General features: G+C 38.6%; 2 protein-coding genes and 1 long non-coding RNA gene across 8 annotated transcripts in view; 1 reads left to right on the forward strand and 2 right to left on the reverse strand.

Moving 5' to 3' along the window:
• Positions 1 to 25233: 25233 nt before the first annotated feature.
• Positions 25234 to 127853, reverse strand: RGS7BP (regulator of G protein signaling 7 binding protein). Its single transcript, XM_025892422.2, has 6 exons — positions 126999 to 127853; positions 125918 to 126084; positions 68827 to 68957; positions 51588 to 51735; positions 41387 to 41457; positions 25234 to 30759 (listed from the first exon to the last, which is right to left on the reverse strand). The coding sequence occupies exons 1-6, from the start codon at positions 127161 to 127163 to the stop codon at positions 30668 to 30670; spliced, it is 774 nt and encodes a 257-aa protein (XP_025748207.1). The 5' UTR covers positions 127164 to 127853; the 3' UTR covers positions 25234 to 30667.
• Positions 127854 to 159404: 31551 nt separating this feature from the next.
• Positions 159405 to 218261, forward strand: LOC141374890 (uncharacterized). 3 transcript variants are annotated; one of them, XR_012382063.1, is made up of 6 exons: positions 159405 to 159529; positions 192502 to 192628; positions 199682 to 199775; positions 212530 to 212612; positions 212761 to 212875; positions 217394 to 218261. It is a non-coding gene; the product is annotated as an uncharacterized lncRNA (long non-coding RNA). The 3 variants fall into 3 exon arrangements; XR_012382062.1 differs by having other exon boundaries at positions 159415 to 159545; positions 199614 to 199775; XR_012382061.1 differs by having other exon boundaries at positions 159415 to 159545.
• The window catches only part of RNF180 (ring finger protein 180), a 187148-nt gene continuing 102349 nt past the window's right edge, over positions 203560 to 288358 (reverse strand). For all 4 annotated transcript variants that reach the window (XM_073905421.1, XM_073905420.1, XM_073905422.1 and 1 more), the window contains exons 5-7: positions 252779 to 253004; positions 242713 to 242838; positions 203560 to 204553 (exon numbers count right to left, since the gene is read on the reverse strand). In XM_073905421.1, the coding sequence (XP_073761522.1) occupies positions 204354 to 204553; positions 242713 to 242838; positions 252779 to 253004 (552 nt within the window). In that variant the 3' untranslated portion in view covers positions 203560 to 204353. The remainder of the gene's footprint in view (positions 204554 to 242712; positions 242839 to 252778; positions 253005 to 288358) is intronic.

Here is a 288358-nt window from a genome sequence, read left to right on the forward strand (position 1 = left end):
CAGGGACACGAGAGTGTGTTAAATAACTTTTCTTTTTTTTAAACTTATTTTTTAAGATTTTATTTATTTATTTGACACAGAGAGAGAGAGAGAGAGAGAGCACAAGCAGAGGGAGCAGCAGAGGGAGAGGGAGAAGCAGACTTCCCGCTGATCAGGGAGCCCATGTGGGGCTCGATCCCAGGACCCTGAGATCATGACCTGAGCTGAAGGCAGACGCTTAACGACTGAGCCACCCAGGCACCCCTTAAAATTTTTTCTTGTTAGGATTAAGTTATAGATATTAATAAAATTTAAAAATCAACAGTATAAATAAACTCGAGTGTGGGTATTAAAGGACAACTACCAAAAGAAAAAAATGTAATAATATATAACTATTAGAAAGAAGAAAAAATCATGCGAACTCCCTAATGGAAGCAACAAAGGAGAAAAAAGAAATAAAAAGAAAAGGTAGTTAATGGTAGAATAAAATAAGCAGACAGAAACAAGCCCTAATATGTCAAATTAAAATAATGCAAATGCTTAAACAAATCAATTGAAGTTCAGATTTGGATTGGACTTTAAAAAAAATTCAACAATATCTTCTCTGTAAGAGCCATATTTAAGACAGAAAGTCAACAAAATATTAAAGAAAAAAAGGCATATACCAGGAAAGTATTAAACAACAGGAAGCTTAAGTAGCAACAGCAATAACTTAGAATTTTGGGCAACAATTATAAATGACAAAAAAGTTATTATATCCTGGTAAAATAAAATATAGGATCATAAAATATGACCATTAAAAATATATGCATCTAGCCTTGAAATACAGCAACAACTGCCAGAACTGTAGGGGAAAAAAAAAATAGGTAAATCAACAACTGAAAGTAGACTTTAATACACCCTTAGAAACTGAAAGATCAAGCAGATAAACTAAGTGCCACAAGAACTATTAGATGGATAGAAAACTTGGCACTTACGGGGAATACACAACCTTTTTAAGAACTCACAGAATATTTACAAAAATAGATTGTATATTAAGTGCAGACACATGAATAGCATGTATTCTAAAAGTTAAAATGTAACTCATTAAGGAGTGCATTTGCATGAGCATCCCGTGATGTATGGAACTATTGAATCACTATATTGTATGCTTGAAACTAATATTACACTGTATGTCAACTAACTAGAATTTAAATAAAAACTTTAAAAAAGTAACTCATGAAGATACTCTTAAAGTTTTACTTATTGAACAATCACCAATAGCCCTCAAAAGATTTCAGTGACATTCCCCCTTTTTCCACTGTGTAAATAGTTTGTCTCTTGCAAATGTTTATTTAACCCAGTTTACTGTGCCTCCTATTATTTTAAAATTACATTTTCAAATCTTGCTTTACTTGCGGATACAATGTCTTCTCTTCTTGGGAGGTCTCAAAGCAATTCCTGGAAGGTTTATGTGGGAGATCTTTGCATTTTACCCTTGTAGAGAGGAAACTCTTCAAAATTCCTATGGTGAATACTGAAGGGTAATGGTCTCTGGCTCATGGCTGATGGTCACTCTCATATTTTTTTCCGTATGCAGTTCTTCAGTAAATAACAAGAGCAATATTTCCAAAGTTTGAGTCTCTTGTCTTTTTTCTTATGACATAGGCCACGTCAGAAAATTCAATTCATTCCTAGGGGTTAATATTATACATACTAATTAAAACAAAAGGATAGGGGTGCCTGGGTGGCTCAGTTGGTTAAGTGTCTGTCTTTGGCTCAGGTCATGATCCCAGAGTTCTGGGTTCGAGCCCCGCACTGGGGCTTCCTGCTCAGCAGGGAATCTGCTTCTCCCTCTCTCCCTGCCCCTGTGTGCACACTCTCTCTCTCTCTCATGCATGCTCTCTCTCTCAAATAAATAAAATCTTAAAAAAAATAAAACAAAAGGATAGTTTCAAAAATAAGTTAGGAAACTGTAGCATCTTGAAAAACAGTCTTTGAAAAAATTAATAAATTTTTATTAATAAATTATTGTTTATTAATATAAATGATATAATTATGAATAAAAATTATTATTTAGTTTGGAACTAAATAATAATGAAAACTATACATGTCAATACTTGTAGGATACGGCTAAAGAAATACTTAAGAAGAAATTTATAGCTTTTAATACTTTTATTTGAAAACAAAGCAGGTTATAAAAAAATGGAAATACATATACCCAAGAAGCAAGAAAAGCAACTAACTGGAGAGCATGGAATAGCATTACTGGATATGAATGTGTGTGGCTTCTGCAAACTCTGTGTGTGCCATAAATATCAATGTATCTATTAAGCCCGATTAAATTTTTTAATTTAAAGTTTCTTGCTGCAGCCATGCTGAATAGACACTCGGTGACAAGGCTCATCTGATCCTGTACAGAGTTCAGCTGGTGTAGAGAGAGTGACCTCACCCAACTGGATTCCTGTTCTCAAGGATTTGAACCCAGAGACCTAGAGGGACATTTCAAGTTATTAGTGGTCTAATGTGAGTTGAGCTAACGGCCCTGTATAAGGTGAGGAGGTAACAGAAATTGACTGAGAGACTCTGCAAGTGGACCAGACTGTAGAAAGAGACAGGGATGAAGGAGACCACACCATCGCCAAGAAATAGAGAGCTTCTGACGTTGCTGCGCTTCCTGTCACTGCCTGTCCTTAGAGTCTGTGAAGTTTCCGAGTCCTTGAAATTAACTTCTTTCTTTGGCAGAATTAGTTTGATTGTTCTTGGTAACTGACAAATCTTGGCTCTAATGCTACACCATATAATTGTGCACATGTTTTTTTTCCCCTTTTTCTAAAACAGGGAATTGTGTTTTGGGTTACTTTTTCTATGGTTATCAAATGAATGGGACTTTGCCAAATATTTGCTTAGAAAAGCTGCTATATAAAATATTAAATGAATACAGCATCTACTTTTCCAAGAACGATAAAATTTTTGTGAATCTGTGCCTCTCTAGTTAAGATATAGATCAATCTACAAGCAATCCAACCAATGAGAACGCAGCAATGCCTTGATCCTGTGTAAGCCTCACATATGCCTCTAGTTATGTTATCTATCAGAATTTGGTAGCTTGTTATCTATCAGAATTTGGTAGCTCAACTGTTATAGCATCTACTATGGAACAGGCAACACTCCTAAGTTAAGGATGTTTATGTTTGATGAGTCATAAGAAAATTAAGATATGAAATATGCTGAGGACATGGAGGGGGTAGACATTCTGAACTGAGTTAGGGAAGGGAAAAAATGCAAAAGAAAGTGACGGGCAGAATGCGGTTTCATGTGTTTGACCTTCTCCAGAGTCTGACCCTCTCCAGCGGCTTCTTCAGTCAGCTCCAGACCTGGGCACTATGGGGCGGTGAGGTGTTGGATGTTGCAGGAGATGCTATTACTGTGTAATGCATGTAGTAGATGTTTCTCCTCTCCTCCCCCAATCAGGCTGGTGCACCCATCCCCCAGCTGCTTTACGTGTTAGCTGGTAACAGCTCACAGGTACACCCTTCTGAGACCTGCTTCTGCCAAGAAGGGCCACCGCATCGGGAGATGCTTGGGAGGTTACACGTTTCCCTCAAGGGTGGCGCACAGTTAATGTCTGACCGACATGTGGGTACAACAGCCTGGACCTCCCGTCTCAAATTAGGATAACTCTGTGGTGTTATTCTTGCTCCAGAGTTCCCTTGAGGGATCAGGCCAGGGCTAGATTTGGACTGAACTCCCATAGTGCCTTGGCTTTTTCCCTCGCCCCATCCTGCCGTCCTCATTCTCCTACAGGGTTCTCTGAGGGCACCCCTCCATAAAACCCTTGCACGGTTATCTCCATGTCACTTCTATTTCTAGGCAGTCCACCTTTAGACACTCATCTAACATTTAATCTGAGTGGTCCTTCCATTTTGCTACTACTGTCTGTTGATTTGCTGGCACAGCAGTGGAGGAGTAACGATCCTGGCCGATACAGTACAGTTTTCCTCCGTGAGAATTCCTCTCCATCACTAAGATCTCTCTACAAGCTAATGTTGACCATTTAGCACATGATGCCAGTCCTCTTAATGCCTTTGTTTAGGAAAATGCCTCCATGAATTGTTTGAGGGTGAAAGGAGAGAACCTGAAGGCATGCATTCAAAGAGGGTGATGAAACAAAAAGATACATTGATCTGCATAAGAATAAGCAAAGATTTTATACTGGGGTGCTTCTGGAAGGGGAGAGATCCAGGGAGGAGAAGGAGAGAGGGACTCGGCAGTAAAACGGGGGAAGGAAGGAAATTTGGAGCAGCCAAGCAAGACATTCAAGACCCAGGACATCTAATATTCAGTTAGAAGGTGTGTTGTTGTGAAGTAAACTTCCTAGAACTCTCAATCTTCAGTATACATTTAATTTGCCACAACAAACTTGTAGACTGGCAATGGGGCAAATAAAAAGTCAGGGCAGTGAAAATCCAGTCCCCTTTGCTGATGCCTACGGTGGGGAGGAACACCTTTTCAAGGGGGCAATAGGCCAGGTGTCTTGAGGGCAACTAGCAGAAGAGTGAATGCTGGCCTATGGGGACACCCAGGCAGAGGGAAGCAGCTGTGGCCTGGCCCCGACTCAGGGCAGGTATGAGACAGATCCTCCTTTCCCCCAAATAAACTAGAAGAAAATGACTTAGAAGCAGGGAGAGAAGGGCTAGCATCTGGATCACACACACACACACACACACACACACACACTCACTCACCCACTCACTCACACACCCCAATCAGTACCTAAGCATTGTGAACTCAGTCTTTAATGAAATTCTGGCAAAGTGGAACACAAAACATGGTTACATAACCTTTATTTGGCTGTCTTTCTTTTTTTCTCTCTCTCTCCCTCTTTTTTTTTTTTCCCAGAATAGACAATATCAGAGCCTATTAGTGCTGTCCTTAGGAAGATTAAGTGCTTTTAGAAAGAGTACCCTGGAATTAACAAAGAACAGGCACAATTTGGTAACTAAAAATGGTTTCCTAAGAGGAAAGCCGTGTACCTTTCTTTTCCCGACCTCCAAGTCCTACTGATTTTTTCATGTTCCATCTCAAATACCCACCTTCATAAAGTGTCTTCTGACCTATTCCCAATCAGCAATGATTTCTTCTTCCTTTTGAACCTTCTGTATCTTAGAGTTTGAAGAGTTCTTAAGTTAATGTTAAATTTTGCTCTCTTTTATACTGTTATATCCAATCAAGACTCATCTTGGGAAATATAAATTAAGACAGAGACATTTAACTGGCAAAATTTCAAGAGTTTTACTGGGGATATGGAATTCTTCACATCAAGAAAAATCAATCCATGTGCCAGGCCATGTCTAATTCAGACAAGGGATTTCATAATGACTTTATAAACTCTAAAAAATACAAGAAGAACAGTTAATACTTATATAGAATGCACCTTGTGCAAGTTCTTTGCTCATGTCAACTCATTTCATTTTCATTATGATCCTATAAAGTAGGTACTATTTGTATACTCATTTTCCAGATAAGTTAACTAAAGCACAGAGACGCTAAATAGCTTGTCTAAGGGAGTAACAGCACCAAGATGGAACCCAATAATCTGCCCTTATTTTTTTTAAAGATTTATTTATTTATTTGAGAGAGAGAGTGCAACACAAGTTGGGTGAGGGGCAGAAGGAGAGAATCTCAAGCAAACTCCCTGCTGAGCATGGAGCCCAGTGTGGGGCTTGGTCTTATGACCCATGAGATCATGACCCATGAGATCATGACTGGGCCCAAAACCAAGAGTTGGACGCTTGACCAAGTGAGCCACCCAGATGCCCCAGCAGCCCTTAACTAGTAAGCTCTACTGCCTGTTGTAAATTTTAGAAATCCTGGTCTACAAATTCAGTTTTTCTCACAACAAAACAATATTATGGCTTCATTAGACAAAGCTGAGGAGGGTAGACAAAAGGCAACAGGATCAAGAAAGTGTATTTTCTTTCCCTCTGTCCTGGGAATTCTCTGACTTTATAAATTCTTGGATTTTCTCTGCCCTTTAGCAGAAAAATTATGCATTCATAAATAGTAAAGGAGTTGGGTCTTTGCTATATATCCTGTTGCCCCATATCAAACTCCCAGGGTCTTAAGTGCATATCAGATAGGTATTGGAATGAGTCCTAGGTCCAGAAACATGTTTATTAAGGTAATTATTCTAACTTAATTATGACAAGGGATAGGGCAGATGTATATACCCACCCAGTATATAGATATATACCCACTCTCACCTGAAGAGCTCCTTTAGCAACAATGTGGGAAAAGAGAAAACTTGAAAGTTGTCTGCCCTCTCTGAGTTTACCAATTATTCTATTTTAATATTTTACATCCATGAGGAATCAAGTTGATCCATATGTTGAATATATGATTATTTGTATGTCTTCTTGTATGCCCCCTCCTCAAGGTCAAGACTGAATCTTTGTATCTCCCTCATTACCTTGTACAATGCCTTGTACCATAAAGATTAATTGAATTAGGGGCGCCTGGGTGGCTCAGTCGTTAAGCGTCTGCCTTCGGCTCAGGTCATGATCCCAGGGTCCTGGGACCGAGCCCCGCATCGGGCTCCCTGCTCCGTGGGAAGCCTGCTTCTCCCTCTCCCGCTCCCCCTGCTTGTGTTCCTGTTCTATCTCTCTCTGTGAAATAAATAAATAAAATCTTTAAAAAAAATTCATTGAATTGGATTGACTAAGTACTTTGGGTACAAGTTGCATCTGTCAAGTTTGAGCTGGAAACAGGAGAGGAATCAAGTAGAAGAATCAAAAGAGAAATGGAAAAGCTGAGATAAAGGACTATTTACAAAGGTGTGGGTTAAGGGCAGGTGGTGAAGACACAGGGGCTAAAAAGAGCAGGAAGCTGTCACCTCCCCTGAGTGTGAAGGGACAAGGAGAGGGAGTAGCTACTAGAATCTGGCAAGAGCTGAGGCTGTGGAAAAAGGCTGCCCAGCAAGAGCCGTGGACTTGGGTGGGGAGAACATGGCCACTGTCAAACTGGGACCTTGCAGACAGAAAAAGGAGGAATGAAAGAGCCGATGGAGCAAAGGTCTGGCCCCCTTTCTCTTCCCATCACCAGACCTCCTGGAAGAGCCTCCCATTGTCTGAGCTAACTGGAAGTCCACAGAGTAGTTAAAGTTGGAGAGTAATCTGGAAGGGCACATGGAGAATATGCAGCAGACGCACATAGCAAGAGACGTCCGTTCACTCAACAGCTATTGATTACCTTGGTACGTGAAAAGCACTGCATTCAGTAAAGTGAGGGAAACAAATAGGAAAATGGCACAATTCCCTATGGGAAACGGTCATTTACATTTTGAAAATGATTCATAATGGATTACAGCAAAAAAGCTTTTGCTCTTTTTTTAATGTTCCCAATATTATATGTGCATGATGAAAACAGGTGTGTAGTGGAAAGTGACGGTTTGCTTCTGTCTTCCTCACCGTCCGTCGTTCCTCTTAGAGGAAAAGTCGGTTTAATTCTGGTGATAATCTCTGTGTCTTTAAAAATACACTTATACTGAAATTTTGATTGGTCCACTGGAGACGCTGTGATCTTACTTCAGGAAAATAGCCCCAGAGGCTCTACTTAATAACAGCTGCAGACCCCCTACCGCCCTAGCCACTTTGCCCCCCCACCCCCACCCCAGGGCCCAGAGTGAAGGCCCCCTGCTGGGAAGTCCCACCCAGGTCTGCAGCAAGCACCTCCAGTCAGCTCCTCAGCATCTCGCACTTGAGTTGCAATTTAATTTTAATTTTTTCAAAGTGACGCATAAAGAGTTTTAAAAATCAATTTGTATTACAAAGCTTATAGTGAAACAAATAGTCTTGGTCCCATACTGTTCCTCTCCGTTGTCCTCTGGGCGGAGGTACTATTTCTACCTTCTTTGGCTCTTTCTTCTGGTATTTATCTCTGTATTTCTAAATGTAAATGGTGACATTTTGACTTACATATGCACCAGAAATATTCAGAGTAGTTCTACAGATCAAAGCATGCTTACAAAATCTTTAACCTTTCTTTGTTTTTTTAAGTCTTTATTTTATTTGCTTGTATTTTTAAAAAAGATTTTATTTATTTATTTGATAGAGAGAGACACAGCGAGAGAGGGAACACAAGCAGGGGGAATGGGAGAGGGAGAAGCAGGTCTCCCTACTGAGCAGGGAACCTGATGCGGGGCTCCATCCCAGGACCCTGGGACCATGACCTGAGCTGAAGGCAGATGCTTAACGACTGAGCCACCCAGGTGCCCCTTTATTTGCTTTTTAACTGCAATTCCTCCTCACTTTTAGATGATGTTCCCAAATGAAAATTCAATACCGCCAAGATCTACCAATTTCAGTAGGACATAAAGAATGTACCTTAATGCCCGGCGGCAAATATATATATATATATATTTACGTAGAGTTGACACAACATGTTACATCAGTTTCAGGGGTACAACTTAGTGATTTGACAAGTTTGTACATGATGCTGTGCTCACCACCAGTGTAGAACTGTCTGTCCCATTACAGCATTATTATGGTGTCAATGACTGTATTCCTTATGCTGTGCCTTTTATTCCCATGGCTTACTCATTCCATACCTGGAGGTCTGTATCTCCCTCTTTCCCTCTGCCATTTTACCCATCCCCCCACCCCCCCCAGCAACCATCAGTTTGTCTTCTGTATTTATAGTAATAGATATATTCTTGAGATGTACATAAACTACAGTAACAAATTAATTTTAAGTTTATTTAGGGAGACTTTAGCAGACTTAATGCTTAGTGGACTTAATACTTAAATACATACACAGTAGACCTGTGTATGAGCCCTTTGTTAAAAATTATTTTGTTTTCAGACCCCGGTTTATTAGTACATATGCCTCATTCATTCTACCCCAGTATTATAGTCACTCTAAAAATACCTCATATTCCCATTATGACCTACTGAGATATGAAGATAATTTATTTTCTTGTCTTGCATTTTTGTAAGGCTTTCCCTATCAATAAGAGTGAATTACTCCGTCCCTGTCTCTATCATCTCATTTGGATCCCACATTTGTTTCCCTCCCCCCAGAAATATCTATATATACTAGATCTGTATGCTTTGTTCAACAAATGTGTAAGAAGAATAATATGTTCCAAAGTTGTTTTTCAAAGCACGAATTCAGTTCCATTTCTGAATGCCGTCTTTCCCTATCATTACAACAATCTTTCTGAAAGCATTCTTTCTACTACATGACTTGGTATGGTGTCTATTTTGAGCATACGAGCAAGCAAAATTGTTTCTGAATCAGAGCAAAGAGTTTAAGTTGCAGTTGAAAGTTCCCTTCACTTCCATAAACCCTTATTAGAGTGGATGCGGATGTCCTCATCACACAGTGAGGTTCTGACAATATGAGACACAACACCTCCGTTCAAGAGGCTTACGGCGTTTGGAATGACAGGTGCATGAAGTAAGGAAGATACGAGTTGTATGGAACTTGAGAGCCAAAATGAGTGATACAGGCAAGCAGTGCTTGTAGGTCTCCAAAAAATGCAGAGATCAGCGCGGAGAGAGGTACCTGATGGAAGCTGTCATGCAGTTGATGCGATCAGAGAGCCTCGAAAAAAAAAAAAAGCCGTTGAGCCAGAAGTGGGCAATGTGGGAGAGTGGAGAACAGGACACAGTGCCGAAGGGAGGGGTATGTGGTGTCTGGGAGACCTTGAAAACACCAGGTTCACCGATGCCTGGCTTGAGTCAAGCAGAGAGAGCTAGAATTGAGCCCATCAAGCAGGCAGAGCTCTCCATCCACACTGTGGAATACGACGTTGGGAAGCTTTTGATTGTAAGGATGTCTTACTACAGATGCTTCCGGGGACACCTAAGTCTCAACTTATGCAAGGTGGACCTTAGGAGAATTGTGGCATAGCATGCACCAACAACATTTAGCCATGGGAAAGAATTCTGTGTGCTGTGGAGCTACAAAGTGGTTTGAGGAGGGGAAGATTATCTCAAAGTGAGCACAAGACACACGAGCTCCGGCTGAGAAGGTGTTGCACTCTTCCTGTGGATGTTCACAGCACCAGTGTGGTTGGTGTCAGGGTTAGCTGGATCAAGCCCCCTTCCCTTCCTTCTCCCCCATTCCATTTCCCTCCTTTCCTCTTTTGCATTCTGATTATGCCTGGAACGATTCTGGAAAGGCTTGAGCTGTATTTGGAGAGCCTCTCACACCAGATTTGTGACTGGTCATGCGTGGTTCATTAGATTTCACGTTTATGCCAAAATGGTGAGGGTGCAGGGGCTGGTATGCAAGCGGTTTAAGTGTCTTAATGTGTTTCCAACTAGTGCACACTTTGGATTGCTAAGACAATACAGAGTCAAAATAAACATCACAAGACTGGGGTTTCTCTTTATTTCCTTACCAGTAGGCTGAAACAGATCAATTCACTGAACAGCAATTTATCAAAAGATAATTTTGCTAAAAAAACCACAATTTGCTATGTACCAGTTTGACACATTGTGATTTCTGGACTAGCAATTAGCTGATTGACTAATCCAACAAAAGAGCTGTTTGTTAAATTATCAATACGCTAAAGACTTCACTGTAGTAACTACTACAACAGAATGGCATATTTACTCATCCTAGTCACAAAAGTGCAAAGAAAATGTTATTCATCAACAATTAATCCAATCTTCCTTATGAGCACTTCCCCTCCTCTCTCCTACCCTACTGGGTAGTGTGGGCCCGGGGATCTTAAATGAAACATTTATCATTATGTTCTGATTTCAACTGCTTCCTTTTCAGTAAATGTTTATTCTTTCACAGTTCCTCACCCTCCAGCCCATCCCTGACAAAAACGGCTTCTGGGGCTATGGCCTTACTGTGTTCTTGTGGCAACGGCCGGGGGGGGGAGGGCGGAGGGGGCTCTGCGAAGTGGACCTTTGTGCTTCTGTGGAGGGAATGTTCCCTGTCCTTGTTCCTCATGTCTCTGCTGGCTCCTCTTGCTGAGGTCCACTGAAGTTGCTGGAGAACTTGTCTAATTTCGCTCAGAAGAGTCTAGCATGTTGACTCAGACCCACCCCAGCTGCTGGTGATTCTGCATATTCTCTCAAAGAGCTGGCTGTGAATCCTGTTGGGTTCTCTCACTGGGCTGTGGGCCTGGAGACATGGCTGTCAGCGTAGAATGACCCCAGCAAGCTTACCAGGCAGCAACACCAACTCCTGTGTGCTCCACCACAGGCCACATGGGAGCTACTAGCAAATTTCTCTACCACCAGGAGCTGAGGAAGACTGGGCAGCACCCCAGGGCTATGTAATCCCATAACCCTTCCAATTTTACTGTGAAGTATCTGCCCTGAGTTGCTAAAGGGCTGCTCGTGTGATTGTGGCCTCCGGTATTGTATGACCCAGGGCTCCTGAGGTATTTCTGGGAGGTCTGCAGTTTTCTTCTCATCCTGTCTTCTCTCTAACATCCGCCCCGAAATCTGAAGTCAGACAGGAAGCATCTCAAGTCTTGCTTTCTCTACTTCTTTCCTCCTCTCCGTAATTTCTTGGATGCTGACAGGGGCCAGATGACCACTTCCTCACATCCTTCTTCCTGAGGGGGCGTTCTCACTCCCCTCCTCCCTTCTTTGGGGCTATAATGACAGAATGACTTCCTGCCTGAGAACTTTATTTACTAGGGAGAAGAAAGAACACTTCAAGTCCCGAGAGACTGACTTTGTTTTTATGTTCTCAGTGACATGTTCAGCTTCACATATCCATAGTTTTGAGGGTCACGAAAGACTGGCCATTTGTGTATCCTGCATTCCACGTTGAGGAAGTGCTTTAGTATCTGAAATGTAAAACAACTTGGTTTTGCTTTACGTTGTATTAGTGTGGAGTCCAATAGAGGAAAGTCCCTCTCTTCCACTCACGCCATCTTTCAGCACCTGTACTTTGCTGCCCCCTCAAACACCTGCCTCAGTACAGAATATTAAAACTTCAACGAAGTCTGGACTAAGCTGAGATTAGATGGGACCAGGGTCCAAAGTGATACCCAAATGCGCTGAGCTGTTGAGTCTGGAGTCAACAAGAGTAATTCCAAAATTTTGTCCCATCTAGGAAACAGCAGAAACTATTTTTTCCCAAACACAACACTTGAATTAAAACTTCATAAATATTTATTGACTAGTGTTAAGTACAAGTTAAGTACCACTTGGCAGAACTTTCAGAGACCTGTTGGACACCCATCAGTTAACCGGCACACAAGATGATGCGGGTGCTCATGACCGACTACCCTGCTTTGCTTGGGGAGTGAGGGTATTCCCAAGACATGGGACTTTCAGTGCTGACACTGGTAAAGCCCCAAGCAAACCAGGATGAGTTGGTCACCCTACTGATCAAACAGCCTCATCTCCAAATTCTGTGACTTTAACCCCAAGTGTCTGCTGGGTCATGATAACCCCTGATATTTAAAGAAAATTATGGACCTGTCGATATTTGCTTTTTGCTAAGCAGAGGTGTGCGGGGTAAGTGTCCTGGTCGTTGGAAAACTGGTTCTGCTGCTTTTACTAGCTGAGTGACCTTGAATTAGGCATAATTAATCTTTGACTCTCATGATATAAAGTTAAAATAATAATCATACAGGTTTGTTGTGAAAAGTAAGTGAAATCAGGTATGTGATGGTGTTTTGCATATTTCAAAGTACTTTGCAGAGTGTGATGTTATTTATTTGCAGACATGTCCCTGTAGCAGTAATAGAATCACAGAAAACAAAAATTCCATGTTTTTCCGGTCTCTGATGATGTTTTCCCCTCAGCATGTTTTCTAATTTTGCAGAATTAAAAATATTTGAAGATACAGTGGATCACAAAGTATAATTGTACTGCCATCTTTGGGACATATTTTGAACTGCACTTGCATAGTTGTAAATGTTTTTCAAAAGAAATGTAGTTAGGTTTTAAATGTATCTACAACAGTGATTATGATCACTGGTGTAGAGCTTGAGGGCGTTTTAGTTACTAGATCAATCATAAGGAATTGAGTCAACAATGACAAACACCTGTCACACGGCTACACTATGGATGAGGCTGGTCCCCCGCAATGAGTAGCTGTTAAACCTGGAAGGGTCATTAGAAGCCAGTCCTTGCAGATGGCTTCCTGTTTGCTGCCCCGAGATCAACTTGGGATTTAGCAACAGGAAGAGGAGTAGGTTTCAGCTCTGGAAAGTGCCCAGGAAGAGGAGATAGGCAATCTCTGGCATAAAGAAGAGACAACAGACAACCAGGTGCCACATGAGTATGTATCACCTGTTTTATCTCTATGCGAGCGGAAGAGGGAATGAACAGATGAATGAATGTGTCAGGCCCTCTTCGTTTGTGACTCTGGGCTCGGTTTGGGTTGAGGCTAGAAATCAGAGAATCAGCCTTAGAACCTCTCATCCTGGGAATATGAGTGTTGGCAGGAGGGGAATTTTGTGGGGTGACGGGAATGTTGTTATGTCCTGATCTAGTGGTGATCACAGAGTGGTGTATGAAATATACACAGTTATCAAGCAGGATGCATAAGGTTTACACGTTTCTACTTCATGTAAATTGTGCCTCAGTAAGGTACTGTTAAAGTCTCTTTTCTTCTCCCTCCACCTTTCCACCAATCAGAATTCCATTTGGGTTTACTAGTTCCTCTTTTACAACATTCAGGGGGCGGATGGTAGGGGTTAGGTCAGCCTGGGGTACCTTAATTTTGGGAAGCAGGATGGAGGTAGGGCATTTCCAAAGACAGCTCGCTTCCACTTTGTAACTTTAATCAGGAGTCAACTGATGGCAGCTGCTTCTGATGTCACTGAAGAATATGTCCACCTACTCCCTGCCTGTACCCGGATGGCTGTGGCTAGAGAAGAAACACAGCTGTGCTAACTTAGTCTCACATTGTATTTATCACCACAAATCTCAAGTGGGCTTTCTGCAAATCCTCGCAATCCTATTAGAGATTTTTTAGTGGATTTGCTTTCCTATTTCCTAAAATTATTTCATACCTTAACCCTCTCTTCAATCCAACTACACCCTCTCTGCTCAGACCTTGTTTTATATTTCATTGAGAAAACAGAAACTCAGAGCATTGGCTCATCTTTCAACCACCAAGTTGATTTAACTACCTGCATTTGTACTCAGTCTATCTATGCTGTTTTGGTGCTTCAGTGGTTATCAACAGGAGCTATACGTGGAATTTTTTTTAAGATTTTATTTGTTTATTTGAGGGGGGTGCACCTGTGGATGGAGGGAGGAGCAGAGGGAGAGGAAGAGGAAAAGAATCCCCAGCAGACTCTGTGCTGAGTGAGGAGCCTGACGTGGAGCTCTATCTCCTGACCCTGAGATCATGACCTTCACCTGAAACTGAGAGTCAGATGCTCAACCGACTGAGCCACCCAGGCGCCCCTCTGCGTAGAATTTTTAAATCCTGATGCCCAAATCCCACTCCTAGACATTCTGAATGATTTCATCTGATGTAGGACATTTTTCTTAATTGTCAAGGGATTCTAATATACACCGGAATTCAGAAGAAAGAATTTAGAATGTCTGAGGTCCTATGAGTGGGCAAATCCTCTGCTTACAGAATGGATCTTTCTCTCTTCTCCTCAAAGCCTTGTTCCTTCATGCACCTCCCCTTTTTCCTACGTGATCAATTTTTTCTCTCTGTGCTAGAGAAGTCCTGTCAGCATGCAAACATGCTCTAATATCTTCTATCTTAGCCCCTCTTTGACTCTGCCGTCCCCTCCAGCTGCTCCCTCTCAGCAAAATTCCTTCAAATAGTTATCTGTGCTGGCTGCCTCCAGTCCATAACCTTCAATTTTTTTTCATTAACCTTCTTTTTTCCTATCATTCGCTGTTGAAATCATCAACATCCTCCATGTTGGCAAACCCAGTGATTTAATTTTCGGCTTTGCCCTATTCCCCTTTCAGGAACATCTAGTACAATTGATTTTTCTTGAACAAGCTTTTACTAGGTGACCTAGCTCTCAGTCTTACATGAGTCCTTGAACACCCATCACCCGTCATAATCTTCCTTCTTTTTTACTGGTGCGTTTTCTTCTTTGCTAGCTCTTCCTCGTTTACACTCCAGCTGATACTCTTGGCTCAGGCTCTGTCTCTAACCTTCTCCAGTTTCCCCGTTCTCTGGGGTAATCCTACCCAGTCCCCTGTGGGCATGGCTCACACATATAGGTCTTGAACTCTCATCACCTTCGTAACAGCTGGGCTCATGCTCAGCTGCCTCCTAAACATCTCAGTTTGGCCATTGAGTAGACCCACAGATTCTTATTTCTCCACAGCTATTCTTACCTACAAAAACCCAGTCTTCTTACAACTCAGTAAATGGCACCCGAGTTATGGAAACCAAAATTTTTCACAGCATCCTCTGTTCCTTTTCCCCTCACTCTGTATCCAAGTCACAAGCAAACTGAGATACTGTCGGAGTATTACTACTTCTCCCCAGCTCTCATTGTCACCAGCCTGATCCAGGCCATCATTGTCCCTTGCCTCAGCTATTTTTATACTCTTGTAATTTGTCTCTCCGCCACTTTTGCTGTATCGTCTGCTCTTGCATAGCAGCCAGTGAATCTTTATGGATTTATATCCATGAATTTATATCCACATGGATTTCTAGCCATCCCTCAAAAGGTCAATCTTGTTTCTGCCCGAGAATCATTATTCCTGTTTGTCTCTCTGCCTGGAAATTTCTTCCTAAAGATCTTTGCCTGTTTGTTTTTTCATGTTGTCCTGAATTCTGCCTCAATGTCGTCTCTTCAAGGAAGGCTTCCCTAATCAACCATCTGAGGATAGAGGGAGAGGATTTGTTCATGTTGTTCACTGCTGTATTTCCTAGGGCCTGGCAGAGCTGTCTCTCAGTATTTGTTGGAAGGAGTGAACGTTTTGTGCTGCCTTGAGTATGAGAGCCTCAGCGTGTCTGTATCAACTGTAGGATATAAGACACAAGGTGACTGTATAGCTGTGGGAAACAGATGGTTGGTTTGAGGAGAGTTTAATAAAAGGACTTATAAAGTGTGGACAGGGTGCAGGAAAACCAGAAGAGATAGTGTGGGACCCCAGGGCTAGTAACGGGTAGGGATATGATTACCACCCCTATGGAGCAGAACCTGCAGAGAGAGAAGCTGTATGGGAGGAGCCCTCTGTCAGGAGTTGAGACATTCAGCCAACCCACTGGGATTCTGAAGGGACAGATTCAGGGCAATGCATAAGTCTGACTTTATTGTCTTTTTTCTTCTCTCCCCACTCCTGCCAGGGCTTCCCCTTGACAAAACACATTTGGAAGCCAAAGGCCAAGGGAGGCCATTGATGGAACGCACGTGGGTCATCCTCCTGGGGTACAGAGCAGGTTGGAGAAGACTGGAGATAGATCTGGAGGGGTAAAAGGAGAATATCCAACACTCCTGCTTAGATTTGCAAAGTAGCTCCTTTCCCCTCAGTAGGCAGGTTGACTCTAATTATATAACTGCTTGCTTAGTTCTAACAACACGTAATTCTTCTCAGGGCTTGTCTGCCTCTTGCATGGTGAGCTGCTTGAAAGCAGGCAGTGCTCAGGGGTGGTATGCACAGAGTATGTGGTGAACTTATCAAAATATCCTGTAGAATGGTAGTACTTTCCCAGCTGCTTGAGGAAATTCTCCTATCAGTGGTCTGCTAAATTTGTGTAGAATTTTACAACTTATAGGCCTTTTATAATAGTTCTGGAGATCACCAGGACAGATATTATCATCTCTATAGGGCTGATGGGCGATGGACAGAGGCCAGTGACGTGTCAGACTGTGCAGCAGGTGGAGCTGAGGTTGAAACCCAGAACTTTTGACTTAGAGCGCAGGGTTCTCTGCTATAACATGCTGCCTCTCTTAGGGGTCATTTCTGTGGCTTATGACAATTCATCTTCCATATTCTATTTAAAAAAAAATTCAGTTAATGATTGCATATTACCCCATTGCCACTTTGTAAATGGTACAAGGAAGTGAAAAGGAAAAGCCCCCTAAGGACTTGGAAGTAAACTTGCCCTCTAAGAATTAAACTACGGTATTAGCTCACAAATAAATTATAGCAGAGAAATGCAGTGTCACCTTAAAGAGCACAATTGTTCCCAGGTCAGCCAGACTCAATTACGACTCACTTGAAGGTATGACCATTTATGAGGGAGGATGTATCAGTCATAAGTGAGCTTAATCATCCTTCTAAGCTTAGGAGAACTAGAGTCACAGAAGCCAAGTGTCAGCAGAGCCCAGCCATGCCTGGGGAAAGGATGCCTCCACCCCCCACCAAAAAGAAACCCCATACCCATTTGCAGTCACTCCCCGTTTCCCTCCCAATCCCCTTACTCTAGGCAGCCAGAAATCTATTCTCTGTCTCTCATAGATTTGCCTGTTCGGGACGTTTCACATCAATGAAACCATACAAAATACGGTCTTTTGTGACTGGGTTCTTTCACTTAGCGTATTTTCGAGGTTCATCTATGTTGTGGCATGCATCAGTCCTTCATTCCTTTTCATTGCTACCTCTTATTTCATTGAATGGCTATACTACATTTTGTTTATCCATTTATCAGATGATTGATGCTGTTTTTTCCCTACTTTTTGGCGATTATTATGAATATTGCTGCTATGACTGTTGGTATACAGATTTTTGTGTGGATGTATGTTTCCATTTCTGTCGGATATAGACCTGGGAGTGAAATTGTTGGGTCATATGGTAACTCTGTTTAACTTTCTGAAGAACTGCCAGACTGTTTTCTAAAGCAGTTCCCACCATTTCACATTCCCACCAGCAATGTCTTAGTGTTCCAGATTCTTCACGTGCCAGCCAACATTTGTTATCTTCTGTTTTGTATTGTAACTTCAGTACAATATGAATAGGAATGGTAAGAGTAGATGTCCTTACCTGTTTCTCTTTTTCAGGGGAAAGCATTTAGACTTTCACCATTAAGTATAATGTTAGCTGTGGCTTTTTGTAGATGTCCATTATGTCTCTTTTGTGGAAGTGTTGCTTAATGCCTAGTTTGCTGAGAGTTTTTTTAAAAAATCATGAGTCGATGTTGAATTTTATCACATGCTTCCCCTCACCCCCCCATTTACTGAGATTTTCACATGGTTTTCCTTCTTTGGTTTCTTGATATGGGAAATAACATTGATTGATTCTTTTTTTTATTTTTTTGTTTTATTATGTTATGTTAATCACCATACATTACATCATTAGTTTTTGATGTAGTGTTCTGTGATTCACTGTTTGCGTATAACACCCAGTGCTCCATTCAATACGTGCCCTCTTTAATACCCATCACCAGGCTAACCCATCCCCCCACACCCTCCCCTCTAGAACCCTCAGCTTGTTTCTCGAATCCATAGTCTCTCATGGTTCGTCCCCCCCTCCGATTTCCCCCCCTTCATTTTTCCCTTCCTGCTATCTTCTTCTTTTTTTTTTTTATTAACATATAATGTATTATTTGTTTCAGAGGTACAGGTCTGTGATTCAACAGTCTTACACAATTCACAGCGCTCACCATAGCACATACCCTCCCCAATGTCTATCACCCAGCCAGCCCATCCCTCCCACCCCCCACCACTCCAGCAATCCTCAGTTTCTTTCCTGAGATTAAGAATTCCTCATATCAGTGAGATCATGTGATACTTGTCTTTCTCTGATTGACTTATTTCGCTCAGCATAATACCCTCCAGTACATTGACTGATTCTTAAACAACGAACCAGTCATCTATTCCTGGGACAATTCCCACTTGGTCTAGCCAAATTATCTCTTTTATATATTGTGTTTTGCTAGTGTTTTGTTCAATAATTCTTGTGAATTTTTATGTCAGCAGTTGATTGGAATTTTTATTAGCTCTTATTTCATTGTTCCTTTTTCTGAATATCCTGTGCTTGTTTGATGGGGCTGGAATATCTTTTCAAATTCATTTGGGTATAATTAGAGAGAGAGAGTCTTAAGCAGGCTCCACACCTGGCGCGAGCCCAATGCAGGGTTCAATCTCATGACCCTGAGATTATGACCTGAGCTGAAATCAAGAGTCAGATGCTCGATGGACTGAGCCACCCAGGCACCCCCCAGTGTCAATGTTTGTGATTTGTTTGTTTGATGATTGTCTTTCTCTTTCAAGTTATGAACCTTGTCTGATGAACCTTGTTTGTGGTTAAGAATGACCAGTTAAACTATGAGTGGTATCTGTTGGAGCTCAGTAGTGTCTTTCCTTTATAGGCCAGGCTGATAGTTAGCTGCTATTCTTGAACAGGGCTGCTAGTAGCAATGGATAGGATCCTGGATTGGAAAAGGCTAGGTGAGAGCACATGACCGTCATAAGCAAGGTGAGCATAATTGCTGTCATGGGCAACAAGATCAGAACAGCATAGGAGAGGTTGCCCTGCAGGGATCTTTGGAGATAGTCAGTAATGGTGATCATGGTATTCCTGGGGGTAAGACAAGTGGGCAGGGTATTACTTTATGTATGTGTGTGTGTATATAAAAAATACAGGGTATTACTATATATATATATATATATATATATACACTATATATAACTACATTATATAAGTTATATGTATAACTCATATATATGTATATATATTATATATATATATAAGACAAATCCTACAAAACTTGCCAAGTTTATACAGTAGTGATGCTTCTAGTCATTCTGCAAAGGGTCCTATATCCATTCACCCAGATAACCAAACAATGGGAAGAGGAAATAAATACCTAGATCTTTCAAGGGTCTGAGCTGACACTGCTACCCAGGGATCCAGCACTTGTCAGGGAAAAATGGTTGGAGGTAAGGTCATAAGTGGAGTTGTGGTCCATATCTGCCTTACCATGGGTCAGCTGTATCCATGGGCCCATCCAGCAATCTTTTCTCTAGTTTCTAAACATACAATTTTATGGACATACTCAGTGGTTATCAATACCATCACATTGATTTCTTGAAATACAGAAGAAGAGCTATTGTAAGTATTTAATCAAAAACATTATCACAAATCAAAAATGATGGAAGAGATTCAGAGGTGGTGGTTCTTATCATATCCCCAATTTTAATCAACAGTTTGGCCTCTTCAAACACTGGATGGATCATGGCAGATGAAGAACACAGCTGCGGACTTATCCAAGAAGCCCCCGTATAGCTGCTGTGCTTATTGTGGTATCTTTACTAGAACAGAATAATACAGCCTCAAGAATATGTCATGAGACTTTAACACAGCTCCAAAGATCTCCAGTGATTGTGCTTTATGGACAGAAAAACTTGTAAGAATTTCAAAGAGAATCAAGATAAGAATTTTGAAGAGCATCAAGATTCTAGAGACACTGTGGGTCCCCCAGAGGAGTTGCTACTTTTATCTTCCCTGCAACACATTAACTATCCTTAAGTGTTCCCAGCAGAGGTTTTATGGGAGCAGGTGGAGATGAGATCCCTAAAAGCCCTGGCTGAGTTTTATCAAACAGCAAATGCATACACACTATTAGAAATTATGCCAAATTGTTATGGGCTTTGATCTAACAATGAGAACACAGAAAATGGAACTCTGTGTACTTATTGTATAATATTATTACTTAGCAGCTGTGTACATGGGTATAGCCCCATTCCATGCTCTCAGATGACCTTTTGGAACCAGACTTCTCCACCACTAGTAGATCTCACATGTCTGTAGCACGTTATGTCCTCATTGTATAATATTTGTTTTCATCATTCAGCATTTTTGTACAGAGGGTTTAGCATGACTCTATGTTCTCAGATGACCTTTTGGAAGCAGGCTTGTGTATCCCTAGATGACCTCACCAAGGCTCACAGCAGCATATTGATCCAATCCTATTGATCTGAGAGTTCTTTCTAGAGAACATCACATTTGCCCATCAAGTTGATGACGTCGTGCTACCCTGACATAGCAAGCGTGAACTGATGAGTACTCTGAACGCCTTGGTAAGAAACACAAATTCTAGAGGACAGGAGATAAGCCTTGCAGAGATGAGGGGGCCTGCTATGTCAGTGCAGTTTTTAGGAGTTGAATGATCTGGAAAATGCTGCGGCTTGTCCTCCAAAGCAAAGACAAGTTTTTGTCCCTTGCATCTCCTACCACTAAGATAGCAACATGAAGCTTGGACAGCCTCTTTAGGTTTGGGATGCAGCATATTTCACACGTGGGTTAGAGCTCTGACTTACCTTTGGGCAATAATAGGAGTACTAGTTTCAAGTTGGTCCCAGAGAAGAAGGGCTTCTGCAGCAGGTTTAGGCTTTAGCATAAGTAGTCATTTGGGCCATATGATTTGGCTGAGGCCATAATACTAGGGGTATCTGGGCATAAAAGGATGATATGGACACTCTGGCAAACTCCAATAAAAGAGCCCTAACAAAGCACAGACCCTTGGAATTCTAGAGCAAGGCCATGTTATCTGCAGCAGAGAAAGATAGACCATTCAAAAAGCAGCTCCTGGCAGAGATGGAAGCTGTAAATGGGTCCTACAGCACTGGCTTTGTGGTAGACAGAATAATGGGCCCCCAAAGATGTCCACAGCCTAATCCCGAAACCTGTAAATATGTTAATTAGCAAGAAGGAGTTTGCAGATATGATTGTGTTAAGACTCTTCAAATGGGAAAATTATCCTGGATTATCTGGGTGAGCCCAACAAAACAACAAGTTCCCTCTCAGAGGAAGGTAGAAGAGTCAGAGTAGGAAGGACATGTGAAGATTGAAGAAGGAGTCACAGAGAGAGGGAATTGAGGCTATGCTACTTCATTGTTGATTTGGAGATGGAGAAAGGGGCCATGAGCCCAGGAGTACAGGAAACCTCTAGAAGCTGGAAAAGAAAAAGAAATAGATTCTCCCCAGCAGCCTCCAGAAAGAACACAGATTTGCTGACCTCTTGACTTTAAACCAGTGAAACTGAGTTTTGACCTCCAGAAGTGGAAGCGATAGATTTGTGTTATTTTAAGCCACTAAGTTTGTGCTAATTTGTTATAGCAGCAGCAGTAAAAAACTAATACAAGCTTTTTTCAGCAAAATTTATTTATAGCTGCTGTTGAATATCCAGCTCTTGGCAATAGAGACTGACCCTGTGCTCTCCAGATAACACCATTCCTTCGGAGAACAAATGGCCCCCTGGTGACAAGTTGAGACTACATCCATCCTGACTAGGATTTACCTACTTTCTAGATAGGAGTTTGCCATTATTGTCTGCAGTGCTTCAGTCAGCACCGGTATTCATTGACTCAAAAAATGTCTGATCAGGCACCTGGGTGGCTCAGTCAGTTAAGCATCTGCCTTTGGCTCAGGTCATGATCCTGCAGTCCCAGGATTGGGTCCTGCATTGGGCTCCCTGCTCAGCGGGGAGTCTGCTTTTCCCTCTGACCTTCACCCTGCTCGTTCTCTCTCTCAAATAAATAAAATCTTAAAAAAAAAACTGTCTGATTTACCAACATGGGATGCTATATAACATTGCTTAAGACCAAGGGCCCCACTTTTTAGCCAAGCAAGTGCATCAGTGAAGACATGCCTGTGGGATCTGCTGTTCCTACACATACTCCACCCAAACAGAAACTGTCATCCCGATGGAGAGGTGACCTGGCCTCTTAAAGGAGAGGATACTTATAACCTTGGGATGGTGTAACCTACAGGATGTACTCCACTCTTTACGGCAATCAATGGTCATTATAGAATTCTAAAGTCATGGGTCCAAAAATCAAGGGGTGAGAGTAAGAGTGGCTCTAGGATCCACTGAGGAATTTGTGCTATCTGGGGGTCTAGAATCTGTGTGTCTAGAGGTCCTGAGTTCTAGAGGGAGAAAATAAGAGTCGTACTAAGCTTTAAGCTACCACTGCTAGGAGGCAAATAAAAGAGTTAGCATACTGACAGAGGTTATCGGCTCTGATCATCATCAGCAGGGAGAGTTACTGAAACATGATGAGGGCACAGAGGAGTAAGTTTGGCACTCATACGACCCACCGGGTCACCTCTTGGTATACCCAGGTTTAACTGTAAATGGGCAAATATAGCAACTGCAGTGTACGCAAGGGCAGGGTAACCAGGGTCTCAGACTGCTTGGGGGTAAGGATCTGGATCATTTTACCAGGCAGCTCAGAAGTGCCTGACTAGGATTAAGGGAATCTATCATGGGTTAAGAAGAAACTGTGGTTCGTCCCACTGTCCCTCTTTTTGTAGAGTGAATTGTGATAACAGAATCCAGAAGAATCCATACCTGGGCGGAGTGAATCAGTGTGAGAAGCAAGTGGATCTGAGCAGTGCCAGGGGTGAACTGTAGGAGGTGCTGTGGTACCTGCCCAGGTGGGTTTAACTGAGCCACGGCATCCCTCTCTCACTTGCTGTGAATGTTGGTTGCTAATGGCAGTATGCACTTTTTTTTTTAACACCTAGTTTTTATTCATTCAACATTACAATGTTTTGTTCTTTCATCTGGTTATATATAGCTGTAATGGAGTTCATTTCTTTTTTGCTGTTCTGTAGTATTTGGTGTTCTCAATATAACACCATTGACTTTTCTATTCTTCTGTAGATGGATCTTTGAATGGTTAGTGGATTTTGGGTTATTACAAATAATGCCAGAATAATGGGTATTCTTTTATCTGTCTTTGAATGTACACATACATATCTGTTGTGTTTCTACCTAGGAATGAAAGTATGGGGTCACAAGGGACACATAAGATCTACAATAGTAGATAATGTCAAACTGTTTTCTGAAGTGGTTTGTGTCCTGTTAGGAATTATTTCACAACTCTGTGGGCATGAAGATATTTTTCTATATTATCTTCTGGAAGCTTTATTGCTTTCCTTTTACCTTTAGATCAATAATCAACTTGGAATGAGGTAAAGGTGAAGCGTAATTGTCTTCCGTATGGGTATCAGTTGACCATATGATTTAAAAAGACTATTTATTTAAAAGATTCCTCTTGGTCTACTGCTCTGCAACTCAATATCATGTAATGTTTCATTTGTTGGATTTTTCTCATGAAAGAGCTTTGGTTCTAGGCAAGTAATTGAACAGTGAACAGTTATTTGGTTGACCCTTTTGTGATAGTACCATTGTCATCACTTTACTAAGGAAACTGAGGCTTACAGAAGTTCATTACTTTAGTGGGCAGGTTCTCCTGAACTAAAATTCTCATTATTCATGCCTTAAATGAAATAGAAGTTATTAACTAATTAATTAACCAGATAACAGTATGGAGCTAGGTGATTCAGGTCTTCATTAGGTGTCCATTTCTGGGTCCAAGACCTTGTTTCAGCTCTCATTCACATGTTCTCATTGCAGCTTAGTGGGAGGAGAGGGTGAGCATAGAGATGCATGCTCCTTATTTTAGGGATGTTACTTGGAAATTACACAATTCTACTCATATCCTAGTGGCCAAAGTTCACTTACATAGCCACATCCCAAACCAAGAGAGCCTGGGAGAATGGAGTCTTTAATTTAGGTGGCCAGCATCTTGCCAGAATTTGGGGTCTCTGTTTCTACAGGGAAGAAGGAGAGAATGGATATGGGAGCTGCTAGCCATGGTTGTATATTTGGTTGTGGCACATCTGAGATTCAGACAAAAGCCTGTGTACCTCCAGGCTCCACTGTACAGCCCTCGACAACCAGCCAGACCATGAATGTTTGCCTCCTTGAAAAACTTTAGGATACTTTCCTGTCAGAACTGAATTCCTGGATGTCTCTCCAGACATGTATAGAATTCCTTTTATTAGAAAACAAATTTGTTTAACTCAGTGTTTTTGTTTTTATTTTTGTTTCATTTGTCATGGCTATCAGGAACACTGAGTTACATTTAGAGACTCCCGGCTATTGTCAAGGAAAATGTTTCCAAAGCCTGCTTTAATCCTTCCACTATTGGGCGCCTGGGTGGCTCAGTTGGTTAGGCGTCTGCCTTTGGCTCGGGTCATGATCCCAGGGTCCTGGGATCCGAGCCCCGCATCGGCTCCCTGTTTAACGGGGAGCCTGCTTCTCCCTCTCCCTCTGCCTGCCGTTCCCCCTGCTTGTACTCTCTCTCTCTGTCAAATAAAAAATAAAAAAATCTTAAAAAAAAAATCCTTCCACTATTGACTTCACTTTCACTTAATTCATTCTTTCCCCCCTCCCCATCCCCCTTTGGCTGGCTCGCTATTCTGTCTTCCCAAAGTTACAGTGCCCTGCTGTTTCCTCTCCATATCCCCATTCCCCACATGGTGACGAGGAGGAGTAAGTCCAGGGGGTTGGTGGGGAGGATGAGAGCAAGTGGGGTCACAATGTCTCACTTTTTCATTTTTTTAAAACGTTTATTATTAGTTTTTATTACACAAGGAATACATATTCATTGTAGAAAAATTAGAAAACACAGAAAAGCAAAAAGAAAAAATAATCACCCATAACCCCACTACCCATAAATAACTACTATTAACATTTTAGTGTATGTCCTTCTAGCTTCTTATGCATATATATACATACATAGATATATTTATATATAATTTTCTTTTTTACAAATATTGTGTCATACTATACATACTGTTTTATAATGTGTTTTTTTTTCATTTAAGATATATCGTGAACATTGTTGTTTATTCCCTGAAAAAATTATACAGGTACTACATGCTTATTGTGGAAAAACCAGAAATTACAGATATGCAAAAAGAAAATATAGTTGCTCCAAATCTCACCTCCCAGAGATAGATGCTGGTAACATTTTAGCAAATATCCTTTCAGACACTGTAAAGCACATATATATATGTATACTTTTAAAATGAAAACGTACCATATTCTTCTGTAACTTCCTTTTTCATTTAACAATATAGCTGTTTATTTCAATAAATATACATCTAGTGCTTACTCTTAATTGGCGCACAGTATTCCATTGAAAGGATCTACCATATTTAACCAACCCTATATTGTAGGCTTACTTATATTTTTTCCATTCCTCCAAATAATGCTCCTATAAACATCCTTTTTTTCGTATGTTTTTTGAATAATGAATGAATGTATCTTAGTTCATATTTCTTGACTTTTTTTGAGAAGAATTTCCCTAAAGTGGAAGTATTTGGCATACACAAAAAATATATTGCCAGAATATTTTCCAGAAAGATCGGATCAATTTACACCCTTGTTGACTCTGTAAGAGAATGTTGATTTCCATACTTCCTTGTTGTCCCTGGGAACTATAATTCTTTATACCCTTTGTCCTTCTGATACATAAAAAGGAGTATATTATAATAATTTGCATTTTTGATTACTAGTTAAGTATTTTCATATTTATTATTAGTTCATTACTTTAATTTATGGTACACTGCCAGTTTGTATCCTTGGCTCAATTTTCTACTGGGAAGTTTGATTCTTTTTGATCATAAAATGTTATTTATTCATGCATTCATTATTCACTCACACAATAAATATGTTTTCAGTATTTGCTTTGTGTCTAGCACTGTGTTGAGTATTGAGGATATAACAGTAAGCGAAATAGACATGGTTGCTGCTTTCTTGAACTTCCAGTTTAGTGAAGATGAACAGAAAAAGAAGCAATAATTTTAAAAGTGCAATGAGGAAACAATGAAATGGGAACACTTGGTTGGGAAGGTTGTAGATCATAGAAACTTCCCAAGGGTAATGGAGTTTAAGCTCTTGTTATATATTAGAGATCCATGCTCTTTGTTGCATATATTTCAAATTTTGTTTTCTCTTAATTTGGTTAGTTATTTTTTACCATATAAGGGTTCCATGTTTTTAATTGGTCAAATATATCCATCTTTTTCTTTTTGGTTTCTTCCTTTGTTGTCCTGCTTAGAAAGGCTTTTTTTTTTAATGGTAAAATCACATAAATTTTGTCAATATTGTCTGCTAGTCCTTTTATATGCTTATGTGCTTTAACATCTAAATCTTAACTTCACCTAGAATTTCTTTTGATGGAAGTTATGAGGTATAGATCTAGTATTTCCCCCAATAAATGGCCAACCAGTCATCCCAAGTTATTTAGTAATCCAACCTTTTTTCACAGATCGAAATACCATCTTTATATTGCACTCAATGATTCTATGTTCTTGGGTTTATTTCTGATCTTTATATTTAATTATAATGATTTATTATGGGTCTATAGCATCACTGGTTTTTTTCATCCTATCTATAGTTATCTGAAAGCTGAGCATTTTGCATCTGGTGACGTTCTAGAACACAAAGAAATGATAGACAGCGCTTAGGTTTATGCGTGTGGCATGAGAAGTGAGTCTGGATGATACTCTTAATCCTTTCCACTTTGAGACTTCCAGAATCTGAATTCCCTATGGGATATTGTTAATCTGGCCCACTGTTTGCTGTCTAAAATAAATGAGAAGCTTTTATAGCCTGTGCATTTATTTTCCCTTCTTGTTCTGAAGCTCGGCATTCGGTAGGTGGCAGTATTGCCATATAGTAAATATCCAACAGTTAGAGGCACACCGAGGGACAAAATCATCTGGTAGGATTTTAGAATTTCCCAAGAGCTTTCATGAGAGGAGGCATCAGGGCTGTGCTACTTCTAAAGTCTTCTTTGTACCCTTGAACAATGGCTCAACCAGAAGTTTGAGTTGATCTGCTCCTAGAGGCGTGCAAAAACATCAGCAGACAGATATTTTAAAAGTGATACCTCGGCCCTGTGGGCATTCACTCACATACCTTATCCACAGTGCCTTTGGGCCCAGCCACTGACTGACTTAAAGCCTGGAAATGTGGTTTTAAACAATATGATTGTGGTGAGATTCAGCTGATTTTTATTTTCTTTATACTTGGTGGTATGTTTCCGATTTCCCACAAAGAACATATATTGCCTCTGTAATCTGAAAAAAAGACAAGGATGAATGAACATGGGATATCAAAATTATGGTGGTAAAATGGGTGAAGGTGTGCCAGAAAAAGTTGACATCCTTTGCCAGTTTCCGCATGTGAGTACATGCAACGGAATGGGTTCAGTGTTCTCACCTTACCCCTGGGGATCAGCTCAGTGTTATTGCTAATCTGAAAGCGAATTACCAGCAGGAGGACGAGACAGTAGACTTCTATCTCATGGACTACACCTGAGAAAGTCCTTTGGTAGGTGAGAGGAGAGTGGGGTCAGCTCCTAAAGAGATGCATTAGCATATCTAATGGGAGATGGTGAGTTATCTATTGCCAATATGAGCCAGTGTAGGTCATCACGATTTGGAGCACTAAATTTCACTTTAGGACCTGCTAGTGAAAGAAGATCTATAAATCTTGGAGTGTGTCCACAGGAACTACAAAACCAATCAAAGTCTGGGAAACAGGCACTATGAATAAAAGATAAGGTGGCTGAATTTATTTACCTTAGATATGGAAAGCCTAGCTGGGGAATTAGACAGATTCCCATCCCCATGAATAGCTACTATATCCCTCCCAGACCTGGAGGTGAGACCTGAATTTATTAACAGTCTTCAGTTTGTACAAAGGACAATGGCACAGGAGGTAAGTGTTCCTTTCATACCGGACTAAGGCGAGAGTGAGCACAAATAAACCAAGCAGAAGTGATTTAGTTCAAGCATTTAGAGGAACGTGCTGAACACCAAGGTTGGGTTTATCGGTTAATAACTTCGCATGAATTAATAGGAACTAGATTGAAGCTAAGGGTTCAGTATAGTGGAAAGGTGGGTGAGGGCAAAGGCAGGAGCTGAGAGCGGGCCCAACTGGGCTATTTTATAATCTCTAAAACAAGGGACCTTAAGTGAATTAACCACACGGGGTGAAATGAACCATATTCAAGGAAGATATTAAAGTTTTGTCAAACCTGATTTGTGAAATCAGGGTTTGCAGACCAGATAAATCTGGGAGTGGTTACCTGCTTTGCAAGGGGGTATTCATTCTAAGAGTCTCTAAATAGCATATTCCAACAACCGTTTTCCAAATATTTGATTTAGAAAGTTGTGATTTTCTCATATAACTTTCAAGGATACCTCTTTATATGAAGTCGGGCATACCTATAATCATGTGTTAATTACCAGTTCATTGGAACACAACTCTGGACTCCCAAGAATAAGGCCAAAACCCAGCTGGTATGATCTAGAGACCTGCATAGCCTTTTGAGATCTCTTCCAACCCTCTAATCCTTTTGCTTTCAATCACAAAAGCTAGAAGATAATTCCAAGTATAATTTTCACAACATCAGATATTAGGTTGAACCATATGAAATTGACATTTTTGTAGGTCAAAACCATCATATACCAGCAATCTCATATAGGTCAATCTAATACAAGAATTATTCCAGTAGTTCATATAACCTATCTTCATCTTCACTAAAGCTAACAGCTTTAATATATTTAGTTGTTGGGTCAAAATATTGGACATATAAATGCCTATGCACATAGGTACTGAGAAAGTATAGGGTTGGGATTAAAGATGCATCTTGGCTAAACCACTGTTTGGCATCTAGCTCATCCTTTTATTGGACTAGACACTGGTGCCTCTTGTCTGACTTGAGGATTCCTCAGATTTTGGAAAGCAAGAAAGGAAGTCCAAAGGCCTGATCTCTCAACCCATGGGAAATTCTGTTTGGGTAATGGGCCGAGGAAGAACAGGGTAAAATACAACAAAATTTGTACCATGTTACAAGTTTAGTGAGGAAGTTCATAACAGAGCTGTGAGCAGAAAAACAAAGCTTGTGGCTTCCTCCTTTCTAAAATATAGTATTGCTTAATGTGTCCTGCTTTCAAGATTCTAAGCGTAAGACAAGACACCAAGTACACATTGGAAAAGTCTTATCTGCATAGTCATCTAAAATGAGACAAGCTTAGCTTAACTAAAAAGATTTTATTAACATAAAATGTTAAATATTTTTACGATCTGAGCTAATTCCAGCATGCCCTATAAGATTTAACACTATGCTGATGCGCAGACATCATGCTTCAGATTTCAATTAGAACAAAATATGATAATATTCAATTTTACATTTGAGGGTAATTGTATATGTTACTACACCATTTTCTAACTGGATTACTTCATTCTCCAAGAAGCTGAAAAAGACACCATTGGATCAAAAGGCAATTAGTTGCCCATATGCATTGTACGAAGGTATTAGGATTATTGTGTATTTACAAAATTTAAATACGTTTCATATATGGTTTTTGTTGCATTATAAATTAAGATATCTTTATGTAGAAGCTCTTGGATTCTGACAGAATGGAAGACTAAATGTAAATGAGTGCAGACAAAGCAATAGGTGAGGTGGTATATGTTTGATTATAATATTATTTCTAATAATATTGATAGATTGGAGTTTTGAACACAGTTTTGCAGTTTTAGATAGATTTCTATGTTTAAAGACTCTTATATATGATAAATTGTTCACATGAGATCAGCAAGAGCTAAAGATACACTATTATACATGAAATAATTTTTCTCTGTATAATACATTTAAAAAAACTTTTAAATAATTTAAAAACCATAATTCTTGCATCTGTCATGGTATGGTTTGGAGCAGACATGCACAATGTCAGCTTTAAAAATCCTTTTAAAAACAGCCTGCTTTGTGAATCTTTTTTTTTTTTTTTCCCCTTGATGGCAGCTGCTTTCAAATGTAAAATCATTTAAAAGGGTAGGGGGAGGCGAATAAAAGTAATAAGGAAGCATAGAAAACATAGTCAAAAACCAATAATTGTAGTTCAGCTGTCTGGAGGTCCTCAGGTTCTGTGATATTTTCAGGTCTTCTCAATGGTGGGTTTCCAGGAGGAGTTGCCTAGCTTGAGACCAGACAACACAGCCCAAAGAACCTTCTCTTCCGTCTTCTAACCAAGGGGTAGGGAGTTAGATTTAGAAGGCTGCTGTCATCTGTGATGGGACAGAATGTACATATGAATGAATTACAGACAAAATAACCTGGGTTTTATGAGTTGGCTTTAAAAATCCACCATCTTTTGAATCAAGGTTTCTTGACTTCAGCACTACTGGCCATTTCGGACCAGATAATTCTTTGCTGTTGGGGCTGTCCTGAGCACTGTAGCATATTGAGCAGCATCCCTGGTCCTACAGTGCTCTACCAGTTGTGACAACCAAAAATGTCCCCAGATAGTGACAAAATGTTCTTTTTTTTTGTTGGGGGGAAGGGCACGTAGCCTGCAGTTGAGAACCACGGCTTAGAATTAAATGTAAGCTGCTTGGAGGCGCTCTTTCAGTTGGGGGAAGGGTAGCTTTTTAGAAAGAGCCCCTGCTTTGGAGTAAGGTTGGCCTCTTTTCTAAACCGACCTCTGCTGTTTCCTAGCTCTGTGACTTTGAAAATATAACTGGAAGCTTGCTAAGCTTGTTTTCCCGTCTGTAAAACAGGGTTAATAATACTTACCTTAGATGAAGATTATATGAAATAATCTATGAAAAACATGAAGCTTGGCTGGTATCCTACGTGCCTAGCACAGAGGAAGCACTCAGTAAATATAGCTATTATTAACTATTTTCCTTTACAGAGGACTCTTGTCTTGCTTCCACTCACCTACTTTATGCCACGGGAAGAAGTTTCTCAACTACTCCTTGTTGAGTCTTTGCCTACCAATTTCTACAGATTTCTGTACACAGGGCATTCTGAGAAGATTTCCAGCTGTTGAATTTATAAGTTTTGAGTTGAAATTTTTAGCACGATGACAAGGAGAGGAAGAAATAAACCAGTAAGCCAAATTCAGTTTAGGGAGCTGGGTTTTAAAGAAATAGTGCAGCCCAAAAGAGAGGTTGGGTAGAAATAGCCTGTTGCAGCAGAACTGGCAGTCTGGTCCTAGAGGCTGGAGAGGGACCACAAGGACATGCCCTGGAAATTGCCAGTGAGGGCAACACTTGGATATGATCAGAATGGAGCGAGGCGCCACAAAATGGTTGGTTGGCTCTGGTAACTGTTATGCATCTAAGCTTTTGCCAGCCCAGAGCAGAGCTAAGGGGCTCCCTCCTTTCCCCATCCTAACCTGGAGGATACGGGACCTTGGGAAAGAGCCCAGAATCAGGAATTGGGTGAAGGGCTGGATAAAGTGAAAGATGTGCCCCACTTCAAGAAAACTCGTTTGTAGATGGGGGTGGGTTTTCTTGATTACTGAGTCTGGACACTCAGTAAACTCTCAAGAACAAAAACAAGTTCTGGCTTCCCAGTCCTCTTACATCAACTGTGTCCTCTGAGTGGTCTGGGCTTTTCCTCCCCTTCCCCAAAGGCTGCCATGTGTCATACTTAACTTGTAAATTAGCCTCCCTCACCAAGTGGACAGTGTTGCTTGGAATGGTCCCCATTGCTATACATTTAGATAGAATCAGAGTAGCAAGTCAGAGTCAGGGAAGAAAGCAGGTGCCCCAGCTGAGCACATCAAATTAATCAAACACAGGGCACTCTCCCGGTCTCCACAGATTAATATTCTCTCTTAAGATTCATATTCCACAAATGTGGAGAAAAACAGGATGCTCTTTGTCCTTTCTGTGATGAAAAGCATTTCACTATACTCTGGATGTCAACATTCTGAGACTAAAAATAGGACATCTCTCTTTTATACTTAAACCTGCCCCAAATAGTTAAGACTTGGAAAGCAGTGTCAAACACTATCTGTTAGCCTCATTTCTCAGGAGAATCTCTCAGAGATGAATCATGGTCTATTTAGAACGGAAAGAAATGATAACTCACTGTCTCCTCAGTTTTAGGACCCTTACTTTTTTAATCACCAAGTGACCAACAAACTTAACCTAACTGGAGATGGCAAAGGTACAGCAGACCCTGAAGAGTAAAGAATTTCAGCTTTTGGTATCTCTTTGGATGCTGACTATACTTCCTGAAACACAAGTTCCCCAGGAATTCAATGGTTCCTTGAAGAGAATCACCAAAACTATGAAGATATTTATAGGGAAGAAAAATCTCCTTGTTTCCATTTAAGACTTGGAAGATCTATTTCCTGAATGCCCATATATCCTTCCCTTTCTCCAAACATTTAAGAGATTTGGGGAGTGACCGAATGGGTATTTATATCTTGTAAAATGCAATGCTGATGTGTATTGTTCCCACTACATGAGGAAATGTCTATTACATGTTGTATTTACAAAGAAGCTGTATATGCGTATGCTGTGATGGGATGTTTGCTCCCATGTTCTCTTTTTTATGTATGAAGAGCACACAGGTATTATGGGATTCATATCGACTGACCTTTGTATCTGTGTATTCATTACTGTGAATCAAAAAACCTTTTGTGCTATTGAAATTCTCACTCAGCCTTCTTTTCATATCTCTACCTATCCCTATATAGCTAGATAGATATACACATATACATTCACTTGTGAGTGCTACACACACACACACACACACATACAGCATTCACATGAATAGGAAGTGTTAGAATTGATGAGAAGGTGCTCAGATGTTAAGCAAAGGATGGGCTGCCTATTAAGGATGACTGCTGGTTTGGGGCATCTCTGTTGAGCATTTGTGACACATTTGCCTAGCTTATCTGATCATCACCTAGGGTTGAGGTGACACAAAAGCCCAAAAATTCTTGGCAGAAATTCAGAGCAGCTTTCTACACCATAGGAAGCTGACACCAGCAGTAAATGCTGAAATTCACCAGCAGTAAGTACGCCTGGAATGGTTTGGAGTGAATTCAACTCCAAGGAAAGATGTCTTTCCACATTGATTGAAATCCTGTCTCTGAAGTTACGGGTTGCCAAAAGACTATGAACAAAATGGAATGTTTCCCCCACTCGTTCTCAGCTTTCTGGGCTAATTCACCTGACCTTGCTGGGAAACCTTCGATTTTTATTGTGAATGTTTGAGACTTTTATAGCATCTTTTCCCCAAAGCGCATGTTCTGAGACAGCTGTAACCAAGGACAGTTTTAGATGTGAAAATGAAAAGTGGAGAAAGGGAAAGGGAGGGGAGAAAGCAGAGTAGAAAGTGAAAGAAAAGGAGAATATGCAATTTGGCCATCAGCCAGTTCAAATCTTGGTCATTTGAAGCTTAATTCCTGGATACTACTAAAGCCAGGGACACCAGAATCCCCTAAGGCACAATGATACCATTTCTCTGTTGCTCAAATTTCTTTTGCTGATACAAGATTTCTTATATGGATGATGTGTTAAGAAACAGAAGGACATAAAAATAAGAAGTTTTCAAATAATCAACTGAGATTTGAGTTTCAAGCTATGTTCTCAGATAGAATCAAGAGAAGTGCTCATAATGTAACTGTAGTTGCAAATTTCTATTCCAGAAAAAAAAAGGAGACCTTCAGCTAACCCAGTGGTTCTCAATCATTAGCTGTATTAAGCATCATCTGAAGGTGTGTTAAACTACAGATCGCTGGCCCTTCCTCCAGAGTTTCTGAATCAATAGGTCTGGGGTGAGGCTGGAGAATTTAGATTTCTTACAAGTTCCCAGAAATGCTTATGTTGCTGGTCCTGAGGCCACACTCTGAGAAAGCCCTGCATTAATCAAAGGCCTTCTAAGGGCAGGTTCCATGTTGGGTGCTGGGGATTATACCTGATGGGTCCTAACACAAAGGTAGTTCTCGGTCCCAAGGATGTTTGCTTGAGTAACTATGAAGCTTCATTAAAATGCCATAAGAGAGATACAGATACAATGCTATGAGAATTCCAAAGAGGGGAATTACTCCCAAGTGGAGAAAGAAGAAGGTAACCACGGAAAATCATGGAGGTCTTGGTATTTGTGCTGGGCCACAAGGGATGAGGAGAACTTGTACATTTGATGAAGGGGGAGGTGGGCTTTCTAGATGGAGAGAACAGTGTGAACAAAGTCAAGGAGCTCAGAGGCAACTTGAATTTGGATCCAAGTAAACAGTCCAGTCCGGAATGAAGGGTGGACTGAAAGGTGTATGAGGGAGGGAATAGTACAAAATAGAAATACATAGAATTCTCTAAATATGACTTCTCTTGCCTCTCCAGCTTTACACATGCCATTCCTTTTTCCAGAAAAGTCCTCCCTTCTTAAACAAATGCCAATCCCTCCAAGATTAACTTGTAACTCTCTTTGACTTATTTCATAATGTTCTTCTGATTTTCTTCTCAGTCCCCTTTGTAAACTGCAGTTCTTTCCCCTCAAAACTTAAACTGTGGTATTCCAGGGCTCTTCTCTATGCACATACTCCTTGAGTGGTGTCAACCATCCTTAAGGCTTCCATTACCATTATGCCGATGATGTTTAAATATGTATTTCCAGCCTCCCAGTTCACACATCTCACCTCAGCATAAGACTTGTACGCCTGCTATTCACCACTGAACATCGCTCTTGGAGTCCCTCCATCTCCAAAACTTCAACTATCTTCTATCTCTACTGCTCCTCCTCTGTTCTCTCTGACTTAGTGAATAGACAGCAGCATTCACCCTGCTTTCCAAGTCGGAACCTGGGTTTCATCCTTGATTCTGCCTTTTCTCTTATGCAGCCCATCCAATTGTTCATATTCTCTTCCCCGACCCCCTGGCTTTCCGTCAGACCTTAAGCGTTTCTCATCTGGATTATTGCAACTGCCTCTTAATTGAATCCCTCCAATGGCTTCAGGATAAAGTCCAAACCTTTTAACATGAATTATAGGGGTCTTAATGATATAGGCCCACCTACTTCTCTAGTCTTTCATGCCTCTTTTCTAACCACTTTCCCAACAAATGAAGTGCTTGTAGTTCATCAAAGTGTCTTGCTCTTTCATCTCCTCATATACCTTCAATATCCAGAATCTTCTGCCTAGACTCTCTTTTTTCCCCCACCTCTTTTTTCTTTTTCTTTTTTTCATCTCTTTCTTTGGCTAACTCTGATTCATCCTCAGAAATAGCTCACTTTCCAAAAAGCAATTCTCAATACCAGCAACCCTCTCCCCCATCTCACACCCCAACCCCTTACAACTCACATCGGGCTAGGTGAGAATCCCATATACCCTTGTAGTGACCTCTGTCTAGCTATTATGGCACTGTTATATTCTAAGTACTGTTTCTTTGTCTGTCCAATAGTGTGTGTGTGTGTGTGTGTGTGTGTGAGTTGTTTCCAGAATTCACATGCCCTACCCCAGAAACATTATTCCAGTCTCTATGAGGGGACGCCTGTCATTTGGGAAGTCTTTCCAGGTGATTCTCATCCAATCTGTTCTGTTGAGATAGATAACCTCTAGAGAGAGAGATATTCACAGCCCATGTTAGATGATGGCAGGCACACCAGATGCTAGGGTAAAACGCCTGTTCTTCCTCTAGAAGAGGATGAGTAGGAATGTAACATTTGTGAGTAGGGGCTGAACATAGAGTAATGCATTAAGAAAGTGATGTGTGATCAGTGATGTGTGAATTAATTGGAGGACAGAGAGGAAGTACATATGGCATACTGAATCCTGGATGGAAAGTTGCGGAGATTACAAAAGATATAGAGCTGCAGGAGTAAAAACTACCCAGAGTAACATTCAGAGAACACCAGACTGAAGCACACAAAGTCCTTCTAGGAGGCCCTGGCAAAAGGACCTAAAAGATCATCTCTAGGCTATCGAGTGACATAACTGCCTTGTGTTCTTCAGCCAGATATCAAACCCTGCTCCATGACATGGCTACAGTGGATATGGGGGCTCCAGACTGGAGTGGGTGGAGAGTATGAATCTGGGGGAGCTGTTTCTAGATCTAATTTAATCTGGAGTCACATTGTCTCCAGGAGGGAACCCATTCTAGAACAGATTCGATTCCCAACGGATCCACCTCAGACCGATTTTAATGCCTGGTCTCAACGACCAAATTCTAGGCAAGAGTGAACGTACAAACACACCCCATGGCATTCATTAAGTCAGAATTCTGGAAAAGGTGAAACTGTCTTTCAGGCTTAATTTATTTCTGCAACTTGTTTTGTTTGATTACAACATACGTTTAGAAGATGCTTGCCCTTCACTTTCCAGTCTCCTTTTAGCCTTTGTCAGTAACCTTGCAGGCTCTCCACAGGTGGTTCCATTTGTAATCCATTTGACACAGCAAGACTATCATAATTAATGAAGTTCCCTACAGCACTGCCAGTGACCCAGAATGTAGGACAGGAGAGGCACTGAAGCAGTGGAAAGAACAGTGGGCTGAGAGCCAGGAGACCTGGACGTGGTCAGGAGCCTGCTGTGGCGCTGCCATAGAAGGAGGACAACTCTTTTCTTCTGTGCCTCTCTGTGTCTCCAGCCTTAAACTGGAAGGGTGGGAAAGAAAAGGCACTGTCTAAAAGGAGGCCATAATCACTAACCATTAAAATTCCTGCTCTTGGCTACCTTCCTTTATTTGTCACTGAAAATCACTTTATGACAAACTGTTGTCAAGGTTTGATTGTGGTATGGAAGAGGGGGGAAGATACGACTGAATCTTTAAATGTGAAAATAAACATGGAAGTTTCTGAGGTGAAGACTAGGGAGGAGCCAGGAGAACACAGGCATCTGAGCCCTTCCGGGGGAGGTTCCCCAGTGTCTGCCTGGCAGGATCTTCACATGGTCAGGTTGAGGTAGGAACAAAGGAAATCAGGCGTGGTATTGTTCCCCCTTTTTTTCTCTCTGCTTCAAACACACATGTAAATGGAATAAAAAGAGAAAAGAAATAAGCCAGAAAAAAACCAGATGGCTTTCTATAATGGTTTTCATCCAGTTACAAAGATGTTTTGACAATAAGGTCCTAGAGAAAAGAACTGGAATATATTTTTCCACATTTCACCCCACACTGTTTCTTGGATATGTTCACCTACACCCATAGAATAAACAGATCAGCTGCAAAAGAATTCCAGGAAGGTCATGGGAAAGCTCCTATGGTCTAGCTTGGTATACAGAGTCAGACAGAAGAATCTGGCTGATTTGTTCATTAAAATGGTGCTATATGCATCTGCTAAAAAATGTTCCCAGAGGGACCCAAGAGACTTGCTCTCCTTCCCTCAGGCTTTATCAGACCCTCTGGTTCAGACTCACAACCCCCTGTCTCCACTGGTCACCTTCTAGTGACATCATGCTATGATCCCCATGAAACCCGTAAAGAACGGAGATCTGGCATCTCATGCCGAGGGTCCCATTTTTCCCCTAAGCGAAGAAACCTGAATTTACCTGAATCGAAGCCTTCACCTCAATTTTTTATTATTTTTATTCAAAATCCTACTGCATCATTCCCTCCTAACAGGTCCTTGAATCTCCTAGCTTTTTCCTTTTCATGCTCTACACAGATTTAGCGCCCTTTTCACTCATGTTTTTACTCACAGTATCAATCATTTATTATTATTATTACATTTTGAAAATGTATTTAAAATTCTACTTTTTCCTGTTTATAAAAGAATACAAAGTCACACAAAATATTTCTACTCTTTATGATTATAAAAATGTCCCAAGTAAATAAGCGGAAATTTCTGTTTTTCCATTAATGCATACTTCAGGAGCCGTTGGATGTATTTTCATGAAATGTGGAGGGGACGTTTTGGATGGTTTGCTTTACACTAGAAAGTACAGGGCACACATGCCATTCACTCTGCGCGCCCTGGCAGGCGTTCTCCTGGGCAGGTGATGGTGAGGTACAGAGAGGGGCTCCATGCTGCCCCTGGGGGACTTGCAAAACATATAAAGAAACTGAGAACAGCTTCAGACATGAATTCCAACTCAAAGTCCCAGGGACCAATGTTCTGTACTGCGGGCTCCAGATCAACGAGAGGAAGCTGGGGCTGTTCTGTTGGATGATGACGGGGCATTCTCCTAGGCTGGGCTGGCTGGGCTGGCTGGTAAAGAATACCAGTACCAGCAACAGTCATCACAACAAAGCATCTGTCCAGGTCGGGAGCAGACACAAGACCCGCGGTGCTTCATTTAAGCCCCAACAGCCCCCTGGAGTAAGTAATGCTCTTATCTCCTTTTCAGGGATGAGGAAATTGACAGCGTTGGATGTTAAACAGATTATTCCAGGGCACAACGTTGCTAAGTGGCAGAGCCAGCATTTGAACTCAAGGATCGGCCTTCATCTAAAGGCCCGGGTCCCCACCACCATGCGCATTTCTAGCAACAATCTTCCAGGCTGTGGCGGGAGGGCTCACTCCTCACTACACCCTATCTGCTTCCGGAAATCACTGCAAGGTCTCCACAGCACTACGCCCAGGGCGCAAGCCCATTAGTCTGATCCCAGGCCCTGCAGGGGTGCGTCCAGGTAGCTGACTGACGCTCCACACCCCTGCGTCTTATCTTCTGACACCCTGCCTCCATCCCATGCCGCTCAGGCCACACTACTCGGCCTCTTCATCTGGCGTTCTCACTTCCACCTCTCCACCTTCTGCCACGCCGCTCCCCGAGCCAACAGGCTCTCCAGCTCTGCTGCCAAATCCTGTCAGAGCCAGGCAGCACCCTGTCCTCCCTCTGCTTTGCTCAGTGGAAAGCAGAGTTTCTTTCTTACTCTAAAAACCCTTTCCCCACCCTCTACGTAGCACTGTCTGAAGCGGACGCTTCCCGGCAGGCGCTCAGGCCACGCATGCTCAGTGACAGTGCCGACGACGGTCCTTCGTATAGATCATCAGCCCCCGGGGCTGCAAAGCTGGGCGCAGATCTAACAAACATCTATTGTGTATGCCCGGTGTCGTTCTGCTATGTTCTAGGCATTGCTCTAGGTACAGAAGATACAGTAATAGTTAACAGAAACATGTAGAGGCCCTTCCCTCGTGGAAGTTACAATCTAGTGAAAATACCTTCTCCATTTCTGTGTTACGGTGTATATTCCCACGGGATAGCTCTGGAGACAGACTGTCTGGGATCACATCCCAACCTTTCTACTTAACAGTTCTGTGTGACCTTGGCTGAGTTAACTCTCTTTGCCTCAGTTTCCTGTCAGTTGGGAAACATTAATAGCATTTCCCTCAAAGACCTTACGAGAATTAAATAAGTTAACAGAGTTAATACATGAGAAGTATTTAGGATAGTGGTTTGTGATATTGTGACTTATAATAAGGCATGTCTTTGGTTTTCCACTTCACTCCTGGCTCAAAGCTCCTAAAACCCTTGGAATTTCCTAAGGGATGATAGCAAGAAAGGTGTCTTTTGTTATGTTAATGAGGTTACTTTCAAAAACCGCCTAAGGATGGGGGCTGGTTGCTAGGAGAACCAAAAGTGTGATTAGAGGGTTGGAACTTTTAAGTCCCAAACCCAACCTCCGGGGAAGGGAGATGAACTGAAGATTGAGTTCATCACCAACGGCCTGTGATTTAATCAGTCGCACCTGTGTAATGAAGCCTCCATAAAAACCAACAAAGGACAGGTTCGGAGAGCTTCCGGGTTGGTGAACAAGTAGAGACCTGCGAAGCGGGCTGCGCTGGGGGAGGGATGGAATCGGCTTGCCCTTCCCCATACGCTATGCTTGCATCTGACATCTGGCTGTTCCTGAGTTATATCCTTTTGTGATAACTGGTGATCTAGTAAAGTAGAATATTTCTCTGAGTTCTATGATCCGCTCTAGCAAATTAACCGAAGCCATGGAGGGGCTCCTTGGAACTTCCAACCTGTACATCTCAAGCGGTGGGGGAAGGCAGTCTTGTAGCCCTTAAGTTAGGGGATCTGCTGCCCTCCAGGTCATCTCAGAATGCAGATGAATTGCAGGACACCGTGCTGGTGTCCACGAATTGCTTGGTGGTGTGGAAAAGCGCTCTCACACATTGGAATTGGGTGCAGAATCACAGCGACCCACTGTAAGGTCTCAATATGTGTTAATTATTATTACTTCTTTTAGATAACTAAACATCAAGGTGGCAGAAGTCTTTCTTTGGAAATTTCTTTTTTTTTTTTTTTAAAGATTTTATTTATTTATTGAGAGAAAGAGTGCCCTGCAGGGAGGGTGAGGGGCAGAGGGAGAGAGAATTTCAAGCTGACTCCACCCTGAGCACGGAGCCTGAGCAGGGCTCCATCTGACTGACTGTGAAATCATGACCTGAGCCAAAATCAAGAGTCGATCCTGTAATGGACTGAGCCACCTAGGTGCCCTCCCTTTGGAAATTTCTTAAGTGTCCTCCTCTAGGCTGTAAACGTGTTTTTTTTTTTTTAAATTTAAATTCAACTAATTAACATATAATGTATTATTGGTTTCAGAGGTAGAGGTTAGTGATTCCTCAGTCTTAAATAATACCCAGTGCTTATTACATCAAGTGCCCTCCTTAATGTCCAACTTCTTAAAGGCAAGGGCCAAGTCTTCAGTTGTTTTGTGTTTGCCACACCTCGTTTAGTGCTTTCCACTGCTTGTTAATGAATATGTGCTCTTGACTGACAGGGCCAGTGGAAGAGGCCTCTGAGGGTCAGAGTGTACCTCAGCCCGCCTCAGAGCACAACTGTGTTTGCCTGCGGAGCTCCATTTTCATTATTGTATCTTCTTGAAGAGAGAGGAATGTATATTCAGTGCCTTCTATTGTTTGTGTAAAACAAATTTGTAATTTCTTAAGAAACAAGTCCCAAGGTTATCATGTTAAAAACATCCTCTTCCTCAAAATGACAAGACTTACCTTGATTTTTCAATGGTAAAGGCATAGTTTCCCTGAGTTTGCTTAAAAGGTTTTTCATTTCTCGCATGTCTCTGTAAAAGTGATAAAAAGAAAAAAAAATCAGCTGTAAATTTTTGAAATGCAATCCCAGTCTCTTCTATGAGACAATTGAGAAACGAGAGTCTGTGCTTAATTGTACTAGCTTTAGTTTCCAGTAGGCAAATGTTGAATTTTTTTTTTAAGATTTTATTTATTTATTTGACAGAGAGAGACACAGTGAGACACAAGCAGGGGGAGTGGGAGAGGGAGAAGCAGGTTTCCTGCCGAGCAGGAGCCCGATGCAGGGCTCGATCCCAGGACCCTGGGATTATGACCTGAGCCGAAGGCAGATGCTTAACGACTGAGCCACCCAGGTACCCCGGCAAATGTTGAATTTATTTTGCTTTTATAAGAAAAAAAATCTGAGACTGATGGTTTTGGAAGGAATGAGAACTACTCTGGCAAATATTTCCACAGGACATTCTGCTGTAGGAGACTTCTTCTCTGCCTTCGGTTGGACCTGGCTGAGATCAGAGAAGAGTCTCTGATAACAAGGCCAGTATCGCAGATTTCTAAGAGGGAGGTCAAGGACATGCAAGTAGTGTAACAGGGGTACTTTGGGCAAAGCTGAGGCTGGGTGATGTTGCTCTCAGGCTTTAAGGTCAGATGGCTGTTGTGGTTGTAGTGGTCCACTGGCTATTGTCTCATTACTGTGATTGAAATTCAGTGTAACATAGCTGTTAAGGATTCACAAGGTTCAGCATTGATTGAAGTGACTTAGAATAATGGGAAACTGAGGAATTCTAAAATCTTCAGAGAAGAGCTCTTCACGGTGGGGAGGGGGGCGTGGAGAGGGAGAAGGAGGGAGAGAAAAGCACCTGGGACAGATGGACAAATGGACCTTCCTCTAGCCCCTCCCGTGCAGGTAAGCCACTGCATCCCTCCAACATCTCTGCTCTCTCATCTTGGAATATATGTGATCCTAAAACCACCCAACTGTGGAGCAGGAAGCCATAACAGGGGGCTTCTAGTTTGGGATAGGGATCCGTTGGACTTTTCAAATCCTTGGGGCAGTAGTTCTCCACATGTTCTGGTGGTCATCCCCTGGACTTAGTACTCTTGAAATCACAGGATGTAGTGGTCGATTTCATTTATAAGAGCAAAAATCAGATACATCTTTTAGTTAGCTCTAGAATAGGCAAGCAATAGCAGCAGGTACTAAGGATTTAATAAAGTTTTGGGGGGAGGATAATCTGAAAGTTGAGGAAATTCTATCTACTAACTTATTTTTCTTTTGCTATATGAAGAAGAATCACCATTTAATTTTAGGTATGAAATCCCTCAGTTCCTTTCTTTTTTTATTTTAAGTAGGCTCCACACCCAATGTGGGGCTTGAACTCACAACCCTGAGATTAAGAGTTGCATGCTGTACCAACTGAGCCAACCAGGTGCCCCTGTGTATTTCTTGATACACAACTGTTCTCTTGAGTATGGTTTGAGGACTACTTGTTCTGGGGGAGGCCAGAGACCCCATAGGGTCTCTCCTTAAGTATTGGCTAACATGTAGGGCGCCTGGGTGGCTCAGTTGGTTAAGCGACTGCCTTCGGCTCAGGTCATGATCCTGGAGTCCCGGGATCGAGGCCCGCATCGGGCTCCCTGCTCAGCGGGGAGTCTGCTTCTCCCTCTGACCCTCTCCCCTCTCGTGCTCTCTATCTCTCATTCTCTCTCTCTCAAATAAATAAATAAAATCTTTAAAAAAAAAAAAGTATTGGCTAACATGTAAAAAGGAACTCTTTCCCAGGAATAGCTGATTGGAAAAGGAGAAGAAAGCAGCCTTGTGGATCAGGTGTAGAAATAAATCCATAAAAACAATCGAAATTCTTTTCCGTAAGTATGAGGATATGTCTGTGGGGCACCGATGCTGACAAGCCCCAAAGGGTGTTTCTAGAGAGAAAAGGTAAAAGTGGGGGATTGGGAAAAAGAAGGGCAGGGCCCTTACATCCAGAAGTGCAAGGGGCACACACATTCTGATTTCCTGTAAAATTCTCAAGGGCGGATGCGATGGGAGGTGGACGGGCACACGGTGGGAACGGGTCAGGAATGCAGCATGTGAGACTGAGGCAAGGTCTCTCTAGAAAGCACCAGTTCCCAGGTGTGGTGCTGCACAGGAGATTCACCATGTTCCAAGACCCCACCCCATGAGAGCCTGATACAGCTGGTTTCTGGGGATGGGGCTCAGGAATCAGTGTTTTTAAAAAGCCCTTCTGGTGATTTTAATGTGCAGTCCAGTGTGAGACGCACTGATCTTTTAGGGCAGAGAGAGGGAGAACTTAGGAACCTGCCTTACCAGACCAGGTCTCTTGTGCCGACTTGTCTCAGTCATTCCCACCTCCTTTGACCTGAATCTGGACTTTAAGGCTGAACTTCAAAATTGTGGGCTATACTCTCCCTTTTTTTTTTAATTGAGGTAAAATTGGTATATAACATTATTTAAACTTCAAGTGTGCAACATTATAAGTTTCCATCTGTATGTACTACAAAGTGGTCACCACTACTGATGCATCACGCTATAACTGACCCCCTTCAACCATTTGACCCACCTCCATCCCCCCCACCCTTCCCCTCTGTAATCATCTATCTGTTCTCTTGCATCTATAAGTTTGTTTTTGTTTTGTTTTCCTTTATAGATTCCAGATATGAGTGGGATCATATGGTATTTGTTTTTCTCTGTGTGACTTATTTCACTTAGCATAATAACTTCACGGTCTATCCATGTCGTTGCAAATAGCAAGCTGAGTAGATGCCATTATAGCGCGTGTGCGGACGCGCGCGCGCGCGCGCACACACACACACACACACACACACACACACTGCATCTTCTTTTTCCATTCATTCATTTATGAACATTTAGGTTGTTTCAATTTCTTGGTTATTGTAAATAATACAGCAATGAACAGAGGGGTGCATATATCGTTTTGAATCAGCATTTTTGTTTTCTTTGGATAAATACCTAGAAGTGGAATAGCTGGATCATATGGGAGTCCTATTCTTATTTTTTTGAGAAATATCCATACTGTTTTCCATAGTGGTTGTGCCAGTTTACATTCTCGTCAATTGGATATGAGAGATCCATTTTTCCCACATCCTCCTCAGTGTTTGTTATTTCTTGTCTTTTTGGTACTAGCTCTTCTAACAGGTGGGAGGTGATAACTTCATTGTGGTTTTGATTTGCATTTTCCTGATGACTAGTGATGTTGAACATCTTTCTATGCGCCTGTGGGCCATCTATATGTCTTTTGTGAAAAAATGTCTATTCAGATCCTCTGACCATTTTTTAATTGGACTGTTTCTTTTTGTTGTTGTTGTATGAGTTCTTTATATATTTTGGATCTTAATCCTTTGTTGGATATATGATTTGCAAAAATCTCCCATTCAGTAGATCACATTTTTGTTTTGATGACCTTTTCTTTCGTTATGCAAAAGATTTTCAGTTTGATGTAATCCCATTTGTTTATTTTTGCTTCTGTTTCCCTTGCCTTTGGAATCAGATGCACAAAAAAAATACCACTAAAACTCATGTTGAGGGGCTTACTGCGTATGTTTTCTTTTAGGAATTTTATGGTTTCAGATCTTACATTCAGGTTTTTAATCCATTTTGAGTTAATTTTTGAAGATTAACTGGAATTTTGATAAGGATCACACTGAATCTGTAGATTGCTTTGGGTAGTATGGACATTTTAACCTTGTTCTTCCAATCCATGATCATGGAATATTTTTTTCCATTTATTTATGTCTTCATTTTCTTTCATCAGTGTCTTACGGTTTTCAGTGTGTAGGTCTTTCACGTTGGTTAAATTTATTCCTGGATTTTTGATGCAATTTAAATGGAATTATTTTCTTAATTTCTCTTTCTGATAATTTGTCATTAGTATATACAAATACCACAGATTTCTGTGTGTTGATTTTTGTATCCTGGTACTTTACTGACTTCATTTATTAGTTCTAACCGTTTTTTTTTGTTGGAGTGTCTTAGGTTTTCTAAGTATAGTATCACGTCATCTGCAGGTAGAGACAGTTTTGCTTCTTCCTTAATCATTTATATGTCTTTTATTTATTTTTCTTGCCTAATTATCTTGGTTGGGATGTTCAATACTATATTGAATAAAAGTGGTAAGTGGCCATTTTTGTCTTATTCCTGATTTTAGAGGAAAAACTTTCAGCTACTCACCATTGACTGTGATGTTAGCTGTGGGTTTGTCATATATGGCCTTTATTATGTTGAGATATGTTCCCTCTATGCCCACTTGGTTGAGTTTTTATTAAAAATGGTGTTGGATTGTGTCAAATGCTTTTTCTTTTTTTTTTTTTAAGATTTATTTATTTATTTATTTGAAAGAGAGAGAGAATGAGAGAGAGAGAGAGAGAGAGAGCACACGAGATGGGGGAGGGTCAGAGGGAGAAGCAGACTCCCTGCCGAGCAGGGAGCCCGATGTGGGACTCGATCCTGGGACTCCAGGATCATGACCTGAGCTGAAGGCAGTCGTTTAACCAACTGAGCCACCCAGGCGCCCTCAAATGCTTTTTCTGCAGCTATTGAGATGATTCATTTTGTTAATGTGGTGTGTCACATTGATTGATTTGCAGATGTTGAACCATCTTTGTATCCTTGGAATCAGTCACACTTGATCATGGTATATGGTCCTTTTATTTTATTGTATCCAGTTTGCTAATATTTTGTTGAGAATTTCTACATTAACGTTCATTAATGATATTGACCTACAATTTTCTTTTTTTGTGATGTTCTTCTCTGATTTTGGTATCAGGGTCATACTAGCCTCATAAAATGACTTTGGAAGTGTTTCCTTCTCTTTAATTTTTTGGAAGATTTGGGAAGGATAGGTATTAAATCTTTGAATGTTTACTAGAATTCACTTGTGAATCTGTCTGTTCCTGGACTTGTGTTTGTTGGGAAGTTTTTGATTACTGATTCAATCTCCTTACCAGTAATCAGTGTGTTCAGATTTTCTATTTCTTCGTGATATCAGTCTTGGAAGAGTGTATGTTTCTAAGAATTTATCCATTTCTTCCAGATTGTCCACTTTGTTAGCATATAATTGTTTGTAATAGTTTTTATGGTCCTTTGTATTTCTGTGATGTCAGTTGTAAATTCTGCTCTTTCATTTCTGATTTTATTTATTAGAACCTTCTCTCTTTTTTCTTGGTCTAGTCTAGACTTCTCTAGTCTAGATAAAGGTTTTTGAGTTTCTTTTATCTTTTCAAAGAACCAGCTCTTAGTTTTATTGATCTTTTCTATTGATTTTTAGGTCTCTTTTTCATTTCTTTCCACTCTGTATTTATTATTTCCTTCTTTCTACTGAATTTGGGCTTTGTTTTTTTTTTTTTTTCCCCTAGATCCTGTAGGTGTAAAGTTAGATTGATTATTTGAGATTTTTCTTGCTTATGGAGGTAAGTCTGCTATGACTTTCCCTCTTAGATCACTTTTGCTACATCCCACAGATTTTGGTATGTCATAATTCTGTTTTCATTAGTCTCTAGGTTTTTTTTTTTTTTTTTAATTTCTTCATTGACATCTTTGATGACCCGTTGGTTGTTTAGAAACATGTTGTTTTATCTCCACATTTTTGTGTTTTTTTCCAGCTTTCTTTTTGTAATTGATTTCTGGTTTCATACCACTGTAGTCAGAAAAGATACTTGATATTTAAAAGTGGTATGTCTTTTTGTTGGATTGACCCTTTTACATTATGTAATGCCCTTCTTTGTCTATTATTACAGTCTTTGTTTTAAAGTCTACTTTGTTATGAATATTCCTACACCAGCTTTCTATTCATTTCCATTTGCATGAAATATCTTTGTTAATCCCTTCGAGTTCAGTCTGTGTGTGTCCTGAAATGAGTCTGTTGTAGGTAGCATACAGATGGGTCTTATTTTTACGTATCCCTTCAGCCACTCTATGTCTTTTGATTGGAACATTTAGTCCATTTACATTTGAAGTAACTATAGGTAAGTAATTATTGCCATTTTGTTGATTGTTTTCTGGCTGTTTTTGTAATTCCTCTCTTTTTTTCTGTCTTACCTTGTGGTTTGATGGCTCTCTTTAGTGTTTTGTTTAGATTCTCTTCTCGTTTTCTTTTGTGTGTGTGTGTGTGTGTGTGTGTGTGTTTTCCCAAAGATTTTATTTATTCATTTGAGAGAGAGGGAGACAGAGAGAGCACAAGCAGGGAGAGAGGGAGAGGGAGAAGCAGGCTCCCCACTGAGCAGGTAGCCCTATGTGGGGCTCGATCCCAGGACCCTGGGATCATGACCCGAGCCTAAGGCAGATGCTTAACTGACTGAGCCACCTAGGCACCCCTTCTTTGTGTTTTTATGGTAAGTTTTTGCTTTGTGGCTTGCCATAAAGTTCACATGTAAGTTCCTATGTATATAATGGTCTGTTTTGAGTTAATAGTAACATTCCAAAACTTTACATTTCTTCTACCCCTGCTATTTTATGTTTTTGATGTCACATTTTATGTCTTAATTTTATGCATTCTTTAATTCTTGTAGTTTCAGTTAACTGTGTTATTATTATTTAATTTTTTATTGTTATGTTAATCACCATATATTACATCATTAGTTTTTGATGTAGTGTTCCCTGATTCATTGTTTGTGCATAACACCCAGTGCTCCATGCAGAATGTGCCCTCTTTAATACCCATCACCAGGCTAACCCATCCCCCTACCCTCCTCCCCTCTAGAACCCTCAGTTTCTTTTTCAGAGTTAACTGTATTATTTTTGTCTTTAAACCTTCATAGTTGCTTTATAAGTGATTGATTCACTACTTTTACTATATGTTTACCTTTTCCAGGAGGATTTCATATATATTTCCTTGTTATTAATTAGTGCCATTTCTTTCAGTTTAGAGAAGTCCCTTTAACATTTATTGTGATGCTGGGTTAGTGGTGATAAGCTCCTTTATAGCTTTGGCTTATCTGGAAAACTCTTGATCTCGCCCTCATTTTTTTTTTTTTTTTTTTTTAAGTAGGCTCCACACTGAGTGCAGAGCCCAATGTGGGGCCTGAACCCATGAACCCAAGGTCAAGACCTGAGCCTAGATCAAGAGTCGGACACTCAACCAGCTGAACCACCCAGGATCCCCACTCCCTCAATTTTGAATGATAACTTGCTGAGAATTCTTGGTGAATTTTTTTCCTTTTAGCACTTTGAATATATTATGCCACCTTCTTTTGGATTGCAAGATTTCTGTTGAAAAATCTGCTGGCATACTTATGGGGTTTCTCTTGCTGCTTTTAAGATTCTTTCTTTAACTTTTATCATTTTAATTATTATTAAAATTACCATTTTAATTCTAGCATCTCTTTTTGTGGATCTCTCTGGTTCGTTTTGTTCAGGACTTTCTGTGCTTCTTAAACCTGGATTTCTTCCCCAGATTAGAAAAGTTTTCAACTATTATTTCTTCAAATAAGTCATCTGGCCTTTTTTCTCTATCTTCCCTTTCTGGAATCTCTATAAGGCAAACATTATTCCACTTGATGTCTCAGAGGTCCCTTAAATTATCTTCATTCTCCACAATTCTTTTTTCTTTTTGCTCTTCTGCTCAGGTGACTTCTGTTGCTTTCTCTTCTAGCTTGCTGATCAGATTTTTGGCTTTATCCAGTCTGCTCTTGGACCCCGTTAGTATACTTTTCAGTTTAGTTATTGTATTCTTTGGCTCTGTAACTACTCTTCAGAACTTTCTTATATTTACTGTCTCTTTGTTGAGGATTTCCATATTCATCCATTCTTCTCCTGAGTTCACTGAGCATCTTTATGACCATTACTTTAAACTCCTTATCAGATAGGTTGCTTATGTCTGTTTCATTAATATTTTTCTCTGATATTTTATCTTGTTTTTTTGTTTGAAACATAATGTTTTGTTGAAACACTTTGTCTTATTCTCTGTGTTTGTTTGTATGTATTAGTCAAATTCACTACCCCTTCCAATATTGGAAGAATGTCTTTGGGCAGGAGAGGTCATGTGGAACCCAGATATGCAATGTCCCCTGACCACCAGAACTAGGCGCTCAAGGATTATCCTCAATATGGGCTGCACACACCCATCTGCTGTGGCAGGATTGTATCTGTGGAATGGGGGTGGGTGGGATTGGCCCTTGGTCTGGCTGTGACATGTAGTTTTGCTCTGATGGTGTGTGGGATTCTCACCTGAGCATGCCCACCAGCTCTAATAGGTTAGAGGGATAGTTCCCAAATGGTGTCCACCAGCACCAAACTTAGCAAGGTAGGAAGAGGTCACATATATAGTGGCTGCCATTGTCTGTGCCTATATAAGGTCCCAACATTTTCCTGCCTCTCTGGCAAGTGCTTTAAGATTAGTAAGTTGGTTTCCTTCACATACAATCTAGGAACTTTTCAAATTCATGTTTTTGTGCTGGGTTCCAGCACAAGCAAATCTGTGCATGAGTCCTTAAGAGTGGGTTCTCCATTCCGTTCAGTTTCCTAGTTATCCTGGATATAGTCCTCATTGGCTTTCAAAGTCTGGCATGTAGGGGGTCTCCTATCTCTCATGCAGGGTCTAAGGGTTGGAAGCCTGATGTGGAGCACAGACCCCTCACTTCTTAGGAAAAAATTCTGTACTTTTGAGACCCTTCCTAATTGTGGATCCCAGCACTTATGGTGGAGTCTTTTCTGGCAAGGCAGGGTGCTTGCTTCTCCTACCTATCTCAGTGCCGTCCTTTTTGTCTTTTGTTGTGGAGGCCCTGCCAATCTGCTGGTCTTTTTCAGAGGAAATTATTACTGTATATTTGTTGGACCCATGGGAGGGAGCGAGTTCACATCTTATGACACTATCTTGAACCTAACTGCACCCTCTCTTATTTTTATTGCCAGCCATAGCTTGCTTTCTTACAAGCTCAAAAGGCTTAGATATAGTTGCTGTGCAAGGTGCCTGAAACGGAAAATGGCCTTGCTGATGGATTATGCCCTGATCATGGCACTCTGGCAGATATTTCTTCCTGGGAAGAGAGCAAAGCATTTTCTATTTCATAAATTAAGATAAATCATTCCCTCACCATTTGTCTATAGCTGTATCAGACCGTGCCAAACAGCTTTATTGTTTGAATTGTTAGATTTCCAAGCTTATACAAAATCCAAGTTTTATTAATAGCACATAATTACCACATGCTTCAATTTTCTATAAACACAGAAATTCAGTAATTAGCTTTAGAATTATATTACAATATGAAAGTAGAACCACAATGGCTGTAAATGCCATTGTGTGTTACATTTCTAAAAATAAAAAAATAAAATGTTCATTATCTTGTCAATGATTCAACTCCACACAAAGCACTCAGTGGAATTGCCCAGTATTCATTCAACTGCTTTGTGTCAGCTCTAGGGACATTAGTAGCAAAGGACATGAGATCACTGTGAAGGCCAATAAACAAGGGCCTCATCTTCCTGCCCCACAGAATGGCATTTTTAGCATCTAGATGAGCCATGGCATGTATTACTATATTATTATTGCTTCCTTTCCCCAAATGAAATTGAATCACTGTAGAATCACTTCTTCTCAAGAAGGAAACTCCCTCTCTATCAGTGAGCTTACTGCTTGTTAAGATAAATGCATTAACTTGCTTTGATCACTAAGGGGCCATCAGCTACATTCTGGGAAAGCAAGAGAACGGAGCTCTATGAAAAGCTGTCAACTGGACAGAATGCTTAGCCTCTGACTGACAGCTCAGCAGGCCATTCCATACACCTGAAATGCAAGAATCTACTGTTGACATCTTTGCATGATTTTGGATTCTTCTCCTTTAAACAAATGGAAATATTGGTCCCTAGCCCAGTGGGTGAGCTGTGATGGTATATAGATTCAACTTTCTCCCTTCCCAAGGAAGCACACAGTTTTCATTTCCATGGAGACACAGTGTGGTAGAGTGGGATAAAAAGAGGCTTGGGAGCCTGTGACTACTGGAAATTCTGCTAACATTCTACTGCAGGGTTTGGACTCCTTACCTTCTGTTGCCTCAATTTTCTGAGATTTCTAAAATCTGAATCTGAAAGACAAAAGCTGAATCTGAAAGAGAAAAATCTCAACTTTTATAGCCCTTAAGAGTATTAGCTGGAGGAATGCTGGAAGTCTATTTAGGGTAATTTCCCACTTACCTTTCAGTGTTCTCGATGTCTATGGAAACCTGCCAGGAATGTTGCTGAATATCTACAGGGGATGATGAGGAGTCCTCTAGAGCAGGTGTTTCAGTACTCTCCTCAATTTTGCAATCCAAACTCTTGGTTCCCCCACCAGGCTCCTTTCCTAAGTTGGGGGTGGTGGTGGGGGTGTTGGTAAAGAGAAAAAGACAAGAAATCATAAATTCAAGTTCTATAGCCAAGATATCATTGCAAGGATTGTCTGTGCTTTGAGTTAGAGGCTCCATTAACCCCAATTACTTTCTGAATACTAAATACAATACCAATTCAGTTGTTTCTGAATAACATGAATATAGATATCTCTATCTCTAGCTATATAAATATATGTACTTGTGTGTGTAGCATGTTTCACCACATTCTGGGAAAGATAGTTTGTAGATCCCAGTTTGTAGATACCCAAGATCAAGGTAAAAGTAAGGGCTCAGTCTTTGATGGAGTGCGAGGTCTCTATAATCCATTCTTAGTGAGGTAGATCAGGTCAGCTTGAGAGGGGAGTTTCAGCCTGTGAAATCGAGCTTCTTTTTGGCTCTTTGATTCAAAGACAACCAAGACGGCCAGGAGCAGGTGGGACACCCAGCAGGAAGAATGGGAGCTCCTGCCCTTCTCTCTGACTCTGACATTGACTGTCTTGGATTCATATCCCTTAAACAAATAGAAGTTTTGGGACCCAGTATGTGGAAAGAAGTATTATCTTAGAATGTAGGAAATAGGAGAAATTGTGGACTTGCCTTCCATTTCCTTGGCTTTCCAACCTCCTTCCGTTTATCCTTCTATGAGGAAATAGTTCAGCCTCAAGATCCAGACTGGCTCTGCTGGGACCATAAAGTGCCATCGACTAAAGTGCCATGTACTTACTGGGTAGCCATCCACAGCAGTGCACTACCAGTCCAAAACTTGCATTTACCATGCCTAATCTCAAATGAATAAATCAGTACTTTCCAGAAACAAATCTCCAAATTGGTTCCGTAATAAATTCATATGAAATTAAATGGGAGTTATAGACTATGGCCCAGGTATCGTCTGTTAACATCTTTGATTTGGGGGCACCTGGGTGGCTCAGTCGTTAAGCGTCTGCCTTCGGCTCAGGTCATGGTCCCAGGGTCCTGGGATTGAGCCCCACATCAGGCTCCCTGCTCTGCAGGAAGCCTGCTTCTCCCTCTCCCACTCCCCCTGCTTGTGTTCCCTCTCTTGCTGGGTCTCTCTCTGTCAAATAAATAAATAAAATCTTTTTTTTTTTTAATCTTTTATTTGGCCTTGAACATTGTCATTTGCAAGGGTGTGTCCTGGTATCATGGGAATGGCTTCTGAAGCCGGAGAACTGAGTTTTATCAGTTGTTCATTCACTCTTTGATTCATTTATTCACTTACAAACATTTCCTGGGTGTTAGCCAACTATCAGGTACTGGGTTTGATGCTAGATTGTTTCTTTTACTCTTTTATTCAGTGTTATTTGTAGTACGTAGCTGCACCTATAGAGGAGTTGTTAAGAATTTGTGATAGCCCTTATCATTGAATATTCATGAGATAGCAGCTACACCAGGTTACCTCTTAGCTCAGTTTCCCTAATCCTGATGTGTGTTTTGCATGGTTAAAAAAAAAAAACAATATAGGGGTGGCTGCATGTCTCAGTTGGTCAAGCATCTGCCTTTGGCACAGGTCATGATCTCAGAGTCCTGGGATCGAGCCCCGCATTGGGCTCCCCGCTCGGTGGCGGATGGGCTGCTCCCTCTCCCTCTCCCTCTACTCTTCCCAGCCACTCGTGCTCTCTCTCTTCTCTCAAATAAATTAATAAAATCTTGAAAAAAACTCAATATAAACAGAAAAATTAAACAAAGACACTTGTGAACAGGATGGTAAAGTCTAATAGGAAGATTTTTCCTTGGATTCCTGACTGAAGGAGACTAGCAAAAATCTCAACCCTGTCATTTCTAACCTATATGGCAGCAACACGAGGAAAAAGAGACAAGCAATTAAGTGGTTATTAACTGTACGCCATTCATCAACCTATAGTAGAAATGGACCTCTGAATTTTCAGCCAAAGCACAAACATAAGTTTACTGATGAGAACTTTTGATCCTTTTGTGTGTACTTTATGCTCATTGATCCTGAGTGATGGAATTGCTTTTCCAATTTTATGGTATACTGTTGGGGTGAAATTTAATTAAGCACATAATTTATAATATTACCATTTCACAGTTGGAGGGCACTGACCTCTTAAAAGCAATTGCATCACGCTTCCTGGGAGAGTGCAACAAATACAGTCCATCTGCCATCCCTGCTGAGCAGGGTCGCCTTAGGATGCAGTTCCACAGGGGTGGCTAAGATCTGAGAGAGAAGCAAAAGGCGGGGGTGGTGGGGGTGGGGGGCTCCTTAAACCCGGTCCTCTGCTGCTCAGAACTCTGAAGGATTGGGCCATCTGAAAGCACACATGGTTCCCGTGGTCCTCCTGTGGAGTAGAAATGCCTTGGGGAACACAGTATGGTTTGGGCAGCAAAGGGGAAAGGAAGAAGATACACTTATGGGCTTTGCTTGGCTTGGGGCCATCGTAGCCTCTGTCCTGTGGTCAGAGCTTTCATTCAGATGAGGACAGGGGAGGACACACTGTTTCTCGGAGTCCTCTCTCTACCTCCCTCATATTTGTGTGTGTGTGTGTGTGTGTATATATATATATATATATATATATATATATATATATATGCTTTTTACACGAAAAGGCATAAATAAAATCCAATCCACAGTCAGTGTGTTTATACTTACTGCCCGTAATACTTCCATAATACTTATATAAGACAAAGATCATTCTATAACCTTTTCAAAGTAAAATAACTGTTCATATATTCCCGAAACACACCTGTGAGCTTGTAATGCCAAGTCATCTCCTCCTTCTCCTCATTTCTCAGTGACTAGTTCTAACTCTGCTAATATAGATGAACAAAAATAAAAACCTTGGATGCTGGGCTTGCAGTGTAGTGCTATCAGCTCTCACAATCTCTGCAGAATTTTGATCATATTGTATCTTCTCTGGCTGAAACATCTTAAAAAGACAGAAGGGATCAGTATGAATTTAAGGGGTTTTCAATTCCAGAGTATTTGTGGGGTCAAGTTCTCTCTGCACGTAGATAATAATTGCTTTCATGAACTCAGAGCAATGACTTTATGTGGCTCATCCCTTCCCAGTACAGAGTCTGTTTATTTGCCTTCATGGTACTCATCTCTTAGAAATTATCTTGCTTATGTATTTGTTAACAAATTAAATATATTTTTAATAGTATATAAATTTGAATATGCTTTTTTCTTGTAACTCTTTCATATCTCTAATGCTGTGTATTCATGGCTCCTGATTTCTTTGTATACCATCTCTTGAGTTCCACATCTTTAGCTTTCTTGGATTCAGTTTTCATTTTGTTGCAGCATATCCTCGACTAATTATTTCAGAGCATATCTGTGGAATGCAAAATTTTTTACTCTTGAAGTAACCGAAAATACTTTTTTCTTCTCTCTTTCTCTCTCTTTGTGCTCACGCTTAAATTTTAATTGGCTGGATGTAGAAATCTATCTTCAAAGTAAGTTTCTCTCAAACTTGGAAGATACTATGTCCTTATCTTAATGCCCATATCCAGAGTGATTTGTATGTAGCCTGTTTACGGCTCTCTGAAAAATTTTTAGGGTATTACCTTTAAATTCTTAATTATTGAGATGGCTCCTAAATAGTGTAAGTGTAGCTTCTCTTTGTGTTAATCTTTGTTGGCATTTGCAATCTCTCATCTCCCTTTTTTTTATTTTGAGAATTTGCAAACCTACTGTAAACTTGCAGTAATACCGTGGACACCCAGATATTCTTGTTTTACCAACTGTTAACATTTAGCTATATTTTCTTTTATTTCTCTCTCTGTATCTCTCTATATGTATGTATATGTATATAGGTTTTATATATATAGATTATATGTATTATATAATTTTTATATATAAAACTATATATTTAAATATAATTTTAATGACCCATTTAAGAGTAATTTGCAGTCATTAATGGCACTTTATTCTAAATACTCCAGCATGTATCTCCTAAAGAACAAGTATGTTTTCCTCTGTAAGCTCAAAATAATGATCACACCAAAAAAAATATTTAACTTGGATTAAATATGATTCAATACAGTTTGATACAATACTATTATTTAATATATAGATTATATTCACATTTCCCCAATTGTTTCAATATGTTTTTTCCAGCCTTTTTTTTTTTAAAAGATTTTATTTATTTATTTGAGAGAGAGAGAGAGAAAAACAGTATGAGAGGGGAGAAGGTCAGAGGGAGAAGCAGGCTCCCCGCTGAGCCAGGAGCCCGATGTGGGACTCGATCCCAGGACCCCGGGATCATGACCTGAGCCCAAGGCAGTTGCTTAACCAACTGAGCCACCCAGGCGCCCTTTCCAGCCTTTTTTTTTAATTGAAGGCTCCGGTTAAGGACTGTGCACTGCATTTGGTTGTCCTTTTTCTTTATTCTCCTTTTATGTAGAACAGCACCCTTGTCTTTTTGTCTTTCACGTCATTAATATTTTTGAATGAAGAGTTCAGGCCAGTTGTTTTATAGAGAGTCTTTCAGTTTGGATCCGTCTTCTTGTTTCTGCGTGCGTAGGTTCGGCGTAAACATTTTTCGGCAAGCATATTATAGAAGTGATATTGCATCTTTCTTAGTGCAGTGCATCAGAAAGCTCATAAGTCACTTTGTCCCATTATTGTTAGTTAAGTATTACTGATTGCTTGGTTTCTGCCAAAAGCTTTCATTCCAATGGGAAAAAGGGATCCACCATTATAGATGTACCCTTTTCCCTTAGTGGTTACTAACTACTCTATGGAGTGATTCATTGAGATGTTACGGCATTTTCAATTTAAGTATTTCTTTCTTTTAGGTTTGGGAAAAGTTTTTCTATTTTTCTTGGTTATCTACCTCTCTGTTCTCTCCATTCTTTTCAGAATTCCTCTTTCTTATTGGAGTCTCGGAACCATCCTATATGTTTCTTTTCTTTTTTTTTTTTTTAGATTTTATTATTTATTTATTTGCTAGAGAGAGAGAGAGCACAAGCAGGGGGAGTGGCAGGCAGAGGGAGAAGTAAGCTCCCTGCTGAGCAAGGAGCCAGACACGGGACTCAATCCCAGGACCCCAGGATCATGACCTAGCCGAAGACAGACGCCCAATGACTGAGCCACCCAGGCGTCCCCCATCGTATATGTTTCTTAACTATTCCCCACACTCCACATTTATTTTGGGGTTTGAATTCTGGGAGAATACCTTGACTTGATTTTATAGTTCACTATTTTAGGGTCTCAGCATATTCATTATAATAATTGTTAAGAACTGTGAAGGGTCTGAGATTTTACTCTACCTGTGAGTTAGCCTGCCACAGTCTCATGGGTCATGGAAGAAGACTTGAGACTTCTAAGTCAGAGACAAAAACAGTTCATTACTCACTGAATAGCAGTGGCCAGACTATAGGCATTTGTGTTGGTTTCTTGAGTCCTAATTCTCACAGGGAGACACAGAAAGGGCCAGATCACTACCTGTGGAACGTGGGGCCATGTGACAGGAGAGGAACCCTGAGCTTAGGGATCCTGTCTTCTATAAGCCTGTCTGCCCTTTGCCCCAGAGGGAAACATTTTCATTATACTGAATAGTCAGTATGCCCTGCTCTGGAGAGAGACACTATCTCTATTTTCCAAGGCATTTACTAAGTAAATATCCTTGAAAAGATAGTATAAAACAAAGGGCAGTTAATGCCTCACTGTGCAAGATGTACAGAAATGCAAGAGACTGGAGGGTTGGCTCCCAATACCAATTAACCCATCTATTTAGTTTTTATTTGATTGATAACATTTTTATCCCCAACAAATCTGGCTGCTTCCTTTTTGTTACAGACTATTATTGTTTTATGGGTATGGTAAACTCATAAATCTCTCTGAGAATATCAACTACATATATTTTAAATTCTTCATCTGTTCCCACTTTAAAATTTGTTCTTCAAGAATTAGTTGTTTGTTGCATTTGGCATCCCCCTTCTGGTGTGTTGGCTTTTTCATTATTTTTTTAAAATTTGACATCCCTGGATGTCCATCCAGATTTATTTATGAGGATCTCCGTTTGCCTATCATTCTGATTATAGTGTCTTCCTTCTGGTTATTGAGGAGAAGGGACAGGATGTGTGGCTGCAAAATGTGTGTTTCAAGCTTGTCTTCTGGGTGTTTCTCATCTCCAGTGATAAGTTACCTGGGCACTTGGCCTGTTTTGGGGGCCCCCTGTCTACTCAGAGTTTCCTGTTTAAAACTCTTACCACAGCGAGATATACTGAGCAATTTAGCCTGGGCAAAACACTGGAGTAATGTGCTCACTTTCTTTTTCTTCTACTGCTGTCTTTATGGAGGCGCACAGTTATTTCACACTCTGCTCTGCTGCCCCGTCCTGACAGTCACACCAGATGTCCTCCTGGGGCGAGGAGCAGTGATGGTCTCTATTGCTCAGTGTGGGGCGGCCCAGCTTTTTCTGAATGCAATTTCAAACCTAATTTCCCTGACAACAGTTCCAGAAATCCTTCCTGTGATTTGCATTTGTTGATTCCAACTTCAAAGTATTTCTGGAATTGATTTTATTTTTGCAGTGATTTTCTCCTGCTTGAATTTCTTTTGTTTCTTTTTGAGTGTCTTATCAGCTATGGTTTCTCCTGTTCATTTATATCCACCAATCCATTCCCAATAGCTTTGGAGCTTTGCGAAATTCTCCAAAATTTCTGGTTTGTGGAGGGCATCCTTCCTTGTTTTTCAGGGGTATAGAAGACTATACTCTTCAGCCGATCTCTGTTTTCTTTTCCTCCTACAATTAGGAGGGACCACGTGACAGAGCTATGGCCAATGGATTGTAAGTAGGAGTGATGTATGCCTCTTCCAAATTGGCTCCTAAAAATCTTCCCATGTGGTTCCACTTGCTTTCTTTTCTCCTTCTGACCTTTGAATGGATGTGGATAATGGAAAGAGCAACACTGCCCAGCCATCCCAGCTCTGGCATTGGACTATGATGTGGATAAATAATGAACTCTTATTGTTCTAATCTGTCAAGATTTGGTGTTGTTTCATGCAGTCGTTATTCTACCCTGACAAATCTAAGAAATAATATGGATTTTTTTTCATTATATCTTCTTCTGTTATTTCAGTGGATTTTCAGTACAAGGGGAAATATAGGAATGAGTTCAGTCTCACATCTCTGGACAAGCTTTTCCACCAATTACACTCCTCTTTTGATGACAGATGCAGAATGAAAGCTGTTCATTCATTCATTCAGTAGTTATTAATTGAAACTCTGCTCTAGGCACTATGCTAAATTCTGAGGATACAGAGGTGAACACACTCAAGGAGATCAAATCTAGAGAAGACAACAGACAAGAAACCAGGTAACTACCCCTCCATGTAAAAGGTGTTAAAATCTGTGCCATGGAGATGTGTGGGGGACATACTGAGTGTGTATCAGCCCAGCATTGGAGGACCACAAAAAGCTACCTTTAGGATGTCCCATCTCAGTTCTGACCCAGAAACTAGGCCAGATGAAAGGGATGGATGTGAAATGGGTAATATGTTCCAGGTAAAAGGAGCAACTGAAAAGAAAATGCAAGTTCCGGTACCTACAACTAGTTCAGAATGCCTGGAGAGTGGCACAGTAAGGTATGGGGGGGCTGGTGAGGTGGGGGTTGCTAGTGAAAGAGGAGGCTGGAAAAATTAGGGTCAGTTCATACATATTCTTCTGCGCTACATTAACGAGTCAGCAGAGGAGTGCTCCACAACCCTGGACAGTGGCCAACTGGAGTTCTTTATCCGTAGCTTCCCTGCTTTGACCAGGTGTCCTCAGAGTGGAGTACCAGTTCTCTAACATCAGGTGGGCTCTCTGCCCTGCTCTCAGGAAAGGGACCAACCAGCTTGCAAATGGTAACTTCAATGTTTTACTTTACCCAAGAGAGTGAATATGCATTTAAAATAATTTCTGATTATGAAATGAAAAATGCTGGCCCCTGAAAGATCAATTTCAGGCCTCAGTGAACAAATATTTGCTCAAGGAGGGGACGGAGGTAGGGGAGAGAGTCCGTAGGGTACCTTGAAATCATACTAAGCTGGCTTCATCACTGTTAAGAACTAGGACATCAAAAAGTTGGCCACTTTCCTCAGGGCCTTGCAAAGCTTTTTGCCTTCAGCTCCGTTGGGATTTCCATGTATTTTTAGCTTGTTTATGGATAATATAATAGGCATGTTTGAGGAAAAGTTAAGGGAAACCACCCATGAAGCACATACCAGTTTGAAAAGCTGGTTATTCTTATATTCGTGAGAAATGGTCAGTTGTTTGGGAGAAATAAAAACACATCTGATTGTGGGGGCAGCCTCAAGAGTTCCATAGAGCACCCTCCACCTCAAAAATCCTAGGCACTGGCCCTGGCAGATGGGGCTGGGGTCCTTTATTTACAGTGGGAATTTCTTGATCACACTCAACTTTGACTTTCATTCTCCTGATTTCTTATTTCTCCCACCCTTTTTCTTCTCTGTCCATATTTTCCTCAATTCCTTTTCCATTTCTCCCTTCCATTCCTTCTTGCTTTCCTGCCCATCTTCAGTCCACCAGTGACACTGGGAAGCACTGTTCTAGACAGTGTCTCTTTGGAGGCCCTGAGTTTGACCTCTGGTGTCTAGCAATGTCAATATTTGCATAAATTTCCCCAGGAATCAAAACAAACCAAACCAATCTTCTCTGAGCTAATATTATACCACTGCACTATCATTTCCTTGATGATAGGGACAAATTTCCCATGTTCTTTGTACTCCTGACATGGAGTATCTGCTATGCTCAGGGAAGGCTTTCACAACAGTTTCATCCCGATGGTGAGCAAGATGAACACGGTGTAAATGAGATGCATGTATGGAACCTTATCTAGATAGTTCTTCTCACTTTCAAGCATTTCCATAACTGGGAGATGCACTGTGAAAAAAATGGAGGAAATGGAGGCTGTTTGTGAGGTAATCCACCTTTACTCCTGTGCTTCTAAAAAGCGTGCAATTTACATAGAAATAAGTTATATTAATTTAGCTAGTTGCTTACCTGTATTAAAAAGTAGTTTCAAAGGCTTTTCTACACCATGGTAGGAAGATACTCAGAGTGCCATAAAACACATAGTGGAAAATAAAAATGTTATCATCAGCAGATCCCCTTTCTTACCCATGTACTGGAAAATAAACATTTTCCAATTCAGAAGAGATACAGAACTCTCCTCCTTCCCCCACAGTCCTTCTCTGTGCTCCTTACAGTACTGTAGTCCTAGCACTGCCCCCCAGAGTGTCAGCCATCTTGGTGGCTCCACGTAGCCATGTGAGAAAGCAGAAGCACAAGGCACCCCCTCCCCCTACCCTGTAGCACAGGACAAGAGCAGATAAGGAGATGCATTTGGAGGAGGTCTCTATGAGGCTTTTCCTGCTCAATATCCGGCCCCCCGCTAAAGTAGAGCAAAACAATGTACAAGATATATTTACTGTATAATTAATTAATTCCAACTTTCCTATAATGGGTATCATGGCTGAATCATGTTGCCTTTGGATCACACAAATGCTATGTTTTATTTTATTTTATTTTACTAAATATAATCATTTCTTTGTCAGAATTCTTCACCCAAAGTAAAATATTTTATAAATCATTAAATGATCTATGGAGTTAACTTTCCCTCTCATCTTAGAACTAACTCTCTGACTTAGTGTTATTTTGGTAAGAAATTAAATACATAATGGATTTTAGCCATTAAACATGGTATTTTGAAATATTGTACACTAATGATTAAATAAGTCAAATCTGTGGAAAAAATTCAACTAATCACACAACTATTTTTTCTTTCTCCATTTTGTATGTTCTCTTGCCCTTTTCCAATGTAGCTTAATGGGAAATGGTCTGGTGTGGTGGGAGAGTCAGAACTCTGCCGTGGGATTCATGTGCTATGTGACCTTGGGCAAGTTCTCTCTTTCAGTTTTGGGGGAAATAACAGTTGAGGATAAAATGAGGTAGCGGGTATGAATCACCTGGCTGTAGAAAGTACACAGTGAGTGGAAGCTATTGTTACTGCTGTCATCCTAAGTCCTCAGCTGACATCTACTTTGACAAAATGTGGTCAATATGGTGCCCTACTCAACTGTTTGGCATATGAAGACACGCAGAGAGAGTAATAGATGGTACTAGATGACTCTAGTTGTAGATTCCAGAAGGTGGTTATGTTTATATTCTTCAAACAGTCCAAGTTTGTTCTAGTCTTGCATTCTTTGCATCAGACACCAGAGTTTATGAGGTTGTTCCCTTCTTGTCATTCAAATCTTAGATTAAATGGTATCTCTTCACAGAGCTTTGACCATCCCTTTTGGGTTAGCCACCCAGTCACTTTCTAGGATTTCACCCATTCTGTTTTAATTGCGACATTACTGACATTGCACTTATTAGTATTTGGGATTTTTAGAGCATTTGGATTTTTTTTCCTTTCTTTTCTTTCTTTCTTCCTTTTCTTTCTTTCTTTCTTTCTTTCTTTCTTTCTTTCTTTCTTTCTTTCTTTCTTTCTTTCTTTTCTTTCTTTCTTTTCTTTTCTTTCTTTCTTTTCTTTCTTTCTTTTCTTTCTTTCTTTTCTATTTCTCTGCATTAGATTATATACTCCAAAATAACAGGGATCTCTTCAGCCTTGATCATTAAAGTCCCCTAGTACCTAGAACAGCAGCTTAGATATGATAGCTGCTCATTAAATTTTTGTTCAGAGAATGAATACATGTTTCCACTCAGAATTTGAATCATAGTCTGTTTTAAGATTCATTCTGCTTCATTTCTTCTAACCTGCTATTCTATTTTAGTATCAATTGCCTCATTACTTTGGAAAATAAAGCCTTTATTTGTGGCTGTATTCTGTTTTTATGTTGCTTGTTTCTTTTATTGGTGTGGGTTATTTCCTTTACATTTCCTAATAGGAGGCTTGAATACTTTGGAGTCTTTATTGCTCATATTCTATTTTTTGTCTTTGAGTGCATCCTGTATTTTGCTGGATAGTAGTTCATTAATTTCTCATTATAGCATCTTGAGCTCTCAGCTTCCACTAGAGTTTGAATTAAGATTTTTCAACTTTTAACATTCCTCTGTTCTTTCCCTTTGTGATTACAATACCCTCTGAGGACTTGGGGACAGTTTTGCTGTAAGCTGGGGCCAAGAGGTGGAGCAGAGTCAGAGAGGGCCACTGACAGGGCAAGGTGAGACAAAAACACAGATGGAAAGCTCAAGTTCACATGTGAAGGGGAGCTGCATTGGAGTGTTCTATGGTCTCTGCTCCTTTGAGAATGGCTACGTTGCCAAAATGGATTGAGTAGGGAGAGAATGAGAGAGAGGAAAGCCATGGTCAAAATAGCAGGGTCATTTGATTCCTTTAGAAATCTGGCTCCACTTTCCGCCAACAGAGGGAATGAGACCTGCAATCTCATTTCCTCGGGAGGCAGGCAACAGGCACTGATGGTCAATGCGATACATGAACTCACTTATGGAAAAAGATTGCCTACCTAAGTGTGAAGGAGAGAGAGCAACTATTTTGCACTATAAACATAGAAATTACACTCTGTCTAGCAGTGGTCCCATCTATAACTTTAAGTGTTAGAATATGAAGCTACAAAATGACTAAAATTATTCCCATCTGTCATCTTCTTGAAACAAACAATTCTTCAGAACCACATGCTACGTGGTACAACCCAATGCCTTTATTAAATCTGGATTTTACCTCACATTACTGTAATTGACTTTAATTTTGTTGGCCATGAAAGAAGAAAAGCATTTTATTGCTGTTTTTCTTCTTCTTCTCCTCCACCACTCCCTCCTCCTCTTCCTTCTTTTTGGCAGTAGCATGATCTTGTAAATTATAAAAGATTTCCAAGTAGACTGTACCAATGAGACTTAATGAGACAGCAAAAATGCTGAAGCATGGTGCATAGAAAGAGCATGAAGCTCCACTGAAGATACTGTTAAGGACTAAGGATACTTATAATTGGCTTAATTGGGAGAGGAAAGCAATCATCAGTACTAAATTCAAGCTCACTGAAGGAGCTTTAAAATGATTTGAGCCTTATTTTTCCCAGAAAGAATCCATACTCCTTGCTCTTGCAGCGACTGTGTGTGCCCTTTTTCTCCAAAGGGTAAGCTCATGCCTACTCAATGGTAAAACTAAATGTGATATATAGTACTTGCTGGACTTTGGTGTTAGCCATGAGGTAACTAGAACTGAAAATAAATTAGAAGTCCACATAAATGTGAAACACTTTGGCTTCAGTATCTAATCTCAACCAAAAACAAAATTGGCCAGACTGGATGACTGTGTTACAATTCCTTCCTTTTTCCCTGATGGAAAACCAATAGTGAAGTAGAGAGGAATGGCTAGCCTGTAACACGCACACAGAGTGAGAAGAAATTAGCTAACCTAAAAGTTATCCAAACACCATTTTTTATCATACATTAGAAGAACCATACCAGAAAGAAATTCTAAGCAGAAAGATACTGAGAGTGTCACAGACTAGAAAGGGAGTCACTATTCCTGAGACTCTGAGGACTATTGATTTCCTCAATAAAGGGACTTAGTGACATCTTCTAGACAGGCCACTCCCCTAGCTGGAGGCCACACCAGAGATACCACTGTGTTTGGATAAAGAATACGTTATCCCGCATCTTAAAACTTGGTAAACAGATTTGTGTATATCTGGTAGAAGGGGACTGCTTCCTGCTGCCACCTCTACCACCTCGCCTGAAGTTGGGAATCACCTAAACTTCAGGTTCCACTCCATTGCTCATTTAAAAGCTTTATGGGGCACCCGGGGGGCTCCGTTGGTGAAGCGTCTGCCTTCGGCTCAGGTCATGATCTTGGGGTCCTGGGATCAAGCCCTGCATTGGGCTCCTTGTTCAGTGGGGAGTCTGCTTCTCCCTCTCCCTTTGTCCCTCTTCCCCACTCATGCCCTCTCTCTCTAAATAAAATCTTAAATAAAAAAAAATAAAGGCTTTATATATTTTTCCTTAATCACACATCCTGACTCCATTTCTTAGTAAGTCCCACTGGCAGAGCCTTCTTTCCACCCTTTTCCCATTTCTTGTTCTCATGCAGTAAGACTGCTTAGGCTTGCTGATTCCCCTGTGTCTACTAATCTGCATAGCGACTGTACGTTTCTAGGATAAGATGCATGTTATATCTCTTAATTTGCCCAACTCTTAAACACTCTTGTGCTGTGGTCTATGGATATATTTCCTCCTTTTTTTTTTTTATAAAGATTTTATTTTTAAGTAATCTCTATATCTAAAGTAGGGCTTGGACTTACAACCCTGAGATCTAGACTCACATGCTCTACCGACCGAGCCAGCCAGGCTCCCCTGGACATATTTTTTCCAGTCATTTCTGGCAGTCCATGGTCATTGGAGTCAAGTGTTTCCATTCTTTTTAGTCAGGGCCTTCCAGATTGCTAGCAGCAGATGTAATATACTTATTGTGTATCAGCTGGAGCCTTCTGGACACAGGTTACTCTCCAGTTTCCGATGATACCAAAGAAAGAAAACACAAAAACTAGTGATATCAGCTGACATTTTCTATGCTGTCCTAATGGTGGGAATATAAACTAGAGAACAAAGCCAGGAGTTGGAATCAATAATTATAGCATTAATCTCTTAGGTGTAATGAGGAAATTAATGGAGAGAATAAAGAAATAGAGAAGTGTAATACAAAAATGGGACCAGAAAAATTAAAAATGATTTCTTTAATGGAACCACCCCTCTCCCAAGAGCTCGTATTTTATTTGACATTCCAGAAATTTTCAGGGTATTTGTCCAGTGTGTATTTTCATACATGTTTTCTAGTACCTTATTTTCTCTGGTTTAATGACATTTTCCTTGGGGCCTACTTTTAGTGACTTATTTCCATTTTCAATGTTGTTTTTAAACTTTAAATAAGACTATTTTCTTTACATCTAGCTTGAAGATGTCTCACTAATAAGAAAATGTCCTTCTCCTCACTGCCTTACCTCTACAGGTTCTCAGAGGTAACAATCTGTAAGACAGTCAGCTCTTGGAGGGGTTTTCTGGAAACACAGGAGGCTTGCCAGGGGTAGATGGTGTATACATACTTGAAAAGAGTAGAAGAGTATGGTTTGCTGATTATAGATGGTGATTAGAGAAGGTTATAAATGTATTCAGGTGAAGAAATGTCTCCATGAATTGTTCTTTTAAGTTTTGTCAAGCAGCAAAAAAGTAAATTGAGGGGAGTTTCTGATTCAGTAGGTCTAGGGTGGGGCCAGTAATTTGCATTTCTAACAAGCATCCCTTGTTAGAGGCCAGAGGCCGGCTTTTGGGAAGCACAGCTAGATTTCAAGGTCATGTGAAGGGCTGGCGGAGAAAGCGTGAGCTATCACACACAGCTCTCCCTACTACTTTGGTGTTTGCTTTTCATCACCTTGGGTGATAAAGAAGAAAAACCTGAGAACGAAGTTGAAAGCATATACTTAGGTGACTAGAGAATGGCAAGGTGAGGAATTGGACTTTTTAATTTGTATTCATGTGGTGGGGAGATTTCCTTTCATTTCGAAGGTAGACCAACAGCTTTCAATCCTCACTGCATTTCAGAGTCACCTGGAGTGCCCCCAGAGATTCTGATTCAGTAGGTCCTGGGCAGGATCCATGAGCCTGCATGTTTATTCAGCATCCTGGGTAATTTTGAAGCAGATTTTCTAAGGATTTGCACTTTAAGTAATACTGATTTTAGAAGAATAAAATAGATGTCCAAGCGGAGCTTAATCATACATGTGGGAGCAATCAAAGACGTTATCAGGCAGATTCTTTTTAGAGTTGTACATAGAAGGCTGGGTGCTAGAGTAGAGAGAAGGGGGGAATTATTTTTAAAAGAAGAGGCAGGGAAGGAAGCAGATCAGAGACTGACAGTGAGGACAGGAGGCTGTGAAGACCAAATGAGCTGATCAGTTAAAAAAAGAGCTGTTTTTTTACTTGTGTGCTCAAGACCAAATACAATAAGGAATAAACCTGGGCAGGGGGAGTGTGGGGATAGGGGGAGAGGAGGAACAGAGGGGGGGCGGAGAGGGGACAAGCAGACTCTGTGCTGAGTGGGGTTCCTTGAGGGGCTTGATCCCAGCATCCTGAGCTTATGACCCTGAGATCATGACCTGAGTTGAAATCAAGTCAGAAGCTCAACCATATGAGCCATTCTGGCGCCCCTACATTTTACTCCTAAATAGAGAGCTAGCAGAAAAGAGGCCATCTTTCAAAAGTCAATCATGGAAAGACAGAGTAGGAGTGGATGGCAGGAGAGCAGGTGGTACCCCGAGGAGTTAGAGTGAGAGTGGAGGTGGAGACAGTGGGTGTTACGGACATGTCATCAATGAGGGCGATTCCAGTGGCAACACAGCCATGAAATAAAATACTGTAAGAGTAGCCAGTGCAGCCCTCAGAAAAAAACTATTTTGTTCTGTTCAACCATGATTAAAAAGAGTGAAAATACTACTCTGTATGTGAGTTTATGTGAGAATGTGTGTGTGTGTGTGTGTGTGTGCGCGAGCGCGCGCGCGAGACAGACATTGAGAGCAGACAGGATAAGTGAAGACATTGGGCCAGGGACAACTTGTTGGAATGGCATCAGTGTATGTGAATATTCAATTTTCTGATCAGGCATCAGGAGTGTCTAGGAGCTCATCTCTCCAAACATGTTCACTTGCAGTAATAACAGAAGTAAAGAAGGAAACTGTTGAAAGTTCTGCCATTAGAAGGAAAAAGAAATACTTATGTTTCCAGAAAATATTCTCCTCACTCTGGAGCAGTGTAGCATAATCCTATTTTTAGTTCTGCCTTGTGCATATATCCATGAATACACAAGATTTGATTTTTTACAAGAACTTTGTCATGCCATTTAGTTCCCCCCCAAATTCCATGCTCATATGATTTCAAATTTCTACTTTTACTGCTTCTTCCCTTGCAAGGTCCTTCTTTTTCCTTCCCTACTTGAACTTTATCTTCATAACCTAGCTCCACCCTTTCTATAAGATTTTCCCTGAATATTATAGGACTTACTCTCTCGGGATTTAAATCACAGACAAGGATTACCTTCTACACATCATCTTATTCTTCTGAGCTCAAGCAACAAGTATTTGCATTCAGGAGCTTTCCAATAAATTACTCTGCAATAAATGAGTAAAGAAAATATAGCTTGAATCCTCCACTAACAGAAACTTTTGGTTTCCTCCCCAGCATCTGTTCTAGTCCACCTGCTCCCATCATGTAATGGGCACTGGTTGGGTAGGGAGGACTCCTCTCTCAGCTCCAGGAATGGACTTTGATTGCCTAAATCAATCGGTATAATTCCATCCCTCTGGCTAGAGTGATTGGTTCAAGTATAGACCCAAGATCCAACGTGGTCCAATCAGAATGAAGGTCAGGACATTTTCTCATCTCCGGTGGGGAGAACTTCTCTTTATGGACCTTTTAGTATGTAGATATGATGACTGGAACTGTGAGAATCAGTTTGCTAATGTGGGGGAAAGCCAACACCCAGGAGAAGGCAGAGTATCATTCAGTGGGTGAGTTAAAAGACTGACAAAACCACGCTAAATTCCCTGCCATCTCTGGACGGTTCAGCCATTTGAGCCAATATGTTCCTTTATAGTTTGAGTCAAGGAATGAGATTTTTATGTTACTCCTATGCCTCCCTATTGTTGGTTGAGTTCCCCCTATTTTTAAATCTTTGAGATGTAATATGTAATTTGTCTTCTTGCAGCCAAATTCAGTTAGGGAAAGAGCAGCGGTCTTGGATGGCATTTACCCCTAGTAAGATTGTTTTATGTATATATATATATATAAATTTTTTTTTTCTCTCTGTGCTGATTGTAACCAAAGCCATGTTCACAAGTGGTAAAATAATACATTTGAGAACAGTTTCTCCCACAGTTTCTGTTCAAGATGATCGGTGTTCTTCAGCACTTACTACTGGTATAGACTTCTTTTATTAATTTGTATCAAATATTTCCTGAACATTTACATCCATTCCAATTGTGTGTAGGTAGGGTGCTTAGAGGCCTTTGGAAAAGGTAAACTTTTGTTTAACATCAGTGTTTATGGCGGTACGCTAAAGGCAGATACCTTTTCGGTGAAACTGAAGAGACCCCAGCAGACATATGGATTTGAGCATCTCTGTTGTGTACATTTCCAAGCAGCACTGCAGCTGGATATAAAGCCGACAGATTTCTGGATGGATCTCACCGTCTTCCGGGCTGCAACAGAATGAAGGCGAAAAGCCGTGAGCATTTCTCAAGATTTCACTCCTCAGCCATTTGTCTCAGCTCCGGGGGGGGGGGGGGGGGGGGGGGCGGAATGCTCGATAAAGATCCCTTTAAGCCTTGACTCTAAAATATAGGACTTCCTGCTTTCATAGCAATGACCAATGTCACAGTTCTTACATAAGCGTCTTTCTGACTAACAGCTCTTAATTTTTTTTTCTCCCTTCAGCAGCAGATTTCTGCTGGGAGCTTAAAATCATAAATGTTTTAAGTAATTGAAAGTATCAGACATTTTCCTTTTAAGTGTTGAAACAAATTTCCAAAATACATGTAAGTCATAAGACTCTCCTAGCATACAAGAAGAGATTAAAAACACTTATTTTTAGAGAATCTAAGGAAGAGCTATTCAATTACCAATTATGAGAGCTTTTTAATATTAAGGCCCTGGAATAATATGATTAGAGAGCCAAGATATCAGTTGTTTTGATCAAGGTCTTTTGTCTCAGTCTGAAGGATATTCCTTTATTGTTTGCTATGGTTAATTTATAAAAGGCCAACAGATTTTAATGAAAACATAAAAATTTTATGAAAAAGAAAAGTAATATAATTCTAATAAGTATGCTTAACAATCTAAAGCTAATTAATTACTGAACTTATGCTCTAAAATTTATTCGGAAGTCCTTGAGCCTTTCTGTATTGACTATGATAAAATGTGTAAATGGGGGGCGCCTGGGTGGCTCAGTCAGTTAAGCATCCACCTTCAGCTCAGGTCATGATCTGGGGGTCCTGGGATTGAGCCTTGCATTGGGCTCCCTTCTTAGTGGGGAATCTGCTTCTCCCTGTCTTCAACCTCCTCCTCCTCCCCCTGCCCCACGTTCATGCTCTTTCTGTCTCTCTCAAATAAATAAATAAAATCTTTAAAAAAATGTATAAATGGGAATATGATAAAACATGGAGTGATCATTTTTATTTTTATTAAGGGAATAGTTAGTTGTCATTAAAACTCTTCATATGCCATTAAAATAGCACGTGTTAAATAAAGCAAACTACATAAAAGGGATAAAATTTGGAGATACATTAGAAATGGAAGTGGCCTACAAGTGAGCTCTGTCACATGTCCTAATGTGTTATCTTTACTTCTGTCCCTGTTCATTTAGAATGCAATGAAATCTGATTAAATAATGCAGCATTTGGATTTGATTCCTTTATAAAGTGGTCGCTGGCAAAATGTGAGGGGCAATTATCAGAAAAGAATGATGACTTGATTTTTATTTAAGCTCTGGACTCACAGTATAAAGAATTTACATTTACACAGCACTTTACAATGATAATCAATCTTCATTTTCCATATTTATTTAGTAGATGAACCAGAATTTATCTAACTATCTGGCTTATGTAACAGGAAAATGCACCATTTTTTGCCTCAGTACTATCGATGCCTGCAAAGTTACTGTCTTTCCTATGTCAGAACAAAGTGCCTCAAAAAAGCTTACATGCAAAATTTGGCTTTCTCCGTTAGTTTCTCATTTGTGTCTCATGGGTCCAGCCCTAAGCGAATGTTGGAAACAAGTGTCTCTTTTACAGAAGTCCCAGATTTTCTTTCAGAGCTTCCTCCCATAGGTGCCTTTCACCCTTCCGCTGCCCTCCTGCTCCCTGGGGTTCTTCCCCGCCCCCCTGCACTGCACAGACTCAATGTCTCATTACTTCATCTCATCTTCAGCCTTTCTAATGTCTCTGACTGTGTTCCATCCCTTCCTGGTTCTGCTAGGCTCTGGAGGGATAGTGGACATTAATGGTTCATATAATAAAAAGTGATGTTCGTATATTTCCTGCTAATATGTTGATTTTGATAGGAACATCTGAAGGTAAGTGTCTCATCCCTAAGGCAGGCTAGAGGAAAAATATTTTAAGGCAGGCAGGTTTTTCCTGTGCTGCTACATCATCCCAAAATAGTTGCCTTTTCTCACCTGTGTATAACATTGGCCCTGGTGGCACATAGACACATTAAAAAAAAAAGACACCTATGATAAATCTGTGGTATATACTGCACATTTGATGTGTGGGACAATTAGTCACTGTAATATCATTTCAAGCCATGGAATGTTCTTATTTTCAGAAGTACAAAATATGTGCCTAGTGGTTAGTTCCCAAAATATGCAAACTCATATATAGGTGACATTTTATGTAATTTCAACAAATGATTACCATATTAACATATCATAAGAACCAGTGTATTTTTTTTATCTTACAGCTAGACAGTGAGCGATAAAGCTGTGTATTTAGTGCTCCTGAAAAAGGCAAGTCAGGACAGAGATTAAAATGTGTAATTCATAACATTCCCTCAGGTGCCATCTCCCTAACGCCTCTGTAACCAGGGGGATTCTCGAAACCGTGGAAGCATTTTGCCCTTCCTAGATGTTACGGGAAGGAACTGAATAGGTGCCACCAGAAATATAATCTGCCCGACAAAAATTAATCGATACTAAGGTTGCATTATAAAGTTGCCGGTTCACAAATTCTTACATATCCTTGCAGAGTATCCTTTAATATCTTGGAATATTGAAGTACGAAGAAAGAAGTTAGTTAAAGAGCAGTGGAAAAGTTAACATATCATTCATGTTAGTGTTTCAGGAGGTGCCTTGACCAAGTTCCATTAGCTTTAAGACTTGTACAGTTTGTTTCTCCCAGCTCTAAGCTGCATTACTGCTGCTGATCACTAGACGTTCCTTAAAAGTCAGAATGTCCGATGACTTATAATATGTCTAATGCTATAAGCAGTGGACTGAGATACATTTTTGATAAGCATTAAGATCATGTAGGTTATTTTCATAACGAATGAGCAATAAAGTTAGAGCAGGGAGAATGCAGCAAAAGCCAAGAAAACATCAGTGTAAAAGCTTGAAAACTTTCTAAGGATCAATTAGAAGGCCTGAGGAAGAATTTGCATTAAGAAAGAATTAGGCCTATGACTTCCTCCAGCACCTGGAAGCAATTGAACAGGGAGATGACTTTACCACGTATTACTTAAGCTTCGTCTAAATGGATTCACTCTTATTAAGAACAAGTTTAGGTCTAAGAGAGTCACCGCTGTGGTGGTGCCCATTTAATTCAGTCAGAGGCATTTTACAAGTTAGTGACTGGGTTGTGCTTAGTTACTTATTTTTCTATTGAGCATAAGTCAGGAGCTCACCTGATCATTTTGATGCGTTTGAAAGTCTTAGTATTAATGAAAAACATCCTCAAGATTAACTTCAATGATATTCAGTGACTTGGAGCTCAGGTTGAAGCCAAAATCATTTAAATTAACTGTCAAATAATGAATCTTTCAATCAACTTCTGAAGGAGGAGAATCAAGGTTTAATGTCTTAATCACAATATAAATCACAATATTGCCCAAGATGTCCCTTGATAATGCAAGTCTGGATATACTTGGTGGATATTCTTGTTTGGTAATTCAAAAAGTAATATGCTAAACGCCCACCAGAATGGCTAAAATTAAAAAGCCTGAAAACGCCAAATGTTGCTGATGATATGGAGCAACAGAGACTCTCATACATTGTTGATGGGAGTTAAAACAGTACAACTACCTTGAAGAGGGTTCGGGAAGTTTCTTATGACACTAAACATATACCTACTTATGACCTGGCAATTCCATTTCTAGGTATTTAACAAGAGCAATGAAAACATACTCACAGAAAGGTCTCTGTAAGACTGTTCTTAGTTTTATTTGGAATACCTAAAAACTGCAAATAGCCCAGGTGTCCGATTAAAGTGGATAAAGAAACTAGTATATTCTTACAGTAGAGTAATGCTCAACATTTAAAAGGAGTAAACTCTTGATACACAAAACAACATGAATGAATCTCAAACACATGACCTTGAGTGAGAGAATTCTTATACCAAAGAGTAAATACTGTAGGACCCTATTTATATATAGTTCTAGAAGAGATGAAACTGATTGTCAGTGATAAAGATTAAAATAGTGGTGAGGAGGGAATCTGGGAAGGGGCATGAGGAGAAGAAAATTTCTGGGGTGGGGGTAATATTCTATATCTAGATAGAAGTTTGAGTTACATGGGTGTATACATTTGGCAAAACTTATTGGATGGTACACTTAAGATTTGTATATTTGATTATATGCAAATTTGACTTAAAAAAATAAGAACCATCAGCAAATACTGAATTCTAATTAATGATATGCAAGCCAAAGTACTTAGGGGTAAACTTTACTGATATCTGCAACTTCAGAAAAATAATATGGGTTGCTGGTTGGATAAAGGAACGGACAGACAGGGTGATATGCGGTAAAGCAAGTATAATAGAATGTTAATTGTAGAATCTAGGTGATGGGTATTTACTTGATGTCCAAGGATTTATAGTTCCCCAAATAATTACATGCCATAAATTGAACAAATCAACCAAGAAGCTTTATGACTAGTAACGTCAAGTTCTGGAGAGGACACACTAGGGATGTTGGTTAGGAAATGCTCTGGCCCTGCATCTGTCCAGTCTTTGGTCGAGGTTGCCAGATTTTGGTGTTCTGTGCAGCTGCTACCAGCATTTTTAAAAAACAGCAAAATGCTTGCTGTTTTGAAAGTCTGTGCCCAGTGTCATGGTTTGTATATTCAGTTGGAGGCAGCAAGACATAAAAAGAGGAGAGTGGGTCTGGAGTCAGAAAACTCAGCTCTAAATATAGACTGCTACTTAGAACTGTGATCGTAGGAAAACCATGTTAACTTTCCTGAGACTCAGTTTCCTCAGCTGTGAAATGGGGGTAACGGCTATTCACGATTGATGTACCTCAAGGGGCTTGCAAGGATCAAATGAGATCATGTGTGGGAAAACAAGTAAGAACTGTGAAGGATTGTTCGAAGTTGGCTGCCATCCATCTCAACACATCAAAGTTGTGTTTACTTAGCTTTATGCTGGAGTGAAGTCTTTGGTTTTAAAAATTATCTGTTATTCTATAACATTCTTTATTTGCTCACAGTTCCCAAATATGGACTTTGCTTAAATAAACATGCCATTAGGCTGAGAAAAAAAGGTGTGACCCCATTGACAACCCCTCAGCATTTCACAGACTTGGGTGATGACAGATGAACACTTGGGGTTTGTCAGCTCCTGGAGACGGAAACCAGAACTCGTGCTTGCAGCAGATAGATCCCAGTTTCTCTTTTCAGAATCACTTCTGTTGCCAGCGATGAGGCGAAATGGCAAGGAAAGACTCAGGGAGCCAAACGGCATGAGGGAAGGGGATGATACCCTTTGCTTTATTTTTCAGAGCAAACCGCTAGGGAGGATGGGGATTAACTGATTTAGCCTAGGATAGTGAGCTCTAGGATGTCTCTGAGTACCTCCAGTAGTTTCCTCTCAGATGGATTCCACTTAACAACAGTATAGCCTGGGTCTGGGTCACATGCAGTGACAGATGCAGAGGCCTGCCTTCCTATATTTTCTGTGGAAGAGACTTCTCAGAGTGGCTTTCATAGCATAAGTGATAAGTGATCAGTGGATACTTAGAGGACAGAGAAGGCACAAACGTGTGTGTGTGTGTGCGCACGCGCACGCCCCAGTTATTATTTTAGGTTTCAAATTTTTTTTTTTCTTTTAAAGATTTTATTTATTTGACAGAGAGAGACACAGCGAGAGAGGGAACACAAGCAGGGGGAGTGGGAGAGGGAGAAGCAGGCTTCCCGTGGAGCAGGGAGCCCGATGCGGGGCTCGATCCCAGGACCCTGGGTTCATGACCTGAGCCGAAGGCAGACGCTTAACGACTGAGCCACCCAGGTGCCCCTTTAGGTTTCAAATTCTTAAGTATAATTACAAAGCTAGCCAAGTTCATAAACACAGATTAGGGGCTGAGAACCTACTAAATGACTACACTCTTTTACACCAAAATAAGCACTGCAATAAAAAAAGGAGCCCAGTTAGGGGCGCCTGGGTGGCTCAGTCGGTTCTGCCTCTGACTTTGACTTAGGTCATGATCTCAGGGTCCTGGGATTGAGCCCCGGGTCAGGCTCTGTGCTCAGCGGGGCATCTACTTGTCTCCTTCTCCTCCTGCCCCCCCATCACCTCCCACCCGCCCCTACTCATGCTTTCTCTCTCTGATAAATAAAATCTCTTTCTCTCTCTCTCTCTCAAAAAAAAAAAGAGGGGCCTGGTTAATCAGAAGAACAGAAACAAGGCATTTTTCAGGGTATCCATGTATATTACAGTTGACTTTTCCTCTTGTCTCCATTTTTCTCAGAAACTTTCTTCAGTGAGTTTTCATGAAACTTGTGTTTTCAGTGGCAGTCTCTTCCATGATCTTCATAGAGAGTCCTAGCAAGTTTGGTTCCTCTGGGAACCTTTGAAGAAGTCATTGCAGAAACTCCCCTCCCTTGCCAATGTGCCATCCCATAGGAACACAGGGCTCCAGGATTTCCTCGCCACTGAACCAGAGCCGGGATCAAATTCTGCCCTGAAGCTGTTTGGGTTCAGTCAGAAATGAAACTTGACTTTTAACAGCCAAGTGAAATCTGAAATGCACCTAAATTTTCTGTGGGTGGTTTCTTCAGGTACCTTTATGCAAAGCCTCAGGAGCCAGAGAGAACCTTTTCTGATTTAGGGCCATGTTCTGGTCTTCATCTGCCTGTGGCTTTTGGTTTGCCCTCTGGCAGGACTTTGACATTTCCCCATGAGCCAGAAGGGAGAGTGGATAAATAATGAGTAGCATTACTGAGCACCTTATTCATTTTTTTTTCCATTTGAAAAGTAAAAACTGTATTTAAACACTTAAAGAAATCAATAGCCATCAGTTTCCTGACATTATGATACTTATAATGAAGACTAAAAATATGACTATTGAATTATAAATCATCTTTTATTTATTTTAAATGTCACCATTTAAGGCATTCCTGGGGAGGGTTGGGAAGAGGTGGTGACTTTTGTGGTGACTGTGAAGGGACTTTCTGGGTATTTCTTGGGGCATTAGATGTTGAAGGAGTTAACGGGCTGCACATTATGACTTCCTTTGCTTGATACTCGAGACTCATGTTTATCGATCAGGGGAAAGCTAACATTTACAAAGCAATGTTTCTTCAGTCTCCAAAATGAAATACCTTTCTTATCCTGTCTTGGCCTGCTTCCCTGCCCTTTATCCTTTCTTGGAACTTCCATTTTTCCTCTCTGAGTCTCTCAATGTTTTTCTCTTGGTGGTCTCTGGTTAAGAGTCATATGGGGCCTGCAAACAGCTCTTTAGGTCCTGGTCTCCCAGGTCTTGTGATTCTTACGGGCTTGCAGAGAGAGGCGTGTGGCTGATAGAGTCTGAGTCCTGGATTCTTGAATCTCTGCTGGGGTGACAATCAGCAGGGGGTTACGTGCTTCCAACAAAGCCCTAGCCCCCTGACTTTAGCCAGGATCAGTTTAATTTTAAATATACATATGTACATACATGTATATATATTTATATTTAAATTAAATAAGCATATGTATGTTTCCACATTATAATTGGAAAATATTTTTTGCATCGAAAATCAAGATTTTCATCCTCTAATGCTTACTGTTTTCACCTGATACCAATGATCTTCAAAGGTCAATTATCATTCAATTATCATATGTTGCACTGGAAAGAATTCAGCTCATTACTTTTCATTATATTCAAAGTCTGGGTCATTAATTGCAGCTTACAGTTAATTCCTGCTTTTATCCCCTGGAATTTTAGGGCTCAGTATATTAAACTGTTGGTTTATCTAAATGGCATTCAACCCTTCATTCTTAATCATGTCATTAATTTAGGGGATGTCATATTTCCCTTTAGCTAAAACTAAGGGCTTCATTGATCTAGCCAAAATGATAATACAGTTTTAAAACAACCTCAGGTAACTCGGCTGACCAAATTTAACTCATTCAGTTTATCCAAAAGCGAGTTTTTGATAACTCATCTCATTTAACTGTAACAACACAAAGTGATCAATACTTGATCAATACTTGAATAAGTAATGATGATGTGTCAGTTGTATAGTTAGAGAATAATGGTCACATCCATTGTGCCAAAGGCCTCCTCCTACATGGGAGAAGCTATTTAGGCTGATGGTCTGAAGGGTGACAAAAGACGACAAGAGTCTAAAATATGACTCACACAGGCCTGAAATTATTTTTTTTTTAGCTTCATAAAAGGATTAAACTAGGCTCTTTGGGGAGGATTCATGCCTAGGGTAGAAAGTTGGCATCTGTGGCACCTGTTTTTCATATTATAACAACGGCAGATACACAGAGCTTCTGCTATGTGCTAGAACTTCAGTTTAGCCCTCTGGTTCATTCTTTCGTTTACGCGAAGGATTTTGAGAAGCGTTAAAACTTCTTTAGCATTTTGCAGTTTACTTTTTCAGCCTCAGACTCCTACCCAACATTGGAGGTTCTTTAATAAGATTCTGTGGGGTTATTCTTTCTGTTGGCATGTAACAATAATTTGTGTTTTTTACATAGCTCTCAAAAGATGACACTTCATGCCAGTATGGCTGTGTGCATTTCTAGATGGATGTAACAGCTACTTGCTGCAAAAAAAGGCAAAAGCTTCAGGCAAACCAGTATCTATATACATGGAAAATATCATCTTCCACCATTTTTCCACTGGAAAGTTTATCTTATTTATCTCTAGAACTTCCAACATTTGACAGATTGTCTGATACATAGCAGGTTCTCAATTAAAGAGTTCCCCAAAGTGGCTTTAAACAATAGTGCCTCTAGGGTGTAAGGAGTCAGAAGCCTGGGGTTACACTGCTGGTTTAGAGATCAGTTCCTTAACAGTTTCTTTTCTTGCAGCTCCCCCCCTTTTTTCTTTAAGCTATTCTGTAAAAGTAACACGTATTAGTAGACATTTTATGCAGGTAAGAAAAAAGAGGAAAAGATGACTTAAACCAATGCCAGAGGTATCCATTATTATCATTTTGGTGTATTTCCTTCCAGACTGATATCCTGAGGAGCAAGAAGTTTTATCCATTATTTCTGGTTCCCAAACGCCTAGCATAGTGCCTGGTTCATTGAAGGCTCTCAATCCCTGTTTTTGTGAAATGGATCAAACTGAACGTTCACGGCTAACCCTGAATCTGAGTCCATGTGACCGATCTAGCGGTCTCAGAGGGGCAAGGCTAGTAACTTCAGAGTGTTCCAGTCAGTGAAGGAAAAGCAGGGGTAACGTGAGTGCAGGAGCAAGGGGTCCACTTTACTGCAGTAATTCACATGTTCTCAAAGAAGGAAAAGAGATGAACATAAAGGCCCCTTTCCATCCTCCACATGAAGCCATAAGTGGTTTGGGGTTTATATCTCAATTTCATGACTTATAACTGTGACCTTGGGCAAATTTCTCAAATTCTTGCTGCCTGAAATACTGAGTTAGGATGGTAATACCTACTTCATACAGTACTGAAAATATTTAAGTCAAGCCATATATGGGAATTATGTGATTGTAAGAAGCACAAATGAACAGAAGTGTTTCAGGGAAGCAGTTCTGCACTTTATGCCTTGACATCCTTACACCTTTTTCACAGGCCTTCTTCCTTATTAATTCAAATCATATTTATTGATTTCCCATTATTCACAAAGGGCAAATCTGGGGGAAAAAGAGGAAGGTGTTACTTTTCCTGGAGTCCTTTTTTTTCACAGTTCGTGGAAACTTCCATTATTATCCTATGGTGTTTTTATTTGATAACATGTTATAAAGTCTCCTCTGAGACAAATTAATTTTTCTAAACAGTGATAGAAAACTTGCAGTCTTTTATTCCTTCCTTGATGGTGGTATCATTTTACTGCCATCAAATTTTCAACTAAATGGCTCCCGCGTGGAGATCTACATATAATTTTCCCCTTCTCTCTTAATGATGAAGTATAATGTACCATTAGGTGAAACGGAATGAAAGGACTCTGCACCTCAGCCAGTAGTTACAGCTCAAGAGCGAAAATAGCTCTTCTGGGCAGACAGACATACAGGCAGGAGGAGATAGTGATTAACGAATGTTTAGGTCAGTGTCTCCAATAAAGGCATTACTTTTGATTTTCAAAATAGCATAGATTATGTAAGATCATTGGCCTGCGCTAGAAAAAAAAAGGGGGGGGGCTTGTGAGCTTCAGTGACAAGGGACCAGAGGGTAGGAATACGATTTACTTCTTTTTGGCGTTTGATTCAGCTTTCGCAACATAAAACATTGCTCACCTTTCCTGGGGGTTGATAATGAGCCGGATACCATGCTAAGCTTTTACATCTCATTTAATTCTCACAGTGAGTCTATGGAGTGTTTAGTACCCTTATCCTTAATTTACAGAGTGAAGGAAATGAGGCTTAAGAGAGGTTATGGGACTTCCTCAAGGTCACACAAATAGTAAGTGCGGTGATAAGGCTCAAACCTGGATTTATGCTTTTAGCTGGTATGTACGAGAACTCAGGGCTCAGAAACCGAACTTATTTATGTGTTTGTTCATTCATGCCATGCACGGTTTTGGAGAGCATACTTTATGCACATATTTTTATTTTATTTTATTTTAAAGATTTTATTTATTTATTTGAGAGAGAGAGGGAATGAGAGATAGAGAGCACGAGAGGGAAGAGGGTCAGAGGGAGAAGCAGACTCCCCGCTGAGCAGGGAGCCCGATGCGGGACTCCATCCCGGGACTCCAGGATCATGACCTGAGCCGAAGGCAGTCGCTTAACCAACTGAGCCACCCAGGCGCCCATACTTTATGCACATATTATGCTAAGAAGGAAATCATCATTTTTTTTCTTTTTCTTTGTTGAGCTCGTAAATTATTGTGGCTTAAAAGTCAGCCCTACTCCTAGTTCCTCCACTTTTCCATTTATAATAAGTGCACAGTGGTATTTTCTGGGTAGCTCAGGAATACATAAGACAAAGGGAGCATAAATGTGTAACACAGGAGGCCCGCTGGGCCAGTGCAAGCCGGTATTTGTGGGGGAGTAAGGAATGAGAACAGAGTGCTTAATCTCAGACTCCAGGGGTTCCTCCATCTAAGAAGAGCAATGGGAGTGGGAAAAGGACATGGCAAGGACTGGGCACAGAATCCTCTTTCCAGCTCTTTGTACCCTTTCCTGCATGCACATATGACGAAAGCACCCAGCGGGACGTGGGAAGGTGCCACTGATGGTGTTCATGGGCCATCACTGGTCTCTCCTTAGTTCAAGCACAGGCAAAAAGAGTCCAGGATACAACACAGAGGCCTCTTTTTCTCACTTTACTGGGAATGTGAGAGTTCTCTGCACAACAGGAGAAATAAGCACTATAAATTACATGCAAACCATTTTAGAACTAAGGAGAAAAATATTAACACAAATGTAAGACATTATTGGTGGCTGATAGCTCAGTTGGATTTAAAGCATCAGTGTTTTTAAATGTTATACAAGTAGTCTTGGGACTTTGTATATCATGCATCCCTGTCAATAACAAAATTAAACATGAACTCCTAGTATACAATATGTATTTGTTGATAAATTATACATATGTAGTAATACATATTTTGTATCTAAAAATGCACAAAAATAGAAATTAGAAATGGAGACTATGAAATTCGAAGTTGCAGTATCTTCTTTCAGATCGTCTTGCACATGTCACTTTGAAGCTCACAGGCTTCAGTAGGAGGCTCCCAAACTTTAGTGAGCATTAGAATCTCCCGGAAGGCTTGTTAAGCCACAGAACACTGGGTGCTGTCTCTAGAGTTTCCAGTTCAGTGGGTCTGGTCTGGGGCCTGATTATTTGATTTCTAATAAGTTCCCAGGTGATTTAGGAACCACACTTTGTGAAGAAATGGGGTAGCTTATTACAGCCATCCCCTTTAGGGGAGGCATCCAGCATCCAAAGGAAAGAAGTAATAATGTTAGTATGCCAGTGATAAGGCTGATATTTAAAGCAGACGACCCTATGGAGTGCCCCCAAATCATGACACACAGCTGCAAATCCAACTCTGTTACACAAAAGAGTAGCTTCAGGAAACATCCTGGTACATTTGAGGCCCACGGAGAGAAAAATGTTTTCAGATAACATTCAGGATCCACATTAGGGAAATGTTAGTAAGTAGATCCAAACCCACACCTTAGCTCAAACTTAAGCAGATGGAAGACCATAGGAGGTTCTAGAACCACAGTGATATGGCCTCCTGCATCACAAGCACCCCTGGGAAGTCAAGCCTTGCTTGGCACGTTCTTCTGAGAGGCCTCCTGAGGGGTGTGCATTCAAGTTGCAAATCCTATTTCGTTCACGCTCCAGGTTTTACTGGGCCAGGTTTTATCCTCATTTTAAAAACATCTTGTTTTATAAATTTTACTTCAGTGTGGCCTTCTTTCATTTCCTGTCCCATAACTCATGTCATAACACCCTTAGAATGAACTGACATCTGACTGCAAAGCAAAGGGAAATGTGGCAACACCCACTTTACAAATTAGTATATGAGTTCACAAAGAGCCCGACGTGGTGAGGCCACTGGAAGGTGGCACTGATCCAGGCAAGGGCAGAAACAATAAGCTCAGAGGCTCTCTGCCCCCTGCTCTGAACAAGCCACTTACAGGCGTGCTCATTTGGAAGCAAGTGGGAAAGGCAGAGAAATGTACAAAGGCGCATTCCAGCTCACACTACTAAAATGCCGGAGCTCCCTAACATAAACAGACAAAAACTGCTTGGAGAATGCGAGGCTGCAGCATCACCTAAGGGCCTGCAGTCTCTGTGAGCAGGTAGTAAGACAGCCCCTGTTTGTCTTTGTTAGGGGTAAAAATCCTGCTTGTTTTCTCCCGACCTGCTGTACAGAGCGCTTGTACCAAGGGTGGGAAACACCATTCAGCAGAGCGTTAACAGGGAAACTGGAAAAGTTGATCTAGATAGGAAATGAAAGAATAATAGAAAAGGACCTGGTTGACAATAAAACAGAGGGAAAGGACCAATAGGGGACAAATCTGCTTGGGTACGTGTGGGAACTTCACTAGCGTGGAAGGTCCCACGTGCTGGAAGCCAATGTTACCATGAAACATGCTAGGGAACACGGCCCATTTTCCCAAGGATTTAGGTTGGGCAGGAATTAATTTCTGTTCAATTTTTACACTACCATTTCTCTTCGTCTTGTTTTTGTTTTTAAACTGTGCTGTTCCACTTCTTTAAAGAATGTCATTTCTTTTCTAAGTTGACTACTTAGACAAGTGTGTGCTTAAGTTAATTTCCACATCATGAATATGTGAAATTTCCAAGCAATATACACGAATTCATTTCCTTCTACTTGAATTATGAAAGGCAGTTTCCTTTGCAATTTAAACATGTACTCTAATTAAAGATACAAATCTTGAAATGTTTTTTTCTCACTGCTCAGTCCTCACTTTTACACACAGACACATAGACACACACACACACACACACACACACACACACACACACACACGAGACACAGATTTTTTTTTTTTTTTTAGGTCAAGCACACAGTGTTCTACCAGAAAGGAATAATGTGAAATAAAAATAATAGCAGGGATAAAGAAAAATAATCACTCCGTCTACATGGAGCCAAGAGGAAGACTTAAAAAACAAAGAATAAGAACTTGTCCTTTCTTTTTTTAAATTTGTTACTACATCATACACGTTTCCCCATTTTAAATAATTGCAACAGGGTAATGTGGAGAAAAAAAAAACAAACAAGAAACTTCCTGAAGAGGAAATATGAAAGACTAATAAATAAATGAAAAAATACTTGACCTAATTAGTAATCAGGAAAATGCAAATTTAAATCAGTGAGAAATATCATTTCAAAACTATTAGATTAGAAAAATAAGTCTGAAAGTACCAAGTGTTTAAGAGGAGTGTCTGTCCCCTATCCTCCGTCCAGTTCAACAGAATAGAGATATTCTGTGCTGAACAGTCTGAGAGGAACTCATTTCATGTGGATTCAAAATAAGCTAGTGGGATGAAAGAACTGAATTTTTTACTTTAATTATGTAAGTATAAATTTCTACTCCTCTAGCAATACCTAAGTATACCAGGATTACCACAGAATTACCAGAGCTGGCCGTAATAATTTTTTGACATTTTGCTAATTTATAGTATGTGCAACTCTATATTTTGTTTTAACATGTTTTTTTCAACTCTTAACAGAGTTAAGTATTTTCTCTCATGTTTGCTTATTCCAGCTCTCTGTCCATACCCTTTACTTATTTTCTAACAAAGAAGTCCTCGGTAGTATTTTCTTTTTCTTTTTTTTTTTCTTTCACTGGTTCCTACCACTTTTATACACTCCTTAATTTCTTTTCAGTTTGTATCCTCTAAAACTTGAGCGCAATTTTTCTCATTGCATTTTTCAGTAAGCATTAAAATATTTCTGCATTTTTACTTCCAGCTTCTTGTATGAAGGTTAAAACAGCTTTAGTTAAGACTAGCCGGTTTAACTAGATAAAAACAAAACTACTATTGGGGTGTCTGGATGGTTCAGTCGGTTAAGCATCTTCTTTCGGCTCAGGTCATGATCCTGGGGTCCTGGGATCGAGCCCCCAGCTCAGTGGGGAGTCTGCTTCTCCCTCTCCCTCTGCTGCTCCCACTGCTTGTGCTCCCTCCCTCCTTCCCTCTCTCTCAAGTAAATAAATAAAATCTTTTAAAAAAAGATTTTAAACTAAGATTTTAAACCTAAACTACTATTAAAAGAAATAAGCCGGGGCGCCTGGGTGGCTCAGTTGGTTGAGCGACTGCCTTTGGCTCAGGTCATGGTCCTGGAGTCCCGGGATCGAGTCCCACATCGGGCTCCCCGCTCAGCGGGGGGGTCTGCTTCTCCCTCTGACCCTCTTCCCTCTCGTGCTGTCTCTCATTCTCTCTCTCAAATAAATAAGTAAAATCTTAAAAAAAAAAAAAGAAATATGCCGTACTGGATTGCATTGAGGAGCACAGACAAATATGTTTGTGTAACGTACGGAGAGCTCATCCAGTTCAAAAGGAAGCAGTCGACTGAGAGTTGTAGCAAGTGTTCTTGCGCATTTACTGCGTGGCTTGTTATCGCCTACTATTTTATTCTATTGGCCACCTGGCTTCAAATTCTGTTGTGGAGAAAACTTCTTCCACTTGAATTGCAGTTCTTCTGTAGGTAATGTCTTTCCTTTCTGGTTGCTTTTAAGATCTTCAGCCTCCCTCCTTCCCAGTGTCCTGTGGTATCCTTTCTCTATTTTCTCTTTCAGAAACTCTGATTAGACACATGTTGGACCTTTGCATTTCGAGTTTTCATGTCTTAACCGCCTTCTTCTATTTCCTGCATCTTTACCTTTCACTGTGGAATTCTTGGCATTTTCCTCATATCCACCTTCCAGTTTACTCTTTTGGCCTGTGTATAATCTAGCTGTTTGGTTTTATTTTTAATGATTTATATGTTTTTCCTTTCTGGAATTTTTTTGAGTTCTTCTCCAGGTGTGCTTGGTCTTTTTCCATACGCTCTTTGGTCTCATGTTTTCAAGTCTTCTTCTGTGTCTTTAATGATTGAAGACACACTTCCTCTAAGTCCTTATCAGGTAATGCTGTTATTGGAGAGTTAAATCCTCTTGTCTATTTGGCAGGTCTCACCGTTGCAAGAATTCTTTCCTTGTGTGTTTTGCCATTTAAGCTTGTGATCCCCTACTCAGCAGGACTTCCTCTGTAGATACCTGAGATGGGTTGCTTTTGGACTCTAGGGCAGTGTAAAGCAGGGTTATAATTTCTTAGGAGGCTGAGTCAAGCAAGTGCTCTCTTGGTGCGGGTTGTGCATTTTCCCTGGACTCCCTTTTCAGTAAACATGTAGCCCTTTGAGAGTCTTGGTTTGTATCAGAATCTCAACCAGAAAAGGGTTGAGGAGCATTTCTTCACATATGGATCCATCACAAGGGTATGGGGGGCAACTGGGAGTCACAGCGACTTGAAGCTGACCATGTGGTGCTGTCACCACTGGGGAGGCACTGAGGAATTAGAGGCGAATGAGGTTCCTGGGACCGCAGGGGAGAGACCTGTATAAAGCAGGCCTCCATGGGGCCTGGGGTTAGGGGACAAAGCCACTTCAAAGGGACTGCACAGGGAGGGGAACAGGAGAATAAATACCCTGACCTTACTCTTCTCCTTCTTTCCCAACTTCTTCCTCATTGGCTAAGGCCAGCTGGAAGCCAGAGGAGAAGGGAGCCCCATGATACAGGGTGGAGATGGGCGAAAAGTGGATCTGGAGGGGCAGAGAACAGACAGCCAGCGCCTGACTTTATGTGGGTATCTCACTTCTGATTCCTGTCCCCACATGACCTTCCTACAGCCAACTCCTCTGTAAGGGAGCCAGGAGATGCCCTCAGGGAAGCCATCGGACCAGTCCATGCTGTCTGCAACCCCACTTTTTATTCCCTCTTCATTTTTGACCTTAGGGATTTCTCTTTCCTACAAGCTCAGTTATACATTTAAAAGGGTGTTGCTTGTCATATTTTATACAAGGTAGTTGCGTTCGTTGTATGCCCCAGAGTCACCTAACTGTACTACCAGAAAGAAAAGAGACAAATTACCCTGCCCAGTCTTACACAGACTCTCTGATGTAGATATCCTTACACATGTTAATGATTGGTTACTTTCTCCTGGGGCACAGAATGAGTAAGCTGGGACTCAAATACCGCCTCCAGAGTCCAGGCTCTTTATGATACATTATGCACGGTATGCAGCCATGCTGTGTGCCTGCCATTTTGGAAAAAAAAAAAGAAAGAAAGAAGAAGAAAGGAAGCGAGAGAGGAAGGGAGGGAGGAAACCTCGCAAATTCAAGCAATATGAGGTCAGCTGTGAAATTAACTGTGAAGCTCCAAAAAGAAAAGACAAGATAAATAGGCTGAAACACAAGAACACCAGAGATGTTTAATAAAAGGACTAGCGTTAAAGTATTACAGCTTGCAGGTGTGAATCTGGCATTGCTTCTTCCACAGAAGCCATCATTAACGTAGGAAAAAAGGCAAATCTTGATCGTTTATTTTCCTTTGGATCATACAAGACCATGAAGTAAATAATCCTGATTTCAGATTATCTGAGCATTTACAGCTGTCCCATGACCATGTTGTTTCAAAACAGAATCAAAGGCCTCCAAATAGATGAAATGGTCAACACACTCCACGGAAAGAAGAAAGGAACATTGAAAAGTCCAGAAAACCCTGATTTAAATTCAGAACCAGGTGTTGGGAGCAAAAAGAAGAAATTCTATTTCCAGATTATGTTGAATCAGGTCAAATAATTGCTTCACATGTAGAAGAAATTAAAAATGAATTTATGTTGTGTATAGGATCATTTTTCTCCCAAAACTTTTGTTTTATAAAAACAAAGAAAAAATTCTGCTTTTTGAGAAAACAGTGCCAAAAAAAAGGGGGGGGGGGAAGATACGCAGTAACATATCCTCCTGGAAAGGCTAAATAATCAAGAAAATGTGAGATGTAGCAAATATAGTCTAAAAACTAGACAATTTTGGAAAGGTACATAAAAAAATCTTACTGACTTTAGAAGAAATAATCAGAATTAATAGAAAGTAAAAAGCCTAAAAAGAAAAAAATAAGAATTTTTCTTAATATGTACATTTTATTTTATTTTATTAATTTTTTTAAAGATTTTTTATTTATTTATTCGAGAGAGAGAATGAGATAGAGAGAGAGAGCATGAGAAGGGGGAGGGTCCGAGGGAGAAGCAGACTCACTGCTGAGCAGGGAGCCCGATGTGGGACTCGATCCCAGGACTCCAGGATCAAGACCTGAGCCGAAGGCAGTTGCTTAACCAACTGAGCCACCCAGGCGCCCAATGTGTACATTTTAAAATATCATTTTAGAAACTGTTATTTAGTGGGTAAACTTCTCTAGGCTTTAATTAGACCACATTATCAACATTTTGTGATCACCAAGAGGCATATTTTATTGAATGTTGGGGAAATTTGTTTTAGAACATATATTGAAAATAAGAAAACTGAATTCTGTAGATAAAAGATAAAGAGATGCTTTAATTTTTCAAAAATATTTGAAAAAGGCACATACCCAGATTCCAATTAACGAGGACGGGTCAAGTTTGTAAGGTATCAAACATGGAGTTGGGTACTGTCCACTAGTAAACTTAATATAAGGATGTCAGGTTAACAAATATATTTTAAAAAGAAACTACATTTGGGGTGCTTGGGTTGCTCAGTTGGTTACGCTTCTGACTTTATTTCAGCTCAGGTCATAATCTCAGTATGGTGAGATCAAGCCCTGAGTGGGTCTCCCCACTGAATGTGGAGGCTGATTAAGATTCTCTCCCTCTCCCTCTGCCCCAGCTCCTACCCTTCCACCCCCACACCCCACTTGTGCACTCTCTCTCTGTCTCTCTAAAAACAAAACAAAAAAATAAAAAGAAACTATTTGAACCAGGTGATACCTAATTGGAACAATTGAAAAATTGTCTTCAAATTTGAAAAGTAAAGGATTTTAGATTAACAGTAAAGAACAGTAAACAGTATACTAATATGTAATGGACAATTGATTCAATATTAATAACTGCTTAACACATAGTGAAAGGAAATAAAGATGCAATATTTCAACAAAGTACAGAAAAATATACTGTATTGTAATGACTTAAAAAAAGATCGGGGGGGGTTCCTGGGTGGCTCGGTCGGTTAAGCAACGGACTCTTGGTTTCGGTGCAGGTCTGATTTCAGGGTTGTGAGACTGAGCCCCATGACAGCTCCATGCTCAGTGTAGAGTCTGCTTGGGTTTCTCTCTCCCTCTCCCTCTGTCCTTCCCCTGCTACCACCCCGTCCCCTGCCTTGTGTGCACATGCTCTCTCTCTCTTTCAAATAAATAAATAAAAAGAAGATCGGGAGTTGCATGAAAAAAATCCCTTTGTTCTTACTAACCAAGTGCTGATTTGATATACTTTTTCTGAATACTTCATGTCTAAAAATGAATTGAAGTACATTCTATGGTTCTGATATAGGCTGGCTTCCATAAAAATCCTTGAGACACAGTGTGTTTCTGTAGAGAGTAATCTTTTTCTATTTTAATACTGTGTTGGCAGAAGGGGGCACATTCTTGAACGAGGGTGACACATAAATAGAAAGCCCAATACAGAGACTAGCTGGTAATGACTGGGGTTTCAACACAATAAAATATCAGCTCTGTGAGCACTCAGTTTGGGAAATTGCTATGATTTTATTCTGGCTTAGTGGCTTTAGAAAATACTATCTTACGGGTTTAGACCATTTCATTTCTAATCTATCTAAAGATGCATTTGTTTTACAAAATGAGGAATGTTCTATATTGTGGACTGAATGTATCCCCCTCAAAATTGGTATGTTGAAGCCTTAAGCCCCAGTGTGGTGGTGTTTGAAGATGTGGCCTTTGGGGAGTGAGTCAAATTAGATGAGGCCACGAGGGCAGTGCTTTGGTCTGATATTAATGCCCTTAAATGAAAAGCCAGCAAAGAGCTTGTTTTCTTTCTCTCTGCCATGTAATGACATAGTGAGAAGGGAGCTATACGCTGGCCAGGGAGGGAGCCCTCACCAGTACCCGACCATCCTGGTACTTTGATCTTGGACTTCCAGAATCCAGAACTGTGAGAAGATCAATTTTTTGTTTCCGCACCCTGTCTATGATACCTTGTTACTGCAGCCAGAGTGAACTATGTTGCAAATGGCAAGATTTGGTGGTTTTTTTTTTTTTGATGGCTGCATAATATTCCATTGTATGTATATGTATACCACATCTTCTTTATCCATTCATCTGTTGATGGACATCTTGGTTCTTTCCATAGTTTGGCTATTGTGGACATTGCTGCTACAAATATTGGGGTGCATGTATCCCTTCAGATCACTACATTTGTATCTTTGGGGTAAATACCCAGTACTGCAATTGCTGGGACATAAGGTAGCTCTATTTTCAACTTTTTGAGGACATATCAGATAAAGGGCTAGTATCCAAAATCTATAAAGAATTTACCAAACTCAACACCCAAAGAACAAATAATCCAATGAAGAAATGGGCAGAAGACATGAACAGACATTTTTCCAAAGAAGACATCCAAATAGTCAACAGACACATGAAAAAGTGCTCAACATCACTTGGCATCAGGGAAATCCAAACCAAAACCTCAATGTGAACTGAGAGTTCTATTAAAAAGGGAGGGCTCTTTTTTTCAAAAATGTGATAAGATTAAAAAAATAAATAAATCTTTAGAAATACCCCAGACTAACAGAAGCTAAAGAGTCATAACACCTAAATGCAATGCCTGACCTAAAGTAAAGCCTGTACTGGAAATTTGAGGAAAAAAACAACAGTTATTAAGGTCAACTGACAAATATGGAATGTAGACAGTAGATTACATCATTATTATTTCAATGTACATTTATGATGTTGCTAACTGTACTAGGGTTATAGAAGACAATATCCCTATCCTTAGGAAATATCCACTGAAATATTTAGGTGTCAAGAGCCATGATAATAGTCAGCTTACCCTTTAATGATTCAGAAAATAGTCATATATTTAGTGATACATATATATAGCAAATGATAAAGCAAATGGAGTGAAATATTTATAATAAGTGATTAAAATATTTATGACAGGTATGCAGATACTGGCACAATCTTTATTTCTGCAACTTTTTTGTAAGTCTGAAATTATTTCTAAAGAAAAAAATTAACAAAAAATATTTTATTTTGAGATTCACTTAAAAAGCAATATTTAGGTTTGATTCGGGGAGGTTTTCAGTAAATGGTGTCAATCCCCGAGAAAATAAATCAGGTACAGTTGGCTTTGTTAGCATGATGTCTTCAGGGACAGGTGTTTAAAAAATGACTCCTGAGGGTCTATGGAAAAAGTTAGGAGACCTGGCTCCCCACTCACTACCTTTCCCCACTGACTGAGGGAAAAGATCCACCTCATCACTGTGACCTTCTCTTTGCTTAATTATAAAAGCAAGAGATCAGACTTAGTTCAAATGCCATCTTGGGGTTTTGTGTGGGTAAAATGTGGGAAAGCACTTCATATTTCCAGATACCAATTTAAATCAGACAAAAATAAAGCCGGGGCTCCAATCAAGTTGGTTCTGAACACTTTTCTTTGTGGCAAAAGGAAGTGGAAAAAAAATCTTCTCCAAAGACCAGCAAATCTCCAAAGAGATTGCTTTGTTTTAAAGGTAACATTTTCTCTCCCTTAATAAGGAACGAATACATGCTCATCATAAAATCTTTGGCAAGTCACTTTAGAATAAAGAAGGCAAAAAAGTTACCCATAATTCCCTAGTAATAATTGACTTTCATGTGTTTTTCAGGTGTTTTCTTAGGTAAATGTATAATATATAAACCCCACAAGTTTAGAATGAGTGGGATCATGTCATAAACAGTATTTTGTAACCTGCTTTTAGAATAATGCTACATTGTGAATTTTTCCATGTTAGTACACCTACAGAACTCCATTTTTGGAAAACTTATTCATGCATACTTGCAAAATGCAGGATTGTTTCCTTAGGATAAATTACTACAATTGGGATTTCTCATTCAAGGTTGGAGTCTTTTTAATAAGCTTTATTGAGGTATAATTGACAAATATTGTATATATTTAAGGTGTCCAATGTGATGTTTTGATATATGTATATATTTGTGAAATGAAGCTAACTAACATATCCATTACCTCATATAGTTACCATTTGTGTGTGTGTGTGTGTGTGTGTGTGTGTGTGTGTGTGTGTGTGATGGGAAGATCTACTCTCTTGGCAAATTTCAAGTATATAATACAGTATTATTAACTGTAGTCACCATGCTGTGCATGAGCTCTTCTGAACTTATTCATCCTGCATGCAGCTTCACACCCTTTGACCAACATCTCCCCATTTCCCCAACCTCAACCCCTGGCAACCACCATTCTATTCTCTCCTTTTATGAATTTGACTTTTTTAGATCCCACATGTAAATGAGATCATGTGAGTATTGTCTTTCTGTGTGAGGTTTACTTTACTTAGCATAATGTCCTCTAGGTTCATCCATGTTGTTGCAAATGACATGATTTTCTTCTTTTTAAAGCTGAATAATATTCTATTTTATATGTATACCATCTTTTCTTTATCCATTCACCCATCGAAAGATACTTTACTTGTTTCCCTATCTCAGCTATTATGAGTAATGCTGCAGTGAACGGACTGCAGATATCTCTTTGAGATCCTGATTTCATTTCTTTTGGATATGTACCCAGAAGTGGGGCTGCTGGATCATACGGTAGCTGTATTTTTAGTTTTTTGCGGAACCTCCATACTGTTTTCCATAACGAAGCACCTATTTACATTCACACCAACAGTGCAGAGGGTTTTCTTGTCCATATCCTCATCAACACTTGTTACTTTTTGTCTTTTTGTTAATAGGCATCCTAACAGGTATGAGGTAATATCTGATTGTGATTTGGATTTGCATGTCCCTGATGACTAATGATGTTGAGACATTTCTCAAAAGGAGATGTACAAATAGCCAATAGGTACATGAAAGGGAGGAATCAGTTTCAGGCTTTTGATAAATGTTGCTGAGGAGTCACCCATCAAGTGTAGAATAATTTATGTCCTGTACCAGCCATTTCTGAGAATATATAGATTTCCTAACTTTTTTCAATCCTTAGCAATCTAATTTGCATTTCTTTGCTTACCAGCAAACTAGGAAAAATTTCCATAAGCTTTCTGCTCCTTGTATTTCTTTTTTCATGATTTTGGATTTCATGTCCTTGGCTTATTTTACTCATGAAGTGTTTGTCTTCTACTAATGTGTAAAAGTTTTAAAGGTAAGTTATTAACTTCTTTCTGAAACACTTGTTGAAATATCTTTCTTTGTATGTTTTCCCTTCAATTGCTAAATAAATAGCTACAGAAATTAATTGATAAATACATTAGATATGAAATCATTTAATACAGAAAACATGTTTAATACTGTTTTCAAATTTTCTCAATAGTTGCTAAATATCTTTTTAAATTTTTCAAACCCCAAATCAATGAAGGCTCACACAAGGTGTGAAGTCTCTTTCATCTCTTCTTAATCTATGAGAGTACCTTACCTTTTTTCCCCCATGACATTGGCTTTTTTTTTTTTTTTTTTGAAGAGCCTGGGTCACTTGTCCAGTAAAATGGTTTGCATTCTGAATTTATCTGTTTCTATGTGGTGTTATTTTATTTGCATATGCAAATTTAAAATTTTTACATACTCAAACATATCTAACATTTTATTTATGATCACTGGCTTGGGTTCATTTTTATTTTTATTGTTTTAAAGATTTTATTTATTTATTTGACAGAGAGAAAGAGATAGAGCAGGAACACAAGCAGGGGGAGTGGGAGAAGGAGAACAGTTTCCCGCAGAGCAGGGAGCCCGATGCGGGGCTCCATCCCAGGACCCTGGGATCATGACCTTAGCGGAAGGCAGAGGCTTAACGACTGAGCCACCCAGGCGCCTTGGGTTCATTTTGAGAAAGGCCCTTCCCAAACTTAATTATGTAAATGTGTGTGTATCTCTATTATTTGCAGTACTTTTATTGCTTTGGATTTTAAAACTAAATCTCTTACCCATCCTATTATGGTGAATGTGCAAACTGATTTCGTAACAGGTTTACCATGATACATGTAAGAATTAAATAAATTATTAGCTGATGGTGTTGACAACCAATTTTGTTTGTAATATTAACATGAATAAATATTTAATGCAACAGTCAATTATAGAGATAACATTATTTGAGTGTCCTATATTTGCTTTCTTTGTCCAGTTTCGGATATTGCATCAAACAGAAACTGCATCAAAGAGAGGGAAACTGTGAGTCAAATACAAAATAATCAGTACTTAATTGTAAGTGAGTAGTTTATTCTATTTCATTATTTTCCCCCAAAAGACTCGTTAGCTTTTTTCAAAATAGTAGTTTATAATTCTTACCGTAGTGAATGATGATTTCAAATATAGTTCATTAAAACGAAAATGAGAAGAGGAAACCGAACCATCATCTCCAAACTCACTGCTTATATGGAATGCAAATTGGAATAGATATATCAATGAAGAATTTCCATCACCATGTAAGTTACTCGATTCTTACTAGTACATTGGATGAGAATACTTCCTACATCTTCATATTTCATGGTGAGACTCTTTCTGACAGGATTTTCCTGATCATTATGTTAAATTTAGCTAACTTTAAAGGAGAATTAAATTATCTCTCTATGATGGAACATCTTGAATTTGTTTACATGTTTTTAATATTAGATTTAGATTACTGAAGGGCAATTGCCAATGGTGGGAAGTGCTTAGGGTAGAAAGCTTTGAAATTTGTATTTGGGCCAACTGAGAGGCTGTGGTTTATGATCTCAGAAAACCTGACTTTCAAAATGTCTGCTTACCGGAAAGCCAAAATGAAAAAGAAAAATAACACCAAGCTTTGGTGAGAAGAATTTCTATAGATTGAGTTGCGGAGGGTAATAGGTACTGCCCCTTTAAAAAAAACTGTGGCTATATTTACTCAGGCTAAATACATATCTATCCTATGATCCAGCATTTTACTCCTAGGCATTTGCCCAAGAGAACTAAAAACCTATATTCACCTTTCTATCTGTTAATATTTGCCTTATGTACTTAGATGCTCCAGTGTTGGGTGCCTAGGTATTTACAGTTGTTATATCCTCTTGTTGGATTGATCTCTTTATCATTATGCAATGTCCTTTGTCTCCTGTTATAGTCTTTGTTTTAAAGTCTATTTTGTCTGGTAAGTATTGCCATGCAGTTTTTTTTTTTTAAACTTCTATTTGCAGGGAATATCTTTTTCCATCCCTTCACCTTCAGTCTGTGTGTGTTTTTAGGTCTGACATGGGTCTCTTTTAGGCAACATACAGTAGAGATCAATAAAACCAAGAGCTGGTTCTTTGAAAAGATAGACAAAATTGAGAAACCTCTAGCTAGGTTCATCAAGAAAAAAATAAAGAGGACTTAAATAAATAGAAACAAAAAAAGGGAAATAATTGATACCATAGAAATACAAAGGATTATAAGAGACTACTACAAAAATTGTATGCCAACGAATCAGACAACCTAGAAGAAATTGATAAAATTCCTAGAAAAATACAGTCTGCTAAATCTGAATCATGAAGAAATAGAAAATATGAACAGACCAATTACTAGTAACAAAATTCATTTGGTAATCAAAAAACTCCCAACAAAACAAAATCCAGGACCAGATGGATACACAGGTAAATTCTACCAAACATTAAAAGAAGAGTTATTACTTACTCTCCTCAATCTATTAAAAGAAAACAGAAGAGATGGAAAGCCTCCACGAGGCCAGCATTACCCTGGTGCCAAAATCAGACAAAGATACCACAAGAAAAGAAAACTACAGGCCAAATCCCTGATGAACAAAGAGGCAGAAATTCTCAGCCAAGTATAAGCAAACTGCATTCAACAGTACATTAAAAACATCATTTTTATTCTGGAGATGCAAGAATGTTTCAGTATCTGCAAATCAGTCAATGTGATACACCACATGAACAAAACAAAGGATAAAAATCATATGATCATCTCAGTAGATGCAGAAAAGGCATTTGACATGGTTCCACATCCATTCATGATAAACTCTCCCAACAGAGTGGGTTTAGAGGGAACATATCTCACCATAATAAAGGCCATATGTAACAAACCTGCAGCTAACATCTTACTTAGTGATGACAAACTGAGAGGTCTTCCACTAAGGCCAGGAACAAGACAAGGATGTGTCCTCTCCCCACTTTTATTCAACATAGTAGTGGAACCCCTAGGTACAGCAGCCAGACAAGAAAAAGAAATAAAAGGAATCCAAATAGGTAAGGAAGAAGTTAAACTGTCACTATATGCAGATGGCATGATATTGTAGAGAGAAAATTTTAAGACTACACCAAAAAACTACTGGAAGTAATAAATGAATTCAGTGAAGTTGAAGGATACAAAGTTAATATAAAAAATTGTAATTTCTGTACACTAATAACAGAGTAGTAGAAAGAGAAATTAAGAAAACAATTCCATTTATAATTGCACCAAAATGAATAAATACCCAGGAATAAACTTAATGAAGCAGGTGAAAGATCTGTACTCTAAAAAGTATAAAACATTGATGAAAGAAATTTAAGATGACACAAAGAAATGGAAAGATAGCTCATGCTCGTGGATTGGAAGAATTAATACTGTTAAAATGTCCATACTACCCAAAGCAATCTACAGATTCAGTGCAATCCCTGTCAAAATACCAATAGGATTGTTCACAGAATTAGAACAAATAATGCTAAAATTTGTGTAGAACCACAAAAGACGCCAAATTATCAGAGCAATCTTGAGAAAGGAGTATAAAACTGGAGGTATAAGAACCCCAGATTTTAAAATACACTACAAAGCTACAGGAATCAAAACAGTATGGTATTGGCACAGAAATGGACACATAGATCAAAAGAACAGAATAGAGAGCCCAGAAATGAACCCATGCTTATATGGTCAATTAATCTATGACAAAGGTGGCTAGAATATACAATGGGGAAAAGACAGTCTTTTCAATAAATGGTGTAGGGATATACAGCTACATGCAAAAGAGTGGAACTGGACCACTTTCTCATACCATACATGAAAATAAACTCAAAATGGAGTAAAGACCTAAATGTAAGACCTTTCTTCTAGAAGTCATACCACTTCTAGAAGAAAACATAGGCAGCAATCTCTGGCATTGGCCTTAGCAACATTTTTCTAGATAGAGCTCTTGAGGCAAGGGAAACAAAAGCAAAACTAAACTACTGGAACACAGCAAAATAAAAAAGCTTTCGCACAGACAAGGAAACCATCAACAAGATGAAAAGGGAACCTACTGAATGGGAGAAGATATTTGCAAATGATATATCTGATATGGGGTTAATATCCAAAATATATAAAGAACTTATACAACTCAACACTAAAAAAACAATCCAATTAAAAATGTGCAGAGAAACTGAATATACATTTTTCCAGAGAAGACATCCAGAGGGCCAACAGACACATGAAAGGATGTGCAACACCACTAATCATCAGGGAAATGCAAACCAAGGCCACAATGGCGTATCACTTACACCTGCCAGAATGGCCAGTATCAAAAAGATAAAGAAATAATAAGTTTTGGCAAAGGATGTGGAAAAAAAGGAACCCTTGTGCACTGTTTGGTGGGGATGTGAATTGGTGCAGCCACTGTGGAAAGCAGCAAGGAGGTTCCTCAAAAAATGAAAAATAGACATAGCATACAATCCAGTAATTCCACTATTGGGTATTTACCCCCCAAAACCCCAAAACACTAATTTGAAAATATATATGCACCCCTATATTGACTATAGCATTAGTTACAATATCAAGATATGGAAGCAACCTATGTGTCCATCAATAAATGAATGGATAAAGAAGATATATACAATAGGATATTATTCACCCATAAAAAAGAAAGATCTTGCCATTTGTGACAACATGGATGGGGCTAGAGGGTATTACGCTAGTGAAATAAGTCAGACAGAGAAAGACAAATACCACATGATTTCACTTACTATGTGGAATTTATAAGACAAGACAAACGAACAGAAAAAGCAGAAACAGACTCATAAACACAGAGAACAAACTGGTGGTTGCCAGAGGAGAGGGGATGGGGGGATGGGCAGAATGGGTGAAGTTCAGTGAGAGATCTAGGCTTCCATTTATGGAAACAATAAATCATGGGGATGAAAGGTACAGCCTATGGAATATAGTCAGTGGTATTGTCATGGTGTTATATGGTGGCAGATGGTAGCTATATTTCTGGTGAGCATAGCATAACAGAGATTTGTCAAATCATTATGTTGTACACCTGAAACTAATATAATATTGTGTGTCAACTATACTTCAATTTAAAAAAAACAGAGAGAAAGAATTAATTAGACATACGGTTTAGGTTAAGTAGGTAAAATAATGCATAGTTATTAGGTTTATCAACTTTTAAAATTCATAAATCCACAAGAAAACATGTTAAAGCAGAAGGAAAAAGGAGCTTTGTAATTAATTGGTTGGGTCAGTTATGTATAAGACTATGATTTCTCTCCGATTTCTTTCTTCTTTCCCACTCTTCCCACATGGATGCATTCAGGCATTTAACAGAGTAAAGTTTATAATGCAATTCTTCATGTATGTACCAGGCTTTCAATGGTATATTAGCTTAAATATCAGTTTGACAAACTAGGCAGAGATGTTCTTCCCATGATCATTTCTTTTATGGGTCCTTCATAAAAGTCAGGAGTCTAACACTAAAATCATATTTCTGTGAAGGAATTTCCATCATTGTCTAGAGCACGATGGTTTGCAATATAACTTTTGGGGGATCTGACCTGATCCGGAGATAGAGCTTAGAGAAACTCATGGCTAATATATTTCTAGGATATTTCTCTTGAGTATAAATGATTTTAGCCAAGCTTCTAGTGAGAAGGAAAGCTCAGAGGCTCCAAAGTGTATATCCCTACAGGTACAGTCGAAACTCACCCAGTGTCACTTAGACTGGCAATTTGGTGGTTAATAGGTTGGCTATAACTCTATATCTTAAACTGCTATTTTAAGCTGAGATGCAATTACATACTCCTCCAGCAGTCTTCTGGTGAAAAGCTAAGGACTTCTCTTTGAGTGTGGAGCTCTCCATCTGGCAAAAACCACACTCACAATACGTCATCTCCAATTTCCCTTTACGGTTTTTTTTTTTTTTAAGTGTACCAGAACTTAAAGACACTCATGATGCACACTGAGTGTAGAATCTTCCTAGAATTTTATGATTATTGTTCATAGCCTTTTATCATTATCTTGATATTAAGTTTTGATATCATTATTTGATATTTTTTCTTATCAGCTCACTTTTATGGTTACTTTCTAAAGTTATTCAACTACTTAGTTTTTATACCAGCATCTCTCTCTCTCTCTCTCTTTTTCAAGATTTATTTATTTCTTTGAGAGAGAGAGCACATAAGCGGGAGGGGCAGAGGGAGAGGGAGAGAATCTCAAGCAGATTCCATGCTGAGGGTGGAGCCTGATGCAGGGCTCAATTTCATGACCCTGAGATCACCACCAGGTGCCCCTATAGCAGCTCTCTTTTTGTCCCTCCTATGTCATGTTACCAAATCAAAATTAAAGCATAAATATAAACAGGTTTGGAAACCAATATAACTTGACTCTTGATAAGCTTACGACTTGGCTGGTGGGGCAGAAGTCTAAGGCAGGTTTAGAAGATGCTTGCTAACATGAGTATCAATCAGTTGGTTTTACAGAGGGAATGGGGAACTTCCCTTAATCCAGTGATTCAAGTAAGTGAAGGTCAGGTAAAATAATACCTATCGTACTTGAAATGTAGACATTCTGTGTTGTCGACTGACATGCTACATGCATGCTTTATGTACATTTTGTTTTGAAAAGTAAAGTGTGTGGTATGTCTTCCTTGCCTTGATTAGAAATCAACCCCCCTCTGCACAAAGATGAGTTGCAGGAGTAAGTGCAAATAGGGTCAAGATTTTCATCCTACAACTACTACTACTACTTATAAACACATCTGGATTTCTTTAACGTGAATGTACATAGCAATCAACACCAGAAGGAACATAATCACCTGGTTATAAAACATTTCCTTTTTCTCCTTGCTCTCCCTGATGCCCACTGAATTCCTCACATGGTTTCTCTCAGGATTTTCTGTATTTCTCTAATTTCTTCACCATGATCCCCACCTCTTGCTCCCTTTTGAGGTTTGCCCACGAAAATCAGAATGAACTTCCTTTTACTGCTATGGCTACAGGCTTCTGTCTTTGAACTTGGCCCTGCTCCAAGATTATGGGCCACTTTTTTAGCTGTTCCTTGATGTCTACCGAAGACATCACCTATCCAAAGAGACTTGCGGACTCCAGCTCGGAAAGCCTGTTATGCAGAGCAAGACTATGTTGACTTGTGAAGTTGCAAACTATCCTTCTCTGCAAAACAGAGACTTAAATTGGCACCTCTAATAGTAATTTATGTCAGTCATGACCATACCCCAAGGGTTCGTCTGTGTGGACACCCAGACAACTAAGTCTCTTTGAATCTTTTTTGTGTTATATCCATTTTGATTTCCAGGTCTCTCTTCCAAAAAACTAGATTTTTGCCTTAAAAAACAAAAAGACAAAAAACTGACATTAAGCTGTTTCACTGACAGTTACTGTCCAAACACATGAACCTACTTCTTGAGGCCAAGACCTAAACGGTGTCGGCAGGACCATTTAATCTCTGTAAAGGAGGATATACAGCTTCCCGTCTAGTGTGGAAGAAAGTGAAAATCTAGCGCACCTAAAAGCCATAGGAATTTATTCAAGTTTTATGTGAAAAGATACAAGAATGTGAAGAAGTGTTATTTCATGCGACTTAAGGTTGAAGCTATATTAACTTTTTGTGTCATTTGACAATCAACAAATCCATTTATAGCTTTTTAAGCTGACCGTATATTTTGCTCTTTGATCATGGTGGTTAGCTGGAGAGGTGGGCCTTGTAGGGAGCACATTTTCATAGGGAAAATGCACAGGGTAAGGGCAGAATCAATCCTACCCCAAACATTCATTTGTGTTTCTTGTGGCCATTATTCCAACCAGGTGATACACTGAATATATGGCGTGCAAACTGGGGGCAGGCATCTAATGCATCCCCCGGGGTCCTGACAGGAGCAGTGTGCACATTTGTCCTGTGTCTTTCTGCTCACAGTGTAAGTCAGGATGCAGAGGAGCATATTCTTCCAGCACAGCAAAGTTTGTTGGTACGTGTGTCAGCGGCCACCACCCATGGCCTTCCTCACCTGCCACTGTTTTTTCACCCCTCCTGTCTGGACTTCTGTCCCCATGGCCTCACTGTCTGCTCATGTCAAGGTCGCAAAGAACATCTCACAGAATCCATAGTCCCTCTGTCCTCCTCTTATTAGGCATTTCTGACATTTCCATAGTCTTTGGCACAACCATTATACCTTCCATCTTGAGACACTTTTTCTCTGGACGTCCAGGGCCCTATAACTCGAAATCCCTGGCCTGGCCCCTCCTCAGTCTCCTTAACTGGATCTCACTTTTCTTCATGAACATTAAGAGTAACTCAGTGCTCAGGCCTTTGCTCTCTTCTGGTTTCTGTCTACATTTTCTCTCTAAGCAAACTCTTCCAGTCCCAGGGTTTTAAATACCACTTCCATGTCAATGACCTTCAAATTTAAATGTACAGCCCTGACCTTTCCTCTGAGCTCCAGACTTACCCTAATGGACACTGGCTTCTAATGGATCTTAATGAATGCCTAAAGGAATCTCCAAGTTATTATGTCCAAAGAAAGCCGTTGATTTTTGCTCTCTCATCTCTCAAAATGCTCCTCACCGAGACCTCCCTGTTTCATGACACGGCAGTACCGTGTTTCCAGTTGCTCAGGCCAAAAGCAGAGGACTCATTTTTGAGTCTTCCCTTTCCCTCATCCCTCCCCACGGCACCCCCTCCAACCCTCAATCCATCTGGAAGTCCTTCTGGCCTTATCTCTAAAACAATACAATGAGCCACTATCACCAGAGCAACTGATTTCTCTCTTGCCCTCAATCATCATTCCCCACACATTTAAAAAACATGAATCTCCTCCGCCAGTGGCTTCACACATTTTGAACCCCATCCCCTCTTCCCTGTGACTTAACAAGTGTGCGTAGCTTCTGACTCCTTCCTTGACCTTGTCTTGTCCTTCTCTCCCACCCTGTCACCACATTCCAGTTTGTCAGAATCTGGAACTGGCCAAGTTTGTTCCTGCCTCAGGGTCTTGGCACTCACCTCTCCTTCTGCCTGGAATGCTGTGCCCCCGATCTTCACCTGGCTGGTTCTTTACCATTCAGGTCTCATCTCAAATGTCACTCTCTCAGAGAGGACCTACCTGGCCCTTAAACCAGCTGCCCTTTCCCTGTCCCTGGAAGTGACACACTTGCTGCCACATTACGCTTTCATATTAGACTCTTCGTCCATGTACCACACTTGTAATAATCTTATTTGTTTTCTTATTTATTGTGTGTGTCCTCTATCAGATATAAATTCCAGGAGGGTGTATCATGTCTGCTTTATTTCCTGGGTCACCCTCAGTGCCTGGTAAATAGTAGGTGTTCAGTCAATCTTTGCTGAAAGAGTAATGTAGCTCAGAAACAGACGTGAGGAAAAAAAGTTGGAGTAACCTCAAACTTTACTTGTAACACATTTTTACTTCAGTGTGTATAAATAATTACAAAGAGACACAAAGCTTTGGAAGGGTGTGAAATTGGTCTTAAAATCCAGGTGTCTTGTAGATATTCAAGTTAGTCTATGAAGAAAAAATATCGGGTGATGATATTTATGTTGAATTCCTCCACCTGGCACTTTTGAGGGCAATGGTTCTCAACTTCGGTTGACCTTTGGAATCAGCTGAGTAGCTTGGGTCTCACCACCAGAGATGCTGATGTAATTTGATATGGGTTGTGGCCTGGCCATGAGGGGTTGTAAGATCTTTCTGGGTGATTCTATATGCATCCAAAGTTGAGAACACTTGTCCTAGAGGATATTTTTGGATCTCATGAAATATACTTTCCAAAGCCCATAAAATGGAAAGTAGAGCCATTTGTCTTAGAACCTAGTATTAGAGGTTTTTACTATGACCAGGGTTGGCCTGAAAAAGCCTTCCTTATCCTGGCTGAGTTTGGGTACCACCAACCACATCGGTCCCTCTAAAGCCAGGAAGGCAACACAAAGGCCAAGACTTTCCAGAAGCCAAGATAAGAGAATTGAATGCAGGTCGGGAATGATGTTTCACTCAAGAGGAAAGAAGTGAAGGGGCTGCCTGTGTGATTCAGTGGTTCTCACCTGGATCATATCAAGACATGGAAGAATTCTCAGGGATGGCATCCAGGGGATGCTAGTGCAGGGGGAGAGGTTAATTGGTAACAGCAGCTTTATGTTAGCGTTTCCTTGGGAAATGATGGCACAAGAGTGGTGAGCCAAAGTCCCATCAGTGTGTGTATGGGTTAAAGCTGTGAGGAAAGAGCCAGAGACTCAAGAGGCAAGAGCAATACCAAGGGGTTAGTCTGGTAATATGGGCGATTCAGGCTGCAGCGGGGGCTGACTCCGCAGCGAGTGTAGGACGGGCCCCCTGCTACCCAAATGCATGGGAGCAGAATGGCCTTGCCTGGGAGTGTGGGGAGCACTGGACTCCCTGAAGGATGTGGGAGGGCCACTAAAGATAAGAGTAGTCCAAAGGGGAGAAACTTTGTTTTATTATTTATAGAGGTATTCCAGTAGCTGATGCTTTTACTTTCTCTGTGAAGCGGGAGAGGAGATCATCCTCAGTTTTTTTTACCTCATGTTTTTAAATGGAAATGGCCTTCTAAATACCTAGAAAAGCAAACACAGATGCTCTAACATTCAACTTCCAGAAATAAAAGGTGATTATTTTGACACTTGAAAAGGTATTTACACAATTTCTCCTAAGAGTAAATGCTCTTTAGAAAGCCCATTCTGCCTCTCTGTGTTTTGCAGATTAAGCCTCATTGTTCTAGGGAGCTCTTTCTGTTTTGGTTTATGAAAACAGACACTGAGCTGATACAGCCCAGGTACAGCTTCAGGAAAGAAAGGATATCACCCAAACTGTGGTGGAGCTTGCACTGTTTCGAAAGAGATTTAAAGTCTGATAACATGAAGTGCTTGTTGAGCTCTTCCCATATATGGGCTCCAGCTCCGTTTTTATCCCTTAAATTAGCCTGACTGTAAGTATAAACCTGTCTTTGGTGAGCTCCCTCCTTTTTATTTTTCTGAAAGACAGCCTGCTGAACAGATTTATGGAGCAAAATCTTGCAAGACCTCAGATTCTCTCTAAAAATAGCTCTTAGCAATAAGGAATTTTTATTTTTTAGTTGAGTATGTATGCACATAGCCAAAAAAGGGAAATCTGGCAGGTAGGAGACTAGAGGATCCAGCAGGAGGTGAATTTCCAAGATGATAAATTTTGATAAGGTCTAAACATTTTAGTCTCTCTGTTACTCTAGTAGCAGATTACCTAAATCCCCTATGTGGTTTGAAAAATTAGATTATCTCTAATTCTTGCATTGCAACATACACAAACTCAAGATTCATACCTGCAGAGACAGGCTCAGCACATACAGGCACAGACAAGATGTTTTTCCAGGATCTCTGAATTTTTATCTTTGTATTCCTGGTACCAGGTACTGAAAACCTCAATGCCTAGCACATAGAAGAGTGCATAATAAATGTAGGCTGAGTGAATGAATGGACAAGCAGTGTATTTGCAGATTGGCTTATAGCAGATGTGACCCTGTTGTATGGGGCAATTTTTTTCATGGACCGCAACTGGGTTGTTAGAAAGCTAATGAGAAGGCGCCTGGGTGGCTCAGTTGGTTAAGCGACTGCCTTCGGCTCAGGTCATGATCCTGGAGTTCCAGGATCCAGTCCCGCATCGGGCTCCCTGCTCAGCGGGGAGTCTGCTTCTCCCTCTAACCCTCCCACCTCTCATGTGCTCTCTGTCTCTCTCTCATTCTCTCTCTCAAATAAATAAATAAAATCTTAAAAAAAAAAAAAGAAAGCTAATGAGAGGGTAACTCCACAGGCCTCCTAGCACACTCCCCAGGGACAGAGTTTTGTTTTCTCATTGTGCAAGCTAATGGCGCCAGTGACTTTGAGTTATTAACCACAGATTTTTTTTTATAATGAAAAGAATAAAGATACTTTTTATAGTAGCTTATAATTTTCCTTAGAAACTTTTCTTAACGGTCTTCTAATATTGGGGCGCCTGGGTGGCTCAGGTGGTTAAGCGTCTGCCTTCGGCTCAGGTCATGATCCCAGGGTCCTGGGATTGAGTCCCGCATTGGGCTCCTTGCTCAGCGGGAAGCCTGCTTCTCCCTCTGCCTCTGCCCCTAGCCCCTGCTCATGCTCATGCTCTCTCGCTCTCTCTCTCAAATAAAATCTTTAAAAAAAAAAAAAGGTCTAATACTGCAGGAAAATAGAAAAATATAGATATGTCCTTTTAAATCAGTGTCGTTCTGCAGGAGATAACTGTCATTTCTTTGGCTGTCCCAACATCTAACCCTTCATTCTGTTGGGAGATTCCCTATTATCCGTGGTGTTGAGGGGTCCCAGTGTCCTCCTTCCCACTGTGGAAGCTGAAAGCAAGAGGGCCTTTCTCCTGGTGCCTGACCAACTAGGCATCCCAACTAGGGCTTTCAATCTATAATTTGTGACCTAAGAGGAAGGGATGGTTCCGACTTATCTGAGGCAGCAGCGTCGAGCATTGGCATTGGCTAGGACAACATTTTAGCCAGCCTGTCTCCATTACGTAGTCTGTGCAATCTCTTTGGTTCGTGTCCATTTCCCAAACCCTCCCTCATGCTGCCCTTTTGATTGTGTGATCCCCGCAGAACTATATAACCTCCCAATGAACCCTCCTACTTAAGGTATTCAGAGGAACCTGCTCTTCCTTGCAAAAAAAATCCTAATATATCACCTCAATTACTGATCAGTAACAGAGCTAAGCCTATTCCTGGCATTTGTAAAGAACATGAAGGGAAAAGCAAAAAGTTAGAAATTATCTAATAAATTTGAGTCGTAGTCAGCCATACTTGCATTCTTGTTGTGGCACAGTGGAAAGTCTAGTGGCCTTGGAATGAAGAGGTCATGAGTTTGAGTACTGACCCTATTTATTGACCATGTGACCTTGGGCAAGACACTTTGTCAGCCTCCATTTCCTCAACTGGAGCACAAGAATAAAAATATAACACAGGTATATTCTCAGGACAAGATGAGATTATTTTTATCATGAAAGCACTTTTAAAATTTCAAGCTATTTTAATCATTCCAGGCCAACAAAATTTCTTCTCTATAATTTCATTTTGTACATAATCCACATCTGTTACATATTTCCTAGTTTCCTTTTTGGATATTGCCAGGGAGGTAAAATACTTGGGCCTTCAAATTTTAGTTCTAAAAGTACCTTATATCATTACTTCACATGTAGGCAGTAAAGCTTAAACTCTGTTAAAAAGGTGAGTAGATGACTTGGTTCTTTCTCAGTTCAAAAGCTAAGTTTATGTTTGACCCAACTTAGCTCAATCCCAGACAGACAGACACACGCACACAGCGCAGAGCCCAAACCACGGGGCTTTTGCCTGTGGCTCACCAGATCCTTCAAAGCTACCATCTGAACTTTGGCTTCCATCTAAAATGAATGGTTGAAACATGGTTTCTCATTTTATTCATATCGAGTACAGAATTAAAGTCCTGCCCATGGAGGCTCTTTGGTGGCTAGAAATGGAAATGTTCTGGTTTTGTGACACAGCTAAAGGAAGGGTGTCAGAGCTGAGATGGAGATGCAGAGAAAGGGAGGTGACGTGATGCTGACCCAGCATGAATTACAGTCTGAAATCTGATCATTGGACTTGGATGATGCAACCCAAATTGTTTCTGGGCAGTTGATGTAACTCTTCCAGCACAGGGCAGGGCAAAACGGGGAAAGCAAAGAGGGTCCCCAGTGTGTGCTGCTCTCCATGCCATGCCCTGGGAACACCCCCTTGAGGAACAGAGGAAGGGAGGCACCTCGGGGCCGTTTGCTCGGACAGATCCTTTGTCTCTGGCTCTCAGACTTGTTCATGCATCACAATCACTGGAGACAATTAATAAATTCTGGAGCCCAGGTCATGCCCCACACCATGTAAATCAGAATCTCTGAGGGTGAGACCCTGGCTCTAGAGTTTTTTGAAGCTCCCCAGGTGACTTCCATGGCATCACACCGCTGCTCTGTTCTCACACCCTATATATTTCAATAAAGCTTGTGAATTGAAACCATCAATGTCCACGTTTCTTTTCCCCCCGTTCCTCTACCAAGTTCTGGTCCTCTTGAAACCTCAGGCCCAACAATGAAAGTCATTATACATTCATTATATTATAGGCACACACTGTGTTGTTTTGAAAACATTTCTAAAGGCCTAATCACTTTTATAACACAAAAATATTTGCCTTAAACCCAAAGTCATTTTGTAGTGTAATAACCTTTATCGGTGCTCATCATTTCTCTTAGGCATTCTTTCTGAAATGAAATATTCTATTCTTGGTGCTAAACCACAGAGGGATTATTCTTGAGCACTTGAAATAATAATCTTTTTTTAGTACTGAAATGGTGAAAAAAAGTACGTTTTTCTAATCAAAATATAATCTTCCAAACTATTTTTATCACTCTCATCCCAAACTGTTAGAGCTATGCACTTGTACAATTCTTTCTCTGGATTACAGTGAAAATCTTATCAATACTGCAAGGTGTTTTTGGTTAAGGAATACTGGACTAAGTTGTAATATTAATAGTAACTGGTATGTATTGAATGCTTATTATGTGTTCAATGTTTTGCTTAGTGCTTTACCTACATCACCTCATTTGAGTCTCAGAGCAACCAGGGAGGATGGGTGATATTATTTTCCTTTCTTTTTTAGGGATGGAAACAGACATGACGGAGATGAGAACACTTTGAGATCACACCTTGGGTAAGTAGCTAAGTTATTCCCTTCCCAGAAACATGCATGAATGAATGGGAATTTGTTGAGCATTGGTGTGCTAAAGGTGTGCTCAGTCCTTTCACTGATGTTCTCATTTTATCGTCATAACCATCAACATACCAGGCAAAAAATGTGACAGAATGTTCTAGAAAAGAGATCAAAAGCCTTCTCCCCTGGCTCTCTGGCCTCCTGACTTTCTCACTCTAGCTTCCTGTCTAATTATTTTCTCTAAGCAAATGGGGGCAGACCCACCGGTACCCAGAACAAATACTGTAGGAGAGTTCATTTGTCTCTCTTTTTTTTTTTTTTTTTTTTTGCCTCTGGAACTTTAGTTCCTAATAAGGAAGATGAAGAAGTTTAAGGCTCGTACCTTTTTTATAAGTAACTTAGAGGAGAAGCAGAGCATCAGGTTTTTGCATCTACCTGTGTTATAAATACAAGAACTAGAACTTTACCTATATAAATAAATAATTATTTTTCATATTTTCTCCACTTATATTCAAAACTGATATTCAAGGCTTGACATGTGTGAGTAGATTTTGCTCCTTAACATTTAATACAGAATATTTAGAAAACACAGATGTGTAAAAAGAAGATGGAAGTCATTTATCTAGAAAGTAAAAATCTGGGTGTATATCCTTGCAATTATATCTAGTTATATAATTTTCATTTTGGTTCAAAAATGTCGTTATGTAAAACTGTTTTATAATATGCTTTTTTTCACTTAATGTCATTTTATTTTATTTATTTTTTTAAAGATTTTATTTATTTATTTGACAGAGAGAGAGAGAGAGACAGTGAGAGAGGGAACACAAGCAGGGGGAGTGGGAGAGGGAGAAGCAGGCTTCCCGCGGAGTAGGGAGCCCGACGCGGGGCTCGATCCCAGGGCCCTGGGACCATGACCTGAGCCGAAGGCAGACGCTCAACGACTGAGCCACCCAGGCGCCCCCACTTAATGTCATTTTAAATGTTTGCACAGTTGCACAGTATCTTAGCACCTGGCTATATTAATTAATCCTCTATTGGATATTTAAATCATTTCCCCTTTTTTTTTTTCTGTTAAAAGGCATGTTATAATGTGCACACATGTTTGTGCAGCTCAAGGAAATGTGTATCTACAGCCCAGTGTAATCAAGGGGATTGAATGAAATAACCCAGTTGCAAGTATGGCCGTAACTCGAAATAGGGTCCTTTGGTTATCAGTCTTGTCCTCTTTCCTTTCAACTTCTCAGTGGTTTTCAGACCCTGCTGTAGGTTTGCAAAATACTTGTAGAAGTTTGTTTTTTGTTTTTTAAATAAATACGGCGTCCGGGCCTCAGCCTGGGCATTCTGATTTAATGGATCTAGGGAGGGAGCCCTGATAAGAATGTCTTAAAAAAACTCGTCCAAGAACTAGAATGTGCAGCAGGGTTAGGACGACTGCTTATGCCGCGCAGCTTCTGGAACCACGAGCTCACAGAGAGGTGGTCCTCCTGGCACTCACTTGTGCAAATTAACAGTGGAGCTAAAAACATCTTACAATTATTCTTTCTGGAGCTACCAGCACCTGAGTATATTACTTGGGTGACTTCATAGTTAATTTTCATGGGTCTTTGCTCCTGAAAGTGGGAAGAGGAATGCGTATTCTTGTAACTAAGTTTTTCGAGGGCTTTGAATGTTTGCTTTAGAGCTGGTACAGTGGAAGGGCAGCAGGGCAATGAGGAGCTGCAGCTTGAGGGCGGCCACCACCTGCCCCCACAGCTACAAGACCCCTTCGCATTAGCCCTCAGGCCTCCACAGGCCTCCAGCTGCTTGGCGGCAGCCAGCCTCCCCCAGGCATCTCCAAGAACCCTGGGGTGATTTCTGTAAAATATTGGTAGGCGTCTAAACAATGTCTTTTGTTGCTCACTGCCACAGTTAGCTAGCCTGCTCCTCTGCAGCCTCAGGCCCCAACTGTTCCCAGAGAGGTGCCAATTGCGCTAGAACTGTCCATCACTGCCATTGTCCCTTCCTGGCTACAGTGGAGCTGGAAATTGTACCCCAAGGCTGAGTGAAGTGGAGCTTACCCACCACTCCTCGAGGGCAGAGGCTGCAAGTTAGAAAGACTGCCATGTCGTCCGTTTACCTGAAGAAGCTTCGGGAAGTAAAGTTAATTGGACTGCAGAGCTCTAGCATTTAGTGATTCAGCTTTCAGTTCAAAACCACAGATTACATCTCAGGGCCTGGGCTAGGGAGAGTTGAGGGGCACGATTCCTCAGGATGTTAAGGGGCTTTGGGGGCAGAGGGCAGAGGCTGAAGTAGGACAGAGGGAGCAGGGCTGAAAGAGCATGGGGCCTGCGATGACAGACACATTAGTGGGCTCCTGTGGGCTGTCTCTCTGGGGCTTAGTATAATAATAATAAAAAATTCTAAAGCACTTTGAAAGTTCAGAAACTGGGGACCTTACTGACCTCAAAATCCCCGAAGGTATAATGGTATCAGTAATAAAACATTGATGTTTCAAATGTTGATGTTGAATCATAGATACAGACCCTGAATCTATAATTAGAACAAACTATTAAGAAAAAGTTAAATTGCCATAGAATCCCAGCCTTTAGCGTTTTCTTGAACTTACAGGTCAGCCCTTTGATCCAGCTTCTCTGCAAAATACTTAAGTTTCTCCTCCAAACCTCTGTCCCTCTGCTGGGGCCACCTGTGCCTTTCAAGCCCCGATCCCCTGTACCTTCACCTTCCTTTACCTGTGTGCTGATGGTCCTGGTCTCAGGATGGTCTGATTTAGGATTTTTAAACTTGACGATGGTGAGAAAGCAAGACACATTGAGTAGAAACTATTTTCGCTTCTAAATTTTGCCCTTTTCCCAGACTAGCAAAGTACAGTACGATGCGTTCTCGGGACGCTGGGCACTGACAGGGAGCCTTGGCTCGCAGTTGGCCACGCGTGCGTGAGGGCACACACGACATACACTGGTAACCACTCTGGGTCTCACTGTCAGGTTAGTAGTCAGTACATGACATGAGCTATTCACCACTTGATTATAAAACAGGCTTGGTGTTCGATGATCTTACCACCTATGGCCCAATGTGAGTGTTTCAAGCACCTTGAAGGGAGGCCAGGCAAAGCTATGATGTTCAGTAGCTTAGGTGTATTAAAAGCTTTTCTTCCTAGAATATTTTCGATTTACAGTGGCTTTATCAGGACGTCACCCTATTGTAGGCTGAGGAAGATCTGTGGGTTATTGAGGGAGTGGGGTGTGATAAGCAGGGGGAAGGGCAAGAGATGAATGGATAATCCACTGGGCTACACTAAGTCTTGAATCTTAGATAGGGACACATTGAGGACTGAAAGGAAAGCTTTGATGTAGGTTCCACACTTGTAAGCAGAAAAAACAGGTCATGGAATGAATACCTTTTGCTGGGAATTCAGAAATAGCTATTTAGAAATGGTCATGACTCTTGTGCGAATGGGCATTTGTCAGTACTTTGTATAGAGTACCTTCTTTTGGTGAAATCCTATCAGCTGCCAAATGATAAAAATAACAAGAAATCAGGTTGACTCTTGCCCCTCCCCTTAGCATTTCATTTATTTAGAAAAATTGCTCCCTATTCAGCATTCACGTGGACCTCAGACTCTGTTACATATCTGACAGGCTATTTGTCTTGATCTTGATCATAATAAGATCAATGGCTCCAGTTTGATATGAGAAAGTAATGTGTCAGCTGTATGATAATTTAAATAATTGTCCTCTTATCAAAGGAGAAAGGGTCTTTCAAGGAATTTGACTTCAGGGCAAATATACAAATATTCTATTTTCTCTCCTTAGATTCAGTTCCAGAAATGTTTAACATGTTCCTAAGGCTAATTAAGTATTTGGCCTTACTTACCTAACAATTCAAGGCTAAAAATATGCACATGTATTTCTGTATTTGGTTATTTTTTTAACGAGGTGACAGATACTGACAAGTTTTAAGTCCCCAAGGTGCCATTCTGAAAGCAGCAAAAAAAAATGAGAAGGTAATACAGGTCAGAGTTACTAATGCCAACCAAAATGAGAAGACCTCCTGGTGTTTCTTATTGTTCACATCCGACAGTCTGCAAATACTCCGAGCAAGAAGCTGGTGATAATTAACAGAGGTAGACACTAATGGCTGAGGGCCACTTGTAGTCTGTAGCGTTTTTCTCTTGGCCAACATTTTAAAATCGAGTTATTTGACACACAAGCATGGATTCATGGATTCTCTTAAACAAAAAAGCCACAAATATGGCACATTTGGCCCACCTCTCCACACGGGAACCAGCAATCAATGAAACCTGGGTAGCAACTGCCTCCTTCAGACACGCAGGCGCATGCTCTCTCCCACACCACCGTGCCTGGCCCACTTCACTTCTTCACGTTGTCTTTTGGGCCTGTGGTGGGCCTGGGTTTGGAAAGCTTGAACTTCCTCTGACCCATGACTGTCTATTTCCCTTGATTTTCTCTTCACTTCATTCCTTTATCTCTTGGCCACACCAGCTCCTTAACCAGCCCATTTCCCAAAGAACAAATTCATTCTTCCTTCCCCACTTTCTTTCTTTCCTCTTTTCCAGATAAATCGTTCCCCTTTCCTGTATCTTTCCCCTTCCTGATCCACAGAATTTCCTTGTCTGAACATGGGGAATGCCTTTATAATGCTGAAGTGGGAAGAAAAGACAGTCCCAGAATGACCGTGATGACCTTTCTTTTGCAAAGATGACACCTAAATAGATACCTGAAATCATTTCACTTTTTCACGTCAGGTCTACAGTGACCTATGGTACAGTCTGTACCATAACCCAATACTGAAATTCAGAGCATAATTTAAAGGCACTCTGAGTCTGAACAGACTTGGTAACTTAAAACATATTTCATCCTCAGAAAACAAAAGATTGAATCTATGAATATAAAAACGGTTGATAAGGCTTGTTTTATGGAGAGAACATTTGCCGAGTGATTTTGCATTATGGTGCATGCTGTGGCCTAAAATAATCTGAGCAGTTTCCTCATTATTCAGTGATGGTACAGTACTAAAACAGATGCAGCCATTTGAGCTCAAATAGTAAGAAGACATGACTTCTTGGTGAAAGATGTTCATGGGAGTCCCCCAGTTGGGAAGATCCAGCCATCTCCTTCAGAACCTACTGTTTGCCATGTAGTTACTCCCTGGTGAGGGATGAATGATGTCCTCATTCCTGACTGTATGCTGACTGGTAGGGGCTTTCTCCGGTCTCTCCTCCACTGTGCACATAGAGAAGGCCTCTCCAGTGTCCACAGGTGATCTCCCCACAGCTCTGCTCTAAGAATTTTGGGTTATGGGGTTTTTAGCCATCTGCGGGGATCAGGGAATGGACCCAGTGTGATGGTTCATTTTATGTGTCAATTTGATGGAGCCACAGGATGCCCAGATACTTGGTTAAATATTATTTCTGTGTATGTCTGTGAGGGTGTTTCTGGAAGAGATTAGTGTTTGAATTGGTAAACTGAGTAAAGCACATGGCTCTCCCTAATATGTGTGGGCCTTGTCCAATCCACTGAGGGCCTGAATAGAACAAAAAGTTAAGGGAGATTGAGTTCTCGCTGCCTGGCTATGGAGCTGGGACATCAGTCTTCTCCTGCCCTTGGACTGTGACTTAAACCACTGACTCCCCTGGTTCTCAGGCCTCTAGACTCTGACTGAACTATACCACCTCCTTTCTTGAGTCTCCAGCTTGCAGAGAGCAAACTGGGATTGCTCAGCATCCAAAACTAGGTGAGCCATTTCTCCATTTTGCACACACACACACACACACACCCCATATATCCTGTTGGTTCTCCTTCTCTGAAGAATGCTAACACACCCACTTTAGAAGGTATCTTCCACTCACCTCCAAGTAGGATATTTCTCTGTTCCGTGGAGGGGACAATTATACTTAAATCACACATGCTCAAAGCACAACCACAGGATTCTGATGCTTTATATTTGCTTATCTAGTTCATTTGGGGGTGAAAAATTCTTTAGTGGTCCTCATAGGGAAGGTCTTTGTATACCAGCCACTGTTTTTAAGTAGGACCCAGATAAGGATTATTATGCAATCAAAATGAATAGATTTTTATGAAAGTTAATGAAGTGCTAGTAAGAACAATAATCTTAAGATTTATCCTTGACTAGCTTTCCCATTATTCATTTCTTATTCCACCTGCTGCTTGTTATAGTCGAATAAGTACAGACAGACATGGGATACTGTAGGGGAAAAAAAACATATTTGAACAAAAATAATGACATAAAACCCAAAATGTTTGAGGTACAGAATTCAAGAAGCATGAAGTGCTTACTATATACCAGCAACAATTTTAGGAACTCTACTTCTACCTAATAAGTCGACCCATCAGAAACCTGCATCAGAAATATGCCCATGTGGGTGAGGAGGGAGTGGTTTATTCATCTAAGATAAATAGGAATTTCCACAGTGATGAAATTGGTAGGATGAAAAATGAAAAATCAGAAATGGTCTGTTGATGCATCATGAATATCTGAAAAAGGAAAAAAAATCAGCTTCCCCTAATTCCTTAGCTCGGTATGTAGATGGCAAGAATGGAAATAGGAATTCCAAGTCAAATTGAAATGCTTCCAAATTAGACCCACTAAGGGAAGAAAAGAGTCCAAGATTCAGAGCCTGAAGCTCTAACAAGCTGTCATTCTGGTTAAAAACTGGAACTCTGTTGAGGGGGGCAAGGTAGATCATAACTATGGTGATTTTAAACTCCATTTTCTTGGCAAACAGGGGCTCTTGTGGGTTCATTGACCAAGGATTGGGTTATCTTAAGAAGTGGTGTTTTGAGAGTGGTCTGACGATCTCTTCCCATTTGTATTCCTATGAGTTCTTCCCATATTTTTCTCCATCTTGAATGTTACTTTCGTGGGTGTACCCATCACCTCAGTGGGAAGTTTTCTGTCCTTTGAGACCCTGCACACTTGGTAGCATTCACTTCCGTTTCTCTCTTCACCCCTGTACTCACTGACGCCTTAGATGGCCAGTGTCACTGTGGTCACAGGGTGTCCCAGGCCTGCTCACATGTCCTTTGCTGGGAAGAAGCACATTGCTTCCTGAAACCCCTAATTCAGCCTAAAGTCTGATGGCACATGCTCATTTTTAGGACTTGCATGGGCAAGCAGGAAAGAAGGTGCCAAAGGATGGAAGGAAATGAGTAGACCTAACGTGGAGGAAGAAAGTCTGAAATAGTTGGGGCTCAGAGAGAAGTGCTGAGGCTTCCAGAATGCAGAGCCGAGGTCCCTTCACTCTCCACTGGCAGCTTCAGAAAGACCATAATTGTGTTTTTTTTTTTTTTTCCCTTCCTGCTTGTTTTCTCTTCTTACTAGCTGAGTACACCTTAAATGCCTTCAAATCAGCTTTGTACCAGCTGAAGAGGTCCTTGTCCTGAAGTGTGTCCAGGGGTGGGGAGAGGCTTTGAGCGGAAATAGTATTTAGTGGCAAAGAAAGGGAAGGAAAGCAGGTAGGCCAATTTTGGGGCCATTCCAAGAAAGAAAGGAGCTGTCTGAGGAATATCCTGGCATAGTGTCAAGAATAAAGACTCTGCTGCTACAGAGACCAGTGTTCAAACCCCAGCCCCACCAATTAACCAAATATCTCAACTTTCTCAACCTAAACTACTACAAAATGAAAATTAGAAAAATATCTATCATTCTGGGTGCTCTGGAAAGCCTGCAGGTATGCCTCATCTGGATTCAAGAAGGAGTCCTGAAGCCTCACTGGCTCTGGATGGGACCACTATAGTGGAGGCATGAGGGAAAAGTGCAAAGAATCCCAAAGACCGGGGTTGCCTGGGTGGCACAGTCGGTTAAGCATCTGACTCTTGGTTTCCGTTCAGGATCGTGCGATCCAGCCCCACGTCGGGCTCTGCATTCAGCATGGAATCTGCTTGAGACTCTCTCTCTCCCTCTGCCCCTCCCCCCTGTATGCGTGCTGACACACACACTCTCTCTCTCAAATAAATAAATCTTTTAAAAAATCTGAAAAATGAAAACAAAGAATCCCAAAGACCATAGTCCTCCTGTGATCCAACTACTGAGGTAACCCAGCTCCCACCTACCTACATAGTTGGCTCTGTGATTGGACCCCTGTAGTCTGATCTCTGCTACTTTGTGGTACATGCATTTCTTAGCCAAAATACCAGACTTGAAAACCTCTCACTGGACTAAGTACATATACTATTTCAGATGAACTCATGTATTCACGAAAGGGTCCAGCACATAGCTGGTTCTCAGCACATTGATTGCTATTTCTCCTTTCCCATGGTTCAAGACAGAAATGTTCACTCGTTGCAGGAAGCCTGCGGCCACACAAAGAGAAAGGACATTGCCACTTGTTCTTCAAAGTTGGGTCCAAGCGCCACCATCCCCTTTTTGAAGTCTTGTTTCCTGGCTACAGTCACTCGAGCAGAGCTGATTGCTGCCTCCTTTATGTCTGTCCTGTATCATTTGCTTCTTTCTATAGCATCCCCCGTGACCCTGTTCTGCAGTGAATGTGTCTCTACACAGATGCTAGCCCCCAAGTTCCACAAAAGCAGAGTGGTGTTGCCTTTATCTTTACATTTCCAGAACCTAGCACTGTGCCTGGTCCAGAGTAGGTGTTCAGTATTTCGTGGATAAATGAATGAACAAACAAGCCAAGAGGAAAATGGGCAGAAAGGAGCAGGTAGATGTTGAGGGATCGCCTCCCACTTCTTTTTCCCCGCCGTAGCAGCCCTTTCCCCAGGTCTCACGTCCAAGTTCCCTACCCATCCCCAGTCTTGCTAAAGATCCCATCCTGGGCCTTAGGAAGCATTGCTTTGGCTTACAGTTTGGGAGATTTGGTCCTCACTGGACAGTTAGTATGGTGAGAGATATATGTGAGTCAGATCATGAAACTTGTGATCAGGAGATCCACATGACTTGGTCCTGGCCGGTGACCTGTTCGTAGAAGTTCGGTGTGAGGCTTCTGGGAAGTCCTTCAGAAAGGGATGAATTTATCTTATGTCCTTGCCTCTTGCTCCCTGCTGGGAACATAGACACAATTTCTAGAGCTGGAGCAGCAGTCTTGGGACCTTGGGACCTCTCACATCTCGTACCTGATATCTCTGAATCATGAACCAGTGCTTACTATCCCCTACCCTTGAGTTTTTAATGACGTGAGAAAATAAACTCTTCTGTGTTTGGGTCACTGAAATCCTATCTATGTTACTTGCAGCCGAAGACAATTCCAAACTGATAATCTAGTTTTTTTTTTTTTTTTTTTCCTTAGACATGACTAGGTCAGTTTATGTTTGGACTTTTTATGTTTGCTTTTCCCTCTGGCCGAAGTGCTTTTCTCACAGATCATCACCTGACTGACCCCTTCTTAAGGTCAGATACTAGGTTAGAATGTCACCTTCTGGGGTGGGGAGGGGCTCTCTGAAGACCCCATCTGAAAATAACTACCCACAGTCACCCATCATTCTTTAAATCATATCACTCTGTTTTCTTCACTGCATTTATCACTCTCTGAATTGCACTCTCTTTTGCCTGTTAGTTTTCTCTCAGTGCATTCAGGCTGCTATAACAAAACACCATGGACTGACTGGATGGCTTGCAAAAACAGAAATGTATTGCTCATCGGTCTGGAAGCTGGGCAGTCCGAGACCGAGGCACCACATGGTCATGTTTGGTGAGGACTTTCTTCATGGTCCATAGCTGGTGCTTTCTTTCTTTTTTTTTTTTTTAAGATTTTATTTATTTATTTGAGAGAGAGCAAATGAGAGACAGAGAGCATGAGAGGGAGGAGAGTCAGAGGGAGAAGCAGACTCCCTGCTGAGCAGGGAGCCCCATGCGGGACTCGATCCCGGGACTCCAGGATCATGACCTGAGCCGAAGGCAGTCGCTTAACCAACTGAGCCACCCAGGCGCCCCATAGCTGGTGCTTTCTTGCTATGCCCTCACATGGTGGAAGGAATGAGGGATCTTTTTGGAGCCCCTTTTATAAGTGCCCTAATCCTATTTATGAAGGCTTCCCCCTCATGGCTTGAGCTTTACCTGAAGGCCCTACCTACCAATACTGTAACTTTGGGTGTTAGGTTTTCAACATAGGAATTGTGCAGGAACATAAACATTCAGACCCATAGCACTTCTTGATCATCCTCACTAAGAATGCAGGAACCTTCTCTATTCTGTTCAGAGCTGCTATATCTCCAGCACCTAGAAAAGCACGTGGCATATGGTGGGTGCTCTATAAATAGTTTCCCAGACAGGGAGGAAACTTCCAGAGTTGCAAAAAGCATATCTGTCCCCATAGAATACACTGTCCTATGTTGCATAGGTTTATACCTTCGGAAACAATGGGTTAAGTGCATTTTAGGACCTAACTGCTGTATCTAACATAATTTAGATGAGTTTCCAGTTCAATTTTTCTTAATGACCTTACTGTAATCTTGATCTTAGGTCGTCTTGCAGCTTATCCTTATATCTAGAAAGCACTGCCTCTCTACCTTTTATTCTTAATAGCTCATCAGATTTTAACTCCTTGATGAAATTCTTTGATTTATTAAAGGAAGTTTTAAAATTATTCCCAGAAGAGTCTCGCTGAATCTCAAGTAGGTATTTTCGAACTGATTTCTTGAGTGCCACTGCTTATATTCCCTGCAGGCCCTATCCCCTTTCACCTCCTGTCTGGAGATTATACTCAACCCCTTTCAAAGGTACCTTGCCTAACTTCCTGCCCTCCCAAGTGGTTCCTGCACCTCTTATCTTTTCCATAGGTCCATTTAAAAGTGGCAGAGGCTTGTTAATCTCCTTGGGACTCTTCTCTTTTGGATTTCCGTGTGAGGAGTATGGTGGGCTATGAGGAGACTACACATAAGCCCTTGACATTCAGAAGAGTAAATGATCTCTTTTAATGGCTAAAGGGTTGGGGCGCCTGGGTGGCTCAGTCGGTTGAGCGTCTGCCTTCGGCTCAGGTCATGATCCCGGGTCCTGGGATCGAGCCCCGCATCGGGCTCCCTGCTCCGCGGGAAGCCTGCCTCTCCCTCTCGCACTCCCCCTGCTTGTGCTTGCTGTCTCTCTCTATCGCTCTCTGTGTCAAATAAATAAGTAAAATCTTTAAAAAAATCATGACCAAAGGGCAGGCTTTTATAGAGAGAACTAGGTGTAGATGTAGACTAATAGGGATGGGACCATCCTTTATATACTTTTAGAGAAGAAGCAGCTGATCAGTTTGAGTTACAAGTCAGATGGTAGGAGGAGAGCCCGGGAATACAGGTTGGGTGCTGTGGCTGAGAAAGTTAGTTGTTGGCCAGTATCCATCCTCTCCCTTTCCTTTCTATTTAAGGTGCCAATCAGAGAAGAATACGCTTCCCAGTCTCCGCTGTAGTTAGGTGTGACCACATGATGCAGTTCTGGAAGAAGTTTTGTTTGGGCTTACTTAAAAAGAGCTGACCAAGCTCGGAAGTGTGGCCCTTTCCCCCCTCATCCTTTCCTCTAGCCTGGAATGTGGAATTTGGACTGCTGACAGGACTGCTTTTCTTAAAGTCATGTCTTGTAGAGCAGAGGAAATAAATGAATATGGTTACTTCTCTCGAGCTGTGCTTTATGTAGATATCCTTTTAGAAGAGACACAATTAAACTTTCAAGGGCTAAAAACTTTAAAAATTCCTTTTAAAAGTGATCCTAATGGAAAATCATTATTTATTCAATATCCACTGAGCAGATAGATATTAGGGTGATATTTTATCAAATAACTTGAAACATAATTTAAGTAATCTTAAAATACACCCTGCCCACTGATCCCCTGTAATAATGAACACCTATGCCTCAGAAATCGCTCTTAGGTGTGCCTTTTTTTTTCTTCTTTAAGATTTTATTTATTTATTTGAGAGAGAAGGAGAGAGCACGCGAGAGAGTATGGGGCGGGGAGGGGCAGAGGGAGAAGCAGACTCCCCGCTGAGCAGGGAGCCCGATGTGAGGCTCCATCTCAGGACCCTGAGATCAGGGCCTGAGCCCAAGGCAGATGCTTAACTGACTGAGCCACCCAGGCACTCCTTAGGTGTGCTTTTTAAGTCTTCTATTGTTTAAAAACGACATACTGGTTTTATAGTTACAAATCAGAAAGAAATAATGGTCGAAAGTAATAGATAAGTCATAAAATTGAGCTCATCTAACCAATCAGTTCTTACTGAAGTCTTTGTCAGAATAGGTTTTACAATCCCAAGAAGGTTAATGAACGAACAAAATGGACATATCCTCACTGACTTGCCACTCAGGGTGCAGGCATAAATGAAACACAGCCTTGCTCTCTTGTACTTCACCATCTAAATAATAAAGTGACAATAAATTTTCCTAAAGTTCATTTTAGTTTAATTTTCTCTCTGACTGGAGCATTTGTTAAGAAGGCTCTAGCAGGGTGAAGGTCATTAGATCTGTTCAAAGCATAAAAAGACGAACTTCAATAGGCAACTGGAGAGCCCTTGTCTAGATTCCATACCACCTGTCATTTTGTGGCTAATAATAGCACTGTTCTTTAATTTGGTCTGAGTCAGTACTGTGTCAGTTGCTTATGGTTCTTAAGCAGCAGTATTAGTACTGCTGAAGGACCACTAGCACCTACCCCAGTTCTAGCCGTGCGGACGAGAGAAAGTGAGCACCGTGTATGTGGACTGTCACGTGCCCCCCAACCGCACCTCCCCCCCAGCCAAATATTCTCTCCTACAGCTGGATTTTTGTTCCACCTTTATGTTCCATGTTTACACACTAGTAGTTAAATTGATTAGAGCCAGCGGCTGACCACATTGGGGATTCAGTACCTTTGTGATCACATTCATTTCATACAGAAAACAATCTAGTCCTTGGTCACAAACTCCACCCTTAATATGAGTTAAATAAAGTCTTGCAAATGATAAAGCACTGGGCACTGGGAAGTCTTTGTGTGGAAGGGTTGAGAGAATGTACAAAGTGCTAGGCTGAGCTCTACCTCCATTCCCACTGGGCCCAACAACCCAAAGTTTCATTCTCCTACAGATGGGCCAGAGGAATTTGCTCTGGGTTGAATTATGTCTCCTCAGCCCCGAATTCTTACGTTGAAGTCCTAACTCTTATTACCTCAGAATGAGATCTTATTTGGAAATACATTGTTGCAGATGTAATTAGTTACATTAGTATGAGGCCATACTGGAATAGGTTAGGCCCCCTAATCCAATATGACTGGTTTCCTTATAAAAAGACAAAATTTGGACCCACACACATAAACAGGGAGAAGGATGTATGAAGATGAAGACAGAGACGCTTCAACAAGTCAAGGAACAACCAGGATTGTCAGCAAACCCACCAGAAGCTAGAAGAGAGGAGCCGATTCTTCCTCCCAACCCTCAGAAGGAAACAACCCTCCCTACACCTTGATCTTGGATGTGTAGCCTCCTTCAGTGAAACAAGAACTTTGTGATGTTTAAGCCACCCACTGTGTGGTACTTTGTTATTGCAGCCCTTAGCACACTAACATAGAATTGTTCTCCCGTCCTTCCCTTTGATGGATAGCATATATCTCTTCCCTTTCATTATTTGACCAGTGAGAGTTAACATTTTTAAAGCAAAAACACCTGTAATAGAAAGGGAACATACAGGACAGAGTGGGTGGCTTGGCAGGCTTGCCAACCAGGCCTCTTGTACTAAAAGCATTACCGAGTGAGCTGCGAATCTGAGTTCTCCCTCTCCCTGCTCTCCTGACTTCCTAGCAAACAGAATAAGGAACAAATAAGAACCAGCTAAAAGTGGGGCTGGGAAAAATTGGGCAGAAGAGTGAAATAGGAGTCAAACAAAACTAAAACAGACCACACACACAAAAAGGAAAAACCAGGAGGAGAGAGAGAGAAGCAGAAAAGAAGAGAAAACTAGGCATGATTGGTCAGGAAACCACTTGCTGGGGGGAAAAAATCTGAAATCTCGGGGTATGAATCTCTACGATATTCATTATATTATTCCCAGAATCCATTAGGAAATTAAGGTTCTTCTTGTGATCATAGTGTGTTCACATCTCAACAAATTATCTCTGGAATTCAATCATCAAACTTCATGCATGATGCCTATTTTATTTTTTATAGTTTAGTTCTGTAGCCAAAGTCTGTATGATTCCTCCTGAATTAACCTGGAACCCTGGAGTGATGAAGCCAGAAGACTCGGGTCATTCAGTTCAGCCCTTTCATTGAGGTGTACAGAGAATTTAACAGACTTTTTGTCCAATGTCACACAGCCTGTACCAGAGCTAGGCCAAAAGATTTTATAAATATGATATAATTTATTAGGAATAGAGTTTGATTTATACAAAGAAAATCTTCCTAAACTACTTTTGAACCCTCACATATCCATATTGCTTTTAAGGTATTGATGAAGAAGCCTTAGGGCACCTGGGTGGCTCAGTCAGTTGGGCATCCTACTCTTGGTTTTGGCTCAGGTCATGATCTCAGGGTTGTGAGATCGAGCCCCATGTTGGACTCTGCACTGGGCATGAAGCCTGCTTGAGATTCTCTTTCCATCTGCCCCTTCCCCCTACTCAGGCTCTCTCTCTCTCAAAAAAAAAAAAAAAAAAAGTCTTTGATAACCATCTGGGAAGCCTCAACCTAGAAAATTCTTCCAAACATAATATAAGGAACTAAGATAAACATTTATTTCAGCCAAGGTATTTATTTGAAAAATATTGGATGGATAAATTTATTTTTCATATAGGTGTATCATGATATCCTGAATTTTGCATGTCTTATGAATAATTATACGAATACTAATCTGAATTTCGTAATAGTGTAACCGTGTGCTAGTCCATCTTCTGCGTGCTTGATATATGTTCACTTAGTCCTTATAATGCCGTGTGGTTCAGTGTCATTAGCTATTAACCCCACTTTCTGATGAGAAAACTGCGGCAGGGAGGGACAGTATCTACCTTCATCCAAGGTTACACCATTTGTAAAAAGGGCAGGGCTGAGATTTGAACACAGGCAAAGTCTGACCTTTAGCACCCTGCGAAGCAGTATGCATCTCAATACACATGGATTCCCAGCAAGTGGTAAAGCCAGGATTTTATCCCAGTCTAATCTGATTTAGAGTCAGAGCTCTTTCCCATCACTCGATACTGCCTCTCACATTTTCATACTTAAACCTCACGTTCACTTTGTCAGCAGCCACTGCCAGAAGGCAGAGGTGTGAAGGAGATGTAGGGCAGCACAAGCACCCCAGCAGCCATGGAGGAAAAGGGATCCCAACGCCCAGCCCACCAGCCACAGCATCATCTCCGGTGTCTGCTGGAGGGTACTGTCTCCTCTGGGTCGTTCCTAGCCAGTGCGCTGTGCTCTTTTCTCTTGGTTCTCAGGGCATGGTGTGTTCGATGGAACTGGTGCCAGACCACTGAATGATCGGCATGGGTTCTGGTCTTAGAGCAGCCTTGGACTGGCAGAGTATCCTCTAGAGGCTGGGAGTCATGCACTTGGCCCCACAGATCCTCTCAACTACCCAATGGGGACCATGACAATGAGTTGACAGAGGAGGGAATTGAGATTCAGACAGTGAAGTAGTTCTGTCAAGGTCACAGAAGATGGTTCTCCACCCACGTCTGCCTAAATGCTAAGTCTTCACGTATACTTGCCCAAGTTGCCTCTAAAGTCGCTTGAAATCCTCTAAATCTCCTCAAATACAAAACAAGGAAATTGTGCTATTATCAGTATACTCTGCCCTGAAGCCCTAGGGATTCTTCAAAGGTGTCTTAGAAGTCATTTTGGGAAGGAAGTCCAAAGTCACCGGCCCTGGTAGCCACCTGCCCCTGATGTGTGTGTGTGTGTGCGTGCGCATGTGCGCGTGTACACACACACACACACACACACACACACACACACCATGCAGGGCACAGCAATGCCACTTTCAACCTGCCTTCTAAGTCTGACTTTCTACATTAAGATGGAAGGAAGATTCTGCTGCTAAAACAAGTTGGGGACCATTCTAGCAAGTGATCCCTGAGGCCTCTCTTAGCTTTAATACCAACGAGGATCAGCACTGTAAAGGGACAGCAACTGTGGTCACTCAAACCAGGCAGAAGAGACTGGGGATTCACCTGGCTGGCTCTGTCCAGAAGACATCCGTTGCCTTTGAAAGAAAAGGATGTACTGCAACGTTCGCTGGTCTAGACACGGTTTGAGAAGGTGTCATGATGACGTCTGTGATGATGGCCTTCTTACCCAGGGCCAGCTAGTGAGAACCACGGTCTATGGTCACCGTTCCTTGAGGGAGTCATTTGGGGATGAAGGGGGTCTAAGCATCCGTGGCTTAATCCCGGCTCATTGGCTTTTCTCCTCTTTTTTGTTTATCTTGCTTCATCCTCTTTTTACCGTGTCTACCTTCAACCCAGTCTCCCTCCTCTGGCCCCAAAGCCAGGTGATAAACAGGAAAGGAGTGCTCTGTGCTGGTTAAGAAATAAGTCATTTCATTTACTCCTTCAAGTCTTGTTTTTGCCTCACCTATGTTTCTACTCAGAGCAAAGCTTTGGAGTTTAGGTGATAGCTGTTGGGCCGGCATCTTGATGAATGCATGGAGAGCCAAGTTTTCTGTTTCCCCATCCCTATAGTTCCTACCCCTTTCACTAAAAGCTGTGTATGTAGGAAAGAATAAGGCCAGGTATTATTATTCATGGTGATAGTGATCATACCTTTTTACAAGACACTTATTGAGTTATATTCCACACATCATAAACTTCACTCATTTTGAATGTGCAATTCAGTGATTTTTAGTAGCTATAGAGTTGTACAATCATCACCACAGTTCAATTTTGGAACACTTCCATCACCCCAAAAAGTTACCTCAAGCTCATTTGCAGGGACTCCCTGTTCCCACTCCCAGATCTAGGCAACCACTAATCTACTTTCTGATGTAAATAGATGTGCTTTTTCTGAGCGTTTCATGTAAAAGGAATCGTACAATATGTGGCATTTGGTGACTGGTGTCTTTGATTTAGCTTACTCTTCTTGTGATTCATCCATATGTTAGCATGTTTTCGTATTTCATTCCTTTTTACATAATACTTCTTTAAATGGCAGAATTGTGTAGGGAAAAGATCATGGATTTCAGAAGTATGCAACATGGGGCCAAATCACAGTCATGCCACTTCTTAGTTGTGTAACTTTGGGCAAGTTCCTTAACCTTTTTGAGACTCATTTGTAAAAATAAGGATAATAATCATCTTTCCCTCAGAGGACTATTCTATGAATTAACTGGATTGTGCTGGCAAGTGATGGGTGCTCAAGAAATCCAGTCTTTGTCTCTACATTTCCTAGGAGGCTTTGCTTTTCTTAACCCTGCTTCAGATTTTAAGGCGAATGCTACAGTCTCCCTACCAGCTTTCACATCAAACTTGACATGAGAGCCAACATAACTAGCAATGTCAGGAACAGAATTCCACCAAGGAAAATCATCACATCCTTCATTAATGAAACCTGGATGGTAAGAAGCTAAAGGGATTTCCTTCAGTTATAATGCTGTCATTTCTTTAGAAAGAAGGTTAAATTGTATTCATTATTTTAAGGAGGAAATGTTTCAGGTCCTATCCTAGAACATTGTATAGAGTTGGCCTTACCTTTGCAAGGCTCTAAGAACAACATATTTTCCCACTAAGTCTTACAAAATTGCTCCCAATAAAATCAACTCTCAGGTAATATAAAAGTAAGTAGCAAGGGGCTTACCAACCCCCGAGTATATAAAATCCATCTCAGATCCTCAAAACTCAACTTTGAGCCAGTAGTTTCAGACTCCTTCTTTCCTGAAACTTTGGAAGGACTTGAATTTCATGTGTGTAGCAGCACAGACTAAATTGAACTCCTTGTTTCTTTCTCCAGTCTATCTTCTGTGATTAGAACATGTCATCAATTTGAGTTTCACCTTTGAGGAGTCCTGAATATAACCCCATCGTACAGTCTTGGACACAAAGTTGACAAAGATGCTACTCTTTTGCTCTGGGCATAACATTTCCTGTTGTAAATCTGTTTCCCCTTCTGAATCATTGTTTCTCTCCAGTTTTTATTCCACCACTATTCTCCTTTGTGTTTCCAGTTGTTTTACCTCCCTTCTTGTCTGGGGTTTATCACAGCTGCATTTCTTCCCCAAAGTCCTTAAACACTGAATCCCTTTCCACCTTCTGGATGAAATTCCAGATTCACATCCTGTTAGGCACAGTGTAACAGTTAAAACAGAAAAGGATGAGGTTTCTAAATATTTCTACCAAATGGGTTTGTAATATACTTTATGTCTCATTTCAAGGACATTAGATAGTGCATCTTTTCTCATGATATAAAATGCCACTTGTTAAATGCAGTTACTGAGAAAGGCAACATAGAGCTTTCTAATCTATGTATACCAATAGTCACTGTACGTATTACCGGCATTATACATATTATTGGCCTTAAAGATGGCAAAGAGTGATTCTTTCAAGTAATAAATTAGATATAATTCCTACACATGATCAATCTGCAATATTATCAGGTTAGTCTAATAGACTTGAACTTCGATTATGATACAGACATACACAGATAAACAGATAAAGGCTTTATCCAGACGGAATCAAACACTTAATGTATTTCTATAAGGATTCCTGTGTTTCCTTGCTCTATGTTCTTATTTGAGTATAGTAACTTGACAAAATCCATGACTAACTTCTTTCCTGATATGGAGAGATCAGGAAGTAGATGAGGTCTCAAAAGTGAAGTTTTCGCTCACTGTATTAGCACCTAAAGTAGGACTGATAATCCATAAGGGTGATAAAAGGAAATAAAAATAATGGGGAGGGGCACATGAACAGCCTAGATTTAGATGGATTTGTGAATTTCCACAGTCTTCACCAAAATTTTCTTCTGTTAAAACTTTCCTTTCATACACTACACTGAGGAGAGTAATTTATATCCAAGACTTTATTTTAGGGATTTTATTTTAAATGGTATCACAGGAATTTATCTCATGGTATAAATAGTTTAGTAAATCTAGGATTTAGCAAAGATTTTTCTCTCTACTGAACTGGACTTTCGTGCAGTAGCTGTTTAGCAGCAGATGACAAATAATCTCGAGGTGTGATGACTTAACTTCATTTTGACAGCCTAACATTCTGCAAAAAAATTCTGAAGCCCCGAGTCCGGATATGTGGACAGCATAGTGCAAGTTAATTTTTTTTTTAAATCACTTAATGACCCAAGTCTTGAATATATGTATATTCAAGAATCTCACAACCTTCAGATTGTAATTTAGCACCTAGTTTGTCTATAGCTCTCAAAAGAATCCTGATCTCAGGGTGATTGGTTAAAATCCCAGATTTGCAGAGATCGCTTCTGAGGTCTTGAACACCATAAATAACTGTCAGCATCCATGCATCATGTATATGAATGACCAAATAATGCCAAGAATCTCCTACCCCGAGATGGCAGCAAGTTTTTGGTGTGCCTGACGAGCCATTTCACAGCCTTTGGTTCTTGTCTTGTGCATTTCCGCCCGGAGTGAGGGGCAGCTGACGGAGACGTCCCCGATAGAAATGACCAACTCTCGGTACAGGGCCACTTGCGTGTTGAACTCTTGGACAAGCTGAAAAAGAATTGAATTTCCTTCACCAACGTTTCCTATTTGGGTGTATACAAACATGGGTTTTCAGTGACCCCTCAGCCAACTCCACAAGTCTCCAGCTAAGGAGCCTACAGACTGCTTAAAGATCAGGGCACAAAGATGGTAAGTTTCTCTTTGTCCAAGGTAAGTGTTTATTTTCATCGGGAAGTCCGGTGGTGGAAGCTCTATTTCCAGACCTGCTCCCTCCCCCTCTACCATCCCCCCTCTTCCCTTAGACTCAGTTTCTGAAGAGCAAGAGCATATGCCACTCCCAGGTCACTAGAGCTTGCTGTTGGGAACTCTCACATATAATGCTCTACATTATAGTAGTACATATAATGTACTACAGCTAAGATAAGGATTTTAAGTTGCGTGGGGATAAAGGCCAAAGATAGGTTGCGAGAGGGAAACCGTTCACCTCCTGCCAGGCCACTGAACCAGAGACTGGCTCAGGAGCCTGATGGGAAGACCGGCCACGGCCTCTGCGCTGGAACCTTCGTCCCCTCTGCAGCGCCCCGTGTGCTCTGTTTGGGTTTATTTGCTGCTGTCTCCCCACAAAGCAGCACCCCCACCTTCCCATCCCCTCCCTCCCTGGTGAGCAAGCCACTTCACCGTGTCTTTTGCATCCACCGTTCTCTGAGGGGGTAGAGGCATGACTTACAGCCGCTGACCCTAAAACCCTTGCCGTGGCACTTCTTTGCGGGGACATTACGACCCGGGTGTCACCCCGAATCTGGGGACTGCAGATTTAAAAATAGTGCATGTGCACGTGATCGGCATGGAGGAGCTGAGGGTGGGGGAGTGGCTGGCAGTCAAGCAAACGACTCACATACAAGATGCCCCCACCTCTTCTCCAAAAAGGAAAAAAAAAAAAAAAAGGCGCAGTTTTCACCTACCATCTTGCAGTCGTCCAGGGCTCGTTGGGTTTTGTGGGCGCTCTCGGAGTTGCTGCCCCTGCGCTCCCAATCCCCACTCTGCAGCGGGGGCTTGCTGATCTGGAAGATCGAGGAGCGGGTGGACCGGCTGGGGCGCTTTTTGCGCCCATTCGGTGCAGAACTCATGCATACACATCCACCAAGCCGAAGCCGCTGGTGCAGTGCGCCCCGGCGCGGGCGGCCCGGTCGTTGCCCTGCGCGCCGCCAAGCAGCCGGAGCCGGGAATCGAGGCGCGGCGCTCACAGGGTTGGGGCTGGCTGCGCGGGTGGGTAACCTTCAGCTTGAAGGAGAGCCGGGGAAGCGCTGGCTGTGCGCTGCAGCATCGCTTCCACTGAGCAGTGAGGAAGGGGCTCGGTCAAGTTCTGCTCAGCAGCATTGCCGGCCCTGTCCCGGGAGCTGGGCGCTGGCGCGGGCTCGCACTACCTTCCCCTCGGCATGGATTGCAGCGCTGGGCGAGAAGGAACGCGCCGCCAGGCGGTTCTGAGTTTCCATTCAGATGGGGGAGCAGCTTTCAAAGCCTGCGCTGTAAGGTGGGAGTTGGGGGGGGGGCGGGTATGAGTGTAGCTCTCGCCTCAGTGTCTTCCCGCAGCGGCGCTCCTTCGTCTTTCCCCTCCCTCCCCCGTCGCCGGGCCTGGAAGGCTGGCAGTCCCCGAAGCAGGCAATGGCTCTAATAGGCTGCCTTGATCCCCCGTCTCTACGGGCTCATCTGTTTGAGGATCCCAAATGAATCCGTGGCGGGACTGGCAGACGCAGGCAATCGGTCCGCCTGACGTGGTGCGCTGCCCCGCACATTGATAGGACGGGAATACTAATGTGATCCGTCCAGAGAACCCCTGCCCCCCCCCCCCCCCCCGCCGCCCTTCTCCCTCCACAGTTTATGCACTTACCCAATCAAATCTCCGGGAACGTCAGTTGCAATATTACTTCATCTGCGCTATTCTTAGAAACGAAAAGTGTCATCAGAGTGGAGCACATTGCCACATGCTGGGACCTAAACATGGATTTCAAATCAACCTGTGTGCGTTGAAGGCCCTCACCATCTGAGACCATCTGGGGGCCACAGATGATCAAAGCCCAAACCTAGGAGCAAGCGAGGTTTTTGATTCAAAAGGAAAATGTTTTGATGACCTAAAAGGAAAGCTTTGTTTCCCTGAGTGTGTTGTTGCTGTACTTGTGTTTTTGTTTTGTTTTTGTCTTTGTTGGGCATGCAGGGAGGGGGACTAGCAGCCGGTAGGGCAGAACGCACAGCAGGCTTCAGTCAAATTGGTCCTCCTTTCGTTTTCACCAGTAAAGTTCCCGGTCTCCTGTTCCAGAGTGTGACTTTTTCCTGTTAGAGACGTAACAAGTAAGAGCCACCAGGCCTCCCTTCCTTGGACGTTCAGAGTGACCAGTTCTCCTTTATGGAACACCAGTGAGCCAGAAGCTGGTGGAGCTGGCCCAGGGAAGTGGAGAGGATGACTGCATAAAGGGGGGTTGGGGGTGGGAGTGAGTTGCTGGGCCATTTTAAGTCCACTTGTAGCACTGACATCCTAAGATTCTTGTGGGAAGAAAAGAGGTGGAGTTGGCATTCTGGTCTAATGTTTGTTCTCATGAGTGATTTATTTGGAGGGGACCGATAAAGAGGTCTACCACAGGGGAACTAATTATGTGTCCAGAAGCCTCATGAAGAGCAAATTAGACATTTCTGGTCACTCTCTTAAGGGGATATGGAGAGTACACACAGAGGGATAGTCAGAAATAGGAAGACTAACACCTTAAGGAGGGTGTCTCTAGGATTTTCTTTTTTCTTTTTTTTTAACAAGACAGGTAAATGTAATGGAGCTGGATAAGAATGATGGTTGGTCTTTGTGCCCAGTTCCTGTCACAGAGCTCCTAAAACCCTTGGAATTTCCTGAGTGATAAGGGTGATAAAAGTCTTTTGTCACCAGGAAGACTAAGAATTGGTTAGAAGTTTGGAACTCTTAGTCCCACCTCCAACTTCCCTGAAGAGGAGAAGGGCTAGAGATCGATGAATCATGAATAGCCAGTAACTTTATCAATCGTATCTACATCATGAAACCTCCATAAAAACCACTACATAGTGGGCTTCGGGGAGCTTCCGGGTTGTTGAAGGTGTGGACGGGCTGGGAAGGTGGCAAGCTCCACAACCCCCCTCTCATACCTTGCCCTCTTCCTTCATCACATTCTTTATAGTAAACTGGTACCTAAAGCCCTTTCCCAAGTTCTTTGAGTCACCCTGACAAATGATACAATCTGAGGGGGGTTTGTGGGAACCCCTGAACGGGTGTCAGATGCAATCCAGAGACTTGATACTTGTGACTGGTCTCTGAAGTGTGGGCATTCTTGTGGAACAGAGCCCTTAAACCATGGAGTCTGATGCTAACTCCGGGCAGTTAGTGGCAGGATGGAGAGGAATTGTAGAATACCCAGTTGGTGCTGGAGAGTTGAAGTAGTGGTGAAGGAGACACCATCTGTTGGGGGAACAACAAACCCTAACAGGTGGACATCTGAATGGATATTCAGTTGTATTTGCCTAGTATTTGACAAAAGATTGAGAATCAGTTTTCCCCAAGAGTGGGAAGGAGGAGGCATTAGCCCCCAGGTTGACCGTGGTGTGTTCCCCCTCCCTCCAGATTCTCGGATGATTTGGAGAGCAGGGTGGGGAGCTATTCTGTTAGCAGAGTCTCCCCAAATATTGGGAGATAAAAGAAGTTCACTCTTACCCAACTCTCTGACTATTCTTTCCTCAGTCTCAATTTTCCCTGTGCTTCCTGTGTGTAGGGAGAAGTTGAGGAACACATCTGATGATTCAGTGAGATTTGCTAGCATTTGATGAGTGGTAGAGGGATGCTGACGAAGAAGATACAGGCAGGCTAAGGGGCCTTAAGAAGAATGGATAGTACTCACTCATAAACTGTTTAAGTCCCGGTGATATAAACTCCTTTCTTAACAAGTAACTAACCCTCCCCACCTCCGCAAGAGTTAAAGTCTGCTTTAACCCAAGGTTGGTAGTGCTTTGGAGAATTAAAGGAAAGGAGACCTCGTTTTACATGTGTGTGGTCAGAGGATAAAGAAAACAGGACACTGAGGTCAGTCTTCCGGAAATCTTTTGCCGCCAGTCTGTTATCTCATCCCTTTCCCTGCAGGGCAGTAGTGGCCGCCACCAGATTTGAGCGTCTCAAAGCTCCTCAGTAGTAGGCTTCTACTCCAACTACAACCATCTGGTTTCGACTCCCCCCTTCTTCTGCCTAGAGACAATTTCAACAAATTCAAAGAAAAAAGGCAACATAATCGTGCTGCCCGGTTTCTAGCCATATTTCTTGGAGGAGGTGGGGGGGAGGGGAAAAATGGGTTCAAACTCAATGCCACATCTGAAGGACTACAGGTTTGGAAATCTGCTGGGAGATTAAGCGGAAATTGTAGGTGCCCGTTGGCTTCCCCGATACACAGCCCAAGCCATTTTCCTGAGGGGGGAGAAGAGTAACATCAGTACCAGAGCTGTCTCTCCCAGGGACAAATGCTGCCATCAGAATAGCAGCAAGCAGGCTTAGTTTCCTCACCTTCCCCCACAGCCAGAACAGCATGAATTTACATTCCTGGGGCTGTCTGACTGTCCAATAGAAGGGTAAAGTACAGTTGGAAATCCCAATAACAAAGGCACATTTTCTGGTTGTCCAGACCCATTTTGGCACAGCCCTAATAATGGGTCCTCTGTAGGTGTATTTGCTTTGACACCATCTCCTATCCTAGATTCACTCCAATATAAGATCCACCTTACACTTCACATTCTCTATTTCGTTATTTCAGAGAACTCATTTTGATTTGCAATTTTTAAAAATAAATGTTAGTTTGGAGTGAATATGAGTGTCTGTTAAGTTTCTTCAAGTTGGTGCTATAAGGAACCACAGCGAGACCCAGAGATGCACCTTTCAAATGGGGCTGACTTCTCATGAACGGAGGTACTGGGAGGCAAGTTTCATCCGGGAGTGAAGTTCAAGGTGGGGCAAAAATGAAAAAGGACCTTATTTGTGTTAGTCTATGACATAGGTGAAGAAATATTCATGAAGATGCTGAGCTCTGAGAAGTTGGGGAGATTTGAAGGGAATGATCAGGTTATTTTCTGTTAGTGTGAAAAGAGATTGAGTTATTGAGAAGAATTTAGTGAGTAAACTACCTACTAAATGCTTTATTTACACTAAAAGCAGAAGGAAGTACAATATACTGGGAATACATACTAGTTTCAAAAATATGTTTGAGTATTTTCACTAGTTGCACTTCCATGTTCTGTCGGTTCTAAAGCTTATATAATTTGGAGGCCCCCTTTTAAAGAAAAAGAGTCCTGCCACGTTGTTTTGTACATGAAATAAAACACATTTTGCACCGGTTGCTGTACCATCGTGCAGATCGGAAAAGCCTGCGCAGGTGAGGTTTGCCAAAGCGAGTCTTCATTACCTTCATGGTAAATGGACACATTTCATGTCTATTTTATGCACTGGGCATCTGATGGGCCTCCTCTGCTTTTATTCCCCCTTTTCTGATAATAGCTCCTTAAGTTTTCTTTGACGAATCAGTCTTGCCTCATTTCTTCTGACATGGCTCATGAATGGGCGTATGTCTTAGACACGGTCAAAAAGAGTGGTCTATTCTAGTGGCCACAGTGATTGGATAATAGTGGGCATGACATCGAAGCTGAGCCAATGAACTTTAGGCCTTGGGGACTCCGGAACTCTTAGGTTGAAACATATGAAATTGCCATTACTCAACCGTTTTTGATCTACATCAGTGGTAATTTCATGTATTTCAACCTAATATTTTTTCTTTCTTTTGGGTTTCTAGGGTGATAAGATGAAAGCCTGGAGTTTCTGGTGGCAGCCTTTGTCACTCAGGGTCAACCGACTGCCTGAGAGCCAACTCAGAAAAAAACAAAATGGAGAGATGCAGAAAGAGTGTTTTTTTGTTTGTTTGTTTGTTTGTTTGTTTGAGGGATGATTGACATATAACATTGTATCAGGTTCAGGTATACAGCTTACTGATTCCCCATTTGTATAAACAATTGACTATCGAAAAAGACGAGTTTGACCTGCATGGGTCCACTTACACATGGATTTTTTGGGTAAATGCAGTATAATACTGCCAATGTATTTTCTCTTACGATTTTCTTAGTATTTTCTTTTCTCTAGCTTTGTAAGAATATGGTAAACAATACAACTTACACACTATGTGCTAAATAAATGACTACTATGTTATTAGTAAGGTTTCTGGTCGATAGTAGCTATTAGTAGTTGTTTTGGGGTGGTCAGAGTTATACATGGTTGTTTGACTGCATGGGGGTAGGCCCCGCTAATCCCCGAGTTGTTCAAGGGTCAACTGTATTGCAAAATGATCACCATAGTAAGAGTTGATATTGTCAGCATAAGTGGCTCTTTTTCTCGTGGTGAGAACTTCTGAGATTTCCTTTCATCAACTTTCACACATGCAGTTTTAACTGTATTTGCCAGGCTGGACCTGGTGTCAGCATGACTTATCTATTTTATAACTGGGATTTTGCACCTTTTGACTCCCATCACCCATTTTGTCCACTCCCATCCCATGCCTCTGGCAACCACCAATCTGTTCTCTGTATCTTTGAGCTCGGTTTTTTTTCTTTACCTCTTTTTGGATTCCACACGTAAGTGAGATCACACATTTGTCTCTCTGTCTCACTTCACTTAGCATAATGCCCTTTTGGCCCATCCATGTTCCATGTTGTGGCAAAAGGCAAGATTTCTTTTTTTATGGCTAAATAATATTCCACTGTGTGTGTGTGTGTGTGTGTGTGTGTGTGTGTGTGTGTGTATGTACACCACATTTTCTTTATTCATTCATCTACCAATGGATACTTAGGTTCTTTGTATATCTTGATATTGTAAAGAATGCTGTAGTGAATATGTGGGTTTTTGTATCTTTTTAATTTATTTTTTAAAATTTAATTAAAAAAATTTTTTTTAAAGTAGGCTTTACACCCAGTGTGGAGCTTGAACTCAAAACCCTGAGGTCAAGAGTCACACGCGTTACGACTGAGCCAGCCAGGCGCCCCAGTGCATATATCTTTTTGAGTTAGTGTTTGCATTTTCTTCAGAAAATGAAATTCCTTGGAAGGGAATTGCTGGATTGTATAGGAGTTCTGTTTTTAATTTTTTGAGGAGTCTCCCCACTGTTTTCCACAGTGGCTGCACCAATTTACGTTCCTACCAATAGCGCATGAGGGTTCCCTTTCTCCACTTCCTCACCAACACTTGTTATTTCTTGTCTTTTGAAAACTACCCATTCCAGCAGGTGTGAGGGTTGTATCTCTTTGTGGTTTTGATTTGCATTTACTCTGATGATTGGTGACACTGAGCACCTTTTCATGTACCTTTTGGCCATCTGTCTCTCTTCTTTGGAAAAAATGTCTATTTAGATCCTCTACCCATTTTTTAATACAATTTTTTTGTCTTTGGCTATTGAGTTGTAGGAGTTCTTTATATATATATATATATATATATATATATATATATATATATATATATATAGAATAATAACCTCTTATCACATAGATGATTAGCAAATATTTTCTCCCATTCACTATGTTGCCTTTTCATTTTGTTGATGGTTTCCTTTGCTATGCAGAAGCCTTTTAGTTTGATGTAGTCCTACTTGTTTTCACTTTTGTTGCCTTTACTTTTGGTGTCAAATCCAAAATATCATTGCTAAGACCAATGTCAAGGAGCTTGTCGCCTATGTTTTCTATAAGGAGTTTTATGGTTTTAGGTCTTACATTAAAATTTTTAATCCATTTTGAGTTAATTTTTAAGTATGGTGTAAGTTAGGGGTCTGGTTTCATTCTTTTGCATGAGGCTGTCCATTTTTCCTCACACTATTTATTGAAGAGACTGTCCCTTCCCCGTTGTATATTCTTGGCTCCTTTGTTGCAAATAAATTGTTCAGATATGTGTACGCTAATTTATGGGTTCTCTGCTGTGTTCCATTGATCTATGAACCCCTTTTCTATGCCAATACCATCCTGTTTTGATTAGGATATCTGTATAATATGGTTTGAAATCAGGGTGTGTGATGTTTCCAGCTTTGTTCTTCTTTCCCCAGATTGCCTGGGTTATTGGGAGTATCTTTGTTTTTTGTTTTTTGTTTTTTTCTGTGAAAAATGCTTTTGGAATTTTGATAGAGATTGCATTGAATCTGTAGATTGCTTTGGAGAGTATGGACATTGTAACAGTATTAATTCTTCTAATCTATGAGCACAGTATCTTTCCATTTGGTTGTGTCTTCAATTTCTTTAATTTCTTAAAGTTTTCAGTGTACACGTCTTTAGCCTCCTTGGTTGAATTTATTCCTAGGTATTTTATTCTTTTTGATGTCATTATAGAAAGACTGATTTTTAAGATTACATGAGCAGGTGGATCTAAGTTGGCCTTAAATTAATTTACACCTATAATTTCAGTTAGGTGAACCAAATTCCTTTTAAACTAAGTTGTTTTGATCGGAGTTACCACAATATGCAGCCAAAAGAGTTCTGATTAGTATAATATATAAAGGACAAGTGTGCTCAAGTATATGATGCATCAAATTAATGCTATCATAGTAGTTACTCACCATGAACAAGGCACCATGTTACCTAGTGTGAGAGTGATAGGGTTCCGGTCACTGAGGCAGGATAAATGGCTCAGGTCCTTTGGCTCAGGAAAGGAAGGAGAATAGTAGGTAAGAAGCAGAGGAAATGATTTTCTTTGAATGACAGTAATGTGCATGATTTTAGGCCACATTGGGAAGAAGAAACACTAAGGGACTACTCTGAGGTCTCCCAGTGACTTTGTAGACTTTTGAAGGAGTGGACTTGGGGGCTCTCTTCCGGTGATCTAAGGAAGATTCAGGTTATGGGCAGAGAGGGAGTTCACGGTAGCTAAGTGTAGCAGGTTTCACATTCCTAAGAACTTGTAGAGCAAAACAGAGGAGTTTGATCCTGACACTGTGTTGGGATAGACTATGGGCAAAAGAGAATGACTGCTGTTTCTTGATGACGTGCATTGATACGAGGCAAATGATACTTTAAGAACATTAATTTGGTAGTGGTAGGTAGGATGCATTGTAATGAAGAGAGAGTGAAGCCATTTGTTAGGCTATTAGAATAATCCAAGTGGATCAGGAATCTGACTGTGTCACTAAGACCTGGGGAGAAATTTAAGACCTTTTAAGGGTGAGAGCATTACCTCGGAACAGAACTGACGAGAAAATAGTATGAACTATCCCAGGTAAAAAGCAACAGGTATTTCAGTCTTCCACAGAAAAAACAAAACGCATTGACAGTTATCCCTGAAATGTACATCTAACTTTCGGTCTGTAGAGCTCTTTCTGCCTTCTGTGCACAGAGGACATGTACCCTTTGGCCAAAGTTCAGCCTGCCTTGTCTATGGATTCTTCTGGAACCTCCTGCCCATCGACAAGACCTCTTTTTAGCCAACCATGGCTCTGGTCTAAACCTGATCTGCACCAGCTCGTATCAAGATGTGCATCAGCCACCACTCTGCAGGCCCCACCAACCCTGTCTGCAGTGACCCCTCCTTCCAGCACAACTTGGTTCCTTTGAGGACACTTCTGGGCCTGCCAAGTGTGCTGAAGCACATGTCAGAGGAACACTGCAGTGGACAGGCTGTGTCTGCAGAGCCAGTTCCTTAACTGTCCTTTGATCCACCTGTGCCCTGGCTCATTTCTGGCTATTCCGTTTCCTGTCTTTGCTTCATTCCCTGGTTCCTGTTTGCTGTCTCTCATTCTCTCTTTCCCTCTAGCTCTCCCTCCCTCTCCCTCTCCCTTTTCATTTCCCTCTGTCCTTGTCTCTCCAATAATTAAGTAATTAATAGAAACATAACTTTTCCTTATCATAAGAAATTGATGGTGCGGATAAGGCTACAGTCCCCTTTGAGTACCATCCCAGCCTCAGTCCTATCTTGTTTCCCTAGAAATAATCCTTCCTAGCCGTTTGCTGTGTAGGTCTCCTGTTACACAGTTGTTTACTTCACATCTTCCTGGAAAGAAGGTGGTCTTTTAGTGTTGTTTATGTATGTGTATATTTTCATAGAAATGATACCTTGTATGTGTTACTCTGGGACCTTTCTTCTGCTCAACAGCATGTCTTTGGAGAAGGTTCTGTATCAGTACATATCTACCTCAGTCTTGTACTGACACCTCCTATTCCAGAGTAAGAGATACATCACAGTGTACTAAACCATCCCCTAGTTGGGACATTTAGATTATTTCCAATATTTTAATATTAACAATGTGGCAAGGAAATTCTGAAGCATGCCCTTTTCTTCATATGAAGGCAGACATTTTATAAGAATATATAAAGAAGTGGAATTGCTGGGTCATAGAGTACATGCATTTACCTTTATAAGAGGCACTCTGAAATTTGTATCCCGAGCAGCTGTATCAGATAACAAGCTTCTTACGAAAGTGCCTGTTTCCCCACATACCAGTTTGCTATCATTAAACTTTTAAATTTGTGCCAATTGGACTTTCTGTATTGATCATATATTCTTACCTCTCAGCCTTCTAGTTTCTCTTCTTAGGGTTCTACTTACTTAGGCCGTCTTAGCAAAGAATCTTTGTAGACTGTCTGGAGTGGTAATGATGCCCTACACACAGGCGCGTGCGCATAACACACACTGCTTTCCCACTCATCCCGGCTCCAGGACTCCTGCTCACATGAGTAGCCCTGAGTGGGTGCGGCCCATCTCTGAAAGACTGGGCTTCCAGATGGCTCACTATTAGGGAAAATAGGCAGGGTGGGGATAAGAGAAAAGAGTAAAAGATGAATTCAAATTACCTAGTCTTGGAGATGAGAAAATGGAGCTTTTCCTGATAGAATTGGGCAACTGAAAATGTTAGACTCGGTAGCAGGTTAGGGCTGGAGATGTAAGTTTAGAAATCAGAAGCAAAAAGTGGTCACCGAAGCCTTGAGAACGGCTCTGTTTCCAGGAAGGAGTAAGTGTAGAAAGGAAAGCAGGCAGAGGGATGACACCCCGAGGCATGTCAGCACACAAGAGGTGGGACAAGGCACGGAGCCAGCAGAGGGATGGAGAAGGGGCTGCCAGGAAAACCGAAGAATCACTCAGTGCAGTCTCACAAAGCACAAGGCAGAGTCCCTTTCAAGGAGTGAGCTGTAAGTTGTCCTAGAGATATTAAGGAGGAAAGGGACATAGAAAAAATACCTTTTGGCAAGGAGAGGTCATTGTGGAAAGTTGTGTATATCTAATAAATGGAAGGAACAAAATCCAAACGGTAAGCGAGCAATTAGGGTAAAGAGGGGAAGGAGGCAGGGACAGTAAGTAGGAGGGTAAGGACAGAGACAGGACAGTTGATACAGAATCGTAGGTTCTGATGTTTGCCTTTAAAGCCCATTTTTGAAAAAGAAGGGAAGAACCGGCGGATAAGCAAAAGTTACATGTTGTTTTTGACAAAAACGCATAATTACAGAAAAAAGGCATTAGAGAAGAGAAGAAAGAATGTGGTCCAATATGCAAATGAATGGAAATCTACTGACGTTTTTGGAAATGAGAAGAGTGTGGACAATATTTCCAAGAGTTCTTAATCGGAATTCAGTGTTGTTGATCTCCATTCAATAATGAAAATAAAATCCAGATTTAAAGTATCTAGGTCTTAGGTAATGCTAATAAAACAATCGACTATATCAATAAAGGGCCACAAAATAACACCATTGGCTGGCTTCGGGGATTCAGGCATTCAAACTCTTGAATTTGCAACCTGATGACTGAAATTCGGAAGCATCAGAGGGTGGTGAGGGACATTCCTCTCCCACCAGAGAGAGAGAGAGAGAGGCCAGCTGAAAGCGGGCTTGGGTTTCCACTCCAAGGTTGGTTCTGGGAGAAGATTCTACAGTATCTCTCAATAACTTGTTCTCGACCAAGGAAACTTTGCAGTCGGGACATCGTTCTTTATGTATGTTCTAAATTTCTCCCTGACGCAATTTAATTCCACTTTCTTAGTGAATACAGGAAATAAAGAGCCAGACTGGAAGTGAGCTGGATGAGTTAAAATCAAAACTGACTTTTGAAAATGATAGTGTAGTGAAGTCTTTTAAACCCTGACCGAAATACGGACAGGAGTGAGGCTGGGAGAGTGTCTCTTAACTTGTAGGCATGGAGGATTTGGGGGTTTTTCTCCACAAAGGAATCCGGGAGTAAGACGGCCCTTTTGGGGCAGTGGGAGATGGAAGTTTCCGCATCAGCCTAGGATGGATTCCAGCCCCTCCCGTCTGGCTCATTCTGTCCTCTCTCCACTTCTCTGGAAGTTGGAAGGACTTATCTGATGTCTCTGTTCTGGCAGCCTGGCAGAAGGACAGTGTGTCTGACTTCCAGTTTGGCAGTAAATGCAGCTGCAGTACCTCTGGCTTTTTCAAAACTGCCGGTGTCCAGTCCATCACCAGCTCTCCGAGTTGTCACACAGGTAAAATGAGGCCACTGGTCCCTTTACAGGAACTCTTACATCCTTAAAGAAGGATAGCAAGTCACCTTTCAGGTTTTTTCCTTTCAGACAAAAATAATTCTGTTGCTTCACCTTTCCCTCAAAGAGGCACACATTCAGGGGCGCCTGGGTGGCTCAGTCGTTAAGTGTCTGCCTTCGGCTCAGGTCATGATCCCAGGGTCCTGGGATCGAGCCCCGCATCGGGCTCCCTGCTCCGCGGGAACCCTGCTTCGCCCTCTCCTACTCCCCCTGCTTGTGTTCCTGCTCTCACTGTCTCTCTCTCTCTCTGTAAAATAAATAAATAAAATCTTAAAAAAATAATATTAAAAAAAAGCACACATTCATTTTTGTTATTTCCAAATAATTGGAACTAACTCTGCAATAAGGTCTCTGATAACCTGATTAAAGTAAAAGCAGCTTTACTAGACCTTTGTGGTATATCCCACAAATACACTGAGTCTCTACTACTTTTTAAAATTAAATGACTGCTTTAGTAATCTATGTTGACTTTATGAACCAAATGACAGATACAAGGGAGTTCTCACCTTACATGACAATATTAGTTAAGAACAAAGGTATACCAATAGGCTTTTACCTCAGGCCTAAAAAGAGAAAAAAGAAATAAGACAAATAAAAGTAGATTTATTCAGAACTTTCAGAAGGAAAGGGCTTAATTTTATTGTTTGTCAGTGTTTTTGTGTGCATTAAATTGAGCTACCAGCTCCCTCCTTTTTATAAATAAAAATGTTCTTGTTACTTTGTAGTCATAATTGCAATGCAGATTATTAAAATTCTTAGGCGAGGAGACTGGGAAGTACTGTACATCAGGAGGAAGTATCTGAATCTGATCAGTCTATAGGGTGGGTATCATCTGTGAGAGTCGTCTGTGGGAGTGCATCTCCAGAAGACAGGGTAATAGGAAAGCAGGCTGACAAGAGCTCAAAAAGATTTTAGGGTCACAGAGAATGGGCTGCAATACAGACCTGAGTCCTGTTTTCCAGAAGGAATTGGAGAGGTGGAGAAAAATTTAAAACAGAAGTTTGGTGCCACAGGCCATGCCAACACTCTTGGGGACAGAGAAACTTTGCAATTCAGTGACCACACTGGTAGATAAACTCACCCACACCAGGCACCTGGCCTTTGCCAACAAGACTGACTTTAGATCTGAAGATTGTGGTGCATGACCTGTCTTTGGAGCGTCTGGGGAGCTGGGTGAAAGGCTGAGTCGGCTTAGGACACACAGAGTGACTTACCTGACTTCAGGAATGTGACCTCACATATTGTTACTAAATGAGTAGTGGGCCAGATTAGCCATGGAAGAGGGAGGCAGCACATTGTTGTAAAGTTGTAAAGAAAGTTGTAAAGAAAGGTTTCAGGAAGAAATGAAATTGGAGGTGGGTCTTAACAGAGGACTGGGATGAGGAGAAAATGATGATGAAAGCTTTCAAGACAGGGGACTCAGTATGAACAAAAGCATAATAAGAAGGTTCCGATGTATGTAGTAGGTGTGGGGAATGATAAGTACATCTGTTTGGCTGGATCAGAGAGTCTGCATAAGCAAATGATAATCAAGTAGATTGGAAAAGTGGGTTGGAGCCAGTTTATAGCAGATATTGAAATATCAGGCCAAGTGTTTTGGACTGTAGCCTATAAACACTAGAGAAAATTGATTTTATTATTATTTTTTTTTACTTTGGGAGTTGAAGGCCAGCAATACTTTGTGACTTTTAATCTGCTTTCAGTATATAGAATAGAGAAGGTAGAGGTTAGAATGAGAAAGACTAATGCCAGAAGATAATGGAAGCTGGAATTCACAAGCAGTGGTGGGGAAGGAAAGGGAATTTGTGACGGATGTTACCTAGGAACTCTCGAGAGGACCTACAGAGATGGGGAAGGGTAGTGCGGGGTGTGTCTCCAGCGTTTTACATTTAGGAGGCCGAATCATGATGCAACCATTGCCCGAAATAGGAAAACGCAGAGGAGAAGCTAGTTTGGTGGGAAAATAATTAGACTGCATCTAAATGTGTTATGTTGTGGTGATAATAAGACTTCTTCAGGAAGAAGCCTTGCCGGTCATTATAAATGCCACGTCTGAAATTCAGTAAAGAGATGAGGGCCTGGGATGGGTGTCTGAGAATTCCCCTGGTAGAAGTGAAAGTTTAGGGCCTGAGAATAAATAATTATCTGAGAGAAAGCGTAGAAGAGCAACTGTCCACCCAGGCCATCTCTCAAAGTCACTGGTACAGTGGCAGCTGTCATTTCTGTCAGCCCCTCTCTTCTGCTAACAGAGACCTCTTTGCATTTTAGGAGCTGCCTCCCTCTTTGTATGATTTGGTGATGGGGGGATGCAGTTATGGGGTTCCACTTCTCCACCATAAGGGAGGGTCACAACTGAATCTGGACCATCCAAACATCTGTATCCTAGATGTAATGACTAGGCCAAAGGTAGGGACAAAACTCTCTATCCTTTTAGGATTTAGCCTAGAGACTAAGGTAAAGAGGGCCAACTCTTTTCTCTGTAATCACTCACTGTGTAGATAATGGAAGACAGAAGCTTCCTATAGTCCTCTTTACTATCACATAGAGAGAACCTACCTGATAAGGCAGTCCTCCCAGAGGGAGGCAGAGACAGAGCCTTAATGACATCATTTGGGTATCCTTAGAACCAGACATTGCTGAATATAGTTTTACCTCATGTCTGCAATACGCCACTTCATTTAGAGGCCACCATACCACATGGCAAGTGGGAGGGACCCTGACAAAGGCTACCTAACATTAGTTGGCTAAGTTATCTTGTTTATTTGGCTGTTCAGGTCTTTGTGATGACAGAACAGTTCTGTATCTTGATTACAGTGGTAGTTGTGCAAAACTAGATAAAATGACCTAGATCTCTACATACATGTACCAATGTTGACTTCCTGGTTTTGATACTGTACTATGGTTATGTAAGATGTAATCATGGGGGGAAACTGAATGAAGATACTATCTTTTAAATTGCCTACAAATCTGTAATTCTTCCTGCAATATCTTTTCAACTTCCTATAAATCTATAATTATTCTAAAATATCATTAAAAATTGCTGTTTGTAAGAGACACATTTAAATATAAAGATGGGGAAAGATAGAAAGTTAAAGAGAAAATACATTCCATGCAAGTAATAACCAAATTTAAGTTAATAGATGTATTAATATCAGAAAAAATATACTTTAAAATAAGAGGCACTGGGGTGCCTGGGTGGTTCAGTCGGTTAGGTGTCTGACTTTTGATTTGGGCTCAGGCATGATCTTAGAGTCCTGAGATCAAGCCCCGAGTCAGGCTCCTTGCTCAACAGGGAGTCTGCTTGAGATTCTCTCTCTCCCACTCTCTCTGCCCCTCCCCTGCAATCAATAAATAAATTAAAAAAAAATAAGAGGCATTAGTGTGCGATAATCACTCTGTGGTAGTAAAAACTTTACTAGGAATCTATCTGATAACAACCTCAAAACATATAAAGCAAAGATTGACTTAATTAAAAGGAGAAAGAGACAAGCCCACAATCATAACGGGTGATTGTAACCATACCTTTCTCAATAACTAATAGATCAATCCATTAAAAAAATCAGTAATAGCGTAGATCTGTATAGCACAATAAACTGATATATGCCCAGGATTATTATTTCCTTTCAGAGGAGTTGGGAAACATTAGAATAACATACATAGACATATAAAAAAATCCAGGACATGGAAGAAAGAAAAGGAAGTAGTTTTAGGATAAGGAAAAGCCGCAAGTGGTTCAGGAGTCTGAAATAAAAATCTAGGTGATGATGGGCTTATTCATTCATATATTATTTAAAGGGTATCAGAAAGTGCTCACCATATGTCTAGCTTTGTGCATATTGTAGGCACTCTGAAGAACAGTGATTATACGGAGAGGAAAACTTCTAGATGCTGTCATCTAACCTTTACAAGACCATGGCAGTAAAAGAGAGCTGGCAAAGGATTAAGTACCAGCCAGTTGTGAACTCTTCACAGTCTTGGGAGGCAGAGAGTCTAAAAAAGGCAGAGCAAGAGAAAAGGTGAAGGTTGGCTGAGCCAGCGCAGGCCTTTTAAATATTCCATGCACGTGGTAGTATGAAAGATGGTAAAAGTGTCCACATCTCTGTTTATCACCAGCAAGTAGAAGTGGCCAATGAAATGTCCCTATGTCTGGCCAATGGTAAGACCCTTTTTTTGAGGGTCTTAACCAATAGGCTTGAAATCTGACCATTGGTTTATCAAAGGTATGGTTTATTTCCTTTGAGAGAAAGAGATCAAAGGAATATATGAGAATTCTTTTCCATAACTTTGTATGGTTTCTGCCTCAGTTTTTGCCACTATTCCTTCCTATTAAGGTTGTCCTCTGAAATTTCTAAAATGATCAAAACTAATAAGTAATTTGTGGCTTCCTTAAACACTAGGCCAAGAATTCACCTCTAGTTCTATTTCCTATCTGAACTTATGGTCAGTAACATTGTCTAACTGTGCTTACAAAACAAGGATATTGATGTAGGAAACAAAGGCCAAAGAAAAAAATTAAATTTCCTTACAGCTTACAGCCCATTGACAAATCCTTGAGACAGGCAAAGTGACCTTCCTCTAGGAAATCAACTGCCTCGATGCTGATACTTTGCTAAGGGTAAAAGGCAATCTTAACATTATCCTGACTTCCAGGATCCTGTAAGTCTCCTTTAACATATAAAAATTCCTTCAGAAACTTCCTTTACCGCTACCCCCTAAGATGTATTTTGGCAATCATCCTCCAAGCATATGGCCCACCAATATACATCTGAAGGGTGTCATGATTAAGGTTTTATTAGACAATAAATGACCTTTTTCAACAGCTAGCCCCCTCAAGGTCCTGGAAACCTTGCTTCCTTGGAGACTTACCCTATCTCTGACCCCCTCCCAACTTGAAAGTATATAATCAGCCACTCCTCATGACCCCAGTGCAGCCTTTTCTGCCCGTGGATCTTGTCCCCGTGCTTTAGTAAAACCAACTTTTTGCACCAAAGACATCTCAAGAATTCTTTCTTGACTGTTCACTCTGAACCCCAACATTCCCACATCAGATGTCACCAGATAATAATATAGTACAAATAATAAAAAATTAGCAGTATAAATTTCCTGAAGTTTAAAATTTAGAAATATGAATTCTTCTCCTATTATATTATCAGATTCACTTGGGCAAACTTAAACTCCCCTTCTAAGTAAATTCCCTCTTCTAGTTTTTACTCTGCCACTGAAATTTTAGTAGCTTCTTTAGTGCTCCCTAAGCTAATCTGAAATCCCTCATCTAAGTGTACAGATTGAAAAAAATTCATTGCGTTCTAGTAAAAATGTTTTCTACCCCAAAACATATGCTTGTAAAATATTTGTAATATTAGACTAAAAAAATCATATAGGTAAAAGGTAAAAAAAAAAAAACAACAGCAAAAAACTTTAATTCAAAGTAACAAAAATCAGGCTGACCTCAGAATTCTTTTGCAATATTATGTACCGAAGACAATGAATAAGGTCTGTAGTAATAATGAGGAAAGATTGTATTTTCCAAATTTTATACCCAACTAGTTTTTACATTTGAGAGTGAAATAAGGATATTTTATTGTATGTAATAACCTATTTTTCTTGCTAAAATTATTGATAGATAAAGCAGAAGAGCTCAAGAGTGGGAAAGTATAAAAAACAAAGCTAAATATGATGAGTTGCCATTGATCTAGTTATAAAACTAATCTTGAAAGAGGCAGTGTGTGGTGTCAATATAACACAATGGTAATAATACAGACCTCAAGCCTCACACACTTTGTTAACCAAAGCTGAGAAATACCCAAGCAAAAAAAAAAAAGGGGGGGGGGTGTGAGCAGTGAAACTAGCTCAAACAAAGCAGTTTGTAAGCATTTGTGATACATCTTGATATTAATTTATTTTGAAGAACTTATATGGTATAAATAGAGTAACACAATAATAATCTAGACCTCAAATCTCAGACCTTGTTAGGAAAAACTGAGAATTAGAGGGGAGGAAGATGGGAGTTAAAATGTGCTTATCACAACAATGGCATACTTCATACCAAAAGAGAGGGGAGCTGTATTTAATCAGTTATATTGTTTAGAATTACTAGTGCATGGCAATAATAAAAAGCAGACCAACTTTAACTTGGTTTTATTCTTGTTTCCAAATCTCTTAACCATTTAAATTTCCTGAGTCCATTCAGCCTGTCCCCACCGACCATCCTCTCCTATGCAATGGTCTCAAACAGGGAGAAGTAAATATATTGTGTAGCATTGCCTTTAACAGAAATCAGTGTTAAGTTTAATAATGCCTTTAAAGATGAGCCCTGATAGCATTTAAAAGAACTTCCCAAAAAAATTGAGAAATTAAAAATAAAAGAGAGGAGGGGAACCTTCTAGTAAATGGCTTTTGAGTCATGTAATGATGGGAATCAAAGTACAGGTAATGATTATAATAATAGCTGGATAAAATATTTTAAAATGCAATGGATGGAAAGTACTGTGAGCATCTGAAATAGAAGCCAGAGGACAGTTTTCTCTTAAAAAACCGTAAATGGAAGAGTTAAGAATTTCAAGGTTGTGATTTGGCTTGAGAAGGGTTTGGCCTTATTCCTAAACCCCACAGCTAACAGAGTTAGAAAACCACAGATGTAAACTGGCTCAAGGTGCCAGATCACACTCCATCACTGAAAAACTAGGTGGAAGTACAAGGAGAAATTCTGTGTGGGACAGTAATAAAGAGTAAGATCAAAATCTGCGTATCAATGCTGCCTAAATTCCTGGCTGACAGCCAAATTACCCATGTGTGGGGATTCCAGGCATGATAGCAAAAAGGAGACTTGAAAGAACTTAAAAAGGCAGCCATGAATTTACTGCCACTTTTTTTTTTTTTTTTTAAGCAAGTACATTTTCCAATTGTGTGCAGTTTGGGCAATATGAATTTGAAAATTTAAGGATAAAACCAACTGGAGGACAGAGCCAGAGGATGGCAGATTATTTTGAAGTTGGTTGGAGGGTGGGTTGCCTAGAAGCAAGGAGACTTTAGGGTGATCTCTCAGATATGAGTGTAATGTCTGTCCAAATCTTTGGATGACTGTGAAATTACTTCCAGAACTTCCAAAAACATTGAGGCACAGGGTGTACCACAGGCTAACAGAGCAATTACTACAAACTGTAAGATTAGAACAGATATATCAGCAGCAGCATAACCCAGGAAAGACTAAGTTTCCAGTTTCAATCCAGGCAAGTGAACTACCCAGTAGAACAAAAAGGCAACAATCTACAGATGAACACAACACAATTCGAAATCACTACAACATCATTATATAATGTCTAGTTTCCAACCAAATATTACTAGACATGCAAAGAAACAGGAAGGTGTGACTCATACTCAGAAAAATGGGATTCAGTAGAAAATGACTTCAAATGGGTCCAGATGTTGACTTAGCAGACCAAGACTTCAAAGCAACTATTATAAATATATTCTTAGAATTAAAGGAAAATGTGTTCAGTGAACTAAAAATAAATGTTCTTGTTTGTCAAAAATTTTTTTTGGCAGTTTAAATCCTTTCCTGTTCCATAGAAATTTCAGAATCAGCTTGTCAGTTTCTGCAAAAGAGCCTGCAGGGATTTTGATACAGTTTATACTGAATCTATAGATCTGTTTGGAGAGAAATGACATTTTAATAATATTGAGTCTTCAAATCTATGAACCTGAAATGTCCTTCTCCACTTTGATCTCCAATTTTCCTCAATGTTTTGTAAATTTTGATGCACAAGGCTTCCGTTTTTTTGTTAAATTTATTTCTAAGTATTTTATTCTTTCTTGAATTTCCAATTCTTTAAAAAGATTGTATCTTTTTTTTAAAGTTATTTTTAAAATTTTTATTTATTTATTTTTAAGTAAGCTCCATGCCCAATGTGGGACTTGAACTCAGAACCCGGAGATCAAGAGTCACATGCTCTGTGGACTGGTCTAGCCAGGTGCCCCAAAATGCATGTTTATTTTGAGGATTTGATTAATTTTAATAATTTCTACACCCAACAAGGAGCTCAAACTCACAACTCCGAGATCAAGTCAGATGCTCTATCAACTGAACCAGCCAGGTACCCAATTTTTTGTATGTCTAGTTGAAATATAGTTGACATACATTGGTTTCAGGTTTGCAACATAGTGATTAAACAATTATATATGTTATGAAATCTTACCACAATAAGTCAAGTTACTATCCATCACTGTACAAAGTTATTACAATATTATTGATTATATTTCCTGTGCTGACGTTTTATTCCTGTGATTTAATTGTTTTATAACTGCGAGTTTACCTCATAATCTCCTTAAACTGTTTCACCTGTCTCCCCACCTCATTCTCTCTGGCACCTACAAATTTGTTCTCTGTGTATGAATGAGTCTGGCTTTGTTGTTGTTGATGTTTATTCCCCCCCCCTTTTTTTTTTTAAGATTCCACATGTAAGTAAAATCATGTGGTATTTGTCTTTCTCTGTGTGACTTATTTCACTAGCCTAATAACCTCTAGGTCTACCAAGACTGTCACAAATGGCAAGATTTCATTCTTTTTGATGGCTGAGTAGCATTCCATTGTGTATATATACCACATCTTCTTTATCCATCATCTGTTGATGGACATTTAGGTTGCTTCCATATCTTGGCTCTTATAAATAGTGCTGCAATAAGCATAGAGGTGCATGTACCTTTTTGAACTAGAGTTTTCATTTACTTTGGGCAAATATCCCAAAGTGAATTATTGGGTTCTATGATATTTATATTTTTAATTTTTTGAGGAAACTCTACACTGTTTTCCACACTGGCTGCACCAATTTACATTCCCACCAATAGCGCATGTGGGTTCATTTTTCTCTACATTTTTGCCAACACTTACTGTTTCTTCTCTTGTTGATTCTAGCCATTCTAACAGGTATGAAGCCATATCTCATTGTGGTTTTGATTGGCATTTCCTTGATGATTAGTGATGTTGAGCACCTGTTCATGTGTCTTTTGGGCATCTCTATGTTGTCTTTGGAAAACTGTCTATTCAGATCATCTCATTTTTAATTAGATTATTTGGGGGTTTTTTGTTTGTTTTTATGGTTTTGAGATGTGTGAGTTCTTGAAATATTTTGGATATTAATCCCTTATGAGACAGATGATTTGCAAATATTTTCTCCCATTCAGTAGATTGCTTTTTCATTTTGTTGATAATTTCCTTTACTGTGCAAGAGCTTTTTAGTTTGATATAGTCCCAATTGTTTATTTTTGCTTTTGTTTCTCTTTCCTGAGGAGACAGATCCAGAAAAATATTGCTATGGCTAATGCCCAGGAGATTACTGTTTATGTTTTCTTTTAGAAGTTTTATGGTTTCACATCTTACATTTGGGTCTTTAGTCCATTTTGAGTTTATTTTTGTGTAAGGAAGTGGTCCAGTTTCACAGTTTTGCATGTAGTTGTTGAGTTTTCCACGCACCATTTATGAAGAGACTATCTTTACCCCTATTGTATATTCTTGCCTCCTTTGTCATAAATTAATTGATCATATAAGTGTGGATTGATTTCTGGAATCTCTATTCTGTTCTGTTGATCTATGTATATGTTTTTGTGCCAGTACCATACTTTTTTGATTACTATAGCTTAATTTAAAATATGAGATTTGATACCTCCTGTTTTGTTCTTTTTTCTCAAGATTGCTTTGGCTCTTCAGCATTTTTTGTGGTTCCATACAAATTTTAGGATTATTTGTTCTAGTTTTATGAAAAATACTATTGGTATTTTGATAGGGATTGCATTGAATCTGTAGATTGCTTTGGGTAGTATGGACATTTTAATTCTTCCAATCAGTGAGCATAGTGTATCTTTCCAGTTGTGTCGTGAATTTCTTTCATCAGTGTCTCAAAATTTTCTGAGTACAGGTTTTTCACTACCTTGGTTAAATTTATTTCTAGGTATTTTATTCTTTTTGATGTTATTTAAATGGGATTGTTTTCTTAATTTCTCTTTCTCCTAGTTAATTATTAGTGTATAAAAATCTGAAGGATTTCTGTATATTGTTATTGTAGCCAGCATCTTGACTGAATTCATTTATTAGTTTTAATAGTTTTTGGTGTAGTCTTTAGAGTTTTCTATATATAGTGTCATGTCATCTGCAAGTAGTGACAATTTTACTTCTTTCTTACAAATTTGGATGATTTTTTTTCTTTTCTGATTGTTGTGGTTAGGACCTACAGTAATATGTTGAATAAAAGTGGTGAGGGGGACATCCTTGTCTTGTTGCGGATCTTAGAACAAAAGCTGCCAGCGTTTCACCATTGAGTAGGGTTTTAGCTGTGAATTTTTCACATATGACATTTATTATGTTGAGGTATGTTCCCTATATATGGACTTTGTTGAGAGCTTTATCATAAACAGAGGTTGAATTTTTGTCAAATGTTTTTTTTTTTCTTTGCATCTATTGAGATGATCCTATGGTTTTTATCCATTTTGTTAATGTGGTATATCATGTTGATTGATTTACAGATACTGAACTATCCTTGCATCACCAAATGAATACTACTTGGTCTTGTTGAATGGTCCTGTTAATGTATTATTGCATGTGGTTTGCTAATACTTTGTTGAGGATTTTTGCATCTATGTCCATCAGGTATATTGGTGTGTAATTTTTTTGGTAGTATCTTTGTGTGGGTTTAGTATCAGGGTGAAAATGGCCTTAAAGAATGAATCTGGAAGCATCCCTTCCTCTTCTATTTTTTGGAATAGTTTGAGAGGATAGGTATTAACTCTTCCTTAAATGTCTGATAAAATTCACCTGTGAAGCTTTTTAGTCCTGGACTTTTATTTGTTGGAAAATTTTCATTATTCACTGAATTTCAGTAGTAGGAATCAGTCTGTTTAGATTTTCTGTTTCTTCCTGATTTGGGTTTGGAAGATTGTATGTTTCTAGGAATTTATCCATTTCTTCTAGGTTGCCCAATATGTTGGCATATAATCTTTCATACTAGTCTCTCATAATTCTTTGTTTTCCTGTGGTGTCATTTGAAACTTCTCTTTGATTTGTGATTTTATTTGAGTCATCTCTTTTTTGTTTGATGAATGCAGCTGAAGGTTTGTCAGTTTTGTTTATTTTTTCAAAGAACCACCTCTTAGTTTCATGGATCTTTTCTATTGTTTTTTAGTCTCTTTGTCATTTATTCTTGCTTTGATCTTTGTTGTTTGCTTCTTTTTACTAACTTTGGCCTTTATTTGTTCTTCTTTTTTTATTTCCTTAGGTGTAAAGTTAGATTGTTTATTTGGGATTTTTGTTGTTGCTTGAGGTTAGCCTGTATAGCTAAACAGTTCCTTCTTAAAACTGATTTTCCTATGTCCCAAACTTTTTGAACTCTTGTGTTTCCGTTTTCATTTGTCATCAGGAATTTTTAAATTTTCTCTTTAATTTCTTCTTTGACCCATTGGTTGTTTAGTAGCATGTTGTTTAGGCTTCTCATGTTTATTTTTTTCCCAGTTTTTTTTCTTGTAATTGATTTCTAATTTCATAACACTACAGTCAGAGAATATGCTTGATAAGATTTAAATCTTCTCAAATTTATTCAGACTTGTTTTGTGGCTTAACCTGTGATCTATCCCGCAGAATGTTCTATGTGCACTTAAAAAGAATATTGTTTCTGCTTTCTTTTAAGGTTTTATTCATTTAAGTAATCTCTACACCCTAAGATGGGGCTTGAACTCACAATGCTGAGATCAAGAGTAGATGCTTCTGAGCCAGCCAGGTGTCCCTGTTTTCTGCTATTTTTGAATGGAATGTTCTATATATATCTGTTAGGGCCATATGGTCTAATATGCCCCCCAAAGCTACTGTTTCCTTGTTGATTTTTTGTCTGGATTATCTATCCATTGATGTAAGTGACGTGTTAAAGTCCCCACTGTTATTGTATTGCTGTCATTTTCTCTCTTTATGTCTGTTAATATTTACCTTATATATTTAAGCATTCCTATGTTGGATGCGTAGATATTTACAATTGTTATAGTTTCTTATTGGATTGGCTTGTTTTTACTATTATGTCACACCCTTGTCTCTTGTTAGGGCTGTTTTTAAAAGTCTACTTTGTCTGATAGGAGTACTGCTGACCCAGTTTTGTTATTTTTTCATTAATTTTTGTAGACTGTTTTTTCCCATTTTTTTCACTTTGAGTCTGTATGTGTCTTTAGGTGGGTTTTGTTTTTCTGTGCATTCATTCACCCTCTGTGTTTTGACTGGAGCATTTAATCCATTTACATTTGAAATAATTGATAGGTATGTACTTACGGCCATTTTAGTGATTGTATTCTGGTTGTTTTTGTGGTTCTGTGTTCTTCTCTTGTTCACTTCCCTTGTGATCTCATGACTTTGTTTAGTGTTATGTTTGGATTCCTTTCTTTTTATTTTTTGTGTAACTATCATAGATTTTTGGTTTGTGGTTACCATGAAATTAATATATAACATTCTGTGTACATAGCAGTCTATATTTGTACTAAATGACCATCAACTTAATATATTCTAAAAGCACTACACTTTTACTCTCTCCTCCATGTTTTATATATATGTCATATTCTACATCTTTTTATTTGGTATATCCCTTGACTAATTTTTGTAGAGAAAATTTACTTTATCACTTTTGTCTTTTAACCCTCATACTAGCTTTATAAGTGATTGATCTACTACTACCTTTACTGTATGTTTGATTTTACCAGTGAAGTTTTTTCCTTTTATACTTGTCTGAGTTATAGTTAGGATCTTTTCTTTTCTGCTTATGGAAGTCCCTTAAACATTTCTTTTAGGGCCAGTGTTGTGGTGATGAACACCTTTGATTTTTGTTTGTACAGGAAATTCTTTATGTTTTCTTCAATTCTGAATGATAATCCTACCAAGTTAAGTATTCTTGGTTGTAAATTTTCCCCCTGAGCACTTTGAATATATTATGCCACTTTCTTCTGGTCTGCCAAGTTTCTGCTGAAAAATCAGCTAAGTCACGTAGGGGATTTCCATCGTATGTAACTAGTTGCCGTTTTCCACATTCTCTCCTTACCTTTAATCTTTCACATTTTTATTATGTGTATTGTGGACTTCTTTCGGTTCATCTTGTTTGGGGCTTTCTGTGCTTCCTCACCATAGATGTCTTTTTCCTTCTCCAGGTTAGGGAAATTTTCAGCTATTATTCTTCAAGTAAGTTTTTTACCCTATTCCTCTCTCCTTGTGGGATCCCTATAAAGTGAATGTTAGTACACTTGATGGTGTTGCAGAGGTGCCTAAAAAAAAATTCTTTTTTTTTTTTTTCTCTTCAGCTTGGTTTTCACTACTGTGTCATCCAGCTCTCAGATGTGTTCTTTTTTCATTCTCTAATCTGCTGTTGATTCCCTTTAGTGTATTTTTTATATAAGTTATTGTATCCTTCAGTTCTGCCTAGCTCTTTTTTACATTTTCTATCTCTCTGTAGAAGTTTTCACTGAGTTAATTCGTTCTTTCAAGTCTGGTGACTACCTTTATGACCATTACTTTGAAGTCTTTGTTAGATTGATTGCTTATCTGTGCTTTGCTTATTTTTTTCTGTGGTTTTGTCTTGTTCTCTTATTCAAATTATATTCCTCTGTCTCATCGTTTTGTTTGACCATTTGTGTTTGTTAGTATCTATTAGGTAGATAGCTGTGTCTCTTGGTCTTGAAAGTAGTGAGTGGCCTTATGACCTCTGGTGCCCAGTAACATTGTCACCCTTCCCCCTGGTCACCAGAACCAGGTGCTCTAGTGGTGTACCCTTTGTGAGCTACATGCACCCTCCTATTGTGAGTCAACCACAACTGTTAAGGATGCCCACTTGGCAAGGCTGGCCCTCAGCCTGGTTGTCTGTAAAGACCAGTGCAACGGCTATGTGCTCACTGGTGGGCAGGGTTAGCTCCTGGCACAGATGAATGAGAGGCCTCGCTGTATCTACTATGGAGGCACTGGTAGATGGGACTAGTTTCCCCAAACTCCAGAAAGGAATTGTTCTTGAAGGTGCTTGCTGTGGCTGGGGCTGCCAGCTGAATGTGGTGGGGTTGGAGCTTCTTTGGAGGGGTGTCTGATAGAAAGGCCATTTGGGTAGGGTAGACCCAAAGGGGAATGCATGGTGGGGCAAGCAGTGCCAGCAGGGTAGATGGAGAGTGTCAGAGCTGGTTCCAGAAGCGTCCAGCTAGTTAGGCTGAAGGAGACCAAGAAAATGGCACCCACTAGCACTTCTCTTCCCAGGGAATCCTCCTATAGATCCCTGCCCTTCCAGCATATGTCCTAAAATTAGTCAATACATTTCCTTCATGTATACCCTAGGTGCTTTTCAAACTGCTGCTTCTGTGCTGGGCCTCTGGCTAAGTGATATAGCATGCTGGCCCTTTAAGAGCAGAGACTCAGTTTCCAATAGCCCTCTGGTCCTCCTAGATTAAGCCATATTGATTTTCAAAGCCATATGTCATGGGAGCTCCTCTTCTCACTGTAGGTGCTCAGAGCCAACCCTACTTGGGGTTGATCCCCTTGCTTCTCAGGTTGTGCCTCCTGAGGTACAGGACCTCAGGTATAACACAGGTATAGTACCTGTGTTATACCTCCTGCTTGTGGGTTGCCACTCTCCTGGGGGTTTGTTTCCCTACCTTGCCTCTTTCCTTCCTGCCTCTCTCAATGGGGCTTTCTCTTTATGCCTTTAGCTGTGAAAGATCTGTGGTGCCAGTCGCAGGTTGTTTTCATAGTGAGTTGCCTTACATGTAGTTGTTGCCTCTGGCCATCCTTGGGAGGAGGTGAGCTCAGGATCTTCCTACTCTACCAACTGCCATATTACTGTCAGAATTTTGTTATTTTTGATGCTATTATGAATGGAATTCCTTTCTTAATAGTTTGATTATTTGTAGTACACAGAAATAAGATTGATTTTTGTAAACTGATCTTGTGTCCTTTGCTTTTGCTGACCTTTATGAGTTCATATAGCCATTTTTTATGTGGCTTTATTAGGATTTTTTTTATAAACAGGATCACATTGTATGCAATTAAAGAGTTTTACTTCTTTCTTTACAATCTGACTGTCTTTTATTTCTTTTTCTTGCCTGATTATATTGTCTAGAACATCCATTTGAATGCTGAATCAAAGTGTTAGGAGTGGATATCCATGCATTGTTCCTAATCTCAGGGGATGAAAATTCAGACTCTTAACATAAAGTACAATACTATCTTTAGATTTTACAGAGAGGCTCTTTATCAAGTTAAGGAAGTTCATTTCTGTTTCTCGTTTTTGAGAAATGGGCACTGGATTTGGCCCCATGATTTCTTTGTGTCTAGTGAGGGGATCATGTAGGTTGTGTCACTCATTCTCATAATCTGCTATATTGCATTAATTATTTTCTCCCTTGCATTCTTTTTTCTTTTGCTGTCCCTGTCCTTTTTATATATATATATACATATATATTTTTATTTATTTATTTTTAGTGTTTTACAGGATCTTCAATAATCTGTTAATCAGTGTTGGTCATGGGATCACCTTTGTCTTATTTCTGATCTTATCAAGAACATATTTAGAGTTAGTTTACTATGTAACGTTTTGTTGTTGGTTCACCAAGCTGAAAAATGTCCCTTTATTGCTTAGATATTTATGAATTTTTCATGATAGATACCACTTTATTTAATAGAATTCCCCCCATTGTTTGCCATAATGATTTGTTTTATATTTCAACATATTAATATGGTGAGTTACATTGATAGATTTTTCTGATGCTAATCATACCTACATTCTTGGGAATGTAGGAACTCTAAAAAATGTACTTTTGAAAAGTACTATGGTATTTAGCTATTTTTGAAATAATTGTATAACCACATTCATAAATAAAACGCACTTATATATTTTTCTTCTTTTACTGTTGTTATCTGATTTGGAATCGTAATTACACTGGCCTCATGCAAGAAGCTGAGCAGCTTTGTACAACTCATCTGTTAAACATTCTTGGCTTTTTGGAAGGAGAGATCTTTGGCCATCACTTCAATTTCTTTACTGTTTACTTATTTATTCAAGCTTTATTTTTCTTATTTTATCAAATTTGGCACTTTGTATTCTTCTAGATGTATCCATTTAATCCAGATTCAATTGAACAAATGACCAACTGGCAATATTCCAAGGCCTTGTGGTACTCTGGGAGTACTTACTGATTAACTGGGATTCCATCTGTAAAATAGAATTCAATACAAGCATTAGTTTTCCCTTTAGCCTGTTCTCACAGAGAATGTCAGAGCCACACCACAAGAGAAGACAGTATTTCAGAGTTATAGTATTAGATGTGATTGAAAACTACTCCTGAAGTATCATGTGGTAAATCAGAAAACAAATTGTGGAGTGCCTAGATTTTAAGTAAAAGTAGAAAAAGGAAAGGCCCATTAGAATTACAGTAGAGGCAGAAAGGGGCCACCAGTATTGTGGTAAAGCCTGGAAAGAATGGGACCAGGGGGAGGTGAAGGCATCCAATGTAGTCTTCTTGAGGACAGAAACTGTATATATTATATTGTTTTTATTTTATTATTTTATTTTATTTTATTATTTTTTAAAGATTTTATTTATTATTTGACAGAAAGCTAGAAAGAGAGCACAAATAGACAGAGCAGCAGGCAGAGGGAGAGGGAGAAGCAGGCTCTATGTTGAGCAGGGAGCCGGACTCAGGGCTCCATCCCAGGACCCCAGGATCATGACCTGAGCCAAAGGCAGACAGTCAATTGACAGAACCGCCCAGGTGCCCCAGAAGCTGTATTTATTATGCTAGTTTTATCCTCAGCCCCACACTTGCATGAAATAATGGTATTTAATTATGCTGAATTAACTGACAGATTGAAGGACCCTTTAGAGAGAGGCATAACCCGGGAAATGGATGCCAAAAATGTTTTACTGAAAGTTCTTGACTAACGGGCTGTTTTCCTGTAAAGAGGGCAAAATCCATACAGAGAAGAGGTGTGAGGTTCTTAGACAAAAATGTTTGCTAATAATATTTTATTTATTTATTTTTTGTTATTATGTTATGTTAATCACCATACATTACATCATTAGTTTTTGATGGGCCAGTAGTATTTTAATGCAATGAGCTTTGACAGCACTCTGTGAACCCAGAGCTTGCTAGTTTGAACACTGTTTCACACGTCACAGGAAGAGAAGACTTAGGGGCATCCATGTTACCCTTAAGCCCTCAAGGGCCCCACAGCCCCTTGGCCAGGCCTCTCTAAACCGGCGTCAGTCCAGTGGTGTCTGGAGGCTGGGGCCTGCTCGGTGAGCTGGGCTGTCAAGGCTGAGCATGACCTGAAGGTCCCTGCGAGGTCCTTTCCTGAGAAATGGAGGCCACTGGGGAGGTTGCACAGTGGCACTGCCTTTGTCCTCAGAGCTGGAGGCTGAGCCCTCTCCAATGATCTGGGTGGATGGTGCAGGAGATATAGGTCTCACAACTCCAGCATCTTTCTTTTCAATGACCTTCACAATGTGGCCTGAAAGCTGGAGGAGCCTGTAGGAGGCACCACTATTGTGGGCTGCCATCCGCCCTGCCCAGTCCTAGAGGGGAAATGGGGATTGTGAGTCTGGAAACCTGGTGAAGAAGACTTGGAAGCTGTGAGGGATTCTCCCACACAGACCTTGGGACGCCCTGTCAGCTCCCATAGTCCTGGTAGTGATGGTCCTGGCGAGTAAATCACCATGGTTTTCCAGGCTGGTTGGTAGAGGCAAGCATAACAAGGGGAAAAAAAACAGGGAGTGGCATCTGCATATGTTAATAAGGGAATAAAAACCTTTCGTTGAAATGTGAGCAAAGGGAAATGCCATTAATGTGTTTAATCCAAACCTGGGTTCAAATTCAGCTTTTCCACCAACGGTTTGTGTGATCTTAGACAAGGACTTACACTTCTTGGACCTTTTCCATCATTTGTGAAAAGAATTGCTTTTTTCCTCAGCAAGATTAAGTGAGGAAATTTATATAAAGCATTGATCCCTGTGTCTAGTTTGTGTGAGTACCTACTGTCAGTTAATTTTTTTTCGTATTATAAAATTACCAGGAGTGAGTGAGACATCTATAACTACTAATAGTGAGCAACTAAATTTTGTTAGCATATCTCTTCTTCCTCCTTTGCCAAGACTGTTACAAACTAGTACGCCTGAAATTATCAAGGAAGGCATTTGACTGGAACTTAAAAATAGGATGTGGAAGTAGAGATGGGAAACATTTCAGGATTAGTGTTTATGGGACCTAGGTTTGGATTTCTCTTTATTTGTTTTTGCCACCGGTGTTGGAGCAGGGCAAGGTGTTTGAACTTCTGAGCTTTATTTACCTTTTTGTAAAGTTAGGAGGTTGAACACTATCTGACATTGCTCTCACTGATTCAGAGATGGAAAATACTAGGAAATGGGGAGATACAGTGGGTGTTCATGTCGCGGAGTAGTGGGATATAAAACTTGCAGTGGTAGAAAACTTTGAATGCTGGCTGGCAGTAGGAAAACATGTCCAGGTTTTTGAGAATGATCAGAAAAGTGTGATATGACCCCCCAGTTGTTTTAACAATATGAAGGGTAGTTTATTGTGGAAAATGTTGGATTGAGGAAAGTATGTTAAGAGGAGAAAATACTAGCCAGTAGGATCCAACAGTACAATAAAAGGATTATTCAGCATGACCAAGTGGGATTCATTCCTGGGCTGCAAGGTTGGTTCAACATCCACAAATCAATCAATGTTAATTTTGCACTACATAAATAAAACTTGCTAGAACTCATACAGGAATTCAGTAAAATGGCAGGGTATAAAATCAACACACAGAAATCAGTGGCATTCCTATACACCAACAACAAGACAGAAGAAAGAAAAATTAAGGAATCGGTCCCATTTACAGTTGCACCCAAAACCATAAGATACCTAGGAATAAACCTAACCAAAGAGGCAAAGGATCTGTACTCAGAAAACTTTAGAATACTCATGAAAGAAATTGAGGAAGACACAAAGAAATGGAAAAACGTTCCATGCTCATGGATTAGAAGAACAAATATTGTGAAAATGTCTATGCTACCTAGAGCAATCTGTACATTCAATGCAATCCCTTTTAAAATACCGTTGGCATTTTTCAAAGAGCTGGAAGAAACAATCCTAAAATTTGTATTGAATCAGAGAAGACCCTGAATGGCCAAAGGAATGTTGAAAAAGAAAAAGCTGGTCACAATTACACAATTGTGTAATTCTGAACTTCAAGCTCTATTACAAAGCTGTAATCATCAAGAAAGTATGGTACTGGCACAAAAACAGACACATAGATCAATGAAACAGAATGGAGAAACCAAAAATGGACCCTCAACTCTATGTCAACTAATCTTTGACAAAGCAGGAAGGAAATCCAAGGGAAACAAGACAGTCTCTTCAACAAATGGTATTGGGAAATTGGATAGCCACATGCAGAAGAATGAAACTGGACCACTTTCTTACACCACACACAAAAATAGACTCCAAATGGATGAAAGACCTCAATGTGAGACAGGAATCCATCAAAATCCTAGAGGAGAACACAGGCAGCAACCTCTTCGACCTCAGCCGCAGCAACTTCTTCCTAGAAACATCACCAAAGGCAAGGGAAGCAAGAAAAAATGAACTATTGGGATTTCACCAAGATAAAATTCTCTTGCGCAGCAAAGGAAACAGTTAACAAAACCAAAAGAGAACTGACAGAATGGGAGAAGATATTTGCAAATGACATATCAGATAAAGGGTAGTATCCAAAATCTATAAAGAACTTATCAAACTCAACACCCAATGAACAAATAATCCAATCAAGAAATGGGCAGAAGACACAAACAAACACTTCTCCAAAGAAGACATAAAATGGCCAACAGACATAGGAAAAAAGGCTCAACATCACTTGGCATCAGGGAAATACAGATCAAAACCTCAATGAGATACCACCTCACACTAGTCAGAATGGCTAAAATTAACAAGTCAGGAAATGACAGATGTTGGTAAGGATGTGGAGAAAGTGGAACTCTCTTATAATGCTGGTGGGAATGCAAGCTGGTGTAGCCACTCTGGAAAACAGTATGGAGGTTCCTCAAAAAGTTGGAAATAGAGCTACCCTATGACCCAGCAATTGCACTACTGGGTATTTACCCCAAAGATACAAATGTAGGGATCCTAAGGGGTACATGCACCCCGATGTTTATAGCAGCAATGTCCACAATAGCCAAACTATAGAAAGAGCCCAGAGGTCCATTGACAGATGAATGGATAAAGAAGATGTGGTATATATATACAATGGAATATTATGCAGCCATCAAAAAATGAAATCTTGCCATTTGCAATGACGTGGTTGGAACTATAGGATATTATGCTAAGCAAAATAAGTAATGAGAGAAAGACAATTATCATATGATCTCATTGATATGTGGAATTTAAGAAACAAGGCAGAGGATCATAGGGGAAGAGAGGAAAAAACGAAACAAGACGAAACCAGAGAGGGAGACAAACCATAAGAGACTCTTAATCTCAGGAAACAAACTGAGGGTTGCTGGAGGGGAGGAGGGTGGGAGGGATGGGGTGGCTGGGTGATGGACATTGGGGAGGGTATGTGTTGTAATGAGCACTGAAGAATCACAGACCTGTGCCCCTGAAACAAATAATACATTGTATGTTAATTAATTGAATTTAATTAAAAAAGGGAAAAAAGAGAAATCAATGGGGCCTTTTGTGGGGCAGTAAGAACTGGAAGGAATGGGTGGATTTGAGAGACAGCACAGGCGCAGTGAACAAGACATAGTTGCTCACTCAATGATGTGTGTACCAGTGTACAGGCACAGAAAAGAGAGAGGTCTCCAATTGTTCCGTTGTTTCATACCAGGTAGCAAGAGCATTGAACTATTTCTGGCGGAGTAGCTGGTGTGCTGGGAATTGGTGTTGGAAAGGTTAGTTGGATTTGAAGTAAGCATTTACTTTGTAGGTAGACGTAAATAGCAAATAGTTGGGCAAAATGCATCTCTCAACTATCCTTTTTCCTTTTAGTATTTTAATTTTTTTTCTTCAAGCTCTTTTGAACATGTATAGCTCTCCTGTATCTTGAGGAAAAAAAATCTTTAAATTCTGTGGCTTCTGTAAGGAGAAGTCCATTTGTTGTGGTATTGGCCATTTTGGGGGCTACCAAGTACCCCGTATTAAGAGTAGGCTAATTTGCATAAATGTTTTCACGGAAGATTGTCTAGCTGTGGATCCTCTGGGTTGAGTACTTGGAATTGTATGTTGAGGATTATGTAGGAACCTGCATACATCTTTGACCATGTTTAAGAACTGCAGTGTGTTCACCTCAGAATGTGAACTACGCTGAGAAAGGATTTGGTTTTAGCCATCGCTTAATTCTTAGCTCCCATAATAGCGTCTGCTATGGTACATAGTGTGCACTGAATAAATACTTTTTTAAATGGTAAAATATGGGAAGTGTGGTACAATCAGTACCAGATAGAATGGCTCTGAATGATGACTTTATAATTTAATCTGCGTTGGTAGTAGTGGTGAGCTAAATTCTAGTGATTCTTGTCCATTGCTTTCTTTTTAATAAACTTTATTTTAAAATTTATTTTATTTCTCTAGGCCTTCTTTGTTTTTGATGATCTTGACAGTTTATTGGAGTACTGGTCAGGTATTTTGTAGAATGTCCTTGAAATCTGTTGCATGGTTTTCTTATGATTAGACTAGGGTTATGAGTTTTTGGAAGGAAGACCATAGAGGTAAAGTGCCATTTTCACATTTTATCATTGTTGCATATTATCCACAGGACTTATCACGGTTGATATTGACCTTTGTTGGGTTTCTCTCCTATAATCTCCACAACACTGCTCTTTCATACTATACTTTTTGGCAGGAAGTCACTGTGTGCAGCCTAAATTTACATGAAAGTGGGGAGGTCTGCTCTACTTCCTTGAGGGTGAAGTAGCTACATAAATTATTTGGAGTAATTTTGCATGAGAGATTAATGTCTTCTTCCTTATTTAAACTTTTGCATCAAAAGTACCATCAACTTGGTGGCTGAACACAGTAGAAGTTTACTCTTTTACAGTTCTGGAGGCTAGAATTCTGCAATCAAGATGTTGGCAGGGTTGGCTCCTTCCAAGGGCTCTGAGGATGAATCTGTTCCATGCCTCTCTCCTAGCTTCTGGTGATGGCTGCCAATCCCTGGTGTTCTTTGGTTTGTACTTGTATTATTACAATCCCTGTCTCTTTCTTCACATGGCTTTGTCCCTCTGTGTGTTTCCGTGTCAAAATTTCTTTCTTCTTTTATGGATACCAGTCATTGAATTAGGACTTACCCTAATGACCTCACCTTAATATGATTACATCTTTAAAGACTCTATTTCCAAATAAGGTAACTTTTACAGATCTGAGTGAAATAAGGTAGTATGAGATATGTGGTAATCTATGAGGAAAGTGTTTCAGGCTGAGGAAGTTACAAAATCAAAGATTTTGAGGTAGGGCTGTACTTAGAGGTTTCCATGAACAGCAGGAGGTGACAGTGGCTGGACCACAGGAAGCAGAGGGAAGTTTGGTAGAAGATGAGCTCGGAGAGGTAGCATGGATCAGAGTATACAAAGCTGTGTACACCATGTTGACAATTTTGACTTTTGCCAAATATTCTCAAAGAATGGTTTGGGGATCCTTGCAAGTTTCCATGAGTTCCTTTTGAAGGTCCTCAAAGCCAAAACTATTTTAATAACAGTCTTAATAGATGTTATTTGCCTTGTTCACTCTAATTTTCTCCTGTCTGTAGAGTATGAAAAGTTTGTTCATTTGGTTTCAGATATCACATTGCAACTAATTATTAGGAAACTGTCCCTGGTTGAGTTTGGGGGTATATTAAAGGAAAATATCCACCATGATCTGCAAAGTTTATTGAAATACTTTTCCAGTTACCTGTCTGTGAGAGACCAGATTTGCTTCACATACTTCAGTCAAATAATTCTCTTCCAGTAGATTGAATGCAAAAGCAGATATGAGACCCCAGCTATTCCTCTTAAGCTAGACATTAAAGAGATTTGCAGAAATCCACATTATTCACTGACAAATTTTTTTGATTTGCTTTTGGAAAGAAATTCTTCATAAAAAACACATGTGGGGGGTTTACTGTTATTTAAATGAATTAATAGGTACACATTTTAATTTCTCAATTTTAATTTTAATGTGGTAAATATTGCTAGATATAACCCATATAAAAAAAGCTTTTTTGGGGTCCTCAGTAACTTTTTAAGAGTGAAAGGAGTCTTGAGATTGAAAGTAGAGATTCTCTGATGTAGATTATCTATTGTTGGCAATAATGGTAGGGTCTATTTCTGTTCATCTTTCCATCCCTAGGAACTAGCAGTATGTAGCAATTTATAAATTCTTTTGGAATTAATTACTTTGTATATTCTATTCCTATATCAAATGCCTAGCCCAGACCTCTTTTTTTAAAGTTTTAATTTAAATTCCATTTAGTTAAAATACAGTGTAATATTAGTTGCTGGTGTACAATATTGTGATTCAGCACTTCCATTACAACACCCAGTGCTTATCACAAGTACACTTCTTAATCCCCATCACCTACTTCACCCATCCTCCCCCCCACCGCCCCTCCGGTAACCATCAGTTTGTTCTCTATAGTGAAGAGTCTGTTTCTTCATTCACCTCTCTAGTCTCTCGCTCTCTCTTTTTTTTTGTCCACTTTGCTCATTTGTTTCTTCAATTCCACATATGACTGAAATCATATAGTTTTTGAATTTCCAACAAGTTGGCAGCTGATGTTGATGGTGCTGGTCTGAGGACATAATTTGGAAACTGCTCATCTGTATCATTTTACTTGAAATACTCATCAATTGCATATGAGTTATATTTCCTCACTGTATATTTTACTCATATACTTACTCTTGGTGCTTATCTCATTCCTGCCTATGCAAGAGTCATTCCAAATCTTATGGCTTTACTTTCCATTTTAGATTTAACTGTCCTGAGAGTCCTCTGAACTCTTGTATCACTCACTTTTTTTTTTTTTACTGCCTTGCATAGGGCGTCTGTATTATTTTCAATTTGTTTTTTGTTCATTTTTTAAAAAAGATTTTATTTATTTATTTGAAAGAGAGCGAGCAAACATGAGCAGGGGAGCCCGATGCAGGGCTCCATCCCAGGACCCTGGGATCATGACCTGAGCCAAAAGCAGACTTTTAACCAGCTGAGCCACCCAGGCATCCCGGTTTTTTATTCATTTTTTAAAAAGTGATGTATTAGACTGAAGTACACAGATCCTAGTGGGAAGCTCCGAGATTTTTTCCAAATGTAATTATCACCCAAACAAAAGTATAAAATGTTTCTAACACCCTACATGACTTCCCCATGCCCTTCCCAAGTACATACCACTATTCTTTCATTTATCATGATGGAGTGTACAAACTGTACCCTGTTGCATATGGCTTCTTTTGCTCAACATTGTTTATTTGGATTCACTTTATTGTTGCATTTGTTAGTAATTTGCTTGTTTTTATTGCTGAGTTGTATTCTAATGTGTGAATATATCATAATTTATTTATCTGCTCTGCTGTTGGAGGACGTTTGGATTATTTCCAGTATTTGCAGGTATGAATTATTACCTTCAACATCCTTATATAATTTTTTTAGTGGACAGAAACGCTCATTTCTGTTGGGTGTATGCCCAGGAGTGGAATTTGTGTGCCACATATAGGTATATGTGTAGCTTTAATAGATGCTGCCAAGCATTTTTCCAAAATAGTTTTACCAGCTATATTTTCATGAATGATGCTTGAGAGTTCTAATTTCTCCACATTCTTGCCATTTGGTATTGTCTATTTAGCCTTACCATTGTGGGTTTAATGTGTATTTCCCATTAAATAATTGTATTGGGTATTTTTTTATTATGTTTATTGGTCAGTTGCATTTGTTCTTTAAAGGTTTTTTAACCTATTAAAAATAGGGTTGTCTTTTTTTTTCTTATTGATAAGTAACAATCCTTAATATATCCTGGATATTATTCCATCTTTGAGTATAAGCTTTGCAGATATAATACCTAGTCAGTGGCTTGCCTTTTTACTCTTTTAATGGTGAACTTTGATCAACACAAGCTCTTAATATAAATGAAGTCCAATTATTCAATATTTTCTTTTATGATTAGTGCTGATTCTGGTTGACTTAAGAGGTCTTTGCTCCAAGCTTATGAAGAGATTGTCCTATGATCTCTTCTAGAAGATGTATTGCTTTGGTTTGTATATTAGATCTGTGATTCACCTTGAATTAACTTTTTTAAGTGGTTGAGGTGGGAAGGTCAGCTTTTTCTCCTCCTGTCATTCATATATGTTTGTAATATTCATATTTATTTTTATTTAGTTGCTCCAGCACCTTTATGAAAAGGACTATCCTTTTCCACACTGAATTGAATTGCTGTCTTTATAATTAATCAAGTGACTATGTGTGTGTGTGTGTGTATGGGGGGGTGTGTATATGCCAATTATGGGACTGTATTCTTTTCCACTGATTTGAGACTATATTGTCTTAATGACCATAGCTTTATAATGAGTCTTCATACCCAGGAAATTCTGGGACTAGAGTTTTTGTTGTTGTTGTTGAAAAGTTTTAAATAATGGTTTCAATATCTTCAATAGGTACAGGAAAATTCTGGTTTTATATCCCTTCATGTCAATTTTGTTAAGTTGTATTTTTCAAGGAATTGGTCTTTTTTCTAAATTTTTAAATTTATTGATAGAAATATGTTTATAATGTCTTCCTTCATTTTTTGAAAACCTGTACAATCTATAGAATGTTCTCTTTTTTATTTCTCTTACTGATCATTTGTGGTTTTTCTGTTTTTTTTTCCTTATTCTTACTAGGGTTTATTGATTTTTCCAATGAGTGAGCTTATAATTTCATAGCTTTTCTCTTTGTTTAATATTTGCTTTTTATTTTATTTTGCTCTTATTAATATTTTTTCTTTCAACTTATTTTGCCTTTCCTAGTACTTCTCGAGGTGGAAGCTTGTTTATATATTTTTCAACATTTCTATTTTTTATCCATTTTGACCTATAAATTATCATCTAAGCATTGCTTTAGCTACATTCCACAATTTCTTTTTTTATTTAAATTCAAGTTAGTTAGCATACAGTGACCACGAGTTCTAATGTATTGTTTCTTCATTATTACTCACTTCAAAATTCCATTGTGATTTTTTTCTTTGATCTGCAACTCAGGTTTGTGTTTCCTAATTTCTAAACATTTAGAGCTTCTCTAGTTATCTTTTATTAAGATTTATTTATTTATTTATTTATTTATTTGAGAGAGAGTGTGTGCGAGAGCATGAATGAGCATGAAGGGGGCAGTGAGGGGGTGGAGGGGGAGGGGCAGAAGGAAAGGGAGAAGCAGACTCCCTGCTGAGGAGGGAACCTGATACAGGGCTCTATCCCAGGACCCTGAGATCATGACCTGAGCTAGAGGTGGATGTTTAACCGACTGAACCACCCAGGTGCCCCTCGAGTTATCTTTTTATTAATGAATGCTTGTTTAGTTTCCTTATGGTCAGAGAGCATACTCTGTATTGTTACACTACTGTGAAATGTTTGATATGTGTTTTATGAGCTAGTATATAGTCTGTTTTGTGACGTGATTCATATCCCCTCAAGCACCAGTGTATTCTATCATTGGGTATAGTATTTGATATGCCAGCATTGTCAAGTTGTTTAATCATATTCTTTAAATATTTTATATCTTTATTGACTTATTTTTTGTTTGCTTGTCCTATCAGATACTGAGAGAGATCTTTAAAATACTTTCAAGTTAGATATAATTAACATTTGATAGTATATTTGTTTTAGTTGTACAACACAATCATTTGATATTTATATATTTTGCAAAATGATTGCTACACCAAGTCTAGTTAACATTCATCACCATACATAGTTATACATTTTTTTCTTGTGATAAAAACTTTGAAGATATATTCTCTAAGCAACTTTCAAATACACAATATTATTAACTATAGTCCCCATTCTGTATGTAAAATTCCCATGACTTATTTATTTTGTAAATGGGAGTTTGTACTTTTTAAGCCCCTCCATCCACTTTGCCCACCCCCTGGACCCTACTTTAGGCAATCTGTGTGTGTTCTCTGTATCCATGAACTTGGTTTTGTTTTTTGTCTTTAGATTCCACATGTAAGCAAGATCATACATATCTTTCTTTGTCTGACTTAAGTTCACTCAGTATGATGCTGTCAAGGTCTACCCGTGTTGTCACAAATGGAAGATTTCCTTTTTTATGGCTGAATAATATTCCATTTTGTGTGTATGCATATATCTGTATATATATGTGTATATATACATATATGTATATATGTGTTGTGTATATATGTATGTGTACATGTGTGTATGTGTGTGTATGTGTGTGTGTGTGTGTATTTATGTATGCACATATCTCACATTTTCCTTTTTCACCCATTAATGGATGGTTAGATTGCTTCTGTATCTTGACTCTTGTAAATAATGTTGCAGTGAACATGGGGATGCATATATCTTTTTGAGTTAGTGTTTCATTTTCATCAGATAAATATCCAGAACTGGAACTGCTGGATCATATGGTAGTTTTAGTCTTTAAATTTTCGAGGAGCCTTCCCACTCTCTTCCATAGTGGCTGCACCAATTTATATTCTCACCAAACATACACAGTGGTTCCCTTTTCTCTGCATCCCCACCGACACTTGTTCTTTCTTTATTTCTTCTTTTTTTTACTAGTTATTCTGACTGCTGTGAAATGTGACATTGTGATTTTGATATGCATTTCCCTGATGATTAGTGATGCTGAGCAGCTTTTTATGTGTCCTTCGACCATCCATATGTCTTTGTTGGTAAAATGTTTATTCAGATCTTCTGCCCACTATTTAATCAGATTGTTTCTTTTTTGGCTGATTTGTATGAGTTCTTTATATATATTAGATATTAAGCTCTTATCATATGTAGGAATTGCAAATATTTTCTCCCATTTAGTAGGTTGCCTTTTCCTTTGTTGATGGTTTCCTTTGCTGTGCAGAAGCATTTAGTTTGATGGAGTCCCATTTATTTATTTTTGCTTTTGTTGCTTTTCCTTTTGGTATTAAATCTAAAAGACCAATATCAAGGAGCTTGCCACCTACATTTTCTTCTAGCAGTTATATGGTCTTAGATCTTACATTCAAATCTTTGATCAATTTTGAGTTAATTTTTGACTATGGTGCAAAATAGGGGTCTTGTTTCGTTGTTTTACATGTGGCTGACCATTTTTCTCAACACCATTTATTGAAGAGACTGCTCGGTATTTTTGGCTGCTTTATTGTAGATTAGTTGACCTTATATGTGTGGCTTTATTTTGGGCTCTGTATTCTATTTCACTGATCTTTGTGACTGCTTTTATGTCAATATTACATTGTTTTGATTACTATAGCTTCCTGTATTAGAAAATTTTGGGTTTTTTGTATCTTTTATGGTTCCATGCCAGTTTTAGGATTGCTCTATTTCTGTGAAAAAATGCCATTGGAATTTTGATAGAGATTGCATTGAATCTCTAGATTGTTTGGGCAGTACGGATATTGTAACGGTATTAATTCTTCTAATCCATGAGCATAGAATATTGTTCTATTTGTTTATTTTTTGAATGTTTTATTTAAATTCAATTTAATTAACGTGCTGTATTATTAATTTCAGTGGTAGAATTCAGTGACTCATCAGCTGCATATAACACCCAGTGTTCATTACATCACATGCCCTCCTTAATGCCCATCACCCAGTTACCCCACCCCCCCAACCACCATCCCTCCAGCAACCCTCACTTTATTCCCTATAGTTAAGAGTCTTTTATGGTTTGCCTCCTTCTCTGTTTTCCTCTTACTTTATTTTCCTTCCTTTCCCCTATGTTCATCTGTTTTGTTTCTTAAATTCCACATACGAGTGAAATCATATGGTATTTGTCTTTCTCTGATTAACTTATTTCACTTAGCATAATATCCTCTAGTTCTATCCATGTCATTGCAAATGGCAGGATTTCATTCTTTTTGATGGCTTAATAGTCCATTGTGTGTATGGAATATATATATATATATATATATATATATATATATATATGCGCTACATCTTTATCCATTCATTGGTTGATTTGTTCCATTTATTTTTGTATTCAATTTATTTCATCAATTTTCTTATAGTTTTCAATGTATAGATCTTTCATCCCTAGAGGGATCTTTCTAATTTGACAACTATGGTTATAGAAGTTGAATAATCCTGTTTATCAGTTTTGCTTACTGAGACAGAGCATTTGGGAACAGATCAATAGGACTGTTTAATGAATCTGAAAACTTGTAATTAAACTTAGGTTTGATTTAATCATTGGATTGTGAGGCTAGATTTTTATTTGTGCCTATACAAAAGTGAGAAGTATATTCTGAATAGTTAAACTCACAGGCCTTGGAGTTGGCTGACTTGCATCTGAAATGTGGTTCCACCATCCTCTAGTTAAATGATCTTGAAAAAAGTAACTGATCTCTCAAAACCTCAGTTTTATCAGATGTAACGTAAGGAAAATAACGGTACCTACTTCACAGGGGATTTGTAAGGATTAAACAAGATAGATAGATAAATAGATAGAATGGTAAAATAGTAAGCACACAGTTACATTTTAGCTGTTTTTATTCAGACAAATAACAGGTAAGGGAAAAAGGATGTTTGAACTATTAGTGAAATGTGTGGGATGTTTTTTTTAAAGATTTATTTATTTGTTTTAGAGAGAGAGAGATAGAGATTGAGAGAGCGCACAGGTGGGGCCAGGGAGGAAGGAGGGGGCAGAGGGAGAGGGGAAGCAGACTCCCTGCTGAGCGTGGAGCCTGATGCAGGGCTTGATCTCAGGACCCGGGGATCATGACCTGAGCTGAAACCCAGAGTCAGAGCTTAACTGACTGAGCCACCCATGGGCCTTGAAACGTGTGGGATTTGATGAGAAATGAGAAGATAATGGTCTGGGTGTTATTTGCCTATGGTGAAGAGATTATTAGGGAATGTGGATAGAGGATGACAGTAGTAGGGATCAATATCTGTTGATCCATCCCATTTTAGGGATATATAGTGGTTAGCAGTGGTTATAGCTAGATGATAAAGGAGGTTTTTAATATTTTCTGTGAGCTTTTCTAAATTTTATACAGTGGACCAATGAGATCGTCGATTCCCTTTGTTTAATGATTGGTTCCCATACTATATTGGTTCATCATACTGTAATATTTTAAATAAAAAAGCCACAATACGGGGCACCTGGGTGGCTCAGTTAAGCATCTGCCTTTGGCTCAGGTCATGATCCCAAGGTCCTGGGATCAAGCCCTGCATCAGGCTCCCTGCTTGGCGGACAGCCTGCCCACCCTCTGCCTCTGCCTGCCACTCTCCCCTGCTTGTACTCTCTCAACACAAACACACACACACACAAAACCAAAAAACCCCACAATACATTGTGAGCATGTCCCATGTTATCAAATTGTCTTTCTTTATTATAGTAAAATATGTATAATATAAATTTTACCATTCTAACTGCTTTTACATGTACAGTTGAGTAACATTAAGTACATCCACATTGTAGTGCATGAAATACTTTTTTATAACATTAATTTTAATAGTTGCACAGTATTCCATTCAATGGATGTTTTATTATTTAATATTTTTTTAGATACTCAAATTTTTGGATTATTTTTGTTATTACAATAAAGCTGGATATTAAAAGGCATTAGAGGAGGCAGATGTGGGAAACAAAAAGGAAGCTGAAGTGTTTTACACAGATATTGGGGAATGTCTACTGGAAGGCTGCTAGGGTGGCAAAGCCAAATAGTTAAAGAAGGAAACGATTACATACAATCATATCATTTGTTCCGTCCTTTCCAACTCTGAATGGGCTTTGTTTCTTGGGGTGACAGAGAAGATAATGACCGAAGGAGACAACTGGTATTGAGGTGCCCTTTTTTCACTTACTTGCTGTGTTCTCTGTGTTCACTACCACGTAGATTTTGAAGTGAAAATCTAGAAATTCTCCACATTTAAATCCAGTTTAATATTCGATTACTAATTTTAGTCTAAGCATTACAGTGGACCATATGTGCTGACTTTGTTCTCCAGACCTATATTGTGAACGAAGGGAACTATGAATGTTGAAAACTCAGGGTACTAGCAGCATTCTCTGAACTCAGGAGTGTTTGACTCCCCTTCCTGAGAAATGTATAGATTTGCTGAAAGTGATATTATTTTCAGTTTGTTTGACATTCTGTTTATACCATAAATCTATATTTGATTGACTTCAGTTTCCTTTTGATAGGCCTTTTGGGGTGGGTTCTGCTATTGTGAGAGGTGAGAACAAATAGTCAGTCTCTGTGAGTTTATTCAGCTTATCAGTTTTGCTAAGTATAATATTGAATTTTTGTTTTGACATTTAAAATTCTCTTTTATGAATTTCATACAATTTGGAGTATAGTAAAGGACCAAGAAAAAGAAAATGCTGGTAATTTCATTATTTTAGGTAGACATCTTGTGCATACTTCCTTGCAGTTTCTTTTATGTGCATTTTTCATGTAGTTGAGACTGTACTGTAATTGTATAATTTCAGACACTACTTTTTCTTAACCATTATATCATCCATTTCCCCATGTGTATCATTTTCATTCTGACAGAATGTAGATATACAGCTATGTGGGTAATTTGAGGAGAGTTATTTTTTTTATTTAAATTCAATTTGGTTAACATACAGTGTATTATTAGTTTCAGGTGTAGAGTTCAGTGACTCATCAGTTGCATATAACACCCAGTGTTCTTTACATCACGTGCCCTCCTTCATGCCTGCCATCCAGGTACCCCATCCCCCACCCCCCTCCCCTGCAATAACCCTCAGTTTGTTCCCTAGAGTTAAGAGTCTCTTATGTTTTGACTCTCTCTCTGTTTTTATCATATTTTTATTGAAGAGAGTTTAGTAAAAGGACTATTTACAAAGTTATGGGAGAGAAAGGGAAACCATAAGTAAAGGTTAATATAGTATTGAGGACTTAAAATGTGGCTAGTCTGAATTCAGGGGTGCTATAAGTTTAATATATACACTGGATTTCTAAGAGTTAGTGTGAAAATGGAAGGTAAAATACCTCATTAATCATTTACATTGGTTCAATATTGCAACAATAATATTTTGGGTGCCTTGTGATAAATAAATGAAATACATTGAAATTAATTATATCTCTTTCTATAAAAAATGTGGCTAGTAGAAAAATTAAAATTATATGCATTACTTGGATTATATTTCTCTTAGACAATATTAGTATGGAGTGTACTCTAAAGATCAGCTGATAAAAATCATGATCCTCAGTAGAGGGTTGTAACCAGTATACATTGACCCAGAAAGGAGAGAGTCTGGGGAATAAGTACTTTGCCCCTGTTCTCTTTTCCAATCCCTTTCTCTCAAATTCCTGACTGTATCTACCATGGGTTAAATCCAACAGGAAACCAGTAGGTAAGGGAGTCGGTTCACGCCTACTTGAGGCAAAGCAGGGTAGAAAAAGAGAGTGAATCTGGAATGGCCTACTGAAGATACGAAGTATAATAATTCATTAAAAGGCTTTGCAAATATAACTTTCAAGGCCTGCACATTCCACCTCATGAATGACGTTGTACTGTGAAAGTGTTGGGTGAAGTTATAATGTAATCGGCTTATGGGAATTATTTTGGGTATATAGTTTCATTTTATATAAATGATAAACTGAGATTTTGATTAGAATAGCAATCATGCAATTTATGGCTAAGAGATTTTTAAAGTGTACTCAAGAATTTGAAAATTGGTAGAATTTTGACATTGCCTATTTTATGTCCATTATTAAAAGTAACATTTTATGTAGGATTAATCATTTTCTCTCTTAGTAGGGCACAAACTTGAATTTATTCCATTGAATTTCATTAATTTGTTTACATTTATTGCTTTAATTCTGAGAGGCTAATTGATAATAATTCATCTTAATGAAACTTGATATTAGCAAAATGATGAAATTAAGTAGTAAATTTCATTTTGAAATGGGAGAGCATTTAAAAATGTAATTTTATTCATTAAAAGAATACCTAGTATGAGGCATTTGTTGATAAAGCTTTGATAGATGGGAGACTTACAAGGCTATGTAGGACATTTTCTTTCATTTATCAAAACAAGAATTGAATGTCTGTTAAATATGGTGTGAACATATTATGATATCTGACTTCAAGGCTTATGTACTGTACTAGCATGATCAAAATCCTTTAATTTTGTTCTCAAATAGTTTGAGCTATGCTTCTTACAATATATTGTTTGCTTTGTACTTTTATCACAGAGCTAAAACATAAACATCTCTTCAGTTCTTAAATCCAGTACACATTCCAAATTAGAATCAATTATTTTTGTAGTAATGTATTTCAGAATTAAACATAGCATATGAAAGTTTCAGTGGGTGATTATTCTGATCACTGATCTCTGTAGAAAGACAAAACTCAACTGTAGTTCCTTTTAGGTTTAGTAGTGACTACCTGTAGTATATAGTTTCATAGCAGGACAATTTACAAAGTTATGGGGAGAGAAAGAGGAAACCATAAGGAAAGGATAATATAGTATTGAGGACTCAAAACATATTCTTTGGGTAAATACCACTAGTGGAATTCCTGGATTGTTTGGTGGTTCTATTTTTAATTTTTTGAGGAAGCTCCACACTGTTTTCCAGAGTGGCTGCACCAGCTTGCATTCCCACCAACAGTGTAGGAGGGTTCCCCTTTCTCTGCACCCTGACAGACATTTGTTATTTCTTTTTGATTCTAGTCATTCTGACAGGTGTAAGGTAATAACTCAAGTTTATAACCAACATAGCAAATATCATCTTCCATCACAATAAATAAAGGATAGTGTTTACTTCATTGGACCTTAATTTTTATAATCAGTTTATAAATTCATTTTGGTTTTATAAGCAACAAAGATTTATACCTAATTTAATATTTGAACTTATTTTAACTATCATTGTGACAATATTTTTCAACACTCCATATTACAAAATAATTGATTTCTTTAATAAAGGGATTGCTACTTGAATTTAAGCAGCACTAAATTAATGAAAGAGCAGGTAAATTTGAATCAGTTTGTAATGAAAAGTAGGTCCCTCCTCTCTTTTTTCCTATAGAAGTGCTTCAAACTGTGAGTGGTTTATAATCAGGCTGCATAAACTTTTATATGTCTTTGAGACCTTGAGTCTTGTCTTTTGTTCCAGATCCCCATTCACACTGCAGAATTGTGCCCTAGGGGTGTCTGTGTGTGTGTTACATTTACAAGAGCTTGATGGGAAGTATGATCTGGGTTCTGTTTACATCTGTGCATGCATTATCTCATATAACCTCTGGTACCTAAATTGCTTCAATAGGAAAGGAGCCATCTGTTCTGATTTTGGTCTAAGTGTTAATGGATGACTTTATGTTCAGATCAGCTTGGTATCAGGGATATTAAATATTTTTGTAACAGTTTTCTGTCTCTAGAAGTTACAGAAGCAGGCTCCTAAAATTTATGATAACTTAGCCCCTTAAATGACTCTGAAAAGTTACTGATTGTTGAAATACATAGTAATTTGATATCTCTTTAGTATTTTGATATTTAGAGAAGAAGAGTTTCCGTAAATTACCTGATTTTGAGTTGGGGTAAAGAAGAAATGAAGAGGAGAAAAACTAATTTAGAAAGGAGAACTGCTGATTTTAGGTAGCTTATTTTTTTTCTTCTTGTAGTATATGTTAGAAGAAGTTCTCTGCCCGTTGTATCTTCTTGGTCCATCCATTGTCATTGCAAATGGCAAGATCTCTTTCTTTTTTAGTGTGTGTGTGTGTGTGTGTGTGTGTGTGTGTGTGTGTGTGTGTCTGTGTATGCCACATCTTCTTTATTCATTTATCTGTTGGTGGACATTTTTTTGCTTCCTCAAAAAAATTAAAAATAGAAATACCATATAATCCCATAATTCCACTACTATTTACCCAAAGGAAAAAAAAAACTAATTTGAAAAGGTATATATACCCTATGTTTACTGCAGCATTATTTACAATAGCTGAGCTATGGAAGCAGTCTTTTATCTACTTTAAACTCAATGTTCATTCAAGCCTTGATTAAATGAGAAACAGTGCAATGAAATCTTTCACTCAAGTTCTTGCTCTTTTATCAATTTTCCCTTCTTACTGTGCAGTAAGGGGATGTGTTAAAATAAATCTTGTAGGGTGAGTGGGGGAAAAAGACTACCCTCTAACCTAATCATTTTTGTCATGGGTCATAAGATATTAAGAGTCTTTATAGGCAAAAGAAGATTAACCCTTTTTTTTATAAAGATTTTATTTATTTATTTGACAGAAAGGGAGAGAGATCACAAGTAGGCAGACAGGCAGGCAGGCAGAGGGAGAGGGAAAAGCAGGCTTCCTGCTGAGCACGGAACCTGATGTGGGACTCGATCCCAGGACCCCGGGATCATGACCTAAGCAGAAGGCAGACGCTCAACCATCTGAGCCACCCAGGCGCCCCTAACCCTTTTTTGAAACCTACCTTGATTCATATGCCATAATCTAGGGCTTCAGACACTGTCACAGTGACTAGGTGCCTATTAATTATTTCAAAAGTTTAGAATGTAATGCCATTTAACATCCCAACCTCTTATAATGACATTTTTGCTGATAATACAAGTGATCTTAATCTTCCACATGAATAATATACGTTAGTTTGTGAAAAACGTTTCCTAAGGATGAGACTTTTTAAACCTTCAACTCCTTTCCATAGCAAATCCTTGGAGTGGCCCCCGTGGAGATCTTCAGAAATGGAAGATCTTTGCTTTGAGATGCCTTAGGCATGATCATGTCGGACGGAAAGCATGGGGAGAGCCATCTGTAATTCAAGAGAAAATAGTGACTAACGTGAAAGTAATCTTCCAAAAATGAATATTCTAGATGCAGCTATAGCTTAAGATAAAAGTAAATGTGAAGATAGGAACTGAAACTTGGGGTAAGGAATGGAAAAACATGCAGGGGAAAATTTTTGTTAGCGTGATGCCAAATTCTGAAGTTTTGAACACAATATTGAGTTATAAAGGTGACACTTAGTGGAAAAAATAACTCAATATATGTATTCTTCCCTCCGAAATGACTATAGACGCTCTCTGATAATACACATACACCCAGCAGGGAGTTTCACTTTGTATGATCTTGTGGCTCTCCTTCCCATGGTGGACCCTGTTTCAGTTGTGAGAATAACAGGTGCACGGCTGCCTGAGGCAGCTGAAAGTGGGGTTTACAAATACCCAGTGGTAGGACATGCCTGGGTGGTGCAGTCAGTTCAGAGTCCAACTCTTGGTTTCGGCTCAAGTTGTGATCTCAGGGTTGAGAGATTGAGCCCCATGTCAGGCTCTGTGCCCAGCACAGACTCTGCTTGAGATTGACTCTGCTTGAGATTCTCTCTCCCTCTCCCTCTGCCCCTCCCACTTGTACACTCTGTCTCTCTGTCTCTCAAATAAATCTTAAAAAAAAAAAAAAAAGAAAGAAAGAAACAACCCACCCCCCAACTACCCGGTTGTAGATGGGAGGTTTGTGTATAAGTTTCTTTATTTTTAATTTTTTAAAAAGAGTTTATTTATTTATTTGAGAGAGAGCAGGAGAGAGAGAGAGAGAGAGGACACAAGCAGGGCTGAGGGGCAGAGGGAGAAGCAGACTCCCTGCTGAGCAGGGAGCCCAACATGGGACTCAATCCCGGGGCCCCGGGATCACGACCGGAGCCCAAGGCAGATGCTTAAACTGACTGAGCCACCCAGGCGCCCTGTGTATAAGTTTCTACTAATTAAAGTATTCACTACTTTTTTTTTTCCAATAATGGAAACTGAATGAAAACTCTGAATTTAGATAGCCTTTAACATTTTTAAAATTGAGTCTTATTAATTTTTAAATGTGCATAAGGATGTTTAGAAATACTGCAAATTATTTTTTTAATAAATAGCCCGAGTTTGCCAAAATATTGGTCAATAAATATTATACTTTCTGTTAAAAACTTGGACTGTTTTTAGTTGTATATTGGTATATGTGAGTGGACCCTTAATTTCAGTATCTAGCTACCTAAAATTACTTTTTTCTTTCTTTCTTATTTGAGAAATAACTTTGTTGGCTGGCTTCACACCAAGTCCCAGTATAGAATTCTGAGGTAAATAAGGGTGGGACAGTGGGCGGAAAGGGCTGGGATCTTTCTCTCCCTTCCTTTTCCCCTTCAACCAAGAAATACGTCATGGCAGAAGCTCAATATTGTGATCTCTACTATTATTTACTGTACATATTATAGGGTACCGAGCAGCAGGCATTAATAAGAGCCTTAAAAATAGAGTGAGACCAGCTATCTGTAGAGAAAGCTTAGAGAAAACTTTTTCTGCTTTTACAAAATGTTGTGTTAATTAGGTTTTGTTTGAAAAGCTTTATTGAGATATCATTCACGTACCATACAGTTCATCCATTTAAAGTGTACAATTTACAGTGTTTTTTAATATGTTCACAGAGTTGTACAACTATCACCACATTCAATTTTAGAATATTTTCATTACCCTCAAAAGAAACCCTGTAGCCCTTAGTAGTCATTCTTGGCATTTCCTTCCCTCCCCTGACCCAGCTCTAGGCAACCACTAAGCTGGTTTCCGTCTCTATAGATTTTCCTTTTCTGTACACATCATATAAATGGAATCACACGATATGTGACCTTTTTACTGTCTTCTTTCCCTTAGCATGTTTTCAAGTTCCATCCATGTTGTAGCATGTATCAGTACTTCATTTATTTTTATTGCTGAATAATACTCCGTTGAATGGATGATAACACATTTTCTTTTGACTCATCAGTCGATGGATATTTGAGTCATTTCCACTTTGGGCTCTTATGAGTAATGCTGTTGTGAAAATTTATGTATAGGTGTTGTGTAGAGATATGTTTTCATTTCTCTTGGGTATATGCTTAGGAATAGAACTGCTGGGTCATACGGTAACTGTAATGTAACCTTTGGAGAAACTGCTAGGCTGTTTTCCAAAGTAGTTGTACCCATTTTACTTTCCCACTTAAGTGTATGAGGGTTTCAGTTTCTCCACTTTTTATAACACTTGTGTTTTTGATAATAGCCATTCTAGTGGATATGAAGTGGTTCCTCATTATGGTTGTGATTTGCATTTCCTTGATGGCCATTCATATTGAGCATCTGGTCGTGTGCTTTTTGTCCTTTTGTATGTTTCCTGAGGATAAATGTCTACCCGTATCCTTTGTTCTTTTAAACATTGGGTTGTCTTTTTATTAATGAGTTATAGGAGTTCCTTATATCTATCAGATAAAAGTCTCCTATCATATATATGGTGAACATTTTCTCACATTTTGTGGTTTGGTTTTTTACTATCTTGATGGTGTTCTTTGAAGCACAAAGGTTTTTAATTTTTGAGAAGGCCAATTATTAAAATGTTCTTGTTGCTTGTGCTTTTGTTGTCATATCTAAGAAACTGTTGCCTAAAGTAAGATCACAGAGAGTTATGCCTGTGCGTCTTACAAGTAGCTTTTTTTTTTTTTTTTAATACATTTAGCTCTTACCTTTGGTGCTTTGATTCTTGAGTTCATTTTTTTTGTGTGGTATAATAAACGGGTCCAACTTTATTTTTTTTATGTGTGGATGTCAGTTTTTCTAGAAATATTTGTTGAAGAGATGATTTTTCCCCATTAAAAGGTCTTGACACCCTTGTCTAAAATCATTTACCATAAATGTGTTTATTTGCTGACTCTCAGGTGTGTTCCATTGATCTGTATATCTGTCCTTATTCACAAAACCACACTGTCTTGATTACTGTAGCTGGGTGGTAAGTTCTGAAATTGGCACATGAGTGTCCTCAACTTTGTTCTTTTCTTTGAAGTTTCTTTTGACTACTCTGGGTCTCTTATATTTGCATATGAATTTTAGAATTGGCTTGTCAATTTTTGCAAAAAAGGCAGCTGAGGTTTTTATATGGATTACTTTGAATCTCTAGACTAATTTGGGGAATATTGCCATTTTAATGTTAATTCTTTCAGTCCATCAACACAGGGTGTCTTACCATGTGGTTCTTCAAATGAAGTTTTGTCATTTCAGATTATAAATAGTATACTTCCTTTGTTACATTTATTCCTCGGTATTTTATTTTTTTGGATCCTATTGTGAATGGAATTGTTTTCTTAATTTCATTTTTGTGTTCTTTATTGATTGTGTATAGAAACACAACTGGTTTTGGTATGCTGAGTACATTACATTTTAACACCAAATCAATCTGATGCTAACATGGAGAATAAACTCAAGAAACTTAAGGTAATTTAACTGGCTTTCTGTGTGTACAGTTTAAGGTGAAGTGCTTAGGAAGTGTAAGTACCTTCTTTTCCAAAGTTAGAAATGCTCATTTCCCACAGTAAGTGCAATTAAGACTGAGCTATAGCCAGTAGGGCTTTTTTTTCTTTATAAGTAGTTCATCTCTTGATATTAAGTGTTGTTATGTATATCCACAAAGGGATTTCACACATGATTTTAATTGGGCCTAGATTTTATACTTACTTTATTTAGATTGTTGGTTTTTCTTCAACCTGTAGTTGTATTACTTGACCTTGTAGGTTCTTATCCAATGTTCTCCTTTTGTGTTGGTCATCTGCTCCAGGAAAATCATACAGATGGGTGGAAATAGATTTTATGAGGCTCCCATGTATATTCTTTCCTTTCTTTCAGAGTTCCCCTGGTACAAAGTCATTCTGTGTCCTTTCTCTTTTTGAGGATTCATATACCCAAAACAGTATCTTGCACCCAGTAAGGCATTTTGGAACTTCTTCATTAATTTTATAGGCTAGTATGAAATGAGAAGTAGGCAGGAATTAATCATATTTTGACTTATTTTCCTAGAATGAAGGCCTGGTGAAGGGAGGAGGCATATTAGGAGCAGGATGAATGTTTGAAGTCAGAACTAAAGATGTTGTAAAAATTATTTTAGAGTATTTTAGACTTTACCTTGGTTAACTGGGTTTTAGCCAAATACTAACATGTTGATTTGATAGGGTGAAGATGATAGGAGGAAGCATGAAGCAGTGAAAAAGAGTTAATTACAAATATGTAGAGATGCTTTCCATCTCCTTCTTAGGGATCTGGCTAGTGGGTGTTGTAGCAGCAAAACTAATCTGAAAGAGTTGACCAGCGCTGTTGTTTGCCTGGATGTCAGCTCATTTGAAAAGGCTTTGTGGGGGCGCCTGGGTGGCTCAGTCGTTAAGCGTCTGCCTTCAGCTCAGGTCATGATCCCAGGGTCCTGGGATCGAGCCCCGCATCGGGCTCCCTGCTCCGCAGGAAATCTGCTTCTCCCTCTCCGACTCCCCCTGCTTGTGTTCCTGCTCTCTCTGTCTCTGTCAAATAAATAAATAAATAAATAAATCTTAAAAAAAAAAAAAGGCTTTCTGGCTGTCAGCATTAATTGGGCTGGCCAGTAAAGAGACTGAGTCAAATGCCAAAATCAACCCAGCTTCAGGTTTAGGGCAGTGCTTTGTCAGCTTTTTTCAATGAATGGCTATTGGACAAACATTTGCATATGCCGTCTCAGGTAATCAAATTTCTATGTACACAAATTCTTGTATTCTTCAGTGTTAAATATTATTAGTTTTTAGGGAAATCCTCAGTTATTCACATCCCGGGTCTGCCATGACGAAAAGCCAGATTTTTCCAGGAGAAAGTTAATCCTGGAACTGAAATTTTATTGTTTTGGATGAAAACTTAGTAAAATGTTCCAAAAAGTACTGTGTGCTTTTCTGCCTTCGAATGTATTACTCAAGTTCACCCTGTTGAATGACTCAAGGTCATCATTAACCTTGAGGAATGTGCAGGAGATATTATGTGCAAATGCAGATACCATAGAAAGAATTCACTTGGGTTGGAAAAGGGTACCCACTTAGATTGAGTCTTCTTTATGAAGTTCCATACATCACTTAAAAAAATTAATAGCTTTATTGAGATAGAATTCATATAGCACACAATTCACCCCCGTAAAGTACACACTGAATGATTTTTGGTGTTTCAGAGTTGTGTGATCATCACGATAGTCAATTTTAGAAAATTTTCATCCCCCACGAAGAAACATGTGCCCAAAAGCAGTCACTCCTGGTTTTCCCTCAAAACCCCCAGTCCTAGGCGACCACCAGCCTACTTCTCTATAGATTTGTCTGGTACGGATCTTTTGTATAAATGGAATCATGTAATATGTGTCATTTATGATCGGCTGTTTTCACACAGCAAATATTTCCAAGATACATTCATGTTGTGGCATCCATCCTTATTTCGTTCCTTTTTATTGATAAAGAATGGTCCATTGTGTGTGTGTGTCACTTTATTTATCTACCAGTGGATGACTATTGGATTATCTCTGCTTTTTCTCCATTTTAAATGGTGTATAATAAACATTCATGTAAAAGTTTTTGTGTGGACTTAGGTTTTAATTTCCCTTGGGAGTGAATAAATGTTTTGTTGTTGCTGTTTGTGTTTTTTCTCACTAACGTGGAGTGAGGCACACACAGTCGTAAGACATGTTAGGAGTTAGAATAAAGTGGTTCTTTGTACATGGAAGAGCAGGAGTACACGGTGCATGTGAGAAAGTGGTATGAGTTTTGAAAGGCAAGGTAGGGCCAACCTTGGGAACGTGTGTCCTAAATATTTGAGACCTTTCATTGAGGGTTAAGGGGAACTGTCATTTAATTTTAAGCAGGGGAGCGACATCTGATTTATATTTTAGAAAAATAACCAGTGGCAGTGATAGTGTGGAGAATAAGCTGTTGAAGGGCTGGTGAGTATATATGTGGGAGATATTTCTCGGGTATAATCAGCACGTGTTAAAATTTGATTGGACTTGGGCGCCTGGGTGGCTCAGTTGGTTAGGCAACTGCCTTCGGCTCAGGTCATGATCCTGGAGTCCCGGGATCGAGTCCCACATTGGGCTCCCTGCTCAGCGGGGAGTCTGCTTCTCCCTCTGACCTTCTTCCCTCTCGTGCTCTCTGGCTCTCATTCTCTCTCTCTCAAATAAATAAATAAAATCTTTAAAAGAAATTTTGATTGGACTTGTATGTAGAGATCTTGTCAGAAATCTGATTAGATTTGGATGCAGAGATAGTGTCAGATACTTTTAAATTGCTTTGAGACAAGAAATACGATATTTGGGGGCCAATTAAAAACCAGTCTCTTAGTTATGGACCCCGTTGTTCTGCAGAATTTGTTACTAGTCTTGAACTTACTTTACACTTCTGTGGACTGACATTCATGGCATTTCCTGGATTAGATACTGTGCTGTTTCCTTGTCAGTCTACTACTTTTCTTGAAAAATAATTTCCCCATCTCCCATTCTGTTTATAAGTAGACTAAAAATTACTATCTGATGAGTGAATTTGCACACACACAGACAAGTCTGTGCCACGCCGAATGTGAGAGATGATTGAGTTGAAGACGAGAGCCTTTTTCGGGGTAAATCATATTGCCTGTAATTGAGACAAGAGACACTGAAAGAGGAACAGGGTGAACAAAAAATAATCAACAGTGGACAGTTGTGTAGAACCCTTGAATTGGATATGCTGAAATGTTCTAACTTGAAGGATTTCATTTTACAGGACTGCATAGCACTAACCTGAGGAAGAATAGTCAACCTGTTTCAAACTTGGAGGGACTTGATTTAGTGGTACTTGCTGGACGAGAAATTGTAAACTTTTGAGTAAATATATCTATTTCCTCAGGACTGTAAAGGTGTAATCTGTGCTGAGCCTTCTTGCAACGTAACTTAGATCGTATCATTTCTCTGACTCAAAGTCTCCAGTGTTTTTCCACCTCATTCAGCGTAAAAGCCAAAATCCTTTCATGCTCTGTTCTCTCTTAACTTCATGACTCCATCTTTTACTACTCTCCGCTTGATTATTTGATTATTCTGTTCCAGTGACACAGGCCTTTTTGTCAGTGTGATTCCTTGAATAAGAAATTCCTTTTGCCTCAGGGCATTTGCACTTGCTATATTTCTGCTTAGAATACTCTTCTCCAGATATTTAGATGGCTTGTTCTCTCACTTTTTTCAAGTGTTTACTCAAAAGTTACCTTTTCAGTGAGTCCTTCATTGGTCTTCCTGTACAAAATACAACTCTTAACATTTCATACCCCCTTCCTCCTCCCTAGCATTTATCACTGTCCAACATGCAGTATGTTTAATGTATTTATTTTATTACCTGTCTCCTCCACTGTTGTGGACACTCCATGAGGGCAAAGATTTTTATTTCTTTTCTATTCCCAGCTCCTGGAATAACACTGGGTACACACATTAGGTATTCTCAGATACTTGTGGAAGGAAGACGAGAAAAGGGCATATATTCTTTTGTAATGCCATGAAACTTGATAGAATTTCATCAGCTCTGAAGGTCTCTTCTTTTAATGGTTGGTCTCAGTTTAAAATGTCAAAGCCAAAAACCCAGACTGTAACACATGGCCCAAATAAATTATAATTGCTTTCATGTACACACACACACACACACACACATTTTCTTCTGATTTTTCAATTATCTTTGAACCAGAGGTAAGGCACTGTTACAGGTTGAATTGTATTACTCTGCCAAAATTCATGTTAAAGTCTTAATGCCCAGAATCAGAATGGGATTTTATTTAGAAATAGGGTTATTGCCGAGGTTATACTGGAGCAAGGTGGGCCAGTCATCCAGAATGACTGTGTCCTTATAAAAAGGGGAAATCTGTACACAGACATACATATGAAGAGAACACCGTGTGAAGAAGCTGGGAGAGAGGCATGGAACATAGGGACATACTCTCCATCACGGCACTCAGAAGGACCCGACACTGTGGACACATTAACCTTGGCCTTGTGGCCTTCAGAACTGAGAGAGAATAAATTACTGTTGCTTAAGCCACTCAGTTTATGGTATTTTGTTACAGCAGCCCTAGCTCACAAATACAGGCGTTCTCACATCTCCTCATTGAGAGCCACTTATGAAGAACAATAATTGATTAATTTGAATTTAAATGTGCAATTTATATGGTAGTTTTTCTTTAATGTCTTTGAAAATGTTTTTGAAATTCAGAAAAAATATTAAAGGAGAAAATAAGAATCTGTCTCTATTGTAACATCTCCAGTAGAAATGGTCATTTTTTTCAGACTTCCTTTTTAAAAATATTTTACTAATAATAGATTCATAGGAAGTTGCAAACATAGTAGAGGGGTCCCTTATAACTTTTTCCTTAGTTTTCCCCAAGGTTCAATCTTACATAATTATAGCACATGATCAAAACCAGAAAATTGACACTGGTATAGTACATGCATATGATTCTGTGCCATTTTATTGCATTGTATAAATTTGAGTAACCACCACCCCCTTTGAGACATAGAATTACTCTATCACCGGGGCACCTGAGTGACTCAGTCAGTTAAGCATCTGACTCTTGGTTTTGGCTCAGGCTGTACACCAAAAGTGTATGAGAGATCCCAATTTCTCTGCATGCTCACCAACACTTGGTATTATCATTTTTAATTTTATCTGTTCTAATAGGTATATAGTAATATTGTAGTTTTATTTTCTTTAATGGTTAGTTATGTTGAAAATCTTCTGAAGTGTTTACTACCTGTTTATCTTCTTTGGTGAAATGTGTCTTCATGGGATTTTGGGGGTTGGGATTTTCTAATTGTTTATTTTTTTTACTGTTGAATTTTGAGAGTTCCTCATATATTCTAAATATGAGTCCTATGTCAGCTCTGTGGTTTGCAAATATTTTCTCTCTTTGACCAACAGCTCCCTCTTTTCCCCACACCCTGGTGCCTGGCAACCACGACTGCACTCTCTTTTCCTGAATTCAGTGACTTGCTATTATTTTTTTAGATTATAAATATAAATGATACCATACAGTATTTCTCTAGCTTATTTCCGTTAGTATAATACCTCCTGTGTTCGTATATATTGTTGCATGTGGAAAGTGAACCAAAAACCAAGTGATCATCTTTTAATTAACAGGGAATGAATGGTAGCTAAGTCAGAACAATAGACTAATGAATAGTGTAAAGATTCTTAGATGGAGTGCTTGTTTTTAGAGATGCTACCTACCCTTACTATATTTTAATGTGAAGCAGGCGGATAGAAGCAAATGACACATCAAGAAAGCAAAGAGTAATTTATTTAATCCTTAACGTTGTTCTCACCTCTCAGTGAAGCTAGAAAAAGAAAGAATAATTGTCCGTCTGTCTGTCTACCTACTTACCTACCTAATTACCTGCGTACTAAGGCAGGGTCTGGGAAGGAAGGAAAAGATAAGGATTGAAATCTAAGTAGATATATGAAAATATATGGAATGTTTAATGGTGAGTGGGACATTACTTAAGACAGGAACCAAGAAGAATTTAGATTTTTGAAAGTAGATAGAGTAAAAGAGAGATTAAAAGTAAAGCGGTCAGGAAGTAAAGAGGAAATGAAAGGGATTTACCTTTCCTTTTATTCTGTCCCATGCAGGTGTGAGATGTATACGTATTGGAGATAATGTATACTGGTGACAATGAGAGCACATTGATCATTTGTACTACACAGAATTGAAACACCAATATAAATCACCTATTTGGGACTCAGGCTTTGTAAATTGGGAAGAACAAAGATCATAAATGTTCACTGAAACATGGGTAGATAGGAGTGGAAGTTAAGCCCGATGATAAATTCCCAAATAAAGTATCTGTCATGTAACTATATAATTGTGTAGCATATGCTTTATTCGCACATATGGTTTATGATTAGTGGTGATAAATGCTTATATATTTTCTGAAGACATCTGTGAGCCTCAGATATGCAGCGGGAGGACGAGAGCCCTGAAGGGCGGGAGCGGAGGGGTAGTTCCCAAGCCCTGCCCTCAGTCCCTGCTTTCCTGGCCGTGCTGCCCTGTGCTCTGAGGCTAAGTCCTCCTCTCCAGAGCCACAGGGGGTGGGCAAGTCCTAGGTCCTAAATAGGAGGTTTTTAAATATTTTTGTTTTCCTTCCCCCCCCCCCAAAGAATTTGTCTGGTGATATGAAGGGAAGCATTTTTACTTTTCCAGTGTAACATAAAAAAAATGTGCTCATTTAAATTTTAATACCTGATCTTACCTCTCACTAATATATAGTTTGTAGAATTATCCAAGCATATATTTTTCCATCAAGTTGATGGAAAAGAATTTGGGTTTGATCCAGATGCAGCACCAGGACACCAAATCGTAAGAGATACTGGCAAAATTCAAGAACAGTTATTAGGGAGAAAAAATGTTTATCTTCTTGCTATTAAAAAGTACATTGCAAAAGCGAGATTGATTTCTTTTGAAAATGTTTTAAATAAATACATTGTTTTATGTTAACACATACATTCATGCACATGCCCACATCCACGCATACAGTTTTCTTTTGAATGTTTCAGACCCTTGGTGGCTTAAATAAATGTTTTCCATTGTATTTTTATAATTCATGAATTCAATTTATTTTATCTGTTATATGAAGGTCTGATTTCATTGTTGCTCTTTTTCATGGTATCACATTTTAAGGTATAGAACATCCAAAATTTATGCTTATTACTATGGTTCCATAAATGCTTGGCAAACATAGCCAGAGGTGGCTAAAGAACTACAAAATAAAACCCAATAGTGGACTTCTAAACTTTACATTTAGTGGTGAGTTAAAAAAACATTTAATGTTCATATTTTTTAATATATTTTCATTGTTATTGTCATTTTTAATTATGTATAATAAAACTCGGGTCAGTTAATCTGTGAAGACTATTAGGTTTAGCCCATTGGATTCTGGAATATGCAAGTTGAGAGCTGTGTTAGGGAGGCAGGAAGCTGGTTAAAAGTGCAGGGTGTGGAGTCCCAAGGCCGAGAACCATGTAGTAGGACTCAGATGATGTTCAGTCTAAACAGATCTCCCAACCATTCTCCTTGTGTAACCATGTTTAAGGATTGTTGGTAGCCTGTTCCTAAAGCTGGTAGGTAGTAGAGCCAAGAACACAGGGTCAACGTTACCATGTTTAACTCGAGAGAGGAGGGCAGAAATTTAAAACGTTAGTTGACGCATATGGAAATGTATGTCTTCTTTGTATGAAATTGCATGTTAGTGCCTACTCTAAAAAAAGAAAAAAAATATATGTTTTTATTCATACTTCTGGATTAGAGAATTGAAATATGTTTTAATATTTCCAGGGAAGGATGGTTATATTATTCTTAAAAGTTGTCCTTGAATGTCACACACACAAACTAAAAAGTGCTCCCTACAATAGTCATGAATCACTTTGAATCTGGAAAAATTTTGCACGGAAGAAAACAGCACCTTTAAGGCCACTGAATAAGTATAATCACGAACTACAACAAAATCACCATCACTAACAAGTGATACTAGAGTTTTATTTTATTAGAAGTTTGGTTTTCGAATTTTTTTTGGTGAATTCTGGACACTGGATAAATGATATTTGGCACTCTCATTTTTTATGTTTGAGGAAATAGAATAAAAGATGAACAAAGACTGAGCTCTGTTTGCCAAGCCATAAGGCCATGCCTGAAGGAAATACTAATGATAAGGGCATAAACAAAAATTTAAAGATAAAATATGTAGTAAGTTCTAAGAATATATATATATATAGAGAGAGAGAGAGAGAGTGCACAAGCAGGGGGAGGGGCAGAGGGAGAAGCAGGCTCCCCACTAAGCCGAAGACAGATGCTTCACTGACTGAGCCACCCAGACATCCCACGCACTTGAAGAATAATCGGATAGACCATTGGCAGTAATTGCAGTACCCGGCAGAGAAGGACAAACTTGCCATATTTCTCAGGAAATAAGAGAACACTTGCTCCAGCTTAGAACTGCCAGAAAACAAGGCTTAAGAATTTTTCTCATTATTGGGACGCCTGGGTGGCCCCCTGGGTTAAGCGTCTGCCTTCGGCTCAGGTCATGATCCAAGGGTCCTGGGATCGAGCCCTACATCGGGCTCCCTGTTCCGCCGGAAGCCTGCTTCTCCCCTGCCTCTGCCTGTCACTCCCCCTGCTTGTGCTCTCTCTCTCTGACAAATAAATAAAGAAAAAAAAAAAAGAATTTTTCTCACTATTAATGATAATGTGTGTAAATGTACTGATTCTGATTTAAATACTCTACAACTCTTGTGTTTTGTTGTCAAGGCCCAAATAGATCTGATAAAATTTTAGCATTGTTAAGCATATTATATGATTTTGATGATTTTGTATTATTCTAGAATTAATTTTAATTCTAGGTATATTGCTCTAAAAGTCCTTTGCATTTGATTCTTAACAGGTCATGTAACTTTTGACTCCAGAGTATTATGCAGAAAATAATACATGTGCATTTGTAAACACGTTGTTTGCGATTTAAGCATATGCCCTGCATCATGTTTCCAGATTAAATGAGTTCCGTGCTCACCTTTTCACAGTACTTACTGATACCTGACCTTTCTTCCTTTTGGTCTTTCTTTGCTTATTTTTTCTGTCTGAATGTAATACATATGTCCTTTTCCTTCCATTGCTGCTTTAAGACCACTCTAATTTCACTCTCTTTTGTGAATCTGACTTGATTCAGAATAGGAAAAAACAGATAAATGTATATAACTGTGATCATTAATATTTATTTTTTCTAGAAATTTTGGTAGATGAAGTTGTAAGATATAGCAATGGGATTGGGTATTAAATACTACATTTTTAGAAGACCTGAGTTTTTTGTCTTTTTAAAAAAGATTTATTTATTTATTGAGAGAGAGAGAGACAGAGAGCAGAGGGAGGGGCAGAGAGAGAGGAAGAGGGAGGGAAGCTGACTCCTCGCTGAGCAGGGAGCCTGACACGGGGCTCGATCCCAGGACCTGAGATCATGACCTGAGCTGGAATCAAGAGTCGGATGCTTAACTGACTGAGGCACCCACGCACTCCATGAGTGTTATGAACTCTGAACATCTGAACATTTCATCTTAATGAAATAGACAATGTATATTTTTTTATGTGGTATACTTGTTGCTATCTTTTCAGTTAAGACATTTTCTCTTCTCACCAGAAAGAAAGGAGGGAATATTGCAGAATTCATCAATGAACTATGTCAAAAAATTCACCTTGCAATAGTTTAAAATGAGATTGGGCCAAATTTATAAAGGGTTTATAATTCATTAATTGATAAAATCATTTTCCTACACATATCTCTGATAGTTTTAAGTTTATAATTTATGAAAGTAAAACATAGCTCCTGATTTTTCTCAGCCATAAGCTGTACTTATGTACAAAATTACAGCAAAGAGACATTTTTTGCCCGGGGAGGTCATGTGTGTGTCTTCCTAGTTTGTCAAAGGAAAAAGACACACATGATTACTGTCTGGATTAGGAGTAGTGACTAGCAGTAACCATGAACTCTGTACAGTAACATCATTCACCTAAGTGGAGCTGTCTCTGGTAGAGGTGGGGCAACTTTCACTTCATTCCTCCTACTTTTAGCCCTCAAAAACTGAAATGCATGTGGTGATATTCATAGATACTGATGATGTCGGATCAATCCATGATAATAGAAAGCAAAGAGGAAAACTTGGCAGCGATAGTTTTAGTTTTCACATGAGTCATCAGATACCAGGTAGATTTCTGAACTCTGTTTTTAAATAAGAAGGAATATATAGACTCCTAGATAATAAGACTTTGTTCTGAAATCCTCAGGATATGTGACTGGCATTTAAGTGGAGTTCAAATCATGGACAAACTTGAACATCATTTACAGAATGATTAAGTGGGCATTTATTCATTAAATAAGCAGTGATTGAGCATGTTCAGTTTTTGTTTGTCGAGTGAACAGGTGAATAACAAGACCTTATATCTAGGTGTTATTGTTGAGTTTTGCTGTGTGAATATGTATTACTTTATATGAAAGCTTTAGGAATAGAGGGAAATGCAATCCAGGAGCTTAAAACCAAAGGGAGCTAATTCACAGAGAAAAAGTCGAACAAGAACATCGGAAAGGATAAAGACGAAAGGTAGCATGTAATGAAAAATGGAATATTAGCTGGCTACCCTCTAGCTTAGCATTTTTCTTTAATGATTGTTATGAACTCTGAACATCTACCTTCTTTGTTACGGATCACATCATTTTACTTGGGAAACATGGCAAATGTCAAATGGCTTTTCAGATTGTGTTAATAAAATTAAGTTTTTACGGTTAAAGTTACGTGCTTAGAAAAGTAGCAGGTAGGATGCTTTAAAAAGTATTAATTTAAATGCATATTAATTTAGGCAGGGCTGATTAAGAACACAGAAGTTTCTTTGGAAACCCTTTATAATGAAAATATATAGTATAAAAATATGAGAGTTTAAAAAAGAGAACATTTTAAGCCAGCTTCTTAAGCCATTTATATATTGACATGTTGATTATAAATCTTCAGTCTTTAAAACAGAACTCAACTAGCTGTGAGGGCTCTTAGGGTTTCCCCCAATTATCTTGAATTGATGAGGTTTATGGTAATTTATCATTTTTATAGCCGTAGAATTTGCCACTCTACTTACCTCAAGGTTTTTGTGTTTCACTTTTTTCCCCCTAGCAACCTACTTACCATTTTCTATCACACCCTCATTTCAGCATCTAACTTGGTTTTATTTTACTGACAAATAACTTCCATAGGGGGCAGGCTTCCAAATGGGAGCAGAGGTGTGCTGATGAAAACATTTAGTTTTGGTTGTTGTTCTTTAATTAGATAGTCAGGTTTTGCATTGAAGTGAAAAAGATCTTTATTAAGTCATTCAGATGTACTGAAAAAGATTTAATGACCAAAAGGTACAAGGTGGTACAAATAGAAAGTGATCAAGATGATTAGTTCTCACATTTTACCACCTAGTAGATTTAACCTAGGGAACTTTTGAGAATCCCTATTGCTATACCAATTAAATAAGAACGTTTAGGAATAGGACCTAGGTATGAGTATTTTTTTTTTAAGATTTTATTTATTTATTTGAGGGAGAGAATAAACCAGGGGAGGGGCAGAGAAGTAGGCTTCCTACTGAGCAGGGAGCCCAATGTGGGGACTCGATCCCAGGACCTTGGGATCATAACCTGATCCAAAGGCAGACACTTAACCTACTGAGCCACTCAGGCGCCCTAGGTATGAGTATTTTTAAACAGCCCCCAAGTGATTCTACTCTGCAGCTGAGTTTGAAAACCAGTGACCTGTATCTGGGGTTGCGAAGGGTTCTTGGGTTTGTTTTGTTTTTTAACATGTGACAGATAGTATATGTGGCCCAAAAGCCTAAAATATTTACTATATAATCGTTGACAGAAAAAGTTATTTGGCCCATGATACAGATTATCATGTTTTCTCAAACAAATGCATAGGATCACATGAGAACTTGTTAGAAATGCAGGATTTCAGGCCCTGTCTCAAACCTGCATATTAACAGGATCCCTAGGTGATTCACATGGACAGTAAAGTGGGAAGAGCACCAATACACATCGTGTTGATATTAAATATTAAGCTCCCTGATAATTTCCTTTACTGACACAGGTAATCAAGATCGATTACAGTTGAAACAGCTTTTGATTTTATACTCCTTTTACCAAGGATTATCTTCATACTTTTTAACCTCTGCACAGTGATTTCCTAGAGCAATAGATTCAGGCTGTTCCACTGAGAATCTTATTCCTCTTGCCTTGAATCTGGACTGGCCTTAGTGACTTTCTTGATCAATGGAAAGCCCCAGAAATATCATCCCTGGCTTCTGGTGATCAGCTGGTGATGAGCAGCTGTGCGGTTTCTGCCTGGCTTTCACGAAAGTGCCCTGTGGGAGTTCTGAGCTACTGTGTAAGGTGTCTGACCGCTCTGAGCCTGCCAGGTTAGAGAACCAAGTGTAGGGGCTCCATTTGACCATTTTATCTGAGCCCACCTTTTGGTCATCCCCCCCTAAGACTCCAGCCATGAGCAGAGCTGTTTTGGACCCTCCAGAACAGTTTCCTGCCAGCAGAATGTCATCAGCTGACCTCTGTTGATGCCACGTGCAACAGAAGAATCATGCAGCTGAGCCCTGTCTGAATCCCTGATCCACAAAACTGTGACAAATAATAAAATGATTGTTTTCTTAAGCCACTACATTTGGGATAGTTTGTTACCCAGCAGTAGATAACCAGACCACCTATGTAGGATGTTTAAACACTTTTACAATTCCGGAGAAGAATTATTACAAGTTATGCAATAAACTTTTGAGTTTGTCCTCCTTTTAAGATTGGTCATTTTATATAAATAGCCCAGAGATAAAATTTAGTGGAAGGGTAGTTAGTTGAGCATACTCTTTGTGATGGCTTTGTGGTAGGTCACTTTGGCTAGACTAAACTACATTACCCAGAATTTTCTTTCCAGTATGTTTCTGGATAAAGAATAAGAGTTATTCTTTCATAGGAGTTGGAAGACGGAAGGGAAATAGCAGCTGTTTGTGACATATACACACTTACTCCTCATTATTCAGTAAAACATTAAATGTTTCTGTAAAGAGATTTAGCAGATATAAAGTCCCTAATGAGTCACTAGGGAAATTACAGGGGTGGGCCTGACTCAATCAGTTGAAAGGTCTTAAAAGAGGGTGTAGACCTTCCCTGGACAAAGAAATAAAAGCTACCTGTAGACAACAGCTTCGACCGGTGTCTTTGCAATTCCAGTCTTCTTGTGATCTTCCATTTATGGCTGCCTGCACTATGGACTAGATTTGCTTGACTAGATCCTGAAAGTGTAGAGGCCATTTCAGTTCCTTGCTATGCATATGTGTATAGATCACACCCACACCCACACACCCACCCCCCCCTACACACGTCTGTATTAGATGTATAGACACATATGTAGCTGCGTCTGCAGGAACGGGGAGATTCCTCCTGCTGGTTTTGCCTGTCGGGTTGGTGCTGACACAGACTTTGGTACCAGCAGTGCTTCCAGGAGAACAGAGCTTAAGGATGAGTCCTAGGAATAGGTTCTGATTTTCTGGAATTGTTTCTCGAATCTGGTCATAGTTAAAGGCACCAGTGGGCCTCTTTCCAGGGGCGAAAAAGGACATTGATTGTTCATGATGTGGCTCAAGAGCTGCTCAAAGTCTCACTTTTGGATGATGGTCACTAAGTACCAATGGAAGGTGGGGTTCAGGGTGCCTACATATGAGCTACTTGAGAACATTTCTGTCAAAATAAGGTGTATGATGGATGCCCAGGAGGAAGTGGGCAATGAAAAATATGAGCTGAAAGCGTCTGTCTCTACCCTCAAAGAAATGCTTTTCTGCGGTTGTACCGCTGTATTCGGTGCAGCCACAGCTGTAGGGTTTCTGAGAACTAAAGTCAGAATGTCCTCCTGGACGCGGCTCTTTTACAATGCAATCTCTTTTCAATTTAGGTTTCTGACTGTGAAGGAATAGCTTCCTAAAACTAAAGTGAGAATTTATCGGCAGATCCTGACAAAGCTGAGGATCTAAACCTCCCAAATAAAACTGAATCATCTTTGCCAGTAGAAGTAGCCCTGTTGCCTCTACCTGGAGAAGTGTAGTGGCTCATTTTGTGTGTCAGCTTGACTGGGCTGTGGGCTTCTTGGATATCGATCAAACATTATTCTAGGTATTTCTGTGAGGGTATTATTGGGTGAGATTAAGATTTAAATTAGTAGAATGAGTAAAGCAGATTGCCCTTCCTGATGCAGGTGGGTCTCATCCAGTCTAGTGAAGGCCTGATGAGATCAAAAGGCTGACTTTAGTCTGAGAGACTTCTCCTGCCTGAGAGCCTTTGAACTGGAACATCACCTCTTCATGTTTCCACAGCAGCCTGCTGGCCTTCAGACTTGACCTGGACATTGGCTCTTCCTGCTGCTACAGCAGCTTCTGGACTTGGGACTCAAGCTGGGACAATGGCTGTTCAGATTTAGGACTTGCCAGCCTCTGTAATCATGTAAGCCAATTCCTTATAAAAGCTATTTATATTTATCCCATTGGTCTGTTTCTCAGGAGAACTCCAAGTAATACAGGAAGGTAGCCCCTTTTTTTTACCTGAAGAACCTGGAATGGTCTTAACGGATAGTTACCTGCAAGGTACTCCTGACCGTCCCCAAGACCTACAACCCAACACCCCTTTTTGTGTCTAGATCTACAACTAGATTCAAATCACAGCAACTCTCAAAAGATGAGGTGCTAGTTGTGGCTCAGGAAGAGGTGTGAAACACACCAAAAAGAACTGAATGATTTGAGAAACTTATATAGACAAAAAGCCAGAGGGTGTATGTGAGAAAGGATATTATAGGTGTGTTATCAAGGTGGAAGGGATATAAAGTTAGATCATGCTCACTTTGTTGACATAGGCTCACTCATCAGGGATTCTGGGCTCAGTGTTTGAGCTGAAGGAGTTTAGGAAGGGCTCTAAGTGGTTGGTCAGTTGGTTAGCTGGCTTGACCCAAAGTGTGACCTATATTAAATGAAGTCAGAATGCCTTATTATATTGTAGAGGAAGGTATCCAAAGGCTAAGGAGATTGTAATGTTACAGTATATATATTCTGTAAGACTTGCTTTCCAACCATGGAAGGACACACCTTTCACACCGGCTGTGAAAAAAAAAAATTATGGGGGAGCCTCAGCCTCTTTGAAAAACTCTGTGGTCTCTCTTCTAGGGTAGGTCAGAAATTAGAGAGGAAACCACTTCCACGGGACTAGGATCACTAAACACAGTGGTGGTAATGGGATTCTGGGATGTCAGGGCCCACTGGTGGCACTTAATTGCCAAAGATGGAGTCGGCATGGTTAACATAATGAACAGTGGAGTCAAAATGGTAATCAGGTTAGTCTGACTTAAAAGAGCTTTATGGGGTTGGCCAGTTATCATGATGTTATCATGATGTTTCCAGGACAGAAATATCTGGAACAGAACAAAGAACAGAAATGTCTATTAAATTCTTACTTGGTCTGTATAAGCAGAGGAGTTCTAAGTCACTGAACAGAGGTTTGACTTAAATTACCAAAACACAGAGTCAGTGCCTTCTATAAATCCCAGGTTTGAGCTGGTTACAGACCCAGGCCCCCCACACCCGCTCCACTGCCAAAAATATATATAGTGTGAGTCTGTCCCCCAGTCTTCCCCTAAAGGGACCCATAGCCCTTTACCAGGTTGACTGTACACACTGGAGAAAGAGAATTCTGGGGAATGTAATTTAGCCTAGCCACATTGACACCCCTCAAAGCCATCACAGCTTACCCCTTGTCACCTTGGTAAACTATCTCCTTAAACCACACTGCCTGCCATGATAAAGCTGTTTCATATACTACTGCGAACACGCTAGCTCTTTCGGGAACAGGGTACAAGGTCCTTGGGTGATGTTCCCCTACTCCTTTGTAATTTAAATACTGAGAGTAGTTATTGTCAGTATGTCTTGTGATATAAAGTTAGGTATTATGAACGTATGCTAGATGAATATATATAAGGCAAAGATAAAAATATTTGGTGATATTTATATAAACAATCGCATACCACAGCCGATGAATCAGTATAGACTTTTACCTTCTTACAGGAAAAATGAATAGCCTAGTGCACTGCTTGAACTTCGGCACACTGGGAGGATTTCCCCTTACCATTGTCTTTCGGGGAAGACCAGAGTAAGGCTATGGAGGTTTTTTTTTTTTTTATGTTCATCATCATACATTACATCATTAGTTTTTGATGTAGTGTTCCATGATTCATTGTTTGCGTATAACACCCAGTGCTCCATGCAGTACGTGCCCTCTTTAATACCCATCACCAGGCTAACCCATCCCCCCACCCCCTCCCCTCTAAAACCTCAGTTTGTTTCTCAGAGTCCATAGTCTCTCATGGTTCATCTCCCCCTCCGATTCCCCCCCTTCGTCCTTCCCCTCCTGCTATCGTCTTTTTTTTTTTTATTAACATATAATGTATTATTTGTTTCAGAGGTACAGGTCTGTGATTCAACAGTCTTACCCAATTCACAGCGCTCACCATAGCACATACCCTCCCCAATGTCTATCACCCAGCCACCCCATGCCTCCCACCCCCCACCACTCCAGCAACCCTGTTTGTTTCCTAAGAATTCCTCATATCAGTGAAATCATATGATACATGTCTTTCTCTGATTGACTTATTTCACTCAGCATAATACCCTCTAGTTCCATTCTGTAGAGTTTTAAGCTGTCCACCTTTGGACGGTACCTGCAAATCACACAGACCCCTTTGTCCAACAGGCCTCTTTTCCTCAGTCAGCTGGGCTTAGACAGGAAGACATAGTTATGAGCTGAGAGGGTGAAGATAATGTAGCAGGAATAGCGACTGTGGACACTTGGGCTACTTCCTCATGCAAGTGACTCGGGCCCTCAGGGTTTCCTCAAGCCTGATTTTATATACACCACTTTCATTTGATGATGAACTGCTGCTGTGCACACCTAACATTATGGCTTGGTAATGGATCAGACACCCAGTTGGTAAAGGGTAGTTCAGATATTACGGCAACTTCGTGCCCCACGGTCACATGTTCAGTCTCTAATAAGCCCCAAAAGCTGTCTCTCAAAAGGAGAATAGTTATCCCCAGAGGATGGAGGGGCTTCGGTCCAAAATTGTAAGGGTCTGTTCTGTGATCTACCTATGGAAGCTTGCCAGAAGCTTCAAACAGCAGTCCCATCTACCTCTGACCGTTCAAACGCCTTTGGAGGTGCTAGATCATATTGCTCAAATGAAACAGCAGTTTGCATGGTAGTGTGGACCTGTTGAAGAACCTTCTCTTATTCTAGTACCACTCAGTACTGGAAGGGATATCTTGACATGCTACAAACACTGGACCCCTAAAAATTTCACTGAGGAAGGATGCCTCTGAACTGTTTTGTTACTGGTAAAGTCCCTCAATTAGGAATTGGACTTCTTAGACGTAGTGAAAAGAATACAGCCTCAAGAAGTAGGCATGTCTAGGTTTGACTTTTGGCTGTACCACTTTGGTAGCTAGGTGACTTTAGAAAAGTCACCTAACTACCTAACCTCTTTTAGCTCGAATTTTCTTGTCTATAAAATGGATGTAGTAACAGAAGTCTTCTAGGTTTGGTGTGAGAAATACGATACTATATACAAACATAATACTGTATATAAAACCCCTTGATAGTGTCTGGTACTCATTTATCATTGAACAGATGTTAGTTGCTCCTTCTGCTCTGCAGAATCACCCATACAAACGGTTGGGTAATGGGTGATTTTCAGTCTACAGCTGACTCTGCCATCAGTTAGACCTAGTTGGCTGTAGAGCTTTTTACTGTGTTAACTTGGCTAAGCTGCAACTATGTTGCCCAGAGTCCTTCTGTATGGTTCCATTGTAGTGGTGGTGTACTATGCCTCTTAAGCTAAACTCAGGATACTTCCCCCAGAATTCCTTTCCTATATGGTGTCAGGTATAGTTGGCCAAAAGAGAGATTTTCAAGAGATTTGAAAAGCAGAAGCACGACCTGCCATTATACTCTGAAGGTCTTTGAGGTCTGAGGCAATGAGAGGCTGATGGAGAGCGGCCAGCAGGTTGCAGTTTGTGCTTGTCTTCTCCTGATCTGCATTCAGCTGGTCTTCTCTGCTGGTTCTCTGACCAGGAGTCCCCCGGCTCACCACCTGTCCTTCAGCCATGGGTTAGCAGAAATCACTGCATGGAGTCAGTGCTCTACGGAGCCCAGATCCTCTTTGTGGCCCCACTTTCAGGGCTGGATTGGCTGAGCTACCCCCCTTTCCTGAAACTTGCCTTTTCCAATGTTTCAGGAAGATTTTTCTCTGATTTTTCACATCTCCTTTTTTAGGCCTTTACTTTCCCAGTTCTTCCCACAATTGTGTAAGGTCTCATTCCTAAATAAGGCCCTTATTCCATAACGCAATGTACATCTTGAGTTTTCTTCCCTGACTGGAAGCCTCTGCTGTCTAGTACAGCGGCCGGCCGTTAGGCACACATGCCTATTGAGCACTTGACATGCAGCTAGTCTGAATTGAGACATGCCGTGCAGAATAAATACTGGATTTTGAAAACTTAATACAGAAAACACAGGAAGTATCTCATTATTCTAAAACTAATTTTATATTAATTCTATGTTAAAATGACATGTTGAATGTAATTAGGTTAAGCATGTTATGAAAATGGGTTTCTTTTCACTTTTACATGTGGCTGTTAGAATACTTAAAATTACATACGTAGGTCACATTATACATTTCTCTGAGAGCATGAATCTAAGTCTTTTTATTGTATAGAGGTGCTTTGTATGTGCTGGTGGCTACAAGGAGGGTTTTTCCTTTCTTTATCCACCACCTTATTACATCTGGGGTAGGCATTGCTGTTGAATGAAATAAACACCTTCCAGGTGTCTAGAGCTAGACAGAAGGATACTCATGCTCTGGTGGTGGTTAGGTAGAGTTGAAAAGTTGTGTGAGTGCTTTGTCTCTAATACATTATATAGGCTTATATGAAATTTTGTGGATTAATGTGGGAATCCAAATATTACTATAATTCTTTATGATGAAACATATTCTAATTCCCAAGAAAAATAAACTTAGAAGATTTAGTGAAAACAACTTGTTCTTAGTTGAAGACTGTTACTATATTAGGAAACCAAACACGTGGAATATGTTGTAAAATATTTAGTGCCTGTAAAATATAAGCTTTGGACTGACTTCAAAATATTTAAAAATTGCCCTTATTATTATATCAAGAATAGCCTATGTAAAGAAATATGTTATAGTTGAAAAATAAGTAGTCTATAAATCCTTTATTGTCTTTACCATGTTGCAAGAGCTGTTTAAGCTTAAGGATAATTTGGTATGATAGTCTCAGGTTTATGGCCAGAGAGAGATCTCAGTGATGTACTCTGAGTGAATGTTACGATTTATTGGCTAGATTATTAAGTTTATAGTACTATTATACAAAGTCGTAACTGTAAGGAAAAGGAGGCCCCATTTTCTCTGCCTTGGTATGGAATGGCCTGCTGCTTCTAAAAGGTACAAGTGCAAAAAATGATTCAGAGCACTATTTGAGGTACTTACTATGTTAGATGCTATAAGAAATAACACTGTAATTCAAATTTTGTAGGTAGGTACCATCAGTATCATTTTAAATGTTAAGAAAACAAATGCCAAACATGATATTTATTTTATCAAACATAAAACTTCCTGGATAACATCAAAAATAGGAAATCCTATTCCTCAACCTTCTGAATAATTTCATAAATACAGCATAAAGCATTTGCTTTAGGTTCTCAGTAAGATGCTTCTCTCGGTGTGGCCATGTGCCAGTAGCCAAGTGCTATGATGCAACTAAATCTTTGGTTCAAACAAAGTGGGACCCATGAAAGAAGAGAAGCAACCCTTCATTCTGTTGGCGAGAACACTTGACTTATAATTCACTTTTGCCTAATGGCCCACTTAATGACTCAATTTTTTGCTATACTATGGCTGTCAGCTTAAGGGACTGTAAGATTTAGTTGGAGGTAATTAAGAACTCTACTTATGCATGAACAATAATAAGGCATTTGTACCTCATTAATATCTTAAAAAATAAGACCTTTCCTATGGCCTTTTTGAAAGTAAGATTTTGAAGAAGAGGAAGGAAAAGAGGAACACATTTACTGAGTGCTTGCTTTCACCAGCATTCTCTCTTAATCCACAACACTATTTTTTCCTTTTCCTTTTTCCAAATGAAGAAACAAGAGTAGAGAGGTTAAATAACTTGGCTATTCCTAAATAATTGGTAAATACTGCTTTGTCTTTGCATAAACTGTTTCTCAAAGAACTTTTAGATCTGTTTCTTCGTTTTCTTGTGAACTGAATTTTATCCCAGAGGAATCCTGTGAAGGTCTGTTTTATGGTAGTTTTACAGGTGAGGAAAATGAGGAAAGAAAGGTTAAGTAAATTTTAGTCCTGTAACTCAAGATGGCAAGGAGTTCTCTTGAATTTTTGCAGTTGTAATGAATAGTAAGAATTTGAGGTAAGAAGAAATTTCACAGTATATTATATATCTCCAGATGTGTTATTAGTGATAAGGATAATCTCACGTTTGTTCTCTTCAAATAGACTTTAGATAAAGATAAAAAGAGCAAAGGGTGAGTATTGGGAGAAAATAGGGAAAAGAGGAGAAATAAGTTTTTTCCTTAAAAACGGGGGAGGGGAGTTTGATTTGTGGACTTTAAATAAGCTATTTACATATTGCTGCCTCCAAGTAATTTCAGAAGTTTATTCAATAGATTCATGTAAAATTCTGGCATAACTCATTATAATTCCCATATATTGGAAACTGGCATAGTACAATTCTCAAAAGCCAAAACAATGAGAAATTTATCTTTTGGGAACACTTACTATAATGACAGGATTGCAAGATCCATTTGAGGTTTTTTTAATTCCTTGTTTTTCTAAGCGTGGCTCATGGGCCCGCAGATCCTTACCACCTGGTAGCTTATCAGCAATGCGGAAACTCAAGCCTACCCCATCCCTTCTGAAAAATATGTGTTTTAACAAAACTTAATGTGGGCATATGAAGGTTTAAGGAGTAGTGCTGAGGTTTACTTTTGATCTAGGTTGATTCTTACACTATATATACTTACCTTGAAATACTGGGATCAGAACAGACATTACCAGTAGCATCCATTTAGTCCTGCAGAACTTGTGAATCAGGGCTGTATACTTTTTTTTTTAATGACAGGTTAAAATTTTTCTAAAATGAGAAAAATTACATTGTAGCTACACTACTATGTTTTAAAAATCTACGGAATTCACAACGAGGTACCTATTAATCTTCTGTTTTAAGGCAAAATGAAAAGTAAAGGATTGTAGCTTACTATTAGTTATATCTCATACCTAAATTAGTATATATCATGGTGGTATTGATTATAGTCACTTAACTACATTTTTCTTTTCCCCTCAACAAATGGTGAGACCTGCTTCCAAAACCTGAATGACTCTCTGCACCCTTATCCAAACACGGATCAATTCTTCTTCATCAGTCTCCTTCCCCCATATTTGAGGGACATCACCAGTGGACCAGAGCACTTTTCTTCTTGGGGCCAACGCGGAACCTCAGAATCCTTCTCAATAAAGGTAACCACGACAAACCAATCTAAGTTTGCAAACAGAATGGAAGCTCTTATCAAATGTAGTGTTGTGTATTATATAGTGTCCTGCAGATACTATTTTTCATTGGTATAAGCAATGAAAATTGTTATAGACAAAGTGCAAGTAGCTCATTCCTGCATTCTTGATTCAGATCATGTCTTATATTCCCAAAGCTCCTTTAGCAGTATTAGTACCAAAGAGTCTTCAGTGAATATCCAGCTTCATCAGTTTTATCAGATGCCACTGACAGTATAGAGCACAGGTCTTGAAATCGGTCAGAAACGAAGATAAATCAATCACTTTTAACTTCGTGTGACTTTGTTCACATCGCTTCTCATCCTCATCTATAACGTGAGGTTAACATCATCTTATTCAAAGAGTATTGAGGAGATTAAATTAGTTAATATGTTAATGTGATGAGCTAAGTATCTAAGATAGAGCATTTCCATAAATAAACATTATCCTCACTTCCTCTTTCCTCTTAATGGTTTTGCTGGTAGACAAGGTGACACATGTAAAGCAATGAAAATATTAACCTGGTTCTTATAAGAGCAATAACCTCTCTCGCTCTGCTGTCAATAATAAAAATGCAACCTATGGGGCAGTCAGTATACTTACTACATACTCTTTGGGTGAGCCTCTCAGGCTTATAAAAATGTGAAAGAGTAAGAGAAACTGAGGACTGTGTTCTTAACAGCACTTAATTTATTGATAGGTATGTAAAGAGAAGTAGCCATAAAGGTGGTGATAACAGTCCACTAACTATCTTGGGAAGTGTTAAAATAAGAAAAATGATTCTCAATATATCTATTGCATGAAGTAACCAAAAACATGGTGATAACAGTCCAATAACTATCTTGAGAAGTGTTGAAATAAGAAAAATGATTCTCAAATGTATCTATTGCATGGTGTGAGAAATCCTGAACAAGAATGAGAATGGTAAAGTATTTGTTTTTCTGATCCTGTTACAGAAGCATGATTATAAGATAAATAAATGCACATTGCAGTAGGCACATTCCATGGCCCGAAGATACTTCTTAATGATGTTTCTCATAAGATCTGTGTAAAAACTAAAAATGTATAAAAGTGATTCTTATTATAGGTGTTGTCTTCAATAAAAAAGGAAAACAAAGGCATCCTGGAGAAAAGCATACACTGATAGAACTTACTGAATGCATACCTGGAGAATTACTGAAAATCAGAAACTTTTCAAGAAGTCAAAGTTGAGCATGTTAAAATTTTCAGAATCTTAGGACCACTGTGCTGTATGATGGTGTCCTCTGCATTCAACTGCAGCATCTATGAAGAGTCAAAGACTGACTGTCACTGCACATTAAATCAGTGTATTCTCTTCTCTCAGTTTTTAAAAACCAAGTTTTTAAAAATCTCTATCTTCATTTAGGCACAGAGAAGGCATTTAAGTGATCACTTTATTAATTGGCTTTTTTTTTTCTGGTCATGCCTTTCCAAGTACCTTGGAAGCAAGATTCCAAGGCAGAAATGAAAGTAATGGTGGCTTTGTTGTTATCCTGAGCATTTAATACTAGAGTGGCATTAGTAATACAGCAGACTGAGAAACATTAAGTGCTTTTTTTTTCCATTCTTGAATTTGGTGATTCTTGAAGAACAAATTCTGGTTCTATGTTTTGTCTAATTTAGATTCCCCTAGCTTCTATTGAGTATAAAATGAACTGATTTCAGTTTGTGAATTCATTTTTTTACAATCAAGAAATAAGTTACCTGCTGAAAGAATTCAGAAATGTTAACAACTTTAGGCATTTTTTAAATGCATGTGTGAGAGTATTTAAAATTAACCTTCATAGTAATTAAGCTCTGTAGAAATAGAAATTGTTGATAGTGATAGCTTAGAAAATTAAACCTTATTAAATAGTATTAATTAGGGCACATATTGTACTCCATTAGTTTTAGAATTTTTTTTCCTTTATTGGAAAATGAGTTTTTATGTGATTGATACTGTGAAAAACACTAAACAAGAACAACATATACTTCACTTCACTCTAAAGATCATTCATGTATTTATAAATTTATTAATCATCTATTGAATGGCTACTGCGTGACAGATACCAGAAGAAAATGGTTTCTTTTCATCTCAGGTTTTATCTGGCTTCTAATAAATTGGTAGCTCTAGGAAATGCTGCGCTTCTTAATATTTGGCAGCTTTTAGCTCCATTTGCATACAATTTACATATTTTAAAGTAAAAATAGAAATTTATAATTTTCTAAACTTACTTTTAATTTTAATATGCCAAATGATGTTATTCTCAGACTAAGTTATTAAGATTCATATACCCCATTTAGAATGTTCCTCCAGACTATGCTTTCTTTTTTTTAGAGGGTATTTTGTTTTATCTATTTAAGGTGTTACCTTTATTTGTATTTTGTTTGTAGATACAGATCTACAAATTGATATTATCACTGAGCTACTACATTCATATTGGGAATCAAATCTGTCTCTCTGAGAATTCTGTATCGATGATACTACTAGCTTATAATCATAACTGACATTTATTTATTTATTTATTTGTTTACTTACTTACTTATTTTTAAGTAGGCTCCATGCCCAGCATGAAGCCCAGTGCAGGGCTTGAACTCACAGAGATCAAGACCACAGCTGAGATCAAGAGTCAGACACTTAACTGACTGAGCCACCCAGGTGCCCCTAAAATCAACTTTTAGATTTAGGAATGAATGAAAGCATATTTGCTAGAGATGATAAGCCAGGAATTGTTTGGGAAATGGCTGCAGTTCATTTTAAAGTTCTTAAAATACTGTCTCCCCCCATATGTGTTTTCTTAATTTTTCAGTCCTGACACGTATTACCTCCACTTTGAGCAATAAGTTAGTTATTACAAATACCAAATTTTATTTCTGTAAGGTAATACTGAGCTTTGTCAAAAACACTGTTTTGCCAAGATATTAGTTATATGTCACTAGACTACAAGCATTACTTTATCTATTTTGATACAAGAGCAAAAATTGATGTTTCTAAACTGTATTTAGTTTTCTGCTTTCTAGATTTGATAGTGTCTAATGTACGCTACTGTTTCCTTTCACAGATACAATTTTAAACACAGTAACAGTGTAAGAATAAAAATACATTATTCTATCATATTTCTTAGAACATCACATAACATCAGATAGGTGCTTTTATTCAAATACACAATCGATTGTGGATCACTACATCAAAAACTAATGATGTATTGTATAGTGACTAACATAATAAAATTAAAAAAAAATCAAATACACTTATAGTAATTAGGCCCCATTTGGACTTTTCCTAGACTGAACTCTTGAGGCCTCATCAGTCACAATTTGTTTGGATGGTGATATTTTTAGTGCCATGACAGTTGCACTTATCTTGTGTAAGAAGATGCTCACTGCGTTATCAGCTATATGATGACACAGTGTAGGAATGTTGGATTAGTAGTTCATAATCAAAGCTTTCCTCATAGGTTACACAAAGACTACCTTAGGAACTGAGATATATAAGCTTACTTCTTTGTCCTTTCGTTTTCTCAATCCTGAAATTGGGATACTTGTGCTGTTTCCTATTCTGGAATAATTCAGAGTTCTTTTTTTTTTTTTAATTAAGGGAAAAACCGATTCCAAGGCTTATAGTCTTATAGTACTGTCATAATAAATAAAAAGAAATGCCAGGTTTTCTTTGTCTATATCCATAAGCCTATTTCCAACAATTCCTTATTCCAGGTATTAAATTAATAACAAAGAAAAAAATTTAAAAGCCACTCTTTATTGCACATTTACAATATATTTGACAACCTCTGTGTTAAACAAATCACTAAATTGGTTACATTTTGGACATGCATTGCTCTTTTAAACTACTGAAAATAAGTAAGTATTTTATTTCTTCAGGTGAGTCATCCTGCAATTTGGAAAGTATTAATATATTTCTCTATTGGGGGTCTCAGGCTTTTTGCATTTACTATTCTGTTCTTATAATAATTAAAAATGTTGCACTAATGCTATTATTAGGTCTGTATAAAGAATAGCCAGCTTTTTTAATAGAACAGGAAATAGGTAGAGATAATTGGAAACCAAAACTGAATATACCCTGTTAGATTAGTTCCCAGAAAATATAATTTATCTCTAATGCACATAATTTGCCTAAGAATAAGTGGTGATTGACTAGATATTTTTTCAGCAAAGATACTATCTACCCAGATTATCATTTCATTTTGTATTTTTACTACTTTTCAGTGGAGGGAAAACCTCAGTCTTTACAATTAAGTATAAAAGCGGTATTGTAAAATCAGAGCCCATAAATCCTAAACCAGAGGAATTATGAAATTAATTATGAAATTAATAGTGCATTGTTGCTAAGTGCTAGACAGACTAGCTCCTGAATAAACTGTAGTTCGTTACGTGAAAAACATTAATAAATAAGTCCATTATTCTCATACTTTCTATAAACACCAATTTATATAATGCAACATTATAAAAACTTCAAAGCACATTTTAAAAAGGTTTAATTGCTATCTACATCATTTGTGATTGTTCAACTGTAGTAAGGTATGAAAATTCCTAAAACGGAAAGAAAAAATAGCAAAGAAAGCAGAAAACAATGAATCCAATGACCCAGTTCACTGAATAAATATAGATGATCACCATATCCATGTCAAACCACCATCCACGGCTATCATCCTCAAAGTGCAGATAATCCATCCTATGTGCACCATGTGGGAATTGCCTTCTTGTAACTGGAGCTGCACGTCTGTGGAAACCTACAAGATGCATGAACACATTATTTTGAAGCTCACGGAATTCAGTTACGTGCTCCGAAAGGAAGCTGCATTATGAACACTGGTACCATGAATAAGAGTGTATCTTGATTTCACAGAGTGATATGTTGTATTCCTGACAGTTTTTATTTTTTCAGTGATAACCAACTCTCAGAAGTCTCTCTTAGTTATGGTTTTAAGGGCAGGGTCAGTAAAATTAGCAAAGAGTATGGGGTGTGGAGTCAGGAGACTCCTTGTTCTGTCTGTCACCTTCTTGGGCAGGTCTCTGATTGCTTATCTGTACCATCTAATTACTTAATCACAATTGATCCTCACAAATTTTTAAATTATTTCCACAGGAGAGCAATTTCTAAATTTGAACTTCATTCAGGTTGTATTGTTGCAACTGCTCTTTGTAACTTGTGATCACCAACTTAACCTTGTATCTCACACCTCGAGAATTTCATTGGTATTTGAACAAAATTCTATGAGAAAAATATCTCTTGTTTTAGCACTGAATAAACTGGACAAAAGGTACAAAGTTGAAGAAATATAGCTTTAATTTTTATAAATTTTAAAGCACGGGCTTACTTAAGGAGATGGGTACGTAAAAAGCAAATCTCAAAATCTCCAATCTCAACTGTAGCAACAACCTTGAAGAAAACACATTGCGTATGTGAAGGTGGAATGTTAGGGGTAAGTTGAGATGCTACCAGGTACTTCTGCAATGGACATAATTCTACTCCCAGTCTGATAATGATTCAGGCCTCTCTAGTTTTCACATACAGAAATAGTTTGTTCTCTGTTATATTCCATCACATTGTGTTTAGACTGGCTCTAGCTGGTTTTTCATGCTCTTGACTACTCTTTGCTGGGGATGTCAAGAGAGGCATGAGCTCTAAAACGAAAGCACTGCTTAAGAACATAGGAGAAGGAGAAGACCATTCCAAGAACATGGGAGTACATAAATAAAATAGAACCTGGAAGGGCCAATTTATATTTCACTACAAGGTGTTTCTTTGTAAGAACCCTTCTTCATATGGTCAAAGTCACATCAGTGGTTGAAAGGAAATGAAAAATGCAACCAGTCATTTTACTGGACTCCAAGTTTCAGAAAATTATAAAACCAACCAACCAACCAACCAGCCATCAAACAAACAAACAAAAATACAAACAGACCAAAAATCCCCTAGTGTATCCTTTTGCCACTCAGGGCTCTGAAACTCAACTAGTGTACTACAGAAGACAACTGGACCCGATCATAAGTGTTTGGTAAAGGGACTAGTTATACCTGGAATTAATGCAGTCAGTTAGTATTTAATAATGGTAGGTGTGAGTTTGGTGGTGTTTAAGAGTGTGTACTTGTCAGTGCTTACATTGTGGTACCAGAAAAACCACTGGCCTCGGCTGAAGGAAACGTCATCTGTATGGATAAAGGGAACATCTAGTGGAAACACCAACATAGGATCCCTCCCAGGCAGTTGGTGGCTCTTTGATCTCAGTTTTTAGCTGAGGTTGAGCGCTACCTTATAGCACAAGGAAACCCATGTGCAGGGGGGACTCTACAAAGGGTGCAACAGACCTTTCCTGGGGTGGAGTCCTAAATGCAGAGCATTTCAGGAAACCATAAAACCACCAAGACGGTCCAAGTGCTGAGACCTGATTTTAGCTGATCAGGCCAAATGGCCATTTGCATTGCTCTGTGTTTATTTTGTGGATTTTTTGGGGCCGTATAGTGAAGGTAGTCACCAGTCAGTGCCTGAGGGTGAAGATCACCAAGACCGGAAGCAGCCTACAAGTCCCAAGCGGATGTCTTGTAGACATTAGGATCCTGGTTCCCAATTCTCAGGCCAGGGTGATCAGAGGGTGATAGGATCATTTTGTGGGACCCCAGTGGTTGTAAGGTTGGGTGAGGATATCCTTACAGATCAAAAGCCCTGGGGCTTCACCCTCAAATGCTACTGCCAGCAGCCCGCTAGCCATAGTTGCACCAGCTTCCACGTGGACATCTCTGACAGGTTATTTTCCAGAGTGGTGGCTACTGTTTGCACAGAAGCCAGTGCCCCCGAAAGCTCACAGTTATGTATTGTACAGGCCAACCACTGACAGGACAGACTCCTCTGGGGTGGCTGGTGTTGGACTCCAATGTGGCTGCAGCCCCACTCTTAGCTCTATGTGACATGTGCACAAGTGTCACCCCCAGGGGTACAAAGGCCTTCCAAACACTCTGACACAGCCTTCCTCCCATCTTATTAAGGGAGCCATTCTTCCATATGGCTTCCCTAGACAAAGCTAACGTCCCATCTGTCCTGAGACCGAGCTGGCTAGTCATGTTTCAGACACTATAACCTCTATTTTTAGGCAGTGAAGTAGACCCTTCCACTCGGTCTACAGAAGCTATCGGTAGATCTACACATAAAGCAATCTAGAAGAAGGACAGAGTACGGCAGGAGAGATGTGGAGGGAATTTAGGAATAGATTTATGTATCTACAGAGAGATACACGATAGAACCTAGGGAGGTTGAATGCAGATAGAGATGGAGATACAGATGTATTTTTGTATATACATCTAACTGGCAAATATGAGAATTCTTTTCTTATTTGCAAACTCTGAACACATATGTGTTGGAAAAGTGGGCCTTAATTGAGGAAATCCAAACTCTCTCATCTCCCGGGGTATAATGTTAATATTTTGACGCAGAATAAAAAAACAATGAAATAAACTGCTGGCACCCAGCTTAAAAAAAAAGTGATAGTTCTTATGACTAAATGAATATTTTTCTGAGAAATATTACATCTCCTTGTGAAATACTGTCCTTTTTCTTTGTAATATGTCCATGCTAACTATTTAGAGCTTGAGTATAAGCTTGCCCAATGGCAACCTCTTTTTGTTGGCTGACCAATATGTAGTTGCAAAGGCTTCTTAAAAAAATCCAATTTTCAAAGGACCGATAATCTGATCGTAATCTTTGGTTTTTACTTACTAATGGCTACTTTAAGTATTTCTGTGCTTATTAATGTTAGTGAGTGGGGACAATAAATAAACTATGGAAAAGCTATAATTTTGGTAGCTGCTAGTAACTCTGGTGGTGAAGGTTCTGTGAGGCTCAAGCTTGAACCAGATTCTGGTTCATCCATTTTAACAATGGAAGAACATTAATACTGTGCTCTAGATGAGGCTGCTTATTTTGATGGCAAGGTCACAGTCACTTGGGTAGTATCATTATTTAAAGTCAAACTTCTTTGATCAAGGACAATTCTAGATTACTGTTTATATGTTTAATATTTTAAAATAAAAACTGTACATATTTAAGTTGCATGGACATCTTAATTTTTGTAATCAATGAACATGCAATAGCTTTCCATTTAGTTGTGTCTTTTCCAATTACTTTCATCAATATTTTATAATTTTCAGTAAATTATATTTACTTGTATTATGTAGATTTAAAACATGACATTAAAAAGGATGAGATAACAGGGAAATGATATTTTAGAATAAATTAGAGGGCCATCTTTCAAATAGGTTTTTAATAATTCATAATTTTTTGGCTAACTTCCTATCACATTTTATTTTTTAATTATTAATTTTTATAGCTTATAAAACATTTACAATAGGATGATGTTTCTTCCCCTCTACTTTTTTTGTTTGCTTTATTATTATCTCTAATGTGATTTCTTTATAGAATTATTAAGTCTCTTGTATACTTTGCCCTGGTATTTATCTAAAACTAGATAATATAATGTAAAATCCATTTAACTGCACATATGCAAACTTCAACATATTGTAACACATAGAAAACACACTAATCAAGTCAGCCCTTCTGTTATTAGACTTCCAGTTTTCTTTAGCCAACATTACATACCATCATAACATGTAAGTAAGGATGCCACTGTTAGTCTTCACTCAATATTAGTAAAGCTTAACTTCTCTTCTGTTTAGATAAATAGAATATATATTTTTATGTTCTCTTCCCACATTCCAGTGGATTGCTTTGTACCCAACTTGGGGGGTATTCTTTTTTGGAGAGTATATTAAGGAGATTTCAATTCCAACAGTTTTTTAAGACTATCTAACTACCATTCTCTAAACTGTAGTCATTATTTTAAGAGAAAAAGGTGTCTTTTTGTTGGTGTAGGACAGAGAAGTGGGAAGAGTTTTTCTCACATTCAGAAATTAACCTAACACATAAACACAAATATTCCCAAAGTAGTTGATACTCCTTTTCAAAGTCTTCTTCACAAATAGAGGCCGGAGAACAGGTAGCACTGTTATTGGAAATTATTATTATATACTAAAGTGATTTTTCTGACCTAAAGGAATATTTATAACCTTAGATGTTTCAGATTCAAGTTTTAGTTGCTTGGGTCAAAGGAAATGATGGCATTAATGGAATAGCCCTAGAAAAAAGTAGGGCTAAGACATGGCACAAAAGATGAAGCATTATGAGTAGGGAGATCCTGTGTGGTTTCCCCAGGACAGTCTGAGTTTGCCTTTGTTGTCCTGGTATAACCACTAAGAGAGCCCCTTTCATTCTAAGAGTGTCCTCATTAATGCTAATTTTCAGCTTTGAACACCAGAAAGTGATGGTGACCCAGGATGGTTCAGGCACTAAGTTTTTACAGGTAAGATGCATAAGGATCATTGCTTGTTTAATATTAATTTATTTTTTTCTTTTTTGAGAAAGAGAAAGGGAAAGAGGGAGGTGGAAGGGAGGGTCAGAAAAAGAGAGAGAATCTTAAGCAGGATCCATGCCCAGAGGGGATCCTGGTGAGGGGCTCCATCTCATGACCCTGTGATCATGACCTGAGCTGAAATCAAGACTTAGATGCTTAACCCACTGAGCCACCCCGGCACCCCTTCAATTTTTTTTAAGTGGGGAGTTGGTGAGTAGGTTTTTGTAACAATTTTGGGATTTCCAAAGCTATAAATTGGATGGGATGATTGCAATTTCTCAACCAAAATGTGATGAAACGAAAATCACCTCATAGATGTTGTTACTTGGTAAGTATTAGATAGATTATGACATCAGAAGAATTGCCAGAATACTAACCAGTGATTAATTCCAGCAATCAGTAACGGATTCTACTGTAAAATGATCAAAATAAAAGGACCTAATTCATTGGACTATCATGAGGATTAGATGAATTAACACATATAAAGCTCACGCCTGGCCCATTATAAAGGTTCAGTGAATGTTAGATTTTTCTTATTACATTATTATTGTTGCTATTAATATGAGGAAGAAGCTACCTTTTCTTGCCAGAGCTTGTTCTTCATATTATGTCTATATTAATGGTTTCTAATAGTTTCTTTCAAGTATGAGTTGATTTCTTCAAGGCAGTGGCTAACTTTAAGTAGATTGTCAGGGTATGAGACACTGAAACTATGAGATCTATTCAACATTATAGAGAGTATATTTACTATCTGTTAGTGGCAAAGGATTCAAAGATATTTTTTAAATATTTATTTATTTATTTTGGTTATGTTAATCACCATACATTACATCATTAGTTTTTGATGTAGTGTTCCATGATTCATTGTTTGCCTGTAACACCCAGTGCTCCATGCAGTATGTGCCCTCTTTGGATTCAAAGATATTTTAAGACATAGTTCCTGTTTTAAGAAACTATGAGTCTGGAACAGTGTTTCTCAATCTTTTTTAAAAAATTAGCACCCCCCATAAGGGGACAAATAAGTTAAATTTAAATTTATGTATTCTAATCAATAAATTAACTTAAGCCTAATTCTTCCTAATGAGAGAAAATAAATAGGAAAGAATAAGATTTTTGTCAGGTACAGTTAAGCTTTTGAGGGCCACAAACCACTGTATTGTCTAGGATTTTTTGGTGGCCCCCCAAACCAATCTTTGCCCCCGTTAAAATACATAGCCTAGGAGACAGTATGTCTAAAACCATCATCATAGTGAATGTATATATTGTAATATAGGCAACTACTTTATTCCAAGAGAATTTGGATTGGAATTAATGGGGTGAAATCTTCTGCACCAGGAATTCACTTTTACATGGACTTAACCACAACCTATTACTGGTGATAAACGAATGATAATTAGTCTGGTATTCAGACATGTTTTAAAAGAGTATCTAATAATATTAGTACCTTCTAACTATACTATTTTAAAGAACACAGTAAAGACATAAACTTAATACTTTTCCCCCCCAATATATTATAGTGGGGGGAAAAAAAAGCACAGTGCAGGGAAAATCTTTCTCATCAAGAGATCAGAAAATTTGGATTCTTGTGCCAATATTAAACATAACCATTTGGTCAAGTCAAAATAGTTTCTTTGTATCTTGCAAGATGTTCATATGGTTTTCTTCTTTAATCTGTTAATGTGATGAATTCACACAGATTTTTTAAAATGTTGAATTAAAATCTATTAAAGTGATGAATTAAAGTGATAGATTTTCCAATGTTTTATCCTTCCTTCATACTTAGGATAAATTCCATATGTTTATGATACTCGTTTTCATACACTGATAATTCAGCTTTATATATTTTATATGGAATTTTTATTCCTATGTTTGTAAGGAAGATTGGTGTATAATTTTGTTTTATGTTTTTGGTTTATCATGATTTTATTGGCTTTATAAAATACTTTGGCAAATAGGTGACAGTTCTGCATGGGTATCTGTATGTCTGCATATCTTGCATATAGAAGTAATGACTGCTTCTATTCTGTACTTTTTTTTTTTTTTAAGATTTATTTGACAGAGTGCGACAAAGCAAGAGAGGGAACACAAGCAGGGGGAGTGGGAGAGGGAGAAGCAGACTCCTCGCTGAGCAGGGAGCCCGATGCGGGGCTCGGTCCCAGGACCCTGGGATCATGACCTGAGCCAAAGGCAGACGCTTAACGACTGAGCCACCCAGGTGCCCCTCTGTACTATTTTTTGGAAGCTATTCCTATAGCATACAGTCTTGGCAGGCAGATTCCCCCTCTGGGAATGTTTGACTGTAACCTTAGAACATAGTATATTTAATGGTGTTATAAAAGAATTGAATTTTGGGGCACCTGGGTGGCTCAGATGGTTAAGTATCCGACTCTTGATTTAGGTTCCGGTCGTGATCTCAGTGTTGTGAGACTGGCTTAAGATTTTCTCTCTCCCTCTGCCCCTCACCCCCCACTTGTGCTCTCTCTCAAATAAAATAAAATAAAATAAAATAAAATAAAATAAAATAAAATAAAATAAAATAAAAATAATTGAATTGAATTTTATAAACTCGGAACTCTCCAGGTAACATATCCTAGTGTGTGTGTAGGTATCACCTGGCCCTATCTGTAATGTCCTATGAGAAAGAGGGCTCAGGTATCCATCACCAATTCTGCTGTTTTGGCTATTGCTGTGAGTAATAGACCATCCTTTGTTTCTGACCCAGGAATCTTACACTTTTTGCAAACACCCATGAAAGTGGAAGACTAATTTGTTAGCTTGCAAATAGGGTAAATCTCAGACCCTTAAGAGTTCTCAACATTGACACTCTTGTGTCCTTTCTACTCTCTGAAACAATGTGCGTAAAATTAAAATCCTTGATGGTTTGGTAAAGCCAGCCTGTAAAACCGTTTGGGCCTGTTGTCTTTTCAGGTTTGGGGGTAAATTTTTAAATACCAATTCTTTACTAGTTGCATCAGTTTCTTTATTAATTGCTGGTCTATTCATGTTTTCTAGGTTTTTCTTAAGTTGGTTTTGGAATTTTTATACATTATCCATTCTATCCAAGTCTTCAAACATATTGGACTAAAATTCGCATAACTGTGATACATTTAGGGCTCTGCGCAAATAATCTGGTCTCCTCCTGAGTACATGGTTTATTTTGCACTTCCCTGCCCCTGAGAAAGTTAGACATGGCCATGAGACTTGACCAATGAAAATGATTGTTCAAACAAAATACTGTGCATTGCTTCTGGGTATAGCATTTATCAATTTGAGAGGCTGCAGCAGTCTTTTTGTCTCCTCCCCAGCAACTACCAATATGCCAGACGGAGACTGCTCAGTCAGCTTTGGTCATAAAGCTTAAGATGATGTGGAGCAGAGGACTCAGGAGGTAAGGGAAAATTAGTTCAACATCACTATGAATTCTGATTGAGATTCACAAGATTACCTACAAAGCTGTCCAAGAAAAGGATTGATAATCCCCAAAGTTGAATCTGGCTTTTTTTTTTCCTCTTTGTTTTTTTCTTCATGTGGGAAAGTGCTCTTGGAGAAAGTTCATTGTGTGAAACTGAAGAGAAAGGACTATGAAAGAAATCTCCAAGTCAGGTTGAGAAAAAATGTAAAGAAGAACCAGCATTCTAGAACCTCAAACAGGTACTTCTGCCATTTTATAAATTCTGTTTTATAAAAACAATTTTACCTCTGAAGGATTTTTCTCATATCCTAGAAGATAAAGGCCATCACTTCCTGCCCCCCCAATATGGTTCAAATTTATATTCAACATCCAAGACCATAAAATAGGTTCCATTATTTTGAAGATTCAGAGACATAAAGATTGTGAACAATTATCTCATATATTTTTTTTCAATTTTAGCAACTTTCACAGTGCTTATACTGGGTACTAAATGTATTTGTTTAATGGATGGATGAGTGAGTGCCTGTATATAAGGAAAGATATCAGAAAATAGAATGAATAATTAGCCTGTTTTTTCAGAATGTCTCAAATCAGGCCTCTCAAATATATTTTAGGAGGGATGGAATATTATTATGAATGTATTTGAGATGCATTTTGTAGTTCTTGAGAAAAAATATTCTTTAGAGGTTAGTTCCGAGAGCTTTGAAATTAGTATTAAAAGGGAAAGAATCATTTGTCATATGCCAAGCATTGGACAAAGCCCTCAGATATATCACTGAGCAAGACGGACACACTGCATGCTCAGAGCTTAAAATCTAGTGGAATGAACAATGATGACAGAATACTATTGATTGATTCTTATTTTACAGTCATTGCAACAAGCATCAAATTCATCAACACTTTATAAATAAGGGAATTAATTAAGGCTTATGGAGGTAAAGTAATTTGTATTAAGATTTGAACCTAATTCTTTTTCTCTCATCTGGGGACTGTTTGATTTCCCAGTTCTGCTAGTTAACAGCTATGTGATCCTGAGAGAGTTACTTCACTTTTCTTACTTTCTGGAGATAATGAATGAGGACAGTAAGATATTTTCCAGCCTTACCCATCCTACATCTTACATGGAGTTAGATGCTTTAAAAAAAAAAAAAAAAAAAAAAAAGGATGTCTGTGATATCCTTCATGTGTAATGGGACAGGCAAAAGGCAAAGCACGGTATTTTACTGCTGTCTTTTTCATATTATGTAAGACTTTTATAGTGCCAAGTTGATTGATCTAAGTAGGCCTTAGCAGAGGTGGAGTGATATTTTTATAGTCAAAAGTAGGTATAGAGTTACTCTGTTAATATACTTGAAAAGCTAATACAAAATGGATTTTAAATGTCATCTTTATCTCCTGTATTTTTAGGATACCAGAGTCAAATATATAAATCCTGCAAAATTAATTTTTTCTAATGAATATGTTAAAGTATGTGTGGATTACTTATAATTCTATAACACCTGTTTAATTTTCAATATACAGTTGACCCATGAACAACATGGGTTTGATCTGTGCAGGGTCACTTACAAGTGGATTTTTTTTTTTAAGATTTATTTACTTTAGAGAGAGAAAGAGTGAGAGCGTGGGGAAGGGCAGAGGGAGGGAAAGAATCTCATGCAGACTCCCCATTGAGCACAGAGCCCCATGCAGGGGATCGATCTCACGACCCTGAGATCATGACCTGAGCTGAAATCAAAAGTTGGGTGCTTAAACAACTGAGCCACCCAGGTGCCCCACAACTGGATTTTTTTTCAATAAATATATATACAGTAATGTAAATGTATTTTCTTTTCCTTATGATTTTCTTAACATTTTCTCTTGCTTACTTTATAGTAAGAATACAGTATATAATACATATACAAATAGACTCTCTTATCAGCAAGGCTTCTGGTCAACAGTTGATTAGTAGTTGTCATGGAGGAATCAAAATGTTAAGTGCAGATTTTCAACTATGGGGGGTGTTGGCAACCTTAACATCTGTGTTGTTCAAGGGTCAACTGCAGTTTATAAAGTTATCAGGAAAAATCATAAAAACTTCTAATGTTTTGTTTCTGTTAACCAGGTAAAAAATGAATACCATGACTTCTTTTTAAAAAAATGTATATATATTTTTTAAAGATTTTATTTATTTATTTGACAGAGAGAGAAAGAAAGAGCAAGTGCACAAGTAGGGGAGCAGCAGGCAGAGGGAGAGGGAGAAGCAGGCTCCCCGCTGAGCAGGGAGCCCAATGCGGGGCTCGATCCCAGGACGCTGGGATCATGACCTGAGCTGAAGGCAGACGCTTAACGACTGAGCCACCCAGGCACCCCTAAAAAGATTTTTTATTGTGGCAAAAAATATATAACATAAAATCTGCCATTTAACCATTTTTTAGTATACAACTCAATAGCATTAATTACATTTAAAAGTTGTGCAACCATTATCACAAAGACAAACTTTGTAGCCATTAAGGAATAATTTCCCAATTTCCCATTCTCCTCAGTCTCTGGTAACCTCTCATCTACTTTCTGTCTCAATGAATTTGTCTATTCTAGGTATCTCAATGAGTCAGATCATACAATATTCATCCTTTGGGTTCTGGTTATTTCACCCAGTGTAAGGTTTTCAAGGTTCACTGATACTGTAAGCAGGTATCATAAATTCATTTCTTTTTATGGCTAAATAATATTCCATTGTATGTATATACCACATTTTGTTTATTCATTAATTTGTTTATGGCTACTTGGATTGCTTCCATTTTTGGCTATGATGAATAATGCTGCAGTAAACACTGGGATACAAGTATCTCTTCAAGTCCCTGTTTTCAGGTCTTTTGGGTATATATCCAGGAGTAGATCTGTTAAGTCATGGTAATTCTATATTTAGCTTTTTGAGGAAACTCCAAAGTATTTTTGCAGTGGGATGCATCATTTTACATTGCTACTAGCAATCTTTGAGGATTCCTTTTTCTCCACATTCTTGTAAACACTTGTTTTCTGTTAATTTTTTATTAGAGCTGTTCTAGTAGGTGTGATCTCATTGTGGTTTTCATTTGCATTCATTCCCTTAGTGACTAATGATGTTGAACTTCTTTTAATATACTTATTGGTTGTTTGTATATCTTTGGAGAAATGTCTGTTCAAGTCTGCTGCCCATTTTTTTAATTGGGTTGTCGTCTTATTGAGTTCTTTATATATTCTGGGTATTAAGCCTTTATGAAGTATGATTTGTAAATATTTTCTATTAAGTAGGCTGCATTTAATGAAGTTCATGTTTTTTTTTAGTGTTCATGCTTTTGGTGTCATGCCTAAGAGTCCATGAAGGGGTAAATGAAGATTTACCCCTATATTTTCTTTTTAAGAGTTCTATGGTTTTCTGTCAGAATGGCTAAAATGAACAACACAAGAAACAACAGGTGTTGGCGGGGATGCAGAGAAAGGGGAACCCTCTTGCACTGTTGGTGGGAATGCAAACTGGGGCAGCCACTCTGGAGAACAGTATGGAGGTTTTTCAAAAAGTTAAAAGTAGCACTACCCTGTGATCCAGCAATTGCACTACTAGGTATTTACCCAAAGGATACAAAAATACTGATTTGAAGGAGCACATGCACCCCGTTGTTTATAGCAGCAACGTCCACAATAGCCAAACTATAGAAAGAGCCCAGATGCCCATCGACAGATGAATGGATAAAGAAGATGTGGTGTATATATACAATGGAATTTTACTCAGCCATCAAAAAGAACGAAATCTTGCCATTTGCAGTGATGTGGATGGGGCCAGAGTGTATTATGCTAAATGAAATAAGTCAGTCGGAGAAAGACAAACACCGTATGATCTCACCCATATATGGAATTTAAGAAAGAAAACAGATGAGCATCTGGGAAGGGGGAAAACAAAGGAGAGAGGGAAACCATAAGAGACTCTTAAGGATAAAGAACAAACTGAGGATTGATGGAGGGAGATGGGTGGGGGATGGGCTAGATGGGTGATAGGTATTAAAGAGGGCACTTGTGATGAGCACTGGATGTCCTACATAAGTAAGGAATCACTGAATTCTATTCCTGAAACCAACATTGCACTCTATGTTAAGTACAATTTAAATTAAGAACATTGAACTAGTAACATTATTTCTGTTCTGTGTGAACTCTTAGGAATACCACATAAGCAATGTAGAATAAAGTAACTTAAAAGCATAATACATGTTTCTAGAAACTCAAAGTTTCTAGTCATTTAATCAGTCTCTTTAAATTCTGTTTGGTATGCTTTGAGAAATTATCCTTATAGTCTTTCATTTTCCCAGATCAGAAAAAGTGACAAAAGAAAAAGCAGTCTCTGTGTCATATATTACTATATTCTCTCTTTAAGAAAAAAGGATATTTAAATGTAATAATAAAAAAAATAGTGGGATAGAAATTAAATGTTTTTAGATTATATTACCAGATTCTACTATAAAACCTATATATATAACCTTGCATTATATCTAGCGTAGCTATAAAATATTTCAGCTATTTCACTACCAGTACAGGTGTGAAGTTTTTTCTGTTTTAAGTATCTCAAGCTTCTTTGGTTAATTTTAACACAAGCCTAATACTGGTAAGGTAAAAATTTAAAGTTTTAATCTGTTCAGGCATTTGAAAGTTTTCAGTGGTAAATTATAAATCTGGAAACAAGAAAATGTTTTCATATTATCCTATCAATTTTAATGAGCTAATACTCTAATAGCTGTTAAAATTTGTAGGTATACATCTCAATTAATATTCATCTATTTAAGCCATAATAAGCAAGTCCTTCTCCATGTGCACTGCAAAAATAAAGGACGCAGCTACAGCTATGGCATGGTAAATCACAGCAGTCTTTCTGCCAGTTGGCAAGAAGGATCTGGAACTTCTAAGAATATCTTCAGATTATTAGCATACTCTTCATGTCCCCAAAGGAAATTATTTTTTTTTCTTGTTGGAATTTGTTTTATCTTTTGAGATTACCTTGATAGCCAATTCAATCCAATTAATATATTTACAGATGAAGAGACAAATACTTAGTGCCTTGGATACAATGCCACTTTATGGTCTCTCCAAATGTCCCGGCATTTTCCTCAGAGAAGTGTTCTTAACATATTGGCTAAACTCTAGTTTGTGTAATTACTTGCAGATTTCTTAAATTTGCACTGTAGTCTCAGTTAAGTTTGTATTTGTTATCCAAAACAAATGGACAACTGCCATGCACTATTAAACTATCACTACACTATGCCAGAGTTAATTTCATTTCAGTGTAAAACAAACACCATCTCATTTATAGCATTGCATTCCATCTAATTAATCTACTCTTCATAATATTACGAATATGTTACTGCCTGGAAGTCAGAATTAAACAAAAGGACCTTTTAGGTATCTTTCCATTCTGAGTCCACAATTCTGTACTGCTGTAGAGCTACAAGTCCTAGCAGCTTCGAGAGCAATGTACCTCACCTTTGGTACTTCGGCTGCACATTGGAATCTCTGGAGGAACTTTAAATACTGATTTTTGGGATCCATCTCCAGAGATTCTGATTTAATTGGTCTGAGATATGGCTAGGGCACCAGAATTCATTCAAGGTTACAGTGTGAAATAACAGAAATTAATGCCCAGAAACTGTTTTGCTTCAAAAAAACCAAAACAAAACCTTAGCTCTTCTCCTCCTTCATACAAAAAAAAAAAAAAAAAAAAAAAAAGATTTTTCATCTGTTAAGGTCAGTTGAGGACCCGGAAATTTTCCGAGATGAGAAGTTTTGTTTCATAATAATGGTCTTATTTTGTAGTTGCTCTATTTTAGGAAGCCTAATTCCTCAAATTCTGGATTAAGATTATGAATGCTGATGACTCTCTCTCCTGGAAGTTCTTTATCTTTTTATTAGTGTGATCAAGCTAACTGCTCACCTGACTGGACTGAAATGTGTATGAGTAATTTACAAAAATGCTCTAAGGGATGCGTGATGCAAACCAAATTCCCTAGAAGCTGGTTATGTCATTTTGAAAAAAACATTTTTTACCATGCAAATTTAATAATACTTTGCAAAAAAAAAAACAAATTCCTTCCATAACTTCAGAATTTTTGTTAGTCTATTATAAGATTTTTATGATTTACATCCACTTAAAATAACTTATGAACAATGGAGGGGCTTTTGGGCAGTAAATATGAGTAATGTTAGATAGTTATATGAGGTAATGCAAACTTTATAATTTGTTCTATTTTGCATTTGTCATGACAGGTGGTATGAGTGTTTTGGGTTGGATGTGCCCCTATTTTAAAGAGAAATTCTAGTTTTCAAATCATTTATATCTGAGCACTGAGCACATTTCATTAAGAAATTGTTGAGACTACAGGTTCCATCTCTTCAATCCGCCTATAATTAATACATTTTAAATTTTATTTAATGAGCACTTCCTTGTTACTTTATTTTTCTCATATAAATATTGAGGTTATTATGGTGCTTTCTAATAAAGTTATGTATGGAGGCATAAGCATATAATTATATAACAGGCATGAAACACTCTTGTGGATAGTTATCTTACTCACTGGAAAGATTGTCCTAAGGGTCAAGCAGCCACAACTCTAAGTATAAGCCCTATTTATCATGAAAAGAAACAAGATATGGAGTGACTACAAACATTCATTTTTATGCTGTGCACTGCAGAACTCCAGAGAGCACCTTTCAAAAACACAACTATATAAAAGTCCTTCCTGGCGTTTTGCAATGTGGCATTCCTGACTTCAAAGCTATGACTGCTTTTAGAAAAGTCTAGGAGGTAAACTCTGGTAGGTAATTCTCTACGATGAGGTAGGCTAAAAGCCCCTTAGGAGGCTATAAGCTGAGGAAGAGTAAGCTATACCATGTAAATTATATTATCTAGATTCTGGTGAATGGATCACTAGCCAAATGAGATATAAAACGTTGCTTAATGAAGCAATCAACAGGTAATTTCATAAATCTGGGGTGGTAGTGAATTGGTTTAAAGAGTAAGGGGCTTCTTGGAGCACCTGGGTGGCTCAGTTGGTTAAGCAGCTGCCTTCGGCTCAGGTCATGATCCTGGGATCCTGGGATCCTGGGATCCTGGGATCCAGCCCCGTGTCAGATTCCCTACTCAGTGGGAAGCCTGCTTCTCCCTCTCCCTCTGCCTGCGCTCCTCCTGCTTGTGTTCTCTCCCTCTCTCTGTCAAATAAACAAATAAATATTTAAAAAAAAGAATAATGAGCTTCTTGTTTCTTGTTTCTTCCTCTTGTCTTCAACTTGGGATCTGTATACAGAGTGAGAGGCAGAACTAAGGCTACAGACTGAACTCTCAATTCACTTCATCAGCCCAGTTGCATGGATGAAGTAGAACTCAAGAGAAGTATAGCAGATTTCTATCATTCAACCTACAAAAGGTAGAAAGCATGAGAATAGGGGACTGGCTAAAAAAGGCCCTCCTTGGTTTCAGAGATAGGATGCAAGGGTACCCATTATACTGGAGTTCTGGAAGTAGAAGTGGGAGGAAAAAAAGCCATGCCAATCCAAGGCAATGGCTGTGAACACAGAGACCTGAGCCACTAATAACTCAGTGATTGTTAATTCCCAGTGTCCTTTTTGTTGTTTTTAATAGCTTCTCTTTTCTATTGATATTGTCCACTCTTTTATCTATGTTGCCCATCTTTTTCTCTTTTCATTAGCATTTGTTTAGTTATTTTAACACCCTAGTCTGATAACGCCAACATCTAGATCACTGGGGATCTACTCCTATTTTCTGCTTCCTCTCTTGATTATTGGTCACATTTTCCTAACCTTCCTTTGTCTCATAATTCTGTATTGTGTGAATGATTCATGCAGATTGAAGTAGATATTATTTCCTCCCAAAAAGGTTGACTCTTTCTTTTGTCTTTCAGATAGGGTGAGAGGCTGATCACCTGAACCAAATAATGAATAAGCTAGGGTGGAGGTAAAGTTAAGGTTGCAGCTTTAACTACACTCAGTCTACCTCTGATTTCAAATGGCTTAATGGCATGGCCTATCCTATCGTTTTTGCAATCCTTCAATGGGACTTTATCTCCATAGCCCTATGGAGTTCACTATGGGACCACAGGAGATTTGTACTCTGTTTTTCAGGTCTTGACTACTCCTTGAGCATGGTCCTTTGGGTTTTTAGTTAAAAGTTTAGTAGGTCTCCATCTCCTCTAATCTGAAAGGTCTGCTTTTCAGAGGTTGTAAATGGAACTCTATCCTTTCACCCTACAAGGTTTAAAATAAGGGAAATGTTAGACTTCTGCAGAAGATGATGAAGTAGAAGCTCACTTCATCCTACATACACAACTAGATAACACTGACATCAGTATAAATAACCCATAAAATGACTCGAAGACTGGCAGAACCGGCTTTCCACAGCTAAATGTAGAGAAGAGGCCACATCAAAGAAGGTAGGAAGGGTGGAGACATGGTGGAAAGCTAAACAGACCCATGGGCTGTCCGTGGGAGGGAAGGATGCTGCCGGCTCGGAGAGTGGAGAAAAACAGACCCTCACACCAGACACCCCAGATATGGGGAACCTGCATAGGGAGAACAAATCCCCTAACATTTGGCTTTGAAAACCAGAGGGGCATAATTTCTTGAATTTTTATAATCAGTGGGGCTTAACACCTGGGACTTCAAAAATCAGTGGGCTCAGCTCTTGGAGACCTGGGAGGGCTAGAGGAAAATGAGTCCCCACCGTTAAAGAGAGAGCAAAACAAACAGCCCCACTGAGATATAGCATAGAAGCAGGAGTCTGAAAAACACATGGGGTGTATGAGAAGGAGGTTTGTTTACTAAACTCAGAGCATGTGCTGGAGGGGCAGGGATCTTTGGGAGACTTCTCCAAGAACAAAAGACCACAATGAGATATCACCTCACACTGTCAGAATGGCTACAATAAACAACAAGGAAACAAGTGTTGGCAAGGATGCAGAGAAAAAAGAACCCTTGTGCACTACTGCTGGGAATGCAAATTGGGACAGCCACTGTGGAAAACAGCATGGAGGATCCTCAAAAAACTAAAAATAGAATTACAATTTGATCCAGTAATTCTGCTACCAGGTATTTACCCAAAGAATATGAAAACACTAATTTGAAAAAATATATGCACCCCTATGTTTATTGCAGAATTATTTACAATAGCTAAATTATGGAAGCAGCCCAAGTCTCCACTGATAGATGAATGAATAAAGAAGATTGTGTGTGTGTGTGTGTGTGTGTGTGTGTGTGTGTGTGTGTATAATGGGATATTACTCAGCCATAAAAAGGAATGAAATCTTGACATTTACAACAACATGGATGGAGCTAAAGAGTATAAATCGAAGTGAAATGAGACAGAGAAAGAAAAATACCATATGATTTAAAAGTGAACAAAGGAAAAAGAGACAAACCAAAAACAGACTTGTAACTGTAGGAACAAACTGATGGTTACCAGAGGGGAGATGGGACAGGGGTGGATGAAATAGGTGAAAAGAGTCAAGAGTACACTTACCACGATGAGCACTGAGTGTTCTGTAGTATTGTAGAATTATTATTATAGTATTATAGAATTGTATACCTGAAACTAATACTGTGTGTTAACTATACTGGAATTAAAATAAAGTTAAAACAAGGGAAATGTCTTAAGGAGAATTCTGACTATATATTTGTTGTAGGCCCCTTTTTATACTATGACTTTATTCGTAAACTCTGTAAGACAGCAGGAAATTGCTTTTTTGGGGCTAACTACTTAATCTCTAGTTTTGCCACAGCTCTCAGCAAATGTCTTATGGGGAAAATTTGCCGTATGTTTGGACTATTCTTCCAATCTGACATGCCAGTCCATTTGGTTATTGAAACCCCTGCTCATTTCTCGTACTCCTAGTAGACTTCTCTCCCTATGGCAAGACTGATCCTGAGATAATTCCCAGACTTAGAAAATACTCCCAAAGAAGCAAATAGCTGGCAATATTAGCTGTCCTGGGGGACTTTCCCCACAATGGAATTTTAATTCACTTTGCCTTTTTAAATGTCCATAGCTCTCTGATTTATTAATATGATTTTTATAATTTATCATTTCTCCCTAAGACAGTGGCATTTATACTGATTCTTCCCATCATTTATTATATTTTACTATGTCTCATTATATCTTCTGTATCCTAGAAGAAGAAATCTCCACTGTTGTTATTACCAGAAATAGTAGCTTGACTTGTGTCTCTTCCTGCTGTTATTCAGGGTTCTTTGTCTATTTTCTCATTGTTGTGGTCTGAGTCAGGCACATGTACCCCTCTAATCTGGTCCCCTCATCCAGCAAATCCATCTTTTTTTTTTTTTTGGCTGATGATCAAATGAGATTGCTGAATCAAGAGAGAACAGCCCTGCATCCCATTTTGTCACTGTATCTCAAATATGTAATAGGTCTATAACACAGTGGAGGTCTACTAAAATTTTTCATATTCTCTGATCATTTTGGATAAAAGGTGTAATACAACACAAACAATAATCTGCAGCCACTGCACAGACCCCGAATCATCGTCAGGGTACCATTATGGTCCCTGCCTGTCATTATTCACAAGAGTATGCCACATACCATGATCATGGAATAGGTTGAAGTGATCACTAGGTGTCTCAGTGGTAGATTAAGTTTTCCATTTCTTCTCTTAAGGTTCACCTCCTTAATCTTCATTTTTCATTCCAAAATTGACCACAGTTTCCCAGGATGATTCATAATCAATACGTATATTGCCCACTGCCCCAACAGAGCAGTCATACAGTGGTCAGACATTAGAACAAATGAACACTGCTGAAATCTTTTTTTTTTTTTAATTAAACAACACCATTTACTAGACATTGACAGTCCAGTTTGAGTTTGGCTGTGCTGAATTCCTTTACTTCCTTTCTAGCCTTTCTTAATCAGAGGTTCGAAAATTCCAGTGTCCATCCAGTACCAGAGTCATCTTACTATAAGTTTCAACAGTAACTTTGGGTCATCTATTGTGCAAGGTAGTTAGGGAAAGCAATTAAAATTGTCAGCTCAGGGCCAATGTCAGCTGCAGCTACCCTCTCTCACCATAAGAATCTGTCTCTAGTGCTAACGTCAGATGCCAGTGGTCAGTGGGTGGGTTTTAAATTTATGTGCATATGTATACATTTATGTTATATATCCAAGTGTTTGTAAATGTATTTTCTGCCAACATCCAACTTCATGTGGAATTAATAAAGCAACTTCTCTCTATGCAAAACAATAAAGGGGATGAAGTTTGTGTGTGTGAGTATGTGTATGTGTATGTGAGAGAGAGTATGAGAGAATGAAAGTGCTGGTAGTTTTTAAAGTAAGAGCTATGAAATGGTGATGTTTGAAAGAAATGTACAATTTGTATTAGAATTCATTTGGGTCATAAACTTAATATAGAAAGAAAAGGCATTCTAATTTTGAGTCCAATGCCTAACTGAACTATTCTGCCTTAGACAGAGACCACAGATTCAGTGACCCAGCACCAGGTTAACATTGGGTCATGTGAAAAGGGATGGAAATATTCTAAATAAATGTGAGCGAGCACTTTACACCTCTTATCAGGTACTAATTGCAGTTATGACTCTGTCAATCTTAGTTCTTTCCCTTAAATAACTACTATTTCTAGAATTTCATCCTCAGTTTATTAGTAGCAAGTTTCCAATTGACATGGTTCCCAGTCCTGTTACTATCTCTGAAACAGGACCTAGAAACCAGGTTCCATAAGGAACAGTTGAAGGAATGTGAATACTGTTTGTGTGGAATGAAGACTTGAAAAGAACATGAAATGTGTTTGTATATTCTAAGAACAGTCACATGAAGGAAGATTAAGACATACCTGAACCAATCAAAGAAAACTGTGAGAAGTCCAGATTTTATTCAACAGAGATTTGTCTGATAGAGTTATGAAAATGTACAAACTTCCTTTTTTAGGTAGTGAGCTCCATAACATTGCATGTGATAAGCAGAGTATAGAAGTCCTTCTCTGAGTGTGATTGTTGAGGTTTTTTGTGTACTGGTTGAAGTAGATATATTATGTATCCTCTCTAGTTCCTTATAATTTATACTTTATATTTTAGTGGGAATGCATGTAATTACTTGTTTTTAAAGTAGTTTATGATATTGTCAGGCTTTGATACTTGGTTGGCTTCTGAAATAAATTTTAAACTCCTAAGTAAATCCTACAGCAAAAATAGGGTCTGATTCTGCCACTGGAAAATAAATAGAAAGGAAAAGGTACTTTGGAATTTGTAAGCCCTTTCAAAAAATTATCTTGTGAATAAAATTGTTCCAGTTTCAGAGGAAATGCAAAGGTTAATGCACTTTCTGCTAAGAGGCACCACCAAGTCTGTAGCATATTTGGAAATTTCTCTGACTTACCTCCAACTTTCTGAGAAGGCAAATTTCTGGTTTATATTCAAACTCCTGCTGCTTGAGCATGTATGGTTTTGTTTTCTATTAGAAATAAGCATTCTTTTCCATGTGGATATTCTTTCATTTATACTGAGCATGTATAAACTTGCAGAATTATTCTAAAACCTTCAGATAAAATTATAACAAAATAAAGCACTGCCCCAGGCTTTTATAAGAAATGAATGAATTTGTCATAAATAGATCTCAGATGCCTGAAATTCAGCTCCATGTTTTTATTACTGCCAGAAAAATTAAGACATGGATTTTTAAATCATGTTTTTTTTTTTCATTTCTTTGACTTAAGAGTATATTCAGAAAAAAATTCAACATGGAACTTTTTTTTCTGCAAAAGATCTTGGTAAAACCTCTTAGCTAGTTAGTTTTACATGTATATTTATGTAAAAGTGTTTTCTTAGAGAACCAACCAACATGACATGGCTGGAAATCATGTCAACTTGGATACTGATAAACTGAGGATACAATGCCTGGAAATGGTGGACACTTCAGGTAAGAGAACAAAGAACTGACAGAGCCATCAGTGCAAATAGTATCTGATAACAAATACAAAGTGCTAGCTCATGTTTATTGAGAATATTTCCATTCCTTTCCACATCATCCATTTTATGTATAAAATATGAATTTGTAAGAAGAAAAACATTTAAAACATGTTGGCTCTGATCTGTCCACAGAAACTTGGCAGGCAAGAAGAGAGTGGCATGATATATTCAATGTGCTGAATGGTAAAAATATGCAGCCAAGAATACTTTATCCAGCAAGGCTGTCATTCAGAATAGAAGGAGAGAGAAAGAGCTTCCCAGACAAACAAAAACTAAAGAAATTCATAGCCACTAAACCAGCCCTGCAAGATAGATTAAAGGGGACTTTTTGGGGAAAAATAAGACCAAAGCAACTAAGACTAGAAAGGAACACAGAACAACACCAGAAACACCAACTTTATGGGTAACACAATAGTACTAAATTCATATCTGTCAGTCATCACTCTGAATGTAAATGGAGTAAATGCTCCAATCAAAAGACACAGGCTATCAGAATGGATTAAAAAAAACAAGACCCTACAGAGACTCATTTTAGAACTAAAGACACCTGCAGATTGAAAGTGAGAGGATGGAGAACCACCTATCATGCTAATGGATGTCAAAAGAAAGCCAGAATAGCCATACTTATATCAGACAAACTAGATTTTAAACCATAGACTATAACGAGATGAAGAAGGGCATTACAGCATAATTAAGGGGTCCATTGATCAAGAAGATCTAACAATTATTAATATTTATGCTCCCAAATTGGGAACACCCAAAAGATAAATCAATTAACAACAAACATAAAGAAACTCATTGAGGGGCAGCTGGGTGGCTCAGTCATTAAGCATCTGCCATCAGCTCAGGTCATGATCCCAGGGTTCTGGGATCAAGCCCCACATCGGGCTCCCCGCTGGCGGGAAGCCTGTGTCTCCCTCTCCCACTCACTCTGCTTGTGTTCCCTCTCTCGCTGTGTCTCTATCAAATAAATAAAATCTTAAAAAAAAAAAGAAACTCATTGATGATAATACAATAATAGTAGGGGACTTTAACACCCCACTTACAGCAATGGAGAGATCATCTAAGTAGAAAATCTACAGGGAAACAATGGCTTTGAATGACACACTGGATCAGATGGATTTAACAGATATAATCAGAACATTTCATCCTAAAGTAGAAGAATACACATTCTTCTCAAGTGCACATGGAATATTCTCCAGGAAGGATCACTTAGTGGGTCAAAAATCAGCCCTCAACAAGTACAAAAAGATTGAAGTCATACCATGCATATTTTCAGACCACAACACTATGAAACTTGAAGTCAACCACAAGAAAATAATTGGGAAGACCACAAATACATAGAAGTTGAAGAATATCCTACTAAAGCATGAATGGGTTAACCAGGAATTAAAGAAGAAATAAAAAAAAAATACATGGAAGCAAATGCAAATGAAAACATGATGGTCCAAAACCTTTGAGATGCAGCAAAGGCAGTCCTAAGAGGGAAGTAAATTGTAATACAGGCCTACCTCAAAGAAGCAAGAGAAGTCTCAAAGACACAACCTAATCTCACACCTAAAAGAGCTAGAAAAGGAACAGCAAATAAAGCCTAAAGCCAGCAGACGGGAAATAAAGATTAGAGCAGAAATAATATAGAAATAGAAAAAACGGCAAAACAGATCAATGAAACTAAGAGTGGTTCTTGGAAAGAATTAATAAAGTTGATAAACCCCTAGCCAGACTTGTCAAAAAGAAAAGAGAAAGGACACAAATAAATACCACCACAGAAATACAATTATAAAAGAATATTATGAAAAATTTACATGCCAACCAACTGGGCAATTGGGAAGAAATGGACAAATTCCTAGAAACATATAAGCTACTAAAGCTGAAACAGGAAGAGACAGAAAACTTGAACAGACCCATTAACAGCAAAGAATTTGAATCAGTAATCAAAAATCTCCAACAAACTGGGAAGGCCAGATGGCTTCCCAGAGGGATTCTACCAGACATTTAAAGAAGAGTTAATACCTATCAGAATCCTCTCAAACTGTTAAAAAAAAAAAAAAAAAAAAAGAAGGAAAACATCCAAACTCATTCTACAATGCCAGCATTATCTTGATTCCTAAACCAGATAAAGACCCCACTAAAAAGGAGAATTCTAGTTCAATATCCCTGATGAACATGGATGTAAAAATTCTCAAGATACAAGGAAATCAAATCCAATCTTTTAATGTTTAAAAGAATTATTCACCCCAAACAAGTGGAATCTATTCCTGGGCTGCAGGTCTCGTTCAATATTTGCAAATCAATCAATATAATACATCACATTAATAAAAGAAAGGATAAGAACCATATGATCCTCTCAATAGATGCAGAAGAAGCATCTGACAAAGTAAAGCATAAAAACCTCAACAAAGTAGGGATAGAGAGAACAAATCTAAACATCATAAGGCCATATACGAAAGATCCACATATAGTATCCTCCTCAATGGGAAAAAACAGAGAGCTTTTACTCTCTGATCAGGGACAAGACAGGGATGTCCACTCTCACCATTGCTGTTTAACATAATACTCAAAGTCTTAGCCTCAGCAATCAGACAACAAAAAGAAATAAAAGGCATCCAAACTGAGAAGGAAGAAGTCACACCTTCACGATTTGCCCATGAGATGATACTCTCGATGTAGAAAACCTGAAAGACTCCATCAAAAAAGTGCTAGAACTAATACATGAATTCAGCAAAATCACAGGATACAAAATCAACATACAGAAATATGTTCCATTTTTTAAATATGTTCCATTTCTGAACACCAATAATGAAGCAGCAGAAAAAGAAACCAAGGAGTCAATCCCATTTACAATTTCACCAAAAACGATTAAGATACCTAGGAATAAACCTAAACAAACAGGTAGAAGATCTATACTCTGAAAACTATAGAACACTTATGAAAGAAATTGAAGAAGACACAAAGAAAGGGAAAAACATTCCATGCTCAAGGACTGGAAGAACAAACATTGTTAAAATGTCTATACTACCCAAAGCAAACTACACATTTAATGCAATCCCTATCAAAATACCATCAGCATTTTTCACAGAGCTAGAACAAACAATCCTCAAATCTGTATGGAACCACAAAAACCCTGAACAGCCAAAGTAATCCTGAAAAAGAAGAGCAAAGCTGGGGACATCATGATTCCAGACTTCAAGCTATATTACAAAACTGTAGTCATTAAGACAGTATGGTACTGGCACAAAACACATAGATCAATGAAACAAAATAGAAAACCCAAAAATGGGCTCGTAACTGTATGATCAACTAATCTTCAACAAAGCAGGAAAGAATATCCAATGGAAAAAAGACAGTCTCTTCAACAAATGGTGTTGGGAAAACTGGATAGCCACAGGCAGAAGAATGAAACTGGACCACTTTCTTATACCATACACAAAAATAAATTCAACATAGATGAGACCTAAATGTGAGATGAAACCATCAAAATCCCAGAGGAGAATAGAGGCAGCAACCGCTTTGACCTCGACTGTAGCAACTTTTTACTAGACACATTGCTGGAGGCAAGGGAAACAAAAGCAATAATCAACTACTGGGACTTGATCAAGATAAAAAGTTTCTGCACAGTGAAGGAAACAATCAACAAAACTAAAAGGCAGCCTATGGAATGGGAGAAGATATTTGCAAATGACATATCAGATAAAGGGCTAGTATCCAAAATCTGTAAAGAACTTACCAAACTCAACACCCAAAAACCAAATAATCCAGTTAAGAAATGGGCAGAAGACGTGTATATTCACTTTTCCAAAGAAGACATCCAGACGGCTAACAAACTCATGAAAAGATGCTGAATGTCACTCATCATCAGGAAATACAAATCAAAACCCCAGTGAGATACCACTTCACACCTGTCAGAATGGCTAAAAGTAGCAACACAGGAATCCACAGATGTTGGTGAGTATGCCGAGAATGGGAAGCCCTCTTGCACTGTTGTTGGGAATGCAAACTTGTACAGCTACTCTGGAAAACAGTATGGAGGTTCTTCAAAAAGTTAAAAATAGAACTATCCTACGACTCAACAGTTGCACTACTAGGTATTTACCCAAAGTATACAAAAATAGGGATTTGACATGCACCCAGATGTTTATAGCAGCATTGTCAACAATAGCCAAACTATGGAAAGAGCCCAAATGTCCACTGACTGATAAATGGATGAGGAACATATAGTATTTATGTATATTTATATATACATATATAGATACATATATATACACACACAAATATATATATACACATACAAAGTGAAATGTTAATCAGCCATTACAAAGAATGAAATCTTGCCATTTGTAATGACGTGAATGGAGGTAGAGGGTACTATGCTAAGCAAAATAAGTCAATCAGAGAAAGACAAATACCATATGATTTCACTTATGTGGAATTTAAGAAACAAAACAGATGAACCTATGGGAAGGACAAAAAAGAGGGAGGGAAGCAAACCATAAGAGACTCAATGAGAGAGAACTGAGGGTTGATGGAAGGAGGTGGGAGTGAGAATAGGCTAGATGCGTGGTGGGTATTAAGGAGGGTGCTTGTTATGATGAGCACTGGGTGTTGTATGTAAGTGATGAGTCACTAAATTCTACCCCTGAAATCAATATTACACTATATGTTAACTAAGTAGAATTTAATAAGAATTTGAAAAGAAAAAAGAAAACATATCTGCTTGACTCATCAGTATTTCCAAGATACTACTTAGTAGTGTAAAAGGAATAGGTCTATTCTAGTGTGAGTTAGCTATATGGCTGAATGAATTCTGTAAGAATTTATATGAACTTTATTTGGAAATCTAAAACTGTGTTAAAATGTTTTGTTTTTGTAGAAAGAACACCAATTTTGTGGATCCAAAGGCAGCTCTGGGAATGTCCATTCTTTCATACAAGATCCCCCTTCCCACCTTACGTCCTCCTATCAACCTCAGAAAATTAGGCTGTAAAGAATATTTTCTTAGGGAAACAATTAACATGGCAAAGGTGGCATGGTATGTTGAGTATGGTGGTAAAACTATGGGAATCACAGACCCAAATTCTCAAATATGATCCTAATTTCCTACAATTTTATTACCTTTTATGAAGATAATTCAATCAATATCTTATTAAATGTGGTTTATTTCTTATAAAAATAATTAGAAATGAAGAATAAAAATACATGTAATGTACAGGATTACTGAGAAGGAAATTTATGACCTTAACTGTTAATTTTTAAGAAGTAAAAATCATAAAGATTAATGATGTAAAAGGCCACCTTAACATGGCATAAAAAGGACAGAATAAACCCAAGAAGAGTAGCAATAGGATTTAAAAAAGAGCAGAAATTAATGAAGTGGAAAGTAAAGATACAATAGAGTCAATTTCAAAAATTTGTTTAAAAATAATAAAATTGAGAAGTATCTAGCAAGATCAGGAAAAAAACAAAAAAAACAAAAAACAAAAAAACAAACCCGGGCATGAGTAAATAATAAGAATACAAAGAAACATAACTTTAGATACAGGATAGATTAAAAGATATAAACAACTTTTTGTCAACAAATTTTATTTTATTTTATTTTAAAGATTTGATTTATTTATTTGAGAAAGAGAATGAGAGAGAGAGAGAGAGAGAGAGCACGAGAGGGGGTTGGGTCAGAGGGAGAAGCAGACTCCCTGCTCAGCAGGGACGATCCAGGGACTCCAGGATCATGACCTGAGCCGAAGGCAGTCGCTTAACCAACTGAGCCACCCAGGCGCCCTTGTCAACGAATTTTAAAACCAAAAAAAATGGACAAATTTCTAGCAAAAAGATATATAAACTGACTCAAGAAGAAATTGACAAAACAAATATATTTTGAAAAAGGAAATGGAGGCAATATTACTCATAAATATATATGTAAAAGTCTAGCAGTGCACAAAAATGATCAAATTAAGTTTATCCCAGGAATACAACAGTAGTTTCACATTAGAAAATGTATTGCAATCTATTAATGTAATTCAGTGCATTAACAGATTGATGAAGTAAAGCCATTATGATCATCTCAAGAAATGCTGAAAAAAGATCACAAAATTAAAAATCTATTCAAGAAAAAATTATTAGCAAATTGGGAACAGATGGTAACTTTCTTAAAACCTGATATAGAGTATCCACCGAAAACACAGAGCAACATTCTACTCAATGGTAAATATTAAAAGTGTATATTTTAATATCAGATATGTTATCACATTTCCAATTCAAAATCAAACAGAAGTCCTAGCTCAGAAGGTATGGTAAGATAAAATGGAAAAAAGTATATTAAAGGGTATATAAAACTGTCTTAATTTACAGATAAAACAGGTATGATGGTCTTCCCTGAAAGCTCCCCAAACCCTATAATTAGAGTGAACATAATTTAGTAAGATTGCTAAATATGAGATCAATCTCCCACACAATAATTATGGAATAATTTTTAAAACCCAGCATCACTGTACAATAAATATCCAGAAGAGTAGGCTATTATTTAAGGAAAGATAGAACCTTCTGTAACACAACATAAGAGATGGATTCTAGATAACGACCTAAATGAGAAGGTAAAACTATGAAAATATAAAACAAAAAATCTAAGAGGAAAGTTTTGGATTTTGGGAACTTCAAAACACAGTAAGGCAAAAGTAAGGTGGGTTTAATTACATCAAAGTTAAGGATTTCTTTTAATGAAGGACAACATAAAACAATATACAGATGATAAAATGGGATAAGACATTTGTAATGTCTAAAGCTGATCAGGGATTAATACTGAGACTATATAAGAAATTTGGGAAGAATGATAAAGGCAGAAACCCTTTTAGAAAAATGAGTACAGCATTTTAAAAAACAAACATCCAAAAGACTATTTGAAAGTATCTCAACCTGTTAAAGATCAGATACATGCAAATTAAAACAATAATGAAGGTTCCTAGTCTTATTCTCTGCTACCACTTGTCATTTTCCAAAGTTCTAATTCTTCCTAACTCTCAAGCATTGTTAATAGGTACCTACATCAGTCATTTGGGAGAACTGATGGCACTATTTAGTCAATTAGGTGTATGCATATTCTGTGATGCAGACATTCTGCTCCTATGTCTACACACCAAATAAATATTCACGTGGTTCACATTAGGATATTCATTAATGTTATGTATAGTGGCAGGGACTGGGAGGTATCCTGTATTCCAGTTAGTGAATAGATAGATAAAATGTGGTAGATGCATATCTTAGTAGAGCATTGATTAGAACCCACATACTAGAGGTACACATAGCTACCTGGATGGATCTAAAAGCTTGGTGCTAGGTTAAAAAAAGTAAAAAGACAGGGGCACCTGGGTGGCTCAGTCATTTAAGCGTCTGCCTTCGGCTCAGGTCATGACCCCAGGGTCCTGGGATCAAGCCCCACATCAAGCTCCCTGCTCAGCAGGGAGTCTGCTACTCCCTCTCCCCCTGCTTGTATGCTCTTTCTCTCTACTTCTAAATAAATAAATAAAATCTTTTAAAAAAAGTAAGAAATAGAGTGCAATATATAATACATTTCCATAAATTAAAATATATGCACAGAAAACAAATATAAGAATACTAACAAAAAGAAGCACATTAAATAAACCAAACATAATGAAGAGTAGAGTATGAGGATAAAAGGAAACCAGTGAGTGTGGACTAGTGATGATGATATGCCATAAATTAAGAAATAGGACTCGTCCAACTCTGCACTCAATGTTCAGAAATGGAGAAAAGAGGACAACAACATAGCAAGTACACAGAAATAAATCTAACCAAAAGACGTCTAAGACATTTGTAAAGAAAATTATAAAGTTTTATTATAAGGCATTAAAGATTTAGAAGATCTAAATAAAAGAGGATTAAAAACTAGTTAGTAGACAGGGAGAGTTATTGCTGTAAGATGTCAGTTCTCTCCAAATTGACTCATACATTGAATAAAATCTCTTTCCTTCAGTGCAACGTAATTTTACACAGAGCTTGACAAGATTATTATGAAATTCAAAGAGCCAGGAAAAAACACCACAAAAAACAAAAAAAACAAGACACTCTTACAGCCTAACAAGTTTGAAAGGGGACATCAAGACTTATTATAAAGCTTTAGTAATTAACGCAATATGGTGCTGAGGTTTTGGAAAGATGGTGGAGTGAGAAAATCCTGATTTCAACTTGTTCCATGGACTTGAAGAGGTAACAACAGCCTCTATGCAACTAACCCTGAAAACAACCTAAGGACTAGCAGAACAGATCTTCCACAGCTAATCCTAGAAAGAAAGTCACATTGAAAAGTGTAGGAGGGGTGGACACTGTTGGGACCAAAGTCCCAGCATGACTAACCACAAATGGGAGGTACATCACAAGCATGGAGAAGCAAGAGGATCAGGTTCCACGCCAGGCACCCTAGGCACTGGAAACTTGCACTGAGAGGATGAGTCTCCATAGTATTTGGTTTTAAAAGCCAGTAGGACCTAGGAATAAATCTAACCCAAGAGGCAAAGAATCTGTACTCAGAAAACTATAAAATAATCATGAAAGAAATTGAGGAAGACACAAATGGAAAATGTTCCATGCTCATGGATTGGAAAAACAAATATTGTGAATATGTCAATGCTACCTAGAGCAATCTACACATTTAATGCAATCCCTATCAATATACCATCCACTTCTTTCAAAGAAATGGAACAAATAATCCTAAAATTTGTATGGAACCAGAAAAGACCCCAAATAGGCAGAGGAATGTTGAAAAGCAAAGCTGGCGGCATCACAATTCCGGACTTCCAGCTCTATTACAAAGCTGTCGTCATCAAGACAGTATGGTACTGGCACAAAAACAGACACATAGATCAATGGAACAGAATAGAGAGCCCAGAAACGGACCCTCAACTCTATGGTCAACTAATCTTCGACAAAGCAGGAAAGAATGTCCAGTGGAAAAAAAGACAGTCTCTTCAACAAATGGTGTTGGGAAAATTGGACAGCCACATGAAGAAAGAAACTGGACCATTTCCTTACACCACACACACAAATAGACTCAAAATGGTTGAAAGACCTAATATGAGACAGGAGTCCATCAAAATCCTAAAGGAGAACACAGGCAGCAACCTCTTCGACCTCAGCCGCAGCAACTTCTTCCTAGAAACATTGCCGAAGGCAAGGAAAGCAAGGCCAAAAATGAACTATTGGGACTTCATCAAGATAAAAAGCTTTTGCACAGCAAAAGAAACAGTCCACAAAACCAAAAGACAACCGACAGAATGGGAGAAGATATTTGCAAATGACATATCAGAGAAAGGGCTAGTATCCAAAATCTATAAAGAACTTATCAAACTCAACACCCAAAGAATGAATAATCCAATCAAGAAATGGGCAGAAGACACAAACAGACATTTTTCCAAAGAAGACATCCAAATGGCCAATAGACGCATGAAAAAGTGCTCAACATCACTCGGCATTAGGGAAATCCAAATCAAAACCTCCATGAGATACCACCTCACACCCGTCAGAATGGCTAAAATGAACAAGTCAGGAAACGACAGAAGTTGGCGGGGATGCGGAGAAAGGGGAACCCTCCTACACTGTTGGTGGGAATGCAAGCTGGGGCAGCCACTGTGGAAAACAGTATGGAGGTTCCCAAAAAGTTGAAAATAGAGCTACCATATGATCCAGCAATGCACTACTGGGTATTTACCCCAAAGATACAAATGTAGGGATCCAAAAGGGTATGTGTACCCCAATGTTTACAGCAGCAATGTCCACAATAGCCAAACTACGGAAAGAGCTGAGATGTCCATCGACAGATGAATGGATAGTGAAGATGTGATATATATACAGAATGGGATATTATGCAGCCATCAAAAGGAAAGAAATCTTGCCATTTGCAACGACGTGGATGGAACTGGAGGGTATTATGCTGAGCGAAATAAGTCAATCAGGGAAAGACATGTATTATATGACCTCACTGATATGAGGAATTCTTAATCTCAGGAAACAAACAGGGTTGCTGGAGTGGTGGGGGGTGGGAGGCATGGGGTGGCTGGGTGATAGACATTGGGGAGGGTATGTGCTATGGTGAGCGCTGTGAATTGTGTAAGACTGTTGAATCACAGACCTGTACCTCTGAAACAAATAATACATTATATGTTAATAAAAAAAAAAAAAAGAAGAAGAGAGAAGGGGGGGAAGAATAAAGGGGGGGAATCGGAGGGGGAGATGAACCATGAGAGACTATGGATTCTGAGAAACAAACTGAGGGTTCTAGAGGGGAGGGGGGTGGGGGGATGGGTTAGCTGGTGATGGGTATTAAAGAGGGCACGTACTGCATGGAGCACTGGGTGTTATATGCAAACAATGAATCATGGAACACTACATCAAAAACTAATGATGTAATGTATGGTGATTAACATAATAAAATTTAAAAAAATGAAAAAAAAAAAGCCAGCAGGACCTAACTCTAGGAACTTTAAAAATCAGTCGGCTTATCTCCCAGAGAGCCAGGGGGTGATAAGAAACTGAGTCCCCATACTTAAAGGGACAGCATACTAAATAACTTACCTTGAGACACAGCACAGAAGCAGCAGTTTGAAAAGTGCCTGGGATATACACGAAGAAGCTTTATTGGCTAATCTAAGAATGTGTTTCAGAGGGGTAGGGATCTGTGGATTTTTCTGAGAACAAAAGTACTGGTGGGTGCCATTTCTCTTCCTCTACCCTGGCCTAGATCGCCAGAGTTAGTGGTAATACTATCTACCTTGCTGGTACTGTGTGCCTTGCCCTAGCATTTCCCTGCCGACCTATCCCTTCCAACCCACTTGCCTTGGCAGGCATTCCTCTAAAGAGGCTCCAGCCCTAACACATCCTGTAGGTGGCCCCTGCTGGAATGGCACCACTCCAAAATGAATCCTGCCCTGGGAAGGGAGGGAGATAACCCAGACACTAGTATGCCTATAGTTCCTGCAATTGGGCCTCTTAGCTGGCTTCACAGGAAACAAGCCCTGCCCTTCAGTATGCTTGCAGCTATGGCAGAAAAGTTAACTGTAGACAGCTAGGGGAGTGCTGACCCACCCACCAATAAGCTCCCTGCATGGCACAAGGGCCTTTCAACAACTGAGGGAGCAAACCCTGCCCAGGTGCCTATAGCAAGCAAAGCTGGTCATTGTAGCTGGCTGGGCTTAAGACAATCATGGCTCAAATACAACAGGAGGGCACATGCAGCCCACACAAGAGACACCCCTGGAGCACCTAGCTCTGGTGACCAGGGGGAATTGCTCTATAGGGCATCATGGGATCTCTTCTACACAAGGCCACTACTTTCAATATCATGAGATGTAGCTGAACTACTTAATACACAGAAACAAACACAGAGAGTTAGAAAAAAGGAGACAGAGGAATATGTCCCAAATGAAAGAACAAGACAAAAATCATAGTAAAAGAGCTAAATGAAACAGAGATAAACAGTATTTCTGATATAGAATTAAAAGTAATGGTTATACATTAACAGACATTTCTCCAGAGAAGACATACAGATGGCCAAAAAACACAAGAAAAGATGCTCAACATCACTCATCATCAGGGAAATGCAAATCAAAACCACAATGAAATATCACCTCACACCTGTCAGAATGGCTAAAATCAACAGAAGAAAAAAGTATTGGCAAGCATGTGCATAAAAAGGAACCCTCTTGCACTGTTGGTGGGAATGCAAACTTGTGCAGCCACTGTGGAAAACAGTATGGAGGTTCCTCCAAAAGTTAAAAATAGAACTCCCCTACAGCCCAGTAATTGCACTACTGGGTATCTATGCCCAAAATAAGAAAAACACTAATTCAAAGGGATATATGCACCCTGATGTTCAAAGCAGCATTATTTACAATAGCCCAGATATGGAAGCAGCCCAAGTGTCCATCAATAGATGAATGGATAAAGAAGATGTGGTATATATGTATCATGGAGTATTATTCAGCTATATAAAGAATAAAATCTTGCCATTTGCAAGAACATGGATGGAGCTAGAGAGCTACAGAGTATAATGCTAGGTCCATCAGAGAAAGACAACTACCATATAATTTCACTCATATGTGGAATGTAGGAAATGAGCAAAGGAAAAAGAAAAAGAGAGAGACAAACCAAGATACACACTCTTAACTACAGAGAACAAACTGATGGTTACCAGAGAGAGGTGGGTGGGGTGATGTGTGAAATAGGTGATGGGGATAAAGAAGGGCACTTGTCGAGATGAGCACTGGGTGACATACAGAATTGTTGAATCACTATATTGTGTACCTGAAACTAATAAGACACTGTATGTTAACTACAATGGAATTAAAACACTTAATAATAAAAAAAAATAATGGTCATAACGATACTCATTGGACCTGAGAAACAAGTGGATGAAATCAGGGAGAACATCTACAAAGAGACAGGAAATTTTAAAAAGACAGTTAAAGCTGAAGAACTCAATAACTGAAATAAAATGCAAACTAGAGGGCATCAAGAGCAGATTAGAAGATGCAGAAGAATGGATCAGCAATCTGGAAGACAGGTACTAGAAAGCAATGAAGATGAACAGCAGAAAGAAAAAAGATTAATAAAAAAATGAGAACAGGTTAAGGAAACTGTGGCATTATCAAGAGTAATAACATTTGCATTATAGGGATCCCAGAAGGAGGAGAGAGAGAGAAACAGGGTTATAAAACTCATCTAAAGAAGAAAAAATTTTTTTTTCTTGGGATTCTTGGGGTAATTCTTGGGATATTCTAGACCAATATCCTGGTCTAGAAATCACAGAGAGTCCCTAACAAGATGAACCCATAAGGTCTATACCAAGACACATTAGTAATAAAAATGACAAAAAGTAATGATAAAGAGAGAATTTTAAAAGCAATATGAGAGGTGTGCCTGAGTGGCTCAGTCGATTAAACATCCAACTCTTGGTTTCGGCTCAGATCATGATCTCATGGGTTGTGGAATTGAGCCCCTGTCTGGTTCTGTGCTCAGTAGGGAGACTGCTTGAAGATTCTCTCCCTCTGCCCCTCCCCCCACTCATGCTTTCTCTCTCTCTCCCTCAAATAAATAAATAAATCTCAAAAAAAAAAAAAAAAGGGCAGTAAGAGGAAACAGTTACATACAAGGGAAACCCCATAAGGCTAACATCTGATTTTTTAGCAGAAACATTGCAAGCCAGAAGAGAGTGGCATGATATATTTAAAGTGCTGAAGGAAAAAAAACCTACAATCAAGAACACTCTTGGTTAGAGCAGAACTGTCAAATCAATATGCTGTATACCTGCAACTAATATAACATTGTATTTCAATTATACTTAATAAAAAAAGTATGGTTTTGGCAAAGAATTAGACAAACAGAAGAACCCAATAAAGACCTCAGAAATAGGCCCACATACATGGAAATATAAAATATGACAGACTAGTGTGCATTGGTGTGAAAATGACGAATTATTTTCAATAAATGGTGACTGAAAAAAGCTAAATAGGAAGAAAGCCCAAAGTAATTGGATCCCTACCTAAAATATAGCAAAACAAACAAACAAAAAACCCTCATAAAACTCAGAAAACAACATGAATCAATTCCAAATACCTTTAGACAATTTGAAAAATACACAGGAAGATATCTTAATGACATTGGGGATAGAGGAGAATTTCATAAGACAGATAATACAGACCAGAAAGATGGTGAAACAAATGCAAAACCACAATTTATCAGAAGATACCATAAAAACAAAAAACAAACCACAACTGGGGGATGGTAGCTGCTATTCATACAATTAAGGGAAAAAGGAATCACCAGAAAATATTTTGAAACTCTCAAACATCAATAAGAAAAATGTAATCAATAGGAAAATGGACAAAATTTATACAGGGATTTCACAGATGAAGAAACTCCATTGTCAATATGTATATAAAGCTATGTTTATTCCCCATTAGTGATTAAGAAATTGAAATTAAAAACCCAGTGAGATACCATTTTATACCTATCAGACTGAAAAAATCTAAAGGACTGAAAATATCAAACATGATAGACAAAGGTGATGATAAATCATATTGAGGAAAATGCTTTGGTTTAGGTAATCAAGTTAAAAATGTGCTTTTCTTATTACCCAGTAGTTTTCTACCAGCATTTATTCTAGAGGAACACTTATGCTCCAGGAGACATGAAAAGAATGTTTATAGCAGCACGGTTGTAATAATAAAAAACTGGATGGCTCTATTATTCATCAACAGGAGAATGGATAAACTGTGCCATATTCATATAGTGGACTATAGTATAGCAGGAAAAATAAATGAATATGCCTATGCTTACTGAAATGGATGGATCCAAGAAACATTAATGCTGAGTGACAAAGCAAATGTAGAAGAATATATACACTGTTAGCACTAGAGAAGTTCAAAAACAAGCAAAATTAAATAACATAGATTAAATATACATATGTATACTTGTATAAAGAAATGATAATGCAAAATTCAGGGGAACAGGACGCAAACAAAGGAGAGAAGGTGATTCAGGATACTGATAATTGAGGAGTCTGGGTTATGATTAAAATCCTATTATGGTTTTTCCCGCCTGACCATACGCAATCACAGATGCTTTACATGGCAGGCCCCACAGGACAAACTGCCCTAGATCTCCCTGCGCATTGAGTCCCAGGGATGCTCTTTCACATATTTACATTCCTTGGCCCAGCACCTGCATTCCTAGGTTCTTTATCTGAAGACTTGGCCAGAGGACTTCTTCAGATGCCTCTACTGAGACCTCTTTAAAGGGATAGAACAGGGAACCTTGAAGACACTTTCCCCCATTCTGAATTAGTACTCAGGGCTTTCCTGCTCTTAGGCATTTGCCATCCCCCTGTCCCCACACACCTTTAGGGCTCATAAAACTGCCAGTGCCTTTTGTTTGGGGATCCCTCAATGACATGACCCCCACATCTGTGCTGATCCACCTGACCCTGGACTAGTGCACTGTTACAAAAGGGAAAATGGAATGGGATTGAGGGGCATCAGCATTTCCTCCAGTTTTAGACTTCTGTTTATACCACTGCACCAAGATATTAAAGGCTTAACTCTCAGTTTTGGCTGAGCCTCACAGCTCAGCTCTTGTTTAGCTCAGCAGACCCTTGACAGTAATATACTATATATAGCTTATATGTATATATATATATATACATATAAGCTAAAGAAGAGAAATATATATGTCTTTGTTCTTCTCTTTCCTTCCTTCCTTCTTTCTTTTCTCTCTCTCTCCTTCCTTCCTTTCTCTCTCTCTCTCTTTTTGATAATAATATATTTAAGTTAGGTTGTGTAATAAAGCTACTTTGATCATCCTCCATAAAAACTTGTAAAAACTTAAGTTCTGTGGAATCATATGGGGAGGACAAATAAGAAATCACAAAGAAGCAACTGTTTAAATGATAGCTTCAGTATCTTGGGATAAAAAAAGGTGAAGGAAATTGTGGGGTTATCAGAAAGGTGCATCATTCTTTTTAAAATTGGGTGTGTGGTAGAAGGTAGGATACAAAGGAATCTTTTAAAGAATACAATTCATATTTTAAGTTTTCTTTGGCACAAAATCTTTCAAGTAAGATTGCTTTTCTTATATTTGCTTTCATATTATGTTTAAATGTATCTATACCCAATCTGTGGATGAGTTTCTACAGTTACTGCTTTATAAAATAGTGCATGTTTGTAAAATATCTTTAAACTATTTTCTTCATTCAAACTACTATATAAAGTTATATTTGTCCTTAAACTACTTTCTTTATACCTCAGGGATTTCATAAATCAATTTATTTTTGCCTCAACCATGTAGGCCCCATTTCTATCTCCTCCTGGTTTAATGTCATTGTGGTACTGATCTTTTAGGTCTTATGTAGAAGCTCCACACCACCCTGCTGTCCCGGCTCCCCAAAGATCAGAGTTCCCCATATCTGAAGCTTTCCAGACTCCATAATATTACAAGTGGTAAATGCTAAAACTGCACAGTAGTTCATGCACTGACCATGGTTTTATAAAAGGAGAAATTATATATTATGTCCATATTGTATGATTATCATTCTACACTAACAAATTCTCAAAGGTAAAAAAGGTAGTATTAGAGATTGCCTTGCCCGTATTTTGATAATTCCTTATATCTGTATGTACAATTAGTTGTAATTTAGAATGTGCTTTCACATTAGCTCATTGGATCCTTACAACTATTAATTAGATTGCACATATGTACATATGTGCAATTTTACATATGAGAAAACAGAAACAGAAGAATGGGTTCCTATGACACCTCTGAGGTCATTGAGCTAGTCAGACCTGAACCCAGAAACTGGTATTCCTAGTCCACAGTAATATCCCTGAGACACTCAGTACACCAAGGCACTGCTATTTTCTTACAGATTTTTTTTTTTTAAGATTTTATTTATTTGACAAAGTGAGACACAGCAAGAGAGGGAACACAAGCAGGGGGAGTGATAGAGGGAGCAGCAGGCTTCCTGCAGAGCAGGGAGCCCGATGTGGGGCTCGATCCCAGGACCCTGGGATCATGACCTGAGCCGAAGGCAGATGCTTAACGACTGAGCCATCCAGGTGCCCCAAGGCACTGCTACTTTCTATTTGTCTTAAATTTGTGGGACAGCTGTAAAATATAAAACTAAAAATATAAAACTAAATATAAAACTAAATATCACATTACCTGTGATAATGATTTGTTCAGAATCTTTATGAAGAACACTAGTGCTTTGGTCAAATATAGCTTTTGTTAAATCTGTTACTTTTGCAATGAATTTCATTATCCACATATTAAACATTATTGACAGCAATGCAAAGTAAATTTAATCTTGTGTTTTTCTCAAATTTTGCTCTTATTATATAGTTTCTATTTTCTTCATACACATATTGAAGCTTTCAGCCAGAAGATACTTAGCAAAATCCTTACTTAAGACTGATCAATGCAGAAATACGTTTCCACTAACATTTTAGTTAGGAAAAAATAGCTTCCAAAAAGAGACCTTGGACAAAGTTATCAAACTTTTTTGCATTAGTTTCCTTACCTCCGAAAAGATGGAATGCTTTTCTACAGCTTGGTAGGGGCCATTTTGCAGAGCTGGATTTCTGAAAGCTTTGTTTTATTTTCAAATATTCTTTAGGAAAGAATCTTTTTGTGGCATTGTTCAGTTCTAGAGTAAAACAAAAGAAAACAGTAATTAAACATCAATTTGAGTACAATGGCAAGAACATGAAAAATTATTGTTGCAGTATTTTGATAATAAGTTCAGATCTCTTAAGAGAGAAGACAATTTAGAGTCAACTTTGTAATTTTAACTCAAGCAAACCTAATTCCCCCAAACTCATTTGATGCAACTTTGATGTGTCTACACATAGACTATACATCTACTGGGTATCTCCTACATCCTTTGCTATGCCAGATACAGACAAGAGTGAGACACTGTCCCTATCCTCAAGAAGATTGAAGATTAAAAGATGGAAATAAAAAGACAAAAAAAGGGAAAAGTGTGTTCTAGATGTAGTGATAGAGCAAACTGAGTGCAGTCATGGCTCAGGATGGATGATGAAAATGAAAAACCTTTTGAGTCCTTTTTCTTATGTCATAATCTCTATTTCATTCTATATGTGGTGGTCGAGCATTTACTGAATCTAATGCTGCTGATTTTGAGGGAGTTTAAAAAATACAGAATCAAATTCTCAACCTTTCAGAGACTTGCTTATGAGCAAAAAAGAAAATATTCATTTGAAGTAAACACAGACCAGTCAGTGAAAAGGTATGATGATATTCACTTTAAATTCTATTTTTTTAAGATTTATTTATTTATTTGTCAGAGAGAGAGAGAGAGAGAGAGAGAGAGAGAGAGAGAGAGAGAGAGCACGAGCATGAGCAGGGGGGAGCAGCAGGCTCCCTGCTGAGCAGAGAGCCTGATGCGGGACTCGATCTCAGGACCCTGGGATCATGACCTGAGCTGAAGGCAGACGCTTAACCGACTGAGCCACCCAGGTGTCCCTTCACTTTAAATTCTAGAAAGTATCAGAAACCCACAGAAAGCATGAGGACATGGGAAGAAATGCTCACCTTTAAGAACAACACAAGTTAGGGAAAAAGTTATATCTGCTATTACAGCCTGCATTCAATAGAATATGGCTAGTTTGAATCCCAGAAATACCAGTAATATGAGTCTTTTTAGAAAATTATTTAAATTCAATTTAGTTAACATATACTATATTAGTTTCAGGGGTAGTATTTAGTTATTCATCAGTTGCATATATCACTCAGTGCTCATTATATCAAGTGCCCTCCTTAAGGCCATAATGTAAGTCTTAAAACCAACTCTTCAGACCTAGCAGGTTCTCACCCTGAGGTGGCTGCAAGTTCTCCTAGTAAGTAGATGCCCTGTAGAATGTGGGGTTCAGAAGAGCTCTTCATGCTGGGAAAAGAGAGGCCAGTCAGGAATATCCCACTCAGTACTGATGACTATTTATCTGTATATCCTATGAAAATAAATTTAAACCTCATTTTCACATTCTTTACTAGTAAATCGTTCAAAGCTAAAGTCTGGTTTAGGAAGTCCCGTTTTCCAGCTAAATATGCAGCCTGATGACAAAGGCAGATATAACAGAGACAAAGCCAAACCAAAAATTTTATATTTGACAGTTTCAAAATTAAGTTATGGATTTTACAGCATCTGAATCATTATAATTGTATAATTTATGCTGATGTTAGTATTTAGGAGTTCCTATTAGCTAGGTAAGCCATAGTTAAAGATTTATCCACTTTAATCTGATAATTCCATTTACCATTTAGGCTACTACAATACTTTATACTCATAATATAATTTTTGTACCAGAATAGTGAGTTATCATTTTTTAACTCTTCAATTCCAGAAGAAATCTGGAAGTAGTTTAAGACTTTTTCAGGTTAGAGCATTTATCCAAGCTTTCACCTCAAGCAGCTGTGTTTGCTTTGTACTTATTGAGGTTCTTTAATGACTCTGGAGCACCAAGAACCATTTTAATCACTGGCTCATCACCCAAGAATAGTTTACTTTCTGCTAGAGGAATAATAAGGGCTAAGAGGAGATCTAGTAAATTAAGCCCAGTTTAACCATCACATTACTGAGCCCTTACTATGATAAAGACAAAATGTTAAGTACTTTATACTGTGATGATGCATACTGTTATTATTTTGTATGCAAAGTTACATTTCAAGATTCAGAAAAAGGCTTTTGAAATCCTGTGGACAATGGATATATTACTCTATCCTCAAAAGGTTATCACAGCATCCATCCCTGGCTTCAAAGAATCCATAATTCTGTCTTCTGTGTGAAAAGAAATTGGGTTCTATCTTCCTGGCCCATTGCATCACACTCAGTGCTGCAGCCTGGTTTATCACTTTTAAAAACTGTCGAAGTCACACACACCTATGGTTTAAAAAATCCAATGGTATAAAAGGGCAAAAACAAAACAAAATAAAACAAAAAACGAAACAACAATGATCTGTTCCACTCCTTATTTCTACCTCCACTTCCAATCCCCAGGGGCTGTTTAAGTGTTCCTGTTATCAGTTTTGTTTTTTTTTTTTCCCCTGGAGATTAACCTCCTTAACTAAAAGTCAGTCATTTTTAAGACTTGGTTTGCAAAGCACTAGCAATATGTGAAATGATTTTGGGTGATACTGAACGAAAATATTTAAAAATGTCAAAGTTACCTATTTAATGTGTAGTAGTAGAAATGTATAAACTAGATCAAACATAAATTCACAAATATATTGCTAAGGATGAGGCTGACATTAGTATTTAAGGAAAAAGTGTTGATATGAAGAAAAAAAATTTTTTTAAGATTTTATTTATTTATTTGACAGAGAGAGAGAGAGAGACAGCGAGAGAGGGAACACAAGCAGGGGGAGTGGGAGAGGGAGAAGCAGGCTTCCCGCCAAGCAGGGAGCCCGATGTGGGGCTTGATCCCAGAACTCTGGGATCATGACCTGAGCTGAAGGCCGACGCTTAACAACTGAGCCATCCAGGCGCCCCGATATGAAGAAAATTCTTAAGAAAAAAATAATTCAGGTGGTACATGGATACAGTAAAAATTGTAAAGGTGGTACCACATGGGTACAAAATGAATTTTACCAGCAGAGTTAAGATCCCTTGCAAATGGCATTTTTTTGCCCCTCTTACACAGGTGCAAAGTAAGCATTGCCCTTGAAGCCCTGAAGATTTTAAGAGTTTGTGTGTTTTCATTGAGTTTGAAAAACACTGCTCTAAATATGCTTACTCTGATATTTCTTTTTTATAATAAAAATATTTATTTCCACATATTAAAGCTTGAGAATGACTGCACCAGAAAACATCATGACATAGTCAGATAATCTTACCTATAAAAAGAATGAATCTGGATTTCAGGCTGACTATTCTGTACAAGACAGACAAAAAATAAAAGAGTGGAGACATGGATGGACACAAGAACAAAACCACTACTAGCATAAGAATTCACAGACCAGACTTTTACTGGTAAAGAATAAGAGGAAGTGTGAAATGCTCTTAATGGGAATAGGGATAATAGACCAAGACCAATTATAGACTGTCACAGTAGATAAAAAGAGAAGTGTGATATTCTTTTGGATGAGCTGAATGTCCTGGATAAAGCCCAGCAGGACATGAGAATGTCAGACAGAACACAGAGAAATTCTTCACTGTGTAGGACTGGCCCAAACACTCTAGGATATCTGTCATCACTGCCCCCACTGATTAGATGCCAGTATCATCCCCCAATTATTGAGACAGCTAAAATATTCCTGGTGAAAAAGCATAGGCCTCCTCATGCTTAACGTCCTAGATTAGCTTAAATGTCATTGCCTTATTTAGTTAGGGACTTCTATATGCAAGGTAAAATCTCCTTTTCTTTTTTCCAATAGAGTTTACTAGTATATCTGCTCATCAGCATGTTCTGCTAAGTAAAGGCACAAGATTAGTAGGTAGAGGGGCAGGGGTATCAAAAGGGAGACGGAGATTGAATGGATGCAAATGGTGGAACAAGAGTGGGATACCTTCTTGCTGAGGTATGGTGCATCTGAGTGGGGAGGAGGGATGGCACTGAGTGATTTTGCAATTGGGGAGTAGGTTATACTGACCCTGTGGCTCCCTTTGCAATACCCGAGACACTCTCATTTACTATATAACCATGGGTTAGGATCTCTGAACAATGGATACTGGGTCCATAGTAGGACTGCCTACAGGAGGATCCTTCAGCGTCAGTCCACAAGAGGGGAAGTCACATGCATGGTTTGAAGGCTGCAGCCATAAAGTCAATTCAAGAAAATACGGTATGTTCCCTCACAACAAAACCATGATGTTCTTGTCTGAGGTATTCCTCCTCTGTCACCTCGACGACCCCCTCTCCACATAATGCTTGTAAACCATGGCCTTTTCCTTTCCTTGGTGTGCTGATTTTAGGTGGCCTGCAGATCCTGTTATGAAGCATATAGCACCTCCTTGAATAGACTTAGTGTTGGGGTACTGATGGGGGGACTCTGGGTCAGAAAGGATGTGGTGAGGTTGTCAGTCAATGAATGGGAAGGGTCTCACCTATCTAGAGGTCTTCCTCCTCAGACCTGCCTACATTGGTGTCCTTCTCATCTTCAAAGAAAAAAGCACTCTAATTAACTTGGGACACACCAGAACCTTCCCCAATCTCACAAGCAAGCTTAGACTCTCCCTTGTACAAACTTATCCTCCTTTTTCCCAAAGTGACTTCACCATTTTATATTTTAACAAAAAATATACATGAGTCCCAATTTCTCCAGATTCTTGTTAACACTTGTTATTATCATTGTGATCGTAGCCATATTAGTGAGTGTGAAGTGATACCAGAGTTTTAATTTGCAACTAATAACTAATGATGTTGAGCATTTTTCTATGAGCATATTGACCATTTTTTTTTTTTTTTATCTTCCCTGGAGAAGTTTCTATTCAAACTCTTTGCCCATTTTGAAATTGGGTTGTCTTTTTATTGTTGAGTTGTAAGAATTCTTCCTATACTTTGGATACTAGGTCCTTGTCACATATGTATCTTATAAATATTTTCTTTCACTCTGTGAAAGTTGGTAATATCCTTTGTTGATAATATCCTTTGAAGCACACAAGTTTTTAACTTTGATAAAATCTCTGTTTTTTTCCTTGGTTGTTTGTGCTTTAGTTGTCACATTTAAGAAATAATTGCCCAGTCCAATTTCAAAAAATTTTACACCTATGTTTTCATCCGAGAGTTTTACAATTTTAGCTCTTACATTTAGGTCTTTGTTCCATTTTAATTAGTGTGTGTGTATGTGTGTGCGTGTGTGTATGTGTAAATAGTGTAAGGTAGTGGTGGTGTATAAATAGTGTAAGGTAGGGCTCCAAAGTCACCTTTGTGTGTGGATATCCAAACGCTACAGGGTTTTTATGTTCTTACCGAGAATAGTGGTATATAATTAGATTAAAAAAATAAGTGCTTCTCTATTTTCTGTATCTTTAGAACAATTTCCAGAGGTTTCAATTAAAAAAACCATTTTCATCAGTTAAATGGTTGTTTTGCTGGGATGAAGACTGAGCCTGTCATACCACCATTCCAGAAACCTCTTTACTATTTATTATCTTTAAATATTATTGACTTCCTTCTAAGAGAAGTTAGGTCTTTTTATACTATCTTCTTTCCTTTTAACATCTCAAGATTTTGTATCATATAATCATTTTTAGTTTCTTTGTTAACTATATTTATTAGTATGCTTTTATTGGTTAGGATGCTCTTGGTTGAAATTAACAAAAAATTTCCTCAACTGTATTAGTTAATTAGTAAAATTAATATTTAATGGAACAGGAAATCCAAAGGTAAGGTGGGCTTCAAAGATGACTAACTCAGTGGTTAGATAATGGTATCAAGACCCCATGTTCTTTTCTTTCCTCAATTCTGCCATCCAAAATAAAGGCTTCATACCAAGCTGGTTCCCCGCTTACTCATAAGATGGTTGCCAATAACTATCCCTGTTACACACTTTGTTGTTTATGTCCAATGCAAAAGAGAATGGCTTTTCCATCTCATCTCTTAAGAGTAAAGACAAACTTTCTTCTCATCTCATTGGTCAGAACTGGACTACATGCTGATTTGTGAACCAATCACTGGCAAAGGGGATAGATTACCAAGGAGCCAAGGATGGGGTCCGCTACCCAGGAGCCACCTGGTCTATGTTGGGGTAGTTCAATCGTTGAATAAAACTCAGAGTTATATTAGAAAAGAAGAAGGATGTAATGGATACTAATTAGCAACCAATAGTGTCTACTACAACTTTTTTCTATCAACTTTCAGCAGTATATCTTTTATTTTTAAAAGATTTTATTTATTTATTTGAGAGAGAGAGCGAGTAAGCACAAGCCAGGGGAAGAGGCAGAGGGAGAAGCAGGCTCCCCGCCAAACAGGGAGCCCAATGCAGGGCTCGATCCCAGCACCCTGGGATCATGACTTGAGCTGAAGGCAGAAGCTTAACCAGTTGAGCCACACAGGTGCTCCATCAACAGTATATCTTGATTTACATTTAAAAAAAAAACAGATATCAATTCCTTCTACATATCCTTCCCACTTCCTCTTCCCAACTTTTAACATGTTAAGTATTTTATCAAGATCACATCTAATAGTGTTAAGTAACTTAAGCAAAATTGCCTATCTAGTGAATGTTATAGTTCCAGTTTAAAATCATTTTGATGAAGTGCAGTCTCTGGAATAAATCTGGGGGGAATCTAATTATTATCTCTATCCAATGAGCTACTATAACAGAATTATGTTACAACTAACCCCTTACTCAGTCGCCAAAGATCTTGAGTTCCTTTAGGAAATGATAGCTTTCCCACTCTGACCTTTGACAACTATCCCCTGGTTTGTCCACAATCTGAATGGTGACATTAAGTAACTGAGATGATTCATTGACTTAATAAATGTCAGGGTTCAGTAAGATTAAGAGAATACTCTAAGACTGTAAACTAACTTCTCCAAAGAATCACCAAAAGCATTTGAAATCCGAAAAGGAAAAACAAATCTCATTTACAATAGCAACAACAAAAATACACAGGCAGAAAGCTAGTAAGAAATGTGCAGAGACTTTAGGAAGGAAATTGCAGAAATGTATTGAGAGGTGATATACCATAATAACAATCACTCAGTATTATATCAATGTCAATTAAAAATATAAATTATCCCCACATAACTTATAATTTTAATTTACTTTTGAGTTATTAAAACATACACGATATAAAAGTTTTAAGAGTAAAGTAATGGGGGAAGTGCCTGGGTGGCTCAGTCAGTTAAGTGTCCAACTCTTGGTTTCGGCTCAGGTCGTTATCTCAGAGTTGTGAGATGGAGCCTCCCCCACTAAGAGCTCCATGCTCAGCTTGAACTCTGGTTGAGATTCTCTCTCTCCCTCTGCCCCTTTCCCCACTTGCACTCTCTCTAAAATAAATAAAATATTAAAAAAAGAGTAAAGTAATGGTATATGACAAGATAGAAATATGAATGGAAAAGAAGAGCTGCCAAGAAATACACTTTAGTGTATTTAGTGTATTGTACATTTTAGTAATTGTTACTATTACTTTTTAAAGAATGTCAATTCAATTAGAATAGGAAAAATGGCCTGTTCAACAAATGTTACCGGGATAAATGTCTACAAACATGAAAAAAAGCACTCCACTCTTAATCAAACCAGGCACCATACAAGATGTTAGATGGAGTTAAATGTGGGGATATGAGGACAAACTGGAAACCTAAAATAAATGTAGGTAAAGATAATGTTTATATTATTCTTTAGTGGATAAGGCCTTTTAACACCTAACTTTGAAATTAGAAATAATAAATACCAAGGTTGCTACATGAGATACATAGAAATATAAAAGTTCTGCACATTCATGAAACACAATAACATAACTAAAGTACAAATGACAAACAGGAAAATGATTTACCACCTATGACAAAAGCTGACACTAATTTTTTTAAAAATCTTTTTTTTAAGGGTTTTTATTTATTTACTTGAGAGAGAGATAGCAAGAGAGAGAGAAAGGGCACAGAGAGAGAGTGAGAGGGAGAAGCAGACTCCCGGCTGAGCAGAGAGCCCGATGCGGGGCTCGATCCCAGGACCTTGAGATCATGATCTGAGCTGAAGGCAGACGCTTAACCCACTGAGCCACCCAGGCACCCCTAAAAGATCTTCTTGTTAATAAACAAGAAAAAGATGAACAAACCATAAGAAAAATCAGCAAAGTTCAGGGTCAGAGATTTAAAAAGAAACAAAACAAAACAAAACGAAAATGCCCAGAGTGTAGAGAAAATAAGCCCTTGTACTGTAAGCCCTGCTTACAATAACTTTGGAGTATAATTTTGCAACATATACATAGCTTTAAAACACACATGGCTTTAACTACCAGTTCTACCTCTGGAAATCCCTTGCAAAAAAATACTCAAGGATGTGTGCAAATATTTATCCTCATATGTCAGCAAATAGTAACAAATAAATAAATAAAATGTCCCATATAGCGGATAGCTTAAGTAGATCATGATATACATTGACAAGCGTTTTTAAGTAAAGCCAAGCAGGTTAAAAGCATTATATACAATGTAATCACATTTTTTTTCTGTAAGAAAAATAATTAGGCACACAGATATAAATCATTCTGGAAGGATACTCACTCAAGGTGGTCTTTAGATGTTAGGACTACAGAGGATTTTGAGTTTACAGTTTTATCTGGATGTTCTGATTTTTCTCTAATGAAACTGTATTACCTATATAGTTTAAAGTTATTTCTGTAAGAAAACTAGACCATAATGTTTTGGCTACTAGCAATGTCACTTTCCCAAATTCCTCAACTTTTATCAGAGAATACCAAAAGGCACAGTGTCAGGAAACCTGATACTGCATTTGCTCTGAGAATGTTTTTGAGGACACTGCCTACTCTGTTTCTCAGTATGCCCTAGAAGAGAAATCACATAAAAAATTCCTTTTCAAGTGCCAGAAAAATGTTCGCTTATTCTTAGGAAGTGGGATGTTTCTTTTAATGAATCACGAGAATCATTTAATTGTATACTTACTTTTATTTTTCCTTAAGCAGCAGAATGTTTAAAACCAAATACTTCATCTAATTATAGTTACTATGCACAGTCATATGGTTTATGTATCTGCCCAACCACACTCACCTCCAGAATGTGGAGATAGCATTTTCCTCCCTAACATTTGGCACACTGTAGTGTACTCAATAAGTATTAGCTCTGCTTACTTCTATCATTCTTCTCTTTTCCTTAGCAATTCTCTATGTTCCACATTCATTAGTTTTTCTTCTCTCCATAATGTGTTTTAAATACTATGTTAATTGGGTGATGGACATTAAGGAAGGCACGTGATGTAATGAGCCCTGGGTGTTATACAAAACCAATGAATTATTGAACACTACATCTGAAACTAATGGTATACTGTAAGTTGGCTAATTGAATTTAAATAAAAAAAAAGAAAAGAGTAAACACTATGTTATATTCCATCTTTACTGATACTCAGGTACACAGATCCTTGCCCCAATTTTACTTTTCATTCAAGAAAAGAGACCTTAAGAACCGTAAGGATGTTGAGAAGATGTGGAGTGTGGAGGAAAGGCATACAAGTTTTCGTCAGATATTTACAGATTTATTCTCTAAGATTCCAGAGGAGATAACAATGGCCAAAGAACAAGTAGCAATAAAAGGCAGATATGAGGAATAAATAATCAACAGGGCTGTTCAAATTTTAATGGAATATCTTCGACACTGGAGATGTCCAAGTCAAGAGTGCTTAGAATATCTTAGAAAAGATGTCAGCACAAAGTAGGGTTTAGACATGAGACCCTCTCTTCATCTAGGATTCTATGATTTTCAACACAGTTCTCTGAATTGGGGAAGGATCATTTTATAAAGTGGAGAGTAATAAATTATCCTGCATATGATTTGCAATAATGTTCTCATAATAATTTATAATTTCTCATAATAATTTATAAAGTACTTTTAGAACTGGAACAAAGCAGTAGTCAGAATAATCAAGCAATTATATTAATGAAAGAGAAGAGTTACCTGTCTGGAAAAAGACTCTGGAAATAATTGTCCGACACAATGGGCAGGGAGTGCTTGCAGGATTGTCTTTGGCAAGAGTCCGTAAGCAGGGCTCACAGAAGATATGGTGGCAAGGGTAACACATGTATGGGTTGAAATAAACATCCAGACACACTGCACAGATGTAACTTTCCTTTTCTTCTGCATATTCATTGTCATCATCTGTACTCATCTCATTATTCAAAGTCTGCAAAACAGAAGCAAAAATAATTTTTCCTAGGTCAGTATGAGATTGGTTTCCTTGAGAAAGAGTGCCTTTGTATTTTGTTAAAATGAATAAAAATATTGAGGAGAAGCACATGATATCTGTTTCTGTGACATATTCAAAGTGACAGAAAGGCTACCTTGCAATGTGAGAAGAAACTCAAAACATACATGAAAAATCCAGAAGTCTTAGTTATTCTTTTTAGTATTTTTATATAACGCTAAATGCTAAAACACACCCAAACATATTGAAGCATACCCATATCTCTATTTAACCAGTACTAGTTAAGTATCAGGTATGCTAGTCCCAGGATTATAGATTTCCCATCTATCCCACTCCCAACCACAGCAAATAAAGTGATTGTCACAAGGTTATGGAGCCTTCTGTGGGCGTGAGCAGATGGGGAAAAGTGAGGGTAACAGGATATCATACTTCATCCTCATACCATGCATGCATTCTCTATACTTTGTCCCTTTGTGGACCTCAAGGCCAAGAAACGGCCAAAGCCTAACATACATCAGGGAGTAGACAAGGCAAAAAGACTTGCAGTAATTCTGGAATCAGCCTAGTAGCTGGAAAATAGGATGAGTCCCTTGCCCGCTCCCAAAAAGAATACTTAAGAAACAGGTACTTAGGAAAGAGGCAGCTTAGATGTTAGCAGCATAGGGTCTGGTAAAAGAACTCCTGTAACTTAGCCTCACAGTTTCCCCAACTGTGAGGATGTTGCAAGGATGACATGAGGTAATCCACTAGATAACATGCATTCTGTGAAATCCCATATAACATAAACAAAGTTTAATACAGAGAGGATATGAAGTAAATGTCTCTCACCAACAGAAAGCTTGTGGCTATGATCTGAACAATAATAAAGAAAAATCTGCCGGAAAGACCACAAAATCCATAATTTTCACTCATTATTGATATATGAATATCTTCTCCTAAACTTCTAAGATATTTGCAAAGTGAAAGGCGTAAGTAAATAATTAGTACCGAATTGGGCATCCCAGATAAAAACATCTATGGACCTAGATTCTGACTTACCTAAATTTTACTTCATAGTGCCAACTTATTCTGCTTGCATTAGACTCTCAGGACTGTGCCTTGAGATTTGAACTAATTAACCTTGAAGAAACCCATGGCATTAAATGATAATTTTTAGAACCTCTTAAAGCATTTTAAATTGTGACCCAAATATTTGTGCAGAATTTTATTTCTATGAAGTACTTTGTCTCTACATATACAACAAAAGTAACTAGATTTCAATAAAATACACATCAAAGAAATAAAATCTTTGTTATTTAAAAACACAATATTTTGAAAATAAACTTGATGTAAGTTTGAAAATAGAAAATGAGGTTGCAACTATTCATCTATTATTTAAGCTAAGTGAAGCAGCCCTTACCATAGAAATAACATATATAAAAACCTGTAGAATTCACTATGTTTTAAGGAGTTAAATAGGTTTAAGAGTTTTTATTAATTCAGAAAACTGCGCACATCCGTTAATCAATATGGTTAAATAAGAAGACAACAAATTACCTCAAGGACAGAATTCTACTGGGTTTTTCTCCAAATTGCAGAGATGTAGGGTTGTATAACAGAAAATTTGCTGTTGGATGGATAGTTACTTTTTTTTCAAGTTTTTATTTAAATTCCCCTTAGTTGGACAATTACATTTTAAAAATTAATTACTCATTAATGGATCACCGCCAACCTAGAAAGAGGTTTTTCATAGGTGTGTCTATGAACCCATCTTCATCTCCTCAGTATTTCAATTGTCATAGATGAAGACCCCAGAAATGGTTATCAGAAATGTGGGAAAGGGGACAGAAAAGAGAGCTGGTTAGTTAAGAATGAAAATCCTTTCTGGAACAAGGTATGCCATTAGCAAATAATGTAGAAATGTAAACTACACTAAACCAGTTGACAGAGTCAAGATTAAAAAAGTCTCAATAGGTGGCTGGGCTGAAATCAAGATTAAATTTAACAGGGATACATATAAATTCCTAATCGAAGAGATGAATAAAATTTAGCTAAAGCAATTTATGTAAAGAAGAGTTAGGGATTTTAACTGACTTAACTAAGCTCAGTATATGATGTGGTTACTTATTAAGCAAATCTAACTTCAAACACAGGATAGGGTGGGTTTATGTGCCTCTCACTGTATAAATATCACAACACATTTGTAGTTACTTTGAGGAACACAGACAAACTAGAGTTATCCACAGAAACACTGAGGGCCATGGCAGCATGACTTCTGAAACCACCTCCTTGGAAGTACTGTTAAAAGATGGGCACCTGGGTGGCTCAGTTGGCTAAGCGTCTGCCTTCGGCTAAGGTCATGATCCCAGGGTCCTGGGATGGAGTCCCACATCGTGCTCCTTGCTCAGCGGGGAGTCTGTTTCTCCCTCTACCTACACACCTTTGGTGGTAATCTCTCTCTCTCAAGTACTCTCTCTCAAATAAATAACTAAAATCTTTAATAAAAAAGATGGAGGGTATTCATTCTGAAAAATATTAAGAGGAGATGAGATAAACAAACAAATGTCTGCATGAGAGTGATCCTAATTTTCCTGTGTAGTTTTCGTGATTAGATCTAAAAACAAATAGATGTTAAGAGAAAATAGATTATAAAAGAAATACCTATTTACAAACCAAAATGACATGCCTCTTACACAGTACATTTGTCATGGAACTAAACATTTATCTTGTGTTCCCCAAGAAATAAAAAATTGGGACTTAAAATAAGACAATTAAAGTTGTACACATTAGCTAATTTCCTCAACACAAAACCCCTATGAAGTAGACACTGTTACTATCATCATTTTCCAGAATAAAGAAAACTGAGAAACAGAGAGCTCACTCAGAAAATGAGAAAAACTGCTAGTGGTGAAGCTGGGATTTCAATCCAGCCCCTATGGATCTGGAGCAGCACTCTTTTTCACTACCACATTCTTAAGTGACTTAAAGGACTTCAAAATGTCCTAGCAAATAATAAATGTTAACTGCTGATGATTATGATGTAGGTTAAAAGAAAAAAGACAAATTCAGGTAGGATCTACAGGGAAGTAAATGTTAAGGCATTGTTACTAAAATTAGCAGGTGAATATAATAGGTGCCCAATGTACAACTACTTTTGGCTCCAGAGGAATTATTCTACAAAGAACCAAACACGCAGTCTCTCAAACTCCTTTCTAGGGGCTTCCAGTCTCAGAAGAGAAAAAGTAAACTGATAAATAAATATAAAGCAATGTTTCAAAAAAAACCCCAGTAAAAGCTAGCACAAAAATTAACAGACCATGAGTTGCTATTAGTAATAATGACAACAAAACAGCAGTGCTTTTAGCTTACTTACAATATTGTGATTACTGCTGCCTTATTCCTCCAACTTACTATTTTTTTATTATGTTATGTTAATCACCATACATTACCTCATTAGTTTTTGATGCAGTGTTCCCTGATTCATTGTTTGCGTATAACACCCAGTGCTCCATACAGAAGGTGCCCTCAATACCCATCACCAGGCTAACCCATCCCCCACCCCCCTCCCCTCTAGAACCCTCAGTTATCTTTTAATAACTGATAGTAGGGCGGTGCATAAGAGCAAGACTCCAGAGCCTGTTTGGGATCTGCCACTGCTGGAGTCTCCCTTTCCTCATTTGTAAGGTGGGGATATGAAAGTACATAACTCACAGTTGAGAGGATTAAAAGAGTTAATATCTATAAAGCATTCAGAACAGTACCTGGAATGTGTTTGCTACTGTCATATTTAATAATATTAAAGACTTTTTTAAATGAATTTTATATTTACAGAAAAATTGTACAGAAAATACAAAGAATTCCCACATACCTCCTTCCAACACACACACACACACACACACACACCACGCACAGACATGCACGTGCACGTGCACATACAGAGTTTCACCTTCTGTTACCATTACGGTACTTTTTTTTTTTTCAGTTAATTATGCAGTGTCTTTTTTTATTATTATGTTATGTTTAATCACCATACATTACATCATTAGTTTTTGATGTAGTGTTCCATGATTCATTGTTTGCACTGATACATTTTTAAGATTTTTTTTTTTTTATTTATTTGACAAAGAGAGACACAGCGAGAGAGGGAATACCAGCAGGGGGAGTGGAAGAGGGAGAAGCTGGCTCCCGGCTAAGCAGGGAGCCCAATGTGGGGTTTGATCCCAGGACCCTGAGATCATGACCTGAGCCGAAGGCAGATGCTTAATGACTGAGCCACCCAGGCGCCCCATCCATTATGGTACATTTTTAGAGTTGATAACCAATACTGATACATTACTATTAACTGAAGTCCTTAGTTTATTATTTTTATAATATATTATTATATGTGCTGCCAAAGTAAGCCCAAGTCCATAGTTTATTTTAGGGTTCAGTCTTGGTTTTGTACATTCTATGGGTTTTAACAAATGAATGTCATTTATCCACAACTACAGTATCACATAGAATAGCTTCACTGCCCTAAAAGCCCCATGCTCCCCCATTCATCCTTTTTATCTTTTCTCCAACCCCTGTCAACTACTGATCTCTGTATATAGTGTTCCTTTCCCAGAACATCATATAATAGGAATTACACAGGATGTAGCCTTTTCAGACTGGCTTCTTTCACTTAGCAATATGCATTTAAAGTTCTTCCTAATTGATCTTGAAGTCACTCCAGGTTTCTAACGAGAACTGCTCTTAATTCTACATCAGTTAATATCTTGGCCTTAAAAAAAAAACAATAAATTTGCTTCATTTTCTAAATAAATGCAAATTACCTTCCACCCCCTAGATATTCCTGAAAGACTGTGGTCCACTGATAGCATGCTGTCTTAGTTTCTGGCAGTGTTACATGTTTATTCTTTTCAAAAACATATTTTTATAATTCTAGTTCCTTTAAAAATATGCATTGAAATCAATATCATAAGTTAATTTTGCTTCAAATTATCTCCAAAGGAAGTAATAAATATAATTGAAATAGGTTAAAATTTGCACCTAATTTATTCCTGTGTGTGTGTGTGTGTGTGTGTGTGTGTGTGTGTGTGTGTGTGTATTCTACCACATACAGGGGAGAAAAAAGTCAAAAGCCAGGTTTTGCTAAGAATCTAAGAATGCCCTTGATGAAGCAGGAAAAAGATTAATTTTTATTAATTATCTTTTAATACTCCATGTGAGAGAAACAGGAAGTACACAGAAAGCATTTCTGTTGCATACCGAAGCATAATGGTTATTTTAAGAAAAAGCGCCTTTGTTATTGTTTTAGTTGTGAGCTGAGCTAGCTGTTTTTCCCACAGAGTACCACTGTAATGTAATAAACAATGGCCAGGATAACTCATTGTTCAGATCCAGTTATCTGACAGGCATTTTCACAAAAATGAACAAAGCAAATCTGTCACTTCAAGGGAAAAAACTGATAGTATTTGTTGCCAAATAAAATGATAAAATTTGGGCTTTCAAGCAAAAATCAAAATTTTAGAAAACTTCTATACGTTTATAGCTTCCCAATACTTACAGACTTTTCTGAAAAGATGATATTAACAGTTTTTTGATATTGCTTAATGAACTATGACAACATTTAGAAGAGTGGTAAAATTCAGTGAGCCAATAGTTTCCAAATGTCTAATGCATGATATTACAAAACGATGCATAAGTAAATGAAGCACTCAAAGTGTAAAAACGACCAATGGTTTTTAATATAACAGAGTATTTAAAGTTCACATCACGTGTCAGATTCCATATTGCAACTAGCCTTTAATAATCTAGCACTTGTCAAGTTTTGGTGTAATATCAAAGACATGTATCCAAAATCATCTTGAAAAGCTATTATAATACAGTTCCCTTTTCTGACTATGTGTCTGGCTGGATTTTCTTCATATGCTTCAATCAAAACAACAAATGGCAACAGGTTGTATGCAGAAGCAGATATGAGAATACATATGTTGTTTATGAGGCCAAATATTAAAGATTTTTTTTTATTTATTCATGAGAGACAGAGACAGAGAGAGAGAGAGAGGCAGAGGGAGAAGCAGACTCCCTGCTGAGCAGGGAGCCCGATGCGGGACTCAATCCCAGGACCCTGGGATCATGACCTGAGCCGAAGGCAGACGCTTAACCATCTGAGCCACCCAGGCGCCCCTATGAGGCCAAATATTAAAGAGATTTGTAAAAATTTAAACAAATGCCATTCTTCTCAGTTTTTTTCAACTATTTTTCATAATATATGTTATGATTCCATATAATTGTTTATTATTATCTGTGTATGAATTAATAAATCTTTAAAAATGTTTCTCAGTTTTGCTTTATAACATGGTAAATATTTATAATCCATATACACAAAAGTTCTTTGGGGTTCTCAATAACTTTAAGATTTTAAAGGGATCTTGAGTCCAAAAAGTATGACAACAAATACAGTAGGAGGTAGAAAGCAGAGGTGATTTGGGACATAGGCCTGTGTTAGATACTGTATTGAAACATGTAAGTTTTTAGTGAATTGGCAACATTGACAATAATCTCATCTTACTAAGCAAGATAATTTAGGGAAAAAATATAATGCGGGGTCTGAAGGATGGTCAGTTCTCTTCTTTCTGGGATCTAAAGAAATAAAAGCTCTAAGAAGTACAAAAAGAATGGCAGCGTACTGTAGGGACGGAGAGAGGAAGAGAGTATGGAGCCTTTACTTCAGATAGCCACAACTAGTTGGACCCCAGTATCAAGAGAAAAATCCATCAGCTTCATATTTACGATTCTATTAGATGACAAATAACTTCATTTTTTTATTTTTACCTTTTTAAATATTTTATTTATTGGGAGAAAATGAGAGAGAGCGCACGCACACACGCAGTGGGAGGAGCAGAGGGAGAGGGACAAGCAGACTCTGTAGAGTGGAGACGGTGCAGCCCAGCGCAGGGCTCATCTCACCGCCCTGCGGCCATGCCCTGAGCTGAAGCCAAGAGCTGGACGCTCAGCCGCCTGAGCCGCCCAGGAGCCTTGATAAATAGTATCATCTAAAATGAAAAGCAAGAGCTACTAGAATACTCTGAGGTGGCCTCTAAAGCATCAAGGAAAGATGAGATGATCTTTGATGGAGTTTTAGTTATACTTTCTACATTACAATTATTTGATAATTGGCAATTCATATGGGGTTGCCTAATACAAATATTCACTTAATTAGAACACCTCATTAACAAGCTATTCTAGACAGACTGAAAATTACTTTATCTGAATTGTTTTTTATGGAACTTTGTAAAACAGAAATATACCTTTAGATTAGAGTTAATTCTAGGATCTATGTCAAAATTATCTAGATGTCCTGGCTTGAGTGCTTGTTTTACTTAAAAAAAAAAAAATGCAAAATAACATCCCAAGGTCTAAAGTGATCAGTAGTTAGGACCTACAAAAGAAGAAACACACCAAATCCCTACAACCTGTGGTAAAGGAAAAACAGAATTCGTGGGGTCTCGAATACTGGGGCTGTTGTAATCCAAATTTTGAGTGGAAATTTCCCAATATTTATTCCCAATATTTATTCCTGTAATAAAAAACACCAGCATACCCATAGAAAGGAAGAGACTAAATGAAGACTCCACATACCTCTAAGAGGTGACCAATGACGGCTCAGAATATTTTTCCCCACTCACCATCATAACTTCTCTGTATGTTTGCAGGTTAATACAATACTATTACCCAAGCCATCAGATACAGAGTTATTCAGAAACCATTTATTCATTATGTTACTTCATAAATAAAATCCCTTCAGGGCTCCACTCTATATGCTGATGAAACTAGATATATGTATAAAATAGAAAATTCCAAAGAAGTGCATACGGTACTTTTCCCTATACTGGCCATTGGAAGACATATTTATCCCATTAAAAGCTCTGGGGAATGCAACTTTGTGCAGCTTATTTGCTCTCTTAATAAATATGAATATTAAACCAAATGATAATCAATTTACTTATGAAACAAAAAATCAAGTTAAATGAAATAAAAACCTAAGGAAATAGTCTTTGCACTGAAAGAACTGAAAATGACCCACATTCACAGTAAACATTTGCAAATGCTCAGGCTAGACTTTATAAATTTCCCCCAGATTACTTAGGTTTGGAGACTAAATGCAATGAATTAGAATGGAAACCCTTCTTCAGCAAAATTGAAAGAATATATTTCTGCTGTTTCTGGCTCTCTTTAGAGTACATATGAGCTCTAAAATTTACTGTTTTTATGGAAAAACTTATGACTTTTGCTTTATATAAGTTGTATTGCTCACCACCCCCATTTTTGGCATTTTAAATAAAATGTTTGCAATATTTTGTAGTGCTGGTCACTTTTTGAAAGTATATTCCGTTTTTAGTTTGAAAACCAAGGATGTGATAGCAGTTATTTTAAAAATACATGTTCTGCACAAGTTATTAGATCTTTATAAAATGATAAATGATGCAGTAAATATTCTGTGCATATTTCTGTGGAAGCATTTAAATTTAATAATCACATACACTAAAAAAATTACTATCCTGTCTGAAATTAAAGGAAGAGTGTTTTGCTATGTAACATTTCTAACACATTGGTAATTCTGGAAAGTTTTCACCTCATTTGCAAAGTCTTCTGCCATGTTTACTTAAGGGAAGAAAAATGCAAATTCCAGGTCATTGGTTGGCTCCAAAAAGGAAAATATCAAGATATTGTATCTTTATTTATGCTTATAGTTGGTAATACACAACCACATAGTTAAAAGGCACTAGTTACCATGTTCTTAAAGACTACAAAATGCAATCATTATTCTATGGAACACATTTTACTTTGTCTCAATGTTGGTGAGAGGAGAGGGAGAGAGAATGAACTTTCCTTTGTCTTTTCTGGCTTCACTGTAACGGTCTGGCTGCTTTATTTACCTTTTTCTTTAAGTGTGTCTTGTGTACAATTTCTGCCTATTACTGACATTTTTTGCCATATAATTCACGTACCCTAAAATTCACCATTTTAAAGTGCACAATTCAGGGGCTTTGGTATATTCATAAGGTTGTGCAGCCATTACCACCACCGAATATCAGAAAATTTTCCTCACTCCAAAAAGAAACTGCATACCCATTATCAGTCACTTCCCATTTCCCTCTCCCCTTCTCCTGGTGCCCCACCCTTGGCAACCACAAACCTACTTTCTGTCTCTATAGATTTGCCTATTCTGAACATTTCATATAAACAGAATCATACAAAACATGTCCTGTTGTATTTGGCTTCTTTTCACTTAATGTTTTCAAAATTTATCTCTGTTATAGTATGTATCAGTATTTCATTCCTTTTTATGATCAAGTAATATTTCATTGTATGGATATCCCTCATTTTATTTATTGTTACTTACTTCTTACATATGTATTCTCTGCCAACGCCCCTTTTAGTAATGGTCTTTATGAAGATTGTGTTCTGCACTTTCTAGTTCCCTAGGTGAACTTACCCTTTCTTACTGTCCTCAGAATCTATTTCCTTAGTAATGATGCCAGCAAAATCTTTGATTAATCTTATCCCTCTTCTGATCTCCAAATAAAAAATTATCACTGCCTTTTGTAAATGACCATAGTAGGACTCCAATCTTAACATATTCTAACTTGAATTCACTTCTCCCCCAGATTCGACTCTTGCCCCTCACCTCCTACACCCAATCTTTGCCAAGTTTAGTTCTTCAACTGTTCCAATGTTCCCCTGTACTCCCTTAATCATGATTCCCTTTATTTTCATTGCCACTTCCTAAGTGAGCTTTTTAATCTCTATATTCTCTCAAAAAATATTTTTGAGTGCCTGCTGTGTTCCAGCCACTTTCCCAGGCTCTGAGAATACACTATGTAGCTTTTGGTCTTGTGGCAGAGAATAAGAGGATGCTAAGAAGGCATAAAACAGAGGAACACAAATTAGTGTGGGGTCTAGAAAGGCTTCCTTGAGGTAGTGGTATTTCAGTCAACATCTTGTTAGAAATCTTTTTGTTGCAAATGACAGAAAACCCAACTCTAAGTGGCCCAAAAGTTAAAATGGAATCTACTGGTGCCAGTAATCGAAAAATCTAGAAGTGCATCCAGCTTTAGGCAAGAATTGAGTCGGTACCCTAAATGCCATCTCTAAAAACTACCCTTTTCTCTCTCAGACCAAATTCCTCACTAATTTGGAACTTCTGCATAAGCTGTTCCTTCTGCCTACTCTTTCACCTCTACTCTTCCCTAATTCCTACACACCATTCAGATCTGATATGGTTTGCTTTAGTGGACACTTTTGGGGAAACCTTTCCAGCATTCATTTCACCCATCTTCTGCCAACAATTTATTGATTTTTTTTAATTGGGAAATTCACCCTTCCCCATTTATAGCCATAACTATGTGCTCGAATTGGCCTTAAGTGATTCAGGAGAAATAATATGGGATGAATACCAGGAGGCTAATCCTGATATATCAGTAGCCCGACTTGAGAGACTGTACTTTCTGTAAACACAGTGTCCTCCAGATTCTCTATACAGGACATCTACTATCCATTTGCAAGTCCCTGTCATAGGAATATAAAATAGCCTGTGGTCACATTAGATATAAAGGTCTTTGAATCTGAAATTATTAAAAATATACCAATATTTGTTTTTAAAAATACTATTATTTCTGCTACTGTCAGAGAAAAACAATGGAGGCAAGGTAATAGAAGTGAATAGAAATGGCTAATCAATAGCCTTCAAACCATTTCTATATAACTTCTGGCCATCAAGAAGGAATCATGAATATTATGTTTAATATATTTAATCACTGTATTCCTATTACTTAGAAGAATGTTTGGATATAGAAGATGCTCAGTAAATATCACTTATGTTAGAGAATAGAAAGATTGGTAAAAGAGAAAAATGTACTTGCCATACTGGAAAGATCCCAGCGAAACCATTCATGTGAATACAAGGAAAAAGATTAAAATAACATCAATTTCTACAGATAGGATGCATTAGCTGTGGTTCTCCAGAATCCAAAGTATGGCAGAAGTTGACATGCTATTACTTTATTAGGGAGTGCAGGCGTGAGAGAAAAAGAGAGTGAGGTAAAGAGGAAGAGAAGATATGAGAGGATAGATTTCTGAGTAGGCCTTTAATTGGTATTGAGTACAGTTTTAGGAGAGGGTTATGAACTACTGTGTCCCCACCACATGTAGTGTGATCTATAGTCTGCTGAGGGATGAAGGGAGAAAAATGTATCTGCTGGTGCCCATCTCCTATTGGTCCAAAATGTGCCCCACTGGGCATTAACACCCCCTCACCTCCAGGTTACACACACATGAGAACCAAGGGGTCCTCACTGCAACTAATGCTTCAGTGATAAGAGAAACTCCTGCTAACCTGCTTGCTGGAGTAGCTGCTGGACAGAGCCAAAGTTGAGTTGTTCTCCAAGGTGGTAGCTAGGCCAGAACAAATATTGCTACGGGGATTTGTGGAGGCACAGATAAACATATTTTGGTATATTCATAGAGTGGAATACTATTCAGCAACAAAAAAATCAATTACTTATATACAAAACATCATTAGTGAATCACAGAAACACTGTTTAATGGAAGAAGACTTACACCAAAGAGTACATAACACCTAATTCTATTTTTGTAAAATTCTACACTAAGTGAGATTACTTTGTGGTTGAAAAAGATCAGAATAGTAGTTGGCTCCAAGGTATGAAACAGGAAATGGCTGGAAAGGGGAATAGGAAAATTTTTGGAATGATGTAAGGTTTTATATCTTAGTGGAGACTATATACACAGGTGTGTGCATTTGTTAAAATAGTAAGTGAACTAAGATTTCTAAATTTCACTGTACATAAAATTCATATCAAAAGAAAAACTACAAACAAAAATGTGGCATATTCATGCAACAGAATATGATTCAACAGAAACAAACTGCTGTGGCACAATTTAATACAGTATAATACCACTTTTACAGAAATAACATAGGCAGAACAATGCCATATAGTATATGGATATATATATTCCTAGATACTTATCTTTTTCTCTCTATATATTTCTAGACATATATCTTTCTAGATATATATTTCTATATATGTATTTCTCTCTCTCTCTCTCTCTCTCTCTCTCTCTCTATATATATATATATATATATATATATTTATTTATTTATTTATTTATTTTTTCCTTTAAAAGGCCAGAAGTTTATAAAATAAACTCTGAAGGCTGATCCTTTCTGTGGGCAGTGGAAAATGATCTGGACTGGGAGTACTAGCTAAAAGGTCTTCAGCTTTTTATGGTTTTTTAAAAATAATGTTTTAATTTTTTTTTAGTTAAAAATGAACTAAGTCAGTATCTACATTAATCATACAGAAAAATAGAAGTAACACATGCTTGTTATAGAAAATCTAAAAATTACATTAAAGTATAAATAGATTCAAATTCAATGTGGCAATTTGTATCCCAAACTATTTTTACTTCTTTGTCTGAAACACAGAATTAAATAATGTCACTGGTTAAGAACAAACAAAGAAACTCTGAAACTGCTGGCAGGTGGTTGAGAGAGCTCTACAAATTTTGGAACTCCTTCCACTTAATACCTCCAGGTGGTGTGAAGTACGTAGGTGTGTACATGATGCATACATAGCTACAATCTTATTTTCTTAAATGTATTTATAAAATGAATATGATTATGTGTAATATTGGAAGTTTTTACAAAATGATGCACTGGATGATTCTTTGGTAGCAATATTATACTTTAACTTTCTCTCTAATATATTCACTTTTCAGAAAAATATATTCAAGACACACCAATACTTAAATGAATTTCAGTATTCAGGATAATGCTGCTTTTAAAAAAAAATTTATTTATTTATTTTAGAGAGAGAGAGAGAGAGGGAGAGAGAGAGCATGAGTGGGAGGGGCAGAATCTTAAGCAGACTCCATGCTGGGCACAGAGCGCGACATGTGGCTCAATCTCAGGACCCTGAGATCATGACGTGAGCTGAAACCAAGAGTAGTACTCAACCAACTGTACCACCCAGGCCCCAGGATAATGCTGTTTTTGATGAAAGATGTTTGAGAACTTTCTTTGAAATGAAGTTGAAAAATAAAATGCAGAAAATGTAGAAAATATGGCAAGTAGATCACCAATAAATCACCTATGACCCCACTTCCCAATAAAACACTGCTAATATTTCATATACTTTCTTCTATACTTCTTTTAATTTTAATTGATATTTCTAACTATATAGTATTTAAAATTATGGTTTTACATTCTCATTTACTATGTTAGATTAAGAATTTCCCATAATACTAAATCTCACAATAAACAATACGTTCAAAGGTTGTATAATAATGTAACTATATGGTTTGCTTAAATAAGCTCCAATTATTAGCTATTTAGAGTACTTGCCTTTCTCTTTTTTACTGTTTCACATAACTTTGTGCTTGCTATTTGCTTTGCCTCAAATGCTCCCTTTTATCTCTGTGAATGGCTGGTTCTTTTCTTATTTCTTTGGGTCTCAGCTCAAATATTATTTCAGAGTCCTACCCATAAGATGCTATCTAAATGAAAGCAGCACCATCATCTCCCAATACACACACCAAACACAACACTTTATCACTGAGTTTAGAAAAGAATGGGCAGGGGTGTCTAGGTGGCTCAGCTGGTTAAGTAGCTGCCTTTGGCTCAGGTCATGATCTCAGGGTCCTGGGACTGAGCCCCTTGTTGGGTTCCCCACTTAGCAGGGAGTCTGCTTGTCCCTCACCCTCTGCCCCTCCCCCTGCTCATGCTCTCTCAAATAAATAAAATCTTAAAAAAATTTAAGAAAAAGAAAATTACTGTCATACCACTTAAGTTTCACCTTCTCTGTATATGAGTAAGTAATAGTTTTGCCTAATCTACTTCTTAGTATACTCATGGTTGTTATAATATTACATATAATATGTGAAAAGGTTAGGTGATCTAAAATTGTTTATCAGTATAGCATGTTATTATGGTCTCTTTATGTAAGGCAACACACACACATGCACACACACACACACACCATTTCTGTCCAGCAAGGCTAAGGACAAAAACATTTCTAATCCAGGTCTGTTTGTTTACTTTAGTTTCTGAGTAAATTCCTGCTCTTGGCAATCAAAACAGCCTGAGATTCCACTAAAAGATATGAGGAAAACAGCTTGGTACATCCTTTATCTCCATGGGAAATCTGTACCAATAAATGGAATGGATTAAAAAAAAAACCCACAAGACTCATCTATATGCTACCTATAAGAAACTCACTTCACATGGAACACTACATCAAAAACTAATGATGTAATGTATGGTGATTAACATAATAAAATTTTAAAAAAATGCAAAAAAAAAAAAAAAGAATTCACTGGGACTTTCTAAAAGCCCCAGTAGCAGGGTTTCACTCCAGGCAAACTAAGTCAATGATCTCTGAAGGGGGCAAAGGCTTTGGTTGTTTGAAAATCTCTCCAGGTGGTACAAATGGGCAACAAGAATTGAGATCTTCAAATTCTAGCTCCTTTCTTGATGGTCTAGGAAAGCAAATAAGTTATTCAATCTCAGAAACAAAAATTTGAAAGTAAAAGCAGGAGAATCCTAAAGAAGTTTGTTTCAGGGAATGCTTTGAATTAATAAAAAATTGAGTCACAAAATAAAAAAAAAAGAAAGAAACTCACTTCAGACCTAAAGACACATACAGATTGAAAGTGAAGGATGGAAAAAATGTTCACCATGGAAATGAAAGCAAAAAAAATCACAAAAAAAACAAAAAAACAAAAAACAAAAAACAAAATCAAAACCAAAACCAAGAAACACCCAAAAAACAAAAAACAAAAGCTGGGATACCAATACTTCTATCAGACAAAATAGATTTTAAAACAGAGACTGTAACAAGAGGGGGAAAAAAGGGGGGGCATTACATAATGATAAAGGGATCAATTCAACAAGGGGATATAACAATTGTACATATCTATGTACCCAACACAGGTGCACCTAAATACATAAAGTAAATATTAACTAAGGGAGAAAGTGATAATAATACAATAATACTAGGCAACTTTAACACCACACTTAAATCAGAATACCAACAAGGAAATGGTGGCTTTGAAGGATATATTGGAACAGATAAACTTAACAGATATATTTAGAACATTCCATCCAAAAATAGTGGAATATACATTCTTTTCAAGTGCACATGGAACATTTTCCAGAATAGATCACATGTTAAATCACAAAACAAGTATCAATAAATTAAAAAAGACTGAAATCATATCATTTATCTTTTCTGACCACAATGGTATAAAACTAGAAATCAATCATAAGAAAAAATCTGGAAAGAACATAAATACATGGTTAAATAACATGCTACTAAATAACAAATGGGTCAACCAAGAAATCAAAGAGGAAATAAAAAATACATGGAAACAAATGAAAATGAAACACAACAGTCCAAAATCTTTGGGATGCAGCCAAAGCTGTACTAAGAAGGATGATTATAGCAATACAGACTTAGCTCAAGAAACAAGAAAAATCTCAAATAAACAATCTTACACCTAAAGCGGTTAGAAAAAGAAGAACAAAGCCCAAAGCCAGTACAAGGAAGAAAATAATACAGATCAGAGCAGAAATAAATAAAATAGGGATAAAAACCAATAGAACAGATCAAGAAAACCAGGAGCTGGTTCTTTGAAAAAATAAACAAAATTGATAAACCTTGAGCTTGAGTCATCAGGAGAAAGAGAGGACCCAAATAAATAAAATCAGAAGTGAAAGAGAAGTAACACCTAACATTACAGAAATACAAAGGATTAGGGGACTAATATGAAAAATTATATGCCAACAAACTGGACAACCTACAAGAAATGCATAAATTCCTAGAAACATACAATCTTTTGAAATTGAATTAGGAAGACAAAGAAAATCTGAACATACTGATTACTAGTAACAGTATTGATCCAATAACCAGAATATTCCCAACAAACCAAAGTCCAGACCCAGATGGATTCACAGGAGAATTCTACCAAACATTTAAGGAAGAATTAATACATATTCTTCTCAAACTATTCCAAAAATAGAAGAGGAAGGGAAGCTTCCAAATGCACTCTACAAGGCTCGCATTACTCTCATGCAAAAACCAGATGAACACACTATAAAAAAGAAAACTACAGGCCAATATCCCTAATGAGTACAAATGGACAAATCCTCAAAAATATTAACAAACCACATTCAACAATACATGAAAAGGATCATTCACCACAATCAAGTGGGATTTATTTCAGGGAAAAAAGGATGGCTCAATATTTGCAAGTCAATCAGCATTATACACATTAAAAAAACAAAAAATAAAAATCCTATGATCATTTCAATAGATGCAGAAAAAGCATCTGCCAAAATTCAAAAATCTATTCATGATAAAAACTATCAATGAAGTGGGTTTAGAGGGAACATACTTCAACAGACTAAAGCCCATAGATGACAAACCCATAGCTATTATCATCATACTCAGTGATGAAAAACTGGGAACTTTTCCTCTGAGATCAGGAACAAGACAGAAGTGTCTCCTTTCACCACTTTTATTTGATATGGTACTGGAAGTCCTAGCCCTAACAACCAGACAAGAAAAATCAATACAAGGCTTCTAAATTGGTAATAAAGAAGTAACACTTTCACTATTTGCAGAGGACAGAAGACTGTATATAAAAACCCTAAAGACTCCATCAAAAAGCTATTAGAAGTAATAATGAATTCAAAAAAGTTGCAGGATACAAAATTAATATACAGAAATTGGTTTTAGTTCTAAAAGTAACAACAAAGTAGCAGAAAGAAAAGCTAAAAAAGCAATTTCTTTTACAATTGTGCCAAAAAGAAGAAAATACTTAGGAATAAACTTAACAATGGAGGTGAAAGACTCGTACTGAAAATTGTAAAACAGTGACAAAAAAAAAAAAAGCTGAAAACAATGGAAAGACATACTATGCTCATGGATATGGAAGAATATCACAACAGCATTTTTCATGGAACTAGAATAATCTTAATGTTACAATGGAACCACAAAAGATCTGAAACAGCTAAAGCAATCTTGAAAAAGAACAAAGCTGGAGGTATTACAAATCCCAAATTTCAAGATATACTACAAAGCTATAACAATCAAAGCAGTAAGGTACCGGCACAAAAACAGACATGTAGATCAATGGAACAAAATAGAAAGCCCAGAAAAAATCTGCTTATAGAGTCAATTTATGACAAAGGAGGGAAGGATATATAGTGGGGAAATGCCAATCTCTTCAGTAACTGGTGTTGAGAAAACTGGACAGGCACATGCAAAAGAATGAAACTGGGCCACTTTCTTACACCATATACAAAAATAAACCCAAAATTCATTAAAGACCTGAATGAGAGATATGAAACCATAAAACCCCTAGAAGAAAACATACATAGTAACCTCTTAGACAACAACCTTGTCAACATTTTTCTAGATATATCTCCTGAGGCAAGGGAAATAGAAGTAAAAATAAACTACTGGGACTATACCCCCCCCCCCAAAAAAAAAAAAAAGCATTTGCACAGTGAAGGAAACAATCTACTTGATGAAAATTCAACCTACTAAATGGGAAAGATTTTTGTAAATGATACGTCTGATAGGGGGTTGGTATCTAAAATATATAAAGAACTTATACAAGTCAACAACAACAAAAACCTCCCAAAATAATCAGATTAAGATGGGCAGAGGCTCTGAATAGACATTCTTCCAAAGAAGATATACAGATGGCCAACAGACACATGCAGAGACGCTCAACATCAGTAATCATCAAGGAAGTGCAAATCAAAACCATAATGATATGTCATGTCACATTAGTCAGAATGACTAGAATGAGAAACAAATAGTGGCGAAAATGTGGAGAAAAAGGAACCCTCATGCACTGTTGGCAGGAATATAAACTGATATAGCCATTGTGGAAAAGAGACTTAGAAAGTTAAAAATAGAAATATTGTATGATCCAGTAATTCCACTACTGGGTATTTACCCGAGAAAGCGAAAAGATATATGCAGCCCTATGTTTACTGCTGCATTATTTACAAAAGCCAAGATATGGAAGCTATCTAAATGTCCATAGAAAGAGGAATGGATAAAGAAGATGTGGTATATAATAGATGCATTGTATGCAATACAACTCAGCAAGAAAAAAAGAAAGTGATCTTGCCATTTAGGACAACACAGATGAACCTAGAGGATATTATGCCAAGTGAAATAAGTCAGACTGGGAAAGACAAAATCCATATAATTTCACTTATATGTGGACTCTAAGAAACAAATGAGTAAACAAACAAAAAGGCAGAAAAAGATCCATAAATACAGAATACAAAATGATGGTTGCCAGAAAGGGGGGGAGGTTTGGGGAATGGGTAAAATGTGTGAAGGGGAATGGGAGGTGCAAGCTTCCAGTTATGGAATGAATGTCATGGGGATGAAAAGTCCTGTATTGAAATTGAAAATACAATTTCAAATGGTATTGTAATAGTGTTATATGGTGATAGATGGTAGCTACATCTGGTAAACATAGCATAAGGTATAGAGTTGAGGAATCACTATGTGGTACACCTGAAATGAATGTAACACTGTGTGTCAAGTCTACTTTTATGAAAAAAATCTATACCAACAAAGAAACTTTTGTATTATGATTTAGAAATCACATCCATGTACTCAATAGTTTGGCTGGTAATTAGCTTTTTAGTGTAAATATCATAGACCAAAAAATTAAAATTTAATTATATATATAAAATTAAATTTTCATATGGTTTCTAGAAAGTACTATAAAATTTATACGTACTTCACAAATGTCTTCATTTGCAAAATATGGGATAAGAGCTAAGTGACATTTAAGCAGTATTTGCATTCTGATATTTTAAGATTTAACGGTCTATTAGTGTCTCTGAATCTTATTTCATATAAAATTATGTTGATGAAGCCGATTCAACATTTTAAAGACATGGTTAGCTAAGAGCATTTTCACATATATTTTAATATTTAAAAAATTTTATGAATATGAGTCATTTCTTGAGTGTTTCCATCTTGGTTTCTGCTTGTGCACTTGTCTTCTGATGTTTGCAATCAGACTTCCTGTCTGAAATTTCTATCATTCAATTTTATGTGGATATAAAACATTTCTGTAATTATTGACTATGTCAGAATGAATAATGCACTTACTAGTCTCATTATTTCCATCTTTACTATCCAAGTGAAAAGAGGTTATCTCATTTTAATAGAAAGTAGCATTAGAAAGACTTTATATGACTCAGTGCAATGTAAATAAAATATCATTATTTTTAAATCAGACTTCCCTTTCAACAAGTAGAGGACATGTATCTTACTTTGTGGAACTAGAAAAGACATGAATAGATTATTATGATATGAAAATTTCCACAATTCAGGACTGTAATAAGTCCCTTATATCTAAACTTTTCAAATGTCTAATTTCTAAGGAAAAAGAAGGCATTTCTAATTTTAAAAAAGGCTGTTGTGGCATTTCAGAGATTCCATGTATTTGAGGTAAGCCTCTGGCCAAGGTAGGGGCAAGGTGAAAGCATCTAACACCCAGAAGGAAGGAGAAAAGATAGCTACAAAATTATTACAGCACCAGCTAAGTGAATCAGAGCTCCAGTACAAGCTGAAACATGAGTGGGGAAAAAGGAAGGCCACAGGCCATACTTGGTAGCAGGACAATTTCTGACCTATGTCCTCTGGCACCGCCTAAGTTAACAAGCTTAGGTAGGATTGGTTCAGATGAAATGTGAGACTGAGTTGGGCAAAGCTGGGACAGGCAATGATTTACATTATCGACGTTTATACCAAATAGGATTCCAATCAAAATAGTCTGACTATATGTATCTTTGACTGTGATTTGGTTTCTCCTGGCATTTTAACATTTCTGAAATACACATGCAATTTTAATCAGATACAGTTCTTTTATTTGAAAATCTTCCCAAATGTTTTATTAATTAAACTGTCAATCCATAGTGTCTTAAAAATTCAAGAAACAAGGCAAGTTTGCCTCTTAAATTAAAAAAAATTCAACAACCTGTAGGGACTATAGAACATAACATTCATTTTATACTTAGTATGTGCTAGGCCTACGGCTTACTGCTTTTATATACATATAATATCAAATTTAATTCTCAAAACAACCATTATCTTCCCTGTTATGGTCTGAATGGTAGTGTCCCCCCAGTATTCATATGTTGAAGCCCTAACCCTCAATGTGATGGTATTTGGAGATGGGGGCCTTTGAGAAGTAATCAGGTTTAGATGAGGTCATGAGGGTGGAACCCTCTCATGATGGGATTACTGTCCTTATAAGAAGAGGAAAACTGAGAGAAAAGTTTCTCTCTCCCTGTAAAGCACCAAAGAAACACCATGCAAGCAGCAAGAACGTGGCTGTCTAACCAAGGAAGAGGGAGCTCACCAGGATCCAGTTCGCCGGTACCCTAATGTAGGACTTCCTAGTCACCAGAACTGTGAGAAATCAATGTCTGTCGCTTGAGCTGCCCATTCTGTGTATGGTATTTTGTTACAGTAGCCCAGGCCAACTAAGATCATCTCCCTTGCAGAGATTAGGGAAAGGAGACTCAGTGTGACTGAGTAAAGTTAAGGTCACGATGACTTACTTCAGCCACAGAGCTGTTTAACCTAAAAACTCAAACTCTGAACTGCTTCTTTATATTGCATGCATGAAATGTAATATTGTGTTTTCAATCACATTTTTTTCTCTGTTTTTCCTATAATACACTTTCTTCATCCTCGTCCAAGGCCTAATCATCTTTTGCCGAGAGTGCTCCAAGAGCCTCCTACTAGGTTTCCCTGCTTCTACTTGGTACACTTATTTTCTCTTTCCTCCTTCTATATTCCCCAAGGTCTATTCTTAACACAGAAACTAGGGGGGTCATTTTAAAATGCCACATCATGTTTTATAAGACTGCTCAAAACTACACTGTTCCTAAAACCACTCAGAATAAAAACCAGTCTTTACGATGATCTTCCCAACCACCCTTACTTCTCTGACCTCATCTTCTACAACTATCTACCTCTCACCATGCTCCAGCCACAGTGACCTGCTTGTTGGTCCTACTATCTTAGATCAATACTCCTGTGTTATGACTTTTACATTTATTATTATGTCTAGAATGCTTTCTTCAGTTTTCTCACCTCCTTCAAGTCTCTGATCAATTCTCATATTCTCAATAAGTTCTACCTTGACTAACCCTATGTAATACCACAGCCTGACCCCTACCTTCGTTTTTTTTTTTTAAGGTTTTATTTATTTATTCATGAGAGAGAGAGAGGCAGAGGGAGAAGCAGGCTCCCCATGGAACAGGGAGCCCGATGTGGGACTCGATCCCAGGACCCTGGGATCATGACCTGAGCTGAAGGCAGACGCTTAACCAACTGAGCCACCCAGGTACCCTGACCCCTATCTTCTGACATTCCTAGTTTGCTCTACTTTTTTCCATGACATTTGTCAACTTCCAATATACACACAAATTTACTTATTATATTTACTGTATGACCCCTATGCTAGAATGGAAGATCCAAGAGTGCAAGAGCCTTTATCTGTTTTAGTCACTGATGTAAGCCCAAGTACCAAGAACGCTGCTTGACATGTAGCAGGAAATAATAAATACTGGTTGAATGAATGAATGTAAAAGACAGATTACTTGTCACTAGAAGACAGACTATATTTTAGGTGAGAAATTGAGAAAAGGACTCAGTCAACCCCTCACTAACTTACCAACAGAATGTAGAAGTAGGAGTTTAGGAGTTTAGATAACTCTAAGTAGTTTCACATGTGTTTAAAGTCTCACCATTTCTTGTGGAAACTTAATAAATACAGAAAAAAACCAGCAAAAATGAAAGCCACACGCTTGCCAGAATAATCACTAATACTATATACATAACTAATATTTTTCCTATGTATAATTTTAAATTTTTCTTAAAAAAATTAAGATTATCCTCTCTTAAAATGTTCACATGTAAAGATACACATACACAAATCTCTCCATTAAACACAAGAGAAAAACCTCTCCTTTGGTGCTACATTTTCATCTAGCTACAATCCTCTCTTTTCCTTCAGAGTCAAGTCCCTGGAAAGGAAAGAATATCAATTCTGTCTATTCTTTCCCACAACCCACTACTAAACTAGAACTGCTCTAGCCAAAAGTCATCTAAGACCTAACTGCCACATCCAATAGATTATTTTTAGTTCTCATTATCCATAATTCCACAGCATTAAACATTCTCAGCCAATTCCTTGTGTTAAAAACTGTCATTTTCAAGAATGCCGCTTGAATGGAGTCTCCTTTTAATTTTTTACTCTGGTTCATTTTCTGGCTTTTCTTCCATGGACCACCCACTGAATGTTGGTATTCTGTAGCGCTCAGCCTTGGACCTTTTCTTTTTTAACAGTACCTGTTCTCCTTAAGCAACCTCATCTTTCATTCTTATAGTTGTAGCTACAGCCTTAGCCCAGATCACTCTCCTGAACCCCAAATCCATTAGTCCACAGCTATCCATTAATCTATTAGATATCTGTCTCTCTATGGATTTGCCAACCCGGGCATAGGAAAACAGTGTGTGGTCAAAGGTAATTTAACTTTTCCCTTAAACCTGCAACTCACTCAAAATCTTAGTGACTGTTACCATAACCCACTTGTTATTTATCCAAGAAAGAAATATAGCAATCATTTTAGATTTTTCCCTTATCTTCATTTTCTATATCTTACCAGCAACCAATTTATAGATATTGTTTAAAACCTGTATATTTTATTCCCCTTTTCTCTTCCCACTGTTAATGCCTCAGTTCAGGCCTCTTAATCTCTTTTGCCTGGCCTTACAGTCTACTCCTCTTTCATGATCACTACAGTTCATGCTCTATGTTGCTGCCAGACAGACCTTTCTAAATGGGACATGGAATACATTGCTGTCTGTGTTCCTTATAGGGAAGAGAAATTTTCGCCATTCTTTTCAGTCTGAGAAACTTCTGTCCGGCCTCAGATAAAGAATAATACACAAATCAGGTAATATCCGTTTAGAGGTAACTGATCAAATCATGATTACTAACTGGTGGATGAAGTCACTAGGTTAAGGACACAAGCCCTGCTACCATTCTCTTTTCCCTTTTCACATGATACTATAATGCTTAGAAATGTGGTGCGTTTAGGCTGAGAGATCAGTTGGTGGCTGGTGGCAAGTGTAAGTTTGGAGCTTTATTTTCTAATGATGAAAGGAATACATGCTTATGGTAACAAATGAAACCCAGGAAGGCAAAGCACATTGTGGCAGACACTACTGGTTGGATAACTCAATACTTTTCTCAAACCCCTTCTCCTTTATAAGAATTGTTCTCCATTACAGGAGCCAGAAAGCTTAAATAGTTGTTTACCCTGGCCTTCTTTTCTCTTCTCTTTTCCTTTCCTCTTTCTTTCTTTCTTTCTTTTTAAAGATTATTTATTTATTTATTTATATACATATATGTGTGTGTGTGTGTGTGTGTGTATATATATATAGAGAGAGAGAGAGACAGCATGAGAGGGAACACAAGCAGGGGGAGCGGGAGAGGGAGAAGCAGGCTTCCCACGGAGCAGGGAGCCCGATGCGGGGCTTGATCCCAGGACCCTGGGATCACGACCTGAGCCGGAGGCAGACGTTTAACGACTGAGCCACCCAGGCGCCCCTACCCTGGCTTTCTTTTCTTTTCTTTTTTCTATGTAAAATAATTTTATTGCAACTGCAGTTTTCATACCCTGGCTTTCTTATAGCTAGAGTTGGCCCAACTTTGGCCAATGAAACATGAGGAAAGTATGCTGCAAATTCCTGGTAAAACTTTGGATTTCTATATGAAAAGGGCAGAAATAGCTGATACTATCCCTCCCCTTTCCTTTAACATAATGACCCCAATATTTGGATCTTGTCAGTCCTCTTACAACATGAAGCAACATGCATGAGAACAGAAGTGGAGGCAAAATTAGAACCTATATTCTTGATCACAGAAACTATCTCCAGACTTATTACATGATAAAAATAAATACTGACCTGTCAAGCTCCTGTCTGTCAAGTTTATTTCATTTATGGCTATAATCACAATAACCATCTCCATTCTGCCTGCCCACTCCCTATCTTCCAGATGCAACCATCCCTGAGGCAACACTGGTGAATCCTTTCATGATTTCTTTTGGCTCATACCAAATATAAAAGCACATGTACACATAAATACTCTGCTGCCACTTTTTTCACTTACCAATATGTCATGTTATTAGACAATGATGCTGCACTTGGGAGGCTCTAGAAATTTAGGATGAAGACCCTAGGGGGAAAAGGAAGGGAGAAAGGCCTGTACAGATTAAGATTTAGTTTGCAGCCTCCAATAGAGAAAGGCTCAAAATAGAAATGAAATTCATTCATACATTCATTTATTCAACAAATATCCACTATGTACTTATTATATATGAATAACTTCTATTTAAAAATAAGGAAAATTACATTTCCTGAATGTGATTTTGTGCACTATGATTCAATCCTAGAATAATTCCTCCCTCTCTCATCTTTTCATTATATCATTTAATCTCTTCTCATAAAACTGAAGTATGTCTACCTTTCTCTAAATCTTACTCTCTTGCATTTTTTTTTAATGCCTGACACAAAGTCCATGCTATGTCATGGAAAAAGTTTAGATATTAAACATTATCAGAAAATAACAGTGATTTAGAAATGTAACATGGAAGCTACTTTAAATATACAGACATATTTATTACAGAATTCTTTTCATTTCTGGTTCTTAAAGAAATATGCATTTTTAAAATGTCGTGTCATAAGAATCCGTATTTCTAGTCTCAAAATATGACTTTAAATTTGCATAAATACATATTCCAAATTTGACAGTTTTGGATTTCTAACATATGCTCACTCCTGTATCAGTCATCAAAAATATATTTTAAGAAACAACTGGAAAAGATTTTTATATTACCAAAAAAGACTTGGTCAATATGGGGAAGCAAGCCAAGGCAGTGAGCCTCCCTCCAGTGTTAATTAACTAAAAAAGCTAGATAAAATATTCAAAAACCTAATGTATATGTTGAAGATACAGGATAGGAGTCAAAACTCTAGGCTCTATATATAGCAAGCAAGCTAGAAAAGCTCTTTGGTCTGTGGAATGTGGTACAGAAGCCAGCTACTCTGGACAAAGAGTCAGCAGAAGGATATCAGGACTTCAAACCTGTACTACTTGTTGGTGTGAGGTCTTAATTAGCACTTCCAAAGAAGCTTGGAAACCCTCAATAGAGAAAATAACATAAAGTTATTTTATATATATATATACATATATATATATGTAACATAAAATTATAACGTAAGTCCTGTACTAGTGAAAGCAATAAGATGACAACAAAGCCAAACACAAAACTGGCCTCAAGGGGTTTCTTCCACAATTCAGGGCACCTGAGAGTCACAGAGAACCAACTCCTACTGAAGGCAGTTTATAATCAAAAATTACTAAGTATACCATAAAACAAACTGCTAACTAAAAAGTGTAAGTAGATGTATGAATCAAAGAATTAACTTGAACAACCACATATAAGAGAAATTTATAAGAAACTTTCAGTGCCTTTAAAAGAGATTTTAAAAGTAGAATAGCATCAATAAGGCAAGAACAGGTTATAATCAAAATATGATTAAAAAAAGCAAATCTGAAACTGAACCTAAATGAAGACTGTAAATATAAAAAAGATTAAAAAAGATAAAACACCCAAAGAACAAATAATCCAATCAAGAAATGGGCAGAAGACATGAACAGACATTTCTCCAAAGAAGACATCCAAATGGCCAACAGGCACATGAAAAAGTGCTCAACATCACTCGGCATCAGGGAAATCCAAATCAAAACCTCAATGAGATACCACCTCACACCCGTCAGAATGGCTAAAATTAACAAGTCAGGGAACAACAGATGTTGGCGGGGATGTGGAGAAAGGGGAACCCTCCTACACTGTTGGTGGGAATGCAAGCTGGTGCAGCCACTCTGGAAAACAGTATGGAGGTTCCTCAAACAGTTGAAATTAGAGCTACTGTTCGATCCAGCAATTGCACTACTGGGTATTTACCCCAAAGATACAAATGTAGGGACCCGAAGGGGTACGTGTACCCCAATGTTTATAGCAGCAATGTCCACAATAGCCAAACTGTGGAAAGAGCCAAGATGCCCATCGACAGATGAATGGATAAAGAAGAGGTGGTATATATACACAATGGAATATTATGCAGCCATCAAAAGGAATGAGATCTTGCCATTTGCAACGACGTGGATGGAACTGGAGGGTGTTATGCTGAGTGAAATAAGTCAATCAGAGAAAGACATGTATCACATGACCTCACTGATATGAGGAATTCTTAATCTCAGGAAACAAACTGAGTGTTACTGGAGTGGTTGGGGGTGGGAGGGATGGGGTGGCTGGGTGATAGACATTGGGGAGGGTATGTGCTACGGTGAGCACTGTGAATTGTGCAAGACTGTTGAATCACAGATCTGTACTTCTGAAACAAATAATGCAACATATTTTAAGAAAAAAGAAAAAGAAGAAGATAACAGGAGAGGAAGAAAAGGGGAGTATGTCAGAGGGGGAGACGAACCATGAGAGATGATGGACTCTGAAAAACAAACTGAGGGTTCTAGAGGGGAGGGGGGAGGGGGATGGGTTATCCTGGTGATGGGTATTGAGGAGGGCACGTTCTGCATGGAGCACTGGGTGTTATGAACAAACAATGAATCATGGAACACTGCACCAAAAACTAATGATGTAATATATGGTGATTAACATAACAATAAAAAAATAAAGAAAAAAACAAACAAAACAAAACAAAACAAAAAGATAAAATTACTTAACTGATGAAACACTGCTAAAAGAAACATAAAGAACAACTAATCTTTAAGATTCTCAGCTTAGTTTAGAGAAAGTAGAGACTCTTCCTTGAACCCTTCCAAGCAGAAAATAGGGCTATAAGGAATTTTAGAAAATAAAATAATTCAGTACTACAATCAAGGCTTTTCTAAAAATCTCTTTTAAATAATACTCCACACATTTCTCAAATAATTAAATTTTATTATACTTTTCTAGTCTGGTGGTTTTCAACTCTACTGTCAAATCTGTGGGAATAGTTCTAATATGCTGTTTTTGTTTTTTCCTGCCCCTTACTAAGTCACTGACTGGCTCTCTCTCATGTGACTCTTCTAAAACCTTCACCATTCCTTTCAAATTCTTCCTGGGTCTACAATTTCTCTCTGAGGGCTTCTCACATTACACACACACACACAGACACACACACACACACACAGACACACACGCATGCACACACCCCCCCCCCACAGAATTCTCTCGGTCTTGCATTTTGTGCTAGCTACCACCCTCCCTCTCTCCTTCTTGTCAGAGCAAAACTTACAACTGCTTCTACTTGTTTTCCTCATTTTTTTCACTTTTACAAGTATTCCTCTACTCCCTTCTGTTGGATTACTGTTATTAGATCCAATCAATATTTCTCAGTTTTCATCTTTCTTGATCTCTTAGCTGCATTTGACACTACTGATATTCTCTTCCTAAACATTTTTAAATGTCTTGAAATATGTGTCATTTCTCCTGGCTTTTATACTACAACATTCTTACACCTGAAACTAATATAACACTGTATGTTAACTGGAAGTAAAAGAAAAACCAAAAAAATAAAAAATATAATACAACATTCTTCTTATATTCCTGCTTGTTCCTCAAATGCATCTTCCTCTTTCCTCCCTCAAATTGGGGGGCTCCTTAATGCTTAGTTCTAAACTGCCTTCACGTTGTTTTTCTTTTCTATGTATACAATTTCCCCAGGCAATGGACCTACAGCTTCTGCTAATACCTATATATAGATGACTTTCAGATCTTTAACTCTGTCCTAGCCTCTCTTTTGAGCTCTATAACTATGTCTCTAGTGTCTACTAGGTATTTTTCTTGTGATTTCTTAAAGCACCTCAATTCAATATGCCTCAAATTGAATTCACAACCTCCTCTCCATAACTGAGTCAATTCTAATTTTAACTTACTGAATCCATCCAAGCTGCACAAGCTAGTATTCTAGTTGTTATCCTTGATATTTCTTCCTAATTTATTAGTACATCGTGTTTATTCCAGTCCTTGAATTTCTCTTGAATCCATTTCTATCTTAGAAAGATAAAGATAGAATTCTTTACAATTCTTCAGCTGGACTATTTCAATAAACTACTAACTGGTCCTTATATCCATTTTGCATCTTAACAATTTTTGCATATTTTGCCAAAATAATTTTTCAAATTGCCATTTTATTACACCACACCATAGTTTAAAAAACCTCCAATGGGGGAGCCTGGGTGGTTCAGTCGGTAAAGGCTTTGACCCTTGATCTCAGCTCAGGTGTTGATTTCAGAGTTGTGAATTCAAGCCCCATGCTGGGGTTCATGCTGGGCTTGGAACCTACTTAAAAAAAAAAAACAAACACCAACCAACAAACCAAACAGACGAAACCTCCAATGCTTTCCTTTTGCTCCCAGGCTAAAGAACCAATAGCTATACCATGGTCCGTCCTACTCTACTCCAACCTCACCATCCAGGTTATTGCTCTCTGAGCTCTATTTAGCCTGTCCGTCTTTTACTTCCTTAAATGTGTCAACCTCCTTCAAGATACAAATCTTGGCACATGTTGGTTTATTTATCTGGAATGTTGGGCCCTCATACCTCTTTAGTTATCTCCTACTCACTTATTAGCTCTTGCCTAAAAAGACACCTTGTCAGGGAAGTTTTTTCTGACTCCTTAATCTAAAATAGGTCTCCCAACTACACGCTCTCATAGCAACATATACTTCCCTTTCACAGCATATGTCATACTTTGAATTTCACGTCTTTGTGTATGACAGCTTAAGGTGTGCCACACCCACTAGGCTTTCACCTCTGTGCCTCATACATTTACCTGTTATGTACTAGCCATTCAATTAATATCTGTGGGATATTATGTATTTAATAAATTACCAGTGTTTTTAAATAATTTAGTTTTTAAATTCTTTATTTTGAATTTATTCTATTTTATTATCCCTGCTCTCTAAGTCTATTTGCATTCTGATTTTCTTTCTTGATTGGGGAAAAAGAAGGATTATACCTGGGGAGTTGAGAGCTATGTATAAACCTTGAGAACATGTGTGAAATTCCCCTTCATTTGTGTCATAGTAAGGGAACACACACACATACCTGATAACTGCTGCTCTAGACTGCCAATTGATAAAGTTTATTTTTCAAAATAAAACCGAAAGCTCTTAGAAGAAATAATTTTATCAGTGAAATCATATGATACATGTCTTTCTCTGATTGACTTATTTCACTCATTATACGCAAACAATGAATCATGGAACACTACATCAAACACTAATGATGTACTGTATGGTGATTAACATAATAAAATAAAAAAATCATTTGCACAAAGTTATATAAATGAAAAAAATAATTTTAAGACAACTTAAGACATGCCTCTTTAGGCTAGTCAGCAACATGTGACTAAGGGAAGTCCCATTTTATTCACTCTGTTGTATCCACTGTGTGGTGTCCTAGTTTTAACCTCCCCTCTGGGAATAAGCAAGTTTTTTGGATAAGTAACTATAACAGGCAGAAAGTAGAACAATCCAGTCTTCCAAAATAGTGCTTCAAGTTTACAGGATATTATGTTCTTTATACTGGTGGTTACACAAAAGAAGAAATCAGTCACATGTTTTATTCCAGTTTCATGGACATCAATAAAAATTCAGTTCACAGACATAATATTTACTTTATTTCAGCTCTCCTAGCATGATGCTGTATATAATATTCAAAGTTAAATTTTAAAATGTTGACCTATCTGTGGAAATCACTGTATATTATAGAATTTTGTGTACTCCTCAAATTCATATGTTGAATCCCAATCCTAATCTATTTATGGTATTTGGAGGTGGAGCCTTTGGGCGCTGCTTAAACCATGAGGGTAGAGCCCTCATGAATGGGATCAGCATCTCTATAAAAAGACCCCAGGGAGCTCCCTTGCCCTTTCCCACGTATGAGGAACAACGGGAAGACAGCCTTCTATGAACCAGGAAGCAGGCTCTCACCAGGCACAGAATCTGCTTGTGCTTTGGTCTTGGAATTCCCAGCCTCCAGAATTGTGAGAAATAGATGTTTTTTTGTTTGGTTTTGTTTTAATCTGCCAGTCCATGGTATTCTTGTTATAGCAGCCTGAGGAGACTAAGACATTGTATCATCCATTTAAAGGCTGAATATTATACAGAGTACATTACTGTTCTAATTAAAGAGGTAATAAATGCAAGGGAAACACAAAGGAAATAAAACCACAAATAACACTTTTTCTTGATAACCAAGATAAATATGGTTAATATTTTGTTATTTGAATTTTGGTTTTGGTGTGTGTATGCATGATTTTTTTTACAAAAATAAGATCATGGTATACATATTTTCCCACTGTGAACATTTTGTAAACTTGTATTCTTTTCTATCCTCATAATGGATGCAAGATATTCCAGAGCAGTGGTTGTTAACTGAGTTGATGTTTTGGGACATTGGTCAAGGTCTGCAAACAATTTTTATTGACATAACTGTATGACTGGGGATGTATAAGTGCTACTAGTGCTTATGGATCTGGTGTGTAGAGGCCAGGAATGTTGCTAAATATCTTATAAGGCACAGGCAGCCCCCTTAAGAAAATCATCCAGTCCAAAATGTCAACAGGGACAAGGTTGAGCAACCCTATTTTAGTGTGCAGTGCATTTTAAATGCTGCAATCAATTGAAAGTGAAATCAAATCTTACATTGCACTGCCATTAATTTCTGAAGAAATATTACTAAATCTCCACTGTACTTTGTCTGTGGGATGCATAAAGTCTCTTTTAATATTCCTAAAATTCTTTGTGATGTATTCCATTGGGTAGCTTTTGAAAAGCAAAGAAAAATCCTTCACACAATGCTTTAACGTTCAGTCATAGAGATAATTTCTTAACTTGGCATATTCAACTGTCACAGCACTCCGTATCTCTCCTTCCTAGAATTTATCACAATGTAATTTCACATTGATTTACGTATCTCCTCCACTAAATTACAACTTATACCCTGTCTTTTCTCATCATTATATTTCCTAGCACAAGGCCTTACACCTAGCAAACTTAAATGTTAAATGAAGGAATGAATAATAGTAGTAACCAGTACAATGCAGTAATTACTTTTTATACTTGGGTTACAAAAAACAAAAGAAACTATAAATATAAATCAAATGAAAGTAATGTGTATTAACTGCAATTAATATCAAAAGCAGCATACACATTTACATCAAATGTTCAACATTAAAAGGAGGGTTATGCATAGTTAAAATGGCAGAAAACACCAACAACATGTATTTGTATACCTCACAATCTGTGATTTTTTTCATGACTGACTTAATAATGTAATTCATACCCAGTAATAGTTCAATTTCTCCATTCACTAATTCATCTATTTACTCTTTTTAAAATTTTTAAAAGATTTTATTTATTTGAGCCAGAGAGCCAGAGAGCGAGAGAGCGAGAGAGCGAGAGAGAGAGAGATCACGAGCAGGGGGGAAGGGTAGAGGGAGAAGGAGACTCCCTGCTGAGCAGGGAGCCCGATGCAGGACTCTATTCCAGGTCCTGGGATCATGACCTGAGCCGAAGGCAGATGCTTAACCAACTGAGCCACCCAGGCGCCCATCATCTATTTACTCTCTATTTCAGATTAATACATAGGTGTAGAATGTCAAGCACATGAAAGACCAAATTCTTTCAAATTAAGTATTTTATTGCCCCATTTTGTTTTGTCTCTTTCAACTCTATTAGGGATCAAAGACCAGAAATTACATTCAAAGAAGTCAGTTGAATTTTCCCTCCCTTCCCCTGTGGTCCCCTGCTATTCCTTATGTTCCACACATGAGTGAAACCATACGATAATTGTCTTTCTCTGCTTGACTTACTTCACTTAGCATCCAGTTCCATCAGTCAGAGAGGGAGACAAACCATGAGACACTCAGGACTCTGGGAAACAAAGAGGGTTACAGAAGGGCAGGGGGGTGAGGGGATGGGGTAACCGGGTGATGGGCATTAAGGAGGGCACATGTGGTGATGAGCACTGGGTGTTATATGCACCTAATGAATCGTTGAACACTACATCAAAAACTAATGGTGTACTTTATGTTGGCTAATTGAACATGATAAAAAATAAAGAAAGAAGTCAGTTGAAAGTATAAGACTGTTAGCGGATATCTCAATGATACAAGATCAACAAGAAAATATATCAGTTATTTTTTGGTCACATGTTAAGCTCTTCTTTATATCCATCAAAATCATCTGAATTTACCTTCAGATAATTTTTTTTGTATGAACAAAATTTCTAAATTATATCCCTTGCTCAGTAGCTCAAAATCTAATTTGGGGAAGCAAAATAGACCAAGAGCTAAAAAAAACTGATTACAACTAATACACATTTTTTAAAAAAAGATTTTATTTGTCAGAGAAAGAGAGAGCACAAGCAGGGGGAGAAGCAGGCGGAGGGAGAAGCAGGCTCCCTACTGAGCAAGGAGCCCAATGTGGGACTCGATCCCAGCACCCTGGGATCATGACCTGAGCCAAAGGCAGACGCTTAACTGACTGAGCCACCCAGGCATCCGTATACAAACATTTTAAAATAAATCTTTAAAAATTTATGCTTCAGAAAGGTGTGAAGTTCAATTCCCAGTTTTGCCACTTAATATATTTTGTGATCTTAGATAAATTACTTAACCCGAGTCTTGGTTTATTCATTTGCACAATGAGAATAATACCACTTACTTCACATACTTGTTATAAAGATTAATTGAGCTCTTAAACATAAAGCACCCAATAAAGAGCCTAACACAAGAGCACATGAAATAAATGACCCCTTTACAGCCATAGGCGTACTCAGCAAATATAATCCAGACTCTGACCTCAAATTGTTAGGCAAGAAAGAAAAGAATATTTTGCTATAATTTGCTTACTAGTTAGACATGTGTACAGGGAAATGAATAGTGCATTTACAAGTTAAGTTCCCTTTTCCTTGCCCAGATATTTACTGTCAAATTAAAGAGAGAAGCAAATGCTGCTTTGGTGGTGTAAAACCATTTATTTTCTCCTCAGTTGGGCAGGGCTGGTTATTAAGAATAATACTCCCCTCTAAAATGGGATAGATACAAGACAGGACAAATGCAGTAGTTTATTCATTTATTTCAAAGATATCTTTTTTTTTTAAAGATTTTATTTATTTATTCATGAGAGACAGGGGGGAGAGAGAGAGAGAGAGAGAGAAGCAGAGGGAGAAGCAGGCTCCCAAGGAGCAGGGAGCCTGATGCGGGACTCGATCCCAGGACCCTGGGATCATGACCTGAGCCGAAGGCAGACGCTTAACCATCTGAGCCACCCAGGCACCCTCAAAGATATCTTTTTAAGTCTTTCTGTGAAATATATTGGTTCCTTAAAAACAAAACAAAACAACACTAAGGAAGCCTTTTGTTTTTGCACCTGTATGCAGAAGCAGAGAGGTGAGAGGAGGAAACTCTTGCCAGCATGTCACTGTGGTGGGCAGGGTTCACCTGGCCCATGGGTTTCAACTAGGCAGTGTGGCCTGCACCGAAGGCCTACAATAAGTGCAAAGTGATGGGTGCCTCTAGGCTCCAAATTTTAAAAGTAGGTCATTACTTCACATATATGACAAAACCATTCATGCTCCATTGCAAAATCAGCTTTATTTCAAAAATAGATTTAGAAGTTAGAAAATAAGTCAGAGGTGAACAACTGTGACACGAATCCCAATTTCCAAAGGCACATGTGAGTTACTCTGATACCCCACAGCTCGGCTGAACAGTACCGTATTAGAAGAGCAATAATCTCAGACGAACACATCAGGGCCTTTAGTAAGAAATTTTGAAAATCATTTTCACTTTTGCTTAGAAAGGAACAAACAAATAATTTTCAGGCTTTTAACCTGGGCACACGAGAGACTGCAGCGCTCTATGAGGCACAAGGACACACAGAGAAGGGAACTCACGTGGGGTGCTGGCAGCTATGACAGACTATCACAGGGGAAATCTTAGGAAAAACAAAACCATCACGCATTTCCTCTTAAAAATTGTGACAGGGAGATATGATAGTGTTCAGTAAGTGGTAGTGATTTATAAATAAAGCCAGCATAAAAATAGTAAAGTATGTCCAAAAAGTGACTAGATTAGGATCGAGTGAATTTAACAATGTTTCACTGGATGGGTTGTTTGATACCATCCCTCGAAGGAACTGAAAGATATCAACTACTAAAGAAAGGGCACACGGGAGCTGAGAATGGTATGAAGAAGGCTATGGGCTTGGGAATGAGCAATTTGGATGTAGGTATGCAACAAAAGGAAGAGATGTTAGAGGAAGTAATACTAGATCACTGTGGGCTGGCGGTTCCCTGATTGAGGATTTTGATGCTGTGCTGTGAATCAGGATAGGTTTCAAGGAATGGTTCCTATGATAAGGAAGAGGGGGCCAGCTCTGCATATGAGTGACAGAAGTTAGGAGGCACTAAAGGTGGGACACATTCCCCAAGGCTGTTGCTGCAGTCCAAATATAAGATGACAACAGACTGGACTGAGTTTTTGGCTGTAGCACTGTAAACAAATGGGCAACAGCAGATGATACATTTTTCTTAGTAAATCAGAATATATCGGTTCTTTTGGAATTAATCAGGTGCTTCTCAGAAGTTGAAAATTTCAAAATCTTACTTTGGTATGTTCTTCTCCTTCATGTATAAGATGTACTTTGATTTTAAAAGCTAAAAAGAAGTCACTTAGATGGTAGTATCAGAAATGTTAAGGTTGAAATGTCAGCAGAGGATATATAGATAGGTTTTTGTCCCCTCCATGCCGATTCTTTCTACCTAAGACATTTGGAAGTTTATAATAGAAAAGAAAAAAAAGGGGGGGGCACCTAGGTGGCTCAGTTAAGTGGCTACTTTCAGCTCAGGTCCTGATCCCAGGGTCCTGGAATTGGACCCCCGCATGGGGCTCCCTGCTCAGCAGGGAGTTTGCTTCTCCCTCTGCCTGTCGCTCCCCCTGCTTGTATGCTCTCTCTCTCTCTGATAAATAAGTGAAATCTTAAAAAAAAAAAAAAGAAAAAAGTGGAATGTCAAGCACACCAAGAAAAAAGGACAAAGTTTTTTTTTGTTGTTTGTTTTTTAAGATTTTATTTATTTGACACAGAGA

The sequence above is a fragment of the Callorhinus ursinus genome, unplaced genomic scaffold (assembly GCF_003265705.2).
Source record: "Callorhinus ursinus isolate GAN/ISIS: 27379988/994484 unplaced genomic scaffold, GSC_fseal_2.0 scaffold23, whole genome shotgun sequence".
NCBI classification, from domain to species: domain Eukaryota; kingdom Metazoa; phylum Chordata; class Mammalia; order Carnivora; family Otariidae; genus Callorhinus; species Callorhinus ursinus.

What these genes read in the sequence shown, in the direction of transcription:
- RGS7BP (XM_025892422.2), bottom strand. Translation starts at nt 127,163, where the DNA reads ATGAGTTCTGCACCGAATGGGCGCAAAAAGCGCCCCAGCCGGTCCACC. An exon ending in AAACTTGCTGCCATCTCGGG is followed by an intron (nt 68,958 to 125,917) that starts GTAGGAGATTCT and finishes ATTCTGTTGCAG; the next exon opens with CCCGGAAGACGGTGAGATCC. An exon ending in TCTTCAGTTTCACCGAAAAG is followed by an intron (nt 51,736 to 68,826) that starts GTATCTGCCTTT and finishes CCCCCAACTTAG; the next exon opens with GAAAGGAGCCTGGTGGGGGA.